Source organism: Vulpes lagopus, chromosome 20, assembly GCF_018345385.1.
Source record: "Vulpes lagopus strain Blue_001 chromosome 20, ASM1834538v1, whole genome shotgun sequence".
NCBI lineage: Eukaryota > Metazoa > Chordata > Mammalia > Carnivora > Canidae > Vulpes > Vulpes lagopus.
The window spans coordinates 15,167,957-15,456,314 of NC_054843.1; the positions used below are offsets into that span (position 1 = coordinate 15,167,957).

Sequence of the window (288,358 nt, forward strand, 5' to 3'; positions counted from 1 at the left end):
AAGATCAGAGGGAAAGTCCTTTTTAAGCATAGAATCCCCCAGGGCAAGCTCTACTTCCTGTAATGTTGTCCCACAGACAGAAAGCAAAAAGAGCGGGGCACCTGGGTGGCTCAGTGGTTGAGCGTCTGCCTTTGGCCCAGGTCATGATCCCGGGGTCCTGAGATCGAGTCCCACATTGGGCTCCCTGCAGGAAGCCTGCTTCTCCCTCTGCCTGTGTCTCTGCCTCTGTGTGTGTGTCTCATGAATAAATAAATAATATCTTTAAAGAAGAAAGAAATAAAACAAGCAAAAAGATTAGGTCTGGTCCAGGCTAATAATCTGCAACTGGTGGCACCCCTAAACTGAGGCCGGATACCTGGGTGGAAATCCAAAGCTCCCTGGCACAAGAGGAGGCAGCCAATGAGAGTTCCTGCCTTCTCATCAGAGAACAGGTGCTTCTCAGTGTCAGAAGTCCTATCTCACACTGCGAAGGACCTGAAGGACCACCCACAGGTCCTTCAATGGGACCCAGAGTTTGGCTGATGAGAGCTGGTTATTTACAAAAAACTATTAAATGTATCTAGTCGGGGGCAGAGCTAGGGACGTGTGCCCCCAGAGGACATCAATGAGTCCCCAAGGCATGAGAAGACTGCAGGAAGGGCACGCTTGAGAAGCCAGGGCGTGCAGAAAGAGAATGTCCACCTCGGTTAATGAGGATTAGCTGGAGGACGTGCTGTGGTTCATAGCAGTCGTACTTTCGGGGTGATGCTTCCGGGAGTGCCGTAATTAGAGATGACCACACACACATTCTGACATTTGGGCAGGTCAACAAATTCGCAGCCCTTTCCTGTGTGTGATTCCAAATACTCCCGGCTCAGGACAGTGTCAAGTTTCTACGCAGGACTTTTTCTAATCCAGACAAGCTTTCCCTTTGAGCAAAGAAGGTTCTCAAATTCACAGTATGTGGGTGAGACAGGTCAGTGAGGAGTGGAAAACAGCAAAGCTCGCCTCCCCGTGGAGGAGTTGCTTGTTCAGACCACAGGGGGGCTGTAGATGAAATGACCCCACACAGTGGGAAGGGGAGAAGGGGACACACTGAATCCTGGAATGGGGGTTGTTCTGCTGGGATGACAATAGTTTAATTGTAAACCATAGCTCTGGCTGAGAGGAGACCTGAAGAATGCTTCTGGAAGGAGAACAGAAGGAACCTCAAGGGAAAATAATGTGTTGTTTTTAAAGGATCATCTGGGGGGCACCTGGGTGGCTCAGTGGTTGAGCATCTGCTTTTGGCTCAGGTCCGCATCAGGATTCCGCAGAGAGCCTGCTTCTCCCTCTGCCTATGTCTCTGTCTCTCTCTGTGTGTCTCTCAGGATTAAATAAATAAAATCTTTTTAAAATAATAAAATAATAAAGGATCATCCAGGGCAATGCTGATGCCACTGGTCCGAGGACCACCTTTGAGGAGCAGAGCCTTGGGGCACATGAGGCTGGACAATGATTTACAAGAAAATATGTATCAAGAAGAAAAAATGCAAACAGCATCGTGGCTGGAGTTTGTGTTGTTAGGAATTCAACACAGTGGGCCAGTGGGCTGGAAAACCATGAAGGATGAGACCAGGATGGCCCTTTAGAAGTAACTTGCAACGTAGTAATAAGTACCTAAGACAAGGGAATTGGGTGAAAGTTCTTACTTGAGACATATAGAAATATCCTCTGTACCTTGATTTTGTCATCTGACCCACAGAGCTCAGTTACCAAGAAGAAGCATGGGGCAAGGGATGCCCCATGCAAGAGAAAGAGCCATGGAGCTGCTTTGTGTCCGACACCAATCCAAGAAATGAAAAGAGGAAGTACGAAATACAAAGCCCACCTGGTCAGTGCCAGGTTAAAGGTGGGAGTGGGTCCCCACAGCACAGTTCTGATCCCAGTAGAGACCAGGCCCACTCTGCACTCCTTAGACCACTCACTGGTCAGAGTGCGGACAGGTGTTAAGGCCACCCTGAAAGCAACGGACATGCCATACGTGAGTAAGTATGTTTTTTTGGGTCCATTCTTCTCCCAGGCTCATGGCCTACAAGACACCAGAAATCCAGGGCAGCCCAATATGTTCTGGCTCTCTTCCTGTAGAGACCATTGCAGATTCGGAGGGAAGGAGGAAACAATGGAAAGTGTGAGGTGGAGGCAATTTGAGTTCGGCTACTAAGATCCTACAATGTATCAAGCTCCGTTGACCCATTGCCCAGTTGCCGAGACAAATTAATATGCTTTTGAGTGGAGTTAGGCTCCTTTTGCTTGCAGAGCTACTTTGTTCAACTGTATAATGATACAATTAAGATTATTTTAAGCTGTGGATAACCAAAATCCCAACTCAAAGAACTAAAACAAAAATCTGTAGAGTTGAGGTAGGCTAGTTCCAGTGTTGATTAATTTAGTGGCATGATGACTTCATGGCAGACCAGTGTATTAGTCAGGATTCTCCGGAGGGAAAGAACCACTAGGATTCATATAGATACATAGAAAGGATTTATTATGAGATTGGCTTATGCAATTATGTAGACTAAGAAGTCCTACAATCTGCCATCTGCAAGCAGGAGGCCCAGGGAAGTTGGTAAAAACCCAACTTCACTCCAAACCCAAAGGACAAGGCAGTGATGTTAAGTTCCAAGCTGAAACGAGAGCACCAAGAACTGGGAGCACCAAAGGCCAAGGGCAGGAGAAGATGTATATCCCAGCTCAAGCAAGAAAGCAAATTTTTCCTTCCTCCCCCTTTTTGTCCTATTCAGGCTCTCAGAGGATTGGATTATGCTCCCCTTTATTGGTAAAGTGATCTTCTTTACTTAGACTACGGATTCAAGTGCTAATCTCTTCTGGAAACACTTTCACAGACTCTCAGAAATAATGTTTAACCAGCCATCTAGCCACCCCTGAGCCCAGTCAAGTTGATACATTAAATTTATATGACACCCAGGTTTTGCTCCTCTTTCTTTTCTTTCCAAGTTTTTATTTAAATTCTAATTAGGATATATGGTACAATTGGTTTTGGGTATAGAATTTAGTGATTCATCACTTACATATAACACTAAGTGCTCATCACAAGTGCCCTCCTTAATGCCCATCACTCATTTAGCCCATCCCCCCCCCCACCTCCCTCTAGAAACCTTCAGTTTGTTCTCTATAGTTGAGAGTCTCATGAGTCTCATGGGTTTTGCCTCTTCTGGATTCCTGGGTGGCTCAGCAGTTTAGCGCCTGCCTTTGGCCTGGGGTGCGATCCTGGAGTCCCAGGATCAAGTCCCACGTCGGGCTCCCAGCATAGAGCCTGCTTCTCCCTCCTCCTGTGTCTCTGCCTCTCTCTCTCTCTCTCTCTCTCTCATAAATAAATAAATAAATAAATAAATAAATAAATAAATAAATAAATAATCTTTAAGCTCTGCTATTCTCACTATGTTGGCTTTATCCTTCAACTGACTCTTGCCATAGTCACAAGTTGGCAGTAGCAGTTCCAGAGGTCATAGCTAGGTGTAACAGAAGTCAATATAAAGAAGAAAATGTTGGGGCACCTGGGTGGCTCAGTCAGTTAAGCAGCAGGCTCTTGATTTTGGCTCAGGTCACGATCTCAGGCTCCTGTGATTGAGCCCTGAGTCAAGTTCCATGTTCAGTGAGGTATCTACTTGAAGATTCTCTCTCTCCCTCTCCCTCTCCCTCTACTCTCTCTCTCTGCTCACACACTCTCTCCCTCAAATAAATAAATCTTTAAAAGAAGAAAATGTCTATTCTTGTAAATCTCTCTTAGCAATCTTTGACATATTCCTTTGTCTTACATATCTACTCTTGCATTTTAAAAAATCACTCCAAAAATGAACAGTTAAGGCAGGGATTGAAAATTTCTTCTTTCTGTAAAGAGCTAAATGGTAAATATTTGGCTTTGTCGGTCACATAATCTCTATCACAATTACTCAACCCTGCCACTGTAATGGGAAAACCACCATAGACAATATATAAATCAATAAACACGATTGTGTTCCAATAATGATTGTGTTCCAATAATAAAACTTTATTTTCAAAAACAGGCAGCAGGCTGGATTTGGCCTTCCATTTATAGTTTGCCAAGTTCTGACTTAAAATAACAAAGGTCTTTTACCTCACACTGTTTCTGTAGGTCAAGAATCTGGGCACAACTTAGCTGGGTGGTTCTGGCTCAGAGTTTCTCATGAGGCAGCAGTCAGGCTGGGGCAGTGGTCATCCGAAGTCTTGATCAAAGCTGAAGGATCTGCTTCCAAGACGGCTCCTTCATATAGCTGTTAGCAAGAGGCCTCATTACGTGTACCTCTCATAGGGCTGCTTAAGTGTCCTCACAACATGGCAACTGGCTTCCTCCAGAATGTGAGACCCAAGAAAGAGAATAAGGAAAAGCCATTCCATCATTTTACAACCAAATCATACATATTTTGCCATATCCTAGTCTTTGGAATGGAGTCATTTGTCCAGCCCACACTCAAGAGGTAGGGAATTAGTGTCTCTCTAGTGTAAGGGGTCAAAAGATAAAAATAACAAGATGATGGCATCAAATCAGTCTTGATGTCTTCGGCCAAATGTGTGCACCATTTCTAATAATTGACATTTAGCCTTATTCCTGAAGCCTATTTCTACCATGAACTTGATTTTTCTTCCCTGGGCCTCAGTTAATTGACCTAAAACTCCCAAGATGGAGAGAATCTTCAAGCAGACTCCCTGCTTAGTGCAAACCCTGACTTGGAGTTGGATCCCATGATCTATGAATTCATGACCTGAGCCAAGAGCTGGACGCTCAACCAACTGACCCACCCAGGCATCCCCCAAGACTGTTTTTTACATGTGCTACTGAGAAGCCACAGGTCTGCCATGCATGGTTGTACAGTGTGTACACTGTGTAAGGGGTCCAGATGAGATGAAAAACTGGGACTGAAATCCTTCCTGCACTCAGCTCATCAGGTCTTATTCCCTGAAGAAGGAAACAATTTTTGTCATTCGTTTGCCTGGAAAGGTCACCTGTGCAAGGATCTAGATAAGGTGACTTATAACCGGGCATGTTGATTTTTTGCATGATTTGTCCCCAACCTTGGTATATTTGTCTGTAACTCCAGCCTGTTGAGATTTATTTGGATCCTGACTCTGATACTCACCACATTCCCTATGTCTCCACCCCTTTCTATGTCGGGGGGTTAAATATACCCAGAGAATACATGAGACAATACTCTCAGGTTCAGGTTAAAAAAAAAAAAAAAGAAAAAAAGAACTTTTTCTAGGGGTTTTATTCATCTAGAGAAAGAAAGAATTTAAGCCTTACTATTGGTTAACAAAGCAATGTTGATGTTTATAAATTATTGTTGGTAGATGTTTACAGTTTATAAATAAATGTATGTATATTGAGGTAGATGCTCAGAAGTTTTTATAGATGCATGATCAAGAAATATTAAAGACTATTATTTTATATCATCATCTAAGTGACTGATAAAAATTTTAAATAAGGCCAAGCTGAGAATACAACCTAGAGATGAACATTGATCCAATAGGCTGACTGGGTACTAATACAATTTGACCTAGCATCTAAGCCAAATCAACTGTTCTATAACAGAAAGACCATCCTGGCAACCTCTGAGATGGTCCCCAGCTCCTGCTTTTCACATCCACGTAAATGACATTTTGCATGACATATCATGCAGCTTTGTAAAAATCCTGAGCCAGAGGTGTCCAGCCAAGCCATCCCCAGATTCCTGACCCACGGAAACTGTAAGATAAAAAATGTTTGCTGTCTTAAGTTGCTAAGTCTGGGAGTTATTTGTAACACAGATAACTAATAGACAATTCTAAGTGATTTTTAATAGATATCCCCTAACTTGCAACAGCAAGCAACCCTGCCATCTAGGTATTAGTATCCTAGTTTTACAGATGAATAAAGAAAGGCTCAGCATATTTAAATGGCATTCCCAGGTTTAAACAGCTAGTAAATAACAGGATTCAAAGGCTGAACCCAGTTTGGCTCTAAAATCCACACTCTTTTCCACTTAAGTTATCCCCTTATCTAGCTCTATGACCTTGAACAAGTAACATCAACCTCTTAGTTTCCTCCTTAGTAAAATTAGAGACTGAAACAAATTATTCATCTCTAATATTATAAAGTTTCACCCCCCCTCCTCTGCTTTATCCACAGCCCAAGAACTGAGTTTAAATGATTTTTATGCTAGAGAATGTTGGGGGTGAGGGGCGAGGGTTTGAAGATCACTTGATTTAGCTGAAGAAATTCGTTGAATCAAAAACCACTGAGGCTTACAAATCTCCATCGTTTCTGTAGCTGATGCCAACAGCTTCCCATATGTCCCAGTGCTGCCACTCAGAGGATAAATAGGGGATGAGATCTATTTCTTTGGAGGAAAGGAAGAAGCTTTTACTTTGACTACCAGAGATCCCTTAGCTGCAACAAATGTAATGAGAATAATAAAACTTACTTTTGCTGCAACTCACATCCATACTCTTAATAGAGTGATGTGATAGACGGAACATTGTGAAGCAACGCAGAGAAAGAGGTAGCATAGTGGCGAAGAAGGACACCATCATCAACAATGTGATAACCGTAGATGTATTCACACATTCTTTTTTCTTTCTTTCTTTCTTTTTTTTTTTTAAGAAACAGAGGGAGAGAAAGCATGAATTGGAGGGAGGAGCAGAGAGAGAAGGATAGAGAATCTTAAGCATGCTCCACGCTCAGCACGGAGCCCAAATCAGGGCTCAATCTCAGGACACCAAAATCATGACCTGAGCTGAAACCAAGAGTCAGACACTTTAACTGACTGAGCCACCCGGGTGCCCCAATTTACACAATCTGAGATGCTGTTTTACTTTATCACACTTTGCTATCATTTTTACTGGCTTTTTGTGTGTGTTCTGTTTTGAATCTTTGAATCTGTACCAGTGTGCTTTCAAAAGCCAGCATTTTCAGCTAAACCTCAAATCCAATAACACGGAAGCCCCTGCTAAACCCTAGGACAATGGCCCAACTTGGTCAGGGAGGGGACCTTTCAGCAGAGGCCACATCAAAACTCCACCTGCCACTTTGGCATCTTTGAGAGTTAAAGGAATAAAGAACTTCCACTTTAACCTGATGAGGAGACTACTCTCCTCATAACTGAAGACACAAAGCCCAGGTAAACAAACAGGTAGATAAAGGGGGCCCAATAACAAATCTCTCTTAGGGTTTAATAGTATTTTGCAAGGCAGTCTAGTCGGAAGCTTATGGATTGTGCTGTCTGATCATTCATTTGTTTCTTCGACAGCTTTGCTACTTACTAGCTAGGCAAACACAGACAAGTTATTTGCCTTTTCTAAGCCTTAATTTCCACCTTTGCAAGAAGTAGGGAATTATGATACCTTCTTTGTGTATTTTTGTGAAGGTTAAAGAAGATAGAACAGTGCACAGTGGTGCAAATAGTGGGAGTTCAATAAATGCTTGATTTTCTTCTTTTGTGTGTTTTTTTCTCTCAAGAAATTTACATTGTTAAAAATCACCCTGACTGCTCTATGGAGACCATATATATTTTTTTTTGATTTGTAAATTCTTTATTTTGGCTAATATTGGCTGCGTTCATTACTACCACAGATTTATCATAGCTGAGAGGAATTATTCACTAGATATTCTGGGTTGTTGCAAAACACCAAAAATTAGGGAGATACTGCTTTTAGACAGGGATAAGAAGCGGGGAAGAAAAAGCTCAAGGGAGAATACAAGGTCCTGCCCATTCTGGTTATCAGGAAATGAATAACTACATCAGATCTAACTTAAATGCAAGCCTCTCCGAAAAGGCTTTCAGATAAAAGTTGCGTAACAATTATCCACCGGACAAAACAAAAGGTCAATGTTTCTAGAAAAGATCTTGACATGAAAGACCCAACTGAGGAACAGTTATACATAGCACCATGACAGAGCTGGGATCAGGGCAGCCTGGCATCAATTAAGATGCTACTGTGGACACAGCAATCTCCAGGGGCTAGCTCTCACTCCCAGATGTATGTGATGCTTATGGCATGAAGATATTGTAGATGGTTCTCACGTCGATGTCATCCGGAGGAGGCTTCTTCTTGCTGCCAGGTTCAAGGAATTTCTTAATTGTAGGGATATTACTTATTTTCACTGTAAACTCCTGGAGGTGAGGAAATGCAGACAGGATATTGGGGATTTTCTCTTCTAGAGCCAAAATGGTTTGGAGTAGAATAATGTCCGCAAGGCTCAGCTGGTTACCAACGAGAAAACTTTGTCCATGATCCCTTAAAACCTTTTCAAACACAGGAAAGTATCTAATTATAGCCTTCTGGGCCATATTAACCACTTCTTTTTGTTGGTCATCTGGTTTTAGAAAAGGATGCATGATAATCAGTTCCAGCAGATCTAGCGTCCCCTCCACGTACATGTCAATCAGGGTTCTCTCCTTGAGGTCCCTGCCAAAGAGGTGGTGTTTATCTGCTATGCAGTGGAGGATGCTTCGGGTCTGCACCAACTTCATTCCATCAATTTCAACCATGGGCACTTGTTGGAACAGCAGGTGGTTACCATCCTGCAACTTCTGCAACTGTTCTTTAGTTTCAAAGAATTCTTCATCAAACTCGACTCCAGCGGCAGCTAAAACCCATCTTATGGATTCCATCTGGCCTCTTCCATTAGGATAGTGGAGCTTGGGCTTCGCTGCCATGATGGCCTTTCAGGCTTTCTGGAGTCCGCTTGGAGCACCCGGAGCCGTACAAAGCGCTCAGCGAGTGGTCTCTGGAGACCATATATAAATAGAAAGAATGGAAACAGGGAGATAAGTCCAGAGGCTATTGCAGTTACAAAAGGGAGATATTAGGGGCTTGGACTCAGATGATATCAGTGGAAAAGGGGAGAAGTGGGTAGATCTGGGATGTGTTTTAAGTGTAGGGTTGACAGGATTTAGTTTAGGGCGCAAGGAAAGAGAAAAATCCCTGTTAAAATTTAAATTTAGGGATCCCTGGGTGGCACAGCAGTTTGGCGCCTGCCTTTGGCCCAGGGCACGATCCTGGAGATCCGGGATCGAATCCCACATCGGGCTCCCGGTGCATGGAGCCTGCTTCTCCCTCTGCCTGTGTCTCTGCCTCTCTCTCTCTGTGATTATCATAAATAAATAAAATTTTTTTAAAAAATTTAAATTTAGCTTATTTCTTCCCAAAGGAAGGGAACTGACCCAATCCTGTCTAGATTAGCGTTGCCCAATAGAACGTTCAGTGATGATGGAAATGTCCTATACAGGTGCTGCTGAATATAGTAGACAGTAGCCACATAAGCCTTTTAAGCACTTGTAGTGTAGCTAGTATGGCTAAGAAACTGATTTTTAAATTTTATTTAATATCTTTATTAAGTTTTTATTTTAATTCCAGTGTAGTTAACATATAGTGTTTTATATTAATTGCAGGTGTACAATATAGTGATGCAACAATTCTATACATTACTCAGTGCTCATCATGGTATGTGTACTCTTAGTCTCTTACCTATTTCATTGATCCCCTCCCCCACTTACTTCTGAATCCCCTTGAAATCAATCATCTTTTCCTATGGGCACTATGGTCAAGTTTATATATTTACCATATTAGACAGTGCAAGTCTGGGTAATATGCCCCCTACCTGTTTCCCACTATAGTTCCTTCAAATTATACAGACACAATTTACAGAAGCTACAATTTGCTTCCATATACACATTCACTCTTATGATCTTGTCCAATCTTAACCATTTGACCAGTTCCTACTGACTGAGTGAAAACCTGAGGAAAAAATTATCAAGACTCTTCCATTGATGTTCATTACAATATCATAATATTAAGGGGTAAAGTATTTTGACCAACTGTAAAGATCATTATAAAAATTATTTCTCTACATGTTTTGATTAAACTGAAATAGCAGTCTTCTGCCTAAATTATGTGAAGTCAATTGCTATATAAACTGTATATCGTGTTGCTTGGCCATGGTGCTTAAAGGAAAAACTATTAATTTCAAGAGGATTCAGAAGCATGGCTATGACCTAAACAAACTGGAAATAAATCCCACTGTCTTCTAGCCTAAGAACTGAAGTGTTCATCACGCCGCAGGTACTTAGCAGACACCTCAAGGTTGACTTACAGGGAATACCAGTGGTCATTGTTAAAATTGAAATTTTTTAATTTTGTTTTATTTCATATTTTATGCATAATAGTAATCTCTCCAATTTCCTTTTCTTCTTTTCTTTTCTTATTTTCCTTAGGTGAGATCCAAATATTTGTTGGCTACCATGTAGTCCATATATACCTAAACAATGTGTTTAAAACCAAACTTATCACCTAAGCAGCATTAAAAGTCCAAGTTCTTACCATGGCATGCATACTCCATCCATATTCCTATTAGATGCTTTGAAGATTTTTTGGTTCTGTCTGTCCAGCACCATTTTGCCCTTTTGTCTGATAATTGCCACTGCTTTCTCCCTTAGATGATATCCCTGCCCCTCACTTGTGATTTTGGTGGGACAGCCAATCACAGTACTTCTCCTACTCCCCAGCTATAATCAGTGGCCTAGAATGGCACATGATGGGATCAGAATTCTTATGGGATTTTATGCACTTTTCATTGTAGTAGCTAAACTGATACCTCTAAGAGGGGCAGCCCTGATGGTTTCATGTCATTCCACTTGAGGCCAGCTCCACTCATGGACTTCCCAGCCCCATAAGCTGGGGAGGAGATAGAAAAGGCTAGAAATAGAAAGATGAGTCAGGAGAAGTGTCTTAGTCAAGGCAGTAAATAGAGGCATCTGAGCTAGGAAAGTGGCTATGCATGTGAGCATGGAGGAATGGGGGGATCCGAGTCCTCAAACGCTACTCCCTCCTGAAAACTGTAACACACTGGCTGTGTACCATTTCAGATGTGGGGAGGGCAGCTTCCCTCCATGAGGCCTGCCAGGCAAAGTCTTGTCATTGCCTATAATCACACATGGATCACACAAAGGATTTAGACCTGTAGCCAAACTAGCTAATATGAATTTTACACCATTTAACAAGTAAAGACATTATTTTGCTGCATTGACTAAGCAAAGAAGCCTATCAAATCAACCAATTTTTATTGATGGAATTGTTTCCAGCAATGGTTCTCGAAGTGTGGTCCCTGGATCATCAACATCAGCATTACCTGGAAACTTCTTAGAAATTCAAATTCTCAGACCTCATCCTGGACTTTCTGAATCAGAAAATTCGGGGATGGGGCCCAGTAATTTGTGTTTGAACAAGCCGCCAGGTGATCCTAATGCATGCTAAAATTTGAGAGGCACTGCTATAGAGGGGAATTTCTCAAATTCAGCACAATTGGCATTTTAGGACACATCATTCTTTGTTGTAGGGAGGTATCCCATGTATTGTAGGATGTTTAGATGAGTTTCTGGCCTCTACCTGCTAGTTTCCAGCGCCATCTTCCTAATGTGATACCCCAAAATATCTCCAGACTAAACCTCCAAGGCTAAATATCCCCTGGGGACACAGTTGTCCCCAGTTGAGAACCACTGCCCCAGAGTGACAACTATGATCCAAGACTATCCCAAGCCTAAATCATAACATATAAATAATCATGTCAATAACATATGAGCATTCAAATGTTCACAGATATGTGACAATGTGACATGAACTAAAGTTTGAATCATTTATAATTTACAAAGCACTTGCCTATATATGTCACTTGTTCTCACATTAATCTTATGCAGAAGGTAATTATCATCACCCTTCTATTGCTGATAAGGAAACTGAGATGCAAAGAGGTTACTTGCTGTGCCCAAGATCACTACCTGCTAAATAGCTGGGCTGGAACTCAAGCCCAGATCTCTCCTCTTCAAAAATAAAGAGAAACATCTTATTAGATGGATTATAGAGGGACTATTTCTATCCTTGAAAAATATCATTGCTTTTAGAACAAATTCAATATTAGCTGAGAAATTATAGTTGTAGGAATACTTAAACAGAATATTCAGTATAAGAAATGTGTTGGGGACACAGGGGTGGCTCAGCAGTTGATCGTCTGCCTTTGACTCAGGGCGTGATCCCCGAGTCCCGGGATCGAGTCCCACATCCAGCTTCCTGCGTGGAGCCTGCTTCTCCCTCTGCCTATGTCTCTGCCTCTATCTCTCTCTGCGTGTCTCTCATAAATAAATAAATAAATAAATAAATAAATAAATAAATAAATAATCTTAAAAAAACAAAGAAACGTGCTGTGTATGCAAGAGTAGGGTAAGCCTATTCATCGATAGCATGGGCTGTTACTTGGAAAGAAAATCTTTGTGACAGTTTCTATGAGCCTTGGAGATACTGGGGATATTTGTACTCAACAAAATAACAGCTAAACAAAGTCAGGAAGATTCTTTCTCCTCTAAACCACACCTTCTTGGAGAAAATGAAACGGAAACAGAATCATTGGCTGACTGAGAGAAGAAAGAGAAAATCCAGAAGGCCGAACAGCCATTGTCCCGCTGTGACCCGGCCTTGCAGAATGAAGTGCTGTTCAACCAGCATTAGGCTCCTAGGGAGCAGTGTGCAAAAAGCCCGCAAGGCCCACAGCTTCCAAGGAATGGATGTGATACTCATCTAGAGGCGAACTGGGGATTTCCATGGGCACAGTAATAGATTTTGGCTTCTGAGTGAGCATCCAATCACCAGCAGCCAACTTGCTGACCTTTGGACGGTCCTCCAACAAGGCCAAACTTGTTGCAGAGCATAAAACTGAAATTCTAAATAAAGATCAAGGCCAAATCAAAGTCACAATGAGACAAATGACCCCAAAGAAACCTTTTGATGTCAGTTCTTTTTTGCTCTGAGAAGAATTTGAAACCTCTTGCCTCTTCTTTAGAGAGGATTATTAATGGTCCTATAAACTGAAGTTTAAATTTGGAAACATTTCTAATTAGAGGAACGAGCACTGGGCCTGGAGTCAGAAGGCCTGGGTTCTGGTCCTGGATGTTCAATGGAGAAACCACTAAGACCTGCTTTGGCATCAGGTTTGGCTTTTTTTTTTTTTTTTTCCATAAAGCAGAGATATGTGACTACAGAAAATCTAGGATTCCTTCCGTGAGTATAATACTTTTTACCAATATCTTAAATTTGTAGTTAATATACCCACACCTTGGGAAACATCGTGTATAAAATTTAAAAAGCCAGGATTTAGAGTCATTCAGACCTAGCATGAAATCCTGGTTCTGCTGTGTGAGTTGGGCCATACAGGACAACTCCCAACCCTTCCTATCCTCAGTGACCTCGTCTTTAAAATAGAGGTGATGGTAATAGTACCCAGCCCAAAAGGCTATTGTAACTATTAAATGGAATCATACAGATAAATAATTAGCACACACTCCTTGGCACATAGGAAGTAGGAAATAAATGGGGGTTGTTATTACACATTTGAAAATCAACACTCAGAAAAATAAAAGTGAAGGATGTTTTTAAAGATTTTATTTATTTATATGAGAGAGAAAGAGAGCATAAGGAGAGGGAGGGGCAGAGAGAGAAGCAGACTCCCAACTGAGCAGGGAGCAGCTCAAACTCTGGGATCATGACCTGAGCCAAAGGCAGCCACTTAACTGACTGAGCCACCCAGGCACCCCCAAAATTGAAAGTTTTGATTAAAATCTATACCTCATATTCTGACAGAAGGAATGAGAGCCACTTAAAAACTGACCAGCTAAGAAATATTTATATTCTGTTTAAAAAACTCTCAGAACTTTTAGATAAGTCTCTTAGAGGAACATAGGCCATTTCTTTTGTTTCCTGCTTCCAAATTAGTAGATAATTAAGCATACAGAGTCCCTGCACAGATAGCACTATTTTGTAGTACACTGTGTTCTGCTAGTTTTTAGTTAGGGAAATACACACATAAACACAGAAGTGAGGAAGAAAGGAAGCTGCAAGGATGTAGCAAATTTTTAAAAGCCTCTGTTCATGAGGGAGGACACAGGCTTCGTGATCCTAGCCCCACATAAACCAAGGAAGATACTGAGACTGATTTTTCTATTAGCAAAAGGGTAAAAGAGACTATATTTCCTTTGCCTTTTACATATTTCATTTTCTAATATTTGGTAGAGGAAAGAAAATAGAACTTGTACCTATTTTTATTGGATAGTTTTTAAATTTTTATCATTGACATTTAGTTGACATACAATATCATATTAGTTTCAGGTGCACAGCATGGGGATTTCAAAATTCTTTACATTATGCAATGCTCTGCACAGTAAGTTTAGTTGCCATCTGTCACCATACAAGATTATTATAATAATTTTTTAAAGATTTATTTATTTATTCATGAGAGACACAGAGAGAGAGAGAGAGAGAGAGAGAGGCAGAGACATAGGTAGAGGGAGAAGCAGGCTCTTCGCAGGAGCCCCATGCAGGACTCATCCCAGATCCCGAGATCATGACCTGAGCCGGAGGCAGCCACCTAACTGCTGAGCCACCCAAGCGTCCCTAATATTATTGACTATATTCCCTATGTGGTGCTTTTCATCTCTGTGACTCATTGACTTTATAACTGGAAATTTGTACATCTTAATCCCTTTCACCTATTTCACCCGTCTCCCTAACCCACCCCCCAACCACCAGTTTGTTCTTTGTATTTATGAGTTGGTTTCTAGTTTTGTTCTTTCATTTGTCTTGTTTTTAAATTCCATATGTGAATAAAGTCATATAATATTTGTTCTTTCTCTAGCTTATTCCACTTAGCATAATACCCTCTAGGTCCATCCATGTTGTCATGAATGACAAGATAACAATTTTTAATCTTAAAAAACAATTTGTCCTTTTTTGGTCAGTAAGTGGTTGGAAGGACCTAAATTAAGGAAAGTGCACCCTCTGCAGGATATTTAGTAGAATTTTGAAAGACAAATCAGCACAGTGGCTCTGCTCCTCTGGTTGTACAGACCATCTTCTGGTGTAGTATCAGCCCTGTGACCCCAAGACATGATAGTGAAGGTTGAAGTAAACAGATTTGAATCTGGCCATATTGGAAGCCTGGTTACCAGGGCTGCTTTTAACTTCTGGCAAAGTGAATATTGTTGCTATCAATTACCCTTTCATTGACTTTAACTACATGGTCTACATGTTTCAGTATGATTCCACCCACGGCAAATACCCCACACAGTCAGAACTGAGAACAGGAAAACTGTCATCAATGGAAAGCCCATCTCCATCTGCCAGGTTCACGAGATCCTGCCAACATCAAATAGGGTGATGACTATGCTGAGTATGTTATGGGGTCCACTGGGGTCTTTACCACCATGGAGAAGCCTGGGGTTCACTTGAAGGATGGGACCAAGATGGTCATCATCTCTGTCCCTTCTGCTGATGCTCCCATGTGCAAATATGGGTATGAACCATGCATGAGAAGTATGACAACTTCCTCAAGATTGTCAGCAATGTCTCCTGCACCACCAACTGCTTGGCCCCTCTGACCAAGGTCATTCATGACAACTTCAGCATCAGGGAGGGACTCATGACCACAGTCAATGCCATCACTGCCACCCAAAAGACCATGGACAGTCCCTCTGGGAAGTTGTGGCATCATGGCCAAAGGGATGCTTAGAATATCATACCCTCTTTTACTGGCTCTGCCAAGGCTAAAGGCAAGGTCATCCCTGAGCTGAATGGGAAGATAACTGGCATGGCTTTCCAGGTCCCCACCCCTAACATGTCAGTCAAGGATCTGACTCGCCACCTGGAGAAAGCTGCTAGATATGATGACATCAAGGAGCTTGGTGAAGCAGCCATCAGAGGGCCCTCCCAAGGGCATCTTCAGCCACATTGAAAACCAGGTTGTCTCCTGTGACTTCAACAGTGACAGTTACTTGTCCACCTTCAATGCTGGGGCCGCCATTCCTCTCAATGACCGCTTTGTCAAGCCCATTTCCTGGTATGACAGTAAATTTGGCTACAGCAATGGGGTGATGGACCTTATGGTCCACATGGTCTCCAAAGAGTAAGAGGCCCCTAGACCACCAGCCCCAGCAAGAGGAAGAGAGAGACTGCTGGAAAGTTGTTGCCCCAATTCATCCCCCAACATACTGAGAATCTCCCAACCTGTTTCCACCCAGACCCCCAGAAGAAGGGGAGGAGCTTGGGGAGCTCCACTTTGTCATGTGTGATCAATACTGTACTCAGACAAAAAAAAAATCAGCACAGCGAAGAAGTCTATAAAAATAATGAAGAATGAACAAATGAATGAATGAATTGCATCTCACATTATTACTTTTACAGTTTTTACCATGGACTCAATAATGATGAAAATAAAGGCAAGAAAACAGGTTTGATAATGAGAAACTAGTATTAGGTCATGCCAAACTTTCTTCTTTCCCTCCCTCTTGCCCTCTTTCCTTTCTTCCTTCTGTCCTTTCATTTTTTTCTTTCTTTCACTCTTTGAAACCCCCAGACACACCTGTTAGATAAATTCTATATAATTCTCTTATGACAGAGCCATAAGGTCAAATTCAACTTAGAGAGGCATGCTGCTTATTTCTATATGATGTCTTCATGAGGTGAATATGTCATTTTATGTTTCTAAGCCCAACTTCACAGACAAGATCAAGATGCAGTAAGACCACAAACATTCACCAGCTACAAACTTAGTAGAGTCAAGTGCATAATGGTAAGCAGCCCCCAACTAAGGAAGGGGTTATCTTCCCAAAGGCAGCTTATTCACTGGTCATTTAGAATTGGGAATCTGTTTCTCATTTTTTCCAGGGCAAGTTTGCAAATATACAAATACACATTACACTAATAACACCATGATTTCTACCTCATCAAACAGTAATATATCACTAATATCAGTATTTCTTATGGGAAAAGACAAATATGAGGCTCAACTTGGTTTCTCATGAGCCCGTCCTTCTTTTCTCAAGCAGTATGAGCAGACTTCCCAGCTTCTGGGTTTAGAGATGAAAGGTACCTCTTGGAGACCCATAGCAGATACCCCAGTACTGGTAGCTTGTTAGCTTTCTATGTGGCCAAAAAGGAAGCTAACTCACTGGGACAATCCCACTCCAAGATTTTCAAACTAGAGACCAAAAGAAATGAAGGAAATTTCTCATATTCATGGGATCAGAGAAAGAAGAACCACAAAACGTAGACTGCCCTGCCTTCTTCAACACACACACACACACACACACACACACACACGCCCATGCATACACACTTTTCCTTGTGTCACCAAAATCCAACCATAGATTGGTCAATTGTAGGCTAACGCTGTCTGTAATGATAATAATAACTGTGCTTCAGTAGCCTCAAGAAATATAGCATTAGTGTTATGGAATATATTTCCTATTAGCATTTTTATTATTTGCAGCATAATTTATTATAAAACCAATTTAATTCCATTTAACCTATCAAATAAAACTAGCATGGTTAAATTAAACTTTGCAGGGTATGAAATAACTTAAGGAGAGCTTTAGAAAAGGAGATTGGAAGAACCCAGAAATTATATTTATTCCTTACACATAATTCAAAACAAGATGAAAATGTAATGTGCAAGGCTGCAAACTTGTGTATTTTTTGTCTGATACAGATTACATGTCTTAACCAAATGCAGGAGACTGCAACAAAGGTGATGATAGCATTTATTAATTGCTGTTTCTTATGCTTATATTTAAACTTCTTAATCAAGAATATTTGAACAGCCTACATTGTGTGTCTATTTAAGGTTCACTTTGCATAAACGACTGAAAAAAATAAAAGCATCTATCTTGATCAGAGTTATTAGGACACCAGTGAAATATTTTCACAGCTCTGCTCTCTCCTGAGGGCACAGTCTTGAAATTCAGCACTTTGGGGAAATATGGGTATTATTTAATAGTGATTCATTAAAAAGTGCATAGTGGTTCAATAAAGAAGTTCTTAACCCACTCAATTAACTTAGTAGATTAACACAACCAGAATTCTCCTCTTGGGCTTCTAAGTTTTGTTTTCACTCTAACCTTTACATGAGTCCAGGTTTGATGTAAAGAGATCTATTAATCCATGTCATAGCATGGTGGTTAAGAAAATGGGATTTGGAATTGAGCCTGGATAAATCCCTCATACGCCTTAGGAGTTGTGTGGCCTACAACAGATATCTTAACCTCTCAGTGCTACAGCTTCCTGCTCTGGAAACTGGAGTTCTTCATTTATTGAATACCTACTATGTGCCAAGCACTCTTCTAAGAGCTGGGAACAAATTAAAGAACACATATGGTCCAAATTCTCAGGACGTTTACATTCAAATGGGTGGAGATAGAAAGTTTTTGAAATTCATCGACATGAACATTTTTGGGGAGAATTAGGTGTTAGGGTGAAAATAAAGCAGAGTGATGTGACAGAGGTATAAGGAGGTACTCTGGACAGAGTTGTCAGGCTAACCCTCTCTGGGAGGTGAGATTTCATCCAGGACGTAAATGACAAGAAGGAGCCATCCATGCCGAGGTCTAGGAGAAGAGCTGTCCAGACAGAGGTAAAGCTGGTGGAAAAGCTCAAGGACGTTGGTGTGTTTCAAGAACAGAACAAGGCAGAGTAAGTAGGAAAGAAGCAGGGCATGAGGTACAGAGAGGTGGGATTATGCTGAGCCTTAGGGGTCCCGGTTTGGGATCTGGTTTTTATTTTAAGTCCTGTGGGAAGTCATTAGAGGATTTTCATCTGGGTGGTTGTAAAGATTAAATGAGATAACTTCTGTGAAGGCCTCCACACAGTAAATGCATGACACATAGTGCACAATCAAGAAGTGTTGTCATCATCATTGCTACTTGAACAACTCTGATGTATAACACTGGAAGTGAGGCCCAAAATGTTCATTCATATAAAAATCAGGGTCAGGGAGCCTGGGTGGCTCAGTCAGTTGGGCAGCCAACTCTTGATTTCAGCTGGGGTTGTGATCTCAGGGTCATGGAATCTCAGCACAGCATCTGTTTGTCCCTCTCCCTCTGCTCCTCTGCAGCTCACATTCTCTTTTGCTCACTCTCTCTCTCTCTCTTTCTCTCTCTCTCAAGTAAATTAACAAATAAAATCCTTTAAAAAAAATAGAAAGTCAGGGGATCCCTGGGTGGCTCAGTGGTTTAGCATCTGCCTTTGGCCCAGGGCACGATCCTGAAGTCCCAGGATCAAGTCCTGCATCGGGCTTCCGGCATGGAGCTTGCTTCTCCCTCCTCCTTTGTCTCTGCCTCTCTCTCTCTCTCTCTCTCTCTCTCTCTCTCTCTATGTCTATCATAAATAGATAGATAAATTAAAAAAAAATAAATAAATAAATAAATAAATCTTTAAAATATAAATAAATAAAAAATAAAAAAATAAAAGGTCGAGGTCAAGTTATGTAAGGTTAACTGAGAACAGGGCCTGAGCAGAGGATAGGAGTCAATTGCCAAATCTTCATTACTGTGGGCCTTCTTTTTACTGTGTTGTCTTTCTCATCATGATTATCATCAATTAAACTGAAGTGGAATCTTAGGCCAGCATTGTTCACCAGCTTTGACACTTGCCATCTGGAGTGAAATGACAGTGTGCCTATTGCAAAATCAATCTGAAGAAGCAATAGTTAATGCCATGGTCACTATGAAATGCCATAAACATTCCTTAATTTCTCCAAGAACATCATCAGGTAAGTGGACTTTCTATTTCCTAGGCTTGGTGAGAATCCTTCCACCCATTTCCCAGAACTGGTAGGGCTGGGAATCTGGAGAAGTCCATTACAAGTTGGAACTCACATGGGTGCACCAAAGATTTTTTCCCTGGCTACACTTGACCATCTGTGCCTTCTCTTTCTGTGAGAACACCATATAAAGCCATCCTTACTACGTGGATCATTTCGTTTACTAAATCATGGTTTATTTTTTCCTCAGGATATCACATGCTATTTTGGAGAAGGTTTTCAAAAGGTCTTAAGTGACTTGGCTTGAAATTGGTTTTGTATTAAGGGAAAGAACCGGTGTCCCAGAGTTTCAATCAGCACTTCAACAAACAGGCAACTGACCTCCTGCAGATTGCCCAGAGATTGCCAACAGTAATAATTGGCTATAAGACTTCCAGGTTCATTTCTTCCTGCTGCTTTTCTACATTTTTCCTACCCTACTTTTAATGAAAACAGGACTATGGTTGAGGGTCTTACAGGAAGGGGTTGGGAGAGCGCTGGCATACAGTTAGACCTGTTGCCACATCCCATCTAACTACTGAAGGTATGGTGATGTGAACCATTTGATCTCTTTCCATGGAAATAATTGTTTTTGAATATTATATTTATTTATTTGAGAGAGAGAGTACAAGCAGAGGGAAGGGCAGAGGGAGAAGGAGAAGCAGATTCCCCACTGAGTGGGGAGCCCAGTGCAGGGTTTGATCACAGGACCCTGAGATCATGACCTGAGCCAAAGACAGATGTTTAACCATATGAGCCACCCAGGTGCTCCTCTTTGCATGGAAATAACTGACGTACCTGGGTTGTCTTTCACAGGAACAGTAAAGAATAATGGTTCTACATCAAAGTCATGGCAACATTGCTTCAAACAACACACTATGTAATTAGCATTAAATACTGTTAAATATAATCACATCTCAGTCATATATAATATTGGGGGAATGAGATTTTCTACATAAATGAATTTTCCAGAAAAGTGAAGCTTCCCCCATCAAGGATCAAGAGATGTTTTTGATAGAATTTAAATGTATTTTACATATTCAACAACCACTTAAATAAGATGCAAGAATCATAATTTGTTTGGTCTTTTCACGGCCAATGATCATTTGAAGTGCAACACACTGCTGCATGCAATCACTTCACCAAATAGCCCCATTCTGGTTCCTCTAGTCCTTCACAACTCCTTTAAGAAAGTCAGGCCCTTGTCTGTCTGGTTATTATCTATCACTCCTTATTACTTCCAGTGGGTCTGTTATCTTGTGCATTCTCACGCTTGTTTCTCCTTTACTGTGTGTAAGAAACTAGACTACAGCATAAAGCTTATGGGAATGAGTGGTATTTTTATATAATAATTCTTAGTCCAAAAGTCCCAGGTAAGGGCCTAAGAGTCATTTCATACCTCAAATGAGAAGAAAGTAGGGGGATTAATGATGCAGTTTCCTTGCTAACATGTTTTCCTTCTTTCTTTGTAATTTTTTGGCAAAGTTTTAGAGTCATCTCTAGATAAGTGACTGTGTAGTATTGGATTTTCTAAACATAATCCCCATGTCTCTCATTTATGCATAAGTTCTCTTATGCATCTCAGAAAGTTAATTTCTACATATTGTTAGCTTCTCTTTTCCTAAGTTGTCAAAAATCCCTATATGATGATTTTGGTGGGATAAAAAGATCTTTTGGAATGGGATTTTGGGTAGCCATTACCTTTCTTCTTGACCAGGATTCCTGATGTGATTTAACATTAATTTCAGTAGTGCAATTTAGCACAATCAGAAGAATAAATATCTGTGAAGGAACAGAAATTAGGTAAATCAAATAGCAATGAAAAAATGTAATTTCTTTAGCCAATCACTACATAAATAGACACATGGATTCTTACTTTTATCTCCCTGAGACTGACCCTAATGAAAATCCTAATGGAAATCACTGTAATAAAAATAGCCAAAACATTAAGAATAGGACAAGCTAGCATGACGATGGCTGATAAGCATTTGAACCATCAAGCATCCTTACTAATCCAACCACAAAAATAAGTACTGGCTCATGGGCTAAGTACCCAAAAGAAATCAGGGACCATCTTGTATGGATCAACTAGTATGTGTATCCTAAGGAAAGGAATTCTACAATGATCCTTTAATTCCCCTTATTATTTTTCTTTACTTTTGAGGGAAAGAGAGAGAGCATGTGAAAGCATAGGAGTGTGGGGGGAGGATCAGAGGGCGAGGGAGAGAGAGAATCCTAAGGCGGCTCCACACACAGAGCCGGATGCAGGGCTCAGCTCAATCTCACGACCTGAGCCTAAATCAAGAGTCAGACGCTTAACCAACTGAGCCCCTCCCCTTATTATTTTTAACAGAAGCTACATTTAGTAATGTAAGAAGTTCTCAAGATTGTTTTAAACTCTGGTGTTAAAAAAAAAAAATAATAAACTCTGGTGTTGTCATATTCATAGTTGGTTGTTTCTAGCAAAAATTGTAAACTCTTCTCCCTCAGTTAGTTTTTTAAAAAAATCATTCTGAAGTGAGGCTTCTAACCTCCTTAATCATCCTCAAACCATCTGTAAGTCCATAAACTAGCCATAGTTTATCTATCTCATTCCATAAAGGATTTGATGTGGTTTATAAAAATAAATAAAATCAATAAAGATATTTTTTAAAGTTGAGATAGTCTGTGCAAAAAAAAAAAAAAAAAGAACAAGCTAAAAAATCATAAAACCAAGTAATAAGAGTAGTAGACAGAAACGGTGTGCTGTTGGCCTCTATGGTTGGCAGAGCCAGACTAGTATTTGGCTCAAAATTCCCAGAAGTTTAAGAGAGAAACACAAAAGTTGTGAGATTCATAGAGGCCATAAAATAAAAACAGTGGTTGAATAATAAGATAAGTTTCCCAACAAATCACATAAAAAGGAAATATAATGAAATGTTTGACATCCACAAAAACAAGCATACAGTAGAGACAACAGTCCATTACATTTGACTGTGCCTTTTACTATTCCTTATTATAAGACAATAGCATTTTACCAAAATGCAATTTGTCAAACTCAATTCTCCAAAGAACTAAAATTTTGACGGTCCGGCTTAATCCAACAGCCAATTTATTATCTAAAGAAGAATGAGCTGCATGGCATTCAGGGGATTTCCCACAAACACAAATTTTTGCAATTAGGCTTCTGAAAGGGTTAAGGATGACTGAAAGTTATATTCTCAAACTAGAATTCCAGGGTACAGATATTCTGTGGAGCAAAATAAAACAGAAAACTGAAGAGCTAACCAAGTTAAACACCCACGTACCTTTAGAATGGTACTGATAGTGTGCCTTTCAAAAATTTCTGAATTCACTTCAAAATATAAGTGGAAAAGATATCAAAGCTCAACAACACAAAGAATGACCACACTCGTTTTTAGCTTGAATCTTTTCAAGACAGATACTACCAATTGTTCACTATGGCTCAAGAAAAAGAAAGAAAAAACTCAGTAAAACCCCAAAAGAAACATTAATTCAATATTGCTTTCTAGTGAATCCTACAAGACAAGTTCATTCTGGTATTTTTCTAAGATAACCAGCTGAGTGGAATTGTTGAATAAAAAGCCAGTGAATGTTGGAAAACCCCTCCCAAAAAGGGTGATTGGAGTTCGAGTGGCCAGGAAGATTGACTGCACTATTGTCCTCAATTGTCATACTTCTTTGCATCTACTCTCTTTGATACTGTCCTCCCACACTGATTCTGGTCAGGGCCATGTGTCCTACTTTGGCCAAAGGGATAGTAGCAAATTTGACAAAGCGCTTGCTCATTTTGGCTTGCTCTCCTGGAACACTCCATTTCAATGAACACTAGCCCAGGTCGTCTGCTGGAGGATGAAGTCGTGTGAGACACAGCTAAATTGTTCCATTTGAGGACTCCTCACCTGCCAACTCTCAGCCTACCCACCAGCTGACTATAGATACATTTATAGTCCTTGCCCTAATACAACAAAGCCTGGTCCAGATCAACCAAAGTGCCCAACCAGTCCTACACGTGTGAGAAAGGATAAGTGGTTGTTTCCTTCAAGCCACTAAGCTTTGCAGTGGTTTGCTATTGATAACTGGTACAGTAATCACTAACTGCTACAGTGCCTGATTTTGAGCTATTCTTTTATATAGTATTAGAAAATAGGACCAACAGTTGGTAAAGTCATTTCTAGAGCTTGGTATTATTAGTAGATGATATTTACTGCTTTTAGTTTGAATGGGAATAGAGAGGGATTCAACTAACTCATCCAAAAGTAATATTGAATATTAAGAAATGAGCAAAAAGAAAGGAGGTTTCTAAACATTTCTGTTTTACTCACCTTGAAATAATCATTCAATTGATCAGGAGACTGTTCTTCCAAACCCAGATCTTAACACTGGTGTTAAGATGCAAATTCTATATCAGATTCTGGATTGGGTTTGATGTTGTACAAGTTAGCCTACAACTGATTCCTATCCACAGAGCCAAATACTGAATAAAGATTAATAAAAGATGTGCGTGATCTTATCTTGTTCTTGAAAGATTTCTACATAAAATATACAGAAAGAAAAAAATAATCTGCTGTGAAACAGACTTGCCAAAAATTTGTTCCTTCCATAGAATATTGACCTGAGAAACCCAGACTTGTAATTTGTCATGGGAAACTAAGCTAAAATGTGTTTTTAAAGAAACTGTAATCTGATAAATCCAGAATTAGAAAGGAGTAGATGATTTACATTTTTTTTTAAAAGATTGGGGGCAGGGAGCAAGATATACTATATAGTTTGTCCATCAGAACAAAGTTAGAAAGTCAATCACCAGCAGACCATAAACTATTTTAATAACAGAAAATCTTCACCAGAGAACTTATTTAATTTGACCTTTTAAATAAGTAAGACTATAAAAGGAAATGTTTTTTGCATACACTAGAAAGAGAGAAATTTATCTCAAATTATAAATTTGAGGAAAGGGAAAGGGTCTCATATTGTTTGCTATTGGGGCTTCTTAAATCCTCATTGTCAGGTTCGTCTCAGAATCTTTCCTGACTCTCAGCTCTATCTGCCAGGTCGAGGACAGCCACAAGAAATTAAGTTTAAAATAATTTTTTTTTTAAATCCAGAGTAAAAAATGGATTTGGCAAGATCCTAAACAACTTCTGAATTTCATTTCCTATGTTAGCTCACAAGGTTGGCCATGAGTGCTTTTAGCTTTCTAAAAATCATACACACAGGAATTTCTCAATCGACATCCATGTAGGGAAGAGAAACCAGTCTAGGTATTCTAAACAGAAAGGCTTTAATATAAGGAACCAGATGATTGAAACATTTGTGATAGGATGGAGTGACGAGCTCTCAGATGGGGCTCCAGGAATAAACCCCAGTTATCACAAAATTGACCCAGGAGCTATACCTTCTAAATGATAGGAGAGTTGGAAATCAGGAAACACCACTGGACAGTCTGAGATCAGGAGCACACCACCACTGTTCTGACGCAGAGAGCAAGAAGCCAGGATAAGGAAGCTGTCTCCCTGCCACACAGTTTGCATGGAGACTATGGAATTGGGATTCAGAAATTCATCCTGTCATGACTCTGTCTACTGGAGGGCACACCAAAGCCTCATGAAAATCAACCAGATCTCCTTACCACCTTCCAGCACTCACACACATGTATCTAACTGCTGGAGACTCATTTATACCCAGCAATGTGACCTTGAGGGAATCTGGGAAGTATAGTTTGGGCTTCCTGGCAACACAGGTCAACACAAGGGGGCCAGTCTCACACGTCCATCAGAAGAGCTATGGCAGGAACTCCCTAGTTTTTCTAAAAGAGGGACTGATGAGCACAGTTTTAGTGTATCAGCAATAGGATTATCATTAAAGCAGAAGGGAAACTTGTCTCTCAGTCCCGTGAGACAGAGATGTCATCAGTCTCTGGAGGCATCGTCAATGGAATCTAGACGTGTCCTACTCCATTTCCCCTCTCTTATCCCCCTAACTTAACCAGCTCAACCCTGGCTGGGCACAAATCAGCACAGAGGCAACTAAGCCAACATTTAAAGTAAGGGGAAATGATCATGTTCATACAGTCAAGAGCTCTATTCTCAGAAAGATTAATAATCAGGGAGTGATTAACTATAACACATTTCATTTCTTTTTACTTTTGCTTTAATCCAGAAAGACTTCAGGGGAGCTGTTCACTACAGTATTACCTTGGACAGATTGGCTGGACTCTTAATGAACCTCTGAATGTGGGTCACATGCACAGCCTATTTTGGAACAAAAGAGCCATAAGGCATTCCTTACACTAAAGTTACAGATGATCCTGGCCCCCAGTCACCGTTAAGTACGCCAGAAATTCTTGCTTTGGCTACAGCAGCCATAGAGGCTTATAGCCTCCTTGATTTGAGAATTTAGCAGAACCTGGGGGCTTTTTGGTTCAGCAATTAACTGAATCAGCCAGATGTTCTCTTTTGGGATGTTTAAATATGAAACACAGAGAGACCCATCTTAGGGGGACAGGGCAGCTAAGAGACACATAGAGAAAAGGAAAGAAGCTGAAGCTAAAATGGAGAGAGAAGAAAAAGAGATCAACAGTTGAAAGAGGTGAAGGGAAGCAGATGCCACCTTGGTAGAAGCTATTGAAACAGAGATAAACTTAGTATAAAAATAGTAACTCAGAGACACTCAACCTGTAGCAGTATGCACAAAAAGTCATCTGGTCCTAGGACAGATGTGCAATTTCTTACTTTTTTTATAATCCTTAATAACCCACACCCTCTAAAGTGATTTCCTTTCCTTGCAGTCTCGAGGAGCCTGATTCATGTAACACTGCTCCCAGAGTAGAGAGAACTGGCCTTTCCAGGTTTGTGTCCTGTATTACTATTTAGAATGAGCAGCCCCTGTTTGCAAAGGAAGTTAGTGGGAAATTTACCATTCAACATCTCCTTGGTGGCCCCAGAGAAATGGCTCATGGGAAATTAAATCGGTCTTTTGATGTTTGGAGTTTGGAGGAATGTTTCCATCTGTTCTTTAACAGACCAGGTGTTTAAATTGTTCTTCCTGCTAGGGGGTTCATAGTAGAATAAGTGAAAGTCCAAAAATGACAGAAATGTGGCTCAACATCTGGAAGACAGTGGGAAGTCTGCTAAAGGCAATAAGTGCATCAAGGTGAAGCTTGTCTGATTTATCAAAGAAATTAATCAGGACCAAAAAGAAGTTCCTATAAGAACGGAGAATGCTTTGACATTAATGCTCCAAAACTCATATGTCAAAGCCCTAGTCCCCATTGTAACTATATTTGGAGATAGGCCTACGAGGAATAATTAGGGTGAAATAAGATCAAAGGGTGGTGCCTTGATACAATACAACGGATGCCCTTATAAGAAAGTGACATTAGGGATCCCTGGGTGGCGCAGCAGTTTAGCACCTGCCTTTGGCCCAGGGCGCGATCCTGGAGACCCGGGATCGAATCCCACGTTGGGCTCCCGGTGCATGGAGCCTGCTTCTCCCTCTGCCTGTGTCTCTGCCTCTCTCTCTCTGTGATGTGACTATCATAAATAAATAAAAATTAAAAAAAAAAGAAAGTGACATTAGAGATCTTGCACAAAGCAGGATGGCAGCCACCTATAAGCCAAGAAAGAAGCCTCAGAATAAAATAGAATATTTTTTTATGGCAGCCTGAACGCCTCCTGTAAGTTTGAAAAACATGAGCATAACTAGTGCTTCCTTACCTCTGTGGAAGTCTTTTCTTCCGTAACTAAGAAAAGAGGAACCTAAAACCTTGCATTTAAGGCCTTCTTCAGTAAAATGATCAATATGGACAGAATACATATAGTAAGTTTACTTGAAATTTTTTAAATAAGGCCTTCAGTTCATAACTATGCCACATGCTTATAGAGGAATTCTATTCACTGGAAGGGAAACAACGGCCAGCTAAACAAACAAAAATGGAGAAGACATATTGGTCATGGTGTGGGGATTGATGTCAGTAAGAGCTGTATCCGCCTGTGTCAGTTTAGGATCAATCCAGCTCCCTCTGTTGATTCCCAACACGACTGCCCCCCACCAGTATTTGGATCAAAGGAAACGTACAGGCTCTCTGGACTAATATACCACTCCTGATGCTGAGCTCCCAGGAGATGTAATCATCTAGAGATGATCGATCCTCTTTGACTGTCACTAGGCAAAGTGTCAGGAGTGACAACTAAAACCATCTAAATCCACACAGCATTATGCCCATTTTAGCATGACTTTACTAGTCCAATGTCTTCATCAACACAACTAGGAAACACTGACCCAGAAAGAGAAAAACTGCAAATAATTTCATTGTTCATTCCAAGAAGTTCCTGAAAGATCCTCCAACTCTTCAACAGAAAGCATCCAATGACAGTTTATACTTCAAGGTTCTTTGAATGCCTTGCCTCAAATCCTTTTCCTGTTGTGCTCATCAATCCTATATCATGATCCTTATTCAAACTGACCCAGGCTCCTGCATTGAAAGACCTTCATCACCTGGACTTCAAAAACTCATAAGTATCCTAACATTGCAACTCCCCCAACTGAGCTGTTACTAAGATTCTGTCAAAGTAGTACTGTCCCTAACTGTAGTACAAGAAACTCAGCTTTGTCTCATTAATATATTGTCTTGGTGATATTTTAGAAAGCCAGCATTTTATAGACAGGGAAATAGTCAAGGGTAACAAAAGGCTGTAAGAGCTCTCACAACATAGGGCTAGAGAAGTGTTATTTCAGCAGAGTGGGGAAGAATGGTAAGCATTCAAAGGATGGAATGGCAAGATGGGCCTCTTTGAGGACCAGGAATCACTGCTGGAGTGAGCCCTCTAAGGATAGCCACAAGGAAAAACAGGGCCAAGAAACTTTAGGGGCATTGTTCTGCCTGCCATGGTGCCATGGCAACATTGCATGTATCCACCTAGACCACTCAGGCAAAGGCAATCCCAAATGAATCAGTCTTGGTAGAATGTCTTGTGAGCCTCATGGGATACAAGAGGATGGGAGGCCTACAAAAAGTTTCTCTGAGGCCCTTTCTGTCTCACCTCTGTTAAAAAAGTTATTAGAGGAGACAATGTAGGTGATAAAAAAACAAACTTCAATTAATGCTTCACGAAGCAGTCACCTTTTGGAGAACTGCAAAATGAAGTGCTAAGCAAAAGGCTTGTAGGGGATAGAGAATAAGAAAAACATAAATAGAAAATTTCTGACTGTCTGGGGACACATAGTCAACCTTGTCTGGGGTGACAAGGCTCAGGGTTGGCCTGGCATTTGGGGATTGGCTGGCTGGATATACTGCATTTCTGGTCAGAAGAGTGTTTCCAGAGACACAAAAGTCATCAGTTTCAATTTCAGTTTGCTGCTGTGGCACCCTGGACAGGAATAGTTTCATCTTGGGTCTATAAAGTTCAGGACCTCCCTATCCGTACTGGAAAGCTATCATCAGACAGTTTCTAATCATCTCCAGTGTTCAGATGAGGTATGGATCATCTTATTCTACCTCTTGTGGAATAAAGGGATGGAATATAAAACCAGTTAGTCCTGGTATCCCACCGTGTGCATTGCAATCTGACAGTCCCTCTGGCTTCAGTGTCATTCTTTTTTTTTTTTTTCTTTAATTTTATTTATTTATTTGAGAAAGAGCGTGGCAGGGAGGGATACAGGGAGAAGGAGAAGTAGACTCCCCACTGAGCAGGGAGCCTGATGCCAGGCTTGATCTCAGGACCCCAAGATCTGAGCCAAAGGAAGACACTTAACCAACTGAGCCACCCAGGTGCCCCCAGTGTCATTCTTTTTGACATGTGGGACAATGACCTTGAGAAGCTGGCACGTTTGGCTAATCTTCTTTTCATTGTCAATGTCAGTAAGAAACTGATTCTAAAAGTGGCTCATTGTATCTTTATCATCCAAATCAGTCAGGACTTGGTCTTGACCTTCCCTTACCTCATATGTGCTTGATAGAAACTGGTAAAGCTGTGGGATTGACATGGTAGTCTGAGGCTCAGTCTCCTGCAACCTCACCCCCACTCCATAGATAAAAGGTTAGGAATGAGTGGTTTAGAGGGAGATTGGCATAAAAGTAATGTATGGGGAGGAGGATGCTTCTTTGCATTCCTCAGGTTTTCCCCAGTCCCATAAATCTGCTGCTTTACTCCTAACTCCCTCTGATTGATCTGGTTTGCTGTGTGACTGACACGCGACCACCTTTCTTGATTGCATGTAATTACCCATTAAAGTCCTCACCCTCTTTTTGCTTCTTCACTGCAATTCAGTGCAAAACAGCAATCATGGACAAGCATGTCTGGGCTTTCACGTTAGGCCATATCCTCCAAAGTCCAGTGATACGCTGAATCCCAGCTTCCTGACTCCCATGGAATTGTTTCCAAAACGGAGAGGGAATACAAGTTTCCCCTAAACCCGAAGAAATTTTATTAAAAGAGAAAAACACATTTAAATTGATAAAGAAAAATTAAGAAATTTTAACCAAAAAGATTTGAGGTAAAATAAGCCAAAACAAAATGAGTCATAAAACCCAAGACCAGGGGTGCCCAGGTGGTCAGACTCCTGATTTCCACTCAGGTCATGATCTCAGGTCCAAGATCAAGTCCCGTGTATCAGACTCTGTGATCAGCAACAGAGTTTTTTTTTTTTTTTTTGAGATTTTCTCTCCCTCTCCCTAACCCTTCCATGTGCTCATTTTCTCTCTCTCTTTCAAATAAATAAAATCTTTTTTAAAAATCCAAAATCAAATAAAAAGAATTAAATTTTAATGGAAAAGAGTGAAAACTAAGATACTGTAACATGATGTAAATAATACAAATAGGTGGAGGGGGTAGAAGAAAAGCCAGAAGATTAATAATCCAACAAGAATCAGTAAAAATAAATAAGAATGCAAAAAACTTAAAACACACAGATAAGGCAAAAATGTTGAAAACAATTCTGAAGCACAGAGGTTAAACCTTTAGGCAACCAAAACAGAAAAAAATAGAAACAATCACAGGAAACAATTGGTGAACTGAGTCCTTATCAAAATTCTGAATTGGCTTAGACATCCCCCAGCCAAGAGTGGAATTCCTTCTGAGTGGGGAGTTGAGGGGGAAGCACCCTCTGTCCTCAAGGCCTTTCAATGGTAGAAGCCATGTTTTCAGTGGGCACCTAACATGAGGGACCTGGGTTCCTAAATCAAAGTAGCAGAAACCTACAGTCTCCTTGGCCTTTTGTAAGCTCCTGGGAACACTCTTTTGATTGCTTTCTTTTGTTCTCTGGTTTTATAGCACAGATCTCTAGATGGGACAAATAGACACCTCAAGTCCCAATTCCTTGGTCTCCTATTCTGGACACTCATTTGGTTAACCACTAGGTCTCTCCACACCCAGTAACAGGTGCTAGTGATACAGCAGCCACCTACCTATTGGTTAGGAAAGATTATAACTGATATTGTCATTATAATTGTGGTAAGTGCTATGAAGGGGAGACACAGAAGCTATTAAAATAACCAAAGGGAAAAGTCTTGAGTCTCATCGAAGCCTTTTTTTTTTTTTTTTTTTTTTTAAGATTTTACTTATTTACTCATGAGAGACAGAGAGAGGCAGAGGCAGAGGGAGGAGGCTCCTTGAAGAGGAAGGAGCCCTATGCAGGACTGGGTCCCAGGACCTTGGGATCAGGACTTGAGCTGAAGGCAGATGCTTAGCCTCTTAGCCACCCAGGTGTCCCCACGGAAGGCTTTCTAATGAAAATGTCTGTTTACTGAAGTGGAATTAATTCAGCCAAGGGCACCTGGGTGGCTCAGTGGTTGAGCGTCTATCCTTTGGCTTATGTCGTGATCCCCAGGGGTTCGGGGATTGAGTCCCACATCAGGCTCCCTGCAGGGAGTTCCTCTGTCTATGTCTCTGCCTCTCTCTGTGTCTCTCATGAATGAATAAATAAATAAAATCTTAAAAAAAAAAAACTTAAAAAAAAAAAAAAAAAAACTTAACTCAGCCAAAAGGGAGAAGACCATTCTAGGTAGAGAGAACAGCAGAGGCTAATATCCTGAGGCAAAAGAAGTAAAGCAGACAGATGAACTACTGTTGTGGCCAGAAGAGAAGGAGGCCAAGAGGGAGAAGACACATGTGAGCCAACCAGGGACCAGAACCTAGACCTTGAAGCCACATTAAGAATTTATGTTATTTTCTATTCCAAGTGAGGACTATTGACCTACTATTTGGATCCAGCTGAAATTTTGCCCTCGACATTTTGATCCATAATGATGAATACACAATTTAACCCATATAATACAAAATCAATGAATTTTCATCTAAAAAGTATTTTTCTTAGCAATTAAATCAATTTAATTCTTTGGTAAATTACCATACAGAAGATTTTAATTGATTTCAACTCTTTCCACTTCCTTTTCAATTTACTAAGTTAATGTGAGATTGATTTCTTATTATAAACTTTCCATGAAAACTTGATTCATCAATCATTGTCCTCAAGTTTAATTTTCCATGGTCCTTATCAAATTTGATTCCTTGGTTATTTCTAATGAAATGTCATCAAGTGTCATTTTTAACCTCTTTCAGTTCTATTTTGGATTGGTTATGTTTATCAGTAATGCTCTGAGTCAGATGAATAAAACTTTATTTCTTTCTTAGCCAGTCCATAAGAAAATGTCGAGGGGATCCCTGGGTGGCGCAGCGGTTTGGCGCCTGCCTTTGGCCCAGGGCGCGATCCTGGAGATCCGGGATCGAATCCCACATCAGGCTCCCGGTGCATGGAGCCTGCTTCTCCCTCTGCCTGTGTCTCTGCCTCTCTCTCTCTCTCTGTGTGACTATCAAAAATAAAAAATAAAAAAAAATAAAAAAGAAAATGTCGAGTTGTTCTGTTACGCAGGACTGATCTATTGTAATAGTTCTCTAACTTTTCAGTCTCAGGATCCCTTTACTCTTAAAAATTATTGAGGTTCTCAAAGAGCTTTTGTTTATGTAGGTTATAGCTATCACTATTTGTTGTATTATAAATTAAAGCTGATGACTTCTTTAACATTTTAAAATAACAGGAATAAATCCATAACATTAACCTACACATTTTTATTAAAAATGACTCTCTTGGAGCACCTGAGTAGCTCAGTCGGTTGGGCATTTGACTCTTGATATCAACTGGGTTCATGATCTCTGGGTGGTGGGACGGAGCCTCCCCTACGTGTCCCCTTTGGGCTCCCCCCTAGGGAGAGAGTCGGCTTCGCTCCTTCTCCTTCTCCTTCTTCCTTTCCGTCTGCCTTTCCCCCCACTAGTGCATGCTCTCTCTCTCTCAAATATATAGATTATCTTTTAAAAAACTATTTTTCAAAGCCAAATGAGGAGTAGCATTGTTTTACATTTTTGTAAACCTTTTATATTTGCCTTAATAAAAAGACTGGCTTCTCATGCCCTTTGCATTCAAATTGCTCTAATCACACACATCATGAATCTCTGGAAAAACCTCCCAATCAAAGAAGGAGAAATTAAAAGTCATCTTCTTATAAAAATAGTTTTGTCCTGATGGACCTTGACCTTAAGGTTGTGATGAGCCTCCAAGGCCCCCCGGAACACACTTTGAGAACCCTTCATCCCTTACAATGTTTCCCAACAAGTGGTTCACACATATCATTTGGCTTGATGTGGCAAAAAAAAAAAAAAAAAAGGTTTTATTTCAATAATTATGTATTTCAAGTGCTTATTAAAAAAAAAAAAGAAGTTATAACTGATGATACACTTGACCTATCTGATTATTCCTTCAGGTGCAGCAAATCGGTCCCAATTAAAAAAAATTAATAATAATAATAAGCAATTGTCAAGTGTCCTCGTCAAAGAACCACAGTCGAGCCAAAACGTTCTGCTTTGTCTGCATTTTCCAGAAGGGTGGAATTCCTTCCACAGAGTGAAACTATTCTCCTAAAAAATATCACCATTCGCATTTTCGTGATTTCGTGAAATCACAGGTTGATGTGGGGAGACAGGTCGGGCTTTAAGATTCCGGGAGCATAAAAAAAAAAAAAAAAGATTTCTATTTCCAGGAAGAAGCAGAAAAGAGGAATATAGGTAAATGGCTAAGGGCTCGTGGCTGGTCATCAGCCGGGTCTGGTGGGGCCCGCAGCCTGGCATTGCTCTAGCGCTGTGACCGCGAACGAACTGCCCTTCGCAATAGAGTCACCTACGGGCCATTAGCCACGATACCGCACGGGAGGCAAACGGCACAGAGCCCGGCCCCGACGGGCACTCGGCGGCTCGTGGGTCCCTCGACGCTCGGCATCCCCGCGGGCGCTGCAGATGCTCGCCCAGGGGCGCAGGTGCTCAGCCTCGGAGGAAAAAAAAAAAAAAAAAAAAAAAAAGCACGACCTGCCCCGATGCCGTGGCTGGAAGACGAAGAGGAGTGGGCTGCAGGTCAGAAACGGCAGGAAGCAAACGCCCCGACCCGACCTCGGACCCCACAAAGGGGTTACCACGGAGCGAGCCCGAAGACCGAGGGGCGCGCTCGGCGATCCGCCCCGTCGATCGATGCGATCGAGGCTCGTCAAGTCAGTTCTGGCGGCGGCGGGGGAGGCTTTTTCTCGCGAGGCTTCAGAACGAGCAGGCCGCGGAAGGGGCGGGCCCCGTTGGAGGGAAGGGAGGAGCGCGAGAGGTCGCGCGCGGCGCGCGGCGCGCGGCGTTCCCAGGAGGCTTTGCGTGCCCCTCGCTGCCTCCGGGATCTTCCGAGCGAGCGCGTGAGCGGCTGCCTGCACCGGCCATGGCGCTTCACGTCCCCAAGGCCCCGGGCTTTGCCCAGATGCTCAAGGAGGGGGCGAAGGTAAGGCGGCGCGGAGGAAGGGAAAGCGACGTGGGGCTGGCGTAGGGCTGCGGCGGCCGGAGCGAAGGAGAGGGGCCTGCCTGCGGGCCGCGCGTGCTCCCCGGGCGCAGCGGTCGGGGGAGGGAAGATTCCAGAAAGGGAGGGGAGGGAGGCCGCGGGATTCGCGTGCTTTGCCTCGCAGCCCGGCAGCCCCACCCCTGAAGCCAGGCTCCTTTGGCTCCTGACCCCTCAGGGATGTTGGAGGGTGAAGTTGTCCGGGGAACCGCGAAGCGTGTTGGCGCGGTTCGGGGAGCGAGGAGAGGGGGCGGGGCCGGCTGTCGGCAGCTGTCCTGGGAGGGGACCCGAGAGGGAGGGCCCCGGGGTTCCGTTACGGGGGGGCACGGCACTCTCCAGCCCAGCGAGTGCTGGGGGTGCTAAAGCCAGCCCTCGGGGCTTGCCTTCCCCGCCTGAACACCTGAGCGCGGGGGACCCCCGGGTGGCGCGGCGCAAAACCGCCGCCTGCAGCCCAGGGCGTGACCCTGGAGACCCAGGACCCAGTCCAGGTCGGGCTCCCTGCATGGAGCCTGCTTCTTCCTCTGCCTGTGTCTCTGCCTCTCTCTCTCTTTCTCTCTGTCTCTAACAAATAAATAAAATATTTTTAAAAAAATAAAGATTTGAGCAAAAGATGGTACCTTTGACATGTAACCATCTGACTTTGTAAGTAAAAGGGGCACCTTGGACTAATTAAAACTACTTCATTTTGTGGGTCAGCTCATGAACGTCATTTCAGGAGCCTGATTTGTTTGAAGTACCTTCATAATAAGCGCGTCTGTTGTGTTCAGGTCCAAGTGTTCCTTCATTTGTCCCCCAGAGTTCCTATGCCAGACTAAGGAAATTGAGCTCACCTGCGGTTCAGTTTATAGTAACAGAGTCAGGGAACTAGGTTCTTGTTGGCACAATACACTTTGGAGGCCACAGGAGTATATCAAAGATCAGGGCTTAATGTAAATACTAGTAAAACAACTTTGCTGATAATGACACTGATTATAAAAGGCCAGACTGAGAATTTTTCATGGTATTTATTCTTTTTGGGGGGACCGAAATGATGATCGAATAAGGATAATCTCAAATGATGATAAAGGAAATGAAGAGTATTGTAGAAAAAATAAAACAAAAAGATTAGATAGAAAGCAGGTACCGTAGTAGAGAATGGCAGGAAGTAAGAAAGACTGCCTCCCTCAAAAAAGGAAAGGTCAGGGGTAGATAGAACAATTAAGTAAGATGTTCAAGAAAGAACTGGTAGCTGAGTATTAGGTGACAGAGGGAACCTGCCAGGATTAAACGGGCAGTGTTCCAGGCTGAGAAACCACTGGGTACAGAGGCCCTGAGGGTGGAGTGAGTTTGACCTGTTAAAAGAAAACAGAAAGATGATGGGGCTGAACCTCATTAAGGGAAAACAAGAATGGTGAGAGATGGATCTAAGAGTGATGGGAAACCATTGATGGGATCTGATTTATGATCACATGACTGTTCCTCAGAGAATGGGGGGTGGCGGGGAGCCAGCAGTGAGCGAGATCAGACTAAATGCTATTGTAAGAGCTCAGCTCTGGACTCTGAAGACATTGCTTCTAAAGTAGTAAACCTTGTTTAGATCATAGTTCCTTTTATGCATATTACAAAACCAACACTTTATGCTCCAGAACAGAGCTGCCTCGTAGAACTACCCATAATGACGGGAACGTTCTGTGTCAGTTCTGTCTAATGCAGTATCTACTGGACGCTTGAACTGTGACTAGTGCAACTTAGAAACTGTACTTTTAATTTTAATTACTTAAATAGTGACATGTGGTTAGTGACTACTGTACTGGGCATAGCAACTCTAGAAAAATGGTTCACGTGAACAAACAGGAGGCTCATGAAACCCATCTGAGGCCACAACTAAATCCCGGTTCTAAAAGAAGTCCCAGTGTAAAATTTGAGAATTTTCATGTTGTGAGCAATTCAGCAATTTCTCAATGTGTACACATTGGAATTGTGTTGCAATTCACAAAAACATTCAGAAGTCTGTATACTACGCATTTAGGGGCAGGTATGTTAAGTGGAAATTGCCGACAAACCAAAAACTGCTGGCTTTATAATGCTCAGGTTCCTAACCCAGTAAGGAGTATTCATATTTCATATTTTCAAATTTAGTCAAAAAGTAATAATAAATTCTGAGAAGATATTTTTACCTGAAATACCTCATTTGCTTTCGCTAAGGAACCACAGCATTCTTCCCTGGACTTTTCAGTACATTAAAAAAAAAAAATGACAGGTTTTATGTTTTGATGTGTAAGTGTGTACCTGTGGTCCCTAAAAATGTCACTTTATTCAACCAGTGAGCAAATTTATGGATCCTATGGATATCAAGCACCATGTTTTAACTCACGTAAACCTTGCTGGATTATTCTTTGAACAGTCCTATAGGTACTATTCTTATTATCCCCATTTCACAGATGAAGAAAATTCTTGTGTTCCACTGTTCTGTCTAATCAGAAGAGGTTTTGTTTCTGTTTTTTTGTTTTGTTTTGTTTTGTTTACAGCATTTTTCCGGATTAGAAGAGGCTGTGTATAGGAACATACAGGCTTGCAAAGAGCTTGCCCAAACAACTCGTACAGCATATGGACCAAATGGTAATTTCCAAATTCATGTTTTAAGAGCTACACTATTAGAATTTTATGTACTAGCTTCTTTAGTCTTTTCTGAGACTATTATATATATACATAAACTGGGACTTTTAGCCATCACACAGAAGTAATTTCATAGTTCATTTCCATCAGTGGAGTGTTTGCGGTTTTTAAGCAACAACTCAGATCTCTAGAAAAACAGGAATCAAAATACTACTTTTTTTTTTTTTTTTCATATTGGTGCCTTGGAATGATACTTAATATAAGGGAGAAAGTTCTCTCTTCCCTACTACCATCAGCTGAATTTAATTGATACGCATATATGGAAAGCAGTAAAACTACTTTTAAGTAGATTATTTTGTTCTTTCTACATGTTAACATAATTTACATTTATTGAGCAAAAATAAGATGGACATCCTTCTTAGTAAATGTTAGGATAGGAATAATATGTAGGTGCATTTAGGCTACTGTAGTTTTAAAGAGTAAGTAATATGTTTCAATATTTACAAGGTTATTTTAAGAATTAGATACAAACTTCTGTTTCTTGACTAGGTTTTTGGGGGTGTTTGGAGAAAGATTTGAGTGATAATGGATTCTTTGTTCTGACTTTTTTTTTTCTTTAAGGAATGAACAAAATGGTTATCAACCACCTGGAGAAGTTGTTTGTGACAAATGATGCAGCCACTATTTTAAGAGAACTAGAAGTAAGTTATTTCTTTGAAGCAAGAAATGTTTTGGTGATGTCAAAAATTAAGTATATATTAACATAGAAGAAACCTCTTAGGATAATGAGGCACTTTCCCCCCCAACTTGAAAATTTGTTATACAGATTTCCCTAATTATGGAGTCTTTAATTTTAACATCTTACCACTTAGATCTGAAAGCCTCCCAAGTTATTAATTTGTGGAGAGATTGGTTGTGATTAAAGTACATTTATTTGCTAATTATATCAAATTGAGTATGTTGTCTCATCCTATAGAGTAGGACACTGAAGTGAATGATTCCATAATGCAGAAGTAGCTGATATTTAAGACAGTGGTTTAAAAAAAATACAAACTATTTCTTCGGCTTTGTGAAAATAGTTGGTGGCATTTTGCTTTGTTCACCTGCAGTTTTGATGTTACAGAGTCTGTAGAATAGATAACTACTGGTAAGGTTGTGAGAAAGGTCTGGCACCTGAACATTTGAGAGCCATTCCTCATCTAACTGCTCTGTAGCTGAAAGATACTTTCAACTTCAAGGAATTTTCCTGAACTTAGCTCTTAAAGCATCAGAGCTTAATTTTTTCAAGTGAAACTGTAGATACGTTAACATTTCTCTGATTATCTAAATAACAATATTTTCTTAAAATGTGAACAAATTTAATTCCACAAGATGTTTCTGGAAGGACTAGTCATTGTGAGTGTTAATGTTGGACACTGATGATCAGAGGTTATTCAGGGAATATGGGATTATTACTTTAATAAAACCATAGCAACAGGGTGCCTGGGTGGCTCAGTCGGTTAAGCATCCAGCTCTTGATTTCGGCTCGGTCATGGGATTGGGCTCCCAGCTCAGTGAGGTGTCTGCTTAGGATTCTGTCCTTCTCCCCCCACTCGTGCATGCACACACATTCATGCTCTCTCTTTCAAATAAATCTTTATTTTTGCATATAATAAATTTCTGAACTTTATATGCAGAGATGTATGTAGTGGACAACTGACCATCAAAAAAAAGATGCAGTTTTAGATTTTCATTTGTATTGATGCATTTGTGCTGATGGTCATAGAGGGATTTGGATTGTCTTCTTGTGACCACACTACAATTAATATGTAGCATCGTGATTGAATGGAGTTACCTAGCCCACAGGGAGATTGGAGTCTGTTGATTTAAGAAGAAATGAATATGAAAAACTTTATGTTGCTTTAAGTATCAAATGTTTTAATATTTAAATTCAAATTCCTTCTACCAGGTACAGCATCCTGCTGCAAAAATGATCGTAATGGCCTCTCACATGCAAGAGCAAGAGGTTGGAGATGGCACCAACTTTGTCCTGGTATTTGCTGGAGCCCTTCTGGAACTAGCTGAAGAGCTTTTGAGAATTGGCCTGTCCGTTTCAGAGGCAAGTGTTCATTTTACAATCTACTCCTGTTTAATTTGTGCCTATTTATACAGGTGCTATAGGAATCATCATTGTAGGAATAGTTAACGTTGAACAGTTTACTCTGTGCCAGTTATTGTACATGTGCCTTATATGCAGTATCTTACTCTATCCTTACAAGAACACTGTATGGCCTATTAAAATTGTTTTATTTTAGATGAGGAAAGGGAAACAGAAAAATCTTACAATCTTGTAGCTAACAAGTGACATTAGCATTCAAATTCAGGCTGAATCATAAAAACCTGCCTTCTTGATTAGTGGGCTGTGCCATGATTGCTGTTCTGAAAGTATACTTTCTCGTTTTATGTGGAAAACAAATACCCATATTCTTGAGGTTGCCAAAATAGTTTTTTTTTAAGTCAAAGTTATGTCTTGAAGAAATATTTTTGCTGTTTCTATTTAAGGTCATAGAAGGTTATGAAATAGCCTGCAAAAAAGCCCATGAGATTCTTCCTGATTTAGTATGTTGTTCTGCTAAAAACCTTCGAGATGTTGATGAAGTGTCTACCCTGCTTCACACCTCCATAATGAGTAAACAGTATGGTAATGAAGTGTTTCTGGCCAAGCTTATTGCTCAGGCATGTGGTGAGTATATCAGTAGATGAAAAGCTCCAAAATAAAAATGTCGTAACGTGACTTAAGATGTTTGCTCTGTTGTCCCAATATATTCTCTGATATGTTTCATTTTCTTAACAGTGTCTATTTTTCCTGATTCCGGCCATTTCAATGTTGATAACATCAGAGTTTGTAAGATTTTGGTAAGTTGAGAAAATGTGTTAGTGTTGTCTACATAGGTCAATTATATTTTACAAAAAGAAAAAATGTTGGTGTTCACCTAAACCTAATGTTTACCCCAGGTTTTGAACATTTAGAACTTTGTGCCTTTTGAGGTATCATTTGTAACATTTTGATATTAGTTGGTTAAATTTTATTAAAGACTGTTGATCTATTATCTCCTCATAAAGTCCTCATTATTCCATGACAACTTGAAGGTTGAGAATAGTGTGTGAAGGAAATTATAAGTCTTGCATTCTTCATATGTGCTAAATTAAAACAAACTTAGAAGCCAGTTTTAAATGAGATAAAGTTCTGTTGCTCTACAATAATAGAATTCACATCTTAATGTTAGTATTGAAATAAGAGTATTTTTTTTTAAATGCTGTGTTTCGGGACGCCTAGGTACCTCAGTGGTTGAGCGCTTCCCTTCGGCTCAGGGCGTGACCCTGGGGTCCTGGAATCGAGTCCCACATTGGGCTCCCTGCATGGAGCCTGCTTCTCTCTCTGTCTGTGTCTCTGCCTCTCCCTCTCTGTGTCTCATGAATAAATAAAATCTTTAAAAAAATAAATAAAAATGCTGTGTCTTAAAATTGCAGTTGAGTTTAGCTTATGTAAACATACCTGCTGTATGTATTTGTATAGATGTATAAATATACCTGCTGTATGTATTTATATAGATGCTGTGCCTTTTCTGTCTCCATGTCGTGCTCCCTCCTCCCCCATAAATTGTAAGCTTGCAGGATCAGAAACTTTGCTTTGTTCTGTCTTCCACCCCCCGTACTAACAGCTGTGCTTGCTGCATTGGCACCCAGTATTTGGTGAGGGAGTGAGTGGCTTAGAGCCCTTATTTTCTTTCTTTTTTTTTTTTTTTTTAATTTTTATTTATGATAGTCACAGAGAGAGAGAGAGAGAGGCAGAGACACAGGCAGAGGGAGAAGCAGGCTCCATGCACCGGGAGCCCGATGTGGGATTCGATCCCGGGTCTCCAGGATCGCGCCCTGGGCCAAAGACAGGCGCCAAACCGCTGCGCCACCCAGGGATCCCTAGAGCCCTTATTTTCTGTCTTCACTTGCTCCCTGTGCACACTGAAGCCCTGCTCCCCCCCCCCCCCCCCCCCAATAACAGCAGCTCATTCCCAGTGATTTCTACCTCAAGCAGACTGGTGTGTTTTACATCCACTATCCCACTCCTTATTCCCAGGAGTCTGTGCCTGGGTATATTAACTTTATTTGGAAAAGGGTCTTTTTGGTATACACAAAATCAGCAACTGAGCCCTAATACTATTTTCATGAGATATTAATGATTTTCGTATTTCCTCAGGGCTCTGGCATCTATTCCTCTTCTGTATTACATGGCATGGTTTTTAAGAAGGAAACCGAAGGTGATGTAACATCTGTCAAAAATGCAAAAATAGCAGTGTACTCCTGTCCTTTTGATGGCATGATCACTGAAACTAAGGTATGTAGACTTCAAAACCTTGAAGTTAAAGGTAAAAATTTGAGGTTGCCTTTTTAGAGTGTTGTATGATTAAGTCTTTATGAAGAGATTGCTTTGTTTTATAATAACTAAAGATTACAGAATTGTGTGTTTCTTAAAATCAAATTCCTATTCTTTTTTGGATCCCTACTTATGCTACCTTTAAAATGGGAGGTGGCGGCAGTGTGGTTTGTGCTCTGATATTCAGCTCCCGACTCCCAGTAGCTCTTAACATGTTCAGCAAAATACTCACCAAGTGCAAGAACTGAGGTGCTCCTCATCATATATTTGAAAATTGAGGTCCTGTAGCATCCTGAAACAAAAACATGCTAATAGAACTTTAAAAATGATTGATTTGTTTCTAAAAATTCATGTTAGGTCATTTGAAGTTCTGTTTACAGGTTATTTCTGTTTTTGTCCCTAGAATTCTTTAAATCTGAGTTGATGGTTTAAAAGTCTCACAGGGGGGTACCTGGGTGGCTCAGTCAGTTAAGTGACAGCCTTCTCTGCTCAGGTCATAATCTCAAGATCCTGGGATCAAACCCCACATTAGGCTCCCTGCTCAGCGGGGAGTCTGCCTCCCTCTCCCTCTCCCTCTGCCTGCCACTCCCCCTGCTTATGTTCATGCTCTCTGTCAAATAAATAAAATCTTAAAAGTGTCACAGGTTGTAGATGGGCCAGGGGGAGTCCTTTAGTACACATTCTAGAAAAATTCTTGGGAACCACAACAGAGTAGTTTTGGTACACTAAAAGCAAAAGACAAATGACAAGGCGCCTGCCCAGCATATCTAAAAAATAGCAGTGTTTCTCCAACTTTTCCAACAAAATGCCTGTCAAAGATCAAAATGCATCAGTTTTGGGAGTGTGGGGGGGTCTAGCAATAAGTTGAGTTTTTTTTTTTACTTTCATACTATTTTGTATTGTTTCATAATGCGTATATAATTATTTTCACATTTTCTGCCAAATCTTTATTTCTTCAGTAAAATATTACCTGTGACTTCAAACACCACAGTAGTAAAATGGTTCTAAAGAGCATGTTTGCTTATTTTGCTAGGGAACGGTATTAATAAAGACCGCTGAAGAATTGATGAATTTTAGCAAGGGAGAAGAAAATCTCATGGATTCCCAAGTCAAAGCTATAGCTGATACCGGTGCAAATGTCATAGTAACGGGTGGCAAAGTGGCAGACATGGCTCTTCATTATGCAAACAAGTACAATATCATGTTGGTGAGGTAAGAGCTGCGTTCTACAAACATGTATTGGAAATTGCCTTTGACTGAAAAAAAAAAAAAAAGGAAATTGCCTTTGCTGGTGAAACCCCAAACACCTTCAATACACCATGAATTCATGACTGTTTAAAAAGGGCAAGTAGAAGATATTGGGTCAAATAATAGCAGGACTTAACTTGAACTAGAGGGACAGGAAACCCTTGTAAGAAAAAGTCCATTTATACTGAGAGCTGAAGGAGCAATCGACAGGTATTATTTGAAGAGGGAGAGAGAAAAGCATTCAGGCAAAAACAGCTTAAGAGACCAGACTCAAGCCTGGTACACACTATCAGAGTGTGGGATCTGGAATGTAACTTTAATCCATGAACCCATTTATGGGGCACAGGGGACAGCTTATGTACCCATTCCTATCCTTCTCACCACCTGACCGAATAAGCAGTGTAAATCCCTTCTCTTCCTTGGGGCTCATGCGATAACCCAGAGTAAAGGAAAAGTTTTCTATATTCCAGGCCTGCCTTAGTGTTTTAGAACTATAATTTGTGACTTTCTAGTGAGACTTGAACTCCCCCAATTCTGGACTAATGCCATGTACACCTGTGTCTGGATTGCACTGTGCAGTCCAGATCTATTTTGAGCTTAAATTCAGAATCCAAAGAATGTCATTTGGGAACTAGTGCAGAGTTTCCCCTCTCATCTCTGCATTTGATTATGTTATTTGATGGAATTAAAGCTTCTATTTTAAGGTCTTTGGGTTTTTTTAAAGGTTGAATTCAAAATGGGATCTCAGAAGGCTATGTAAAACAGTTGGTGCTACAGCTCTTCCTAGATTGGTATGTATTTTGGATATTAAAATGTAGTTGAACCTTTTGAATTATTTTTATTACAACAGTCATTTTCTTTTAGACTCCTCCAGTCCTTGAGGAAATGGGACATTGTGACAGTGTTTACCTCTCAGAAGTTGGAGACACACAGGTGGTGGTTTTTAAGCATGGTATGTAGAAATGGTCAAGTATGTTTATGTTAAGTGTGGGATGTTCATTTGCTCATATTAATACATTTAAATTTCTTAACAGAAAAGGAAGATGGTGCCATTTCTACCATAGTGCTTCGAGGCTCTACAGACAATCTGATGGATGACATAGAAAGGGCAATAGATGATGGTGTTAATACCTTCAAAGTTCTCACAAGGGTCAGTATTAGCAATAATAATTTAGTAATTTGTAAGGCTTCAAACAGTTGGCAGACAACTTCAAAATAAATGATTTCCGTAAAAGCGAAGTACCTTTTTTACTTAAGACTGAAGTGTCCATTGTTGATGAGTATGATAGTTTTCTAAGATGATTATGCAAAGAAATAGCAAAACAAGGCTTTTGATCTTAACTAGGTTGGTTTTTATTTTAAATGTACCTTTAGTTGCTTAAGCATTATTTTTAGCGCTTGTGTCTGTGGAAATGCAGGGGGAGGTATTATGTGCTGTTTCCATTCTTAACTTTGGTTCTTCCTTTTCATATACCAGACACAATATACCCAGATCACTCCATTGTTAAATTTGTAATTAGGACTTGGGAAACAATGCCCGTTTAAAAGCTTTAGTCTGGTGGACTACAGAATCGGAGAAGATTAGAAAACTTATGAATTGATTGGGATCCCTGGGTGGCGCAGCGGTTTGGCGCCTGCCTTTGGCCCAGGGCGCGATCCTGGAGACCCGGGATCGAATCCCATGTCGGGTTCCCGGTGCATGGAGCCTGCTTCTCCCTCTGCCTGTGTCTCTGCCTCTCTCTCTCTCTGTATGACTATCACAAACAAAAATAAATAATAAAAAAAAAAAAAAAGAAAACTTATGAATTGATTCTGAATAAAAAATAATTTCCTTTACTCTATATTTTAGGATAAACGTCTTGTTCCTGGAGGTGGAGCAACAGAAATTGAGTTAGCCAAACAGATCACATCGTACGGAGAGGTATAGCTTCCTCTGTATAAACTGTCATTGTGTTCCTTGAATAAAATACATTGCTAAGCACATTTTTGCTTTAGACACGTCCTGGACTTGAACAGTATGCCATAAAGAAGTTTGCTGAGGCATTCGAAGCTATTCCCCGGGCACTGGCAGAAAACTCTGGAGTTAAGGCCAATGAAGTAATCTCTAAACTCTATGCAGTACATCAAGAAGGAAATAAGAACGTCGGATTAGATATTGAGGTATTTGGGGAGAAGAAAAAAAAACACTGTGAACTTAAAACATACGATGGAACTAGTAAATTCCAAGGGAAAGTCAGAAAATGTTCTGATTTGTAAGCAAATGATTTTCATAAGCTTTGACAGAGTTTGTCGGATACTGTTTTCCTTTAAAAAGCCTTTGTTCTATAGTGTATGGGGGGGGGGTACTTTTACCTGGCAACTTCCTATGTAAGGAGCTGTGTTTTTATTGCTGAGCTAAACATTTTCACGTTACACGATTTAAAGTGAAAGAATGAAAATTGTTTTTTGTGCTAACAGGCTGAAGTTCCTGCTGTAAAGGACATGTTGGAAGCTGGTATTCTAGACACTTACTTGGGAAAATACTGGGCTATCAAGCTGGCTACGAATGCTGCCATCACTGTCCTTAGAGTGGATCAGGTGAGTGACAAGTGAATTTTTGATCTTTAAAAGTACTAATTTTTACATGGTTCAGTAGTCTTTTTTTCATGGAGCTGATTATTCTAGCCAGAGGTATATTCTTTTATTTTTTATTTTATTTTAAGATTTTATTTATTCATGAGACACACACACACACACACGCACACGCACGCACGCAGAGGGAGAAACAGGCTCCTTGCAGGGAGCCTGACGTGGGACTCGATCCCAGGTCCCCAGGATCACGCCCTGGGCTGAAGGCGGCGCTAAACCGCTGAGCCACCCGGGCTGCCCTATTTTTCATTTAGAAATGTTAAGGTGCCCCCCCCCAAAAAAGTGTAGGTTTTTTTTCTGTTACAGTTTTAGATTATACTTAGTATATCTCAGCTAGAATAAATGATTTCTCCAGTGAAAGAGACCTTTGCCATTTTTAAACTGGAATGGGTAAAACAAGTTTAAGTTCATAGTTTTCAGACATTTTTTAGCCTAGGGAACCCCTTTATACAAATAACATGGAGAAGGGGTCCACTGCGTCCTAATGTGGAAGACCCATAAAGCTCAGAAGTATGCAATATGCCACCAACTTAAGGAAAACGAAACCTCTAGTTGTTCATGGAGAGGATGGAACCTAGGTGCATAAAATTCTTTCTGCTGTGACAAATTACATCTTGAGGAACTAAAAGTGTTAAAAATCATAATATTTTGCCAGTTTTTTGCAGGGGGTGGTGGGAAGGAGACTGTAGGCAAAGAGGAGAGTAGTCAAGACTATTCTAGGTTCAGATAGAAGCCTAAATTGTCAAAAGGTGTTTTTCTGCAAAAGTTTTCTAGTAAGCTGTGAAATCCATTTTCCTACAGAATTCTAAAACTGATGGTTAAGCAGTGAGTTATTTATAAGCACGTGATAGAAAATTTTAATCACAAGGGGCATGGTTATAAATCCATTAGGTAAAAACCATGCCAAATTAATGCTCTTGGGAGAAGCAAGTTACAAGTAGAAATTCATGGAAAGGAAATTAGACTTACTCTAAGCATAACAAGGACCAGTTGATTGTAGTAAAACCTTCTGCCTCAGTGAAAGGAAGACCTTTTTTCTTAATTTTGGTCCTTGAGATGACCAAAAAGTAGAACTGAATATCCAGTTTCAACTCACTGGAAATAAATTGGATGTTCATGTCCTGGATATATTATTAATAGGGTGTTTTTCTCTCTGTGTAATAGGTAGTTTCCAGTAGAAAAAGATGGTTTTGGAGTAATAGTGATACACAGGCCTAAGAAAATGGCTGTTCTAAAATAAAAGTTAGCATGTGGCTAAGCATAAGGGAGAATAAAAATAGGGGACAGGAGAAGCTAAGTACATCGAAGCATGGGGTAAACTGGAATTGTAATGGTGGAAGTTCCTTAACGGAGGAACTTTTTTTTTTTTTTTTTTTTTTAATTTTTACTTATTTATGATAGTCACAGAGAGAGAGAGAGGCAGAGACACAGGCGGAGGGAGAAGCAGGCTCCATGCACCGGGAGCCTGATGTGGGATTCGATCCCGGGTCTCCAGGATCGCGCCCTGGGCCAAAGGCAGGCGCCAAACCGCTGCGCCACCCAGGGATCCCAACGGAGGAACTTTTTGAATGTCTGTTATCCAAGTGAGACAGTAATTGTAGTAATAAGTGCCTTCATCACAAAGGCACTTCTCAATTTTGGGTTTTAAACTGGGAAGCCTTTGTTTTGTTTCATGGTACAGCGGGTTGTTCATTGTGCGTCTGTGGCCGTTCCTAAATTCCGTATGTGAAGAACCCACCTGACTACCAGTAACCAGTTTACTATAATGAATTTGTATTTTTCAAGATAGTTATGACTAATTTTGTATAGTATGTGTTCGGGAGCGGGACTTAGAAATCAAGTTTTAAGTGTTGAATAATGTAGACCTGGGGTTCATCTTTGCTCAAATGTTTGACTAGTTCTGAAATTACAGTCCTCAAATCAACAGCATCAAGATCATGTAAGAATTTGCTAAAAATACAAATAAAATCTCAGGGCCCCAGCAGACCCACTGAATCAGAAATTCTGAAAGGAGGCCCAAGAACTGTTCTTGGTTCTAAGACTGTTCCTAATCCCTTTAATTCAGTCTGACCTTAACCACAATTAATAAAATGTTACGTGAAATATTTCAAGTTAGATTTCCTATAGAAGCTTCTGAAAAGGGTTGTTGAATCTATTAAAGGTGGTAGTGAAGATGTTTTATAATTTGTGTTGCTTGAGACACAAGCCAGACCCCTTGATGTTCTATAGATCTTAGTCCTCTAAATTTGGTTAAGCAACGAATAGTTATTTTCAGTTTTGAGATTGAGAATGTACATTAGAGTCTGAGAGTTCTGCTTTGAGGAAAGCCAGCTAATTTAATTTAGCTTGTCCCAATTTTATTTGAGCCCAAAGCTGCCACTGTTTTTTTTCTCCCAAACAAATCCTTTAAAAATGCTAGATGGTTCTACTTGGAACAAACTTAGGGCATTCTAGATAAATTAGGGGCTGCTGTATGTTCTTTTAGGTTACATATTTCGGTAATTATGAATACACATTTCCCGCCACTTGAATGGTTTTCATTTACAGATATTAGGAAATTTCAGTCTTGAACTTTTGTATATATTTTTATTTATGTACCAACCACTTTAGATTATAATGGCAAAACTGGCAGGTGGACCTAAAGCTCCTAAACCACAAGGAAACTGGGATAAAGATGATTGGCAAGACGAACTCCGTATATAAATAGCAAATCAGGTGCCAGATTGATTTATACTAGTAATGCATGCAGGTATTTTTCACATTGGGCTCATAGGGTTATTGAGTTACTGAAGTGCATGTGTTGGGATGCCCTTCACTAACATGTGTGGGGTTTGTTGCTGTTAAGGTCCACAGAAGCCGGCAAAGCATTGCTGGAAGCTAACAGCTTTGTGGGTAGTGTCTCGTGTGCCGTATGTAAGACTGCTGTTACTGACAGGACTGCTTCATCCTCCGTCAGTCTAATAGCAAAAGATTCTTTCTCTTCATTTTAAAGGTAGAGTTCCTAAGTATGTGCTTGTGGTTTTTATTTTCTCAGATCATCATGGCAAAACCAGCTGGTGGGCCCAAACCTCCAAGTGGGAAGAAAGACTGGGATGAAGACCAAAATGATTGACTGGCTTAGTTTTTTACTGTAGGTGAAGACTACATTTGTAATAGTAGTCTAGGAATTGCCTGATGTTTTCATATTTTACTTAAGTTAAGAAGTGTTTTGTGTTTATATCCTCAGCTGGATGATAAAATAAACATGTTGTTGCTGTCAAAGCCTCATTGTCTGATGAGCACTGTTATTCAGTGTAAATTCTCTGTTTGTCTCAGCCCTGGTAGTGAAATTAGCAGGAGGACATCGGGCAAGCCACTTAAGTAATTAGGGGCCAGTTCCAGCATATACCTGGCCTGCTGCCGTTTGGAACACAGCCATGCTCATGTACTGACGTATGGTCTGTGGCTGCTTTCTGTAAGGAAATAGCAGAGTAAAGTAGTGGTAATGGAGACCGAGTGGGTCCCTTTACAGGAAGTCTGTTGTCTCCCAGACTGGATTCCAGTTTTTTGACAGCTCTGCTCTGGGAATTCTGAGACTTGAGGACTTGTTTTAGTACCAATGAATGATCTGTTGAATGGCTAACTTAAAATACAGTCTAGTAGTAGAGTATAAAGATTCTTGTAATACAACTGAATATATATAATCTGCTAATGGAGATAAATTAAGCAAGTCAGTTTTTAGTTTTTATATAGATCTTATTTTCTTAAGATTAGTAAGGAGTTTTGAAAAAACATGAAAGATTAACTGGTTTTATGGGAATATGTGCTACTATACATATTGGTCATATAAGGTCTTTAACACTGAAATTTTATACTTAAAATTTATATTTTTGGCATTTGAAAGGAATTGGGGAAGCAGTAGAACTGACTGGATCTTAGATAAAGTCAACAAGGGTTATGAATGATGAAGTTTATAGAGAAGCTTGGTATTCCTTAAGGCTTTTTAGGATAGTAAGCAACTTGGAAATGCTGGCAGGCTTGGGTAGAAGGACATTTTCTCTAGCATGCTAGCACATTAATGGGTCCTGATACCAAATTTAAGAGTCTCAGGAGTGTCTACCTTGGGTCAGTTAACAGTTGCATAGAACAAATGCAGTTAGGCCTACACCCCAGCTTAGGTACACTGTATGACATCAGAATTGTAGATACAGGTATTTCTTCCAATTTTATGCTATTGGCAGTATCAAATATCTATGCTTACATAATCAACACTTTTAAAAATACATTTGAAGTTTAATTAGGCAGTCTGAAACATTTTTTAAATGTTACCTGCTAGGGTTAAGCACACAACTTAAAATTTTCCAAGTAATAAAACAAATTTTGGGGGTAAGTCAGTTTATTAATGTTACAACCCACCACCCAGACAGATTTAAGCACAGAGCACTTAAGGAATTCAAATCTTTTCCAGAAACTGGAAGCAAGAATAAAAACCACTATGACAATACAAAACCATTGTAAATTTTTAGGTATTTTTCCCTTCAATATTTTAACAAACATGATTTCTTCTGGGATGTGTTTAAGTGAACATGATTTTACAGTTAGTCTTTACTTCTTTATTATCATTAATTACAGCCATTTTAAAAGCCATAGACTTGTTTCTGGAGAGAGCACTTTTTGAAACTATTATAATACTCTCTCATAAAATAGGAGGTACGCTTGTGAGTTCAGTACTTTAGTTGTAGGCACAGCTTGCACATGTGTATCACTGATGTGGAACCACTGCCCTTTGGTTGACTGCATTTCAAAATCTGTCGAGAAAATATAAATGGAAAGATTCAAGTTTCATTATTTTTTGGTTTTGCCATAATCTGAATTCTAGAATTTTCCAAGACCTCTTACCTTGTGGAATATCACCATGGAGAACAAGATTAGAAAGATGACTATTTGCAGCTCTTGCCTTGGCATAGGCAGTATAATGCCCTGACCTCATGGTACCACTGTGTTCAACGACTCCGTATAACGAATACAGTACCCTTGTATTTTCTTCAGCAACATTCTTTCAAAGTAAACAGAGTTCAAGTTAGTTCTAGTCCCATTTATAGATGCCTGTGGCAAGATCAATTTATGTGGAGGGTTTCTAACCTTTACTTGGAGAATGTAGAAATCATTAAGTCTGATCTCAACTACTATTTTCTCTCTACATTTACCCAGCCTGAGTAGTGAGTGTCACACTTAGGTTATTAGAAAGTGTGTCACCATTCTCTGCTAGAATCAGAAGCCAGAGGCCACCTGCTGCAGCTGCAGTTTCCTGGTCCAGATACTTAAATAACTGAACTTGCCAGTTTCCACAGGAGTCCTGGGTTGTGATAATGGCAAAATACCTCAACGGCTCCATCATTCCAGTTCCTGCCCAGACAGTAAGCCTTCTTAAGGGCAAGAGGACAGTGTTCAAGTTGTGTTGAAACCACCCCTTACACGTGTCCCCTAGACGTGCAGCTTCTCAAATGTTCACTTTCACTGTCGAAACCGTGGAGGCTGCTTATTCTTTTAATTAAGATCCCATATGCTATACAATAGATTGGTAACCGGAAAAGACGTTCTCCGAGCTGGGGGCCACATTCAGACGACTTCCACTTAAGTTCTCTTGTAAAAAATTCTGAATGGGGCAACACTGTCCTTCCACAGTTCTGTCCTCTCTTCAAATCTGTGGCCCCCCCAGTCACTGAAGAACTTCATGTTTTACCCCAAATCCGGTCGGTCGGCTTCCTCAGGCAATTCAGTATTCAATATACTTCCCAGGACGTCTGCCGCCAGCCCATTTTAGCTGCCACACCCAGCACTCTACTGTGATGGGTCCTCACTCGGAACTCTGGCTACAAGTCTTCCTACTTTTCTAGCCTCAGTCCACAATGGTCCCATTCTTCCACTTCTCATCTCACCTGTCTCCTCCCTCCAACCTAACTGGATCCTCCAGTCCTCATTTTCTCTGGCCTCATTTCCTGACCAAGTCTGTGTCTTCACTTCTCATAATGGCAGTGGCATGGCAGTGTGAGCACAGCCCCTCCCCACCCCCTCCAGACCTACCACTGCTCACACGACATTGCACATTAAAGCCGCAGAACTCGGACCACATGTGTCAGTCCTACAATCTCTCACCCACCAGCAGCTGGCAAGCATACTGAGTGATGAGAAAACCCTACTCAATCTACAACAAACCCTTCCCATCCCCAAAGACAGCTGCCACTGCTAGGAAGCAAAATTACACAGCCTGCAGATGGGTAAATTCACTGAGGACTCATTGGGATCCCCCCATCACTCTGATATGGTAACTTCTTTAGTTAGCTCCCTAGTTCCATGGATTTCCTTCACAGCAACAGGCCCACACTTAACCACTGCTTTAGCCTCCCTGGACACCCCAGCCCTTGCAGCCCTTGCAGTTGCAGCCCTGCAACTCTCTGCAGTTGACCTCACCTCCCACTTCAGGAAAACGGAGATACAATCTACCCAAGTCTAAATTGCCCATTCTTGGGAAGATGAAGTATCTCTCCCTTTTGTTCAGAGACAATACTCCAATTTAGTGTTGCTAAGCTCTTCTGGCCTCCAGGGTCTTACTCAATTAACTCTCTTTTCTGTATCTTCAATTTGTAGATTTTCCTCTTAGCCTACCAACCTTAAGTCTCCCAGACTTTAAAAAAAAAAAAAAAATCATTGATCCACTACTTTTCAACAAAGCCTCTGATATATCTGCATGCTTTATTTCCAATATTCTCGTTCATTTCTCAATTCATTGAAGTCACCAACGCTTCTTTAAAAATTTACCATGACCTCTATACCATCTAATCCACAAATACTTTCAAATTCTTTTTCTATGATACACTGAGGCCACCTAGTCCTTTCCTTGAAACTTGAACACGAGACAATGTCATTTTAGGCAAACAATGGATTCCTAACAACCTTGTGTTTGAACTAATCCAACAAAAAGTATTTCTGTTTACCAGCAAAAGTGGCCCTGCCCCATGGTGACAATCAGAAATTACAATTCACCCTACCCACCAGCTCTGAAATACCTTTCGCGGAGAATTTTAAATTTTTAAATTGGGAGGGAAGACAGGAGAATTTCTATCATTTCAAATTCTGCACATTAAGTTATTAAGGTTTATACTGAAGCATTTGAAATCAGAATATAATACAATACTATAGCTTCTCTGTCCAAATTCTGCAACATGGAGATACAGTGAGATCATTGGTAATGTCCTCCTCTTCTACATATGCCTCTTACATTCAGATGCTCACCAGGGTTGCCATTAAGCATCTCTTCTCTTTCTCCATGCTTTACACAGGATAGATTATCCTCACAGTTTTAACCACAACCTATGTATTGATTTCCAAATCTTTATCTCCAAACCTAACCCCTCTGCCCTATGCCTCAGACATGTACATCCAAATGTTTTCCAAAGCCCCTTGAGTATTTCAAAAATAAAAGAAACTCAATGTACCCGAAACCAAAGTCATTATCCTTTCTCCACCTCCCAACCTGCGCTTCTTCCTATATTTCCTACCTCACCTAATGGTACTCCTATCTACCCAGCTGCCTCGTCACTCAAGCCAGGCCTCAGGAATCATGCTCAACACCTCTTTTTGTGCCACCCTTAACCATCCATTTCAAGGCCTCTTCCTCATCTTACAGAGCCAATCCAATCATGAGTCTGGTTAATTTTATCTCCTGAAATATTCTTTCAATCTTGCCCTTTTCTTCCCCTAGGTGAAGCCCTCACCATTGACCAAATTAATTCAACGGCCTCCTGTCTGTTGAGGACAAGAGTCGCTTTCTCTCTAGTCTTTTCCTCCTAAAATCCAGCCTCCATGCTTCAGCAAGTAACCTGTGTAATATACACATCTGGCTATGTCACCCCACTGCTTTAAACCCTTCAGTGGCACCCTACTGCATACCTAATAAAGCCCAAGTTCCTCGGCATGATAATCCTCCAAACCTCATTCCCATCTGCCTTCTCTGGTTTCACCTCCCAGTGTTCTCTAGGCTTTGTACTACTGTAAGCTCTACAACTGCTTATACTGCTAGTCCTCATCACATCATTTTATACATCTTTGCTCTAGCTGTTCTGTTCCCTCTGCCTGGAAAACTTTTTTTCCTCTTGATCCATCACACTAACTCTTACTTCTTTAGGTAGTGGTTAAGGTGTGATCTACTTCACAGAGCCTTCTCTGAACCACCAACATACTGGGTTAAGTGCATACCACCCTCCTCTGTCTATACCATATTCAACGATATTAAACTGAAATTAGGGATCCCTGGGTGGCGCAGTGGTTTGGCGCTTGCCTTTGGCCCAGGGCGCGATCCTGGAGACCCGGGATCGAATCCCACATCAGGCTCCCGGTGCATGGAGCCTGCTTCTCCCTCTGCCTATGTCTCTGCCTCTCTCTCTCTCTCTCTGTGACTATCATAAATAAATAAAAATTAATAAAAAAAAAAAACTGAAATTAATATACCTGCTGATCTTTAGTTTTGGCTTCCAAGACAATGTCTGCCATAATAATATAGATTGAAATAAATCACTGAACTGAAAGCTAATGTTCAAAATGATTCATCATAGATCTTGATATTATAATGGTACAAAGATCAAAGACCCACTGTACTCAGTCATTCTTATCAACTTCTTACTTAAGTGAAGTAAGAGCACATACTGTTGGGAGTATCTGGTAAATAAACTATGATTTCCCTTTGAAAGATTTTCCCAAAAAGACCACTCTCACTTACCTTACACTTAAGGGTACAAAAAGGAGCCAAATCTAAGATTTCCGGAAATTTTATGTGTTTGTTAACTTTACGTAGGTTAAAACCAGCCTAAAAAAGAGAGAAAACAGACTGAGTTGTTTTCCTGGGAAAGCTATACACATTAAGTAAACTGTAGTCCCACGCCAATGCACAAATGAACACCAATAGCCAACCCTAGTTCAATCTTCTCAGGAGACTCTTCTTTCTGACTACTAAATAATTTCTGCTAAGTGCACACCACACACACACACCAACACGTTAAACGTTAAAAAATCTGCTTTCGTGGATGCCTGGGTGGCTTAGCAGTTCAGCGTCTTTGGCTCAGGGTGTGACCCCAGAGTCCCAGAATTGAGACCTGCATCAGGCTCCCTGCATGGGGCTCCCTGCATGGATCCTGTTTTTCCTCCCTCTGCCTGTGTCTCTGCCTCTCTGTGTCTCTCATGAATAAATAAAATCTATAAAAAAAAAAAAATCTGCTTCCAGAAATCTGGTTCAGCTGGTCAGGTGTCTGACTCTTGATCTCAGCTCAAGTCTTGATCTCAGGGGTTAGGGGCTCAAGCCCCAACGTTGGGCTCCACACTGGGTATGGAGCCTACTTTAAAAAAAAGGGTGGGGGAGCAAGCTGTTCCCATGAGAAAATTCTGTGTTTCTGCTCTAGCCACCCAGAAAAGCCAGATTAGATCAGAGGTTTTGAGTGCTTAAAACTCAGCAACAGCAGAATACTTTTCCGTGGAGCACATACTCTCAGCCTCCTTCTCTAAAACAAGCTTAGTGCTTGGTTCAGAGATCCACCCAATTAGTCAAACCCATACACCAACCATGGGAGGGAAAACATTCTAAAAGTACTTTGGAAATTTGGAACTGAATTTAAAACTTGTACTGCTTACAGCTAGTCTTCCAGAAAAGACAGGGTCACCAAAATGACAAAAATCCGAGTTATCAATGTCTTTTTATCAAGGGTCAGTAAAAATAAGGTACTACACACAAAACAGAAAAAATACTACTAATGAAATACAGCCAGTATTGTGTGAAATACAGCCAGTAAACTGGATTTATTATTTTCTAACCTGAAAAAAAGCTTAGAGTAAGATGCTAATTTTACTCAAAAGAACAACATGAGTTTTAGTAAAACTGAAGAAAAATCGTGCCTATATTTCTCCTCCACCTTGACAGGCATCTTCAACTAAGCTTTCATCATGCACAGGTATATATTTCTTACTTCCCTACTTTTTTAAAGCTAGAATTAAGAAATAACAGAAAACCAAAGAAACACAGTAATATGGTGGGACAATAATAAATAAAGCAAGTGTTACATATTTAAAATAAATTTGAGGTAACAAAAGGGTACCTGCTGAAATCTCTTTAAATGAAGAGTAAGAACAGGAGGAGCAAGAGAAATTAGCATCTGCTTTTTGGCATTGGTATAAACATGTTTCCTTTCACCTAAAGAAAGAAATTTTAGTGTGAAAATCATCTTCAACTTCTAAAGCATTCACATTTGCTATAAAATAATTTTAAACATCTAACACAATTACCTCTAAACTTTCTGGAAAGGACCAGATAATAAATATTTTGGGCTCTGTGGACCAAGAGGCAAAATCAAGGACATTTTGTAGGTATCAGTAAAGATTTCCACAAATTCCCACAAATTTTTACTGATGTAATTCAAAATACAGCCATAACTGAGTACAACTACTCATTGAATAGAAGACCGGAATTATTTTTGGAGAGATACCATTTAATTAATTGGGGCTCAAAGTTAGTATTTTCTACCACCAAATCATTTCCAAATGTTCATCAATAAAAAACATTTCAAGACACCATACAAGAACCTGACTGTGGACAACAGTTTGCCTATGTCTGCTCTAAAGCAAATACAAATGCTATAAAATCAACACAAATATTTTCTTATGTTGACGTGCAAATAAAAAGCTAGACCTTAAAAAGTTTCAGTGATTCTAGTAAGAATCCTTAGGAAACCACAATCCCTCCTTAACCCACTTACCCAAGCTCAAAAAGGGGGGGAGGGGTAGGGAGGAAAGGGAATTATCAATATTTTTCTGTTCTATATTTGACGAGACTAGGAGAGAGCACTGTCCTCCCAGCACCTTGCACTGGGCATGCCACAGGAGTGCACTGATGAGATGCAGTGTAGCTTCCTGCATGCAAGGGAGAGGAGGATCATCACAAATGCTGACCGGAAACTGAGGATACAAAGAAATAGCCATTATCTGTTAAAGACCTGTTGCAATAACAACCCAGTGGGATGATTTACCCACAGAGAAAGGTACTGGAGAGCAAACTGTCCCACTACATCTGCTGTTCGGCCACCACAGGGTATTAGACACTTCAATCTGTTTGTCCAACCTTCTGTTAAAATACTTACACAGGGGAGGAACTTACTTGATGCCATCCGAATCCTGATACAATTAAAATAGCAGTTTTCTACCTATGCCACCCAAAATATGCCCCTGAACACTAATTTCACTTTCAGTGAGAGAATGTAAGTACCTTTTATGTTTGCCTTTGGTCCACTATACTGTCTCCGCGTGCACACTTCACAAAGCAGTTTATTTGCATCTCGAAGTTTCTCATTTCGGGTGAACTGATATAAACAATGTTGGATAGAACACTCATCAGTATGGAAAGCTTCCCTGTTTGCAAGAGTACAGAAAGCAGTTTCTGGATCTTCGTTTACAACTTCATACACCTTGGTCCCAGGAGAATGACTCTCATTCAGAATCTCTATATTTATTTCATCAGGCTGAAGAGCAGCATTCAAGTTAAGGTTTTTGAAACCACTGGAAATGTCCACTTCTCCACTGCTCCCTTCTGTCAGATAGGCACCGTTTAAATTCCTAGTACATTCAGTGGGAGAAGATTCCAAAACCTCCAGATCATTATCCATGTTGACATTGTCCACATCTACTTCCTCTGTGGATTTTTGATTGTCAATTACACTTTCTATCATTTTTTCTTGGCCATTCAAATCTTTCTGGTTAACACAATATTCTTTATGTGTAATTTCCTCTTCTGAGATATGGTTAGATTTAACATCCACTTCTCCCTGAAGTGACATTTCAACCTCACATTCGTTATCTTCAGGATGGTCAATGGTGCAGATATCATTTAAATGAAGAACTTTTCCTTGAATTTTTTGTTGCCTTCGTTGGTTCTGTGCAAAAAGCATACAACATTATAAAAAATGGGGGGGGTGGGGGGAGATAGAAAGAGAAAGAGCATACATATACCACATCAGATTTTCTTGCTTATCAATCAAACATAAGTTTATAAGGAAGAGTGCACTCCCAAATTCTGAAAATAAAAGTTCCTTTATTATCAGGGATGAAATAAATTATGAAGAAAGTTCTTTAACTGAAAGCAGGAATAAACCATCACCAATTGTCAAAATATTGTCACACAGGGCAAATAAAAATGTGAAGAAATGGTCTGTGTTCTAAGTGAAGTGACCTAGACAGAGCAGGAGCCTAGAAAGACACTGTCAAGCCCAAACAGCCAAGTATTAAACGACGTGGGGAGCGTGACTACACATACAGCAGGAAGGGATGTGTCCATGTGAGTCATGATTATTGGGTCATGGTTTAACTGAAGGAAGAAAAAAGAAACTGAAAACAAGGATGCACAAGTACAGGAATGCTTTGGGCAGGATGGAGGAAAACATCCCAGGAAACAAATGGCCCCCAATTAGGGAGGAAGCAAGGAAGTCTCATGAACAAAGGACAATAAAGGACTTCCCTCCTAAAATCATTTTATTTGCCATTTGCAGCCTACTTCCAAGTAAAGTGGGGAAAAAGGCATTTCATTGACACTCCTGTCACTGGAATGCCTAAAGGTGTATGGTAAAACAACAGTCTCCATGAGGCTAATCTGTAATACCAGGAGGCCAAAGGACACACACAGGACACAAGCATTTTCCAATGTGCTTCAGCTACAAACAGTTGCAACATGAAAGGAAAACAGAGAAAGGATATAAGCAAATACTGCAAAGAAGAGGGAACACAAATGGCTCAAATATAAAAATATACTTTACTTATATTAAAATAAATGGAAAATAAAACTGCACGGAGAAAATATTTGAAACCATCTTTGAAACCAGCAGAAATCCAGAAGTTTGATAACACACGTCTGTCAAGGATAAAGAGAAACAGCAAGTCTCATTGTTGCTGGTGGGAATATAAATTGATACAGCCTTTGTGGAGGGCAATTAGATAACATTGATCAAAACTACAAACGCCATCCCTCTTCTCAAACTGTGCCCTACTGATGACAAGGGTATAGGATGATTCACTGCGGCACTGGCTGTTTTACAGTTAAAGACTACAAACAACCTAAATCAATAGAGAAACGGTGACATGAACTACGGTACATCTATAAAGCAGAATACTATACAGCTGCTTAAAACAATGGAATCTTTGTGTCCTGAAATGGAAAAATCTCCAAGAATCTGATTCAGTAGAAACAAAACACAGAGTCCAGAACAGTGTGTATAATCTTTTAAAAATGAGGGGGAAAAGACAAGACTACATATTTGTATTTTATCGTATTTTCCAAAACACATAGGAAGAACATAGGAAGAATGTGTTCTTTCCAGAAGAACACATAGGACACTAATGAAAGGGGTTATCTGTTATAAAAAGGATAGGGGTGGCGGAGGACTTTCATACTGCGTCTTTATATATTTTTAAGTTTTTGAAAGTCAATGTATTAAGAACTCAAAAAATTGTTAAAAATGAACTAAAACTCTTTAAAAGTTCTCACAAGTAGGGGTGCCTGCAAGGCTCAGTCGGTTGAGTGTCCGACTCTTGATTTCGGCTCGGGTGGGGATCTCGGGGTTGTGGGGACTGGGTCCTGCATGGGGTCAGTGCTGGGCGGAGTGTGGAGCCTGCTTGGGATTCTCTCTCTCCCTCTCCTTTCCGCCCCTACCCCTACCCCACCCCTACTCTCACTCTCTTAAAAAAAAAGTTCTCAAAAGTAATGCAGGGTTAAAAAAAACAAATGCACAAACTTTTCTATCATTCAGACTATCATTCAATAGTTGCAAATATAAAATTAGAAAAAGCATAATTTTCTTCCTAGTTACCCACCTTGGCTTGCTTTTTGGCTTGCTTCTTTGCTTTTTTCTGTAAGTGCTTACTTGTTCCTGAAGGAATGTCACTCCTTTCTTTCATGTAACTGTCATTATCTTTCTCCTCCTCACTCTCTTTATCTTCATCCTCCATTGTCTTTTTCAAATTTTTTTCATTTATACTCTTCTTACCGCTCTTAAAATATGGGCCAAAAATAAAATTTTACAACTACTGTTTGGTGAAGAGATTTCATGTTACCTAAATATTTTTCTACTCCTATTTCACGCTGGATTTACTTTCCACAATGTTTGAAAATATATCCAGGACAAAACTCTTTCATCTCCAAATTATCTAGAAAGCAATCTTCACATACTGAGAAAACAAGCCAACAAACAAAACAGTAAAAAAGGCAACTTCACGTGCCAGCAAAACAGAAAGGAATACCATGCATTTTATCAGATATGTGCTGCATCCCACGATAATTATGCCACTTTCTAAAAGCAGTTTCTGTTTATCGGTCATTTACTTGTCCCACTACAGACATTCCTTTTTATCCTTTTCCTTCTTTCCACGTAAATGAGTTTTAGAGAAAGACAAAATAAATTTGGTAAGACTTTAGTCACTAAGTAACACTGATTAAAGGGACCCCGAATTCATATGAAGTTGAATAATGATTTATCCAATATTCATAACAGGTTCTCTTTTTCCAACCACTACTTGATTGGAACTGAATTAATATGACTTAAAATTGAGATACAGAGCATGTATCAACTGAAAACTGTAAAGGATTTGTTTTTAGTCTTAAATAATGAAAAAAAATAGTAACTTTTAATATGAAAAAGACACTTCCCCAATGTTAACCAATCAAGCTAATCATCTATAAAGAATTCTAAACACACCATCTATCCTCTTTTAAAATAAAAAAGCATTTACCCCAATTTTTATTCAAACCTTTAAAATTCTTCTATCTCAAATACGTTTAAAAAAATTCCTCCAAGGGCTAATGTACAAACTTGGAAAAAGTGACAAGGCTTCCCTCATAAAATCTAACACAGAGGGGGGAAAAAATCTATAAATAGATTTTTATTTATAAAATATAAGTATAAAAATAAATATCTATACATTTAATATTAAATATTTATATTTAATAATATAAATAATATAAAAATATAAATAAATAAAATAAATTCTTAAGTCTTACCTGATCATCTAAAACCGGTAGAGACAAATCAAGGAAAGATTCATGAACCAAGGAGACCTTAACCAACCAAAAAGAAAACGTAAAAAGGAAGGAAAAGATTCCTTTTAGACATTATAGAATAAGATCATGGAGGGGGAGGGGTTGTTACATTTTAAATTACATTCTAAGGAAAATGATAAATTACACAGTGTTGAGGGCTTTGGGTTAGGAGAAAAACTTCTTTCAGGTATAGGAAGTGTTCACAGTCCCAGGAAAGAACTATGCAGATTTGGGCAGTCCAACAAAGAATCCTTATGAACCTACGCATTTGTTTTTGAAAGATACAACTGATGAACTATACTCTATTAATATTAATGAATAAATGGAGTCCATAGTACATCAACTTACAGTTCTGCATTCATCACACATGATTGTACTAGTTAGTTCACCACCGAAGATGCGGTCCACAAAACTTGGTACAGATTTTTTCTTTTCATAATCTAAAAAGGGAAAAGAAAATTTATCAATTACCCTTATACAATTATTTGAATAAGTTAAAACTATTTACTTACCCATCTAACCCTAAAATTTTATTTTTTATTTCCTATCCCACAAGTTTTCTCTGTTCATAATTACCATTTTATTTTTATGCTATAATCAGCAACATCTACTCTACTTTTGAGCATAACATGATTTAACACAATCATGTCTCATGAAAAAGAAAAAGTTATCATAGATCTAATCAGTAGAAAATAAACTGTGCAAGTCAGTGAGACTTTCTATATATCAATACCCATGCTAGTAAGATGAACAGATGGGGCCAACCTGGATGATAGTCTAGATCACTTCTAGCTCTACCACTCTAATAATATTTAGCAAAGAATTCAAGAGAGAATGTACTTGCTTTTAAACTCTTAAGACTGAACTTCATTCAAAACCAAAAACAAAAATCAGGAAAATGTTTCAGACAAAATCTTCCTTTTAATTTTTCTATGTTCCCAGAAATAATCTTGATACGTTTAGTATAAGGTGACAATTTTACTACCTGGTCACCCAATTTTCTAAATACATGAAATGTTTAAGAGCCTTATTCAAATGACAAGCGTGTCCATTTATAGAGAAACATACTTAATGACAGCGCCAGCAGGGCAGGATTCTCTCTGTTACTAGTCTGGCCCTAAAGGGCACGAAGGAGGCACACAGGTGCTACATACTGATTCTAAACTATGCTTCACAGGGAGATCTGGCTGGCTCAGTTAATAGAGCATCTGATTCTTGATCTCGGGGCCATGAGTTCAAGCCCCACAAAAAACAAACAAAAAAAAACCTGTGCTTTACAATACAGTAGCCACTAGTTACTTGTAATGATTTAAATTAAAATTAAATAAAGATAAAAATTTAGTACCTCAGTCATCTCCGTCACATTTCAAGGGCTAAATGGCCACGTGTGGCTAGTGGCTACTGTATCAGACAGCATAAATATGCAAGAGTTCTACTATCACAGAAGGTTCTATTGGACTAACCTGTCCTAAAATCTTTAAATGCCACACAACAGTAATAATGAAGTTGGCTCCATGATTAGCAAACCAGCTACTGAAAACTCACATAGACAACTATAACTGACATATCACTGCTAATTAGAAATACAGTTGACCTTTGAACAACACAGGTTTGAACTGTGTGGGTCCACCTATACGTGATTCCTTTCAATAATTACGGCACAGTACTGAAAATGTATTTTCACTTCCTCATGATTTTCTAAGTAACATTTTCTTTCCTCTAACTTAACTTTATTGTGAGAATACTGTACATAATACATATCACAAACAAAATTAATGTTACTTTACTGTTTAGATTATCAGTAAGGCTCCCAGTCAAAAGTGAGGTATTAGTAGTTAAGTTTTGGGAGAGTGGAAAAGTTATAAAAGTAGATTTCTGAGTGTGCGAGAATGATGCAGGAAGAGACTGGTGCCCCTAACTTATGCATTGTTCAAGGGCCAACTGTGTAAGCTTTTGTAAAATAAAATCATGATGTCATTTTAGCTCTATCTTTATAAATTTCACTAGAACACTGCATAAAAATACACCAAAAGTTAAATTTTTCTAAAATATTCACCTATGGAGTACTGAATAACTTTTTAAAATCAATGATGATAAAGAAAAATTATGTTAATAACTGTGAATTTGAAATAACATGTGCCAGCAATCTTGTCCTAAGATACAGAAGAATTCAACTATAGTGTGTTAGTTCAAAAAGTCAGACATTACCTTTAACTTTATTTTTTAGTTCTTCATCCAATTTTTCAGTAGAATTACCAAATGCTTTAAGAATTCCTTTACTCACTCTCTAAAAGTAATAAAATGGATATATATACACTATTAAATTTTTAAAGTTTTAGTTATTTTCCTTAGAAAATATGTAACCAAGTCAAAAAGGTGATCAAGAATTAGCTCCCCAAACTTACTGAATAAAAATTATTTCTAAAAATCACATTTCCAAAATTAATTCAAGGAGCTAAAAAGAATTACAAAACAATCACTAATCCCTGAACATGGGCACTGTCTTACTTCAAGATTTTAAATCTATTCAAACCAAAGCTTCTCAGCACATGCACACCTCCTCAGAAAGACCACTGAAACATCATGTCCTAGAATCAGACCGTTTAAATGAGAGCTAAAGGGGACTCCAGTGCTCAAAGCCAAACACCATCATTACTGGGTGACCCTGAACCAGGTCCTCAACTTATTTCCACCCTAGCTTCACAGTCTGGAACAAGAAAATGATTAACAGCATCCACTTCAGAGAAAGACTGTGAGGACCGAGTAAGGTAATTCACATGAGATTCTGAGAACAGTGCTTCACATAAAATAAGAGCAAAATAAATATTATCACTAGTAGTACTATTATTAATTATACTCAACATCAAATACCTTACTTTATATCTGGCCATTTACAAACATAACTATGTTCCCTGACTCTTAGAAATGAACATACTTCCCAGACTCAAGCTACTGTGTTAAATCACACTCCAGAGTAAGAGCCAAGAATGCACTGCAACTGGGAACTGTTTTAGGAGAAACATTTTCCAATACTCCAGAACTCTCCTGGCATAGGCCAGTACAATAGAAGAGAACTCCTAAAGAACAATAATACTCTAACCACCAAGGAAAACAGAGCATTATGAAAAGGAGAACCATTTCTAATCCTCTTTATTCATTCTACTGACTAAAATATACCAGTTGAAAACACTGGTATAGAAAAAATGTTTAAATCCAATGGCCTCAATAACTAGTTTCATTGTTTTATTAACCCTTAAGACGTCAAATGGCAGACAAGTTAATGAAGGTGGGATAATAAATTATACTGGTCAAACTCTGCTAACTTGTTGTTCTTCTGCTCTCATTCCGTCCAATAAATAGCGAAGCAGCTCCTGGCTGTCCTGCTGCTGATAGCCTTTAAACCGTACTGCTCTATAGGAAAAAAGAAGAAAAGAGAGAAAGGAAAACAATGAGTCTACTAAAATATGAAACTATTTTTATAAGATCTTAGGATCATATCCCAAATCTCAGAGTGGTTCTAGTTTCTCAAAATTTCCATTCAGTTCAACAAGACCCTTGGCAGATTTAATTTGCACATGACATTTTCATGTTTTTTAATCCAGATGCAATAAACCATGCTGTACTACATGTACTGAGTTGACTCTAATGCTATTGAGTTTTTCATATTATTTCTCAGCATCTTACTGATGCACTGAAAACATAATCAAAGCAGATACTCACTTTTTACAGACCTGAGAAAAGAGTTCTTTAGGTGTCACGATTCCCTTTTTGGTCTCTTGCATCTCATTAAGAAACTGGCTCATGGCTAAAGTAAGAGGGCCTGGAGGCTCAAGGTTTATTTCTAAGGGTTCCTGAATATGGGAATAAAAATTACTTTCTTCAGTCAAATTTTAGAATCATTCATGTTACCAAAATGTAGCTAGTCAAATTGTTAGTGTCAATGTTCTGGATAGAACTGTCCCATTTAAAACCTCAAAATGCACATCAAAAGACGTAGAAAGCTTCTGGTCATTGACTATTTATGAAGAATTCAGTTCTACTGTTTTCATTTTAGAACATCAGGAGCGGACCAACTAAGAACTAAAAAAGCCAGAGCAAAATGTGAGTAATAAACATGGATAGGATAAAATTCACTTTGCTACACATCATTTATGTCACCCTAAAAGCCGTTAAAAATAATAATGCCTGCCTGAGGCTCCACACCTATCAACAGCTTTCCCAGGAAGGACACCTAACACTACAGCACAGCAGAACATGGCATACACATAGCAAATAAATCTAAAGGCCTTAATCTATTAGCCTGAAAATTTTATCTCAGTAGCCTAAAACAAAAGCAAACAAATAAGAATGGTGAAAAATGACAATTTTTAAAAATAATTTAGGATGTGGATATTCAGAGAGGAAAATTACTGCTTGTAAAAGAAAAAAAGTACATACAGTGAGTGCCAAATCAGGTGGTTCAATTTTTACAATTGTTCCAGACATTTTTACTTCTTTTAGCAGTTCTCTCAGCACCGGTGTTTGTGACAAATTCTGGAATACAGCATGGAAAATAAAAGGAAAATTATTTAAAAGCGAAACAACTCTATTTCGTCACTCAAATATTTAAATAATTCAAGTATTTCTTAATGATTATTTCTTAATCAATACTGCAGTTTTCATTGTATCCACCTTAGGAAACAAGACTGTAACTCCCCACTTTATTTGGCTCCTAAGTACTTCAGTTCAAAGCTTCCTCAAAACAGCACTGCCTACTATGCAACATTAAGTAGCTACCTTACCACCACCAGCACTTGTAACTAGGTTATTTGTTTCTATACTAGGTTACCCTGTGCTTCCCCCACCCCAGTGCAAGTTGCTTGAAGGCAGGTGCTATGTTGGTTTTTAACTCCAATAGATCCCAGTGCTCAGCACAGTGATTTACTGTCATGCAAAGTCAACACTTCCCTAAGTATTCTTCAAAAACCCCAAAATGAATTACTTGGGGGAAAAAACTTAATACTAAAAGTAACAAGTAGGCAAAAACATCCTATAATGTGAGGGAAAAGAATTTTTGAAGAGGGAAACAAAATTAAGATTGGCACCTGCATAACTGCATTGAAGAAACATGTATTTCCCAAATTACTGAGTCCTTTCACAGTTATTTGGGAAGCAGAATTCGTGGAAGTAATTTCTTTAGTCATGTTTTCCTTTTTTTCTCGCTCTTGTTCATTTTTGCTCTCCTTTTCTAATTTTTTATTTTCAAGTTCAACATTACCATCTTTTGCTGCTTTAAAAAAGGGAAGAAAACAAAGACTTAGCAAAATGTGTAATACAACTATAACAAATGCAAAGTTATAGTTGGGGCACAGTATTAGAATTTGTTATTTTTTATCTAACATCATTATCCCCAGCTGTTTCATTTTAAATGTTTTCTAACAGATATAAGTAAATTATCATCACAAGAGAAAAACCAATAAAAACACTCAAAAGTGATGTAAGCATTAGTTTGACAAATGAAACCAAACAGTGTGTGTTTGGTATAAACCTTTTTTATTGCATAAAAGTTTTTTGTTTGTTTGTTTGTTTTACAAATGAGCACATCCTACTTTATGAAATTAGAGTATAAAGTAATCAAGAATGTGGATCTGAAATAAATTTTTTTTTTTAATTTTTTTTTTTTTTGTTTTTTTTATTATTTATTTATGATAGTCATACAGAGAGAGAGAGAGAGGCAGAGACATAGGCAGAGGGAGAAGCAGGTTCCATGCACTGGGAGCCTGATGTGGGATTCGATCCCGGGTCTCCAGGATCGCGCCCCGGGCCAAAGGCAGGCGCCAAACCGCTGCGCCACCCAGGGATCCCTGAAATAAATTTTTAAATGAATGGGTGAAAAATGAATCCTGAAGTTAAAAACAAACAATTCCAGCTGTGCAGATACTTCTGTGACCGTAAAAATCAAAACAAGCTTAAAGCAGATGATGTATGCCAATCCAATTAACTTAATTATGCATGAAAAAAAGCTGAGAAATAGCTAGCCTTCACTTTTACATCATCCAAACACAAATGTAACAAAACAAATTCAGTACAAGGCAGGACCATCTCAAACCCCCTACAGAAAGGGCATCCCTGGTCATTACTACTCCAGACTCATCATCACATTTGACTAGACTGTTTCTAAGATTCCCTTCTGTATCATATTATTACAATCTATAGTTCCATTGTTTTTATATCCCTAACCAAAAATAGTTTCATAGTTTGAAATCAACTATAATTAATGTTATTCAGGTGTATATAATGCTGAGCAGTAAGTAAATTTATCGAAATAGATACATAAATGAACATTACAGAATACATAAAGAAACAAATGATTTTACCTGATTTTGGAGTTGTAATGCCAGCTTGTTTTCTAACATAATCAACCACCTGACCCAATCTGTTTGAACTACAATACTGGACCTCATCATCACATAGGTAACACCTGTTTCCCAAAAGACCACAGAGAAGAAAAGTGACAAACTGACAACCAAAAGAGGAGATGAATTATAATTCCTGGAACCCAAAGTGAATAACCACCAAATTATTCTGCTAAAGAAACTGAATATAAAAATCTGCGTTTTCTTGAAGAAGACAGACTATCCATGTTAACTCTGGTTTACTATTATAGTAAAGTTAGTCAGAACTGTGGTTACATATAAATAAATACATATAAAAACCCCAAATACTTTACTGAAATGGCTATTTACAATCTGAAAGTCGAAGTCTTTCCTACACGTATTTCAAAGTACAGGCCTATATCATCAAAATTAAGACGTTTTACAATAGACAGGTGATGTTCACTGAATGCTGCTCTGTAAATGTTTTTTAAAGATGTGAAAATTTGTTTTGATGATGTTGTAAGAAATATATGTACCAGCCTGACATTTATTTTCATGCAAATTCACTGCAAAAATCTTACTATATTCTCAGTTCATCTGAAATTGGTTCTCAGTGTCCCAATTTTTAAATAACCCACCACATGCCATTTAAAATAACCCACCACATGCCATTTATAATGCACCGCATGCCATTTATATCAGAAGAAAAACAGAAGGGTGAAGATTCATCTGTCTTCTAGATGCTACACTTTCTATGTGCATACAATAATACTAAGTTAAAAGGTTCTCAAATTCTCTAGCCTTCTGAAAGTGATGTATTTAAACAAATCCTACAAAAATGTAAGCCTTCTTCCTCCTTAAACCTCTCCCTTCTCCAATATTTCAAATATTTACCAGTCAACTGACAGGCATAAGAGTTATTAAACTTACCATACACTCCAGTTGTCCAAACTGAGAACCAGACAATGAGGTTCAGATCTTGGTGTCAGATAGTGCTTCAAGGCATGCTGCTCCTGAGAATCTCTGCCACAGCCCTAGAGAATAATAATCATAAACCTCGAAGCTATGAAAGTTCACCAAAAGAGAATTCATAATCGATAATGCACAAGCAAGGGACCTGAGAAATTCTGTCATTCTTACAATTTTGGAAATAACATGGTGGACTCTAAAGAGGGTCCCGATTTTATGAAAACCTAAACATGAATAGGCAACTGAGAGTATCTAGCAAGAAGGTATTCAGGAACCATGCACTCAAAGTACTCTTCCCCTCCAACTTGTCCTTTCCAGTCCCAACTAAATCATGCTAATGTAGCCATTCACTAGGTCTAGCACAAACCACTTAACAGCTTCTGAAGTATTTTTCTGACTTCAACTTCTTTCTTCACATACATATCTTTTTGAGTTTAATGGTATCTAAAACAAATTTCCATTCACACACTCAATTTAAAAATTATGAATTGCTTTTAAACTTCTAACTAACAAACCTGATACCATCTGACCTCACCCTATCTTTCCAGGGTTAACTCTCATATTGTCCTATTATCAAATCCCACCCAGTCTTCAGGATCTAGCTCAAAGGCCACTACCTCTCACAAGCCTATGGTCATCCCCCCGAGATGAAGAAACGCTGTATTCTTACTGTAAGCTAACTCCTACAAAATATGGTATAAATTCCTAATGGCATTCCTATTTTCTACTTCATATTAAAGTTGTTACTGTTTATAGCCTTCCTCCCCTGGACTATAAATCTTGAAGACACAAAAACAAAATTAATCTTTCTATTACCAAAAAATTTACCAAGTGGAAGGAGGTCAGTAAGCATTAATGGAAAAAATAAATGGGAGATTTTCACTTACAAGATGTTTAGGCTTATTCATTAAAGAACATGACCAGATTCTCTGCCTTTTGCTGGTTAAATCTCTGCTATAAAATATACCCTCACTATGTATCTATCTGAATCAGGCCATCAACTCCCTTGGATTGCACTACGGAAGCGGTCCTGTTTCTGTGATAGCTAAAACTATATGTCAAAGGGGAAATGTCTACAGCTTCTAACCTTTACCTGTGATATCAACACTACTGATCTAATTTATCCCATTCAACATTTCACTCTAAAATAAATATTAATTTTGAAAAAAAAATTTTAACATCATTTGAGATCATTTGAAACATGAGAATGAGATGACCTGTCTTAAGATAGCAGTTGAGAATCGCTTGCTTAGCAGTGCAAAGGTAACAATAGTGAAACTGTCTTACCCTTAGGAACTAGATAGATAGCAAAATAAAATTTGTAATAGGAAATGTATTCTGGAAAATCTAAAGAAACAAAATGAATGAATATATGAATGAATATAGGAATGAATATATGAATATATGAATACCATATATGGTATTCATTCTCACCATATATAGTTAAGAACGACAGTGAAAATCTAAATATGTTCTTTGGAATGCCTGGGTGGGGATCAAGTCCCACATCGGGCTCCTTGGAGGGAGCCTGCTTCTCCTTCTGCCTGTGTCTTTGCCCCCCCCTCCTCTCTCTCTTTCTCATAAATAAATAAAATCTTTAAAAAAATAGGTATGTTCTTTGCTATTATTCAATTTTTTTAAGCCAACTGAGCCACCCAGGGGCCCCAACACTCAAATATGTTTAAATTGTCTGACCACAGTGAGATAGCACCATTTCCATCAGAATGGTTAAAATAAAACACTGTGACAATACTAAATGCTAGCAAGAATGCAGAGAAAGTTGATCACTCATATACTGCAAGGAGGAATATAAAACATCATGGACACTCTGGAAAACAATTTGGTGGTTTCTTAAAAACTAAACATTCATCTAATGTATGACCTAGTAATTGGACTCTTGGACATTTTTTCCAGAAAAACGAAATCATAAAAACATGAACACAAATGTTCATAGCAGCTTTATTTGTAATCACCAAATGTGGAATGGGAGCAGCCCAGATGTCCTTTAACAGAAGAATAAACAAACTGTGGTACACCTATAGCATGAAATACTACTCAGCAATAAAAAAGAACTACTGATAAACACAATTTAGATGACTCTTCAGGTGATTATGCTAAGTGAAAAAAGCCAATCCAAAAATGCTGTATACTGTATGATTCCATTTATATATAATTTTTTGAAGTGATAAAATTTTAGAAATAGGGAATAGATTAGTGGTTGCCAGCGATTTGGCAGGGGAGATGGCAGTAGGAGTGTGGGTATGATTTATGCATTATTTCTTATACTGCATGTGAATCTACAATTATCTCAATAAAAAATTTCAATTTAGAAGAAAAAAATTCTCTGCCTCATCTTGAAGCTTCATGACAGGAATGTCTTAGCAGCCCAGTTGTCTGACATACGAATTTAACTTGTCAGCAATAGCAGGGGAAAAGGCCTGACCTCATGACCATGGCAATCCTTGTGAGCTGTTCTGCCACCTAGACACCCTCCATCCCCCGACACCAAGGTACTCATTCCCCCTGCTGCCACGAATGAGGCCTACTGACAGCTCACCGCTCAGTCTCTCCATCCCCAGGAATTATCCTCAGTGGAACAGAGCTGCCTTGCCCACGGTTAGTCCCCCTTCCCAGGGGCATCCCACACCAAGTGTTTAGTCTATCCACAAGTACAAAGGCCTGGCCCCTTGCCTTAGTTCAGGACATCTCTGAAGGCCAGAATTCACTGTGGGATCAGCTGAGGCCCCTTAGCACTGCCTCTTACTTCAACTTCTCCCTCTGCTCAGTCTTGCCGCCCTAACTCTCTTCCTGGGGATAGTACCTGAGAACACCCCACAGTAAACCACCTATACACACCTCGGTCCCCAAAACTGTGCCCCAGGGAATAGGGCCTAAGCCAGCGGGTAGCCTACTCATCCAAATTGTGGTTTTACATAGTACCTTCTAAAATTAACACAAAGAGTTTTACAAAATCCCATATGGATCAAAACCTAAGCATACCTGATGGCCACATTTAAGACATAGCCAAACTGAAGGGTTTTCTTCCGTTTCTTCTTCAGATTTATCTTTTACTTTATTGTCCGTCTTACAATCTTGGCAAATATTCCATTCCACATTCAATAAAGCCCTTTTCAAATTACCTTGTTCCAGTCCTTTTCTAATGTGTCTGCACATAGGTTCTATTAAAACAAATAATAAAGAAGCGTGTAAGGTAAAAATGGCTTTCTGCAGTTAAACTCAAAACATATCCCTCATTTGAACTTCAAAAATCAATTTACTCCATACACAAATTGTTAGATAATCTGAAAGCTTAAATTTGTTTGACATTTGAATTTTATGATTATGTGAGAAAGAGATTATATACAAATTTGAAATTTTGGTTTTCTGAAGTCCTATGTATAACCATCACCATTCCAAATTCACTTCAATTTATTTAACTGTTTCCCTTAAATTAAGGCCTTTATCATATTAATTTAATTATTCTCTTTAGCTTAAAAAGCTAAAAGTTCATGAAGAAGGTCCTTCATTCAGTCAGCAATACAACTACTGTAGGCCTAGCACTGTGGTGGGAGTCAGGGAACATTAAAAAGACCAAGTCACAGCTCCACTCTTTGAGTAGTATTCTGGCAGAAGCAGATAAATAAACATGTAAGAATCTCCAAAACGTTAAAACAAAGAACCTCCAAAATGTGCTATAGCAATACAAGAAGGATTAAAATCAATGAAGATTACCTAGGGTAGGTAACATCTATAGAGTTGTACTAACAGCAATAAAATTTTCTAGTATTAAGTACTATATGAGCCTGACACTGTGCTAAATATTTTTGCATATGTGACCTCATTTAATTCTCACATCTCCCTAAAAGAAAGACTATCCCCAATGACAAATGAGAAAACTAACATTTAGTGCCCAAGATTACAGAACTACTAAGTGGCTATGCCAGAATTTGGACTCAGGTCGTCCTGACCTCAAAGCTCACACTTTAAACTATGAATTCAGGGACTAAAGAACAACTGAAAAGGTCATATCCCACAAACAAAGGTATGGGGATATAAAATGTCACAGTGCATACTGTCTCTTCAGAATGGCAGTCACACATATGTAAAAACAAGCAGCTGGACCTGAGACCAAAAATCCCATTGGAACCAAATCAGTAAAGGGCTTTGCAAGTCACTCTAAAATGCTTCAGTTGTTTCAGGGACCCAAGAGGTTCAGAAACCAGTCAAGTGGCACATTTAGCTTATGTACAATGAACCTGCACCCAAGAAGATAAACGCAAATGAGATCATATAAAAAAAACTACTAATTCCCAGCAGGTGGTCAAAGAAACACAAACGAAGTACTTTTTTTTCAACTAGACAATCAACAGATATTTACAAATGATATTAGCCCCTGTTGATAACATTAAGGGAAATAGGTACTTTATTTCACTGCTAGGGGGGCTGTAGATTAGTAAAAAATGTTTGAAGGGCATTTGGCTATGGAACCAAAAGAGCTTTGAAAATATTTATGTCATTTAATTCATCAATTCTACTTCTAAAATCTGTACTAAAAAGATAACTGGATGTGCAAAGAGATTTAGCTACAAAAATGTTTACTATCATTCCAATCATATCACTGAAAAGTTACAGATTATCTAAATTTATAACCATGGGGAAGTACCTAAGTAAATTGTGAAATGTGCACTCATGGTCCTTTAAATCAATGGAGTATCATGCCATTAAAAACGTTGTCAAGATTATTAAATGACATGTAGATATAAACATTAAGTTAAAATGCAAATTGCAGAACAATAATGTACATTTTGATCCCATTTGTAATATTAAAATATATGTCCATTTAGGGATATAAACAAAGCTTTAAAGATTCAATTGGTGAAATATACCTAAAGATTCAGGAGAATCATCAATTGGAACAGTTTTTCCCTTTGTCCGTTTCTTTCCCATGTTGGCACTTTATGGATTACTTACTGACACAAAATAACAATCTAGAAAACAAGATAAAGTTAGCTTGACAAAAAAAAAAAAAAGTATGTTTTATACTTCTCTAGGAAATAGTAAGTAAGCCACATATTTTACATGTCTATCACACTTTATAATTTACAGACTATTCACATTTTTCATCCAGTTTTCAGTAAGAACTCTGAAGTAGATAGGACAGTATTATCCCTCGCTTTTCATAACTTAGAAAACTGATTCTCAGTAGTTTTGCAATGAATGTAAAAGTTAGGAAAGAACGTTTTCTTCTTACACAGATCTTAAAAAGTCTCAGCACATTATACTATTAGGAATTCAACTTCTCACTACATAAATGTGGAGTGGTGGTGGCATTTTGAAACAGGATAATTCCCTTCCTTCTAAGCTATCTTGCTTAGCTCTGCAGTCTATGCAAATTAAATTGATAATTTCTCCAAGAAAAATTTCAAAAAATTCTGAAGATAATCTACTAAATGGGGTTAGAAAATTTACAAATTTCAAAGCTAAATATAAAAAGTGATCCACTGTTCCACATTTTCCATACCAGTATTCCCTGTGGATTATTAGCTAGCTGAGAATTTATTACAAGTGCATTCTCAACTGTTTACACTATTATATTACTGCCAAAATCTTTTTGGAAGACTATGACAAACCTAGCTGCACAACAAATCTTCTCCTCCTTAGTCAACAATTCAAAATTAGAAAACATGAAAACTGTTGAAAGTATATAGATCTACCTAACTTTAAGTAATGATTTGGAAAACTTGTACTTCACATCAAAAGCTCAGTGTCAACATCACCTAAATGACTGTAATAGTTACTTTACCTGGGATGCTTATTAAAATTCTGATTACCTAAGTGGAAAGTAGGACCTGGGAGACAGGTTTTGAAAACCCTTCCCAATTAATTCTGATACTCAGCTGTCATCCTGTCCTGGCTAAGGTTTTAGAATTATCCCTCTTTTAGCTCTTAATTGGTTAGTGTAAGTGAAGTTAATTCAAAAAGATTTATATGAAAAAGGAGTACCACATCAAGCAACTGTTAAACTTTCCAAGGATCATCTAAAATGTAACAAGGCTCCAAGTTAACAAAATAAATGAGTTAACTAACAACAAACAAAATAACACAAAGGATATGGGTATATATAAAACTAGGGTATATTTTAAGTAAGTTCTGTCACCCTAAAATAACATGTTACGTAATTTATCTTCTCTAGAATTACAGATTTTAAGGGGAAAAAAAAACAGTACCCAAGTTCTTGCGTCCAGTCCAACTACCTCTAATCTGTGCTGCATTCCAGTACTAGATATTCCTTCTAATAATGCCATTCTCATCATATCCATGCTCCTGAGCTATGCACTCACGGTCCTTTACAAAGTGTCCTCAATGCTCTGGTAATCCTGATTCTCATTACTTCTCAGCAAAGAACCACTAAAGTTCCATTCTAATTATACACTGCTTTTGATCTTCAAAGCCATTTCATAAGCATTATCTTACTTGATTTTCACAATAACCCTTTAAATGGAGAATTTTGCTAAAGGAAAAAAAAAAAAACTCAAAAACAAAAGTGATGGAAGATCACAGGGCGGCAGAGATGGAATTAAAACCCAGCTCTTTCCATTCCAAGACCACCACCCTTCGCATCCTCATCAAGCCAGTCTCTCCAAAAACACCATTAAGCCTGTGATCTCTAGCTGGGAAGGTTGCCTCCATCTATCCAAATCTTACCAATTCTCCAAAATGTCCATTTCAATGAAGCCTTAGGCAACCGTCCTATTTTAAATAAACCTCTCAACTGAACTTCCCCAACCTTTATAAACGTGCACTATTCACTTTGTTCCCTAATCCGATGGGCTACATCTGAAATTTTTGATCTGGACACCTGTTATTTCTCTATCTGGAATCTAAAGTTTCAGGAGAAAGAGGCGGTTTCAGGCATCACTTCTGAATTGCCAAAAAGCATCTATCTAACATAGCGTCGGTACATACAGAAATACTTCTCGAGAAATACTCCTTGCATTGGAACAGAAAGAAAGAGCAGAATAGTACCTGAGACATTTAAAAAAAAAAAAAAACAAAACGATTATAAGGTACAAAGGTAGGTATACCCTAAGAATGAAGCAAACAGGTTCCGGTGAAAAACAAAAAGGTAACGAGCGAATTCGTCCCCACTAGCAAATCTGGTCTGAGGACTGCAGTAGCCCAGCGTCCAAAGAAAAACTTGAAAGACTAATTGTAAACTACTCCAGGGAGAGGACGGTAGGGGCCCGCTTCAAAGCTGCGGAAAGCGCTGCAATGCATCGTTCGCGGCTACAAAGGGCATCAAAGGAGTCGAGAAAAGAGACTGGCAAGCACCACCAGCTATAAAACATCATCAATAAATCTGTTAAGTTTTTTCAGGTGAGTCGACGGACGAGAGTCAGCTTCTCGGCCAAGCGACTCTTTGCAGGACTCCACACAAAATACGAATCGAAGCTGGTCTTGCCGGCTCGCGTAACTAATCCGTTCTCGTCCCTTCCCAGCCTTCTCATGCCAGCTCGAAACCCATTCAAAAAAGAAGAAAAAAAATAAAAAAAAAAAAACACGGAAGAGCGTTCGGAAAAGTTTTGTCAGCAGGTCCGAAGTGCGGCTTTCAAGTCTGGCGTAGCCGTGACCTACCCCGGTTCCCTGAACCGGAGAGATGACAGACCCGGCTTCGCCTACTAACCCCCACATGGAACCCAACCCCAACGTGTCGGGGCGCTCCGGGCCGCGCGCAGCCTGCCACACCTCCCCTTCCCGTCCAACTGCTCCGCACCCACGGGGGAACCTGGGGGTCCGGGGTCGAACGGGGCGCCAGCACCGACAACTCATTGGCCAGCTCCTGGAACAGACAGGACATGAAGCCAATGAGAACGCGGTACCGGGCCGAGGCCGGGTAACGTGCTTTGGGAAGAGGAGCCTTCGGGAGGAGAACGAGGTTAAAGGCAGGAGAGATTCGGGTTCTCGAAACGCAGGAAATCGTGCTAGCGCTGACTGCGAGGCAGTGGGAACAGAACTCACCCACGGCGACAGCGCCCATAGCTGCACCCCCCAGTGGGCCTGCGGGCTGGGCAGCCAGCTCCGTCTTCCTCCCGATGACGGAGAGAGAGCGACGGAGCAGAAGCCAGATTGACCCCCAGAAAGCAACAACTTCCGGTACGCGGCATTATGGGAGGTGGCTAAGCCCCGCCCCCGGGGCCTGCGGCGCTGACGCTATTTCATTGGCGCCTGCGCGCGGTTCCCTCCGGAAGTTCCCGCTGCCTGGAGGAGCCTGGCGGGCGGTCAGTATCTCTCCCTCTCTTTTTTTTTTAAGATTTTATTTATTCATAGAGACACAGAGAGAGAGGCAGAGACACAGGCAGAGGGAGAAGCAGGCTCCATGCAGGGAGCCCGACGTGGGACTCGATCCCGGGTCTCCAGGATCACGCCCTGGGCTGCAGGCGGCACTAAACCGCTGAGCTACCAGGGCTGCCCAGTATCCCTGCCTCCGATGTAATTATGGGATTATTGAAATACTTCGGAAGTCCGGGTACCTGGTGGTGGTCAGAGACCTGGAACCTCCTAGATGGGTGACCTTACATCACATCTGAACGTGAACGTACGTAAATAACGTTTACATTTCACGCAGTTGCCCTCATTGTGTCCGATCGACTTCTGAGGTTGGGACCATAAATCGTCTTGCCGACTAAAGGTGAAATTTCCACTTACTGTGTGTCCGTTCAAAATATGGAAGTGCCGAGGCCCATGTGAAGTGAATTGAATAAACACAGGCTCGCTGCTCTGGGGCGTTAATCTTCTACGGAAGACACGATCATCGCTGGGGGGGGGGGGGGGGCGGGGGGAAGATGCAAGCGCCAACCGAAAATAGGCAAGGGAGACGAACAGGTAATTCACAGTAAAAGGACAATTGGTCGTTAAGAGATAGGACGAAATGTTCATCCTTATTAGTAAACCGATAAAGGTAGATTAAGAAAGTGGCATCCTCACCTAATCAATTTGGCTAGAGTCACAAGGGCTACATTTGACTCTCCTGCTTTTTTACTGCTGATAAGATTTTTTTTTCAAGTTTTCTTCACTCAGCACACAGGCATTTCTTTTTTCTTTTTTTTTTTTTTTTTTCTATTCTAAAATGCAGCCTTAGGGACATTGCTTGCTTCTTCTTGCTTCCTCTGCCTAGAATGCTGCTCCCCATGATCTTCTGTGGTTGCTATTATAATTCTGTTCACACATTTAAAGCTACTTTTAAAAAAAAAAAAAAAAGACTTTATTTATTCACGAGAGACACACACAGAGAGAGATGCAGAGACACAGGCAGAGGGAGAAGCAGGCTCCATGCAGGGAGACCGACGTGGGACTCGATCCCTGATCTCCAGGATTACATCTTGGGCTGAAGGCAGCGCTAAACCGCTGAAGCCACCAACGCTGCCCTAAAAGTCACTTTCTCACGGAGAAATTGGCTGGGCAATCTAGGTTATGTAGCCACCTGATCACTCACCTCACTTTATTTTATGTCGCTACCCAGTAATAATCACTAGTATTTTTCTTTCATTTTTAAGTATATATTTCTCTCCCTACACACACCTCCATACATGCCCAGAAACGTGCAAATATAAACTCTTTGAGAGATGCGACATCTTTGTCTTGTTTGTGGCTCTCTCTAGTACCCAGAAGTGTCTGGAATGGAACATTTATGTGCTTAGTAAGTACTTAAAAAGAGTCATAGAAATGAAAAATTTTGCCAGAATGTTCATAGTAGCCTTACTCATAATAGCCAGAAATTGGAAACAGCCCACGTTTTGAACAAAAGAATAAGAAAACTGTGGTATAGTCATATAATGGAATTCTAAGCAATAAAAAGAAACTGTAACACACAAGAACATGGAGGAATCTTTAAACTATTATACTGAAAGTAGATATACAAAAGTACCTACTATGTAATCCCATGCATATGAACAGGCAAACCTAATTATAACAGGAAAAAAAAATCAGAACAGGGGTTAATCTACAGAAGACACAATAATTGCTTGGGGGGAAAAGATGCAAACCCCAAAAGAAAAATAGGCAAGGGATACAAACAGGTAATTCACAATAAAAGGACAATCGGTCGTCAGAGATAGGACGAAACTCTTGGGAGTTCCGATGCAGACTGACTGGGAAGAAGCATGGAAGGAACTTTTTAGGGTACTAGTAATGTTCTATATCTCATCAGGGTTTGAGTTACACAGGTGAATGCATTTGTCAAAACTCAGCAGATATATATACTTAAAATGTGCAGTTCATTTTTACCTCAGAATAAAAAATCCAACATTTGAATCTTAATGTTATGCAACTGAAGTACAACAATGTCTGCGATTTACTTTGAAATGCATCAAAACAGATGGATTGATAGATATATGACAAAGGTGGTTGAATAAAATGTTTAAAAAGTGTCTAGAATTATGGTAGCGTCAGTTTCTTAACGTCAGCACTACGGACAGTTTAAACCAGCAAATTCTTTGTTGTAGGGGGATGTCTTCAGCTTTGCAAGGAGTTGAGAGGCACCCCTGGCCTCTAACCACTAGATGCCAGAAAGCACCCCTCTAGTTGTGACAACTCAAAATGTCTTCAAGACTTTACCAAATGTCCCCGGAGGAGCAAAATCATCCCCTTCCTTTTTTTCTCCCTTGAGAGTTGCTCCACTGCTTCACTGTAAAATTCTCTCAACTTTACAGTATGCTTTAAATGTCTCATAAAAGTTGGAGGAAAAATAGATCAATAATACTGAAAAATACCCACAAAGCACCGAGTCAAAGATACAGCTAGGAAAGCGTATGTACTAATCTTATTTCCAAGTTATTAATGATACCTTGTAAGAATGAACATGTTCACAAAAGAAAAAAAAGAACCCTGAGATTTCTAAAATGAAGATGTAACACCATAAGGGAAAAATGTGCATCACCTATATTTAGATTGTGAAGGAAAATCTAAATTACTCTCATGGTGGAGTCGCCTTCAAACTGTCCTCTTACTAGCAGAGACTAATTTCCATGCATGCACACAGTATTTCCTCCAGTCGCCACGACCAGCATCCAGGCTCCCCTGTCCCTTAATGCCTTGCTGTTGAGGGACCAGAAGCATCTCTATTGTGTGGGAAGAGATTAGGAACGCAGAAAAGGGAACCCCACCCCCACCTATCGACACCCAAGCTACATCAAACCGAACGATTTCTACGCATGTTTGAATTTGAGGAGCGTTGCTTTAACGGACCATTCCTTGACCCAGAAAACAGTGCCAGGGGCAGCAGCTGGGAAATGCCAGCAAAGTGGAATTTGAACCCCGCGACTCGGAAGAACGTAGCGGAGCTAAGACCAGCGGCGGAGCACCTGCCACCAGCCAGCGCCCAAGGGCTTCCGGGGCGTGCGCCCACGCGCATGCGCCCAGCCGGGAGGGCGCGGCGCGACTTGCCCTAGGCCGCCGCGCTGGAGTGGTTTGTAGGCTTCGGATTGCCCAGCCCTTAAATCCTGAGGCTCCCTCTGGAAGGGACCTGAGCTGCCCGTGCAGCCAGAAGATCCAGGGTTCCAGCACCGAGGGGTCCGCGGCTCCAGGTGAGTCTTCGCCCTACCGCTGCCAGCCGAGCCGAGGGTTTCCAGCGGCCCGTTGCCCCCCGGGGGACCTGGGGACGCCGTGGCCCCGCCTTCCCGCGCGCTACGCACTGCTCATTGGTTAGAACCGGCTTCGGCAGCTCCTGGCCCCGCCCACAGCCGGGCCCCTCTCTTCCCACGCGCCCCCCCCCCCCCGCCCGCTCAGTTGTCAGGGGCGACGGCGCGTGCGCACCAGGCGCCTGCCGGCACGGGCTCCTGCTGCTGGCCTCGCGTCGGGGACCGCACCCTGGACCCGCTCTGCCCTGTAAAGTAAGAATCTGCAAGGAGAAAGAATGATTCCCGCTAGGAAACCCAGTTTTCATTATACGTTCGTACAGCGTTCACTGAGATCCTGAGTCAGAAAATTCTCTTCGAGGTGTTTTTTTTTGTTTTTTTTTTTTTTTGCATTGAAACCTTATCTACGAAAATTATTTACCACGTCCGTGATACCCCTGTAACATCACTCCCAGAGTCGTCCGCACACGGGTCGTTTGGCCCCAAACTTCTTTGCTGCCTCCATTTCATCCTCCAGACTTCTGAACTCTGGGACTTTCTCCCAATTTCACTCCCTCGGTCAGCGACAAAACAAACACGCCTTTAAATATCTGACGGTTCCTCCCAAGAGTCCATCTCCAGCCGGATACCTCATACACTGCATGACTTTACATCCACCTGTCTGCTGAACATCTCTCCTGAGGAGCTATCCCAATAGGCACTTCATCACACAGTATTTTTAAAATCTGGCCTCCACTTTCCACCATCTTCCCTATCTAAAGGCCAAATCCATGCTTCCAGTTTCTTAATGCCTTGGATTCATTCTCAAATATCACATATAATTCGTAAATCCTGTTGGTTCTACTCCTTCTAGATGTCCACAACTCTAATGTTGCCCGCCACCGGCACTACCACATCCTAATCCCAGCCACTGTCATCCCTGCACGAGTCATCCGAGTGCCTACCTGGCCTCCCACCTTTCACCCTCATTCCCTGCACATTTCACGGTGTCAGACGTGGGCCTCTCAGTAAGTCAGACCTCTGCAGTGGCCTTCTATATCAGGGTAAAATCCAAAGTCCTGGGCGTGCTGAGTTCTAACATAAACTGCCCCACATTTCCTCTCTTGTCTCCTAAAAGCTTTGCCCCAGGCTGCTCCAGCATCTGGTCTAGCACTTCCCTGCCACGAGGCCTTTGAACTAATTCTTCTTACCTGGAAAAGGCACTTTTGTGTAATTTTTGAGATGCGTGTGTGTGTGTGTGTGTGTGTGTGTGTGTGTGAATTTTGTTCACTTTTATAGTCTTAGTGCCAAGGACAATGCTTGACACACAATAGGTGCTCCAGAAACATTTGTGGATGAATGACAACAATAATAGCAATCCCTTTTATAGTACTTACTCTGTTGCAGGCTCTGTCTTAAGCTTCTTCTACACATCATCATTTAATCCTCACAGCAACCCTATCCCATTTTGGAGATGGGGAGACTGAGGCACAGAGAAATTAAGCCACCTGTCTAAGGTCACACAGTTGCTAAGTGCCCCTTAGTGATTTAGGTAGCAGAGCACATACTTAAACCACTATAAGAAAAAATAAATAAATTCACTTCCTCTAATAACTAACCATCTAATAACATCTAAGAACCACCTAACCTCAACTTTAAAAAAGACTAGAAAAGATATTCATGGAATTTCAGTGGGTTCAGGGATTTTGAATAGTTACATGAATTTTTTTTAATAAAAGAGCAAATGCACAAGTTAGAATGTCAAATGAAAATAGGATATAAAATTATATGAAGTCACTGGTAGTAAAGAAAACATCGTGTTTAAAGAAGGAAGAAGTGTTTGCAGCTCGAAACAGTTTTTGAAAGGAACTCAAAAGATGATGCATAGCATTGGTAATATTTAAGGTGGCTGGGTGACAAAACGGATTCCTGATCTGTTCCTTGTAGAAGAAGGTTAAGTCGGTGGGGAGGGGAATCTGGGGTCAAAAATGTTTGGGACAACCAAAAACCCATACTAAAACTTCCTAGAAATTCACAATCCATATTGGAATCTAACAACAAAGACTCTGAGAAGCCACACATAAAAAGTGTGCCCATATAATTTATTGTCCAAATGGGGTTATTATTGTCTAAGGTAAATACTAAACCAGTCAGGACAATGGGATGACCCATGGTCACCCTAAAGAAACCTGTTAAACTTTGTGTCATTCATCATTTTAAGAACTCATTTAAGCACAAAATGCTTTGTGTAATTTTTTTTTCCCCAGTATGGCACTGACACCTTGATAAACAAGGTTTTAATGACTTCAGGTGAAAAAGCACTGGAATTAGGAATGATATGTTAGCATTGATTTGTACTCTGACCTGTGGAGACAGCGTAGTGTATGCAACAGTGATTCATACTTTCCTGATTCCTATCTAGTTAATCCTAATGAACTCAACACTCCAACACATTTAGTCATTCACATGATGCTTGATGTGGTTTTTTTCACTGAGCCACCCAGGTGCACCCCCCCTTGATGGTTTTTGACGGGACCTAAAATAGTTATTGGTCTGTCATTTGTGATTAATATACATTTCTATTTACGTAGAAGAACTTTTTTTATTCTTTAAAAGTCCCGTACAGGGATCCCTGGGTGGCGCAGCGGTTTGGCGCCTGCCTTTGGCCCAGGGCGCGATCCTGGAGACCTGGGATCGAATCCCACATCGGGCTCCCAGTGCATGGAGCCTGCTTCTCCCTCCGCCTGTGTCTCTGCCTCTCTCTCTCTCTCTGTGACTATCATAAATAAATAAAAATTTTAAAAAAAAGTCCCGTACAGTGAACTAGCTAAATTGTTGACCAAATACCATTCTCTGATATTAAATGATCCAACAATATTGGATAGAATAAAGAAGATGGAATAAAGGGAGGACATAAAAAAAAAAAAATAAAAAAAATAAAGGGAGGACATATTCCTAGAGGGCTTGATAATGAATCATCCAAAGCAGCCTTTGTGAACTGGAGCCACTCTGAATGTATAGGCATTTTGTGCTACCAATCTGTGAAACTAACAGCCTGAGCATGAACTGGGATAAATTCACTCCACTAAGTAGCTGTCAGGATCCTCAGCTAGTTTGCCTTCAACTGAGGGAAACCTAACATACCCCCACTCCTCCTCTCAGACTGGCAACACTCTTACCCAATCACGGATTATGTAAACGTTTCCCTAATAGATAGTTGGTGCTCTCTTGCATGTCTTGGTAGACCTGTATTAGACACCACATACTATATGTATAATGATAATATGGAGTGTGAATTGATGGGAGGCAGTCCAGGTAAGAGGAGTCAAGGATCTAGAAGGAAATAGATGCACACTCAACTTTGAAATTTTGGAGAGATTGCTTAATGAAGGGGCTCTTTACAAGGTGTTGCCAGCTTTAAAGGAACCATTCCTGCCCATAGGCTTGGAAGATTTGCTGGAGCTGGGGCACCTGGGTGGCTCAGTTGGTTAAGTGTCGGTCTGCCTTTGTCTCAGATCATGATCCCAGGTCCTGAAATCAAGCTGCACCTGGCTGCCTGCTCAGCAGGGAGCCTGCTTCTCCCTCTCCCTCTCCCTCTGCCACCCCCGCCCCCTCCCTTGGCTTGTGCTCTCTGGCTCTATCTCTTTGTCAAACAGATAAATAAAATCTTAGAAAAAAATCTGCTGGAGCTGAGGAAGAACGGCTACCCACAGAAGCTGTGGTCTTAGAGAGTCACGTCCATTGTCAGAATCCCACCAAAACAGGAAAAGCAGAGTAAAGAAATACCCTTGCCTTTTTCTCCTAATATCCTCCCCCTTCATGCCAGAGCATTAACTGAACCTAACCACAAGAAAGAAGAGTGTGGTGGTATAAGCTGTAGAGGTCAGTTTTCCTGTACAGCTAGAGCAGGGAAAAGAAAGACCAATAATGTGTTTAGGGGACAAACAAAAACGTAGCTAGCACAAGAGAATCGTCCAAATGATGAGCCCCTGAATTAGGCCTTCGGAGTCAGGGTTGTGAGGAAGGGACAGTTTCAGGTCTATATTATTTTTCTTGTGCTTTCCTGACTTACAGGCCTTTCCTCGGCCTTCCTTCTGTCCACATTATGCTTCCTTCTCCACTTGTCTAAGTTTTAGCTTATCTTTCAGGCTCAACTCAGGGGCACCTGGCTGGCTCAGTTGGAAGGGCACAACTCTTGATCTCTGGTTGTGAGTTTGAGCCCCACACTGGGTATAGAGATTACTTAAATAAGCAAAACTTTTTTTTTTTTAATTTTAGAAAAAAGGTTTGACTCAGATTCTATCTCCTTCCTTAAATCTTTCCTGATAGTTCATTTCATTGGTCGCGTACTCCTCTTAATCCTTACAATAATGCCTATACTAGTCATTTAACACTTAGCCTTTTATCTTCATTGTTTTGTATCTTATTAGATAATATGTCCTGATCCTCAAACTAAATAGAAAGCTCCAGGAATGAATGAAGTATGAAGCTCTACATATAGTAGTTACTCAACTGATATTTACCAAAGATGAGAAAGAATTCCATGAAGACACCATTAACCAAGATAATGGGTGTTTGATTTCACAGAATAATTCTCTTTGAGAAGGTAAGCCATGTTTCCTTTGTAGCAATGGAACTGAGCTCTGTTTTTCTTTTCAGTGTAACCCTTTTTTTCTGGATTAAGAACACTACATACCAAAACTAAAGCCTCAAATAATATAGAAGTATATATATTAGTCTTTCCCTTCTTCCTTCTACCAACATTTAGCAAACTACTTTGGTGAATTCTCTGACTTTTTTCATATATGCATAATGATATAACAATAATATGATCATAACTATTTATATTCTTCTACAATCTACTTAAGTAACTGTATACATGAATATCAGTGTTAAAATACATTTTTTAATGATCTCATTCTATGGTTTAAATATATATTTATTTAACTAATCCATTGTTGGACATTTAGGTCATGTCTCATTTTTTATTATAAATAATAACCAACGAGCATCCTTATAAACACATCTTTTTATACTGTCTGATTTTTTCCTTCATAAAATTGGAATCTTTATATAAGCTTTCCTTATAGCAACTTTTTCATCCATGACAATTACTAGACATTAGACATCTTTGTGTGTGGTGTGTGTGTACACATACCAATTGGTAAGTTGAAAATATTGTGTAGGGGGTACTTCTACTTTTGGAACAACAGAGTAGATATATTTTTCCCTATTTGTCCTGCTAAGTACAACTGAGGATACTGGACACTATTTACAAAGCAAACAGAAGAGACTCAAGAGTAAAAGGGAAGGCAGACCAACTAGGGACCTTGGGACCCAAGGAAGGACACCGTGGTGACTTCCTTGGGTATTGTTTTTTTGCCTCAAATATCTGAGACTTGATTTAAAAAGCAGCAACCTAGAAATACCAAGGATACAGACCTCCCCAAAAAGTGTAAAGCTCCAAAATACTCTGCTCTCTCTGCAAGTACCAAGAAATGTACAGCTGAACAAGATGGAAAACATTTATATAATAAATGTACACAATTTTTGACTTGCTGTACACAGTCAAAATACCACAGAAAATACTGTGGCCTCTCCCCCACCACACAAGCAAAGGGAGCCTAGATTCCACCTTCACTGAGCTGTAATAAGTACTTAAATGTTCACTCCTTCTCAGGATGGTACCAACAAAATCTGATTAGGGACCTAGGACTAAGTCCTCCTAGGCATAAGTCCCTTCCTTTGTTCCTTTCTGAAGCAGTATCTGAAATTGTATCCTAAAATGGAAGATTTGAGTAATATTCAGAGTCTTGTAATACCTAAATGTCCAGTTTTCAATAAGAAAATCATTCATCATACAAAAAAGAAGGAAAATCTCAAACTAAATGAAAGAGACAACAAACAGATGCCAATGTCTGAATGACAGAGATGGTTAAATTATCTGACAAAGATTTTACTCTATTATTTTTTTATTTTATTTTTAAGTAATCACTATATGCAACATGGGGTTTGAACTCACAACCCCAAGATCAGGAGTCACATGCTCTTCTAACTGAGCCAGCCAGGTGCCCCTAACAAAGATTTTAAAACACCTATCATAGGATGCCTGACTGGCTCAGTCAGAGGAGCATGCAATTCTTAATTTCAGGGTCATGAAATCAAGCCTCATGTTGAGTATAGAGATTACTTAAATAAATAAAACTTAAAAAAATACCTATAATAAAAATTTTTCAGTGAATGATTATAAGCACACTTCAGCAAATAAAAAAAAAGAAATAGAAGTAAAGAAATAGAAGATATAAAGAAGAACCAAATGGAAATGATAGAACTGAAAAATGCAATAACCCAAATTGAAAACATGGTGGATGGAGTCAACAACAGAAGGAAGGAAACAGAGGAAAGGGAGATACAGCAATAGAAATTATCTGATCTGAACAACTAAGAGAAATAGGCCAAAAATAAATGAACAGAGCTCTAGGAACATGTGAGACTATAACAAAATATCTAACATGTCATTCCAGAAGAAGAGAGAGGGAAGAGGACAGAGCTGAAAAGTACTTGAGGAAATGATGGTGGAAAATCTCCCAAATTTGTCAAAAGGCATAAACAGAAAGTATTTTCATCAGAAGATGTGGGGGCCCAAATGAAGAGGCATGATATTTTTTAAGTGGTGAAAATAAGGAATTGTCAATCTAGAATATCACATCCAGTGAAAATATCCTCCAGAAAGAAGGGGAAATCAAGGCATTCTAACATCAAGGAAAACTAAGAGAATTTGTCAGCAGCAGACCCACCCTTAAAAATGGCTCAAGGAGGGGATCCCTGGGTGGCGCAGCGGTTTGGCGCCTGCCTTTGGCCCAGGGCGCGATCCTGGAGACCCGGGATCGAATCCCACGTCGGGCTCCCAGTGCATGGAGCCTGCTTCTCCCTCTGCCTATGTCCCTGCCTCTCTCTCTGTCTCTCTGTGACTATCATAAATAAATAAAAATTAAAAAAAAATTTAAAAAAATGGCTCAAGGAAATTCTCTAAATGGAAGAGAAACAATAAAGGAATTATGATGGAAAAAATATGGAAAAAGCAAAAGTACAGGCAAATAAAATGTATTTCTGTTTTCTAAATCATATTTGGTAGTTGAAGCAAAAATTAGAACACTCTTATGGTTCTAAATGTATATAGAAAAAATTTTAAGATCACTATATTACAATTGGGAAAAGGTAAATGTACATAAAGTTTCTATATGTCAAACTGTTAAGAGACTGGTAGACTGTGATGTTTTATATACATATATGTAGAGTAACCACTAAAAGAGCTGTAAATTATAAAAAGAAATATGGGGGTGCATAGGTGGCTTAGTTGGTAAATGTCTGTCTTCAGCACAATTCATGATCTCGGGATCCTGGGATCAAGCCCCGTGTCCAGCTCCCAGCTCAAAGGGCAGTCTGCTTCTCCCTCTCCTGCTCCCCCTGCTTGTACTCTCTCTCTCTCTCTAAAATAAATATACAAAATCTTTTTTTTAAAGATTTTATTTATTCATGATAGACACAGAGAGGCAGAGACACAGACAGAGGGAGAAGCCGGCTCCATGCAGGGAGCCCAATATGAGACTCGATCCCAGGACTTAAGGATCATGCCCTGGGCCAAAGGCAGGCACTAAACCGCTGAGCCATCTAGGGATCCCACAAAATCTTTTTAAAAAATAAGCTAAATTTAAAAAAGAAATGTATGCAAAAACATTATAAATTAAACAAAATGGAATTCCAAAACATTTTCAACCTAAAAAAAGGCAGGGAAAATAAAAAAGAAATGGAAAATATAGAAAACAAACTGAAAATAAAATAGGTGACTTGGGCAGCCCCCGTGGCACAGCAGTTTAGTGCTGCCTGCAGCCCAGGGCCTGATTCTGGCGACCCGGGATCGAGTCCCACATTGGGCTCCCTGCATGGAGCCTGCTTCTCCCTCTGCCTATGTCTCTGCCTCTCTCTCTCACTCTGTGTCTCTCATGAATAAATTAAATAAAATCTTTAAAAAAAAATAGGTGACTTAAGTCTAACATGCTAATAATCGTATTAAATATAAGTTGTCTAAATACAATAATTAAAAGGCAGAGATTGCGTGCGTGCACACACACACACAGAGTATTCTGGTCTGAAATATCAATAGTATCAAGGTTGAGAAATCCTAAACTTGAGTCTAGTTAAGTCTAGAATCTAGACTTCCAATAAATTCATATTTTCAGGACACCTGGGTGGTCAGTGGTTGAGCATCTGCTTTTGGCTCAGGGCACAATCCTCGGTTCCAAGGATCGAGTCTTGCATGGGGCTCCTTGCATGGAGCCTGCTTCTCCTCCCTCTGCCTATGGCTCTGCCTCTCTTTCTGTGTCTCTCATGAATTAATAAATAAAATCTTTAAAATTAATAAATAAATTCATACTTTTTACTGCACATTACACTGATGCTTTCTAGGGTACCTAGTGCTGGTTCCTGAGCCTTCCTGAAGTTCTGCCCCTCCTCTGCCCACCTGACCAAGCAGTTAATAGAGAGAAGAAAGCTGAAATCCGAAATGGTTATAATTCATTTATCCCTTTTCACCTTCCAAAATTTTGTTAATACCTTTTGTTATTTCCTTTCCCATTCTCTTTGAGAATTTATCCTTTTATTCTCATTTTAATGGGGTCACAGAGAAGGGGAAATATTATACAAGTGCTCAGGCTTCATGTTTTATCAGAAGTCCTCATACTTTTTCTTGCAAATGAAATTAATTTAGCTAAGAAAAAAATCTGCCACATGTAAAAGAATGAACCTGGACTATTTCCTTACACCATACACAAAAATAGACTCAAAATGGATGAAAGACCTAAATGTGAGACAAGAATCCATTAAAATCTTAGAGGAGAAAACAGGCAGCAACCTCGGTGACCTTGGTCACAGCAACTTCTTGCTAGACACATCTCCAAAGGCAAGGGAAACAAAGGCAAAAATGAACTATCAGGATTACATCAAGATAAAAGCTTTTGCACAGCAAAGGAAACAGTTGACAAAACCAAAAGACAACCAACAGAGTGGGAGAAGATATTTGCAAATGTCTTATCAGGTAAAGGGCTAGTATTCAAAATCTATTAAGAACTTATCAAACTTAACACCCAGAGAACAAATAATCCAATCAAGAGATAGGCAGAAGATTTGAACAGACATTTCTCCAAAGAAGACATACAAATAGCCAACAGACACATGAAAAAGTGTTCAACAGCACTCAGCATCAGGGAAATACAAATCAAAACCACAGTGAGATACCACCTCACTCTGATTGGAATGGCTAAAATTAACCACTTAGGAAGCGACAGATGTTGGTGAGGATGCAGAGAAAAGGGACCCTCTTACACTGTTGGTGGGAATGCAAACTGGTGCAGCCACTGTGGAAAACAGTATGAAGTTTCCTCAAGTTGAAAATAGAGTTACCCTATGACCCAGCAATTGCACTACTAGGGATTTACCCCAAGGATAAAAATGTAGTGATCTGAAGGGGCACCTGCACCCCAATGTTTATAGCAGCAATGTCCACAATAGCCAAACTATGGAAAGAGCAAGGATGTCCATCAACTGGTGAATGGATAAAGAAAATGTGGTATATAGATAGATATAGGTATAGGTATAGGTACAGGTACAGGTACAGGTACAGGTACAGGTATAGGTATAGATAGATACAGACACACAGTAGAATATTATTCAGCCATCAAAAATTGAAATCTTACCATGTGCAACCACATGGATGGAAGTAGAGGGTATTATGCTAAGTGAAATAAGTCAAAGAAAGATACGTATTAAGAATTTTTTAAAAGGAGTTGGGGGGCACCTGTGTGGCTCAGTCGGTTGGGCATCTGCCTAGCTCATGGTCTTAGGGTCCTGGAATCAAGCCCCATATTGGGCTCCCTGCTCAGCAGGGAGTCTGCTTCTGCCTCTCCCTCTGCCCCACTCCCTGCTCATGTGCATTCTCTTATTCTCTCTCTCTCAAATAAATAAAATCTCAAAAATAAATAAATACAAAATATAAGGTTGTAGGGGGACTATGTAAAAACTTAAACTTCAGTATAGCAACTTTTGGAAGGCAACCTAGCAATATCTACCAAAATCTAAAATGTTGTACCTATTGACCCAATAAGCTGCCTCTACAAAGTTATCCTTGAGAATATGGTATTAACAGTGTTCCAAACTGTATATATAAAAAGAACTTCCATTAAAGAAATGTTCATAACAGCAAAGGTGTGGAAGCAACTCAAGTGCCCATCAATAGTCAAAGAATGCAATAAATTACAACACATGGACAAGATTCAGTATGACAGCCATTAGAAATTCTGTCTGTAAAAAAAAAAAAAAGAAATTCTGTCTGTAGAAAGAATGAGATAAATCACTATGTACTGACAGTGAGTATTAACAGGTGTTACTTGAGCTGTGGGATTGTTAGCATATTTTCTCTTCTTCACATTCTTCTGCTTTTGAAAAACTAATAAACACTAATATTAAGAGAAAAATAATAACCATCCACAAAACTAATTCTCTTACTTTTTTTGTACATTCTAGGTTTCCAAAGTAACCAGCCATAGCCTCTCTCCTGGCTATATCATTCATTGATAATGGCTTTTGACTACATAATTAGTTTACTTCAGTGAAACTGTTCATTGTGGTAGCTCAAGCTTCCTGGTCAACTATCCAGATACAGAGGAATCTGATGCCTGGTTATTATTAGAGTTTTATGGCATTCACTGGATCTGTAGTTTGTGTCCTTAGTGTATTACATCTGTTTAAATTTCACGTGTTACAAAGAAATCACACACTTTCAGTAAGTACCTATTTTGATCCATTGAGTTCTCCCAAGATTGTATTTACAAATTATCTCTCTTATCCTTACCTCCTTAGAAATTTACAGATATCCAAAAATGATTGAGATTGAACAGGCCGAGGCCCAGCTCTCTGAGTTAGACCTGCTAGCCAGTATGTTCCCCGGTGAGAATGAGCTCATAGTGAATGACCAGCTGGCTTTAGCAGAACTGAAAGACTGTATTGAAAAGAGGACGATGGAGGGACGATCTTCAAAAGTTTACTTTACTATCAATATGAACCTGGATGTATCTGAGGAAGCAATGGTAATTCACTTTGCTTTTTGAAGAACTGAAACCTATTAAGACTTAAAACACCACTTAGGGCATTTTCTTCTTTTTTTCATCAGGTGATGTTTTCTCTGGCCTGTATCCTTCCCTTTAAATATCCTGAAGTTCTGCCTGAAATCACTGTCAGGTATGTGACAGTGTAACAGAAATTGGCCAACATCAGAGGTTAAATTTAATTTGAGAATTAAAACAGTGCTTAAGTTTGTTTTCCGTTCCAAGAAAATTGATTGTTTTTATATTCTTGATCTTTTCCATCAGATCAGTATCGCTAAGTAGATCCCAGCAGACTCAGCTCAACACAGATCTGTCTGCATACCTGCAAAAGAATTGTCTTGGAGATGTCTGTATATTAAATGCCACAGAGTGGGTTAAAGAACATGCTTCTGGCTATATCAGCAGAGACACCATACCTCCTGCTCCAGGAAGTATATTCCAGCCAGTTGATCTCGTTCTCACAAGACTGTGGATCTATAGCCATCACATCTACAATAAGTGCAAAAGAAAGAATATTTTAGAGTGGGCAAAAGAGCTTTCCCTATCTGGTTTTAGCATGCCTGGGAAACCTGGTGTTGTTTGTGTGGAAGGCCCACAAAGCGCCTGTGAAGAATTCTGGTCAAGGTTTGCTTTCATAAATGTTATATGCTGTGTCGGAAATTTTAGTAGTAAACAAGATATTAGAGATGTGGAAATTAGTATGTCCCTGGGGTTGTACCTTATGGGATTCAGTCTTAAGCCAATGGAGAAAACAGAACTCACATACAGTCAGCATCATCCCCTTTCCTGATAGAGTGCACATAGAAGATATTCTGTAAATAGCTGTTGAATTGAGCTCCTGTCCAATATGTGATGATCTCCATTTTCATGGATCTTATACTTCTTAGTGATGAGATAAACTGTGCATACCCTGTTAAACAAAGGGATTTCTAATCTCATTTCTGTTCTGATATCCTAAATGAGTTTCTAAGAAGTCCCTTTGGGAGTTTGAGATATAGCAATTTCCACATTTCTAAAATGTTGGTATGAGGCAGTAGTAATAAATGAGTTTGGGAGATAGGATCATGACCAGCATCATATTTGATTAAAATAAATCCCTGTGAGATAAAAGTAGGTATCTTTACCTCTATGAAAAGGCATTGATAAGTGCTTTATAACTTCTGTTTTCAATGTTCTAGAAATCAAAACACGTTTTCAACATTTCTACTTTGAAAATTTACTTTTAGACTCAGAAAGTTAAACTGGAAGAGAATTTTAATTCGCCATCGAGAAGACATTCCTTTTGATGCTACAAATGACAAAATAGAAAGACAAAGAAGATTTTCAAGTTTTGAAGAAAAAGTGTTCAGTGTTAATGGAGCCAGAGGAAACCACATGGACTTTGGTCAGCTGTATCAGTTTTTAAACGCCAAAGGATGTGCAGATGTTTTCCAGATGTTCTTTGGTGTGGAAGGACAGTGACTGGCCAGAGGAGTAATTGAAAATATTTGTCACTGTTGGCCCCTTGATTTTTCCCCCTACTCTTCCTTGAAAGATGAAGTAATTTGGGGCACCTAGCTGGTTCAATCAGTTAAGCTTCTGACTTTGGCTCAGGTCATGACCTCAGGGTCCTGGGATTGAGCCCTGAGTCAGGCTCCCTGTTCAGCGGGGAGTCCTCTTGTCTTTCTCCCTCTCTCTCTGCTACTCTCCCTGCTTATGCTCTGTCTCTCTAATAAATAAATAAAATCTTTAAAAAAAAAAAAGATTATGCTTAAAACAGTTCTCCTTTTACTTATGACATATTTTTAACAGATATATTTCAGGGACACGTGGGTGGCTCAGTGGTTGAGCACCTTCCGCCCAGAGCGTGATCCTGGGGTCCCAGGGTTGAGTCCCACATCGGGCTCCCTGCATGGAGCCTGCTTCTCTCTCTGCCTATGTTTCTGCCTCTCTCTCTGTGTCTCTCATGAATAAATAAATATTTAAAAAATACATTTCAGGGATCCCTGGGTGGCGCAGCGGTTTAGCGCCTGCCTTTAGCCCAGGGCGCGATCCTGGAGACCCGAGATCGAATCCCACGTCGGGCTCCCGGTGCATGGAGCCTGCTTCTCCCTCTGCCTATGTCTCTGCCTCTCTCTCTCTCTCTCTCTCTCTCTCTCTCTCTGTGACTATCATAAATAAATAAAAATTTTAAAAAATACATTTCAGCTCTACTTTTCTCTCCCCCCACACAACATTCTAGAATGGGGCTAAAGTAAAATTACTTGATCTTTTTTTTCCCCAGAACTCTGGGATCATGACCCAGCCAAAGTCAGATGCATAACCGAGTCACCCAGGCACCCTTCAAGTATAATCTTTAAAATTGTTGATAGAACGCTCTTGACATAGAAGCCAACCATTTTGAAAGAGAAATTAATGATACTTGAGGGAGATAAATGTTGCAGGTCCAACTTGCCATCTGCTCCCAACCTCGTCCCCCTTCCCTGCTTCCATTTAAAACCTGAAAAAGCTGATGCTCACTCTGCAGCCTCTTTTGTGGCTAGGGAGGGCCTCAATACACAGCTTTGGCTAGGGGAGTAGGTTAAAGGAGTAGATGCACCTCTTTTTCCCTTTCTGCCACAAACACTAAAGGGAGTTGCCATGGTCCTTCAACCGTAGGGGCAGGACTGGCCAAAGAACCACAGAGATGCCAGTCCCCACGTCGTTGAGCTGCTGATCCAACACCATCCCCTGCCTATCTCTTGTCAGCTTGTTATGCAATTAAATCAGTCTCCTTTTGTTTTCTGTGCCTGTTACTGGCAGTTGAAAGCTAGATTGCCAAGTAGACTTTCTTCAAAGCTTTAGATTTGCATCTACCCCAGCCATTTGATACACAAATAGGTGAAGTTTCTCTTAAACAGCTTGCAATTCACCTCTATTTTAGTATACTTACCTTGTCCCTGTCCCTGGGCTCACTTCACACAAGGTTGAGGCACAAGAGGCTCAAACTTTTCAATAGGCCTCAACAGTTCATCAGATTGGTAATTCAGGGAATTTGGTTTTGGTAAATTGGATTTTGACAAATTTTTCATCTGGAAATGACTTTCTATAAATTTATTTTCAGCAAATTGGCCTAGAGTCAAATAAACACATGACCTGGTTTTTGAGACACTCCATAAATCAGTTCCCAAAGGAATTATTAAGAATTTACTAGATGCTAAAAAAAAAAAAAAAAAAAAAAAAAAGAATTTACTAGATGCTAGCACTCAAATTGGTACCATGTGTTGAGTATTCCTTGAAGAATCAGACTTGGTTAGAGGAAGGGGGTGGGGCGGACACTGCATTATTTATCTTAGTAAAAAGTTGGAGGCAACTTTTATGTACCCATTACTAAGTGAATCAGCAAGTGCAATATAATACATATTATGCGATACTATGTGGAATTCAGAAGGAATAAAGTAGAATGTGAGTAGACCTTATGTATAAATAAAGGTGGTTAAACACCTTTCTGTAAAAACCAAAGCTGTAAAACTGAAAAGGCCAAGGAGTCCAGCTGGACAAGAAACAGTTTATTAGGGGGACTTAAGGACAGAATTGTGTCTTAGACAACCACAAAATAAGTATATCTCCAGAACTCCATCTTTCCCAGGACCAACTTTTATAGTCCTGAAGGCTGGGAGTATATGCTAGGGGACCACATAGGAGGAAATATTTGAGAACAGTTGTATCTGCAGTGCACATCAAGGGTGTTATGCCCCAAGGGTATACTAAGGATATAGTTTCACAAAAAGAAAGAATGGTGGGGGGTTGCCTGAGCACAAGAAGGCTTCAAGTCACACAGCAGTCATCATGGCAGATTTGTCCAGGATGTATTCATTAGTTGGCTTCACACAAACACAATTAGAATGGTGTTCATAGCATAGTGCCTATATTTGATGGGACTCTTCTGTGCCCCTTCAGATTCCATCCCCACTGCCCAGTTGCCCCGTAAATACCAATCCTTCCTTTGCTACCACAACACAGCCAGATGGACCAGCTATTCTAAAGTGTCTGAGTCCTCTAGCCACATCTAGATGTGAATGAAATATCCTACAGAGCATGGGACCTAACATCCCCAGAAGCTACCAAAGGGGCCAGATGATGCACATATTACTTTTAGCAGGACCAAAATGCTAAAACTTGTTCAGTCTTTGTAAATTATTTTAATAAAAGAGCACAATGCTAGGATACATGGGTAGCTCAGTTGGTTAAGCAACCAACTCTTGATTTCTACTCAGGTCATGCTCTCTGGGTTTTGAGATTGAGCCCCGTGCTGAGTTCTGCACTGGGTGTGGAGCCTGCTTAAGATTCTCTCTCTCTCTCTGCCCCTCCCCACTGATCTCAATAAATAAATAAATGAACACAGTACTATGTATAAATAGATAAATCTTAAGTGTAAAATAGAAACAATGCAATAAAATAGCTTTATAAGTTTTCTTTCTTGAGACACCTGTCAAATTTAGACATTAGATTATTAAGGCATAGTGAGAAAGAGAAATACAGACTTTCCAACCTCATGACTAGTAAATTCCTTTAAAAATGGATGCAAGTAGGGGTGCCTTGGTGGCTCAGTTGGTTAAGCATCTGACTTTGGCTCAGGTCATGATGTCAGGATCCTGAAATCATGGAACCAAGTCTAGACTTCTGCTCAGCTCGAAGACTGCCTCTCTCTCTGCCCCTTCCCTGACTCGTGCACTCATGCTCTCTCTCAAATGAATAAACAAAATATTTAAAAAATAAGAAATAAAAATAGATGCAAGTATAAGATACCAAAGAGTGCAGGTCCAGTCTGCACTGTATAATGTAAGACACAATAAAAACCATAAGAGGGGTGTGTCTGGGTGGCTCTGTTGGTTAAGCGTCCAATTCTTGTTTTTGACGCAGGTCATGGACTCACGGTGGGATCAGGCCTGATTGGGGCTCCATGCTAGGTGAGGAGTCTCCCTGGGATTCTCTCTCTTTCCATCTGTCCCACCTCCCTTTCTTTCTCAAATAAATAAATCTAAAAAAAAAAAAAAGCAATAAACTGTAATTAAATGTTAGAGGAACAGGAAACAGCTTTCTTAGACTATTACCAATGATCACCAATGATATATAAACATTCTTTTTAGATAAAATTGACCAGTATGATTGCATGTGCATTTATTTCACAATGACAATCTGTCAATGTATTAATTTGATATATACCTTGGACTGGAATCATCTACAAAGAAATAATGATAAATTCTGAAAGAAACCACCAGTCCCAAGCCAAACTATGGTTAAAAATTAAAAAGATTATTAGAAAACAAAAGTGTGAGCAGGAAACATTGGCCACATATCCACTGTTATTTGTAAAAGTCATTCCTGTACAAACAATTCTTAAGTATGTTGTAAAATTTATCCCAGAAATCCAAATTAGCTGAACTTGGACTAACAAAGTCAAAGCCACTGTTGTCACCTGCACATTAATTTCATAAACTTAGTTTTTTTTTAATTTTTTTATTTATTTATTATAGTCACAGAGAGAGAGAGAGAGGCAGAGACACAGGCAGAGGGAGAGAAGCAGGCTCCATGCACCGGGAGCCCGACGTGGGATTCGATCCCAGGTCTCCAGGATCGCACCCTGGGCCAAAGGCAGGCGCCAAACCGCTGCGCCACCCAGGGATCCCCATAAACTGAGTTTTAAAACAAAACTGCATCTGCTGCTGTGCAGACTGATAACCACTTTTATCCCTGATATCAAAACCGTTACACACTTTTTTTTTTAGAAAGCTCTATAATAAGATATTAAAGAAACCCAACAGATGTCATTTGTGCACCTCCATAAAGACTGCAAGGCAGCTAATAATAGTTCATAGCCTCTAGGAACTGATGCACGGGTTACTTCCTAGTTACCTACCCCCTGCAACAATGATGACAAGTATTTTGAATCAGCTGAACCCATAAAAATCCTGCAAAGGGGCACAGTGAGCCTTCTGTTAAGTATAATTTGGCAATCTGCTCCCATCAGGCTGGGGGAGGGACGGAGGCCTTAATCCTTAAGGTCTTTTGTCATCCCTCCCCTCCCCGCCAAATATCAAAGGTACAACCCTTCAAGGAGCAGAGCAGCCATAGGGAAGATCCTAGCTCAGCATGAAAGGGGAGTGAGTGACTGGCTTCCTGCAGACACCGGGTCCTCTGAGGCTTTCAAGTGCTCTGGTGCTTTGACTGACACCTGGGCCTTTCCCAGCTCCCGCAGCTTGAGAGCACCCGAGGGCTCGCTCGCAGGGAGCGCAGCCAGGAGGGCCCTAAAGGCCTTGGCGCAGGCGCTGCATCTTCACCGACCTGTCCTGGAAATGCCAGTCCAGGTTGGGGGCGTTGTGGCGGGGAGAAGGTGGCAGGCTGCGGAACGTCAGCTCTGAGCTCTGAGATTCCGATGTGGGCAGAGGCTTTGACCTGGGGCTGTAGTCCGAGAAACTGCGGACTCGTGCCAGTTGGGCTGCCTTTCTTCTTCTTCTTCTTTCTTCTTCTTTCTTCTTCTTCTTCTTCTTCTTCTTCTTCTTCTTCTTCTTTCTTCTTCTTCTTCTTCTTTCTTCTTCTTTCTTCTTCTTTCTTCTTCTTTCTTCTTCTTCTTCTTCTTCTTCTTCTTCTTCTTCTTCTTCTTCTTTCTTCTTCTTCTTCTTCTTCTTCTTCTTCTTCTTCTTCTTCTTCTTCTTCTTTTAAATCACTCGTGATCTTTTGGGAAAAAAGGCATCGATCTGTATTCTTTTGGGATTTCCTGGATGCTGCTACAGCCTGGAGAATTGGTGGAATTTTGCTCCCTGGCATCAGAGGGGTGTATTCGAGTACCTTCACGTCTCCAGATTTCAACAAGGGAATGACCTCAGTGGAGGCTTAATTCTTCCTCCCCAGGAGCATTTGGCGTTTTGGATTTTGTAAATCTCTTCTTTCTTGCCCCCTTCGCTCCAATGTATAAATATATATGTACTACATTTTTATTAGAAAACATGATCCTTACACCAAATGTAGAAATAGCTAGATTTAAAACCCACCCATAAGTCTCCCCCCCCCCCCGACAATATTAAATTTTGGTTTTACGTTTTATTTTCTAGTATATTATTTTTACTTGTGTGTATATGTCACATTTTCTTTTTTAAGCAATTAAATCATATTGTACATGCTGTTTTGTATCTGCCTCCCTTCATTAAACAATGGAGTTTAAATGTCTCCATGACATAGATTTTTTGGCAACGTTGTCATTGTATATGGCTGAGTGTACTGTAATTTAGCAATTCACTGTTTTGGTTATGGTGATGTGCTTTGAAGTGGTGGGGTTCAGAGTCCACAGTCAAGAAAGAATCTTGAGATAACTTTGGTACAAGAAGGTGGCTTTCTTAAAGCCTAGGGACAGAAAGAGCTGCCCTGGGGTTGTGAGGGGTGACTGATATTTAATATCTGAAAACTCCATAGAGATGAGCAGCCCCGGTGGCTCAGCGGTTTAGCACTTGCCTTCGGCCCAGGGTGTGATCCTGGGGTCCCGGGATCGAGTCCCACATCAGGCTCCCTGCATGGAACCTGCTTCTCCCTCTGCCTGTGTCTCTGCCTCTCTCTCTCTCTCTCTCTCTCTCTCTCTCTCTCTGTGTGTGTGTGTGTCTCATGAATAAATAGAATCTTTAAAAATAAAAATAAAAAATCAGACGTTCCTAAAAAAAAAAAAGAAAGAAAACTCCACAGAGGCTAATGAGTCATCAAAGAAATCAAGGAACAGAAAATTAGGAGGAACAGTCTGAAAGTATGGTATCAGAGTAGTCCAGAGAGTATTTCATAAGGACACTCAAATTTCCCCCTACCCCTTACCCCACTGGATTTGTTGAAGCAGATCTCAGACATTGTTCTCTTTTTATCTGTAGGTGCTTTAGTGTATATCCCTAAAAGGCAAAGTCTTTTTTTTAATATAGCCGAAATACCTTTATCACACCCCCAAAATTCTAGACAACTATTCTTTAATGTCACCAAATATCCAATATGTGTTCACATTTCCCCAATTATCTTTTAACAGTTTGAATCAGGATTCAAACAAGAGCCACACTTGCATTTGGTTGGTATGTCTTGTTAATCTCTTTCAATCTGTTCCCTTTCTCTTCTTCTCTTTCCTCTTCTCCTCTCCCTTCTGCCATTTATTTATGAAACTGATTGCTTGTCTTATAGACTTTCTTATATTCTAAATCTTGTTGATTGTTGATTGTCATTGTTCTTTAATAGCGCTCATTGCTACTAGGTTTGCCATTATTTCTAGACCTTTTCAGGAGACAAAGCTTGAAAAAAACATACAAATACACATGCATATAATGAGTTCATACTAATTTTTCTATTTCAAATTTACAAATTTTATTTTGAAGCTTTTTTTTTTTTTTTTTAAGTAAGCTCTACACCCAATATGGGGCTTGAGCTCACAACACCAGGATCAAGACTGGCATACTCTACCAACTGAGCAAGCCAGGCACCACTATTTTAAACCTTTTTCATTTTATATTTGTATCTCTTGGTTCCTAATGGCATTAATATGATTACATATTTGGCTTTTAAGTTGAATATGAATTTAGATGAAAACTCATCCTTTTTCATGTAGACTGCTATGAGTTTTGACAAATGCATACAGTTGTAACTATTACCTCAATCAAGATACAGAATATTTTCATCACCTCTCAAAATTCCATGTACCTTTATAATAATTACTTATTTGATTTGATTTCAGAATAATAGTACTGATATTATTATGCTATTATACTTATTAAAAATAACTTACAGGGCAGCCCTGGTGGCGCAGTGGTTTAGCACCACCTTCAGCCCAGGGTGAGATCATGGAGACCTGGGATCGAGTTCCAAGTCAGGCTCCCTGTGTGGAGCCTGCTTCCCCTCTGCCTGTCTCTCTCTCTCTCTCTCTTTCTGTGTGTGTGTGTGTCATGAATAAATAAATAAAATCTTTTAAAAAATAGCTTACAAATTTTTGAAGTTCTTTTTGTTCATATGATATATTCCACAGAGATATATAGTCAAGTGAAGGTGCTCTGAAGTCCACTGAAATAATTCTTCTTTGTATTACAAAGCCATTAACTTTGTAGATGTATAGGTGTATTTGTTTCATTTTGCTTTTGTTTTTTAGGGAGAGTTTTTAAAAATTTAGATTTATTTTTATGCCAAAATCATGTGAAATATTTACTTGACTCTGAATTGCAGTCTAAAGAATAAGCTATATTCAGAGCAGAGCTCAGTAGAGGTGACCCATGGAGCTAGGAATCAGACATCTGAGGAGGATGTTCCTACCTGGCTGCTGTTACTGGTACCCCTGAGGTGCACAATAAAGGTGACTGATTATTGAAAAAGCAATGAAGAGTGAAACCGACTGCCACCTAAAGGAATTAACGCTGCTAGGATGATGCTAACAGAATGGAGCAAGTCACTTCTAGTCCCCACTGTGGATGGCGCCTAACAGGAAGCCAGCTGAATAAAGGAGAAATAGTTTGCAGAGTTTTAGAATGATCAAGTTGAGTATAAAGGGGTGAGTGTGTGGACATGAGATGCAATAACCAGCAACGTGTGATTATGTTTTTCTAGCGTCATTGAGAATCAGAGTCGCTTAGTCCAAGATCTGTACATGTCAGATTTTATTAGACTTTTCTAAAAGCTACCCTTAACACTTTTGACATGAAGAGGAGGGGGGATTGGGTGCCTGGGTGGCTCAGTTGGTTAAGTATCTGCCTTTGGCTCAGGTCATGATCCCAGGGTCCTGGAGTTGAGTTCGGTATTGGGCTCCTGGCTCAGCTGGGAGCCTGCTTCTCCCTTTGCCTGATGCACCTCCTGCTTGTGCTCTGTCAAATAAATAAAGTCTTTTAAAAAAAGAAAAAGAAGGAAGGAAGGAAGGAAGGATTTAGAGAATATCGCCTAGAGCACCACTTCTCAAATTTCAACACCACCTGGGAATCTTGTTAAAATTGCAGAAATCTGGGGCGCCTGGGTAGCCCAGTCAGTTAAACTTTCCCCCACTGATCTCAGCTCAGATCCTGATCGCAGGGTCGTAGGTTCAGGCCCCTAGCTGGGCTCCAGCCAGGCTCGGCATGGAGCCTACTTTTAAAAAAATGCAAAACCTGCTTCAGTAGTCCTGAGATGGACCTGACAGTCTGCTATTTTTTTTTTTTTAATTTAAGATTTATTTACCTACTTGAGAGAGAAGGAGTGGGAGGGGTAGAGGGAGAAGGTGAGAGAATATGAAGCACAGAGCCAGAGGCGGGGCTCAATTCCATGACCCAGATCAGGGCCTGAGCTGAAACCAAGAGTCCAGTGGTTTAACCACCTGTGCCACCCAGGGTCCCCTCTGCATTTCTAATAAACTCCCAGGTGATGCTCATGATTGCACTTTAGGTCAAACATCTCCTGTTTCCACTACCACGCCATGCTTCCGCTACCCTTATGTGAAAAAGCTCCTACCCGCTAAGACGGGAACAGACCTCACTCCCGGAACGCGGGATCGGCGCACCCCCTTGGCCTCTTACTGGGCACGGATGACGTCACTCAGAAGGGCGTGGCTCTAGCTGTGACGTTTCCGGCGGCGGCTGGCGCAGGCCCCGGCGGGAGGCGGGAGCGGAAGTGGGGCGGCGGGAGGGCGGGGTGGGCGGCGGAAGGGGAGGGCCTGGGAAGTCGCTCTAGTCGGCCCAGTTCCGGCGCCGGGGACCGGAAGTTGTGGCCCGGCGGTGTCAACGACGGGGCTGCGGGCCGGGAGTGCGGCTGACACCGCGACCATGGGCGGGAAGAACAAGCAGCGGACCAAGGGGAACCTGAGGGTGAGTGCGGAGGGCCTCGCCGACCGGGGGGCTCCGGCCTCGCAGCGGCTGGCTGCACCACGCGCGCGTCCGGAGGGCGTGCGGAGCGCGGCTGCCGGGAGGCGTGTGTTTGCGTGTGGAGTGTGACCTCTCTGTTGTGTGCGCGTCCCCGCGGACGGGCTGGGTCGTGTCTGAGCAGATGGGGGGTTTGTGAGAGGTGAGGTGCTCCCGGCCGGAGCTGTCTGCAGCCGGGCACACGCCTCGCGGGTTCCATTAAGAGATGGTTCAGTATCCGCTTCAACTGGAAGGTTACCTGGTCGGGGCTGGGGGTGGGGGGGGGGGGGCGGCGGTGGTGGTGGATGGGACTGGGGAACCAGGGAGTTGGGTAGGAAGCACTTACAGTGACCCTGGTGTGCAGGACATCTCGGATCATGTCACTCTTTTGCTCAGAAACCTGCTGGGGCTCCCCAGGATTGCTCGTGGTAGAGGCCAGATCCCTGACGATGGTGTGTGTACATGGCATGTGGTCAGGCTCCGGCCCCTTCCCGTCTCTGGCACCATCTTCAGCTTCCTCCTGGCTGTCTCAGTCCAGCCACACGGACCTAACCTGCTCACGGAGCCTTGACCTTGCCTGGCAGGCTCCCCGACGCTCTTTTGTTCAGGTGGCTGCCAGTTTTGCCAGGTAGACACCCCAGTAAGGTCTGTCTTGATCGCCCTATTTTAAATTGTAGCCCTCCTCCCGCTTCCTGTGCTCCTTTCCTGCTTTGTTTTACTCCTGTGCACGTAACGATTTTTTCACACGCCGTGTAATTTGCTGTCTCCCTTCATTTGCGGTCTTGCTTCCCTGGGATGTGAGTATTACGAAGGCAGGTGTTTTTGGTTTTTGTTTTTGGTTTTTTAATGAAAGCTGTTGTTGTCCTAGGTGCCTACAACAAGGACTAGCATATAGTAGAAACCCACTAAATACATATTTTATTTTATTTTATTTTATTTTATTTTATTTTATTTATTTTATTTATTTTATTTTATTTTATTTTATTTTATTTTTTATTTTATTTTATTTTATTTGAGAGAGAGAGAGAGAGACCACAGACAGGGAGCAGCAGGAGAGGGCTTCCCCACTGAGCCAGGGAGCCCACAATGCTGGGCCCCATTCTGGAGCCCCAGGTCACGGCAGGAGCCAAAGGCACGCGCTTAACCGACTGAGCCTCCAGGGGCCTCTAAACATTTCTTTTTTTTTTTTTTTAGATTTTATTTATTTATTCATAAGAGACAGAGACACAGAGAGAGAGAGAGAGAGAGAGAGAGGCAGAGACACAGGCAGAGAGAGAAGCGGGCTCCATGCTGGGAGCCTGACCCGGGACTCGATCCTGGGTCAGGCCCTGGGCCAAAGGCAGGTGCTAAACCACTGAGCCACCCAGGGATCCCCCCGTCTAAACACTTCTTTAAAGAAGACTCAAAAGTGGATTAAACCTTTGATTTAGGGATGTTATAATGGTATATTTTTATGGTACCAGGTTTGTTACTGCACAGTCCAGTTTTGTGGGAGTGCATTTTTCTCCGCTTCTGGTCAAATTCTAGTGAAACCAGTATAACGATTTCTTAGATTAGTCGCTTAATTTGTCATTAACAGATAGTACCAACAGTAATAATAGTAACTCGCCTTGTGCTGGTACTGTGTTAAGCAGTCTACTTGCATTCTCATTTAATTTAATTTTTTTTATTTAACTGATTTTCTTGTTTTATTTTTCAAAATATTTCAAATATGAGTAAAAGTTGCAAAAATATTAGACTGACAAGCCATATGTTCTTAACCGATACTCATCAATTGTTAATATTTGGTCACATTTGTTTTCTTTAAATATATGCATTTTGCTGAACCATATGAGAATTAGGTGCATATATCATGACACTTAACTCCTAAGTACTTCAACATGATATTCTAAACAAATGCCATTCTTCTTCATAATCATGAGCAGTTAAACATCCTAGAAAATTTAACTTAAGTATAATACCACTACTACTAATACATAACAATGTATTTAGATTTCTGTAGTCATCTCAATAAGGTTCTCTTTAACTTATTTTTAGATACAGCATGTTTAAAAACACCTAAGATCCAATCAAGGATTGAGTGATTCCATTCATTTAACCATTTAGCTCTCAGTAGTTTTCCTGTGGGGCTTGCTTGCTTTCTTTCTTTCTTCCTTTCTTTCTTCCTTTCGTTTTTCTTTTGAGGGCACTTGTTTTATGACAGGGACAATTTGGAAAAGTCTAGGCTAATTGTTTTCCTTAATTGAGAATTGTCCTATTGTTCCTTATGGTTAGAAATTCAAGTTACACAGCTTCTGATAGAAATGCTTCATAGAGGGATCCCTGGGTGGCGCAGTGGTTTGGCGCCTGCCTTTGGCCCAGGGCGCGATCCTGGAAACCCGGGATGGAATCCCACATCGGGCTCCCGGTGCATGGAGCCTGCTTCTCCCTCTGCCTGTGTCTCTGCCTCTCTCTCTCTCTCTATGTGACTATTATAAATAAATAAAAATTAAAAAAAAAAAAAGAAATGCTTCATAGATGTATCATTGTCAATGCATCAGAATATACATGATGTTTCTCCCATTATTGGTGTTATTTAATCACTTGGTTAAGGTGATGTCCATTGTAAAGTTGTCTTTTTCTATCAGCTATTAACAGATAACATGGGGAGTGGTATTTGAGACTGGAAATAATTTGTTCTTTCACAAACTTTTACCTAATGGTTTTAGCATCCTTTGATGATTCTTGCTTGAATCAGTTTCAATGGTTTAAAATTTTACCTTTAATTTTGACAACCCAAGTAATGGCTTAATTACCTTTTTCTCATTTTAAAGATGATGGTACTGAGGCTTAGAGAAATTAATTTACCTAAGCTCATGTAGCCAGGAAATTTCATTGTTGAGATTTGAACTTCAGCGTGGCAGTCTTTCATTCAATGTAAGACTTTGAAACTGAATGCCGTGTGTTCAAAGAGATGTGTTATTCTCGAACTGTTAGTGTGATGATAGATATGTAAGTAAGCAAATGATTATAATATATTTAAGAATTATGATATAGGTATGAGTAGAAAGAAAATGGAGGAACAGAAAAAGATGGTAATTGACCTGAGGGAGGCAAGCATTGAAAATAACTGTTTAGAAGGATGAATAGGAGTTTTTCAGGCAAATGAACAGGAAGAAAAGGTTTTTGGGTGGAGAGAAAAGATTACACAAAGATCAGATATTGAAAGACAACATATTCAGAGAACTGTGAATTCACTTTGGGACTAGAACATAAATGATGGTAGCAAAATTGGGAGAGGAGAGTAGGAGCTGTGACAGGAAAGAAAAGTGTCAGGAGATAAGCCTGGGAAAAGCTAAGACCAGGTGGGGAAGGATCTTGTAAGTCTTCCTGAGTTTGATCTTTAAACTGTAAACTCAGGATTGCCACCTTTAATACCTCTAGAAAACAGGCACAAAAGAATGAAGTAGTAGCATAAGAAAATTAGCTGCCAGATAGAATCAAGGTTCTTAATTTTTGAACTGTGTGTATAAGCATTTAACATACAGTAGAGGAAATACTAAGAAACAGTAACTATTTTAAACTCAGAGTAGACATTGAATAAAAGATACAGTTAGTATAAAATAATTTGTTATTTTAAAATAGAAGTTGGAAATCTGATACTTTTTCTTCTACATGTAATTATCACCATCAGTCCGCTGTTTCGGGTCAGTTCAGAATTCAGCCTTGGCTCCTTTAGCTTTTTTTTTTTTTTTTTTTTTTTTTTTTAAACACTCCATGCCCAGCATGGAGGGATGCTTGACTGACCGAGCTACCCAAGTGCCCCTTGGCTCCTTTAGCTTTTAGCATTAATTAATTTTTTATACTATTTCATTCTGTTTTATAATAAAAGTTTATAAACGACGTTATAGATAAAATTCTGATGTCCTAATGTCATCATATTTAGTTTTCAGTGAATTGTATTACAATTCACTAACTTCCTTTGTAGCTGTTAATTCATGTACCAGTATTGAAAAGGGTGAACTGAATAATGTTAGTTCATTTTAATACAGTTCCAAAATACAGGACCTTTTTTGAAATTAGTCTTAAATGCTACCATTTTGGGGAAAAAATGTAATTCAGGTTATCATTTTCATTTCTGGTCACTCATTTCAGTTTAGAAAGTAGTACAAATTATTTCTTAACAAAATAGTTTCCCAAACACAGTTTTGCTAGATAGGAGCAAATTGAATCATACATTTGGGAAACCCTTTCAACCACTCTTAGAAAGAAATCAGAAACAGGTGAATTAATTAATTAGCTTATTTTTAAAGGATTAGTAATGTCATCCTGGACATTGAAGTAAGGCTTTTTTTTTTTTTTAAGATTTTATTTATTTGCTTTAGAGAGAGAAGGCTCAGGAGCAGGGGGAAGGGCGGAGGGAGAGAGAGACTCTCAAGCAGACCCGGAACTAGATGTGGAGTCCCACATAGGGCTTGATCTCATAACTCTGAGATCATGATGTAGGCCAAAACCAACAGTCAGAGGTTTAACTGACAGCAACCCAGGCGTCCCAGAGGTATTTTTCTGTTAGATGGCAATGAGTGTGTTAACTTTCTTTCAATAGTTTAATTTTTTTTTTTCACAACCAACCCCTTAACTTTTTGCACTAGAAAGCTACTATATTGAGTATCCATCTAACATACTACTGACCTTGGTTCAAAAGAGTGTATCTTATATCCTGACCATTGTATTGACTTTATGTCCATAGTAATGTAATATGTATCATTAGAGCTGAAAGAAGTTAAGATAATTTTGGATATGTGGAAATAAGTGTGTCTGTTCTAAAGGAACTCTTAGTTTTAGAAAGAGCTATTATTAGACTTGTACCATGGTGGTGGTTTAATAAATACTTGTTGAATGGTTGAATGAAAAGATGTAATTCATGTATGAATTAATTTTATATCATATACTCTTTATACTCTTATACTCTTTATACAAATTTGGAAATAAAAATTTTATAAAATAGTACTTCTTTTTTTTTTTTTTTAAGATTTTATTTATTCATGAGAGACACAGAGAGAGAAGCAGGCTCTTTGTAATGAACCCAATGCAGGACTCTATCCCAGGACCCCAGGATCACACCCCCTGAGCTGAAGGCAGACGCTCAACCACAAAACTACCCAGGCGTCCCAGAATAGTACTTATTCTTACCATATGTGATGCATTCTGAGTTTTAAAGTTTTATTCTGTTTTTTTTTAAATTTTTTTTGGAAAGGCTGTTATGACCCATTAAGTTGATATCATGAGCTGCTAATAGATTGTATCCAATTTAACAAACATTGTTCTGATGTTTAGCAGACCAGGAAATAACTCCTAGGATCATTATTGATAGGTTCTTTGTGATGGGAACATTTCAGTAGGTGAAATCTTAGGCTGGAAAATAAAAAGTTCTCAAATAAAGCTTGTTCCTCAGAATTGTCAAAGACAAGTCAAAGTTAAATTTTGAACTCTTTCTGACTTTTTTTCCCCCAACTTTCTTATCAGCCTTCAAACAGTGGCCGAGCTGCAGAACTGCTTGCCAAAGAACAGGGAACAGTTCCTGGATTTATTGGTTTTGGAACATCTCAGAGTGACTTAGGCTATGTTCCTGCTATTCAAGGAGCTGAAGAAATTGACAGTCTTGTAGATTCTGATTTCCGAATGGTGCTGCGGAAACTTTCCAAGAAAGATGTCACCACAAAATTAAAAGCAAGTTTTATGTTTTCCGTAAAAATGATCAAGAAAATTCTTTTGTTAGAGCGAAATGTCATTAGTATATTTTATGTAAAGAAAAATAAGCAATCATTTATCACTAATAAGTTCTTTTACTATTGTACTTTTTTCTGATACATAGACTTAAGCTTAGTCTTATCTTTTATCTTCTGGCTTATAAATTAGTTTGTTGTTCTGCACTTATTTGAACCACTTTGGAATTCTGACTACAGTTTTTCCCAGTAGGGAATGTAATTTTGACCCTATAATATTAAATTGAATTTTTTGTTTGTACACACTTTATTTTATTTTTGTATACGTTTTATTTTTTAAAAAACAGAAAAGTTTCTATTATAGTATGCTGTGATGGAACTTTTCAAGTTAGTCCTGTAAGGCATAAACAGAAGCAGCGTATTCTCCCTTTACGTGAAATAGGCTAAGATTTTAGAACAGAATAAATATAATCAATAGCCAATAGTATGACTGTTGATTCTTAGTAATATCACTAATTTATTTTAGGCTATGCAGGAATTTGGAACCATGTGTACAGAGAGAGACACAGAAATTGTAAAAGGAGTTCTTCCATACTGGCCAAGAATTTTCTGCAAAATTTCACTTGTAAGTATTAAAAACTTATAGTAGTTTGTTTTTGTACAGGTTTTGAAGTCATGAGGACTATTAAATTTATATGATTGCTTTTGGTGAGGATGATAAAATGTTATGTCAGTATTGTTATGCAGATTGAATCATGTTTTTAAGGTATATTGAGAATCTTTTTTCAGAAATTAGGTAATTACTGGAGAATTACCTAGATACTTTCTAGTTAGAGTAAAATTGAACAGTTTAATTTCTTTGGATATTTGCTGCGGAAGAATGAGAGTGAATTGCCCAATATTCAAGGCCTAACCTTGAAAACTCTATCTTAAAGAGTTTTTATCTCATTGCAAGAAGGGAAAAAGAAAAAATGAACTTTTTCACAATTTTTGAACTTACTAAATTTAGTTTAGCTCTGCATATCAGTGGATTCTTATTAATGGGTCATCATATCATATTCAGAAATGTCTGTATTTGTATTCTTATGGGGTAGAGCTATTTTAAATCATTTTATATTTTCAATAGGATCATGATCGCCGGGTTCGAGAAGCCACACAGCAGGCTTTTGAAAAACTTATTCTTAAAGTGAAGAAACACTTGGCTCCTTATTTAAAAAGTTTAATGGGCTATTGGCTAATGGCTCAGTGTGATACTTACACACCAGCTGCATCTGCAGCAAAAGATGCCTTTGAAGCAGCTTTTCCGCCAAGCAAGCAACCTGAAGCCATAGCATTTTGTAAGGATGAAATTACAAGTGTAAGTTCTTGGAACTGTCCTCTTTTTTTTTTCCCACAAGTATTTAGGGAACATAAGGCTTATTATAATGATAGCTCTTTTACGTGGTATTGTGAAGGAATAACTAAGTGAAATATTCCTAATGGAAGACAGCTTTTTAAAAATGGTATTTAATAAAACTGACTGGTTTTGATTTTTTAACATAATTTATTTTATTATTATTACTTTTTAAAGATTTTTATTTATTTATTCATGAGAGACACAGAGAGAGAGGCAGAGACACAAGCAGAGGGAGAAGCAGGCTCCATGCAGGGAGCCTGACATGGGACTTGATCCCAGGTCTTCAGGATCAGACCCTGGGCTGAAGGTGGCACCAAACCGCTGAGCCACCCGGGCTGCCCCATAATTAACATTTTAGATTGAATCTTTCTAAGTTATTTAAATTTTTCGTCCTTAATTTATAACTTTTAGTCATAGTACCAAAAAGATTTAAGTTTATGCTTTATGTTACATGATCTGAAAAAAGAATACATCTAAAAAAATCTAAATTTATTTTCCCCATATTTCCATATTGATACATGTATACAGATAAACTTCATTCTTTTTGTTGGCTTTATGATATAGATGTACAACAGTTTATATAACTCCTTTTATATTAATATGCATCTGAGATTTTCCCTCTGTTTTTTATTATAACAAATACTGCTTCAGTAAACGTTCTTGAACAGATCTCCTCAGACCCTGTGGGAGTGATAATAGAATTTCTAGTAAGCATATGTTGGGTCAAAGGATAAGAACATTTAAAATTTTCATGTGTACTGATAAATTGCCCTTCAAAAGGCAATATAAATTTATATTCCTCTTAATGATATAAAGGTCTCTCCAACACATGGCCAGCACTTCTGCGAGACTGGTATCAGCCATATTTTTTTTTTTTGTGGCTTTCAATTTGTGTCTTATATTGTCCTTCTTCATTTCTGTTATTCCTAATATATGGGCTGGAAAAACCAGACAACCAAGCTTATTAGTATTCTCTCAAGAAATCAAAGTAGATGGATTGTGAGAGAAGAGAGGAATTGAAGATTTTTAGAAATTCATGGAGGCATTCATTCCTTTATTTAGTACACCTGTGTTTCCATAGCACCCTGTGTACAATATTTCTTAAACATCCTCTCTCCTTTCAATTATCCAGCCTTCCTGTGGCTTCCCATTATACTCACAAGTCCAGATTTCTTATCCTGGCCTACAGGACTCTGAATGGTCTGGTCCCAGCTTACCTGTCTCATCTTTGCACCTAACATCTCTCCTACACACATCCGTGCATTCTAGTTCCCCATTTGAGTTCTTGGTTCTCCCATTCTTTATTTTTCAGGTTTACCAAGTTTGGTTTTCTAGGGACAGGGTTTGTAGCTTTAATCATATTCTCAAAGGGAGTTGTCTAATCCAAGAATCATTGGTTTATTTAAGTATTGTGAGAATGAAGTATGATGAGTTATGATACTACGAGTTTTAGAAGATGGAGTTTGAGACAACTAATTTGGCTGTCTATAGTTTTGCATTTGTTTTTTTTTTTTGTTGTTCTTGGTTTTGTTATGGATGGATAATTGATCATTGAATATGTGGATTTTTCCTCTGTTATTTCCCCTTTACTTATTTATGTCACAGTTCTTACAGATAATGGGTTTGAACTTTCCCAAGTTCAAAACCAATTTTTTAGAGAGGAGTTAGGCAAATGAAGACCAAAATGTGAGATTTATAAACATTATGTCATACTGTCTATAAGAACATGGGCTGTGAGTCATAACATTAGGTTCTAGCCCCAACTGTGCCATTAGTTATTTGTGTGACCTTGGGCAAGTTTCTGTGCCTCCATTTCTTCATTTATTAAAGTGGAAATTAACTTGTACTTCATTGAGTAGTTGTGAGGATTAACTTAATGGATGAAGTGTGCTCAAATCAATACCTGGCATGTGGAAAAGCTAAATAAATGATAACTATTGTTACTGCTGATAAAAGCAATACTAGAACAGTAGGTTCCCTAGTACTGCGCCCTGGAAGTAGGCAGACTTACTCACTTTGAATGGAGCCTTAAACTTTCCTCCTTGATGAAGCAGAGCACACACAATATGTGTTGTCCTGTTTTGGGCAGGGAGGCTCTCAGAGGGGAAAACAGCCTAACTTCTCTCCCAAACTTAAAACTCATCGGTGATTCTACTTCACTGTTGTGTACAAGAGGGATAGAGGAGCGAGAGACCAGGAGTATTTAAGGGAAAACTCCTCTTGAAGGTACTGAAGATGTTCAGGAGTACCCTCTCTTTCTTACTGCAAAAGCAGTCAACCTTGGGGATTGATAGGGAAAGAAAAATTGGTAAAGTTCAAACCTTCTAGTTTTGCTGCTTTAATTTTGCTACTCTTTTGGGAAGGGATAGAAACTTTTAGGTAAGATAAGGCTTATGCTCTCTTCACCATTGACAATTCAATAAAATCTCAACACTATGGGATTTTTTCCCCTCTGTAGGTACTGCAGGATCATCTTATAAAAGAAACACCTGATACACTCAGTGACCCACAGTAAGTCATCTATGTAACTCATATTAAGGATTTGTTTCGCTCAAAGGTAATGAGATGATAATTTCAAGACCATATTTTTAAAAAAAGAGATTGTGAAAGTAGAGATAAAAATACTTGATATAATACTATATGCCAGGTGCCATTTTAAATGCTTTTACTTACAAGTTGTCCTGCTATTTAATTTGAATTATCTGGAAGTTACACCTTTGGTTTTTCGACAAAGAGGTATTTTTCCCCATATTTACCTTTTGAGAATCCTAGCAGGAGTCATATTAAGGTCTGGTTGAAATAATAAGGAGCTATGAATAGTATGAATAGTACTACTCTGTTGAAAGAGAAGTAAAATGTCCCATTTGTTTTTATGTATTAATCAAACTGTTAGAAGTTCATAATGGAAAGTAATCTTAGATGCACTGATATCCCTTCCCTAGAATCATCTTGCTGCTGAGAGCAGTTTATTTGCACACTTTTCTCAACCCACAGCTTTTCATTTACTTTTACTTTGTACTTGTTGAGAAATACATGATTAAAATTTTGTGTGTTTTGTATTTTAAGGGGGGAGGGTTGGCACAGGGAGAATAGAATGTAGAAATAAAGCGACTTCAGTAGATATTTAATGATAAACCACTTTACATAGAAGTGACAATTATCTCCTTTGGCTTATTCTCAATCCTTATGTGTATTTCTTTTCTTTCCACATGAAGAACGGTTCCAGAGGAAGAAAGAGAAGCTAAATTCTATCGTGTTGTAACTTGTTCCTTATTGGCATTAAAAAAATTGCTTTGCCTCTTACCTGATAATGAGCTTGATTCTCTGGAGGAGAAATTTAAGTCTCTTTTATCACAGAATAAGTTTTGGAAGTATGGAAAACACAGTATACCTCAGGTATCTTAATCTTCTATTGTAAACATTCTATGATTCCTTTTTTCCCACTGTGATACTAGTTTATATTTATACTTTATGCTTAAAACTCTATGAACACATCTTTGTGGTTAGACTGAATTCCTCTTTTACTGCAATGTTATTGTATTTTCACTTTTTTGTTTAGTTATTTAGACCTAAGATTCAGAGTTGTATTCTCACACTCCTCTGTTCATGGTACTTTAAAATTGTTGGTGTGTTTGAGGCTCTTCTAACTTAGTGCATTTTTTTCTCTTTTGTCTCTGTCTCACTCTCTATCCTCCACTTAACCATTCTAAATATGCTTAGTATATGTCCTTTTATATGTAAATAGTTGATTCTTGTTACTCATGGTAATTAGGTTATATGAGGAGCGCATGAACATTCAATTAGTGAATACTGAAGTGTTGCTCTTAAAGGATTAGATGCCTTGCAAGTCTCTGGTCACAACATTTTTGCCACTTGGTCAAAATATAACCTTGTTCTCTGTGTGTTTGTTTAAAGACATCTTAATATATATTGTTGATTCGTTAACATCAAACTCATAGACAGTAGCACTAGAAGTCATGCCTGAATGAAGGTTACCTAACAAGTATTTTCTCTGTTAGGCACATCATAGCCTTTTTGCATGTATTTTTATTTCACATAAATGGTATTATGTTATATTTTATTCCATTTATTTTTTTACTTAGTTCTTTTTAAGTACTGGGTGGCTCAGTTAGTTAAGTTTCTTTAACTCTTGATTTTGGCTTGGGTCATCCTCTCAGGGTCGTGAGATTGAGCCCTGCATCAGACCCCACTCTAAGCATGGAGCCTGCTGAAGATTCTCTCTCTCCAAAAAAAACACCATAAAGTACTAAAATACTTTAAATCTATCATGTTCTGAATACTGCTATGTAGTATTCAGGAATTTGCATCCTTTCCATTTTACCCCCCTGCGTTTTCTCAGTGAGAGATGTCCTGATGTCTCTAACTCCCTGCCCCCACAGAGCAGCAGTGAACATCTTCATTCATGTGCTTTTAAATCTGCAAGGATTTTTTTTTTTTTTGATTTTTTTTTTTAAATTCTCTTAACTTCTGAATTGCCAGATCAAAGAGTATATGCATACTTAATTTTTTTTTTTTTTAAAGATTCTATTTATTTATTCGTGAGAGACACAGAAGGAGAGGCAGAGACATAGGCAGAGGGAGAAGCAGGCTTCCTGCAGGGAGCCCAATTTGGACTTGATCCCAAGATCAGGATCACGCCCTGAGCCAAAGGCAGACGCTCAACCCTGAGCCACCTAGGCGTCCCTGCATACTTAATATTTTGAGTGGTGCCAGATTATTCACCTGAACATTACTCGAGACTCAACTATCATTGCATAATGAGCCCTAGATCCCTATATTCTAATCAGGACTAAGCACCATTCAGCCTCTTAATTTTTATCAGTCTAACAGGAGTTCAAAATGATAGTTCTCTTTAATTACTCTGCTAACTAGTGACTTTCAGCATGTCTACATCTGTACGTAAGCTTTTTAAATTTTTGTGTTTTTTCTGTAAACTACTTGTTTATATCTTTCTCCTTTCTTTCTTTTGAATTTATTTTTCTTATTTTACAAGAGTTCTTTGTATATCCTAAATACTCGAACTTTTGTTGGTTTTAGGCATTGCAAATAATCTCCCATTCTATCACCTTTCCTATGTCCTCTTTAGAAAGAAATTGTAATTTTCATGTAATCAGAATCACTGATTTTGCCGCATGAAGCCCTTTCCTACTTTTAAGCCATAAAAATATTCCATATTTTTAATTGTTATATCTTTCTTAACAGTTCTGCTTCTCATATGAAGTCTATAATCTATCAATAATCCACCTTTTAAAATGTTAAGTAGAGATATAGTTACCTTTTTCTTCATGTATAGGGAGCAAGTTTTCCTAACATTACCCGTAAACTATTAATTCTTTCCCTATTGATTTGTGGTCCTGCCATTATGGTACATTAAATTTCTACATAGTCTTAAGTTTATCTCTAAACTCTCTTCTGGCCCATTAGTTTTTGTTCCTTCTTATGCCAGTACTAGAAGTTTGCATCCATTCCATTTTAATACGACATGTTAACATAACATCATGATATGTCTTAATAAGTGGTCAGGTGAGTTAACTTTTTTTGTCCTCGTCTTCAAGATTGACCAAGTTGTTTTAGAACTTTATTCTTTTGGGGCACCTGGCTGGCTCAGTTGGTACAGCATGTGACTCTTGATCTCAGGGTCACAAGTTTGAGCCCCATATTGGGGGTAGAGGTTACTTAAACAAAAACAAAAAAAACTCTTCATTCTTCTATATAAATTTCAGTAGATTTATTGAATTTATGAAAAAAATCTAACTGCAGTATTGATTGGGGTTGCAGTGAATGATTGAGGAGGCTTCCTGTCTCGCTTGTCTTTGTGATGAGTATCTCAATTTATTCAGGTATTTTAAAAATATCCTAGAATAATTTTTAAAAGATTTATTTATTTATTTGTGAGAAAAATTGAGCAAGCGGGAGTTGGGGGATGAACAAAGGGAGAGGGACACTGAGAATCTCAAGCAGACGCCACGCTGAGTGTGGAGCCTCCCTCAGGGCTCAGTCTCTTGATTCTGGGATCATGACCTGAGCTGAAATCTGCAGTTTGACCCTCAACCCACTGAGCTACCCAGGCGCCCCTCCTAGGATAATTTTCAACCAACTTTATTGTGGTAAAGTTTATTCACAATAAAATTTAGCCATTTTAGGCATAGAGTTTGGTAAGTTTTGACAAATGTATATACCCATCTACATGTACATATCCCTGTAACCACTACAGTCAAGATTTAAAACATTAAAAAAAAGATATAAAACATATTTATCACCCAAAAATGGGTTCCTTATGCCATCTTCCCAACTCTAGGCAACCAGTGATCTGCTTTCTGGCATTACAAATTACATTTGTCATTACAAATTGTCTTTTGTGGGTTTTCATATAAATGGAGCCAAACATAACTCTGTATCTGGCTTCTTTTGCTTAGTATAATGTTTTTAAGATCTGTTTGTTGTTGTTGCATATATCAGTAGTCCATTCCTTTTTATTGCTAAGTTTCATGTAGTCTTTGTATGGACATGGGTTTCATTTTTCTTGGGCAAGGAAAGAAATTGATGGTTGATAGGGTTAGTATATGTTAAATTTGTAAGAAGCTACCAGACCATTGACCAAAGCGGTTGTACACTTCTGTCAGTAGTGTATGAATTTTTAGTTGCTTCATATCCTCACTTCATTATTGTTAGTTGTTTTACTTTAAGTCATCCTCACAGATGTGGGATCAGGGATCTGCAAACTATATCTATAGCTCATGGGTCAAAATCTGGCACATCTGTTTTTGTAAATAGTGTTTTGTGTTGTCTGTGGCTGCTTTCATCGTAATAAAGCAGAGCTAAGTAGTGGGTAGGGACACTATACGGGCTTACAAAACCTGAACTATTTACCGTTTGGCTCTTTAAAGAAAATGTTTACTGACCTCTAGGGTAGAGATTTTCCATTGTGATTTTAATTTGTATTTCCCTGATGGCCGATGATGTTGGGCATCTTTTAATGTGCTTGTTGGCCATTTGTATACTTTTTTTTGAGATGTCTGTTGAAGGCTTTTTCTCACTTTTTAATTTTTATTTCTGAAGTTTGAACTTGGCTGGTTTTTGTTTTTTTGTTTTGTTTTGTTTTTTTGTTTTTAGAGAAGGAGTATACATGCAAGCCAGGTGGAGTGAGGAGGGGCAAAGAGGGGGAAAGAATCCCAAACAGGCTCTGTGCCCAGCGTGGAGCCTGATGTGAAGCTCAGTCTCACAATCTTCAGATCATGAGCCGAAGTCAAGAGTTGGCTGCTTAACCAACTGAGTCACCAAGGCACCTCATTTTTAATTTTTATTTAAAAACATTTAAGTAGGCTCCATGCGCAACATGGGGCTTAAACTCACAACCCTGAAATCAGGAGTTCATACTGTACTGACTGAGCCAGCCAGGTGCCCCTCTTTTGACCATTTTAAAATTGAGTTTTTGGTTTTTGAGTTGGAAATGTGCTTTATTTATTGTGGATACATACATTTTGTCAGATAAAGAATCGTGAGTGTTTTCTTCGAGTTTGTGGCTTAACTTTTCATTTTGTTAATGGTTTTTAGAGAGTAGGATTTTAATCTTTATGAAGTACAATTTATCAATTTTTTTTTTACGATACTTACTTAATCAAAAGCAATTCTTATCAAAAATCTTTGCCTACCTGAGGGTTGCAGAGATTTTCGCTATTCTAGAAGTTTTATAGTTTAGGTTCATTTATTTATGTATAAATATTTTATTTGTTTATTCATGAGAGACAGAGAGGGGCAGAGACAGAGGGAGAAGTGGGCTCTCTCTGGGGAGCCCATCACAGGACTCAATCCCAGGACTCTGGGATCATGACCTGTGCCAAAGGCACACACTTAGCTGCTTAGCCACCCAGGAGCCCCTAGTTTGGGTTCATTTAGAATTAATTTTTGTGAGCATCAAATTAATTTTTTAAAAAAGATTTTGTTTATTTGAGAGAGAGTGAGAGCATGGGGGAGAGGGGAAGAGAGAGAAGCAGACTCCCCACTGAGCAGGGAGCCTGATGCGAGGCTCGATCCTAGGACCCTGGGATCATGATGTGAGCTGAAGGCAGAGGCTTAACCAAGTGAGGCTTACCCAGGCACCTCAAATTAATTTTTTTCACAGAAGTATCCTGAAAGTTGAAAGACTGTCTTTTCCTTACTCTGGCAGCTTTGTCAAATTCAGTTGAACATATATCTTGGATTTTAATTTTAGACTGTATGCTGTTTATTTATATGTTTATCCTTACACCAATACCACACTTTCTTGATTATTATTGTTTTATAATAAATTTGGGAACGCTCTAACTTTGTTCTTTTAGGCTTTGGTAGGCCTTTTTCATCCTAAAATAATATTTTATAATGTGTTCCATCCTGAATATATCTATAGTTTTTGTTGCTATTGTGAAATGGGTTTTGTTTTTTATTATATTTTGATTTTTGATTATATTTTTTATTTTGTTTTTACCAACATAGGTATACTATACTCTTGTATGCTAATTTTATATTCAGCAACTCTACCAAACTCTTGTTAGTTCTATAGTCAGTGTTTAGATGTTTTTGAATATTTTATTTTTATAGCCAGTTACTTTGCTATGATTATAGTTACTTATTTAGGTTACTTTCCAATTCTTTTTTTTTCTCTTGTCTCTTTGTATTAATTAGGTCCTCCAGTACCATGTTGAGTAGATGTGGTAGTAGCTGGCATCCTTTTCTTTCTTTTTTTTTTTTTTTTAAAGATTTATTTATTCATGATAGACACAGAGAGAGAGACAGAGAGAGAGAGAGAGAGAGAGAGAGAGGCAGAGACACAAGAGGAGGGAGAAGCAGGCTCCACACCGGGAGCCCGATGTGGGACTCGATCCCGGGACTCCAGGATCGCGCCCTGGGCCGAAGGCAGGCGCCAAACCGCTGAGCCACCCAGGGATCCCCTGGCATCCTTTTCTTATTCCTGACCTTAATAAAATATTTTTAGACTCTTATTATTTTGAGTATGATGTTTGCTGTAGATTTCATACGATTTAAAATTTACTTTTTATTCTTAGTTGGTGGAGTATTTCTGTCATAAATTAATGATGAAATTTTCTTGATTGCTTTTTCTGACATGTTTAAATGATCATATAATTTTCCAACCTAGCATTTAAGAGATAAACATAGTCATGCTGTCTGTTTATTCTTTTAAATATACTGCTAACGTTAATTTGGTAATATTTTATATAATACATGCAGAAATAAAGTACTTTATGGGGTTAAATATATATGTATGTGCATTTTTTTAATCCCAGAAAATATTATTATACTTCCAATCTTCATTTAGATTTACGTAAATATTTGTTGCTTTGTTTGTTCTTTATTCCATCTTTTGCCTTCCATCTGGGATCATCTGCCTTAATGTAGAATGTGACCTTGGATTTCTTTTTGTGGTGATCTGCTGATAATGGAGTCTTTTTTTTTTTTTTTGTAACAGAAGTTTTTTTTTTTTAATAAATTTATATTTTATTGGTGTTCAATTTACCAACATACAGAATAATACTCAGTGCTCATCCCGTCAAGTGCCCCCCTCAGTGCCCGTCACCCAGTCACCCCCACCCCCGCCCTCCCCTTCCACCACCCCTAGTTCGTTTCCCAGAGTTAGGAGTCTTTATGTTCTGTCTCCCTTTCTTTTTCTTTCTTTTTTTTTTTTTTAATTTTTTATTATTTATTTATGATAGTCATACAGAGAGAGAGAGGCAGAGACATAGGCAGAGGGAGAAGCAGGCTCCATGCACCGGGAGCCCGACGTGGGATTCGATTCTGGGTCTCCAGGATCGCGCCCTGGGCCAAAGGCAGGCGCCAAACCGCTGCGCCACCCAGGGATCCCATCTGTCTCCCTTTCTGATATTTCCCACACATTTCTTCTCCCTTCCCTTATATTCCCTTTCACTATTATTTATATTCCCCAAATGAATGAGAACATACACTGTTTGTCTCATGATCTGTTTTTAAACTATGAATTGACTTCTAATCTGTCATGTTATCTGTCTTTCTGTTTAGTTTAGGAATTGTACTTCATTCTTTTTCCACATCTGCTGTACTTTTTCTGAGATCCTTTTCCTTTCAGATTTCTTTAAACTTCTATTTCTTTAAATATAGTAAGAATTGTTGATAAGGAATTTGTAACTGATAATTCTAAGATTTTAAAGTCTCGGATCTCTGTGTTATCTTTTGTTTCTGCTGATAGTGGATCATGGTTTCTTAGTTTTTGTTTGTTTGGCTCTATTTAACTTTGTGCAGCCTAGTAGCCTAGTGCATTAATAGGAATAATTTGCGACCCCTGCTGAAGGACTCCACCAGCTAGAGAGGACTTATATTTGCTTCAGCCAAAGAAATATTGAATTCTTTCTGCCTTCACTTTTATGTGGCAATTCCTAATGTCCTTTCAGCCACTGATACTTTACAGAAGATTTAAAAATATTTTTTCTAGCCCTTTTAGTTTTATTAATGGGAGGGTTAGTATGAATAGTCTGTCAGCTATTGAATAGAAAAATCTTCTCATAGCTCTGTGAAGCTTTAATTTAATCTACCTTTTTATTTTTTGTTTTAGATCCGCTCAGCTTATTTTGAGTTAGTTTCTGCTTTGTGCCAGCGTATTCCACAGTTGATGAAAGATGAAGCATCCAAAGTGAGCCCGTCTGTTCTACTTAGCATTGATGACAGTGACCCCGTTGTATGCCCAGCTCTCTGGGAAGCTGTACTTTATACACTTACAACTATTGAGGTGTGTAAGAAAGGTACATTTAGTACATCTGGGAATACTTGTCTCCTAAGTTTGTATCTTAGAATCCTTAGATAAGATATGAGAAAGAGCCTATCAGATTATAATATCTAAAACTTATTGGAAAAAAATGCTTTCTTAGAAATAAAATTTAGAAATAAAATACTTATTCCAAAACTTGGCCTAATCTTAAACTGACTATAAAACGGCAGAGAGTTTTTATTTTTCTTTCAGTTTAGCCAGTATCAATTATTCTTTATGTGATATAGTGAAGTTAGTATGTCTGAATCTTATATTTAATATTAAATATATTTAGCTGTTTTATTATGTAGCTTTTATAGAAGTTAATAATTATTAATAAGTTAAATAATTATTTCTGATCAGTGATGTCCTGAGCATGTGGAGTATATGGTTACTATATGTAATAAATTTCTTAAAATTTCCGAGTTTTAGTTTTTAATGGTGGTGAGAGATTTTAGCCTCTTGAGGTAGAATACATGATCTTTACTTTTGAGAGCTTATATATCTTTTAATAGGGAAAAGTATTTTATGATCTCTAATTATTATTATAATCTTTTCTTTGGTTAGGACTGTTGGCTTCATGTAAATGCAAAAAAAAGTGTTTTTCCAAAGCTGTCAGCTGTGGTGCGTGAAGGTGGTCGGGGTCTGGCCACTGTCATATATCCTTATCTTTTGCCATTTATCAGCAAACTGCCTCAGACCATTACAGATCCAAAGCTGGATTTCTTCAGAAATTTCCTCACCTCTGTAGTTACAGGGTAAGGAGTTCTAAATTTCTTGATCTTTAAAGCAAAAGAGATTTTTCTTATTTGCATAAATGGGTAGAATGCCATACTCATTATTGTCTTATTTAAATTATCCCCAAATTGTTTTGCTATTTATTAAACACTTTTAAAGTTTTCAGAGAATACAATTGGAATTCTTTCTTTGATACTTTCAAGGCTTCAGTGGTAGTACACAATGGAAGGTGCACTGAATATTGGTTGTAAGGCCCTTAGATGGAAATAGTCATTTTTTAAATGAATCATTTTTTGGTATGCTGATAAATACAAGTGCCCAAAGGGGAAAAAATGAACCACTGAAGTACTTAGAACTTCATAAACTTAAATATGATAGCTGTTTAAAGTCACAGTTTAAAATTTTTTTTTAGTGTATTTGTTGATCTTAATAAAAGATACTCAATTTTATTAATGATTACAAATATATTTTACTACATTATTATCTTTGTTTTCTCTTGAAAATTTTCAGGTGAATTTTTTCCTGAATAGAAAATAGATATGTATTATCATTTGTTGACACGTATTTGAAAATATGCTTTTTTCCCACACTTTTCAAGTTCTTAGTTTTTAGTTTAAGAATTTTACTGTAAAAATATTCTCTTCTTTTGGTATGATGTCTTTTCCATGTCTTTATTTGGGTGATTCTGAGTTGCTTGTTTTCTTTTTTATGAGAGTAAGCCATAGTTCTTTATTATTTCTTAGGCTATCAACAGAGAGAATTAAAACCAGCTTTTCGGAGTGCTCAGCAGTAATATCAGCTTTTTTTGAATGCTTACGTTTTATAATGCAACAAAACTTAGGTGAGGAAGAAATTGAAAAGATGCTCGTCAATGACCAGGTACTTATAATGTAAAAATTATCATTGCCTTTGCATATGGACTATAAAGAATCAAGCTCATTATGTCTTGTTGCCATTTTTATTAATTAACCTTCATATAGATTTCAAATTGAGTAATGTGTATTTCTGACCAGATAAATAAAAATTCTATATTGTTGATTGCTAAAATAATACCATAATGCCTTAATTAGTCTCTGGATGTGCAAACCCTAACTGTTTTGTAGAATTGCAACACAAAACATATTTTCGAAGGTGCTATTTGTGGTCTTTTATAGCAAGTGTAAATCATACAATAATTTGTTACTTTCAAAATATTCAGCTACATTTAAGATCCTAGATAAGGTCTCAGTTAACTTATCTTTATAATTTAAGAAAAAGCGTTTTGAATTCTGTGGGTCCTGTATGTCTTTCATACTGGTTTAGAAGAACGTAAAAAACTTGATTAAGTTCAGAAAGTGCAAAGAAAACTATACTATTTGTTCATGACCAATAATCTTGGTTAATTATATCATAAAAAGAATAGGGGGAATGCAGTGAAATCATTAACCTCTTTGTATGATATGAAAATGATCTAAAAGTTAACTCTTTAGAGTTTTGGGAGGAAAATCAATGTTTTTCAGTTATTAAATGTGGAATTTTATAATGTTTTACAAATACCTTGTTTATTTCATTTTCTTCTTTTTTTTTTTTTTTTTTTTTGAGAGAAAGAGAGAAAGCAAGCGAGTGGGAGGAGGGACAGAGAGAGAGAGAGAGAGAGAATCTTAAGCAGGCTCTACACCCGGCTCAGAGCCCAACTTGGGGCGCAATCTCTCGATCCTGAGATCATGACCTGAGTGGAAATCAAGAGTTGGCCGCTTAAGGAAATGAGCCATCCAAGCGCCACCCCCCCTTGTTTATTTTATTTTATTTTTTTTTACAAATACCTTGTTTAAATTTTATTTCTCCTGAAAACTGAACTTTTCTATTTCTACCTTCTCTTTTAGTTGATTCCTTTTATTGATGCAGTTCTCAAAGAGCCAAGATTGCAAGATGAGCAGCTGTTTAACCATTTAGCAGAAACTTTAAGTTCCTGGGAAGCCAAAGCAGATGTGGAAAAAGATGATAAAACAGCTCATAGTTTGGACAAAGTGCTACTGAATTTTTGGGAAAGACTGTCAGAGATCTGTGTGGAGAAAATCAATGAACCAGAAGCTGATGTGAAATCCGTGTCTGGTGTATCTAACCTGCTACAGGTCCTTCAGAAGCCAAAGAGCTCACTGAAGTTAAATAAAAAAAAAGTTGGTAAGGTTAGATTTGCTGATGAGCTGCCTGAAAGTAATAAAGAGAATGAAAAATGTGTCTCCTCAGAAGGCGAGAACAGTGAAGGCTCTGAATCAATGGCTGAAACTTCTCTTATTCTTAATTGTTCAGACTTTATATCACCACTAAGGAAGAAACCTTTGGAAGACTTAGTCTGTAAACTAGCAACAATGAGTATTAATTATGTCAATGAGCAAAAGTCAGAGCAACATCTAAGGTTACTTTCTACACTGCTCAGCTCTTTTTCTTCAACTCAAGTATTTAAAATGCTGTTAGGTGATGAAAAACAGAGTATTGTCAAAGCCAAACCTCTTGAAATAGCCAAACTTGCACAAAAAAATCCTGCGGTGCAGTTTTTATATCAGAAACTGATAGGTTGGCTAAATGAAGATCCAAAGAAGGATGCTGGTTTCTTGGTCGACATTTTGTACAGTGCCCTCCATTGCTGTGACAATAATATGGAAAGAAAATATGTCTTGGATGATCTCATCGAGGTATAACTGTGTATCCTTTTAAATTATAATGGCTTACATTGCCACACTAATTATAGATAAGTCGAATGAGACATGCATGGAGGTTATTCTTGGGTGGTTTCTTGGCTGTGAATATCTATTTAAAGAAGAGTAATATATTCTTTCCAATTTTAGTATATGTGCTGCCAACACGAGCACAAGCAATATATTCTTGATCGTGATGGGGAAGTGTGTGAGATTTATGGGTATATGTTCAGCAAGTATGGTAAGATGACAAATGCTTGGTAATAAAAGGCTAAATGTTTTAGTCTATAGTTTTTAAAGTTGGAGTAGCTAAAAAAGTTTTGGTTTTTGCAGTTATTGCATAATGACTTCATTGCTTCTAGCAGATTATTTCTAACTCTTTTTCCTCTTTCAGGGGGATCTGAAATGGAGTTCTATTCTTCAGGTCATTGAAAAGGTATCCTAGGGATTTTTTTTTTCTTTTTCTCCTTTTTTTGTATTTATGGGTATAGAAAAATAAAAACTAGTCAATATTCACACACTGGTATGTGATCAGGTGCCTGTGTTGGAGAACTTCCTTCTTATTGTAACTTTATTCCCATAATTGGGAAAGCTTTTGATATTTGCTCTTGTCTGTAGTAGTATTTTTCTGGTTAGGAATATCAGCAAAGAAGGAACAGGCTCTGGAAAATCCAGTGTTTTTTCCCTAGCAGATAAAGGAAGAGTTAAATGTTTGATTACCTTTAAATTAAGACTACAAGTTTTTACCCTTATCCTATCCTTTGCTTCTATAGAAGTGGATTGAGTGGTTTTTACCTTTGACTAGAATACCTCAGGAAATTAAATTTGTCCTACTCTGGAATACTATACAGGCAAATTAAGATCTTCCAGACTTGTCTGATTGCCACTTGACTAAATAAGAAAATTAGTGATAAAAATAATGAAAAAAAAAATCAAAGAACATAGCAATTTAGAAGTTTTAAAAAATGGCATAAGTGTTTTTTCCTAATAAAGATGTAAATGATACAATACTTTTCAACCATAGAAATGTTTAATTACCTAAATTTCTTTTTGCTTTAGCATTTTGTATTATTTTTAAATTTTACACAAGTAACTTTTTAATTTACAAGTTTCTTTTCTTTTTTTTTTGGTATCTTTTTAAATTATGGTAAAAGCCCCATAACAAAATTTGCCATCTTAACTGTTTCTGAGTTTACGGTTCCGTAGTATTAAGCATATTCACAGTATTGTGAACCAAACTCCAGAATTTATCTTAAAAAACTGAAACTATATTCCCATTAAATAGTACTCCCTATTTCTCCCAATAGTTACTTTTTACAAGAAAAATACAGAATATTAATTTACTGTTTTTCAATGAGAAATATAACTTACCAGACAGCATTTTTTATTAGTTTATCCAGTACATTCTCTATATATAAGCAGGGTACATGAAAAGCCAGATTATCAGAAAGCTACTTGGTAAGTCTAGAATCAGAGCTAAAGGAGTTAGTAATTTGATTAGAGGAGACTAATACCCATTTCCAATTTAGGAATGTACCTTCCAGGTAACTCAAATACATCCATTTGGAAGACTATCCTCTTCCTGGGCAGAGTTAGAAGTTCATGGGCAATGTTTGCCTCCTATATTTCCATGACTAACTGGTCTTTTCATCTCCCTGAAGATGATCAGATTCTTTCTATAGATTTGTTAAAACATTAAATATTGTGCTTCATATCTTGCTAACCTGAGAGACATTTTATTGAGAAGTTTATTTCCTGGATTCTATAAAGTAGTTCAGTTTTATTTAGTAAACTGTGTTAGGAAAGCCTATATTACAGCTATCTACACTCTAGTTTTTCTTGTTTTTAATGCAGCTTTATACTTTAGGATCAGAGTCATAAATTCAGCTTCTTTAAAAACGAACCTGAGTTTTGTAAGCAGAAAAGGACATTAGAGATTTTCTAGGTTAATCTCCATTTCTAAAATGAAGACAGAGGCCCAGATTGATTAAGAGATTGATTTGTCTAAGGTCATAAAGGCAGAATAGTGATAAAGTGTGGGCTAAAATAAAAGCCCTAGTTACTTACAGTTTCTTAAATAAAAGGATAAATGTTTTTTTAGGCACTACCCAATCCGCACTTGGATTTTTTTTTTTTCCAGATTGCTTTGAAATGAACCAAGTTGCAAATTCCTTTCTTGTCAGCCCTTAAAGCAAAAGAAGCTCTGGAAACATGGATCAGCATGCTTTTGGGGGTGGATTTACAGTTTTGTTTTTTTTTCTTGCTTCCCCACTCCATGAAAATAAACCAGTTGCTGTTAGATATCTGACCTCAGTTACTATTGCAGAGAATTAGGGGAAAAAATAAGGCCCATCGTTCATACTGAAGTAACTTACCACTATTAAATAATAATTGTTCTTTAATTTTAGTAAAATTAATGAACAAAAATTTAATATATAGAGCATTTTAAAATCTGTCTTCAAAGTTCATCCATTCATTATTCATTGAACATATCTGCAGTGTTGATAGCAGGTATCAAAGAAGTTTAAGACAGTCTCTACTCTCAAGGAACTTACAATCCCATTGGAAACAAGACATACGCAGATGAAACATTATAAATAATAATACAATCCAGTAAGTGCTTTAGAAATTCAGAGAAAAGCAGTGATGAGTATGGACTGGAGTGGATGGGGGAGACTTCGTAAAGCAGGTGGGCTTTGTAACAATTCTGAGAGAATGGATGGTATTTTGATAAGTAAAGAAGAGGGAAAATATTTGTGGTTGGGAAAATAGCATGAGTAAAGCATGAAAGTATATGTAAGCAAGGCTTAGTGGGGAACAGGGACAATTCTAGCCTTCCTAGAACTTGAGGAAGATTGGGGGATAGTGCTGGGGCCATTATGATGAAGGGAAGTAATATGGTACAAGTAATATTTTAGGCAGATATGCTTTTTGATCTTGCTTCTAATCATTGCTTTGATTTTATGGTTTTAGGCATGTTCTAGTTCAGATAAACATGCTTTAGTAACTCCTTGGCTAAAAGGAGAAATCCTTGGAGAGAAATTGGTAACCTTGGCAGATCATCTTTGTAATAAGGACTTGGAATCCTCAGTACCTTCTGAATCTTACTTCTCAGAAAGATGGGCTCTTCTCAGTTTGGTATTATCCCAACACGTTAAAAATGGTAGGCGAAAATATGGCTTTTGTTTTTTAGTAGAGAATAAATCTTTCACTTTTTGGGGAGATTCCATGTTGCAAAGTTTGCATGTAATTGAGGATAACAAGCTTTCATTCATTCAGTATTTTAATCTTGTAAGCACCCTGAATGTTTATTAATCTTTGTTGCAAGACTTGGAAAACATTGTATTATTTTTAGTTTTATATTCTAAAGGGTTTTGAGTAGCAAAGCTGTTTACTAATTTTATTAGGTGAGCATTGCTTTTTTTTTTAAATTGCTTTTTTATGTGAGAGAAAATTGCTTAACTAAAATTGCTTAAATAAAATTGCTTTTGTGTGTGAGAGATCAGATTGATTTGTTGATAGAATTTTCTTTTGTCTACTACATAGATCTTAAACATACAGAAGACTTAAATGGTTGTTAACCCCAAGTATTAAAAAACACACTGTTGATATTTTTAAATTTTTTGTCTGTGTGAATTTTTTTTCTCTAGATTACTTGATTGGAGAAGTGTATGTTGAAAGAATTATTGTTAAACTTCATGAAACTTTATCCAAAGCAAAGGAATTGTCAGAAGCTGAAAATAATGACTCATCAGTGTCTTTTATCTGTGATGTGGCCTATAACTATTTCAGCTCAGCAAAAGGATGCTTGCTAATGCCATCAGCTGAAGATTTACTGTTAACTCTCTTTCAGTTATGTGCTCAAAGCAAAGAAAATACACATTTGCCAGGTAATAGCCTACTGCTCAAATGTTTTGTTGGGAATCTCCGGCCCTGACCTTCATAGTGTAAGTGCCCAGGCTTTATTAATTGAATCATAATATACTTGAAAGTTGAAAGCACTTTGATTTAAAGGGCTACAAATCTTAAACACTTTCAGCTTTAGTTAACTAAGTTTAAGATGTATGTAGACATACTGTATGTCTAAATTCTAAATTTAGAATTCTAAATTCTGAATTCTTTTTTGATACTAAAGGCAGTTTTAGAAGGGGCCATGATAGATAATTAAAATCTTAGTCCCTTCACTCAGTGGCTATGGTTTTTCAAGTTGCCTAATTTCTTGATGCTTCAATCTCCACATTCATAAAGGGGGGATATTAATATCTCCTTCTCTTAATATATATCAAGATGACATTGAGATAGCCTTTTTAAGGACTATCTGGCCTTATGTATTAATTGAGAATAATGAAAGGAATATTTAAATTACCAGTATTGATAGCCTTCTTCCCCAGCCCTTTTTTTATACTGACTTCTATATTCGGAAAAGGTATAATATTTTTCACATCACCAAAAGGACAGTGCTCTTGTAAATAAGTTCAGATCAGAAGAAAGCTAACTTTAAAAATCTTAACATGTTTGTATCTTAGCTCATGCCATGAGCTAGTTTATATTATTGTACATATATGACATGATTATTTTGGCAATTGAATAGTAATTTTGTTTTCCTTTTTTAATGGTGTCTTAAAAATCTCAAGTCTGCATCAAGTTATTTCAGACATTTTATACTGATTACAGTTGCTTCACAGGGATTACAAATTACTGTTGACATCTTGATTTTAGACTTTCTTGTCTGTAAACTGAAAAATACTTGGCTCTCTGGTGTAAATTTATTGATCCACCAAACTGGCAATGCATATAAACAGAGTACCTTCCTATGTTTATCTGCTCTGTGGCTGAAGAACCAAGTTCAGTCTTCATCTTTGGATATCAAAAGGTAACTTTTTTTGTGCTCATTTGCGTAGTATCTCTTTAATACCTGATAACTGTCTTTAAATAAGAGCCCACGATTAGTATGCCTATGAAAAATGACTTGTTACATAGAAATCTATAGGACTCTGTAAGAAGATCCAGACAAAAAGATTTTTCCAAAAGGAATTTGTTTTAATGATCATTCGTTTAAACTACATTAATTGAAGAGTGATTTGTCATAGCATATCTGCTGGATTTCTTCTAATTTACGCTCAATGATGTGATGGTGGTGCTGTACTGTGTCTTGTGGGCTGGTGTGGATTATAACTGTAACCTCTCATGGCCACCACACATAGTGATTATTATTGTTTATTTTTGGGGAGTGAATAGCCACTGTGTTAAGAACTGTGTTAAGGTGTTGAATTGCAAATATATTTTACACCTCATGCCTAAATCTATATATAAAAGTAAAAACCAAGAGAATGCATCCAGAGGCTGTTAGGATTGGGTCATATATTTTTCTGATTATCCTGGGTTTTTTTTCATAGAATAAGATAGGTGTATTTCAGAAATATCTGAAATAGGTCAAGTTCCCTTCATTCTGAGATAGAAGCAGCACTCAATTTCAAATCATAAATGTTGGATTAAATCCGTAATTTGGCTGTGTGTATGTTGGATACAGAGTAGAGGGAGTTTACTTGTCCTTTTGTTCAGATAAACTGTTACCTGCCATAGGGTATTTAATATGTACCAGGATGTTCAAAGTAGTTATAACTATAATAGTTACATTTTTTTTTCATTATTTCCAGTCTTCAAGTACTCTTGTCTGCTGTTGATGACTTGCTAAATACACTTCTAGAAAGTGAAGATACTAATCTTCTGGGAGTATATATTGGAAGTGTAATGCCAAGCAGCAGTGAATGGGAAAAGATGAGACAGTCTCTTCCTATGCAGGTATATTTGAGATTGGACAGTGCTTATCTTATTCTGAAGTTTGGAGTTCATGCAAGCTTAAATTTTTTTATTTTATTCTGGGCAAGAAAATGGAAACAAAATCAATCTCTTGTTTTTTTCTGGGGAGAAAAAAGGTAAATGGGAATCTTACTTTGCCTTTACGTCTCTGAATGCTCATATATTGGATGTTTTTTGTTTGTAAGACAGTGGCAGTTGCCATAGTACAAGGTGAATTAGACCTAGTTTTGTCCTGAAGGAGCCTTAAAGAAATACAGATGTTGATAATTTCCTGTAGTAAAACTCAAACTTCTAGGCTTCTGTGATTCTACTAATAAACCAGTAATAACTTCATTTTTGAAGTTATTCTAATAACATTTTAAGGATACTCTAACTTCATTTTTGTTCCCTGTCTTAATTGCATAGGTAGTAAATAACTTAGAATATCTAATGATTTTGTATATAATTTAATGTATTCTTTTTACAGTGGTTGCATAGACCTCTTTTAGAAGGAAGATTGAGTTTGAATTATGAGTATTTCAAAACAGATTTTAAAGAACAAGATACAAAGAAACTTCCCAGCCATTTGTGTACTTCAGCATTATTGAGCAAAATGATATTAGTTGCACTGAAAAAGGAAATAGTCCTAGAAAATAATGAGCTTGAGAAAATAAGTAAGTATATATGAGCATTCAGATATAATAGAAATGTTTTGAAATAATTATAATAAATATAATTTTGAAATAATTTTGATGAACCTACAATTTAGATAAGAATCTTCCATTCCTATAAACTGTTTTAGTAATGAGGAACTTGAGGTTACTTGAGTGATGAATGGTAAATTTCAAATTGGGTGGAAACATGAAATCTTGCTAGAATCTTGTTAGCTGTAGAGCAGAATCGGTAGAGGAACAGTTATTCAAGCTGGTAAGACATTGATACAGGTAGATCCCATGGCATATAACCCTAAAGAAAATGGTTAAGTGAGTCTGGTGTTTCATCGAGGATTCTGAATTTCCAGTTTTTGAACCACTATACCTTTGTGTTCATAGTGGGGAGATAGATATTTCCTTCTTTTTCCCCCTCCTCGCAAGTAGAGGTTCAAGTGTTGAATCCCAAAGGGGTTTTGGATTTCAAAACATCCCCCCATTCCAGGAAATAGCATAGAATTGTAGGAAGCAGTGTGACCTATACAAAGTGGTATTAAAAGTGCAGAGTATTTACATAATTTCTCTGTCATTCTTGTTTGTAAGCCTTCAGTTGTAGCATAGTTACTAGTAGAAGAGAACATATGCCCTGTGGAAGAAAGCTGGAACACCTCTTCTGACTAGCCAGTTCCATAGGCAGGGAAGGGCAAAGAGATTCGCCTGCAGTGTGCATTGCCCACAAAGTGAATCTGTCCAAAAACAAAACTGGAAATTGGAGTAATAATCTTTGTAATAGTTTGCTTTTATTAACTGTGTTACTAATTACAAACTGACAACATTATGTTTTTAATCTTATCAGCCGTATCAGATATTATTATTGTTGTTTTTCTCACCTTATTGTTTTCTCTTAGCTTGACTCAATTAGAATTACATAGCTTGGAAAGGATAGAATTAGATTTTGAACCAGGTCTGAAGTCTTCTGACTTCAAAATCCATACATGGCTTTATAAGAGAGAGTTGTGACTAATTATGTATTGAAATTTACTGTGATGTGCTAGGTTTTGGGATAGGTACTGGTCATTGAATTCTCATAGCAGTCCCTGAGGCAGATTTTAGTACTATAATTGAGAACTAAGTGTACAAAGCTCATTTGAATCCAGCGCAGTCTGTTACTGAGGTCCATGCCTCGTTTACTATATCATGGTATTTCCCCATTTCTTAACACATTGATTTGAACTTTTCATTTCGGGTATTCGGTCCCTTAGTTGCTTGTCCTGTAGTAACTTGTTACCACTTGTGGCAAAAATAGGAAGATTTGTCCAGTATTTCTGGTAACTTAGGCTTGTCACATTCTTAACCAATCAGAAAAGGGAGCAAGTAAGATTTGGGAGAGGAATGGCATTTTGTATCAAATGTTCTCAGGTTTCAGTACCATGGAACATCTCAAAGCAGATTTGAAAATCAGTTCATAGATACTTTGAGACTGGTGGGCATAGCAGTATTAGAAAATGGGACGGAGAAGTGAAAATGATCCAAAAGCCTGTTTACAGAATACACTTGATGATGTGTTGTCCATTCTGTAGTTGCAGAACTGCTCTATTCACTGCAGTGGTATGAGGAATTAGACAATCCACCTATTTTTCTAACTGGATTTTGTGAAATGCTTCAAAAGATGAATATTACATATGATAACTTATGTGGACTTGGTAATACTTCTGGCCTTTTACAGCTGTTATTTAGCAGGTAAGAATCTCTTTCAACTTTCATTTTTATATGATTTTGCTAGTTTTTGGCTTTGTTTCTGTAAAATGTAAGCTCATTTATGCTAGTCTTTCAGTCAGGGGATTGATCTAAATTAAACCCAATTCTTTTTTTTTTAATTTGGTTAAGATTTTATTTATTTATTTGAGACAGAGTGAAAACGCATGAATGGGGGGAGGGATAGAGGAAGAGGAAGAAGTAGACTCCATGCTGAGCAGAAAGCCTGACACGGGGCTTAATCCCAGGACCCCAAGATCATGACCTGAGCCCAAGGCAGGTACTTCATTGACTGAGCCACCCAGGTGCCCCTAAATTAAACCCAATTCTTAATGATAAATACTTTGTGGATTCTAAATACTCGATTTACTCATCTGGGGAGATACTTGAATTTTGCCTGTGTTCTTAAATCCATAAATATACTCAAGAATTTAAATACATGCCTGTATTCTTAAATCCATAAATACATTGTCATTTGGATGACAACAGAAAAAATAGAAGCCTTGTAGAAATTGTTTTGTCAACCATGATCCATTCTTCTACTTTCAAATCAAAGCTTTTACTTTGCTTGTTGTTACAGATGTGCCTTAAAATTATAACCACAAAATGCTCTCCTCTGCTTGGGGAAGTAGGTATAAAAACAGTCATACAGGTTCTTAGCAGTTAGGTATAGAGCTTGTTGAAATTACTATGTTGAGTGAAATTACTGTTTTGAACTGCTTCTCTTTGTTTTTCACGTACCTGTAGTGTTTTGAGTATGCTCTGTGGTATCAGGGGTCCCAGGCTGAGCACATCTTTCTCTGCAATCTCAGTCCACATACTCAACACTCAGAAATTTCCTTGACAGATATTAATACCTCCTTGGTTCTTTGACATTAACCAGGCTTGGTGTCCTGTGTGATGTATCCTTTTCCCAGCTACAGTCTCTGGTCCTCAAGCCTAATCTCATCTCTTGGAATTTGAAGGGCTTTGGGATGAGAGCTCAGTATCAGTTATAAAAGAGCATTGGAAGCCTAAGCCTCCCAGTCCATTCAGTAATGGCAGTTGTTTGGGGGCAAAAGCTCTGTGTGAATTAATACCCTCACAAGGTGATTTATTTAATTCTGTAAAAGGAATCAGGCAGACAGTCTTTAAAAATCTTAAGCACTTTGAAAATGGATTTTTTCTTTTCCTTTTTTAGATCCATGGAACATGGCACTCTTTGGTCTCTTATTATTGCTAAGTTGATCCTTTCCCGAAGTGTTTCATCTGATGAAGTAAAACGGCATTATAGGAGAAAAGAAGGGTATTCTTATTTAAAATGTTTGTACTTTGTACTTTGTTGTATTTAATCACCTTGGCAACCCCAGCTTATGAATAATCTCTAATCAATCAAGGAAATGATGTTTAAGAAATAAGGAAATTAAAGGAAATGAGAAAGATTTTAAAAGAATTTCAGTTGTTTTAGGTTTGAGACACACCTTATTTTATAAGCATTTTTAACTTTAAAATATTTTGTTGTGGAATTTTATACTTAGTTTAAAAAGCATTTTGTTAACTTGTTCTCATTTTCCCAGAAATCTTTTTGGTAGAAATCTTTCTTTTTTCTATCCCTAATATACTTCTTCCATTACTTTATTTGCTATTTGGAAGTGATAGGGAAAGTTACTTACTCTTTAATAAGGATTATCTTATTGAAAAATATAGAAATGAGATATATATGTTCTTTTTTTTTAAGATTTTATTTATTTATTCATGAGAGACACAGAGAGTGAGAGAGAGAGAGAGAGAAAGAGAGAAAGAGGAGAGAGAGAGAGAGAGGCAGAGACACAGGCAGAGGGAGAAGCAGGCTCCATGCAGGGAGCCCGATGTGGGACTCAGTCCCTGGACCCCAGGATCAGGCCCTGGACCGAAGGCGGCACTAAACTGCTCAGCCACCGGGGCTGCCCCAAGATATTTATGTTCTTAAAGAAATAGGTTATGAGGTTGGACATACTAGACATCTAGAGTTGGTCATATTAGAGAAGCTAAACACTCAAATACTTAGGTGAAATTTACCAAGGCACATTTTGGATTTATTGATTTACCAAGAATTCTGAAATGATATGTATATGTTCTGGTACAGTAGAATTGTAAATGAAATTTTGATTTTTTTTTCAGATTTAAACTTACTATTTTGAAGTATAGATTTATATGCAATTGTAAGAAATGATACAAAGAGATTCCATATGCCCTTCATTCAGTTTCCCTCAGTAGTACCATTTTGCATAATTTTAATATAATTTTACATCCAGGAAAATGGCATTTATACAATCCATTGACTAAGTTTACACGTACTAATTTGTGTATTTGTGTGTGTGTGTAATTCACATGTCTGACCACTACCACAGACCAAGAGACAGAACAGTTTTATTGTAAGGATCCCTTGTGTTGTTATAAACAGGGCCACTTCTCTTTCTCTTATTCTCATCTCCAGGAACAAGCAATCTGTTCTTTTCTTTACCATTTAGGAAAGTTATGTAAATGGAATCATACAGCATATGATCTTTTGATATTGGTCTTTTTTATTTAGCATAATTTAATTTTTTTCTGATTGTAAAAGTAATAGGGAATTAACTAGGGAAGTATTAGAACAATTTCTAATAATTGATATATACTTAACAGAAAAATCACATACTTTTTTATTCAGTAATAATAATTTAAAATACCATAGGAAGAAAGAGATTCTATTCACAATGACAGCAAAACTATACCTAGAAGTAAATTTAACAACAACAACAAAAAAAATACAATTGCAAAACTTCAGTAAGATTACAAGTGAGGGTGGGAAGATAAATTGTAAAAAATGATTGTATCAATCTGTAATTGAAATGTAATCTCAATCAAAATTCCAGGAATATTTTTTGAAAAATGTGACAGACTGCATTTGAGGGAAAAAATGCTCAAGAATCAGTAGGGGGAAAAAAAAGAATTGGTAGGAAATTTCTGAAAGAGAAAGGTGAGAAGGACTTACCCTACCAATATAATAATTAAGCAGTATTAAGTTGGTAGATTGACAAATCAGTGGATCAAGACATAGAATCCAGAAACTAATCCACACAGATATGAGAATTTTGTTGTTGTTGTTTTTAAGATTTTATTTATTCATTCGACAGAGTGAGCGAGCACAAGCAGGGGGAGCAGCAGGCAGAGGGACAGGGAGAAGCAGATTCCCTCCTGAGCAGAGAGCCTGATGTGGGGCTTGATCTCAGAACCCTGAGATCATGACCTGAGCCAAAACAGATGCTTAACCAACTGTGCCACCCAGCAGCCCTGAGAATTTAGTTTTTGATGTAGGTGGCCTTTTAAATCAGAGGTGTGAGTCAATAATACATGACATTAGGATAATTGGATACATTTGGAAAAAATAGCAAGGTGCCCTTCTTTTACACTGTACACAAGAATGAAGTCCAGATGAAAGCTGAATGTAAAGAACAGATCTCTATAAAATTATTAAGGGAAAAAAGAGACTCTATATAATCTTGTTATGGGGAGGATCTTAAGCCAAGCAGAAAAACCCAGAATCCACAAAATAAAAGATAGATACTTGATTTTGTCAAAATAAAAACTTCTAGCAACTTAACTGCCCATCAACAGATGAATGGATAAAAATGTAGTATATACATACAATGGAATATTATTCATTATTCAGCCTTTAAAAGGAAGGAAATTCTGACATATGTTTGAACATAGATAAACCTTTAGGACATTATGCTAAGTGGAATAAACCAGGCATAAATAACAAATACTATATGATTCCATTTAAATGAAATACTTAGTCAAATTCATAGAGACAGAAGGTGAAATGGTGGCTGCCAGGACCTGAGGAGGGAGGAAATGGAGAGTTCTTATTTAAGGAGTAGAGTTCCAATTTTGTGAAATGAAAAGACAGATTTTACTTAATGAACTGTATACTTAGGAATAGTTAATTTGGTAAATTTAATGTGTATTTTACCCATAATTTAAAATTTTTACAAAAATAAAACTTCTGTATGACAAAAATGTAGTGAAACAAAGGTTAAAGGACAAGTGACAAAATGGGAAAAAACATTTACAAATTTAAAAAAATTGATATCCATAATACACAAATAGCTTCTATTAGTGAAACTATCCAGATTGAAAAATGTGTCAAGGACTTTAAAAAGGTAATTAATAGATAAAATAGTCAAAGGTAATTCATTTATGAAATGTGAAATATGAAAGGATTTGCCATAGTAATAATGATAGAAATACAAATTAAGAGAAGCACATTTTATCTGCCATCTTGCTAGAAATTAAGAAGATTCATTAAGTGTGCAGTCACACACATTTTTGGTGAAAGTGTAAATTGATTATGCTTTTTAGGAAAGCAACGTGGAATTATTAAAATATAATACATTCAAATCATTTGCTCTGGCAATTCTATTATATTTGTACATATGCAGAATAATACCTTGCTCACAGACATTTATTGTATTGCAGCCTTATTTGTAAGAGCAGAATTTTGGGGAAAACCTCATTGTGCATCAGAAGGGGAGTAGTTAAATTATGATAGTATGGAATATTTTCGTTTTTGTTCTTAACTTAGTTATATAGCTTTAAAATAGAAAGTAATTTTTATGTATATGTCTTATCATAGAAAGATCTAAAATGTAAGTGTAATACAAGTGTATTTAGTGTGATCTCTTTATATGAACTTTATATATGCACGTAGATGAATATCAGTTCATAGAAAGGACACACAACTGGTACTGTTTAAATGAATCAGTAGACTCCTAAAGAGAACATAATCATATTTTGTTATGTAATTTTAAAAAATGGGGTAGAAGTTATATATGCTTATGCTAGAAGCCTGTAAAAAAGAGAAGGTAGCAGCAAAAAATATCCAGTTTCATCATCCAGAACCAGCATAGTTTGCTTTTTTTTCCTGTACAGTTATTTTACATAGTGGCATTATTAGTCTTTTTGAGTATTCTGAAGGAGAGTTTTCTGAAATCACTGCATGTTTAGGATAAATATAATTCATACTTTTCCTTTTCTTTAAACAGTTTTTTCCCACTAACGGAAGGTAATATGCATACCATTCAAAGTCTCTGTCCGTTTTTGTCAAAAGAAGACAAGAAAGAGTTCATTGCTCAGTGTATACCTCCCCTTTTGGCCTGGACTAAGGAAGATCTTTGCAGTACTAATGGTTAGTGCTTGATAACAAATATTTCTTTTATTTAATTACTGTTTGAAATAAAAGAAGCATTTCTTAATGTCTAAACCCAAATCTAGCAGAGATAAGTTGAATTGCAGCTGATTTATTCCTAGTTTATACTTGTGCTATGTAACAAGTTGACAGTCAATAGGATGAATGTCGTTGGAGAGTAACAGTTATCCTTTTGCAGTATAGAAGTACTACAGCTTTAAGGGAAGATTAAAACCACAAATATCCTTTCATTATTTATTTCCATCCATAGCATTTTTAGCTATGCTTAATTGCTTAATTTCTCCCTAGTCAACCAATGATTGACAATCTAAAGGTAATAGAATAGCTTTTGTTGTATTTTACACTTTTGGGATACTCAGTACTCTGTTAGTTCATTTGTTTATTAATTTAATAAACACTGAACATGGCTCTTTGGCAGTACCTTTTGTAGGCAGGACAGACATAAAATTATATTGTGATAACCAATATATCAGAGACATGTCCTGTGTGTCAAAGCAGCAGAAAAGGAGCTTCCCCACTCTGCTTGGAGGCATCATTGGTGATTTCACAAAGAAAAGTTTAACTGAGTAGTGAAGGATAGTTTTCCACAGGGATATAGTTGGATTTCAGGTACACAGAAACATGAGTGTAGAGATTTCAGTTTGGTTGGCATTTAAGGTAGAAGGTTTGGGACAAAGGGTGTAGGATGCCAAGAAGCTGGATTTTGATAAACAGTAGGGAAAGGCCTCATGGAGGTTAAGGAGTTTGGACTTCAAGAGGTAGGCAATAAGGAGCCATTGGAGAGTAGTAGCAAGACTATTTCATTAGATTATTTTGATAACTGTGAAGGGTGGATATGAAGGAAAAGATTAGGAATAGAAGACAGGAAGCTATTGGAATGTCCTTATTTTTTTAATTTTTATTTTATTTATTTGTTTTTAGAGGCGGGAGGGGCAGAGGGAAAGAATCTTGCCCAGCTCGGAGCCTGATGGTGAGACTCAGTTTCCCAAACCTGAGATCATGACCTGAGCCAAAATCAAAAGTCAGATCTCTGATTGACTGAGCCACCCAGGCACCCCCGGAAAGTCTTAATGAGAGATAAACAGAGCTTAAATCAAGGAAGAGATTAAGGAAATAGAATTGGTGTGGCTCTGTGATTCTATTTCTGAATTGGGTAGAAGGAAATACCAGTAGGCCTTAGAGAGAACCTGTAAAGGAGACTTGAAGGTTAGGAGGAAGCAGGGAAGGGAATATACAGGGAGCCAATGTTAAATAAGGTAGCTATGGGATAATACTCAAATGGAGATTGCCTGTTGATGGAAATAACTGCTTTCAAAGCCCACGTCGTGTAGGTGGTTGTATGATCTGTAAATGAGGATGAGCTTGTCCAGGGAGAGTGAAGAGTGAGAATATCAAAGAGAGCACCATTACATAGATAGAAGAGGTCTGTGGGTGAGGGAGACTTGAAAATAGGGATTAAAGATAAAGAGAAGCAGAGGAGGAGTTGTAGGTAGTATTCATCACCCATGTTAAATGCCAGGGGAGGTCAAATAAAATTCAGGGCTAAAAAGTGTCCACTAGCTTTGGCATTATTGGAATGAAGAGTGGTGAGAAGGTGGTGAAAAAGGATGTAGAAAGAAGGTGAGAGCTAGAGATGAATTCAAGGTTAGAGAGAAAATCGGTATTCCAGAGGAGGAGGAGGAGGAGAAGCAGATAGAGATGGAGAACTGATGATAGCTCCCACTGAGGAGATGAGAGGGATGCGGTCTACTTAGATTTACTAACCTCGTGTAGGTGGAGTGACTTTCTTCAAAGGGAAGAAAGGAGAGATGTAGGATGGATGCAGATGTGAATAAAGAGAGGGTAGGGAACTTCATGTGTTCTTACTAATCAGCTCTCTGTCCTTCCGGGCTAGGTCATTTAATGAGTGGAAACTGGATTGTAGATTTTAAGAAGGATAGTGAAAGTTTGAAGTAGTGGAAGAAATACTCCTGTCAACAAACTTTTCTCAAAATGAATTACGCTATGGCACCAAAGGCCAGCTGATGTCAAAAATAAATTATTGTGGCATTAAGCTTTATAGTTGCGTTCACTTACAGAGTTAGACTATAGGATCAGGCAGGGATTTGTAGTTCTGGAATGAGGATGCAGTTGAAGTGGCTGTGCATAGAGGAGAGGAATACCTAATGGGAGTGAAGGTGGTTCCTCCAGCACACATCATAACTGAAGGATGGCAGAGGGAAGGAAGGGGCAGGAGGAAGGGCTGCAGTGTCACACAGACCACAAGGTGCCTCGCTGTGTGGAAAGCCCTGCAGGAGGAAGAATGTTTCTGAGATTTGATAACTAATTTTGCTCTTACAGCCAAAGTAATGAAACAATTAGCTAACAAATGCATTTTTAGTATTTAGTTGTTAGAAAACTTACTGTTTTTATTACACTTGAGCTCCGTGTATTCTGTTTTGCCAGGAAGTTTTTTAAAAAATTATTCCTCTGCCTTTAAAGGAAAGTTAAATATATTATACATTTTCTTTTCTTTCTTACTCAGTTCCCTTTTATGTACAGGGTAAAAATCTAAGTCCTTAGTTTGGCCTGTTGGACATTTTACAGTCTTATTGCAACTGACTCTCCAGTTTTACCTCTTTTTGCTTCCATCCTGGACCCTGGCCATGCTAAATCTTCATGATTTTTGAACATTATATACTTTTTTTTAAAATTTTAAATTATTGACATATATCACTGTATATGTTTAAGGTGTACCACTTGATGGTTTGATTTATATATACTATGATATGATTACCACAAAAAAACTTTGTCCTCCTGATGAGAACTCAGGATTAACTTCTACCAGCTGCTGTAGTTACCATGTTGTAGATTACATCCCTGGTACTTACATTGGTCTTGTAACTGGAAGTTGTAACTTTACAAAATTCTTTCTCCAAGCTCCGTCTTCCCCCATCCTCTCCCTCTGGTAACCACAGCCTAATCTCCTTTTCTGTGAGTTTGGGTTTGGTTTGGTTCCACATATGAGTGAGATTATACAGTATTTGTCTTTGACTTATTTCACTTTAGCATAGTGTCTTCAGGGTCCATCCATGCTGTCACAAAATGGTAGGGTGTCCTTTTTTATGGCTGTGAATAGTATTCCATCCTATATTTATTTTACAACTTTTTTTCCATTTCATTCATTGATGGACACTTGAGATGTTTCCATGTCTTGGCTGTTATAACTAATACTGCTATGAACATGGAGGTGCAGATATCATTTGGAGTTAGAGTTTCTTTTTACTTTGGATATATGTTGACCTTTGAACAACATGGGTTTGAATTGTGTGGGTCCAGTAATATGCACATTTTTTTTAAATAACTAAAGTACAGTAATGTATTTTCCTTATGATTTTCTTGACATTTTCTTTTTTCTAGCTTACTTTATTATAAGAATATAGTTAATACATACAACAAAATATGTGTTAATTGTCAATGTTATTGGTAAGGCTTCCAGTCAGCAGTAGGCGGTTAGTAGTTAAGTTTTTGGGGAGTCAGAAGGTTATATGCAGATTTTCAGGTGCATGGGGTAGAGGTGGGGGTTGGTGCCTCTGACTCCCACATTATTTCAGGTTTAACTGTATTCCCAGAAATGGAATTACTGGATCATATGGTAGTTCTATTTTTAATTTTTTTAAGGTCCTTTGTATTGTTTTCCAATACAATGGCTGAGCCATTTTATGGTCCCACCAACAGAGCACAAAGGTTCCATTTTCTTCACAGCCATGCCAGTATTTGTTATCTATCTTTTTGATGATGACCCTTCCAGTAAGTGTGAGGTGATATCTCACTGTAGTTTTAATTTGCATTTTCCTAATGACTAATGATGTTGAGTATCTTTTTATAGTATATATCTGTTGGCTGTAAGAATATCTTCTTTGGGAAAATGTCTATTCAGGCCCTTTGCCCTTTTTAAAATTAGATTGGTTTTTTGCTCTTTAGTTGTATGAGTTCTTTACATATTTTGGATATTAATCCCTTATTGGATATATTTGCAAATATTTTTTCCCATTCTGTAGGTTGTCTTTTCACTTTGTTAATGATTTATTTTGTTGTGCAGAAACTTTTTAGTCTGATGTAATCTCACATTTTTATATATGATTTTGTTACTTGTTCTTTAGGAGTCATATCCAAAAATTAATTACTAAGATGCATGTTAAGAGCTTTACTCCTCCTATATTTTCTTCTAGGAATTTCCTAGCTTCAGGTCTTATATGTTTAAATCTTTAATTGATTTTGAGTTAACTTTTGCAAATGATATAAGATATGGGGTCAGTTTTATTATTTTACATGTGAATAGCCAATTATCCTAGTACCATTTATTGAAGAGCCTGTCTTTCTCCACTCAGTAATTTTGGATCCTTTATCAAATATTAATCAGTCATATTTTGGGCACTCAATTCTATTTCATTGGTCTGTTTGTGTTTATGCTCTATTATACTGTCTTGATGACTATAATAGCTTTATAGTATAGCTTGACATCAGGAAGTGTAATGCATCCTACTTTGTTTTTTCACAGGATTTATTTGGCGAGTCAGGATTTCTTGTGGTTCTGTGTACATTTTAAGAGTGTCTTTGCCTTGGCAGCCCGGGTGGCGGTTTAGTGCCACCTTCAACCCAGGGTGTGATCCTGGCGACCCAGGATCGAGTCCCACATTGGGCTCCCTGCATGGAGCCTGCTTCTTCCTCTGCCTGTGTCTCTGCCTCTCTCTCTGTCTCTCATGAATAAATAAATAAAATCTTAAAAAGAAAGAAAAGTATCTTTCCTACTTATGTAAAAAGTGTCAGTGGAATCTTGAATAGGGTTTGCTTTGAATCTATGGATGACATTTGGTAGTATTGATATATTTTAACAATATTCTTCCAGTCCATGAACATGGGATACCTATTTATTTGTCTTTAATGTCCTTCATCAGTGTCTTACAGTTTTCAAAGTAGAGATCTTTTTTTTTCTCAAATGTATTCCTAAGTATTTTGATTTTGATGCTGTTGTAAATGGGATAGATATTTTTGTCCAGAAAGTTTGTTGTTATTCTGTATAAATGTTACTGATTTTTGTATGTTAATTTTGTATCCTGCAACTTTACTGGATTCACTGCTCTCATAGTTTTTTTGGTTGAGTCTTTAGGATTTTCTATATTTTAAATTATGTCATCTGTAAAGAGACAATTTTACTTCAACTTTTCCAATTCTGATACCTTGTATTTCACTTTTTTGCCTGGTGGTTTTAGCTAGGACTTCTAGTACTATGTTGAATGTAGCAACATAGTGATGAAAGCAGGCATTATTGTCTTGTTTCTAATCTTAGATGAAAAGCTTTCAGTCTTTCAGCATTGAGTATGATGTTAGCTGGGGGCTTGTCAATTTATGGCCTTTATTATAGTGAGATATGTTATTTCTATGCCTAATCTATTAAGAGTTTTTATTATGAATGGATGTTGAATTTTGTCAAATGCTTTTCTTTGTGTGTGCTGAGATGATCATATGATGCTTTTTTTTTTATCTTACTAATGTGATGTATCACATTGATTGGTTTGTGTTTATTGAACCATCTTTGTACTCTAGGGATAAATCTCATTTGGTCATGGAGAATGATCCTTTTAATGTGCTGCTGTATTCATTTTGCTAGTATTTTAGCAATAATTTTTCGTCTGTATTCATCAGGAGCATTTGCCTGTAGTTTTCTTTGATAGTAATGTCTTTTTCTGGTTTTGTTATCAGGATAATGCTGGCCTTTTAATGGCAATTTAGGAGTGTTTTCCTTCGCTTCAATTTTTTTGGAAGAGTTTAAGAAAGATTGGTGTTGATTCTTCTTTAAATATTTGGTAAAATTCACCAGTCAAGCCATCTGCCCCTGGGCTTTTTCTTCATTAGGAGATTTCTGGTTAGTGATTCATTTTCCTTGTTAGTAATTGGTGTATTCAGATTTTGTTTCTTCCTGATTCAATCTTGGCAAGTTGTATGTTTCCAAGAGTTTTTCCATTTCTTCTAGCTCGTCCAGTTTGTTGGCATTTGGTTGTTCAGTGGTAGCCTCTTACGATCTTTTGAATTACTGTAATATCAATTGTAATGTCTTTTTCATTTGCAGTTTTGTTGATATGAGTCCTTTCTCTTTCTTCATTCCCTTGGTTAGTCTAGCTAAGGGTTTGTCAGTTTTGTTTCTTCAAAAACCAACTCTTAGTCTCTTTGTTTTATTTTTCTGTTCTGTTTCATTTCTGCTCTAATCTTTTTTTCTTCTTCTGCTGACTTTAGGCTCAGTTTGTTCCTTTTCTAGTTCCTTAAGGCATAGAATTAGGTAGTTTACTTGGAGATCTTTTTTGCTTCTTAATTTAGGCATTTTATTATTATGAATCTCCCTGTTGGAACTACAATTGCTGCATTCCACTAGTTCTGATATAGTGTATTTCCATTTTTGCTTATCTAAAAAGTTTTAGTTCCCCTTTATTTCTTTGATCCATTGGTTGTTTAAGAGAGTGTTGTTAAGTTTCCATGTGAAGTTTTAAGTTTTCCTGTCATTATTGATTTCTAGTTTCATGACATTGTGGTCAGAGAAAGTACTTGATATGATTTCAGTTTGGCTTTTTTTTTTTTTTTTTTAATTTGCTAAGATTGTTTTATGGCCCAACCTATGGTTTATCTTAGAAAGTGGTCATTATGCACTTGAGAAGAATGTGTATTCTGCAATTGTTGGATAGAATTGAAGCATGAATTTTCGAAATATTATCACCATAGAAACATAAGCTGTAGTTTTGTTATTTATTAGTTAGGATATAGGAGTCTTTCTTCTTCTGTTTATGTCTGTTAGATCCATTTGATCTGTAGTATTGTTAAGTCCCCTGTTTACTTATTGATTCTTTGGATAATCTGTTTTCATTGTTGAGAGTGCAGTATTAAAGTCTCCAACTATTATTGTATTAGTATTTCTCAGTTTAACTTGTTAGTTTTCGCTTTATGTATTTAGGTGCTCCAGTGTTGGGTGGATAAATTTTTACAATTGTAATATCTTCTTGCTATATTGACCCTTTTATCATTATATTATAACCATCTTTGTCTCTTTTTCCCATTTTTAAAGTCTATTTTGTCTAAGTAAAGGCACACCTTGTTTTATTGCATTTTGCTTTATTGCACTTTGAAGATAACTGTGTTTTTTTTCTTTTTTATAAATTGAAAGTTTATGGCAATCCTGCATCAAGCAGCTTTGCCAACGCCATTTTTCCAATGGCATTGTTTACTTCATGTTTTTATATTCTGGTAATTCTTGCAATATTTCAGATTTTTTCATTATTACTGTATTTTTTTTCTGGTGATGTGTGAGCAGTGATCTTTGCTGTTATTATTGTAATAGTTTTGGGGTGCCATGGGCTATTCCCTATAAGAAAGGTAACTTAATCGGTAAGTGTTGCAGTGTGTTCTGACTCTTCTACCTGCCATTCCCTCTCTGTCTCTCTCTCCTTGGGCTTGCCTATTCCAGGCTAATTAATAACCCTACAATGACCTCTGTGTTCAAGTGAAAGGAAGAGTCACATGTCTCGCATTTAATTAATTAATTAATTAATTAATTAATTATTTTAAGATTCTATTTATTTATTCATGAGAAATACACAGAGAGAGAGAGGCAGAGACCCAGGCAGAGGGAGAAGCAGTCTCCATGTAGGGAGCCTGATGTGGGGCTTGATCACGGGACTCCAGAATCACGCCCTGGGCCAAAAGCAGATGCTCAACCGCTGAGCCACCCAGATGTGCCCATGTCTTAGTTTTAAATCAAAGACTAGATATAATTAAACTTAGTGAGAAAGTCATGTTGAAAGTGAAGGTAATTTTGAAAGCTAGGCCTCTCATGCCAAACAGCTAACTTGTGAATGCAAAGGAAAAGGTCTTGAAGGACATGAAAAGTGCTTCTCCATTACACACGTAAATGATAAGAAAGCAAAATAGCCGTGTTGCTGATGTGGAGAAGTTTTAGTGGTTTGGTGGAAGATCAAACCAGCTACTACATTCCCTTAGATACTAACTTTCTTCTATTCTAAGAAGGCTAAATGAGGTGAAGAAGCTTCAGCAGAAAAGTTTGAAGCTACGAGAGATTGATTCATGAGGTTTAAGAAAAGAAGCCATCTATCATAATAGCACAAGTTGAAGCAGTAAATGCTGGCACAGAAGCTATAGTAAGTTACCTGGAAGATCTAGCTTAAGGTAATGAAAGTGGCTACACTAACAGTAGGTATTCGCTGTAGATGAAACAGCCTTTTACCAGAAGATGCCATTTAAGACTTTCATAGCTAGAGGAAGAAGTCAGTGTCTGGCTTCAAAGAATAAGCTGATTCTCTTGTTAGGGGCCAGTGCAGCTGGTGACTTTAAATAGGAGTCACTGCTCAGTTACCACTGTTACTGCAGTTTACTTTTTTTTTTTTTAAGATTTTATTTATTTATTCATGAGAGACACGTGGGGGGAGACAGAGAGAGAGAGAGGCAGAGACACAGGCAGAGGGAGAAGCAGGCTTCATGCAAGGAGCCGGATGTGGGACTCGATCCCAGGTCTCCAGGATCACGCCCTGGGCTGCAGGCGGCGCTAAACTGCTGCGCCACCAGGGCCGCCCACTTTTTTTTTTTTTTTAAGATTTTATTTATTTATTTGAGAGAGAGAGGCAGAGCGAGCATGAGTGGGGGGAGGGACAGAGGGAGAAGCAGACTGCCTACTGAGCAGGGAGCCCAGTGTGGGGGGATGATGACCTGAGGTGAAGGCAGATGATTGACTGAGCCACCTAGGTATCCTGTAGTTTACATTTTTTAAAATATTATATAACTAGTAGCAAATTTTTGTAGTTATGGTTATACTTACTTTTTTTTTTTTTTAGGATTTTGTTTTTAAAATTTTGGAGAGAGTGAGCATTTAAGTGGGTGGAGGGGCAGAGGGAGAGAATCCTCAAGCAGATTCCCTGCTGAGCACAGAGCCTGACTCAGGGCTTAATTATATTACCCATGAGACCATGACCCAAGTTGAAACCAAGAGTCAGATGCCCAACAGACTGAACCACTCAGGCATCCTGTATTTTTACTATATTTTTAAAATATATTTATTTATTTATTTACTTTTAGAGAGTAGAACCTGCTATTATAGTCTGCTTCTGGACAAAGCTGTTTGAACTCTTAGGAAGCAGGGGGGCTCACAGTTAGATAAGACTGCTAGCTCGGTTCTGCAGTTGCCTGGATTCTCGGGTCAGCCTCACTAGATAGGTAGGACTGGGTACTATATTCATTAATAGATTGGGGTATGAATTAGCTTCCCTGCCCTGGCAAGGCAGCAGGACAGATTCCAGAATCTGTAAAGCTCATTGTTTGGGGACCTGAATGGCAGGAATGTGTGCAGAATTTCCTGGTCAGGTGATGCTCTGTAGATGGGGGAAGCCAAGGACTGTGCTCTTTCAGGTGCCACTGGACATAGGCCTGTTGGATGGGCTGTGGAGCTTCCCATGTGCTGTTTAGGTTCCCTGGTCAGACAGGCTAAAGGTTGCATTCAGTGATGAGTGGGCTACAGATTAGGTTTCTTGCCTGGGCACAGTGGCAGAAGTAGCTCTAAAGCCAGTAAAGCTCTGTGTTGTCTAAACTCAAGCAGAACTGCATCCCAGGTTCTTTGACTGAACTGGGCCACTGGCTTTGGTCTGCAAAGTATGGGCCCTGCCCGCCCGCCTCTTGGTTGTAGTGCTGCTCTGATGTACTGCTTTCAGGAATTTTTGCTAGCCTTTCTGGTCAGATGGGCTGGAAGACTCTCCACAGTATGTGGGGCTATGTCTTAGCTCCCTTGCCTGGGTGAGAAGGGGAGGGGCCAGAAGTGACCCTCAGCTTTGTGAATTAATCACTCTGCCTGTGTGTAGCAGGAGAAGCCCCAGTGCAGGATGCTGGCTTTGCTCTGGGTGATCAGCCCTGCTCAGCTGCCTCTTGGCTATGAGTGGGTTTTGGGCCACACAGCTTTCAGGAATTGTCTCCAGCCCTTCTGGTCTGTCGGGGCTGGAAGATGCTGCACAATTAGCAGGGCTGCAGCTCTGCTCCTTACCTGGGAGTGGGTAAACTGGGCTTCAGGGCTATCAAAACTCTTCCTTTGAGAATCAGAATTAGGCAGATCTGCGTGAGCCTGTCTTGGTTCTGCAGATAAGCAAAGCCACAGATTGGGATTACTACTGGACACTGCAGGTATGAATTGATCTGCCTAGATCTGTGTGCTGGTTGTTACAAGCACCCTGTCCATTCTCTGTCAAAGTCAGGACTGAGGCCTGCAAATTCCCCAGCAATCCCAGTACTGTGAGATCAGAGTAGGAGGTCCACCACAGTGACTCACAGTACTGGAGGGGTTGTGCTGGTTTCCCCTCACCCTAGGCTTTTTCCTACTGCAGAACCAGAGTCTCCAGGGTGCCCTTCCCACATGGAGCTGCACTGTCCTGGGGAGGGGCAGTGTAGTCGGTGTGGAGCTGCTTCTCTTACCTTCCTAATGCATCCTGTCTTGGTCTCAGTGACAGAGGGGGTGCTTTAACCTGACCCCTATAAGAGTCTCAGTGACATCTTGTTCTTGAATCATTAGTGGATTTTCTTATGAGGAGGGAGCAAAGTCAAGAACAACTTATGTTGCCATATTGGTGGTATCTTTTCTATTCTGTCCTTTTTTACAACTATGTGCCCCTTTGCTGCTCTGCCAGCTTTGGGAAGCCTTTTCTTTTTAAAAAATGATTAATTCATTTATTTGAGAGAGAGCAAGCGGGGTAGGGAGCAGAGGAAGAGAATATCCAAACAGACTCCTGCTGAATGTGGAGTCCAGTGCAGGGCTTGACCCCACAAGCCATGAGTTCAGGACCTGAGTTGAAACCAAGAGTCACATGCCCAACCGACTGAGCCACCAGGTGCACCTGGGAAGCCTTTTATGGCTCAACCTAAATGGAGATAGTTGTTTATTTTCTAGATTCCCAGTTTTTGTCCCCAATATATTCTAATTTGTTTTTAAGTCTACCAGTACTGCTAGATGAATCCTTTCAGGGACTGAATTTTGTTCATCTTTCCCCAGCATCTAGCAGTGCACCTGGTACTCATTATTTATTCATTCTTCATTTAGTCAGTCAAAATAAATGTCTGCATTTCAGGCATTGTACGAGGGGGAGGTACACAGTGGTAAGTAAAACAGACAAGATTCCTTCATGGAGCTTACTTTCTTTTGAGGAGATAACAAGTAACAAACAGTGCTGTAAAGACAATAGACAAAGGAGAATTGAGAACAGAGAAATGCAGGGGGATGTACTTCATATATGTGGGAATTGTATAGAGTATAGGCAATATTTAAGCTGCGTGTTGAAGGATAAGAAGGAACCGGGATTCTAAAGAGTGGTAAGCCTGTGAGAACTTTCCAGATACAGTACATGCCTATTGAGTTAATGTATGAATTATGGAAGAATATGTTCTGTTTTCCATCTTTAACTTTACACTCTAGCTATGTTTTTCATGTTTGTCTTTATTTAAGAGATGGGGCATACTAAATGAGTCCTATATGTAAGAAACCAAGAACAAAAAACAAAACCCCAGCATAGGTTAGTTTAAAGCACAGTATCATTTACTCACCCTAACCCACCCTGACCCCCACTCCCTTTTCTATGGTAGGTGCTTGGTATGGAGACAGGGTCTCTGCTCTGTGGAGCTTACATGCTCATTTGTTACATGCTCTTTCATGTTAGTCCTTTTTAGAATTCTTAACCTGGACATTTCTGGAGAAGGTGTTGGACCTATCTCAAAATAGACTTTCTCTTTTGTAATAGCAATAGATTTTTTTCCTGATTTTTCTTTTTTTCTTTTGGTCTGTTGCACAAGTTTAATAATATAAGAAATGAGAGAGTAGTTTACCATTCTATATAGTGATTGGCTTTTCTTCAATATTCTCATTTGTGGTAATTATAATGCTTACATAATTTGTACTAGAAATGCTTTTCTTCATTTCAAGTTTCGTATCAAAGAAAGAAAAGAATGCGTCTTTGTTAACATTAGCATGGTCTAAGAATAATCATCCCTATTTTTTGTCAAAAAAGTTTTATCAGAGAAACAACAATAATTTCATAAAAAAAGTCATGTGTAAGATAAGACTTTGATTTAAGGCAGTATGTATAGATAGATGTGGATGTATGTGTATGTACATTTAATTTTCATTTTGAATGTTACTTTAGGAGGTTTTGGACATCTTGCCATTTTTAATTCTTGCCTGCAAACCAGAAGCATAGATGATGGGGAGTTATTACATGGTATATTAAAGATTCTAATATCCTGGAAGAAAGATCATGAAGATATTTTTCTTTTCAGTTGGTAGGTGATATTTTATATTATTATCCCCCACCCCCCATTACAATATGTATCCAGATTGTATATCTTATAGTCACAAATTTGTATAGTAATAGGTTGGTAAACACTTAAGTCAGCCTTTTTATAAGTATATAAGATTTAAAATAAAATAGTGTGTAATTGAATGTCCATATAATTCTTTAATGTTATTTTGTTTTGTTTCTGTCTTTATCACAGTAATCTATCAGAAGTCAGTCCAGAGATACTAGGTGTAAATATAGAAATAATACGGTTCCTTTCCCTGTTTCTGAAATACTGCTCATCTCCTTTGGCAGAGAGTGAATGGGACTTCATCATGTGCTCCATGTTGGCTTGGTTAGAGGTAAATTAAACCAATGTATCATCAATGTTGGGTATGCTAGAACAAATTACTAATCTTAATCTTTAAGTAATGATTGTAATTAGTTCTTTTGCAAACATTTAAACTCTATAGATATATTCCTCACCAGTTACTATTTGAAAGAATAGTGCATTGATAGAGGTTTAATATCTGCTGGCATCATTCAGTGACCAAATCTCCTGCCATTAAAATGTACTCTCTATAGCTCATTTTATTTTATTTTATTTTTAAAAAAAATTTTTTTTTAATTTTTATTTATTTATGATAGTCACAGAGAGAGAGAGAGAGAGAGGCAGAGACACAGGCAGAGGGAGAAGCAGGCTCCATGCACCGGGAGCCCGACGTGGGATTCGATCCCGGGTCTCCAGGATCGCGCCCTGGGCCAAAGGCAGGCGCTAAACCGCTGCGCCACCCAGGGATCCCTCCATAGCTCATTTTAATATAATATTTGTAGCACAGACCTTGCAGGTGTTACCCTTCGTGATTAGTTTTTTTTCTATCTTTTTGGCTCTTAATTAAATTATTCTTAAAATGTACTGTGTCAGTAATAGGTTAAAGATTAAGCAAATTCAGAGAGAATCAGTGCTCTTTTTATACACAAAGCAGGTATAATATTTGTGGGCTCTGATGGCCGCAAATCATTGGGGTTGAATTGGGCTAAACCTCTGCTTTGTTTGCTATTAGCTGTGTGACTTAGGATGTTCAAACAACCTATTTGAGCCTCAGTGTCCTTATTTTATTTTATTTTATTTTTAAGATTTTATTTATTTGAGAGAGAGAGAGAGTGCAAGCAGGGGAGAGGGACAAAGGGAGAAGAAAAGAGAAAATCTCAAGCAGACTCCCTGCTAAGCACAGAACCTGAGATCATGACCTGATCCCAAGTCAAGAGTTGGAGATTCAACCCATTGAGCTATCCAGTCATCCTCAGTGCCCTTATTTTTAACATAACTTAATAATGCCCAATTAGTAGGGCTCCTGAGAAGATTATAAACATGGTTTTGTATATTTCACTTGGTAAATGGCAACTGATATTTTCTTTCAGAGTTTTAGAAATAGAGTATTTCAAAATAAGTGGATTGATTCTAATTCTTAGTATTTAATTTTTAAAATGTGTAAATATCTCCTGAGACTACACTTCAACTGCTTTTTATTTTAAAATTTAGAGAAATGAAAGCATTTTCTTTATTGCCTTGATTTGTGGTATTTCTGGTTAGATGTCTGCTTACCTATTTCATCTTTGTTTCTTCAGACAACAAGTGAGAATCATGCATTGTATTCTGTTCCACTTGTACAACTGTTTGCGTGTGTCAGCTGTGATTTGGCCTGTGAGCTCAGTGCTTTTTTCGACTCTGCAACTCCAGATACCATTGGCAATCTCCCTGTAAATCTAATCAGTGAATGGAAAGAATTTTTTTCCCAAGGCATCCACAGTTTGCTTTTACCTCTTTTGGTGACTGTTACAGGCAAGTGAAAGGGGAATCATAGATTCATTGCAAGTGACTAGCTGAAAAATTCAAATTAAAAACTTCGGCTGTTTAAATCAAACAGTACAGAATGTAAAAAAAAAAGAAAAAAAAGAACCTGAGAGAAAGCTTGGCATCTCAGAAGCATCATATATGCTTCTGCTTTCCAGGCAAGAATTGAAAACTGGCAAAGAACTCAAAGATTATTGCAAATTAAAATAATAGTAATTCAGATAACCTGAAAAGATTATTTATAACTCAAACTTCTCTTTTTTAAGGATGAGATAATAGAAGTTATGATTATCATGTAAGATTACATTAAACAGTTTCTAGCGAGGACTGCTCTAATATTTGTCAGTTTTTTGTTTCATTTTCTTAAATGACATTTGACTATAAATCAGTTAAACTCTATTACCTTGTTTTAGAATGTGCATGTTTCTTTCCTTTCTGTCATCAGGAGAAAGCAAAGATACATCTGAAACATCCTTTCAGAATGCAATGCTGAAGCCCATGTGTGAAACATTAACATATATCCCAAAGGACCAGCTGTTGAGTCAAAAACTCCCTTCAAGACTGGTTGCTGGCCAAAAAACAAACTTACCAGAGTATCTCCAGACTTTGTTAAATATATTAGCCCCATTACTCCTCTACAGAGCTCGACCTGTGCAAATTGCTGTTTACCATATGCTGTACAAGTAAGAATTCTTCTAATTGAATCAGTGTTGTGGTTGAAAAAAGTAGAATATATATTTAGTTTTAACCCTTGATCATTAAAGAAAAAAAAAGTAAAAGTAAAAAAAGAAAACTTGATTATGTATTTTAATAACAAGGATGCCAAATTTTGGATGATTTAGGTCACTGTTCTCTGTACACAATTTACATTTAAAAATATACTCATTCAGAGTAAGTATTAGTCATTCTGCCTCTTGAGCATGATTTAACAATGAACAAGTTAATGTAATATATTCTGACTTGCAGATTGATGCCTGAATTACCACAATATGATCAGGATAATCTAAAGTCATATGGAGATGAAGAAGAAGAACCAGCCTTGTAAGTTTTTTTTTAATAATTTGTTTTATTAAATTTTCATAATCTGTTTCACTTATAACTTCAGAAGGTGGACAAACACAAAAGCTCTAAATTTAGTATAATATTCATTCAGTAGATCTTTTAGAGTCATCTTTAAGCCAAAAATGAAAGCTAGTGTCCAGCCAGAAAGATAGTTTCTCTCCTTGACTGTTCCTAAATCATATTTTCAGTTTGTTACTCTATAGCAGAACTTACTTTGACTACACAGTAGCTGTGGAAAGAGTATATCAGTTCAGATATCTAATGAGCACCCACTTTGCTGTGCAAAGTATTAATTAAATGCTGAGGAGAGAATATGGTGTTTAGTAATTGTTCTTATTCATCAAGAGCTTATAATCTACTTTAGACCACATTACCCTATAATAAAAGATAGTTATTATGTGGCAAGTACTATTGAAAAGGATGGGACGGGGGAACGACACAGCTGCCATGCACTGGAAGGGAAGACTTTTTCTTGAGGAAGAGACGTTTATGCTGGATCTGTTAGGTTAGGTAGCATTTCAGCATGGTCTTCAGAGAATACCATGTGCAAAGGCATGAATGTTCAGGATGTGCATGGAAGTGTTGAGTAGTTGCCCTTAACATATTCTTTTTATTGCCTATTTCCTCCACTGGAGTAGAAGCTCTGTAAAGTCAGGAGTTTTTGTCTTTTGTTCTCCACTGTATCCGTAACATCCAGAGTGGTTCCTGATCTAATGCAGACTTACGAATATTGCTTATTTGTTTAGTAAAAGGATAAGTGAATATATGGGGAGTAGGCAGGGAAGTTATTGTGAAAAATAAACCTGGAAGGGTACTTAAGATAATGAAGAGTCTTAAAAATTAAATTTTCTGGGATTTGGGGCATTATTTGGCAGAAGATGGGAAAAGTACCAGCTGATTCTGGCTATAGTATGAAATATAAATTACACAAGGAAGCACACAGAGATGGAGACCATTCTAGAAACAGTGACAGTACAGGGAGTACAGCGTGGAAATGTAGAGATACCTGAGCTGGTATTTGTAAAATCTAGTGAGTATTGGTATGGAAGAGAGAAGGGTTGGTACATGGGATAGTTGTGTTGAAGGTAAAAATCCTAGGTCAGAAGTTCAAATACCTGTGTATGGGCTGGGAAAAGGAAGCCACAGGGAAAGAAACTGCAGAGGTGGAAAGAGAGAACTGAGCTACAATGTTAGAGAGAATCTGACAGGATATACAAAAGTTTTTCACTTTTTGAGAATCTCCTAAGTTCATCTGAAGGTGTTAATCAGTGCAGTAGCTCAATAAAGAGGAAAATTAACTTGCATTGTAATGAATTAATATGAATATAGAATTTACTTTCCTGAAAAGACATAAAGTTTTGTTTTTTACTTTATAGGGATCTGGTAGGACTTGGTATCCCTCATCATTCCCTTAACTAGCTGAGGGACTTGAGATTAATCATTTAACTTCTATGGGTGTGTGAGGTTTTTTTTTTTTTCCATCCATAAAACAAAGTTGAAATACATGTTTTCTAGAATGGTTTTTCCTTTAAAAACTAAAGTACTAGAGCTTCTATTTTTTTGTATATTTCCTATGCATTTTAAATATATAGGTGTAAAGAATATTTTATGTATTTATAATAATACAAAATTTGTTTTATGTTTACATATATTAATAAATTTATAATTAAATATACATGAAAAAGTACATATTTATACATTTTATGTCTTTCAGATTTTGTAATCGCCATTATGCAAAATTAGCAGTTAAAACTGAATCTTTATGGGGGACTTTAAAATGGTTTTGGAAAGTAGAGAAAGGTTTTTCTAAAATGCTTAAAGTTTATACATGCTATCAGTTTTTTAAGGGACAAGTTATGAAGAAAATTGTGTTTAATCCTTGATTCATAGGTCACCACCGGCAGCACTGATGTCTCTCCTTAGCACTCAGGAGGACTTACTAGAAAATGTTTTGGGGTGTATTCCTGTTGGACAGATAGTTACTATTAAGCCACTGAGTGAAGACTTCTGCTTTGTTCTGGGATACCTCCTCACCTGGAAATTAATACTTACTTTTTTCAAAGCTGCTTCATCTCAGGTAAATAAATATGTGATAACTTTTGACAGTTCTATCCTCTGTGTGTTTCTGTTACCATCTTAAATCCTTTGTTTCCCCTCTTGTAGAAAAAAAAGGGAAATGCCTCACGTTTTAATCTAGTCTTTTCTGGCTAACTTCAGACTTTCTGCTAAATTTATTTCTGTCCCTTAATTTCCTTATCATCCCGCATGCACACACACACACACACACACAGACACACAGTTTTTTGCAAAAGTAATCTCTGGAATGTATGTACTGGAATCAATTTTTTTCTAACTGAATGTAGCCACCAAGTCCTTTTATTGAAGCAAACAAGATTTATATAATTTAATTTTGTACTACCACAGTAATAATTTCAAAATAATTATATCTTGCTGTTTTTTTTTTTTTTTCAACTTTTGACCCTTGCGGAGATTTTAGTTAATACATCATTGGGAATTTACTTTTTTTGAAAATCAGCGTTTAGAGAAAGATTTGTGAAATGTTAACCTGTGTAATTCAAACTATTACCTCTAAATAGTAAAAAATATCCTAAAATAATTATTTTGCCCAAATTACTCTAGCAGCCACTAGATGTCTCTGTTGTCTCATATTTAGGAAGAAAAACCTCGTCTAGGAAGAAAAGCTGGAAAAATTTCCAAGTTTTCTTTCTTTTCTTTTTATTTAGACGGATCCCCACTTAAAAAGTTCCAATTAAGTGTTGTTTGAATCAGTTTAATAAGCTGATGGCTTTTTAAATATAAACAGTAGCTTTTTTGACAGGTCAGTACAAAAACACTTAATTTATTACCTCATATTAAGGTGTGACTAAATACGGCATTTATTTCCAATGTGATTTTTCAGAATTTGTAAGTTATAATTTATGTCCTTGCTTATAATTCATATCTTGGTACAAATATGTGAACATACACATCTTTGCATTTGTATATCTAAGGGGAAAATCAAATTACAGGGGCAACAATGATCTAGATTTTCTAATTGTTTTATTTTTCTATAGGCCAGCCACTTATGTTTGTGACTTGAGCTACTTTTATTTGCTGGTGATGTATTTCAAGAAACTCTCAATTGGGCTTTTACATTTGTTTCTTAAAATATTCTTGATCTCTAAAAAATTGCAGCAAGTGAGGCTTCCATATGTAAGAATTTTGTTTTTATCATCTTATATTCAGAAATTTAGAAAATGGCCATGCATCACTTTTTTCATTAAACCAGAATTGGGAAAAGGGTACAAAGAATTGTACAGCAGCATTTATTGAGCCTGGAACTCAAACCAAACTGTGGCAGTTAAACCAGAATAACTCAGTTAATAGCCTAATTAGATAAATCCTAAAGCAAACAGAATTTTTTTAAAAAACATTGCAATTGGTCCTTACTCTGGGTTTTTAAAAAAACTTTTTTCATGGGTACCTGGATTGCTCAGTCAGTTAAGCATCTGCCTTTGGCTCAGATCATGATCCTGGGGTCCTGGGATCAAGCCCTATATCAGGCTCCCTGCTCAGTGGGAATTCTGCTTCTCCCTCTCCCTCTCCCTCTATCCCTTCCCACTGCTTGTGTGTGCTCTCTCTCTCTCTCTGTCTCTCTCTCAAATAAGTAAATAAATAAAATCTTAAAAAGAAAAACAAAACAAAAGCTTTTTTCCTAAAAACAAAAGCAACTCCCAGTGAATCAGATTGGGCTGGAACAAAGCCATGAGCCTATGTGTGTTTCATGACTTTACTGATATGTTTTTCATGCTATCAGATTTACTTATTTAAGGTATATAGTTTGGTGTTTCTACTATATTCACAAAATTGTATAAATATCACCACTATCTAATTTTAGAAAATTTTCAACACCTGAAAAAAGAAACCTTTACCCATTTGCAGTCAATTCCCATTTTCTCTCAAACCTTCCAGCCCATGGCAGCCACTATTCTCTGTGTTCTGACTCTGTTGGTTTCCCCTTGTAGACATTTCATATATGTGGTCTTTTGTGGTTGGCTTATTTCACATAGCATATTTTCAGATTCGGGGATTAAATACATAGATCTGTACTTTATTTTTTATGGCTGAATAATATTCCATTGTGTGATGAGTATACCACATTTCATTTATTCATTTATCTTTTGATGGACATTTAGGTTGTTTCCACTTTTAAAGTCCATTGATTTTTTTTCAAGTTTTTATATAAATTCCAGTTAACATACAGTGTAATATTAGTTTCAGGAATAGAATTTAATGATTTACTACTTACATATAGCACCCAGTGCTCATCACAAGTGCCCTCCTTAATACCTATCACCTTTAACCAGTCCCCCTACTCACCTCCCCTCCAAGGAACCCTAAGTTTATTCTTTATAGTTAAGAGTTTCTTATGAATGCCTCTCTTTATTTCCCTCTTATGTTCATCTTTTTTTTTATCTTAAATTCCACATATGAATGAGATCAAATGGTATTTGTCTTTCTCTGACTGACTTATTTTGGTTAATATTATACTCTCTAGCTCCATCCACATCATTGCAAATGGCAAGGTTTCATTCTTTTTGATGACTGAGTAATATTCCACTGTGTATATATACCACGTCTTTTTTATCCATTCATCAGTCAGTGGACATTTGGGCTCTTTCTGTAATTTGGCTATTGTTGATAGTGCTGCTGTAAACATCAGGGTGCATATGCCTCTTCGAATCTGTATTTTTGTATCTTTTGGGTAAATACCAGTAGTGCTGGATTGTAGGATATGTCTAGTTTTTTTTTTTTTTTTTTTAACGCAGCAGTACTTTAATTATTTCAGTGCTACAGCTCAGTTGATCTGTGCCGCCTACAACAGACCTCTTCTGTTCTTCTATGAAGATTATCTGACATTTTTTGTTACTGGGGCTTGAACTCACAAGCCCTTAGATCAAGAATCATGTGTTCTGACTGAGCCAGACAGGCATTCCAGGGTAGTTCTATTTTTACCTTTTTGAAGAATTTTCATACTGTTTTCCAGAATGCATCAGTTTGCATTCCTAAACAGTGCAAGAGAGTTCCCCTTTTCTCTACATCCTTGCCAACATCTGTTGTTTGTTGTATTGTTAATTTTAGCCATTCTGATAGGTGTGAGGTGGTATCTCATCATAGTTTTGATTTATTTATTTCCCTGATGAGTGATGCTGAATATCTTTTCATGTGTCTATTAGCCATCTGGATGTCTTCTTTGGAAAAATGTCTATTCATAGCTTCTCATTTTTAACTATTATTTGTTTTTTGGGTGTTGAGTTTTATATGTTCTTTATATATTTTGGATGCTAACCTTTATCAAAAAAAAAAACCCATTGATATGTATAATTATTTTTTTAATTCTACTTCCAACTGTTTTTTTACAGAGGAGATAGAAGAATAAGTCAATGAGGGATCCCTGGGTGGCGCAGTGGTTTGGCGCCTGCCTTTGGCCCAGGGCGCGATCCTGGAGACCCGGGATCGAATCCCACATCAGGCTCCCGGTGCACGGAGCCTGCTTCTCCCTCTCCCTCTGCCTATGTCTCTGCCTCTCTCTCTCTGACTATCATAAATAAATAAAAATTAAAAAAAAAAAAAAAGAATAAGTCAATGAAAAGTCACATAACTCTTCCTAGAGTCAAAAATTTTTAATGTTGATACCTTTGAAGATTTATTTAATTTTGGGGAGAGAGAGTATGTGATGGGGAGGGGCAAAGGGAGAGAAAGGGAATCTCATGCAGACTCCCTGCTGAGCACAGAGGCCAACACAGGGCTTGATCTCATAACCCTGGGATCATGACTTGAGCCAAAACCAAGAGGGACGCCCAACTGACAAAGCCCCCTGGGTGCCCCAGTGTTAGTACCTTCGTATATGGTTTCTCTATATTTACTTTTTTCCTGCTGAATTACTTGAAAGTAAGTTGCAGATTCATGATGCTTTACTGGAAGTATTTAAACATATATCTCCTAAGAACAAGGACATGTTTCTACATAATAATATAGTTATTAGACTTGAATTTGATTTTAATGCAGTAATATCTAATATGTATTCAAATTTTACTGGCTGTCCCTTTAATGTCCTTTATAGTTTTACTCCTTCGCTATTGAGGATTTGATCAAGATCATGTTTGCATCAAATATGTCATATTTCTTTAACCCACAGTTTCCCTACCTTTTCTTTATTGTCATTCACCAGGTTAGTTATTTTGTAGACTGTCTTAGGATTTGGATTTGTCTGATTGTTTCCTTATGATCAATTTCTGGTTAATTTTCAACAAGAGTACTTACTGCAAAGTGGCGATGTGTCCTCAGTGTGTCACCTAAGGAGGCACAGAATGTCACTGTGTCCTTTATTGGTGATACTAAGTTGGTTACTGGGAAAGGTAGTGTCCTCCAGGTTTCTCCATTATAGGTACTTTGATCAACATACTTCAAAAATCAATTTCATATTCTATGGCTTGATACTTGTATTTGAGCATTTATAGTGTTCAGAAAATGGTGTCTTGCACCAAGAGGTGATAGATCCTTTAGTGGGAAAAATCTTTTTAAAACAGGTACATATACCAAAGAGCTGCAAAAGTAAACCTGAACAAATTAAAACTGGGTTATTGAGGAATGAGTTCTGAAACACACAGATGCCTGTAGTGTACCTGGTGGTGGCAGATTGTCCTGTTTAAAATTTTTATTTTAATCCCAGCATAGCTAACCCACAGTGTAATATTAGTTTCTGGTGTACAATATAGTGATTGTACAATTCTGTACATCATAGAGTTCTCATCACAAGTGCACTCCTTAATCCCCATCACCTGTTTCACCTATTCCCCATCCACCTCCCCTCTGGTGACCATCAGTTCTGTGTAGTTAAGCGTCTGTTTCTTAGTTTGCCTCCCTCTCTTTCCCTTTTTTTCCTCTTTGCTCTTTTGTTTCTTAAATTCCACATATGAGTGAAATCATACAGTATTTGTCTTTCTCTGACTTATTTACAAGATTTTCCTATTTAAAAAGGAACCAGAAATCCTTGTATTTATTTATTTATTTATTTATTTATTTATTTATTTATTTATTTATTAAAGATTTTATTTATTTATTCATGAGACACACAGAGAGAGAGAGGGAGAGAGAGAGAGGCAGAGGCACAGGCAGAGGGAGAAGCAGGCTCCATGCAGGGAGCCTGACATGGTACTTAATCCCAGGTCTCCAGGATCACATCCTGGGCTGAAGGCGGCGCTAAACCGCTGAGCCACCCGGGCTGTCCTCCATGTATTTTTTAGTGATTGAATTATTAATTTTGAGAGAGAGAGTGAGCACCCATGTACAAATACGGGGAGGGGCAAAGGCAGAGAATCTTCAAGTGGACTCCCCATTGAGTGGGAGCCTGACACAGGGCTTGATCCCACAACTCATGAGATCATGACATGAGCCAAAACATAGTCAGACACTTAACTGACTGAGCCACCCAGGTGCCCCCACACATCCTATTTTTGAGAGAAATTACAACAAGACCGTTTGGACTACTAGTTTGTGCTCTCTAAAGGGATGCTGGAGTGTTTGATACAGTGTGAGGTCAGCCAAAAAAAGAGAATGTGTTTTAAGCAGGACTTTTAAAGGTTAAGGACTGTGGTGTGAAAGGTGTATGTGGAAGGCTTGGAAGGAAAGGGAGTGAATCATCTGTGGGAAGTAGGGAGTAGATTTTCATAGAGAAAGTAAAGATGAACTTATAACGGAGATGCTTTGAGAAAGGTGTTAGAAGCATATGGCTAATAATGAAAGGGTAGTGAAAACTTTTGCTTGTTTATGAAGAAAGGGAGCAGAGCCATCAGATGGCACCTTTGGAAAGTAAGAATGTGGCATATATTTTGTAGGACTCCTCCTTGTAATTCTAAGTGTTCAAATTAATGCCTTTTTCATTGTGTTCTTGTTGTACAGTCTATTCTACTTTGATTTGTTCTTTTCACTGACTCTCTTGGTTTAATTGGGTTCACTAACAAACTTCTTCACTCTCCACCAGCTTCGGGCACTGTATTCAATGTACCTTCGAAAAACAAAAAGTTTGAATAAATTGCTCTACCACCTGTTCAGGCTTATGCCAGAAAATCCAACCTATGCAGAGACAGCTATTGAGCTTTCAAATAAGGACCCTAAAACATTCTTTACAGAAGAGCTCCAGTTGAGTATTAGAGGTCAGTAAGATGTATGTTTGTGTTCTTTCTTGAAGACTAGGTCCAGATTAGGTTGTATTTATTATACTTTACTCTTGAGAGTTTGGAGAATAACCCCAAATGTGTTTCCTGGCTATGAGAAGGTTGAAGTACACAATTTTCCATGTTTATCTAAATAGAACATACAACTAGATCTTTTGGGTAAGGGTAAGAAATCTATACATTTGTGAAGCTTTGTTCATTGAGACTGTCTCTTTTATTCTGTAAGCAAATATTTGTTTAGTGATAATGTTTTGCAGGCCTGTAAATAAGTAGTCTTCAGTTGGGGAAACAAAGATGAGTAGGATTTCTTTCCTTTACCTGAGGAACTCAAATTTTAACTGAGGGGATAGACATGCATGCATCTAGTTGTACTCCACTGTTTTAAATGGTTTCCTTAGAATTGGAATTTTTTAAATGTCTTGGAGATATGAGGAAGGTACTGTGTCTTGTGAGTATTAAGGTGGATATTCTGGATATTCTAGGAATTTTATATAACACATCAGTGAGCTCTGGGGAAAGTACAGGGACTAAACTTTTCATAAATTATTATAAAGACAGTCTTTAAATTTTTCCTTTTTTTAAAAGGTATTTATTTGTTTGTTTGTTTATTTATTTATGATAGAGAGAGAGAGGCAGAGACACAGGCAGAGGGAGAAACAGGCTCCATGCACTGGGAGCCCGACGTGGGATTTGATCCCGGGTCTCCAGGATCGCGCCCTGGGCCAAAGGCAGGCGCTAAACCGCTGCGCCACCCAGGGATCCCCTAAATTTTTCCTTTTTAAAAAAAGTTTATTTATAATTTTTACACTCAATGTGGGGTTCAAACTCACGACCCGGAGATCAAGGGTTGTGTGCTCCACTGACCAAACCAACCAGGAGTCCCTAAATTTTTTCCTCCTTTTTATTTAACTTTTTTCCCCCACTCACTGGGCATATGGGGTTAGGGTCTTCCTTTTTAAAATACGTATGCCCCCCCCCCTTTTTTTTTGTCGTCTGTCATGTGAAATATAGAATGCTATTTCTAGGCAGATTTTTCAGTGTCAATTGAGATCTTTATTCTTTTTGCCGTTCTGTTGGTTCATTTGTAATATAAGAGAAAGTTAATACTCTGGATTTCTGGCTTCTTCAGTAAGTTTGTTTTATGGGCTTTAGCTGTAGTGTTAGGAAATTAAAAATTATTTTCTAGTCTGTTACTCTATGTAAAAAATAAATGTTACTAACTAAGAATTTGTTTTTTTCCTCAGAAACAGCAACTCTTCCCTACCATATCCCACACTTGGCTTGTTCAGTCTATCATATGACATTAAAAGACTTGCCTGCCATGGTTAGGCTGTGGTGGAATAGTAGTGAGAAGCGTGTTTTCAATATTGTAGACAGATTTACAAGCAAGTATGTCAGCAGTGTTCTTTCTTTTCAAGAAATTTCTTCTGTGCAGACAAGTACACAGCTATTTAATGGCATGACGGTTAGTATTTATCTTGAATTTTTTCCAAAAAAGTTGTTCGAATATTGGTTATGTCTATCATTTGTAGTATCATTACAATATTAACCATTGGTTCAGAATTTACAGAAATTGTCTATTTTCTGATTCTCAGGTATCAAATCTCAATATTAATATATAGAGTGAAACAGTGTTAAAATTTCATTTTCTCCCCATCAGAGTTTTTGAACATTAATTAGTTCATTCAAAATATATATTGAAATACCTATAGATTCTAGGTACTGTGTGTCAGTCACTTGAGAAATGAAGGATTTAGTGGGTTCAGATTCCTATTGTGTAATAACACATAATCTAATAAAGGGAAAAAAGAGTGATACTGATACTGTTTTTTGAATTGGAAACTTGAAAATGTCACATTAAGAGGAAGAGGGCTCTGCAATCAGAGTGGGAAAGGTTCATCTGGCTGAGGAGATTAGGTGCAACTTTATAGAGGAAGATTAAGTGGGCAGGATTGTCGTTTAGGGACAGTGTGGTGAAAGGCCTTGAATATAGAGAAAACAGTATGGCAAAGGGAGAAAGCTTGGAAATGGGAATGTAATTTCTGCAATTGCCTAACAAATGATGAATAAGCCAGCATTGATACAGAGCAGGATTCCTGAAGATAAGTAGAGAACCAGCCATTACCATGATGAATTAGGGTCATATTGGGAAAGTCCTCAAATGATAGTCTAAAGCATTTGGTCCTATTCAACCACTGAAAATTTTCCTTTGAAGCAAGTGTCACTGTTAGTGTTACAATTAGTGGAATAGTTCTGACTGCAATATATAGAATAGGCTGTTGGCATGGACTTTGGATTCAAATGCATAATGAGGGGAGACCCACTGGTATAGATGTTATGAATAACGAAGAGGGCTTGGGTGAGGCAGTATCAGTGGGAATTTTCCATAAAAGGAGAGGAATGTTCAAAATTTTGTGATACTTTATCCAAACTTGTAACTAGTTAATACCTGGGAAGAGGTAGAAGGAAAAGTTTAAGATGATGCTATGGTTTTTAGCTTGGCAATAGGACATCAGAAGAATACATTGGTCAAGCATGATAATTAGTGTTTTATATTGTTTGCAATGCTGTTAGGTGGAAATAGTCTAACAGTTGATGGTTAGCTTTAAAGCTCAAGGGAATTCTGTGGCAGAGAAAGAGTTGGGAGACTTCTAAATATAAATGATATTTGATACCCTTGGTGTGAAAGAAAAGCAGTAATTAAGAACTCATTCTGTCACGGGTCTATTCAAAGCTGCTATATGACAAGCTTAATATCATAAAACATTTTATGAGCAGGATTTCTTTTTTAAACTGAAAAAGCTATAAAATATGTCAGGTATATAAACCTATTTATTAAATATCTCTTGTGCAGTAAACCAACATGTTTACCTGTTTTGTCTTTGAATGAAGACTGACTGCTAATAGTCAACCTAGGAAGATGTTTTTTGAATGAAAGAAAGAAAAGAAATTTGCAAAAAACGTATTACCTTTCCTATGTTGCAGGTTAAAGCTCGAGCTACCACTCGAGAAGTGATGGCTACTTACACTATTGAGGACATAGTTATTGAACTTATAATACAGCTGCCTTCCAATTACCCCCTGGGTTCAATAACTGTGGAGAGTGGGAAAAGAGTAGGTGTGGCTGTGCAGCAGTGGCGAAACTGGATGCTGCAGTTAAGCACTTACCTCACCCATCAGGTAAATTTCCGCGTGCACATTTGACTTTCCAGGTAGTACCACTGACCTCCTCTTTGAAAGGACAGTAAAACTTATCACTTCTGCTTGAGGTTGAGAGATACTGTATTTCCTTGGGTCAACACAACTATATGCCTAAGTGACCTGAACCTGCCAAGCTGTTTTCCTTTTTAAGGCTCTGTAATTTTTTTTCTGGTGTTTGAGAGGAATTGACTTTACTCCACTGACATTGTAGGTGACATAGAACAATACATGGCATTAAAGAAATTGTTTGAGTGGGAATCTTTTTGTAAGATACCGGATTGATGAATGTCTTCGGAGCTACTTTTAGCCTAATGTTTCAACTCTCCTTCTGTGATTAGAGAAATCCCAAGAATCTCAAAGATGTTTGACTTTTAAACAAAGTATAGTTGTTTGCACATTGAGACTATAAAACTTGATGTATTGGTGCAGAACCTCTCTTTCAAGTCTGTCTTTAATGGAGAAAAACTTATATCTGGTTTCTAAAACTTGAGAAATCATTTTAAAAGCCAATATTCAGAAAACTTAGGAGATATGAATGTAGCTAAGTAGATTCTCTTCTTTCTTTTTTTTATTCTCTTTCTAAATTAAAATTCAATTTTCAAATTTATGAAATTGAATAAAAATCACTTTGGTGGTCTTCAGAGTATATATACTCTATTTTTTTTTTTTTAACAGAATGGAAGTATTATGGAAGGCCTAGCATTATGGAAAAATAACGTAGACAAACGTTTTGAGGGTGTTGAAGATTGCATGATCTGTTTCTCAGTCATTCATGGTTTCAACTATTCTCTTCCCAAAAAAGCCTGTAGAACTTGCAAGAAAAAGTTTCATTCAGCTTGCTTGGTAAGTCCAAAGAAAAATGAACTTATTTATATTTTATGTGTATTTATGCGTGTGACATCTAATTTTAGAAAAGGAAACGATGTTATACTCTTAATTGTAGTTAACGAGAGGCATATTAGAATTAAAACTGGTAGCATCAAAGCACTTTAATAAATGAATGTTTCTATGAGAGCTCTCACTCAAAAAGTAGATATTCCTATAAGATCTAGACTGTAAGGGAGACTGAAAAAAATGGAACCAGGGCCATCTGGCATTAGAGCTCTTTACTCTTTTTAAACATCATACTAAAAAGAAAGCCGCCTTGTGTACAGTAGTTGCTTCTTAGGGAGAGCTTACTTACACATCTTAATGGTTGGGTGTGTGAACCGAGGGAGAAAGAGTCATACTGTGGCCTTTGGAAGTATTACTGAGTTATGTTGATTTTTGGAGATGGAGGAAGCTAAAATTTTGGTGTTCCCCTTTTCCATTTTATCATTGGTCAGCTTACCTTGGATGTATATGTAAATGTAAAATGACAGCTTTAAAAAGTTCTTTTAACATTTGAAACCTTTTCTTTTTCAGTACAAATGGTTTACGTCTAGCAACAAATCCACTTGTCCACTCTGTCGTGAGACCTTTTTCTGAATTTTTTTTTTTCATTGGAAGTGATCCCTGAAGTAAATCAAGCAAAGACTGTGGATCTGGATCCATCTAAAAGTGTTGATAGGAGGAGGCCAGTGACCCTTACTTTTAAATAGGACCTTCTCTGAAAAATTATTTTGGTTAATGTAATGATCCTAAAATCGGGTTTACTTATCTTTAGATTGCTTTGTAAATGTTTGGAAACCTTTTCTTTTACATAAGAATATTACATATTTGAGAGAAAATATTTATATTAATAGTTTAATCTTTTTGTATATTTAAAAATAAATATGGAACAACCCTAAATTACAGAATTGGAATTTGTGAAAGCACTGTACCTATATTATACTAAAAAGCCCATTCAGTTTGTTGATCTATGTTCTAGAAGAGTCTAAGTGAGGCAAATTAATTGAGAGGGTTGATTTATATCTACAGATATTTTAAGACTTATTTATTAGTTATGACAACAAAATTAATTAGTATTCTGATATTTGTAGATTATTTTAATGATAAAATGAGGCTAAGCTATTAATATAGCTTATCATAAGCTATTTGAAGCATGCTCTGAAATCCTATATAAAAGAGTGTAAACTGAACTTTAAGGTGTCTCCATTAATCAAGGGTTATGAAATTCAGAAAATTAAATTCACCGCATTGACCTTTTGCTGTGGAAGAATTTCCATGTATTAGTGAAATTTGAATTGCAGACTTGTCAGTGAATTTACTACTCAGTTTGAGTGCATCTCCAGAGGGTACAGGAATCCTGAGAGAAACAGGAATTAGATTATTTCATTCATGAAGCAAAGTGGTAGTTACCCCTTTATCGAGAGGGAAGAAACAAATGAATATTTCTGAAACTTAAGATTGATGGAAAAAACAAAAATTTTAAAATGTTGTAGGAGGCTTTCAATTTTGTAAGCAAATTTTGCTATTCTTACTGGCCAAAGTTACACTAAATTAAAGATTTGGGGGAGTTTATTTTTTCCAGCCTTTAGAAGTACAAGTTAATAATTTTAGTACTAAGGAAAATTCAGTATAATGGGCTAAAGTGGAGTAGGTGAAAACCTGCCATTTGCCCACAGTGCTGTTACCCTTAAAAATTGTGCCCAACTTATAAAAGTATGGAAGTTTGGGATTTGGAATAATTTTATTGCAGTCTTCCATTACACAGGAAATATTAGCATATATAATAGCAAGTTACTTGAAAGATCAGCTAATCATCTCTGTTGCAAATGTTTAATTGGCAAAAACCAAGTCATGTTAAATAAAATCACTGTTTACCATCAACTGGGTAAAATGGTTATTATTGAAATAGAATGAATGTGATCAGAATATTGTAGTTGAGAGTGAAGTATTATGCGTGAGTTACAGATCTCTTGAGTTGAATTTGTAGATGCAGTATCCTACCCAGTTTTGTCTGTCTCTTGGATTTTCTCCCTAGTGTTTATTATCTTATAGCCTTGAGACTCAAGGAATCAGTCAGTGAAGAACAGATAGCAAAATTCTACTACCTCTTCTTAACCCCTTTCTTAAAATATTCTCTTTCGGTGTCTCTCTCTGACATAGTAATCCCAAAGGATTGTGTTATTCCTCTGTGAAAGTTACACACTTTTCCTTAAAAAAGTGGTTTTATAATAAGACCTTGTTTATAACTTTTCCAATATTGGTACTTCTTGGCTTCTGACCCAAACCTCAAGTAGAACAAAACAGGAATAATGGAGCATTGTTTTTCCATGTTAGTATCTAGGGCATCAGGTTCTTGGTGAAACACTACAATTAAGTGGAATACCTACTCTCCTACTTAGGACTCTTAACACATTTCCTTGACTCTTGTAAATATTAATGTAAAGCTTGTTACTGTTTATATGCTAAAGAAAAAGCTTTCCAAAATGAGACTGAAATTCAGAATATCATTGATTAAAGTTTTATTTATATAGCTTTAATGACTCTGCAGAGCATCCCTTAACATTCTAGCATAAGAACATTTAAAAATTGCATGAGATTCAAAACCCATTAGCAGAATTATTAATTTAAAGCCCTAATGTAAATTGCAAATTTTAGAATTTATTTTTAACTCTTATTTATCACATGCTCTAATGTATGTAAATAAGTTTCTGTGGCTTAATTAATGTTATTATTTGATAAGTTTTTGTGGTGTGAATGATTAATGTTACTTGATTGTTAATACCATATGTGCCCATTAAGATTCTTTTTACTTATAAAATATTTCAAATATACAGAGTAATAATAATAATAATAATATAAATGCCCTTGTACTCTTCACAAACTATTTTGCCATATTTGCTTCTGATTTTTAAAGAAATAAAATGTTCCTCTTTTGTACTCCGCCCTGATGCCATCTCCTCTTTCCCTCCCTAGAGCTAACGTCCTGTTCTGAAGTATAAAAGTATAAAAAAAATATGAAATATATCTACTTAAGATTTTATACTGTGTTTGTATCCATAAATAATATATAGCAGTTAACAAATATTTTTATTTGCAATGGCCTATGTATGTAATCTTTTGTAACTTGCTATTCCCCTCAACATAACTGCTGTTTAGTATATTAGTTTACTTGCCAGTTCCCCCAATAATGGTCATTTCAGTTATTATTTTTTGCTGTTTTGAACAGTGCTGCCAGTGTACATTCTTAATAACATTTTTCTCATGCAAATGTCCTAGATATTCTGGACATAGGCCTCCAAATGGATTTTTAGTAGTTGATATGTATACTTTGTGACTTTCGATATTGTCAGATTGCCCTCCAAAGTGGTGTGCAAGTTTCCGCTACCAACAGCAATATAAAAGAGTTTCTGTTTTTCTTGCCTCATCACCAGTACTTAGTCTTATCAGATTTTTAAAATTTTCTAGTCAGAGCTGTGAGATAGTAGCTTTTTGTTTTCATTCATATTTCCCTGGCTACCAAGAACCTTAGTTTCATTTCATATACTTACTGGTCATTGTGAATTTGTTATCTATATGCCTACTTTTCTCTATGACATGGCTGCTTTTAGTATGTTGGGTTGACTTTAATATGGTCTGTGGCCTTCTTTAATTATATAGAATTTCGCAATTAAGTTTAGTCAGATTTATCATCTTTTTCCTTTATGATTGAGCCTTTTTTGTGTTAGGTTTTAAAAATTTATTCCTTCCCCAAAGTCTAAAAAATTCCATTTTGTTTCAAAAGTTATAAATTTCAAAATATGTCTAATTCACCACCTCACATTAAATTTTGTGATTTTTGTAAGGTAGAAATCGTACCCCAAATTGATAGCTAATTCTCATAACATCTTTTATTAAATAATATGCTCATTCCCCGTTAAACTTTGTAGTGCCTCTTCTCTCATATTACCAAATCCCCTTACATGTGCAGATTGGTTTCTGGACTCTGTATTCTATTCCATTGGCTTATCTATGTTAATTCTACACAAAAATTCTTTTTATTTGTAAGATAGCTTTATAATTAATCTTGAAGAGGAGGTAAGTAGTCCTCCACTCTTAATGTTCCAGGACTTTCCTCGGATAGCCATATCCTCTGCTATCCAGGTGCTCCTTTGCCTTGCTTGTTGATTATCATGGTTAGTTTGTCCTCACTGTACTAAGTTGTTTTATGGAAGAATTTGACATGTGCCTGCGTTAGGTTTTATCTGGTGCAATGGGGTGGCTTTTCTGGCTTTGCCAGTTCTTCTCCCTAAGTTCTTCCAACCCATTTTTTCCTCTGTTTCAAAATTGGAAGCAATAACTTTGGCTATTTGTGATAGAATGCTTGAACTTCTCCATGAATTTGTCTTTTTTTTTTTTTTTAATAAAAGTTCTTACAAAAAGAATTTGAGCTCAGCAAGGTGGTTAGCATGAAGGTCTGCTTAATTGAACAGTTTTGGTGATGTCTTTTTAACTCTGGATTTCTTTTTAAGGGTAACAACTTCTTTAGATGGCACCAAAGCATCAAATAACTTGTATATTTCCTATCCAGATTTTATTAGGGGTGTCAGAGGAGGTTAAGGAACCTCTCTTTCTGTGGCATTCCAGATTGATATGTTATTTCAAAAATATACTGGCTATCTCTTTTAAGCAATGTGATGTGTCCTATAAAAGACTTTAAAAAAGAGACCTGTAAGAGATAACAAGTTTGTCCACTTGAGCCTATTTGGATTCTGGTAAGGTACTAGATTCTAAAAGACTCTGGTGTATTATATATCCAGATAATAGTCTTCCTTCTCATTTTTAAAGATAAAACTCATTAACAAGCAGTATTTGAAAGAATTTAGTAGTGCAGTGTTCAAAATGTCTGTTCTAGACTTAGACACTACTTGAACTGCAGAACCTTCATCATGGGATTCTCCTTCATCAGCTAAAGATAATAGAGTTAATGGATTTGAGAAGGCTATACCAATGGATAGTAAAATGAGAAAGTGATAATATATACTTTATATGGTACCGTCGGATTTAATTTGCATATTGATCTTGTACCTTCCAACCTTGCTGAACTAATTTATTCTAATAGGGCTGTGTGTGTGTGTGTGTGTGTGTGTGTGTGTGTGTGTGGCGTAAATTCCTTAAGATTTTCTATATACAAGATCATGTCACTGGCAAATCAGAGTTTCACTTCTTTTCCAATCTGAATTCCTTTCTTTTTCTTTTTCTTGCCTAACTGACTTGGCTAGAACCTCCAATGTTGAATAGAAGTGTTGAGAGTAGATATCCTTGTCTTGTTCTTGATTTCAGTCTTTCAGCATTGTGATTATTAGCTATGGTTGATAATAATCAGACTTAATGTGAACTTAGTAGAAATGCGAAGGTGCTTCAACTAATTTTAAATAGTCTGCAGTTTCTCTGATGCAAGGGAAAATAAGCTGTTGGATCAAAGGAATGCTAATCAGAGACCATGGATTTTTTTATGTGTGCCATGCTGCTGAGAAACAATTCAGCAGAGCTTCTCAACCTCAGTACTCTTGGCATTTTAAGGTGCATAATCCTTTGAGAGGCTGCCCTGTTTGTTGTAGGATCTTTAGCAGCATTCCTGGCCTCCATCTATTTTATGCCAGTGCAACATCTCAGCTGTGACAACCAAAAATTTCCAGACATTACCAGATGTCCCCTGGGTGGCAAAATTAATGCTAGTTGCGAACCATTGCCGTAGAGCATGGACTAATCAAGCACTATTGAAGAGAAATATAATGTGAGCCACATATGTTATTTTAAATTTTGCTAGTAGCCACATTAAAAAATAAAAGAAGAAATAACAAAGTAAGGTGAAATAAGGGAACAATGTAATGTGAAATAATAATGTAAGGTGAAATTAATTTTAACACATTTTAACTCAGTATCCAAAATGCTATTTCAATGTGTAATCTGAGAATCAGAGATTTTACATTTTCTATTTTAAGTTTCTGAGATCCAGTGTTATTTTAAAATTACAGAAGATTTCAGTTCATGTAGGAAATTTTCATCAGAAATACTTGATCTGTATTTAGATTTCAGAAAATTTACAATTAAGAAGTTCACATACCTGAGTTTTTCTAAACATACTTTGAAAGTTTTCCAATAGCTGGATCACATGTCCATTTTGAAATTTTAATTAAAATTAAGTAAATTTAAATTTAGTAAATTTTAAATTTAGTTCCTTTGTTACGTTTGGTGTATTTCAAGGCTCATTAGCCACATGTGGCTAGTGACTGTTGCGTGGGACAGTTGTAGTCCAGGCCTAACTTTACATATACAGACAAAAAGAAAGGTGGAAGACTCAGTCTAGATTGTTAATTTCAGCTCGAAATACTTTATCTGTGTCTTGAGAGTCTTTTGCCTGTAAGAATTCTGGGCTCATAGCTTATCATTTGGTTATTTCTCTAATCGCATACACAGTGTAGTTATATGTCCGAATTAGCCATACTTTAATCATAGATAGAAATTTCCACAGCTTTAAAAATAATCCTGCAGTAAATGTTACCTGGCAGTTCCATTTATTAAGTAGAACCTTACCTATTAAATGGTTGTGTCATGAAGAAAGTACTATATCCTCATATTAGTCCCAGAATAACAGTTAATAGATGTAGACATTTCTACCATTTGAGTGGTTTTAGTACTCTGAGGGATCTGGTGCTCTGTGGTAGTGGAATTATTAGTGGGTAAAGTGACCCATATCTGTATTTTGTTGTCCATCTATATTTGTAAACCTGTCTCCCTAGTTTAGAAGGTAAGGAATTTTTTTAAGTGCTATTGTGTACTGGAGTGGAATTACTAAAGAGACTTTAGATAGTTGTCCGGTTTTTAGCCATTATAGGACATTAATTTTTCCTATGGACCTTTTGCTCTTTTTTTTTTGATACCAGGTGTTTTATCTTGAGGGTCAGAAATTTTTGATTTCTAGCTATTTGAAATGTTAAGTGATAACTTCTAAATTGGCATTTTTGAGTCCCATTTTCATTTAAAAAAAAAAAAAAAAGACAAGCCCATCTGCCATTACAAAATAGTTCTTGAGGGCTTGAGGGTACCCCAGAACATTGTTTGAAATTTTTCCTGGGTCAGTTTTCAGAGTCTTCCACTTATCTATCTTATTTGTTTATAATTTTGAGTTTTTGTCCAACCTACTCATGAGAGAAAGACTTCTGGCCTTATATAGTACATTTCCTATTTGCGTCCCCTTGTAGAGCCATACCTTGAAATAGGAAGAACTGGGTTATTTAAACCATCTCCTAGTTTTGGGATCTTTGTTGTTACTGATTTTGCTGTTTTTAACTATTTTGTTCTCATCTGAGGGGCTAACAATTAAGTGAACTGGTCGGTACAGACTCCAGGACAATAAGTATCTAACAAAATTCTGAATTCTCCAGCAAATTTGTCTTCCAGAGGTTAAGAAATCCTTGATTATAGCTCTCTGCTTGACTCCAGACCAAGTTTCAAATATCAGTTTCTTTATATCTGCATCCTGCCCTAATGGTTTTGAAGGGATATGATATGATGTAATCATTCTGTCCTAAGAAAAACTTTAAGCAAAAGATCACTTTTTTTGGAAGTAAAAGAAGGTGCAGAAAGATGGAAGGAGTTTGGTAAAGATCGAGCTGCTGGGTAGAGGGAAAGGTGTGAGGAAGTGGATTTTAGAAGATTTGAACGGCAGTGAGTCACTATTTTAGTTTGACGTCTCAGCATACCAATCAAAAATTGACTGTTGAGTACTTCAGACTTTTTTCCCCTGATTTTGTAGAGCTCCTTTGTATTAATTTTGGCATATCAGAAGTTCCTTATGATGGCTATAAGTAATTCTCAGTCATTCCTTAGCAAAATTTTGCCACTCACCAAGTTAAGCACAAAAGATAGGATTATAATGAAAACTGTCAGAGGATACCTAGGTGGCTCAGTGGTTGAGTGTCCGCCTTCAGCTCAGGGTGTGATCCCAGGGTCTTGGGATGGGTCCCACATTGGGCTCCCAGCAGGGAGCCTGCTTCTCCCTCTGCCTCTCTGTGTGTGTCTCATGAATAAATAAACTCTTTAAAAAAAAAAAAAAAAGAAAACTGTCAGGAGAAGGTTGTGCCTTTGAGATAGACAAATCAATGACAAGATAAAGGCACTGTATTTGTTCAAAGTGTGTTCGTTTATGGTAGATGAGCATCCCCAGCCAAGCAGAGAAGAGGAAGGAGCTGGTGATCAGTGCCCCCAGTCATTGATGATCCTAAAATAAGGTCTAAACAAAGTGAATTTCTTTTACAAATCGCCAAGCCTTGAGGAATACTCATGAAGATTTAATAGAGGACCCAAAGCAAAATTTGACCATTTTAGCAACCAGTTGTCATCAGTCTAATGGGCTATTAGTCTTTAGGGCCAATTTATATTGATTTGGGGGCTTCGCCTGTGCCTCTGTGTGTTCCCTATGAAGCACTTCCTTAGACATTCAGTATGTGCAAGACAATAAGGGACAAAGCAGGAGTATGTAAAACAAGATTTGTATAAATAGATGAACAAAAATGTGAAAACCAAGCAGTGGGAAAATAGGATAATGGCAAAAATATTTACCAAATGGTTCCCCTTTAAATCAGAAGGTCTGATTATCATACAAGACAAAGTACAATAAATAACCTTAGATGGAGATCTATTTGTTTAGAAGTCTTAGGTAAAATAAATTCAGCACTAAGAACTCAGTGAAACTGGTCAGAAGTTCAGATTGTTTTTGAGAAACTCACCTGGCAACAGATCTGAGACCTTTGGGAGTGTGGGGCTTGAGAAGCCACTGATCTTTCCTTGTTGGTCCAAGGACCCACTGGAATACTGTCAAGTGAGGTATTATAAATAATCTTGTGAGAATTGTCCAAGGAAGAGATCAAGATTACCACTTGATAACTGAAACAAGAGCTGGGAAAGAGGGAATTATGCTAATGGCCCATCATTTTGAGTAAACCCAACTGCAAATTTTATATAACTTTTTTGGCTCAGGGATTGTTTTGGTGGTGTGTTGGTTGCAGAAGTGAAGTAGATTGATGTCAGCCTTACAAACATGGTTATTCTGGCAAGACGTGGGGCCAGCCTGTACTCAGTAGACTTACTGATAAGTTTCTTGTTGATTGGTTGACCTTAGAAGTATGAGACTGTCACTGAATGATTGGCTTCAAGAGGCAAGTTGTCATTGGTCAATTAAGATTAAACTGAGGCAAGTTATGATTGATCACATAGGTTTAAAACTGGTTCAGGGGATCCCTGGGTGGCACAGCGGTTTGGCGCCTGCCTTTGGCCCAGGGCGCGATCCTGGAGACCCGGGATCGAGTCCCACATCGGGCTCCCGGTGCATGGAGCCTGCTTCTCTCTCTGCCTATGTCTCTGCCTCTCTCTCTCTCTCTCTGTGACTACCATAAATAAATAAAAATTTAAAAAAAACTTTATAAAAGAAAAAAAACTGGTTCAGGAATGCCTGGGTGGCTCAGCGATTGAGCGCATGCCTTTGGGCCCAGGGTGTGATCCTGGAGACCTGGGATCAAGTCCCACATCAGGCTCCCTGCATGGAGCCTGCTTCTCCCTCTGCCTGTGTCTCTCTCTCTCTGTGTCTCTCTCTGTGTCTCTCATGAATAAATAAGTAAAATCTTTAAAAAAAATAAAAAATAAATAAAACTGGTTTAGATTTACTTGTTACTGGCTATAGAACAGTATTTTATTAGGACTTTTACTAGGGTCTTTTATTCAGGTTTTATTATAAAACCTGTTTCTGATAGCTTTCTTGGTGCTATAATTTTGGGCCAGATTTCCTTTCTAAAAAATGAAGTGAAATTCACATAACATAATCATTTTTAAATGGACAGCTTAGTGGCACTTAGTACATTTAACAACTGTTAAATGTAACTGTTATAAAACAACTGTTAAATACCTCCAGATCTCCCACCCTACCCCTGGTAACCACCAATCTATGGATTTACCTTATTCCAGATATTTCATATAAATAGAATTATACAACACATGACCTTTTGTGTCTTTTACTTGGCATTTAAAAAAATATATATGTATATTTTTTTATTGAAGTTCGATTTGCCAACACATAGCATAACACCCAGTGCTCATCTTGTCAAGTGCCCTCCTCAGTGCCTGTCACCCTGTCACCCATCCCCCCAGCCCGCCTTCCCTTTCACTACCTCTTGTTCGTTTCCCAGAGTTAGAGGTATCTTATGTTTCGTCACCCTCTCTAATTTTTCCCACTCATTTTCTCTCCTTTCCCCTAGATCACTTTCACTATTTTTTATATTTCCCCGTATGAGTGAAACCATATAATGATTGTCCTTCTTCGATTGACACTTCACTCAGCAGATGCAATGACTTACTTCACTCAGTTGAAGCAAATGGTGGGTATTCGTCATTTCTAATGGCTGATCAATATTCCATTGTATACATAAGCCACAGCTTCTTTATCCATTCACCTGTTGATGGACACCGAGGCTCCTTCCACAGTTTGGCTATTGTGGACATTGCTGCTATAAATATCGGGGTGCAGGTGTCCTAGCGTTTCTCTCCATCTGTATCTTTGGGGTAAACACCCAGTAGTGCAATTGCTGGGTCGTAGGGCAGGTCTATTTTTAACTCTTTGGGGAACCTCCACACAGTTTTCCAGAGTGGCTGCACCAGTTCACATTCCCACCAACAGTGCAAGAGGGTTCCCCTTTCTCCACATCCTCTCCAACATTTGTGGTTTCCTGCCTTGTCAATTTTCCCCATTCTCACTGGTGTGAGGTGGGATCTCATTGTGGTTTGGATTTGTATTTCCCTGATTGCAAGTGATGTGGAGCATTTTCTCATGTGCGTGTTGGCCATGTCTATGTCTTCCTCTGTGAGATTTCTCTTCATGTCTTTTGCTCATTTCATGATTGGATTGTTTGTTTCTTCAGTGTTGAGTTTGATAAGTTCTTTATGGATCTTGGATACTAGCCCTTTATCTGATACGTCATTTGCAAATACCTTCTCTCATTCTGTAGGTTGTCTTTTAGTTTTGTTGACGGTTTCTTTTTGCTGTGCAGAAGCTTTTTGTCTTAAGTCCTAATAATTCATTTTTGCTTTTGTTTCCCTTGCTTTCATAGATGTATCTTGCAAGAAGTTGCTGTGACCAAGTTCAAAAAGGGTGTTGCCTGTGTTCTCCTCTAGGATTTTGATGGATTCTTGTCTCACATTTAGATCTTTCATCCATTTTGAGTTTATCTTTGTGTATGGTGTAGGAGAATGGTCTAGTTTCATTCTTCTGCACATGGCTGTTGAATTTTCCCAGCACCGTTTATTGAAGGGACTGTCCTTTTTCCAGTGGATAGTCTTTCTTCCTTTGTCGAATATTAGTTGACCATAGAGTTGAGGGTCCACTTCTGGATTCTCTATTCTGATCCATTGATCTATGTGTCTGTTTTTGTGCCAGTAACACACTGTCTTGATGATCACAGCTTTGTAGTACAACCTGAAATCTGGCATTGTGATGCCCCTGGCTTTGGTTTTCTTTTTTGGTATTCCCCTGGCTATTTGGAGTACGTGGCATGTTTTAAAGGCTCATCCACATTGTAGCACGTATCAGTACATCATTCCCTTTTATAGCTGGATAATATTCTATAGCACGTGTATACCACAGTTTGTTTATCCACTCATCCTTTGATGGACATTTGAATTGTTTCTTTTTGCTTCTGTGAATAATGTGTCTGTGAACATTCATGTACAAGTATTTTTAGGAGTACATGTTTTCATTTCTTCAGGGTATAAACATAGGAGCAGAATTGCTGGTAGTTCTTTTTTAGCTTTTTGAGGAAACACCAAACTGTTCTCCATAGCAGCTGCCACATTTTATATTCCCAGCGTGTACAGGGGTTCCAAGATCCTCATATCCTCGCCAGCGCTTACAATTTTGTTTGTTTTTTTTTCCCCCAATTGTACCCATTCCAATGATGTGAAGTGGTATCTCATTCTGGTTTTGATTTGAATTTCTAATGACAAAGGATGTTGAGCATCTTTTCATGTGTCCATTGACCATTTGTGTCTTCTTTGGAAAAATAGCTACATAAATTCTTTGTTCATTTTTAAATTATTGTTTAGTTGTAAGGCTTAAAAAATATATATATTCTGGATACTAGACCAAGATCTACTTTTTAGAGGGATGTTAATGCTCTTTAATTTAGGAGGCAGTTCTTAAGAATTCAGTATTAATTAGGTTCCTCTGAATGACAAAAAATCCAAAGCAAATGTGGTTTAAACCAGAAATTTCTCTCCTTCGGAAACGAAGTCCAGATGTAAGCACATCAGGTCTGGTATGAAAGCTCCATAATCATAACAGACTGAGGTGTCTTATGTATATACATGGGCCTGGGTTTCTTAGTTGTCTCACTATTCTCAGATTGTGATTCCATCTCATGGTCCAAGTTGACAGCTCAAGCTACAGTTATTTTATGCACTTTACAGTCAGCACAAAGGAAAAAAGATGAACTTGCTTGCCACTATAAGGATACTTTTCACAAATCACACACGACATGCACTTATATCCTCATTTCAATATATTTATTCTCATTTCAATCCTAGCTTCAAGAGAAGAGGAGCTAGAAAATATAGTCTTATTCCTACTAGCTATAAGACCAGCTAAAAATCAAGAGTTCTATGGCTGAGGAAGGTAAGGAGAACAGATACAGAAGGACAACTAACAGTGTCTCTTAGAACTGTCCTGGTATTTGTGTAAGTGCTGTGGTCCTTCCTAATAGTAGTCATTATTTGCAAACGTGGATGACCATCATTCTCTAGAGTTGCATACGCCTTTAAAATGTCAATTGTTTTCTATTCAGTCTAACAATCTTTGTTTTTTAAGGGTAATATTAAGTTCATTTATGTAATAATAGGTAAGTGTTATAGCTTTCTAACTGTCTCATTGCTTTTGTGTTCTTTTTTGTGTTCTTTTAGACTTGGGAGGCGCCCATAGTTTGTTTTCCAGGCACCCATAGTCTTCATGAGTATTTTTATTCTCATACTTTTCTATTATCTTTACATCATAAAAATATGTATGGTTTATTATTCAAGGTTATCCGAGAGTTTATAACAATTTGTACTTAATGTCTTGTGTAAATTAAAACTTTAACCACTTCCTGGAGGACAATTCAAGGACCTTAGAATAACTTCAATACTATTTTTTTTTTGTACTGTTGCTTTCAAGTGTTTCTTTATATTTTAAACCCAGAAGACATTATTGCTTTATTAGTCTGTATATTAGTTTGTATTTATCATATGTACTCTCTATTGTGTATTGATCTTCACTCTTCCCTGTGTCTTTGGCAGTTCTGGTCATTAGTCACCTGGGCAGTGTCATGTGTCTTTTGGAATTCCACTGTTCCTGTTGGAAAGAATTAAGAGTTTTATTGTTCCTTGTAAGAAATGTATTCCTCACCCAACCCTCCCCCAGCTGTTTTGATTTTCTCTTTGTTTTTGGTTTTAAACAGTTTTACTGTGGTATCTCCAGGTGTGGATATTGTTTGTTTGGGATTGTAAAATTACTTGAATCTGTGATTTGCTGTCCTTAGTCATTTTTGGAAAATTCTGAGGCATGAACTCTTCAAATAGCACTTTTGCTTCATTCTTTCTCTCCTGTTCTATTCATTTTTCACTATAAACCATGTGTCTTAGGTTCTTTTCCATGTTGCTATTATATTTTTCCTCTTCATGTTTTTATTATTTGTGTTCTAGTAGTTATTTAATCATTTAGAAAATGTATTTTTAATACCTATAGTCTCGTCACAGGAATTTTTTTAAAATTTCAACTTACATTCATATTTCGTTACTGAACACTATTATAGGGGGCAAATAAAAATAATTTAAGCACTAAAATATGCTATAATTCTGTGATGAAAGTGGAATAAAAGTATTGACCCAGTGGATGATGTTAAATGTCTGACGAAGAGTTTGTTCTTGTATTATTATATTGGTGGGAATCAGATGAGATGGTGCACGTTGAAGGTGGTATGACCATAGACAGTACAATGATGGTGGGAATCAAATTGCTATTGTATTTAGATTCTATTAGATACATTTAAAAGAATGATACAACAGTTCTTAAAAATGTAAGTATGGAAATTATCTTATTTAAACTTATTTAAATTTATGGTGGTAAATGTCAGTTATCAATTTAAAAATAATGTGAAGTGGTATGTGTTTTCCCAAAATGTGTTCAGAGGTATGCAAGCAATAAAGTTTGAAGATACTGCCCTGGCAGATACGAAGTGGAAGGTGGGCTGTCAGGTTCCGATACCAGACCCACACAGAGAGATCTTTATTGATAGTTTTATAGAGATTTTTTTTTAAGATTTATTTATTTATTCATGAGAGACTGAGGCAGAGACATAGGCAGAGGGAGAAGCAGGCTCCCCGCAGGGAGCCCGATCCAGGACTCGATCCCAGGACCCCGGGATCACACCCTGAGCCCGAAGGCAGATGCTCAACCACTGAGCCACCCACAGTTTTATAGTTTTAAAAATATTTCTTAACTTGAGTTTTAAAAATATTTCTTAACTTGAAATTTGGTGCTAGAGAATCTGACATGAATAGCATGTCACACTGTCTCTTCTCGGTGAGCCAGTCAAATTATGGTGCTAGAAATGTTGAAGAAACTGCTTTACTACTTGGGTCAGATCTTCTGAAAGCTCTCTTGCTGGGATTCTGGCCATTGCTGGAAAAGAGAGAGAAATCAAACAGAACTCTACGTTGTCAGAGTTTAATTCTTACCTAATAACAAAAACTGACAGCCTTTAGAAAGTGAAAAGGTCACATTTTCTATCAACAAACAAAAAGCATACATTTTGACATGTCTTACTAGAAATGGTTTTATAGTTAATTTTCACAAGATTAAAATTAATTATATTTTTGGGAAAGCACTTTCCTTAATTTAACACCTCCTCAATCCTCTATATAACTTGGAGCTTTGTCGTCAACCTGCCAGTAGTTCTGAGGACCGTGAGTATAGAACGTCACATCTTTTTTTCTCATCTTACTGTGCTGTACCTCTTAGTAAACAGTCTTCCTTGTTTCTTGATCAACTTTAAGGTGGAATATTTTAAGTACTAAATGTGATACACATACCAGTTTGGGGCACATATTCTGTATTAGGAGGTTTCTTTCTGTTCTTTCCTTATATTTTAAAGTCCTGAATGGTTGATGAGTTCTATCAAATGCTTTTTCCACGTCTATTTAAATGACAAGTTTTTTTTTTTTTCCTTCCTCTATCCTTGAGGTGGATTACATAAATAGATTTTCTAATGTTGAACCATTCTTACATTCTTGGGATAAACCCTACTTGGTCATGATCAATGCTATTATTACCAGTAATATATTTGTGAGTTTAAAAAATAGTTTTTTCAAATTTTGCATCTTTGTTCACAAATAAAATCAACCTATGATTTTTCTTGTACTGTATATTTATAAGTGAGATTAACCTACGGTTTTTTGTTTTGTTTCCATTTGGTTTTGCTATCAATGATATACTAGTATCATAAAATGAGTTCGGGTTCTTGAGTGTTTGGTAAAACTCACCTAAAAATCACCTGGTGCTTTTATTTTATGGGGTGAGGGTGGAATGGGCAGATACTCAACTAATTCAGTGGCTTTAAATGTCAGAGACTTTAATGTGTTCTGTTTTTCACAAGTTAGTAAGTTTTACTTTTTATGGAAATTCTCCATTTCATCTATTTTCAAATCTATTGCTATAAAGTTATTCATGGTATTTTCTTATAATTTTTAACACTTATACCCTATTTGTAAATATGATATTTTCATCCCTAATATTTATTTGTACCTCACTTCTCTTTTTCTTGGTCTACTTTATTAGATACATTTATCTAGTTTATCTTTCCAGAGAAACATGTTTTTTTTTTAAACACCCCCGCCCCCGCCAGATTCTCTTATGTTTTATTAACTTCTTTTTTTTTTTTTTCTTTTCCTATCTTTTGGGATAAATTCCTCTCTCTTGGCTTATTCTAATATTTCTTTATACTTTCTGATAGTTTATTCTTAGCATTTTTGTAATTTGTTGAGTTGAATGTTTACTTATTTTGTCTATTTTTTGTTTTCTGATAGGTGCATTTAAGGGGTGTATTTCTCTATTTATACTTCTTGAACTCTATTTCACAAAAGTTGGCATATGCTTTTTCATCTCATAATTTTCAATATGATTGTTAATTTGACCCAGTTATCTAAAAGTGAGCGTTTTTAAATTGTTAATACAGGAAGCATATTGGATATCCCTTTTACTTTCACATTTTGAAATAAATTTCTACACGTACTTCATTGTGGCTATGATCTCTACTTCATCATGGTTACTGATTTCCCTCTGGCATGCATGTGGTCATCTCTGATGGGAATCACTAAGCACAGCTCACACTTGTGGCTACAGAAGTAGGCTCCACCTTTTCAAGGGATAAGTGTCAAAGAATTTGGGGACATAACTTTAAAATCCCCATGATTGGGGCAGCCCAGGTGGCTCAGCGGTTTAGCGCCGCCTTCGGCCCAGGGCCTGATCCTGGAGACCTGGGATTGAGTCCCTCGTCGGGCTCCCTGCATGGAGCCTGCTTCTCCCACTGCCTGTGTCTCTGCCTCTCTCTCTCTCTCTCTCTCTGTTTCTCATGAATAATTAAATAAATTATTTTTAAAAAAATAAAAATAAAATCCCCATGATGGAGATAATGCACATTCAGATTTCAATGGAGCACTATTACAGCAAAAACAATGTTCTTTTTAATTTAAGAAAGCTATGAAGGAGCAATAAATTTCAAATTGGTTGAGGTAACTATATAATTTAGGATTACATCCAAACTGTGATACACTATCAAATACCCTGTGGTTAATTTGGACACACACACTCTTTTTACTAACTGAACACTATAAATAAACATGCAAGCTAATATTAATATATTTCAGCAGAGCAATGCATTACTTTTCTCTTTGCTGCCTATTGTAAATTGGGTTTTAGATACATTGGAGATTCGAGCCCATGCTATAATTCACTATAAGTGTGCTACAACAGCATCAAAGCTATTCTAACAAGCCCTCTAAATTTTTATTACATTTGCTTAAACTCAGAAAACTAATGAAAGAAAATGACATTTAATATATACCATAGGAGCCAGGGAGACACCAGCACCTACCAAATCCACTAAATAAGCAGCCCCATCTACTTCAAGAATTCCTCACTATTTTAAGATGACTATGTCAAGACAAAGATTTTAGTACATGCTACTGCAGAAAGCACCTTGAAGCATGACTTCATTTAAGTAATTCAAGGGATTATTCTAAAATAATTTCATTTTCTGTTCTAGTTTTTCTTATTTCACATATGAAAAGCAAGACTATAATTATTGATGTGTTTCATTAGCAGAACTTAGATGCCAGTTTTATACTAATGTCATGGGATACATCAAAAGAAATCAGTGTAAGTCAGTGCCAAAGTTGGTTCAAAATTTTAAGAATTCAGTTAAGGAACTGAATGAACTTTTTGGAAATTCATTCTGTTAAAGATTCAACATCATGTACATTTGTTCATGTTGCAAATTAAGTTGAAAAACCTCAACTGAATAAAAACCTGTTTATTTTGATGGTTTTATTAGTTATCAATTGGCATGGAACAAATCACCCCTAACATAGCAGTTTAAAACAGCAAACATGCATTGCCTAACATGGTTTCTGTAGGTCAAGAGTTTAAGGATGGCTTATCTGGGTGGTTCTGTCATGAGATTGAGGGCAGGATGTTGGCTGCATCTGCAGTCATGAGAAGGCTTGGTTGGGGTTGGGGTTCCCAATGATTCACTCACATGACTGTGGCAGGAGACTCCTCCCTCACCACCTGGATGTCTCCATGGGGCCACTTACTTGAGCGTCTCTCACAAACATGGTGTCCGATTCCTCCAGAGTGAGTGATCCAAGACAGAAGCTGTAATGCTTTTTATGACCAACTCTCAAAGTCTACATCATCACTTTTGAGTTATTAACAGCACTTGTCTCTGTGGCATGCTTCACTAATGATTACTTGCACCTGAAATCAAAGAGAATTTCTCATAGATCTCTTGTGTTTCTTCATGTCTTGCAAGCAAGGCACAAACTGCCCTTTGCTCTTGGTTATATTTTCAAGAATATGTGTCTAGTGAACATCCTTGGGAAACAGAGTATTTCCAAAGCAAAGAGAAGACACTTGTGAAGCAAAGAGCAGGCACCCTTACTCCTCAGTCTCACAAACGTAATGTCTCTCCACAGCAAAGGGAAGGCAAGCTTAATGCCCATAATAAAAAATTATGGTTCCCTAAATTCAGGGTTTCTCTCCTCTAAGGCAACCCACTGTGTGTGCAGGTTTTTGCTGGGGCCCATCCATGTTGATGTCCTGGGGACTCAGGGGCCAGGAGAAATGGATGGTAATATGCTGATGCTCATAGGAATTGCTATGCTGAGTAGCCAAATTCTTTGTCTCTGACCGAGAATCTTTCTTCTGCCACCAGTGAAACTGTCAGACTAACCAGTTAGCTTCAGGTAGGGTAAAAGCTTAGATCCTTTACAGTTCCCGACAGTGCAGTGTCCTACAGTTTTCCCTCCTTAGTGCTGGAGCCAGTGGGCCTTCATGTGAAAGCCCACTCCCAGAAGGTTGGTCTGGCACATTTGCACAACGCCCCCCTCCCCACCATAGCTCCCACAGCAGCCCAGTGCTATGGGTTAGAAACCAGCAAGCCTGCCTGGTGACCACAGAGGGCTCTCACCTGTATCTCACTCCTTCTCCATTCTTCAGACATGAGGTTTTCTTGCCAATTCCACTGCCTCTGCCAGTGAACTAGCCAATGTGCTTGGAGTTTAAAGATTTCTGAGGATGATGGTGAAGCTCAGCCTAAGTCGTTTTCACTGTTGCCATCTCAAAGAAAAATCAAATTCAAGGCATGCTCAGGAAACCATGGCTTAAAGATGAAGCTAAAGTTTTGGCTATGAAATCCTTTCCCATGACCTCAGAAGCCAAGGTGATGTCTCAGAGCACATTAAGTCAGAATAAAGGCTCTCTAAAGAGTTTGTGGATGCACCTCACAGCCTCAAAAATAGGGCCTCCAGGAAGCTTAAGGGCATTACCCCGAGACACCTCAGCACCAGCCAAGATAATGAAGTGATCTGAAGAGATTTATGTGTATGTCATATACTAATGGAGTTAACCCCATGGATGGTCAAGAGACCCTAACATTTTAAATAGGCCTATATCAGTGTTAATAGCTTGGACTGAAACATACAGAACATATAAAATGAGAGATTTTGGACCTCTGGACATCTAGAAAGCAGGACCCAGCCTGAGAAAACCACTCAGAGGCAATCACATGCTACTTTAATGATGAGAGAAATTAGAGGACAAGCCAAGAGCTTAGATGAGACCAAGAGCCATGGTGAGTCAGTTCTGGGATGCAGGAGGACCGAATCCAACATTTGCCTGGCTGAATTTCAGAATTGCTATGGACCAGTGACCCTCTTGTATCTCCCATTTTCTCTCCTTTTGGAGCAGTAATACCCACAGCATTTATTGTATGCTTGGTCCCACATTGTACACTGGGTTGTGGGGGAGGCGGACAATGTATCTTTAGTGAAGAGATCTACAGATGAAGAGTTACTGCACTTGCTATAGGTAAGGAACAGCACCTGTGGGGTCACATCTACTCCTAGACCTGAGTTTTTAGCCCCAGTCTACACTGGGGCCTTATTAATGTGCCAGTCACTACATCTTGCCAGTCACTACATCTTGAGTTCTCCCCTTGGGCATATTTATGATGACTTGCACATCAGCTGTCTGCTATTTTACATAGAACAGGGCCATTAGGTAAGGCACCTGGTTGGCTCATTTCATGGAGCATGCAACTCTTGATCTCGGGGCCATGGGTTCAAGCTTCATGTTGGGTGTGGAGATTGCTTAAGAATAAAATCTTTAGGGGCCCCTGGGTGACTCAGGGATTGAGCATCTCCCTTTGGCTCAGGTCATGACTCTGGAGTCCTAGGATTGAGTCCTGCATCAGGCTCCCCTGCAGGGAGTCTGCTTCTCCCTCTGCCTATGTCTCTGGCTCTCTGCATGTGTGTCTCATGAATAAATAAGATCCTTAAAAAAAAAAAAAAAAAGAATAAAATCTTTAAAAAAAAAATAGAGCAGAGCCATTAGGTGCTGTAGGTTAGAAACAAGATGATGAGTTCCAGATGCTGAGCTGATGTCATGGGGTGAGACTTTGCAGGGCTTCACATGGCCAACAGAATGCAACAGAGGTGATGTTATGTTACTTCTGAGATCAAATTATAGGAAAGTGCAGCTTTCATCTTGGTCTCTGGCTCTGAGATCCTTTTTTTGGGAGAATCCATGCCATGAGCAACCTAACGGAGAGTCCCATATGTCAAGGAACTAAATTCTGCTCATGGCCATATGAATGATCTTAGAAGTGGATCATTAATCCTCATTTGAGTCTTGACATAACTATGGCCTTAGCTGACCACTTTATTGTAACCTCAGAGACCCTGAGCCTGAACCACCCAGCTAAATTCCCAAATTTCTAATTCTTTTTTTTTTTTTTAAGATTTTATTTATTTATTCATAGACACAGAGAGAGGCAGAGACACAGGCAGAGGGAGAAGCAGGCTCCATGCAGGGAAGCCTGACGCGGGACTCGATCCAGGGTCTCCAGGATCACATCCCGGGATGCAGGCAGCACCAAACCGCTGCGCCACCGGGACTGCCCCTAAATTCCCAAATTTCTAGCCCTCCAAAATAAAGGTTTGTTGTTTTATGCTGCCATTTGGGGGTGGTGGTGGTAGTACTTTGTTAGGAAGGAATAGATAACTATAATAAAAACATGCACACTAATGTAGCCTCCAGTCAGCTCAAACAAAAAAAACAATGGTTGAAACCTCATACCCATGCACACATCTCTCTAATACAATCTGCTGGAGAAAGTTCTCTGCTTTCAAGGGCTCATGCAATTCAGTTGAGTTCACCCAGATAACCAAAGATTGTCTCCCTAAGTTAAGGCCCATATCTTTAATTACAAACATAATGTCCCCATGTAATGTAACATATCCACGGGTTCCAGGAGTAGGGCATGGTCATCATTCTGCCCACCATATGTATGTATATATCTCTAAGCAATATATAAATGTATTTTTTACATTAAATATAGTTCCAACGTGAGTTTTCCATTCAATATTTTGTGTAATTTATTTCTGTTGATGAAAAATTAACTCATTTTCACTGATATATACTACTATTAATTCGTGCATTCTTTGGTCAATGAATTTTAAGTTGCTTCCAGCTTTTCCTATTATGGGTAACGTTGCTGTAAAGCATTTTTGTATATACCTGTGGGTGTTCTAATATCAGTATCTAGAAGTAGAGTTTCTAGATGATACAGTATAATTATCTTTCACTTTACTTGATAATGCCAGATTACTTTGCAGAGACATTGGGCTAGTTTGCCCTCTATCAGCAGGAAGAGTTGCCTTATGGCATATCTTCACTGATACTTAGAATTGTCAGACCTCCTAGTTTTTTAAAGTGGTATCTCATTTAAGTTGTGATTTGTATTTTCCCAATAATATGGAAATAATATGGTAACATATTTTTCCTCTTTGTCATTTAAGTATTTTTATATTGGATTTTGATCGTTTGCTTCTCTACTTGCTGATTTGCTAAGAATTCTTTGTTCTGGCAATGAATGTCTATCCATGTTGCAAACTTCTTCATTTTCTTTATATGCTGCCTTTTGAGGAAGAAAATTATTTAATTTTAATGTAGCTGAATTGATCAATCTTTTTCTTTAATACATGTATTTTTTCATAGTTTTATAAAGATACTTTTCTGCCCTGATATCATTAAAGGTATTCACCTATGTATTTTCTAAAACGTAAAAAGTATCAGTGTTTCATACTTACTACTTAATCCACTTAAGTGACTGAGAGAGAGAGATTGTTGGAGAAGGTCATCAAGAGGGTGTGACTGCTGCCAGGGCACCTGAGTGGCTCAGTCCTTTAAGCATCTGACTTTTTATTTCAGCTCAGGTCATGATCTCTGGTCATAATATTGAGCCCTGCATCAGGCTCTGAGTTCAGTGGAGAGTCTGCTTGAGATTCTCTCTGTCTCTCTCCCTTTTCCCTTTCCCCCAGCATGTATGCACTCAATCTCTCTAAATAAATAAATAAACCTGAAGAAGAAGAAGAAGAAGAAGAAGAAGAAGAAGAAGAAGAAGAAGAAGAACAAAGAAGAAGAAGAACAAAGAAAGAAGAAGAGAAGAAAGAAGAAGAAGAAAGGAGGAGAGGAGGAGGAGAAGAGAAGGAGAAGGAGGAGAAGAAGAAGGAGGAGGAGAAGGGGGAGGAGGAGGAGGAGGAGGAGGAGAAGAAGAAGAAGAAGAAGAAGAAGAAGAAGAAGAAGAAGAAGAAGAAGAAGAAGAAGAAGAAGAAGAAGAAGAAAGAGAAAGAAGAATAAGAGGAGGAGGAGAAGGAGAAGAAGAGAAGGGGAAGGGGAAGGAGGAGAAGGAGAAGGAGGAGGAGGAAGGGGAAGAAGAAGAAGGAGACTGCCGGTTGACCCACTAGTTGGACCTGGGCAATGGAGGGCTCCTTCCCTGTCTCCTTTCCTTAGAATGTCTGTTCTGCCCACGGCTCCCACAGCTGGAGCCATTTTCAGACAGCTTTGAGAGAGCACTGGGGCGGGGGCGAGCATCTGGATGGTGTATGTGACTGAACCGTGGTAAGGCCTCGATGCAGACTTAAGATTCTGGTGGGTGGGTGGGTGCTGATATCTGTTCATCTTGCTGCTGCTCAAGACAAGCCTTGTCTGGAAATTCCCTTGCTTATTTAACCCGCCACCCACCAGTCTGGAGCAGATGGCCTCTTCCACCGCTTTCTGCCCTCCCTGTGCAGGGACCAGTTTCACGTTTTCCCCGGGGAGCTCCTGAGGTTGTGAGTGGACAGTCATTTGTACCGGGACTAGTTACCCTTTCATCTGCAGTGTCATCTCCACCATACATAACTTTCTCTATGTGTGCACATTTCTTTATGGGTTTTCTATTCTGTTTCAACTTCTCTCTTTGGGCCAATGAAAAACCATCCTATTACTGTTGAATAATCTTTGACATCTGGGTAGTTCAAGCTCCTCCATGCTCTTATTTTAGAATGTATTGGCCATTTGTTCCAGTTCCATGAAAAACCCTCTTGGGTTTTTTTAAGATTTTATTTATTTGAGAGAGAGAGAGAATGCAGGAGAGGAGCTGAGCAGGGAGCCTGATGCTGGGCTTGATCCCAGGACCCCAGGATCATGACCTGAGCCAAAGGCAGACACTTAACCCACTGAGCCACCCAGGTAGCCCAGACCTCTTGGGATTTTGACTGTAATAGCACTTTATCTACAGGATGAATTGGTATCTTTATGTTCTTTTTATTTTATTTTATTTTTTAAAATTTATGATAGTCACAGAGAGAGAGAGAGAGGCAGAGACACAGGCAGAGGGAGAAGCAGGCTCCATGCACCGGGAGCCCGATGTGGGATTCGACCCCGGGTCTCCAGGATCGTGCCCTGGGCCAAAGGCAGGCCCCAAACCGCTGCGCCACCCAGGGATCCCTATCTTTATGTTCTTAAACATTCTTGAGCAACTCTCCATTTGTTTAGGTCTTTAAAATGTCTTTTAATCAAAGTTTTTAAATGTATGCATGCTGGTCTTCTGCATATGTGAGATTCACTTCACAGTGACTAATTGTGTTTTCATTGTAAATGGTTTTATTAAAGCACATTTTTCTTCTTTGAGGGGCCTAGTGTATAGAAACACAAATGATTCTTGGGGCACCTTTGGTGGCTCAGCCATTGAGCATCTGCCTTCTGCTCAGGGCATGATCCCGGGGTTCCGGGGCCGAGTCCCACATCAGGCTCCCTGCATGGAGCCTGCTTCTCCCTCTGCCTGTGTCTCTGCTTCTCCCTCTCTCTCTGTGTCTCTCATGAATAAATAAATAAAATCTTAAAAAAAATACAAGTGATTCTTAAATATTGATCTTATAGGCAACCACTTTGCTAAGCTCTTTATTACTGCTAATATTTTCTCTGTAGCTTCTTTGGGGTTTTCTTGGTAACTGATCATATCTGTTAACCTCAATTTTATTCAAACTTTCCTCTTTTTTCATTTATTTCTCTCATTTTGCTGGCTAGAACTTCCAGTGGAAATACTGAATAGGAGTGGTGATAAGGTGGCTTCTTTATCTTGTTCATTTCTAAAGGAAATGCTGGATGTTTCCAGTTTTTCCTTAAGAATATTTGCCATAGTTTAAAAAAAAAAAAAAAAAAGAATATTTGCCATAGTTTTTGGTATACAGATCATATCAGGTTAAGGAACTTCTTATTCATCTTAGTTTTCTAAGTGTATTAAACCTTAAAAATGCTTTTCCAGGGCAGCCTGGGTGGCTCAGCGGTTTAGCGCAGCCTTCAGTCCAGGGCCTGATCCTGGAGACCTGGGATCGAGTCCCACATCAGGCTCCCTGCATGGAGCCTGCCTCTCCCTCTGCCTGTGTCTCTGCCTCTCTCTCTCTCACATGAATAAATAAATAAATAAATCTTTAAAAAATGCTTTTCCATATCTGTTGAGGTGATAATGTGGGTTCCCCTCCTCTTTAATCTATTAGACTGATAAATGGAATTTATAGATTTTTCTGTTAAACCATGCTCACACTCTTGGGATGAACTCAACTTGGCCATGGTGTATCATCTGTTTTATAGGTACTGCTAGACTTTGTTGAAGTTTTTTTTTTTTTAAGTTTTTTTTTTTTTTAAGATTTTATTTATTTATTCATGAGAGACACACAGGGAGGCAGAGACACAGGCAGAGGGAGAAGCAGGCTCCCCACAGGGAGCTCAATGTGGGACTTGATCCCAGGACCCCGGGATCAGGACCTGAGCCGAAGGCAGACACCCAACCACTGAGCCACCCAGGTGCCCTGAGTTTGTTGAAGTTTTATTGTTTTTTTCCTCCTCATTGATGTGACTGGTGGTAGTTTTCCTTTTCTACACAATCCTCATCTGGTTTTGTGATTAGGCTATACTTGCCTCATACAATTAGCTGGGGAAAGAATTGTCTCTTCTTCTTACAGTTCAACTATATTGGTGACATCTGCCTGAAAACTGGCCAATGGAATGTGAAGGGACTTATGCTATTTCCAGGACTGGTTCATAAAAATCTCCCATGCATAATCCACCATTCTTTTTTTCCGTATCCATGTAGACTTAAAAAGCTGAACATGACAGTGGTACAAAATAGAAGCACCCCGAGTCTCTGAATGATTGAAAGGAACAGAGCACCCTCCACCCCCTAGACAAACACGTTGCACTATGAAATGAACAAGCACCCCAAAACGTCTGTGGTTTGTCACTTAATAAAGAACTTAGTGCGCTGAAGTGGACTGAAATTTTGATAAAATCCCAAGATATGTCACATTGATTTAGTCATTTGGGGAAAGGTGAAGAAATTGATAACAGACACTGATTAGTTGTTTGCCAATGTTGTTATACATTGGCAAAGCAATTGGTAAAACTGTGATTGACAATACACAAATATGAGCTGAGCTTTAGGAGGAGAGGTTGGAAAACTGTGACCATGGTTTATGTTGATTGTTACTGACTTCATCTGGTGAAGTGTGACAGGGACAAACTGACCTACTTTTTAGGAAATAATGGAAAGTCACAGGGAGTCCAAAAAAGCAAGGTATCAAATGAATGAAAACCTCACAGCCTCTAGACCCCAAAATTCTGGGTAAGAATGACTCAGTCTTATTAAGATCAATCAAGAGTACTAGGTTCCCACCCAGTTCTACCATTTAATTGAGAGAAAGGTACAGGTGTAAAGCTGTAAAGCAGGTTTAAGAACTATGTGTAGGAACAAGTTGGACGTAAGTGACTGGCAAATGGGACTGTCCGCAAATGTACCAGAAACCTACTAAGTTTTTGAGGAAATCTGTCAAAGAAACCCAGTGCCTACCCCCCTCCCCAAAACCCTCTATGACTCTTAAATATGCCTTAGAACAGCCCCTGGTTGGGCAGGAAGCCAATGGCAAAAGTTTCTCACCCCCCCCCCCCCAAGACGTTTTAACTATTGGAATGTGAGCAGAAGTCGTGTGTGCTGCTTCCAGAACTGGCCCATAAAAACATCCCATGGGTGATCCTCCATTCTGTTGTCCTCTTTCATGGTGACTTAGAGGTGATGTGCTGTATGTGGCAGTGGCACCAGATAACACCTATGTCAAATGTGGCCATGGGGAAGAAGAGAGGACAGGAACTGACAGTTCTCAGCTGCTAGCGCTCTGCATTATCCTTTCAGCTCCTCTCCTTCCTGAGATGGCTGAAGTCAGGACCTTGGCAATTGGGTTGGGGTCATACATCAGCGTTCTGGCCAATGTAACTAAGGACCATGTGAGGGAAGTCACGTACAAAACCAGCCCATGAAAACCTCCTTTTTTTTTAAAATTTTTATTTATTTATAATAGTCACATAGAGAGAGAGAGAGAGGCAGAGACACAGGCAGAGGGAGAAGCAGGCTCCATGCACCGGGAGCCCGATGTGGGATTCGATCCCGGGTCTCCAGGATCGCGCCCTGGGCCAAAGGCAGGCGCCAAACCGCTGCGCCACCCAGGGATCCCCCCATGAAAACCTCCTATGGGTCATCCTCCATCCTTGGAAGCTCGTGGTGGACATGGAGGCGTCACAGGATGGGAGATTCTGGGTTCCTGCATAACTGGCTGGAATAGGGCTCCACTGTCCTTCGCCTCGCCACAACAACCACTCTGGACTGTGACCTGAGCATTATTTATTTAGTTAAGTCATATACATTTGGAGATTGCGACAGCAGTTATCTTACCCTCACCTCTACAGGAAGTAGGCTCTCTTTCTTGATTCTCTGGAAGAAGTGGTATAAAAGTGAAATAATCTGTTCTTTGAAAATGTTGTAAAACCCTCTGTGCCTGAACTTTCAAACTTTTCTGGGGGGTGGGGAAGTTCATAATAAGCAAATAATTATTCAGGCTTATTATTTCTCATCAGTTTTGATAAGCTTTTTTTCTCTAAGACCAGTAAGCATCAGCATCGTTCGGTGTGTTAGTGTCTTGTGGCTGCTGTAACAAAGTAGGACACATATGTGGTGGCTTCCAACAATTGAAGTGTATTCTCTCACAGTTCCGGAGCCTACCAGTCTGAAATCGGTTTCATTGGGCCAAAACCAAGGTGACAACAGGGCCAACTCTCCTCCAGAGGCTTTAGGCCTTCTTCCAGAAAAGGTGGCTGCTGGTGTTCCCTGGCTACTCCTACCTCGGCCTCCACGGTCCCAGCACCTTCTCCTCCTCTATGGTGGTATCTTCCCCTTCCTCTTATATAGATACTTGCGACCCCATTTAGGGCCACACAGATAGTCCAGGAGAGTCTCCCCATCTCAAGGTCTTTAACCACATCTTTTGTCTTAAAAGTAATATTCACCCTTTGCCATCTAGGTAATACTTACATGTTCTAGGGGTTAGAACCTGCTATCTTTGGGGACAATTATTTAAACTTGTCACACCTGGGAACTTGTTAGAATGCAAATTCTCAAGTCATGCTGAATAAGGAACTCCAGGGGGGTTTTTATCGCAATGTTGTGGTTTAACAAGTCCCCCCAGAGGTTTGCTGGTGAACGTTGAAGCTCGAGAACCATTGATCTGGGATGTTGTCCAGTTCATCTCCATTTAAAAATTACGGGCATCAAAGTGTTCATAGTATCATCTTTCCATTTGTGCCTCTTCTTTTTATCAACATAAAACAGATTTTTTTTTCAAATTTCACCCTTTGATATTTATGTTCTCACTAAAATGGACTTTTGCTTTTATGTTTATTATAGTCCTTATTTTCTACTTGAACATATTCAACTTTTCAAAGTGGACACTTAGTGTATTAATTCTGAGCCTTTCTTTTTTTTTTTTTTTAAATAAACACATGAGGTTGTAAATTTCATTCTCAGTTTAACTTTCACTGCATTCGCCCATTCAGATAGTGAAATTTTCTTATCATTCGGTAATTTTTTAAAAATGCCAATTTTTATCCTTTGACGTATGAATGATTCAGAAGTATGTTTTGAATTTTGCAAATGTATGAGGTTTTAAATTTTATATTTTTCTTAGTGATTTGTAACTTAATTGCTTTAAAGTCAGAGAATATAAGGATGCATGGGTGGCTTAGTGGTTGAGCATCTGCCTTCGGCCCAGGGCATGATCTTGGAGTCCTAGGATAGAGTCCCACATCGGGGTCCCTGCATGGAGCCTGCTTCTCCCTCTACCTGTGTTTCGGCCTCTCTCATGAATAAATAAATTCTTAAAAAAAAAAAAAAAAGAAAAAGAAGTCAGAGAATACAGACTATATAATACTGATTCTTTTAATTTTATAGGGACTTGCTCTTGGTCTAATATGTAATTAGATTTGTAAACATCCCATGTATACTTATGTATTCTCTGTTGGTTCCAGAGTTCTAAATTGTTGTAAATCAACCTTCTATCTATCACTTAAATTTTCCTGTATAATAGATTTGTCAATTTTTACTTGTATTTCTATTTTATAGAGTTTGAGGCTAGTTTACTCGTTGCACTCAAGGTTAGCACTGTATCTGCGTGGTGAAGTGTAAATCTTTTATCATTCCTTAGTGGCCCATTTCTAACAATGCTTTCGACCAGCTGTCAGTGTATGAGCTTCCCAGAGCTACTGTAACAAGGTACCACTGAGCAGACGGCCTAAAGCAACAGAAATGTATTCTCTCAGAGTCCTGGAGGCCAGAAGTCTTAAGTCATGGTGTCAGCAGGGTCATGCTCTCAGTGAAAGTTCTAGGAAAGAGTCCTTTCTTGCCTCTTCCAGCTCCTGGTAGCTGCTGGCAATCCTTCACATTGTTTGGTTTGTAGACTCATCATTCCAATCTCTGCCTCATCTTCACATGACATTTTCCGTATGTGTCTCTACATCCAAATCTCCCTCCTTTCACAAGGACACCAGTCATATGGGACTTAGCGCCCACTCTAATCCAGTATGATGTCGTCTTAACTTGATTACATCTGCAGGATCCCTCTTTCGAAATAAGGTCACATTGACAGGTTCTGGTTGGACATGAATGGGGTAGGGGGAGGCACCATTCAACCCATTACAGTGAGCTATTAAGGGAGTTATCTCACCTGGTTGATTTGTCTATCTTCCTTCATCCCTTTATTTCCAGTTTTTTTCTTTTTTTTAAAAAAATATTTTATTTATTTGAGAGAAAGAGATCATGAGCAGCGGGGAGGGGCAGAGGGAAAAGCAGACTCTCCGCTGAGTAGGGAGCCTGTCTTGGGACTTGACCCCAGGATCCTGGGATCATGACCTGAGCAGATGTTTAACCCACTGAGCCACCCAGGTACCCTCCAGTCTTTTTTTTATTTTATTTTTTAAAGATTGATTGATTGATTTGAAAGAGACAGCAAGTAGGAGGAGGGACAGAGGGACAGAATCCCAAGCAGACTCCCCACTGAGCATTTTGCTCCCCACTGAGCATGTTGCTTAACACAGGGCTCAATCTCAAGACCCTGAGATCATGACCTGAGCTGAAATCAAGAGTTGGACACTTAACCAATGGAGCCACGCAGGTGCCCTTTTATTTCCAGTCTTAAAATGTGCTTATGCTTCAGATAAGTCTCTTAAAATCACTATAACTGAAATTAAAGAAAATCATAACATGTCTTCTATTTAGTTTAATTCCATTATTTCGATAACTAAGATATTCTAAATTATATCACTTTCTTTTCTTTTTTTTTTTTTTAAGATCTTATTTTCAAGTAATCTATATACCTACCCAAGGTGGGGCTTGAAGTCACAACCCCAAGATCAGGAGTCACATGGTCTACCAGCTGAGACAACCAAGCGCCCCTATCACTTTACTTTTTGATTTGCTCCCCCCTTTACTATTTGTTTTCATTGAGGCTTTTTTTTTTTTTTTAAAGATTTGAGAGACAGAGTGAGCACCAGCAGGTGGGGCAAAGAGAGGGAAAGAGAATCTCAAGCAGAGTCTGTGCTGAGCACAGAGCCCAATATGGGGCTAGATCCCATGACCCCAAGATCACAACCTGAGCTGAAACCAGGAGTTGGAGGCTTAGCCGACTGCACCACTCAGGCACCCCCAAGGCCTTCTGTTTTCTAATTTGCTGTTTACCTCTCGTTTCTATTTTCTAGTTACTCTTGAACTCTGGCCATACTGTATTAGTTTCGTGGGGCTGCTGGAAGAAATTACTTTTGTGGTTTAGAACAATAGAAATTTATCCTCTCACAGTTCTGGAGGCCACAAGTTTGAAATGGGTTTCTCCTGCCCAAGACCAAGGTGTCAGCCGTACCTGAGTCCCTCAGAAGGCTCCAGGGAAGAATCATTTCCTTGACTTTTTTAGCTTCCCAGGCGCATTCTTTGCATTCCTTGGCTCATCGTCCCTTGCTCCATCTCTAAAATCACAATACCTTCTCCTCTTTTGATTTACAATCTCCCTCTCCTTCTCTCTTACAAGACACTGTGATTCTACTCAGGGCCCATCTGGATAATCTAGGATAATCGCCCATCCCCAAATCCTTAATTGGGGATTAAGGATGAAGTTCCCATGAAGTTCCTATTGCCGTATAAGGTAATATTTCCAGGGCTCTTGGGATTAGGACATGGGTGTGTGGGGGGAACTATTATTTTGCCCACCACACATACATATTAAAATTAAGCCATTCCTTTGCCTTCTGAATACAAAGAATTTAGAACACTTTTACCCTATTGATCAAAATGCCCTACTTAATTTCCATGCAACTGTTCAGTATTTTAGTTATTTTCAAACTATATAAACCACACTATTAGTATTTTATGTTTGTTTGCATTTATGTACATGTTGTCCATTTTATTTGCCATCAGTAATTCTTCCATTTGAGACTTGGGATGTTTTTCCTTTTCCTGCAAATACATCTTTTAGAAAAAAGTTCCTTTACTGTAGATCTCTTGTTGGTAATTTCCCTCATTTTTATCTCTAAATGTTACTTTTAAAAACCTGGTCTGAGTTTTGTTGGAACAGGAAAGAAGGACCATCACTCCCAACACTTTGAGGACTCTTACTCCCCTGGTTTCTGGCTTTCCTTGTTGCTGTTTAAATCATTTCTTTAATTATACTTCCTTTGTAGCAGCCTTGGCAAACATATTCAAGAGTAAATGGTATTTTGTGGTTTGTGGGCCATGTGGTTCCTATGGTCTGAGTTGCAACCACTTAGCTCTGCCAGTGAAGGCCACACAATACATAAAGGAACGGTCATGGCTGTGTTCCAAGATTTTAGTTACAAAAATGTTTGCCAACCTCTGCCTAATGGTGAATGGTTCCTTCTCTCTGATTACCTTTTAAGATCTCTTTGCCTTTGATGTTTTGCGATGTCACCACTATATGTCTAGGTGTGGATTTCCTTTTGTGCTTCTAGAATCTATCTTCTCTATAAAAAGTCAATTCTGGAAAAACATTAGCCATTACCTTTCCAAATATTGCCTTTTTTTACGTTCTTTTTGGGACTCTTGTTTTGCTAGGCCTTTTCATTCTATCCTTCATAATCATTATGGTTCCTTCATATTTTCCTTTTATTAGTTTGGGCAGCACTCTATGAATTTTTTTCATTAATTCTCTTTCCGGCTGTTCACCCCGTCCATGTGGGTTTTGATTTTAGGAACTGTTTCTTGTTCTTTTAAAGTAACTTTTGAGAAAACTTTTTAATAAACCTGAAGATAACTTGTAGGTATATATTTATCAGAAATGCGTACATGGGGGATCCCCGGGTGGCGCAGCGGTTTGGCGCCTGCCTTTGGCCCAGGGTGCGATCCTGGAGACCTGGGATCGAATCCCACATCGGGCTCCCGGTGCATGGAGCCTGCTTCTCCCTCTGCCTATGTCTCTGCCTCTCTCTTTCTCTCTCTGTGACTATCATAAATAAAAATTTAAAAAAAATTAAAAAAAAAAAAGAAATGCGTACATGTTGGCTGAAAGATACAAATGTGGTCATGATACAAAACTAGAAGCAACCCAAATATTCAACAGTAGAATGGAGATAATGAGAATGAATATACAAAAATGAATATTCAAAAATGAAAGTGGATAGATCATTGCTGTATACAAGTGCATGGAAGAGTCTCATAAAAACATTACTGACCAGAATGTGTGTGTGTGTGTGTGTGTGTGTGTGTATACAAGATTCATTAATACAGGTTCAAAGTAGGAAGACTTGATCTGTCATATAAGGAATATAACAAAATTTAAGATGGCCTGCAAGGTTCACTCCCGCTGGTGTACATGCACTTTGTCATCCATCCTGATTGTGGGTTGGACTTGTGAATAACTCGGTTTCTCTCTGTGACTAGGCTACATTAAATGGCAATGGTAAAGAAATTTTGCAGTTGTAGTTAAGGTCCCTAATCAGTTGCTTTTGGATTAATTAAAATGAAGATTATACTGGGTGAACTTGACCTAATCAGATGAGCTCTTTCAAAGAGATTCTAGGCCATCACTGTAGATTTGAAGGTAGAGAAATTCTCTTGCTGGCCATAATGAAGCAAGTGACCATTTTGTGAACTGCCTGTGGAGGGGATCATGGTACAAAGATCCAAGAGAGGCCTGTAGGTGAGACTTATGTCTAGCCGACAGCCAGAAAACAGTGACTTTAGTCCTATGACCACAAGAAAAAGGGCCCTGAGCCTCCAGATGAGATCACAGCCAAGACCAACACCTATCCTACAGCCTGGTTGTAGGAAGCAGTGAATCCAACTCACTATACCCACAGTCCTGACACAGATACTGTGAGACCATAAATTTGTGCTAACGTCAGTCAAGTTAGAGCCGTTAGCTATGTAGAAATAAAAAACTAAGACAAAAATCCAGGCACTGGTTTCCTTTGGTGAGTGGGAGGTGATGACTGGGAAGAGAATCTGGTGGAGCTTCCGGAATGCTGGTAATGTTCTGTTTCTTGATTTGGGTGTAATATAAATGGACATTGACTTTATAAAAATCCATCAAACTAGACACTTATGACATACACAATCTATAAGGTATGTTCCACCTCAATACAAAGTTTACATAGAAAGAAAAATGAAAACAGAATGGATATAGGCATTGGTATATATTTTATATGCAAAGTAATTTTAGTGCATGTATATGAAACAAACTACACATACAATGATTTACATTTAGTCATAAGAGTTCCTCCCATGGCTATATTTCTCTTAATTTTTTCCTGAGTCTTTTCAGTCCTGTCTGAATTTTTCTTTTTTCAGTTCTATCTTAATTTGTATTCCTTTTTCTTCTCAGTATGAGGGAAAAAGAAAAAATAATAAGTAAAAGAACTACAACTAAATTTTGGAATGGAATAGTATCCCTCCTGTATTTTAAAATACACTGTATTTTTTGGTAAGCACAAATTAACACATACATTACTGTGTCTCTATTTCTCACTTTTTACAGTCAACTTCAATTTGTTCTTTCTAAATAGTATCTTCCTGTGGGCCCCCCCCCCATTTTTTTAAAAGATTTATTTATTTATTATTCCTGAGAGACACACAGAGAGAGGCAGAGAGATAGACAGAGGGAGGAGCAGGCTCCTTGCAGGGAGCCTGATATGGGACTCAATCCCAGGACCAGCATCACACCCTGAGCCAAGGGCAGATGCTCAACCGCTGAGCCACCCAGCCATCCCTTCTTGTGAGCTTTTATGTAAATTCTTTAAACACATCAAACATTCCACAACCTGAATATGACAGCTCCACTGTTTCTATCCCTTAGGTGTCCAATTTTGTTTTTTCTTTTTTTCTTTCTTTCCTTCCTTCTTCTTTCTCTCTTTCTTTCTTTTCTGCTTTCATGGACCATAGCTTCTCCATGATCAACAGCTTAGGTATTTTAATGTTATTTTTTCATGTTAATGTTGCTACCTCACTTAGATAGTATGAATTAAATTCCACAAAAGGTAGCACAATCTATAAGAGTATTAATTGATCATTACTGTGTTCTGTTTCATTCAAGGGACAAAGTTTTTTTTGCTGCTTCCCTTGGGCCAAATGATGTAGTTTTACAGGTCCTCTTTTTTCCTATATTTAATAGCTCTTTTTGAACACAGAGAGCTGGATCTGGAACTCTCCTCCTTAAGGCTCCAGGCCACAGTTCTTACCAACCACCAGGACATAGCACCCACTTTTCACGCCAATACTTACTTTCTCTTGTTTACAAACTGTAGGTATTTTCCTGTCTTCGATCATTGTATTAGTCTGCTAGGGGCCCTGTGACAAATACCATGGGCTGGGTGTCTTCAACAACAGGAATTTATTATAGTTCTGGAGGCTGGAAGTCCAAGAGCAAGGTGTCAGCAGGTTGGGTTTCTTCTGCAGTCTCTCTCCTTGGCTTGTGGACCGCTGCCTTCTCACTGCATCTTGTGGTTTTCTTCTGTGTATGAGCATCCCCAGTGTGTCTGTGTGTCCTATCCTCTTGTAAGGAAGCCAGTCAGATTGGATCAGGGCCTACCGTGACAGCCTCATTTAACTTTAATTACCTCTTTGAGGCCCATGTCCATATATGCTCACCTTCTGAGGTTCTGAGGTTTAGCACCTCAACATCTGAGTTTTCAGTGGGAAACAACTTAATCCATTACCAGCTCTGCATGTGAAGTTTTGGGGTTCGTTTATGTAAGCATTTCTATGTTTTTCATCTCCTATCTTGATAGAAGCACTTTCTCTCTGCTAATTTTAAAGTATTTCAAACATTAACTGAAAATATTCAAGACCCCATTCCCCAAAATTATAACTAAAAGCACACAATAAAGTAAGTTTTTTTAACCTTTTTTTTTTTAATTGTAAAATCTCAGATGGCTATTTCTGGGAATGGGAATATATTTATAGATATTAGATTCAAGTAGATACTAATTTTGGCATCTTTACTGCTAAAAGCAGTGTAAGCAAATGGAATGAAAGCTTTTGGGGAGTCAGATCTGTGTCAGCGTGGCCATACTGGGTTTACCCTTTAACCACTGTGCTTCTTTGAACAAGATGACCTTTCTGAACATCAAGGGAGGGTAATTCCACTCTTTCTGCATAAGAATGCAATTTAAAACAATAGTTCTAAAATTTAGTGTGCTATCTTGAGGAACACTGGGAAGCACATTTTAAAAGATGCATTTTTAGGTCTGTTCATCAGAGGATTCCATGGGTCTAAGGTGGGGTTTGGGAATTTATAATATTAAAAAACTTCTCCAGTTGATTCTGAATGCAGCCAAATTAAAAATAAATTCTAGATTCCACTCACTCTGATCCTATACAGTACTGTTCATTGATTTTGAAAAATATTTTTTAAATGGTATAGAAATTAAGGAAGAAGAGGTTTTTAAACTTAGTGAAAGGTAATCTGATATTTCCTGAAAGACACACGTCAGTCTTAAAAATGTGATTAACCTAAGGGTGGTGAATTTATTTATACACAACTCACCTTGATTTAAGAAAAAATGTATAGCAGTTTGCAATATATAGGCAAGAAGAAAACAGAAATATATAACAAAGGATAAAAGGTAGGAAAAATCTGACCAGTGAGAAACATGGAAGCAGAAGGCATTGTGAATAACTAAGATAGAATGTAAACAATAACTAAGTGAAAGTAAATTAAAAAGATTTTTAAATGAAAACCTTCTTAAAATTACACAAGTAAAATGTTATTATTGTTCAAATACTACCATAAAAAGAGAAAAAGTCCCTTCGTTCCCTCCTGCCATTTATCTTCTGAAATGTCCCTATGTTCACATACACACATACTCTTTCTGCTAGGTTTCAAAATTATACATACAGGGTAATACTGTTTTGTAATTTGTTTTTTTTTCACTCAGTGGTACATTACGAATACCTCCAGATCTGACTCATACTTAGTGGCTGGATATATCACTCATGTTCAGGTTTTATATGTAAAGTGCAAATAATATATATTATATATGCATTTATTAGCATTTATGCAACTGTTTCCATAGTCTTGATTACCTGGGTAAAAAGGAATGTTGTACATTTCCCACCTTTTTCTATATAACCTGACAATTTTACTTGTTAACCAAGAAATGACTGCAGTTTCAAAATATGCCAAATACACTTAGCTTCTTTATATATTCATCATATGTACATATATTCAATATAATTCCTATCATCAATACATATTCAGCCTAATACACAGCACAGAGCACACACTGTAAATCAGGACTTGGTGAATCTCAGGACTGACAGAATTTCTTGTCCTGCTTGCCTAGAAAGTGCAATAGTCCCTTGTAGACCTCTTGTCGTCATGGTTTTCAAAATTTCTTCTAAAATAAAAATTAAAACAAAAGGTAACATCCAATTAAAGTGATCAGGTGAAGAGTGTAAGATCACTAAACAGTTTAATAAGATGATAAACACAGGCTATTTACAAATTCTACTTATCAGAGAAACCAATTTATACCAAGTCAATTTCTATTAAAATTGACTTCAGAGGGAAAAAAAAGGACTTTGGTCAAATTGGAGCAACTTCGTATTTTTAAAGTGTTACAGAGAATTCTAATCAGACTGAATGGACTTGCTTTGCAGTGGTGGCTTACTCTGGACTCAACAGAAACATTAATTACACTTGTCATTACAGCAAGTAATTGGTTTAATTGCTTGGCTCCAACCTTGGCCTTCCACACTTCCTTTGGGATGAAAAAAGTCAATGAAAGTAGGGCAGACTGAACAGTGATATTAAATAGTGGAAGTCAATGAAGTAGCTTATTTCTTTCAGGCATGTTGGAAAAAGCAACACCTTCCCTTTTGTAAATAAATAATACTAAAAAGACTGAGTTAAGAAAATGGGAGTTAAAAACAAAACAAAACTTAGTAACCACAATGTGATTTGAGGGGCTGAAGATATAAGGTATAAGATAAAAATCAAACATGTATTGAAAGGAAAGAAAGATTATGGTCGATTTAGTTACGGAGTCATCTGAAAACCAAGTTCTAAAAATCCGTACCATGAACTAGTTTTCACATGAACTAAAGAGTACATAGCAGAATTGTCAAGGGCATGAAGACAACGATGTGAAGAGAAAATTCATAATATTCAGGGTGACGTGTTAAAAGAAGAAATTACAGAGTTTGTGTTGGAATATTAGTTTATCAATTAGGGGAAAAACTGTCCTTCCCCCTTAAATAGTACTTTCTAAAACCACAAAAAAACATCTTAAACATCTCTCTCTTCTTTCAATATGAATGTTACATCTGTGTGAACTATTGTCAGTGATTATAATATTTCAGGTTACTTCATAAATTACAGTCTTTAACATTATTAATTTTTGATTTCAGCAAAGTAAGTGGTTAAAAAATAAACTGGTCTGGATTACCTGGATTGTTTTCTTTAATGGTAACTAAATAGAATAATCCTCTTGGTGAAAGAAGATCTGGAGCCAGTGGGAAAAATCTGTCCATGACTTCCCGACCATTTCTGCCACCAGCCCAAGCTGCTTCTACTCCGTGACTTCCTACCTGTGACCATTTAAAAGAAAGACTGTTTTGATTCAAGTTATACTTAGAATCACAAAAAGAATCTTTTTGACAAGTAACATTCACCAGACAAGTATATACTTTGTATTTTACTGCCTTCTAGGAGGCAGAAAATTTGAATCTGAGCCCCACCATCTTCAAGCCCTGTGACAATATGTAAGTTTGTGATTTTTGTGAATTTGTTTCCTCCCTTATCTGTAAAATCAGAAAAACAACAGCTTCAACTGTAAAAGTAGAAAAGTGATAACAATTTTTTCCATTGTTAGGAATAACTGAGGAAATATATATGAAGTTTGAAAATAATTACCTGCACATATCAAGTGCTTAGTAATAGTTGTTACTATTTTTTAACAATTTTATTTGTTTGAGAGAGTGAGATAGAGAGAGAGAGAGAGAGAGCAAGCACAAGAGGGGGAGGGTCAGAGGGAGAAGCAGGCCCCCGCACTGAGTAGGCGCCCAATATGGGAGTCAATCTGGGGGGTCTGGGATCATGACCTGAGAGGAAGGCAGAGGCCTAACCTACTGAGCCACTCAGGCTTTCCTGGTTATTACTATTTATGTGATGTTTATATTGATAGACATAGGTGATTCCTATACTTAATATTGAACAATCAAGAAGAAACTACAAGGGAGATCTTGCATTTTAAGAGATCTATCTGCAGGAAGTTCGTTTCAGCATGTCCCATTGCATTTGGCTCTCTTCTAGATTAAAGAATGAATTATAAAGAACCCATTTAATATATAAAGGCTCACTAAAGCATTAACAACTAATTCTTTTGTAGAAGCAAAAACCCATGAGAGTTCATATGGTATTAAAAATCTTTAGATTCTTATCATTGTACACTGTTTTCAGAACTAAAACATATTTTGAAGAAATCATTCAAAAATTATTTTAATACAGGACACCTGGGTGGCTCAGTGGTTGAGCATCTGCCTTCAGCTCAAGGTGTGATCCCACGGTCCTGGGATCGAGTCCTGCGTCAGGCTCCCCACGAGTAGCCTGCTTCTCCCTCTGCCTGTGTCTCTGCCTCTCTCTCTCTTTCATGAATAAATAAAATCTTTAAAAAACAAAACTATTTTAACCCTAACAATTATTTCTTTCTATATCCTCCAATGGTTTTATCCATATTTTAGTTTAAACTATTTGGATACAATCATGCCTACTGCTTTATTCATCTGAATACTATATATTTCTCCATTAAAGTGAATTTCTTTATACCGATAACTATATACAAATATAATTTGTAATTGTACTTTCCCCTTTTACTGTTTTGCTTGTCTGCTCCTCCTCCATCTTACACATACACACACACACACACACACACACACACACACACCCCTCACACATTTTTTCTTTCTCGTCCATGTTTTACAAAGACAGGATTATATTCTACATTCTTACCCTATATCTTGCTTATCTCACTCAACAATACCTTATGATGAGGTCTTCACATGATCAGGTAAGGTTCTGATTTACTCTTTTAATGGCTTGCCTAAGATTTTATAATGGAAAAGTATCATATCTTATGAAGCTATTGATGAGCATCCAATGCATTCATTTGCTTAATTTTTTTTGTATCTAATTCAAATTATTCTCATATCTATCATAAACCTCTTAATATAATTTTCCACAAAGTAAATTATCTAAGGAAATTTATCAGCTCCTGTTTTTTTGTTTGTTTGGTTTGTTTTTTTTGTCAAGACTTTCCACTAGAGACTTCCCTTTCCTGGGATTCCTAGAATTAACTTCTTTTTCTGGGGCTCATATCTTCCTCTTCCTTGGTTTACACCATTATTTTGGCTGAGCCCATTCTATGGATGTTTCATCAGGTACAATGGTCTGTGGACAGAGTGCCTGGTGAGAAAAGGCTGTGCCAAGTCTGTCTCTTGTCATTCTCTTCCAGAACGGCCTAGGACTCCTCTGTGCTAGACCCTGTTTATATGCCTCCCCAGGGATGTTTGGCCAGGTTTATCTGCTTGCATTAGAAATGCCCCTAAAGGAAGATCTGGCACCAAGCACATTCATATAGATCACAGGGAGGGTTTCCATGTTCACAGGAAGAAGGTGTGTTTGGTGGTCTGTTGCCTGCTTGCTACCTGAGCCTTGCTGTGCCTTCTCTTGGTCCTTCATAGATCATAGGCACAAGCCACAGTTATCTAACCTCAGGTTTCTAAATATACTAGTAAGTACAGTCACAATTTTTTATATGCACAAACTCATTATTTTTTTTAAATATTGTATCTCCAGGATCTAACTCTAAGTCTCTTATCTTTGTGCCTTCATGATTTCCTTATCTTCACGCTCTGTGCACTGAAATCTTTCATCTGGTTACCAGAACACCAATTCAGGTCTTGATATAGACCATATTCTCTTTAAATTCATTTCCTAATGTTTTATTTTGTATAAAACATGATTTACTGATCTGCATCTCCTCTGTTACATATATAGGTTTGTATTATTTGTCATCATAAACAAACATGCAATAAATGTAATTTTGTGAATGTCAACTTTTAATTCTATTGTTGAATGTTTTCTTAAATTATATTTAAAGGACTGAGATTGTTGGACTGAAACATTTTTATCACTCTTGATATTTACTCACATAGTCCTTTCCCAAAGAGTTGCATGAAGTTGCATTGCCCTCAGCCTCTGTTCACCTTATAACACTGACTCTCCTTCTCATATGAGTTCCTGTGTCAGAGGAACAACAGGTTCTTTCTTAGTTGCTTAGCCGCCCTTAGCAGTAATAGTAGAGGGAAAATATAATGTGTATTCACCTTGCCAGAAAATGATTCATCAATGAATAAAACAGGATCATGAATAACTCAAGGAAAGCAAATCTTACTTTGTTTGCCTTGACCATTCTCTCTTTAGACTGGGAAGTGGTTGATATGATTTACCTCCTCATTATTGAGATTTTCCAAATCATATATTTCAAGATGATTTCTTTTCCCTACCTGAAATACGAATCACCCCCCACCTGTGAAAGGAGGAAATCTGAGACTTTCAGAAAGAATTCCTATAATGAATTTAAGGATGATTAAAATATTGTTTTGCAAATTTGCCATTCATGATAAAGGACACACACACATATATTTAAACACACAGCTTGATTTTGATGGGAATTTTAAGGATGAATATGGGTCACTGTATTTCCATTAGTTTCAGATTTTTTTCCTAGGTCTACCAACATACTTAATTCCTGACAATTATGAGTAAAATGAGAGCAGTCTGTGTTAATCAGCAGCTCACTAATGTCAAATAATGAAGTTCATTTGATTTTTTAAAGAAAATAACTGAAAATATTAATAATTAAATTCTGTTACATGTCTTACCTCTTCTGGTGGAGTCACTACATAGGGGGGATTAAACACTAGAAGATCAACTTTTTCCTTCAATCTTGGTAGCAAGCCATTGACCTAAATGTTCAAAAGTCAGAATTTTAAGCTGGACTCAGAATTAAAATAGATAAATAAATAAATATTTAAAAAATATTCTCCACTCATGTTTTTAGGGAAAAATGTGTTAGAGGGCTAAAATTGTAGACAGAGAGATAAATATTTTTACATTTTCATTCAGATAGATTATATGCATTCACCTAAAAACAGGAAATTAAACTATTTATCAGAATGAACATATAATGTTCAAGAAAGCCTCTGTTTCAAAAGCTCATATGTATACACTCTTGGTTCACTTACAGAAGATTAAGTAATAAGGAAGCAAGTTCTATGTTCTACACAGATATACACATGCTTTAAAGCTATTGCTCTGACTTAAACTTTCTATAACTTAAACTTTACTTTCCATAACCAAGAGAAATGTTTTATGAGATGACAAAGAACATCAGAAGATACATATGTAAAAAAAAATATACACATATGCATGCATATATATATTTGCTTTCACTTTAATTATTCATAAATGTATTGGCTGGGACAATTAGATATCAAAGAAAGGACTGAAAAAAGTGGAAGAGAGAGTGAAAAATCTCAGTTGTTTGGCATTTTGTAAATCTTTAAACAATTGAGTGCAATTTTCTGTGGAACCACAACAAAAATGTCATTTTAAACAAAGTGCATTTAGGGCAAAATGCCATTTCAAGTACTCCTTTGATTCCTCTGATGATTGAACTAAATAAGTATGCAAAACATCACGTCTGGTCATGTCACCCTGCACCTCCACAGTAAAAACACCGTATCTGGATGGGTTCTCATGCTGACATTTCCTTCAATTACCACTTTATATAGACTCTTATCCATGAATTCTGAGGCTTCTTTCTTTCTTTTCTTTCTTTCTTTCTTTTTCTTTCTTTCTTTCTCTCTTTCTCTTTCTTCTTTTTTTCTTCCTTTTTTCTTTCTTTTCTTTCTTCTTTCTTTTTCTTTCTTCTTTCTTTCTTTCTTTCTTTCTTTCTTTCTTTCTTTCTTTCTTTCTTTCTTTCTTTCTTTCTTTCTTTTCTCTCTCTCTCTCTCTCTCTCTTTAAAGATATATTTATTTGAGAGAATGCATGTGCACACATGCAGGACCAGGGAAGGCAGAGGGAGAGGAAACAGACTCCCTACCGAGTGTGGCACCTGACATGGGGCTCCATCCAGAAGCCTTGAGGTCATGACCTGAGTCGAAATAAAAAGTCCACGCTTAACTTACTGAGCCACTCAGGTGCCCTCTTGAGGCTGTTTCTTGAGATGAAATAGCTGAAGTACTTCAAGGCAGTGTCCAAAGTGTTAGCTATTTTATTAACATTCTTATAATTCTCCCATATATGCACAGGTACATATCGTTATTTACTAAATATTTTTCTTTAAATGGATTCTTTTTTTTGTTGTTGTTAAATTTGCTCTAAAGGGAAATCAGTATTACTTTCTGGAAGTAGAAATGACAAGGATAAATTGGATATAAATAAAAAAATGTTATGGTTATAGTTATTGTTGCCAGTCTGGGAGTGACCCCAGGCCATCTGTCTCTTTGTTAAAGAGACATTTGCAAGTGTTGGAGAGGTGTTAAAACTAGAAGACCTACTCCTAGATGTGATCACAATGGCTGAAGGAGAATTAGAGAGTTAACGGCTTTTACACTAAGTGATTCATAGTTGTTTAATACTCAGTCATACCATCTCAGTACTGGGCACATCACTGGACTGTTTACATACAGCATGAAACACTACCTTACAACTTCCATTTTATCCAGATTTCTAAAAGCAACTCTGTTTGTCATCTTATTAATAAACCTGTTAACTATGTAATTCAAAGAGAACACATGAATAGTACCTCTGAGGAAACGTTATATTAGTAACTTTTCTTTCTCTATTCATTTGAAAAGAGAAAAGTAACATTTTTGAGGGAAGTGTGATACAGGTGTACATTTGTCTGCAAGTGGGAAGATGGCTAGTTAATCTGCCGTTCCTTTCAGTAGTGACACTGGAGAGTGAGGAGATACATTTGAAAAAACCAAAAGCTTTATTTTCAAGTCCATAAAGAAATTAAGTTTCTCACATTGTAAGTAGTCCAGAAGGTAATTTCTCAGGAATGTTGAGTAAGGAAACTAGAAAAGAATTTGCTTTGTAATTGTTTATAAACTAGAAAAGAATCTGCTTTGTAATTGTTTATAATGGCCCTAGGTTCTACATATTAAAATGTTTGGAGTACTGGATTTTAAATGTAGGGAAAAAATGATACTAAAAGACAATCATCATATGGTTTCACTCATATGTGAAATATAAGAAATAGTGATGGAGACTATAAGGGAAAGGAGAGAAACTGAATGGGGAAAAATCAGAGAGGAAGACAAACCATGAGAGACTCCTAACTCTGGGAAACAAAGGGTTGCAGAAGGGGAGGTGGGTGGGGGGATGGGGTGAATGGGTGATGGGTACTAAGGAGGGCACATGATGAGATGAACATTGGGTGTTATACTATATGTTGGCAAATTGAATTTAAATTAAAAAAATGAGTAATAAAAAAACATGGAAAATGATGTAGTTTATTTTTTTATTTTTATTTTTTTTAATGATGTAGTTTAAAAAGAAAATGGATTTAAATAAGAAAGTCATTGTAGGGCAGCCCCGGTGGCCCAGTGGTTTAGTGCCGCCTTCAGCCCAGGGCATGATCCTGGAGACCTGGGATCGAGTCCCAAGTCGGGTTCCCTGCATGGAGCCTGCTTCTCCCTCTGCCTGTGTCTCTGCCTCTCTCTCTCTCTCTCTGCACCTCTAATGAATAAATAAAATAAAATCTTAAAAAAAAAAAGTCACCATAGACTGGATATAAAATCTAATCACAGGCACCCTCATCCATCCATATTCAACTTGTGGGTGGTCTCAGAGCATTAGAACAGATCCAAGAATTGAGAAGTAAGCAAAAAAGGCCTCTGACAAGAAGTTTTAAATCCATACAGCAAAATGTACTTTATTCATATGAGAGGCACTTATCAGAGTCCCTGAGCTCTTAGTTTAAATAGAAATCTAACTAAGGGACACCTGGGTGGCTCAGCAGTTGAGAGTCTGCCTTAGGTTCAGGGCATGATCCTGGAGACCCGGGATCGAGTCCACATTGGGCTCCCTGCATGGAGCGTGCTTCTCCATCTGCCTGTGTCTCTGTCTCTCTCTCTCTCTCTCTCTGTGTCTCATGAATAAATAAATAGAATCTTAATATTAAAAAAAAAAAAAAGTCTAACTGAATCACTTGTTTGGTATTCTAGCACAGAGTACGTGAAAAGAGAGAGAGAAAATGCCATGAACAGGTAACAATAAAATAAGACAACAGAAAACAAGCAAATAGGTAGACAAAGACAGGAAATAAAAACTCAAAATTACTGTAGGCTCTAGCTACTCAGTGTAAAGGCAAAAATCTCTGACTCAGCCTCCTTATCACAGCTAGCACAGAATAGTAACTAATGTTCATATTAATGACCCTTCATCAATCAAAGGTAGTTATGTTTAGTTCGTTTTAGGAATGTAAGGAAAGGCATATAACATATTTGAAAAAGCCCTTTTTTCCTAAAACTAAGAAACAAAATACAGAGTACTACTTTGTACACAGGTAAGCTTAGTTATCCAAAACACTGATTTTGTATCATTGCTGTGATCATCTATACCCAGTGTTCTGGATATAAAGAAACGTAGAGTTTTGCAAGTAGATCATAATGCCTACGCCAATGTCTACTTCTTCTTGCTTTCTCTGCCATGTAGCAGCACTCAGGGTCATGAATCACTGACAGAGTGATTCTGGCATGGACTGCCATGAGCCATGCCCTGAAACAGCTGTGAGACCTCTAGATTTAAATTCCCAAGATCTGGGCTTAAATTCTGTATCATTCTATTAGTTATATGACTTTAAAAAGTGAACCTCCACTCAGTTCCTACCTCTGTTAAAGAAAAAAAATTCTGAATTTTCTGTATCTCTAAAGTATTATTACATCAAAAATATAAATGTAACACTAATCATGGACACATTAAAGAAACAAGTTAAAATTTTATTTTATTTTATTTATTTATTTTAAACAAGTTAAAATTTTAAAGGGCAAAACCACCACAGTGATCCCATGTAAATCACTTGAGTACCTTTCTTGATAATCTAGTTTTTCATACCAGTAGTTAAGTTCTTAATAGGTAAGAATTTCTTACCTATTTGGCTTAATTCCTTCTAAGCTGAAAAGTCACTTGTGAGTTTAAAACAGAAAAGTGGGCACCTGGGTGTCTTAGTTGGTTAGGCATCTACCTTCGGCTCAGGGTCCTGGGATTGAGCCCTGCACTGGGCTCCTGATTAGCAGGGAGCCTGCTTCTCCCTCTGCCTCTTCCCCAGCTATGCATTCTCTCTCTAATAAATATAAATCTTTTAAAAAAATTATAAAAAAGCAGAAAATCTAAATACTCTTACCATTGTAACAATAATACAGGTCAAGAAGCACGGAAAGCATTTTTATTTCTTATCCCGATCTGGTACATGCTGTTAGGATTTTTTGCTTACAAAAAAGCACTTATAACAACAACAAAAATCCAAAAATATCCAAGTCTCACTAATTAAAACATTAAAGGAGAACTGTGATTGGAAAATATATAATGTGTAACTTAAAATAAAATGATGGTTCTGTAATTGTCATGTATTGTTTTTACCTGCCCAGGCCTCATTCCACTCTTTCTTCTGATTTTATCTCCTTGATCTCTATTGGTTAAGCTCTAGTTCCTCTCATTCTCAGTCCATGTGACTTGGATAGGGCTTATCCTAATGCAGCTGCCAGGGTGAGACTATGACTCAGGCCTAAACCAGTCATCTCCATATTTTAAACCCCTCTGGCCACAGAAGAAGGTTGAGAGATGACATATGACCCAAGATGATCCAAGCAATACTCATTTTGGGGCATGTTAGACTAACTGAATATAAAGAGTTTCTTTCCCTGGAGGGATAAGAGAGGCTATTTGTTGAGAAATAAGATATAGAGACGCAGGTACCTTCTCACCATGAAGGGAAAGATTTCTATCCAGAAACAGAGCCAATAAAGAGAGAAGTTCAAAACTAAGAAAAAGATGCCTATCATATCATTTGAATTCCTGGAACCAGCTGTGCCTGAAGCCACACACTGGCTTTATTTAAGCCAGTTTTAACTGGATTGTCTATCACTACTACTACTTCTTCTTCTTCTTCTTTTTAAGATTTTATTTATTTATTCATGAGAGACATAAAGAGAGAGAGAGAGAGAGAGAGAGGGGCAGAGAGACACAGGAAGAAGGAGAAGCAGGCTCCATGCAGGAAGCCTGATGTGGGACCCGATCCTGGGACCCCAGGATCACGACCTGACCCAAAGGCAGTCATTCAACCACTCAGCCACCCAGGTACTCCAGATTCTTTGTCACTTCTGACCAAAAGATGACTGATCCTTCTAAGACAGTACAAATTTCCTTTGAATTTTGGACAAGATGAACTACATCAGTCAAGAATTCACTTTGTAAATTATGGGGTATACTATTTAGTGGATTAAAAGTTAATTAATTAATCACTCAAGTTTCTTTGACCTAAATCATCTTAACGTTAATATATTTTAAAAGGAAATTAACTATTATTGGACAAGGATCAACAGCTCACCAAGTCTGTAATAACTGGCTGAATGCTGACATTGTTACAGTGTGCTGTCTCCAGAGTACAAGCTGCTGCCTCAGGGTTGATATCAGTGCACCTATAAACAGAAAATAAAGAAAACTGTATCTTCTGACCAGGAGGCAAATAAATCTATTACTGAAAATTAAAGACTGTTCCACTGCTTTTACATAAAGCAGATCTAAAAATAATTAAAATGCTTTAATAATGAAGGAAAAAAATAAAGATTTGTTATATTAATGAAAAAGTTTGTTATATTGATATAATGTGCAAGCATAGAAAAATACATATACATGCATACACATCTGAAGGAATTTATTAAATTGGGAATCCAATGAATACTACGCCACTACAAAAATGAAATTTAAAAGGAATTTCTGAGAAAAATACTCTTGATACAATATTAAATGAAAAACAGGAAATGGGACAAAAAGAAGGAAACACACCTGGACCATGTGTGATAAAATTTAGGAGTGATTCTTGTTTCCTCCTTTATACTTTTTAAAAAAGATTTTATTTATTTGAGAGACAGAGAGAGAGAAAGAACAAGCACAATCAGGGGGAAGGGTAGAGGGAGGGGGAGAAGCAGGCTCCCTACAGAGAAGGAAGCCGGAGTGGCTCAGTGGCTCAATCCCAGGACCTCGAGATCATGACCTGAGCTGAAGGTAGATACTTAACTGACTGAGCCACCCAGGCGCCCCTTCTTATAGGTTCCATATTCTCAAATTCTCTTTAAAAATTTAAGTAGTTTTCGATTTTTTCTGGTAATCAGACTATTTATATAAAATATTGCAAATTTAGAGATGACCTAAAATTACTGTGTTGCTTCTATAATTATGTAGTACAATGGAACAGTTGCGAACATGCAGTTTTAATTTTTAGGGAAGAATAATTTACAATCTGAGTCCTTACTACACTTAGGTAGACCCATTCAGATATATACTATTTATTTACAAAAATAATTTCATTCAAGTGGTCATACCCCTAGTGAATTTTTTAGTGGAAAATGTAGATGAATTTGATATACTTACACTTACATGTACAGAGCTTGAGGACCTATCATAGAGGCTAGGAACGCAGATACCACTCCAGACCCTGACCCTACTTCAAGGCATATTTCCACTCTAAAAAAAGCAAAATAAAATAAATATGAATATAGTAGGATAAAAATATACATCACATAAAATGACTCCCATCCTACTTTTAACATATATTTCTCCAGCATTATCACTCATCCACAAATATATGGAAATATAAAATTTATAAACACACTAGTTTCTGAAAACCACTCTGTGCTCATTTAATACTGTTTAGCTCAAAATTGTTTGGGGTGTGTAATTTAAGTACATAAAATAGATGGCTTTCAATTAATTTCTACAAAACATTACATAAAAATTATAGAATATAAAAAAAAACTATGCAATAACATTCAGATTAAAAATACTAATATGAAAGACTTCAACCCTTCCCACAAGGAGCTCCTAGTTCAGTATTTCCCAAAATGATACGGTTAGTATCATTACAATATTTACTTATGAGAGACGTTTTCTCTCATTTAAAACTATAATATATATATATATATATAAAGTAAATAAATAAAACTATAAAACATTCCAAACCATTAGCATATCTTAGCGGGGGGGGGGGGGGGGGAGAAGGTCCCCTCTCTACTAACAGATTTAGAGCAGCAAAGAAATTCCCTATTTGTACAGCTGTACACTGAACTGGGAAGAGTATCTGACCTTAGAATATTAGTAATAACCTTAAAATGCTTCTAAATAAATTCATTATTCTGCATTTTACCCTTCAATTAAATTTATTCCCCTGCCTATAATCTTACATATACACCAAAAGCACCAATGATCTCCATCACAGAAATGGGTCTGATGGGACTGAGGAGGTCTCTCTGGCAACGAACTCCTTGAACAACTATCCAACAAGAAACTCTTAAGCTTCTAACTTTTGGAGGCAGTCCACATTATCCGACAAAACTTTATTATTCTGAGGGAAGGTCTGCTGAATCTTACTAGGTGGCTTTTATTTGAAAACAACCATCATGCTTTCATAAACAGTGAGAATTCCAAGACCAGAAATAACCCAACTTTATAACAAAATCAGTTCCTTTTACAGCACACTTTGCAATGCAATTTGCGCTTGTAAATCTTTCTTGGGTATCTCGAGTCTATGAGACGAGTTCTACAAATCAGCTCTGTACCTTTCTACATTCCAGTAAATCCCAAAGTGCCATCGTTTACAATGAAGATCTACTTTAGTAAGAGTTGGAACATTTCATACATGGAAAAATCCGACCAGGTTGAAGACAGATAAACACAATATAGATCTATGAAGCCGGACAGCTGTTTCCTCTTGAGACCACCAATTTCAAGTCTTGATCTTTAAATGATCATTTAAAAAATTACCATGTAGGTATTCATTCCTCTAATGTAGTAACATTCACATTTAAACATGTAAAATTTATGGGGCCCTTCAACAAGTCAATTTTAATATTTATAGAGCGCTAGGGAAAATTCCATAGGCTGCTAGCTATGTAGCTATTTTAGATTTTTTTACAGTTCGATGAAAAATTAAGTTCTGCAGTCGTACTAACCACACGTCGAGGGATCTGCAGCCCACGTGGCTAACCGGCCGTTGCAAAAGGGCAGTGTCAGCCGTTCAGTGGGTTTAAAAATACTGATTTTTCAAGGGTATTTCTCTAGTTGGGAAAAAAAAAAAAAGTCTTTTTTAATTTTTTTTTTTCCACCTGGGGCAGCCCGGGTGGCTCAATGATTTAGCGCCGCCTTCAGCCCAGGGCGTGACCCTGGAGACCCGGGATCGAGTCCCGCATCCGGCTCCCTGCATGGAGCCTGCGTCTCCCTCTCTCTCATGAATAAATAAATAACATCTTAAAAAAAAAAGTCTTTGGAAAATATTAAGGTATTTATAGCTAATTATGGAGATTTAAAAAAAAAATACGTCTCCAGCCGGGTCCCCCGCACCTCATTGGTGTGCCCTTCCGCTACTAGACGGTGCTTCTGTGTACGGAGTCAATGCAACGCAGCTTTTAATATTTACTAAAAAAAAAAAAAAAAAATTTGATGCTATTAACCAATGTTTCCGGAAAATCTGGTTTGTGAGCGTGTCACGATATCGCTGCTCTCGGGGGCTTGTGTTCTGCAGACTAAGGGCTGCCAGGAGAAGACCCCTGCCGGCGTGGTCGGGGGCTCTGCAGCTCCGGAGACCCAAACAACACCTTTGCAAGAGCAGCTCGACCCCGGGCCCGCTCAGTACAGGCATCTACAGGGAAACCGGCCGTCTGGGCGCTCCGGGGTCAACGTTCGCCAAGTACGCGGGCTCCGCCTCCTCTCGGGGCAGCGGCGGGCAGCGTCCGTCCTGCCTTGGCCTCCTTCGCCGCCGCCTCCGCAGAACGCCGGAGCCCTCTCCCGGGGGGGACCCTCGCCCTGCTCGCACCCCGTAAGCTCGGCCGCCGCTGCCTCAAGCGCGTCCAGCAGCAGAAACGTATCCTCCGCGGGCTCGTACACATCGCTGAAGGGGCCTCGGCCCACGTGCCTGTGCAACGGCGTGGGGAAGCTCGGGGCCGCCATCTTCCCTTCGTCCTACGCGCCTGCGCCCAAATTGCGCGTGCGCAGGTGCGGCAGGGGGCGGGGCCGCGGGGGCGGGGCCGCGGGGGCGGGGCCGCGGGGGCGGGGCCAGAGGCGGGGAGGCGAACCCGGGCTTGTTATTTCTAACAGTTTATCAGTCAATGCTCTTGGAATTTCTAAGTAAACAGTTATGTAATCTGCAACTGCTGACGTTTGCTTTCTTATTTGAATACTTAGATTTATTTCATTTTCTAGGTTGGTCCTTGATGCAGGGCATCCTCGATTGTTTTTGACTAAAGGGAGTGTTTTCTTCTATTCCTTGTTTGCAAAGAATTGAAAAAATACGTAATGCTTGCTAAATTCTACTTTTTTTTTTTTTTACATCAACTGAACTTTGAAAAGCTTTGAGATTTAAATTTAAGATTTTTTTTTTAATCATTTAATTTTTTTCCTGTAGTATATTATAAAAATGAACCTTCCTGGTGTTAAATCATGAATGCACCCTTTTTATAAACCTCACTCAAGCAAGATGATTTTTTCTTTTAATACCCTGCTGAATTTGGAATGCTGATAATCTAGCTCTGTTTTGATTATGCTGTCCTCACAGGATGAGTTAGGACATTGTTTCTGTAACATTTGGTAGAACTCACCCATAAAATTGGCTGGATATAATACTTTTTCTTTTTCATGGATGGCTCTCTGCTGTTTTGGGTCACCTTCTATATAGGTTATTCGACTATTCAGGCATTTCCATTCTTTTTTTTGAAATTTCCCAATGAAACATTTTTAAAAATTTGAGTAATAAAAGTACCGGAAAGTACTGAAGATTCCTTTTTTTTTAAACCCTGAGTACCTACCACCCAGAACTGACAATTAATAGTACTTTCTCATATTTCCTTAAGAGTTTCTATTTTATTTTTTAAATACATATTGTATATTACTACTTAATATGTATATTAAATATAATTTTTATAGGGAATTAACTCACATGATAATGGAGACTGGCAAACCCAAAATCTGCAGAGCCAACTTCCCAACCTCAAAACCGTTTTTATTATTTTTTAATTTTTAAAATGTATTTATTTGAGACCGAGGAGTGGGAGAGAGTGCGAGTAGGGGAAGAGGCAGAGAGGGAGAAGGAGAAGCAGGATCTCCACTAAGCAGGACCCTTAGATCATGACCTAAGCCGCCCCGCCACCTCTTAAAAAAGGTTTTAAATATAAGAACTAACATATTACAGATGAAGTGGATGTATTTTCTATATTCACCTGCCGTTCCATTTTGTAAACCTCTCTCCAACCTGACTTCCCTCATGAATTAGTGTGTATCCCTTTAATCAGTGTTTTTATGCTTTTACATTGAGATATCCATGAGCAGCATATGGCTTGTCTGTTTTCAAATTTGTTTCACTGGTAAGAGATTGGACAAACTGTTCTTTTCATTTCTTTTTCACTCAAAATTATCACTTTGTGTTTTCATAGAGTTAGTTTATTCCTTTTCATTGCCAGATAGTATTATATGAAAATATAAAATGTCCTATCTGGAATGGATAAATATCTATTGGTAAACATTTAATCTTCTCCAGATTTTCACTATTATAAACAACACTGTAGTTTACTGTCTCAAACATGTTTTTTTCTGATCCTGCACAAAAGTTTCCTGGGATTCAAGCCAGAATGGATCAGCAGTGTTGTATACACATTTTCAGTTTTACTAAACATTTGCAAATTTCCAAATTTGTTTCCAAACTAACTGTGCTTAGTTGATGACAGATTTAATATTTGATTTAATATTATTAGACATTTTAAAAATTTATTTTAGATTGAATTGGCCTAATTGTGATTGAGTTTAGGCATGTGTTCATATGTTCTTCATTTGAGTTTCTTCCTTTGTGAACAGTCTGTTCATTTTTGCTTATTTTTCCTTTTTAATTTTGTTTTTAATTTCGCCAAAGTTGATACATGCATAATTTAATAGGCCAAATAGTGCTACGTGATTTATTTGAAAAACAGTCCAGTCTAGTACACCAACATCCAATTCTCATGTCTCATTCTCCAGAGATGACCATTTTCAACTTTTAGCTGTTTCTTTGGCCATTTATCCATATCTCTAGGTACCAAGTTATAATGATGTTGCTTCATTTATCAATTTTTGCATTATCTTTTGAGTTCCCATGATAGACGATAAAGTCACAGGATAGAAGACAAGAATTTGATTCTCCTGTTGCCAGTAAACAAATGGAATTACCAGGCCTCCTCTTCCTATTTTACCAAGATGGTTATATTGTGATTTATTTATTTTACATTATTTTGTGTATAGAAATGCTACCCGGAACTGCTCTCTGTATCATACCTGTTACTTTTAATTCTTGCATAACTTTTTGCGTTTTCTTGAAGGTAATAATCATCTGGTGTATTACTTTCCTAGGTTTGTCATAACAAATGCCTACTACATCTCACAAATTAGATGGCTTAAAACAACAGAAATTTATTCTCTCAGTTCTGGAGGACAGAAGTCTGAAATCAAGGTGGGGGAAGGGCCATGCTCTCTAAGAAGGCTCTGGGGAAGAATCCTTCTTTGCCTTAGCCTTTTTTTTTTTTTTTTTTTTTTTTGTCTTAGCTTCTGATGGTTGGCAGCAGTCCTTGGCCTTCCTTGGCTTGCAGTGCATAACTGCCATTTCTGCCCTGGTCTTTATTGGACCTGTTTCCTATATGTCTTTTCTTCTTCCAAATCTCTTTCCTTCTAAGAACACCAGTCATTGGATATAGGGCCCATCCTAATCCAGTATGACCTCATTTTAACTTGATTACATTTGCAAAGACACTATTTGCCAATAAGACATGTAGATGTGTGTGTGTGTGTGTGTGTGTGTGTATAATGGTGGGGTGGGGGAGAGTTTAGGATTTCAGCATATCTTTTTGGAGAATGTAATTTAATCCACAACACCTACTAATAACTACTCTTTCATTTGCATGGTTTTCTATAGATCACAGTTCAGCCTCAAATCTTTTCTATTTACCCCCTATCTGCCCTCTATCCCATCCCAATACATTTAAAGACATTGAACATTCTGGCTATTTCTATTTAGGTACCAATATGTCTCTGGGAATCATCTCTTGGTTCTGCTTCAGTTTTATCTTCAGGCTAGCCCTTGCTCTGGTACCAGGATGGCTGTACCTTCACAGCCTCACACCACCAAACTCAGTGGCAGTCTTTTTCAGTTGCTTGCACTAAAATCCTATCATTCACTCCTTCTTATTGGCCCAAAATGGTCCTATGCTTATGCTCCAATTGACCCTGTAGCCAGGTACATGAAGTGATTTCCTCACATCTGTCTTGGGGCGTGGGGCGAGGCCTCATCATCACCACCAGATAGCCAGAATGATACCCCAAGAGCAAAATCCTGGTGCTGATATGGGTGCTGGGCAGAAACACAAAATGTCTACTACATTGAAGTGTCTCACAGATGGTTGGTGATCACTTTCCTCCAGTTTGCTATTGCTTTTTTGATTTGTTCACAATATTTTTTACTATGCAGATATTTAAAAACTAATCTATTTTTTTGTTTCTGATTTTTGTACTGTGCTTAGAAAATGCTCCTGAAAAAAAGCTTATTTTCTGGTTTCAAAGTATAGATACTTCATTATTTTAATTGGATCTACCTTATTACTGGGCCATTAGCTCTTTTAGAATCTTATTTTTGGTTTACTTGATCTTTTATGGCCTGAAAATGAGGTGATTTAATTGTTTATTATAAATGTAATAAAATAATAAGCGAATTTATTTTGCTTCTGTCCACTTATTTTATGTGTTGACAGCTTTTGGTTTTTGAATTTTGATGGTATGCCAATAGCAATATCTGTGATTGATGTATCCTTTTTTTTCTAAATTTTTTTAAGATTTTATTTTTAAGTAATCTCTACACCCAATGTGGGGCTTAAACTTAGAGCCCTTGAGATCAAGAGTTGCACGCTCTACTGACTGAGTCAGCCAGGCACTCCAATTGAAGCATCTTGATTGAGGATTATGTCTGCTAAGAAGTGTCTGTCTTTGTCTTGCTTCCTGCTTTTTATCGTCAGTTTAACCTTGCCTGAAATTAAGAATACAACTCTGACTTTTTGTTTCTGTTTTCTTAATATGCACTTTTCTTTCACTGTTATTCTTTTACCCTTAAACTTTGAAACACAAACACATACACACACACACACACACACACACACACACACTTTCTCACAGTGTTTCTATTGATCGACATCATACCCTCTCTTAAGAAAAATTAAAATTCTGGCATGACTTTATTTCTATTTTTCCAATGTCTCCAAACACCCATGTTGAGATCACCTGAGAATTTGGATGATACTTATACTGTTTTGTCTTTTTAAAGATTTTATTTATTTATTTGTGAGAGAGATCACCTGAGAATTTGGATGATACTTATTGTTTTGCCATTTTTAAGATTTTATTTATTTATTTATTTGAAAGAGAGAGAGAGAGAGAGAGAGAGAGAGAGGAATGAGTGAGGGGGAGGGGCAAAGGGAGAGGGAGAAGCAGACTCCCTGCTGAGCAGAGGGGGGTCTATCCCAGCACCCTGAGATCATGATCTGAACGGAAGGCAGATGCTTAACCAACTGAGCCACCCAGGCACCCCTGATACTTACTGGTTTTTTAAAACAACTAACAGTGATTGTAACTGAATGACTTTACTGGCTTTCTGATTCACATATTTATAGTATCCTACGTTTTTCCCTAGGATTCACATTTAGCTGGAATGTGTCCTCTACTAATTATTACTGACAGTAATATCCCAAATATCTTTATTTCACCCTTATAACTAAAAAGTAGTTTGTATGTGTAAAGCATTTTAGGATGAGAATCATTTTCTCTTAGAATTTTGAAAATATCTGTCCCATGTTAGAAAACATTTAGTACTGCTGATGAGGTATAATGCCAGTCTGAGTCTTCTTCCTTTGTAAATAATTTAAATTTTGATCCTGGAAGTGTTTATCTTTGGTTTTTTGAAAGTCTCAAAGTAGAAGGTGCATGTGCATATGTATATCTACATATTTAATTTTATGTGTCAACTTGATTGGGCCGTAGTGCCTAGGTGTGCAGTCCAACATTATTCTGGATGTTTCTGTGAGGGTGTTTTTCAATGTGATTACCCTTAAAAATCAGTGAACTCTAAATAAAGCAGTTGCTCTCTGTAATGTAAGTGGACTATACAATCAGTTGAAGTCCTGAATAGGAAAAAAGACTGTCCCTCTTCAGAACAAGAGGGATTTCTGTATCAGATAACCTCTGGATTTGAAGTGTAATATCAGTTCTTCCTGGATCTCTAGCCTGCTGGCCCACCCTGCAGGTCTTGGCACTTGTGAACCACCATAATCATGCAAATCAATTTCTTAACTCTCTCCCTCTATAAATCTAAATCTAAATGTGGTATCTTTCAATATATATACATAACTTCTTGGTTTTTTTTAATTTTTTATTTATTTATGATAGTCACACACACAGAGAGAGAGAGGCAGAGACACAGGCAGAGGGAGAAGCAGGCTCCATGCACCGGGAGCCCGACGTGGGACTCGGTCCCGGGTCTCCAGGATCGCGCCCTGGGGCAAAGGCAGGCGCCAAACCGCTGCACCACCCAGGGATCCCAGCCTCTTGGTTTAATTTCTCTAGAGAACACTGACCAATAATACAGGATCTATCTGTCTATCTATCTATCTATCTATCTATCATCTATCTATCTATCATCTATCATCTCTTTTAGTTTTTATGTTTTCGGATACCTGGTGGACCTTTTCAATATGATCCGTTTCTTTCTTTCATCAATTCTTGGAAATCTATATATTCTTTGATTTTTCCATCCCTCCATTCTCTTTTCTTGTCTAATGGAATCCCAATCATATAGATGGAGACACACTAGGTGTCTTCAGGTCTTTTTATTTTTTTCTTTCTATCTGCCTTAGATTGGGCTGCTGGAAACAGACTCTGAGATGGAGATGAGCAGATGGAAGGTCTATTGCTAAAGGTCTCCAGGAGACAATATCTGGGAGGGAAGGATAAGGAGGGGAGGGTAGAGGGAGAAGTTGAGCTGTGTTGCAGTTGTAACAAAGGCCTCAGCTGACGGTTCAGGGAACTTTGGGGCTAAGATGACCATTCAGGTTGTCCTGAATTCAAGCAACGGGACTTGTGTGCCTTTGGGGATAGGACATAACCTTGGGCAAAGCAGCTCTTTCCCGAGGGCAAATCCTGGAGAGAGACTTGGTTGTGAGCTGCCAGCAGCCAACGGGTGGCAGAAGGAGCGCCTTGTGGCCTCCGCAGGGATTGGGGTGGTGCACCACAGCACCCATTACACCATCTCTGTCATTCTGAGAGAAATTTAGGCTTCCAGCCAGCATATCCTTTCTTCAGTTGAATATACTCTGCTTTTTTGGCTTCTCGATTGAGATTTTTATTTGGTAAGCATTTTCTTTTTTCTAAAATGGGGTTCTTAAAAATACTCTTTGGTTTCATGGATCCAGTATCCATTCTCATCCCTCTGAGGTTTTCAGTTACACTATTTTCAAAGTTTCCATTTGCTTGCTGTGTAAATTCTTTTTTTTTTTTTTTAAGATTTATTTATTTATGATAGAGACAGAGAGAGAGAGAGAGAGAGAGAGAGCGAGAGAGAGAGGCAGAAACACAGGCAGAGGGAGAAGCAGGCTCCATGCAGGGATCCTGATGTGGGACTCGATCCCGGGACTCTAGGATTGTGCCCTAGGCCGAAGGCAGGTGCCAAACCGCTGAGCCACCCAGGGATCCCCACTGTGTAAATTCTAATTTTGCGATGTTTCCTTTGTTCATTAGCTTGTTTGTTACTCTTTCATGGTGCTTGCTTACTTTTGACATTTGCTTTCTGGTTGCATGCCTGTCTTTGTAGTTGAAGTTGGGTCAGCCTGCATATGAACATAACATGTACACCACAGTCAGCCACAGGGATTGTAGAAGAGGGGGTGTTCAGCTGCCGGACAGGGCATACCAGTAAGCTTCTCTTAGGGAAGAGGAGCTCCCTCCTCCTCCTGAGCTTGGCCTCTCATACCCAATGTTCCAGCCTATCTCTGTTCTCTGCTCCAGGTAGGAGCTGATGAAATCAGTCACCCTGGTGGTTGCTCCATCCAGGATTCTCTCCAATAACTTGTGTCCACAGCCTCTACAACTTAGAGTTCTTCTAGAATTGCTCCTGGCTTTTCTTTGTCAATCACATGCTTTCTATTCTCTTTTCAGGATGGGTGGGACACTGTATGACTTCCCTGAGTATCCTTTCCATCTTTCTTCTAGAATGCCTTCCTGAAACAAACAAATGGTGGCAGAAGGGGAGGTGGGCAGGGGGATGGGGTAACTGGGTGGCAGGCACTAAGGAGGGCACTTGATAGGATGAGCACTGGGTGTTATACTATATGTTGGCAAATTGAATTTAAATAAAAAATTAAAAAAATAGAATGCCTTCCTGAAATACTGAGGCTGGAACCCACTAAAACTCCATTTTTTAGATTCCCTTGAAGCTGTAGTATTGCATACGATTTAGGTTCCACTGATCATTTACAACATGTGAGTTTTAGAAGGCACAAGTAGAACACTATGAAGCAGAGGCTGACTTTATTGTTTCTGTTATTGTGGCTGGCAAGCTGAGTTGGAGGGGAGCTTGTAGCAGGAGTCTCAGCATTAGGGCTCTAGCTTTATAGGTGATGAGGTGTTGAGAGGCAGCGCACATCTTCTTTATTTTGCTGCTGTGGATGGTGGCATAGGTGGCCAGGCGCTGGAGCCAGCAGCCCGCAGCAGCCAATTCCTTCTGGCAGGGCCAGAAGCTCAGTTCTATAGTGTGGCTTTAAGAGGTATTCTCAGAAGTTCAACCCAGAGCTGACCTTCTTCAGACCTCTCAATGACTATGATAGCCATTAGATATCTTGTAATAAATTCCTTTTAGCTTAAACAAAGTAGAGTGGGTTTTGTATGCAGTAAAACTCTCACTGGTACACAGAGATTCTGGCATTTTCTGGTATATTACAGTACAGCTTTCATATTACAGAGGTATTTTAGATTTGTTATTTTAGGGATGTCACTAGTGGTTTTGATAGTAGTAGGATCAAACACTAAGGCCTATTGATTTCATCTTCCTAGTAAGAATTCATTTTTCTTGGAGATAAGAGTTTAATAGCATACTGTAATAAGAGATATGTTTACTCTTAAGGCTTTGGCCCAAGTCTCTTGCAGTATAAGAGATAATATCCTTCCTTCCTTCCTTGTTTTTTTTTTTTTTTCTTTTTTTTTTTTTGTGGCAAGAGTTATTTAACAGGTCCTTGTCCCACCTAAGCCTGGCTTGCATTTTAACAGAAACCACAAGCTGCAACTGATGCTCTCCACAAATCCAAGATTGGCACCAATCTTGACTAGATTCCAAGTCTCCTGTTGATATAAGGGGATTCTCTAGGAGATTTCAGTTAATTCCACCATATCTAGTAGTTAGTGAAATAATTCATGAATCTAACATAGTTAATTTTCAGTGCATCTTTAAAAATGAGCCTAGGGATCCCTGGGTGGCGCAGCGGTTTGGCGCCTGCCTTTGGCCCGGGGCACGATCCTGGAGACCCGGGATCGAGTCCCACATCGGGCTTCCGGTGCATGGGGCCTGCTTCTCCCTCTGCCTGTGTCTCTGCCTCTCTCTCTCTCTCTCTCTCTCTCTCTGTGACTATTATAAATAAATTTAAAAAAAATTAAAAAAAAATGAGCCTAAATTTTTACAACCAAATAATTCTATTTTTTTAAAAAAAGATTTTATTTATTTATTCATGAGAGACACAGAGAGAGAGGCAGAGACACAGGCAGAGGCAGAGCAGACTCCCTATAGGGAGCCTGATGTGGGACTTGATCCCTGGACCCTGGGCTCCCCATCTGAGCCAAAGGCAGATGCTCAACCACTGAGCCACCCAGATGTCCCCAAATAATTCTTTCTAAATGCTTTTTTGTTCCCATAAATCATCAATCCATTATGGTTGATTCTTACACTTAAAACACAAGCTGGGAGAAAGTATTTGCACAAGACATATCTGATAAAGGATTGTTATCCAACATATACAAAGAACTCTCAAAACTCAACAATAAGAAAAAAAAAAGCAGATTAAGAAATTTGGCAAAAGATCTGAAGAAATTATACAGATTGCAAATAAGCATGTGAAATTATGCTCAACATCATATGTCACTAGGATATCTCAAATTATAACAAGATGATACAACTGTATACCAATTAGAATGGTCAAAATACAACACACTGATAGCTCCAAATGTTGGTGAGGATGTGGAGCAATAGGACCTCTCACAGCCTGCTTTGGAAATGCAAAATGGTATAACCACTTTGGAAGACAGTTTCGTGGTTTCTTACAAAATTAAACCTACTCTTACCATACAACCCAGTAATTATGCTCCTTGGTATTTACCTAAATGAATTGAAAACTTATGTCCACACAAAAACCTGTACAAAGATGTTTTTTTTTTTTTTTAATTGGAGTTCAATTTGCCAACGTATAGCATAACACCCAGTGCTCATCCCATCAAGTGCCCCGCTCAGTGCCAGGCACCCAGTCACCCCCACCCCCTGCCCACCTCCCTTTCCACCACCCCTTGTTCGTTTCCCAGAGTTAGGAGTCTCTCATGTTCTGTCTCCTTCCCACTCATTTTTTCTCCCAAAGATGTTTGTTGTAGCTTTATTCATAATTGACCAGACTTGGAAGCAACCAAAATTATTTGGTCCTTAAGTAGGTAAATGGACAAATAAAACGGTCTGGAAAAATATTCCAGACAATAGAATATTTTTAAAAAGATTTTATTTTTTTTTGAGAGAGAGAAAGAATGAGCAGGGGAAGGGGCAGAGGGAGAAGCAGACTCTCCACGGAACCCGATGCAGGGCTCAATCCCAGGACTCTGGGATCATGACCTGAGTCCAAGGCAGATGCTTTAACAGACTGAGCCACACAGGCATCCCAGGCAGTAGAATATTTTTGAGTCCTAAAAAGAAATGAAATTTAAAGCCATGAAAAGATATAGAGGAAACTTACATGTGTATTACTAAGTAAAGAAGCCAATCTGAAAAGGCAACATGTGTCACGATTCTAACTATATGACATTCTTGAAAAGGCAAAACTAGAGAGACAGTAAAAAGTTCAGGGGTTGGGGCTGGGGGAAAGGATGAATAGGTGAAGTTCAGGAGATTTTTAGAGCAGTCAAATGACCCTGTATGATACTATTATGGTGGATACATGTATACATTTGACCAAACCTTTAGAATGTATGACACCAAGTGTGAACATCAGTGTGACAGATGGTCCTCACGTGATAATAATGGGTCAAGATAGTTTCACTGGTAGTAATAAATGTATCCCTTTGTGTGTGTGTAGGTGGTATATGAGAACTCTTTACTTTCCAGTCAATTTTGCTGCCAGTCTAAAACTGCTCCAAAAAAATAAAATTTATTTAAAAGAAACATTATGATACATTAAAAACATATTTTTAGGGGTACCTGGCTGACTCATTTGGTAGAGCATGCAGCTATTGATCTTGGGGTCTTTTTTTTAAAAATAAATTTATTTTTTATTGGTGTTCAATTTACCAACATACAGAAAAACACCCAGTGCTCATCCCGTCAAGTGTCCACCTCAGTGCCCGCCACCCATTCCCCTCCAACACCCGCCCTCCTCCCCTTCCACCACCCCTAGTTCATTTCCCCGAGTTAGGAGTCTTTATGTTCTGTCTCCCTTCCTGATATTTCCCAACATTTCTTTTCCCTTCCTTTATGTTCCCTTTCACTATTATTTATATTCCCCAAATGAATGAGAACATACACTGTTTGTCCTTCTCCGATTGACTTATTTCACTCAGCATAATACCCTCCAGTTCCATCCACGTTGAAGCAAATGGTGGGTATTTGTCATTTCTAATGGCTGAGGAATATTCCATTGTATACATAGACCACATCCTCTTTATCCATTCATCTTTTGATGGACACCGAGGCTCCTTCCACAGTTTGGCTATTGTGGTCATTGCTGCTAGAAACATCGGGGTGCAGGTGTCCCGGCGTTTCATTGCATCTGAATCTTTGGGGTAAATCCCCAACAGTGCAATTGCTGGGTCGTAGGGCAGGTCTATTTTTAACTCTTTGGGGAACCTCCACACAGTTTTCCAGAGTGGCTGCACCAGTTCACATTCCCACCAACAGTGTAAGAGGGTTCCCCTTTCTCCACATCCTCTCCAACATTTGTTGTTTCCTGCCTTGTTAATTTTCCCCATTCTCACTGGTGTGAGGTGGTATCTCATTGTGGTTTGGATTTGTATTTCCCTGATGGCAAGTGATGCAGAGCATTTTCTCATGTGCATGTTGGCCATGTCCATGTCTTCCTCTGTGAGATTTCTCTTCATGTCTTTTGCCCATTTCATGATTGGATTGTTTGTTTCTTTGCTGTTGAGTTTAATAAGTTCTTTATAGATCTTGGATACTAGCCCTTTATCTGATACGTCATTTGCAAATATCTTCTCCCATTCTGGAGGTTGTCTTTTAGTTTTGTTGACTGTATCCTTTGCTGTGCAAAAGCTTCTTATCTTGAAGAAGTCCCAATAGTTCAAGCCCTACATTGGGCATAGAAATTACTTAAAAATAAAATCTTTAAAAAGTATAATTTTTGTTATTTGGTTAGACTTAGAAGGTAATTTTAAATATTTTTACTAAAATTGCACCTAAAAGTAGAGTGAAAAGGTAAGCATGTTTTAGTTTATAAAATGCCTATTATTATCATCATTGTAATTATTATTTGACTATAAAAATCCTTAATAGGCTTTAGAAATTTAGTGATCAGTGATATTCATATTGAGAAAAATTTATATCTATACTTGACAATATTGCTTTTGTTCTTCTGATGTTGCTATTGTTAATATTCTCATGCTACAATGATCTCAGTTAAAAATGTAGGAAAGAATCCTTCTAATACAGCATGACCAGTACAGTAAGCTGCATGCTTCCTGCCAGGACAGCTTTGTTTGCATCAGCCAGTTGAATTGTCAAGATGGTTACTCATCCACTGGGTAACTTCCCAAGCCTCTTCTTAAATTTGGTTGCTTTGGACACATTTTATCCTGGAAACAAAATCTAAGCTCTATAATACATTCAGAAATAGTGGATTCATGTCTTTTTTTCCAGCTGGTACTGGTAGGGTTTACACATTTACTCCTGCACCATAGGAACAGCTGCTCGAAAAACCGAGGGTGCGTTCAATTCCATTGCTTTGGCACAATAGAAGGTCATATAAAAGAGGGAGACTCTCTCAGCCTGTCGATAGTTGGAAAATTAATTCTTTTAAGTGCTTTTAAAAAAATCTTTACAGGTGGTCAGATCTTATGAACTTAGGACCAGCAATGACCTCATCACCTTCAGCTGGTCGAAAAGTTATCTTTGGCTGCTGAGTACTTTATGAAATCTTGTTAATTATGATTGTTTTTCCTAGTTATAAGTCCTTCTGGATAAATTTTTATAAAACATTTATTTTTATGGCTTACATAACTACATAAAATATTTTCATTGGTGTCAAAATGTCATGTTATTGCCAAACAGATTCCATTTCAATTTCTAGAAATTATTGGAAAGTTAATATTCACATTTTAATGGCACCCTTGCTGTAGTATTAAATCATGCTTTACTGAAATTTGCAACAGAAGTCATAATTACATTGTATTTATACAAAAGAAAGGACAGAATAGGCAACCTTTCCAGTTAATCTCTATGGTTAATAATTATATTTTCCTTTCTTTTAAAGATAAATCATGAATGAAATTCAGTGTCTTTTTGAAACTGAGTTTTCATGGAAGTGATTTTCATGGATACTCATCATTCACTTCTCTCTTCAGCACAGTAGCATTTTAGTTTAGGAATCATAAATTGAATCTTTCTCCTGGTTTGTGAAACTTTACCCTATCTATTTCTATGTCAAGAAAAATAAAAATATTTTAAAAAGTAAGATTAGGTAGGAAAGTCGTAGTCCTACCTACACTTTTGGTATCTTCTTAGAGATGTCATGTCAAGAAAACCCACTCTCCATAGACATCATTTCAAGGATGTAATTGTTTTAAGTGCAAAGTCATACTTTTGGGTAAAAAATATCCTTTGGAGTCACACATTGAGGCTAATTTAGTCATCCTGAGAAATGAGCTTTTAGCAGTAATTACATTTACTCTGTGTTCCTGGCTTGGAAGAAGCCCAGGAGAGCTGGAGGGTAACCAAAGGGCTGACTTTAATCAGGTCTGCCAGGTCATATACCACCACTTGGAGGCTCTTCTTTGGATCTTGCATCTCCCCTCCTATGGACTGAATTGTGCAACCTACTCACTCTCTCCCACTTCTTCTGGAGGTGTGTCTTTGGAAGGTAAGTAGGTGTATCTTACATCATGAGAAGGCAGGCCTTCATGATAGATTAGTGTCTAGTAAGAAGAGATATCAGAGAGCTTGCCATCTCTCTTCTGCTATATGAGCACAGAGTGAGTAGCCAGGAAGAAAGCTGTCAACAGAACTCAACCATGCTGGTACCCTGATCTTGGCCTTCCAACCTCCAGAACTGTGACAAATAAATGTCTGTTGTTTAAACCACTCAGTCTGCGGTGTTTTGTTATGGAAGCAGCTGACTAATACATCCTCCAGGGAAAACAGATTTAGAGCCTAAGCACTTGTGAAAGGTGCAGTGAGGAATTCAGATGGTGGTCTAGGGAGTTCAGGAACACAGTGTTATAAAACTTCATTTATTGGCTCAATACTCTCTTTTAGTGTATAAATAGAACCACAGAAGTAAGAAGATTAAGTTGAAGAGATGGGATTAAAAGAACAGTATTCTGGTGGGATCAATTAAAAGTTTGGAAGTCAATTACCATTTTGCCTGTACTGCTTTTCTAATTAGAGGAAATTTTTAAAGTAGGGGTATTTTTAAGAAAGCTGGATACTATACAATCCTCATAATATTCTCATTAAACATTTGTTGATTTGACTTAAATATTTGTTGACCTACTTTATAGCATAAATTTAGCAAAGAATATGATTCCTATCAAAATCTTTATATTTTTTGTTAGAAAGTGTACCTTTATGGCTCACTCATGCTAGATGTGATGCTAATTGCTTGGCAGTGATGGTAAACATTTGCCCTGGCAAATCTGGAAAAGCAGCTAAAAAAATACACACCTGGAGGCCCTTTCTCACCAGCCTCAACTCAGGTACCTATTCTCTTGTCTTTCTCTAAGTCATCAGAGCATATCTTTAAATTGCTTCCTCCCCCCCATTTTATTGAAATATAATTTGCCTTATAACCTTGCAATGATCATCGCAATAAGTTTTTAGTGAACGTCCATCACCTCACAGTCACAAATATTTTTCTTGTGATAAGATCTTTTAAAATCTACTCTTCTAGTAAATTCCAAATATACACTTCAGTATTGTTAACTGTACTCATGATGTTATATGTAGTGTTCCCAGAACATATTTATCTTACAAATAGAAGTTTGTATCTTTTGACATTTTTGCACCTTTTGAATTGGGTGAAGGTGGTCAAAAGGTACAAATTTCCCTCTTAAATTACTTCTAGAAACTGCCAAATCCTACTTAGTAAAGACAAATGCATATATTTAATATTTATTGTGCTACATTTTTATTCTTATGAAATATTGCTTGAAATAAGCAGGGATTCATCTAGGATATAGCTAGTTTTTGTCACACGTAGATCTATGTCATAATTAAATGTTACTAAATGTGAAAGAATTCTACCTATATACCTGAGTAGGACATATTCCATTATAATATAATAATGGTCCCCAAAGATGCTCACAACCTAATCCCCAGAATCTGTGACTGTGTTACCTTATCTGCCAAAAGGGACCTTGCATATGTGATAAAAATTAATGATTTTGATAGGGGAAGATTATCTTGGATCCTCCAGGTGTGATCAATATGATCATAAGGCTTCTTCTAAGAGAGAGGAAGTAGAGTAAGGGTCGAAGATGTGATGGATACAGAAGCTAGATTGAGGGAGAGACAGAGACAGAGAGAGAAAGAAAGGGGGTGGGGAGAAAAACAGAGACAAAGGTATTGAGATTTGAAGATGCTCTGCTCTGGATTTGAAGCTGGAAAAAGAGGACAAGTCAAGAAATGCAAGTGGCCTCTAGAGGCTGGAAAAGGCAAGGAAATGATTTCTTCTCTAGAGCCTTCAAAAGGAATACAGCCCTGCTAACCCATTTTAGACGTCTGACTTCCTGAATTATAATAAATTTGTAGTTTTCTTTTTTTTTTTTTAAAGTAAATCTGTACACACAACATGGGTCTCGAATTCACAACCCTAAGATCAAGAGTCAGATGTTCTATTGACTAAGCCAGCCAGGCCCCCTTGTTTTGTTTCAAGTCACTAAGCTCATGGTAATTTGTTACAGCAGCAATAGGGAAATAGTACATAAGTCACCACTGATTTTATTTTCTTTATTTTCTTAACAGTACAACGGACACCAATTAAAAGCAATTTAAGCTTTAGACACTAGTTTTCAAATCTCTAAAGAAACAAGCATGGTGCATGTAAGACTGGCTAATTACACTTCTGACATGTTTTGGAACATCAAAAGCTGGGAGAGCTGGCGGTGAGCATTCAGTGCCTGTCCATTACTACTCAGCACTCTAGATTTGCACTGTTTATTCACCCGGGCTACAGAGCTCTGGAAATGTGACCAGTGAGAAGCATGCTGCAAGTGTAAAATACACCATGAGTTTTATAAAGGAGAATGTAAAATATCTTATGAATAATGATTTAATATTGATCACACTGTCATTGAAATGTTACTATTTTGGATAAATTGGATTAAATAAAAGTCATTATTAAATTAAATTTCAATTTCTCTTTGCTTTTTAAATGTGAAATGAAAAAATTTAGAATTGCATTTGTGCATCATGCTATGTCTCTATTGGACAGTGCGGCTCTAAACAGATAATTCTATGTAATGATGTCATGTAATGATGTCATTGACATACTATATTTACTGTGGCGATTAATATATTATTAAGTAATGAATATACCAGTGCAGCTAAGAGAGTTTGATGGGTTTATTTTCATACATTTTATACATCTTAAAACTAGTATCTCCATATTTTATAGTCACAGGCTCCTGATATCCACAATCTCAAGTTAAATTGTGGTGAGTTCAGTCAGAATTTAAATAAAATCTAGAGGGAATGCCTAAAGGATGTGGGAAATACTATGAGCACCTCAAAGGTGGCATTTTTGCAAGAGGAAAGATTGGGTTTTCTGTGGTGGGGTTTCTGCACAGGTTTTGTTTTGTTGTTGTTTTCCAAGAAAGGAAGGTGGTCTGTAGATAGGAAGATAGTGTTACTAGGAGAGCCTTAATTTTTAGTAATGTTTCTTTGTAACGTCAAAAACATGTTTTTCCTCTAGTACAGGAATACTCATAGGGAAGGTTTAGAAATAAAAAAGAAGACGCAGCTTGCCTGGATGAAATAATCCCATTGAAACCATTAGGAATAATCTGAAACTTCTGGGCTCACAAAGACAGACATGTCTGGATGAAAACAGAACATGCTATCAAATGAATGATTGGGTTAGAGATGCCTAGACCACTGGTGCATTTCTATATGATTTAGGAAAATGGAGAAATCTAGTATGACAGCTTCAACATTTGGGATACATATGCCTTTTACCTGCACATAGTGAGAGCCTTTTTTGTCTTCTTTCAAAGACCTCATGGACATCACATCTTTCTCTTCCTGAAGAAATATAATTTCTTTTGAAATCAAGTTAATGTTTCATGACTGCATCTAGCCAGTATAATTTCCTGGATCAGATTAATGTTTGTAGGATCAAGAAATCTTAGGAAACTAAACAGAATCTGTAAGCAATTATATTTTGGGTGATGATTACCTTAGACTTCAGTGAGGAAAAAACTATATATGTGTATTAGGAATATATGGAATATATGTTTTTATACATAGAACATGTGTGTGTGTTTAGGATTAAATATACATATATATCAATACACATAGGGGTGCCTGGGTGGGCTCAGTCCGTTAAGCTTCTGACCCTTGATTTTGCCTCAGGTCATGATCTCAGGGTCATGACATTGAGCTCCACGTCAGGCTCTTTGCTCAGCAGGTAATCTGCTTAGGATTCTCTCTCTCCCTCTCTCCCCCTCAGGCTCTCTCTCTCTTTAAAATTAATGAATAACAAGTAAATAAAAATACATATGTGTTATATGTATGTGTGTGTATATATATGTGTATATATTATATATATATATATATATTCCTAACATATACACACAGTTATATAAATGCAAAAGCAAAGTGATAAACATTTGGTAAAAGACAAATACAGACTTTGCCTCCCGGGTCCTCCATGACATTTTGGAAATGCCAAATATCATGTAGGACCTGAGGATCATAGTTTTTCAGCATGAGAAAATCTATATATTAAGGAAATTACTCAAACTTTAAAATTTCAGTAAGTGAGTAGATGTTTTAAACCACTCTTAGTGGGAGGATTTCTCTGTAATTTCTTGGATTATCCTCCCTCATCCCCTGTTGTCCACTTTATTTTGTAGGGGCTGCCACACCCAGCATCTCCCACTTGGTGTAAGTATCAATCATCTCCAATGGTCTATAATGAAATGAGAGCCTTGGAAAAAGTTTCCCTACTTCCTGATAATGTCCCTGTGTATGTGTGTCATTATGATACATGTACAGGGAAGTTATCAGGGAATAGGAAAAGCTTTCCAAAGACTATTTGCATTGGATGGAAGTCAGCTATCAGAGGCTACTATCCAACTGGACTTCCATCGGCAAATGTCCTCGTTTTTTTCCCAATGGGGAGTGGAGAATAAATTTCTTGGCTTCCCAAGGATATGAAAACAGCCCATTCATTAAAATAACTTAGCTTAAATACTTCAAATAAATAATCTGATTTCTTAGATAAGATACCAACTAGATACAAAGGCCTGTAGGCAGGACCTATTGCCAATTGTTTTGCCAAATCCAGAACTGTTTTTATGTTTGCAAAGGAGGCACTTCAAATCTAAGTACTCTTGGTTAAAATTGTCAAGGCATGCGGCTGAGTGAGGACATACCAGCTTTACCTGCCTTGGGGCACTACTAAGACTGGTTGGCTCTCTCTGAGCCACAAAACTTTTTATTATTTTTCTGCATATATTATGCCATGGAACCACGTAGCCTTCTGGGACTTCTGCTGCTTGTAAAATGGCCCAACATTTTTGTTGGCTGAAGTGCAGGGTGAGAATTGCTCATCACCCTTGCAGAGCAACTGGAGACCTCTTTCAGGGTTCATTGGTTAACCTGCACTAGAGAGCAGTTAATAAGCCAGTGAAGGAAATGTTAACCATTAAATTAAAATGTGAAGGAGGATTCCTATGAGCATCAGATAAGCTACATGCAGCAGATGCACTGAAAGTCAGAATTCAGGGAAAGAACCAAGTGCTTTGTTCTTTTCTAAGGCATGCAGAACTCATTATTGTTTATGGAAATGAAATCCACAGGGCTGAGTGCCTCAAATAAGTCAGGGGTTGGAAACCCTTTGATTCAACTTTATTGGCCAAAGAGTTTCTCTAAAGAGAAGCTTGCTTACCCTACTGTGAGAACATGCATTATAAATCATATATAAATAATATTTCATAAGTATTATTATAATTATTTCACAAATAATCACCATACATATTTCTATATATAGTTTCATTACTTTTTTTTTAGAATTTAGTTTCTTCATCGTACAGAAGTTATGGATAGATTAAAATCAAATGCTTATAATTCACTCCCAAAGAATATGGTATTGGTCTCAGAACAAAGTGATCTTCAGACCGATAGGTAAATCATGGTACTAGATGTCACCTCTTGGTAGGTCCTACTGAATTCTTAAGATTCTCAGTGATTATAATTGAGCCAATTGGAGTAGTCAAAAGAGTGGTAGAAAGTATATCTAGCAATGATAAATCAGCCTTGGAATTTTCAGACCAGGTGCAAACTACCTATTAATTTCAGTCTTATTTGACACATAGAATTTAGTAGTATATAGTATAACAAAATAATTGTGTAGAGTTTTATTTAGCTCTTTGTGTTGTAAAGACTAGAATCACCTATTCCAAAAAAAAAAACACGTTTAAATGTTTAATGTAGCAGTATATATATATTGCTTGGGAAGATAATGTCTCAGAAACCCAAGAACAGGGTGCAGAGCAAACATCCCTGTGAATGGAATAAGAACTGGAAAATGCTTTGGGATCAAAGACAAATCAGAGATCCTCCAAAGTAGGAGCCTATTAATTTCACTCTGGGTGTCCAACTTTAATATGAAGACAATGTGCATCCAGGATCTTCTCTACGGCTATCCTATGGCCTGCTTTTACTGTATTTCACTATTCAGATTCCTGGAAGAGGCATTCTGATCTGTTTAGGTGAGCATTTATTGGCCAGGCCAGGCCAATCTGCTAGTTCCTGGGAATTTGCTATGGTTGGGTTTGGTCTACATGCCATCTTATTTTCTAATTGCATTTTTTTCACAATCACTGAGGCACAGGTAGAAAGAAGACAAAGACTCTCTTTATTTGAGACCACATCTTTTGAATGTCTGTGAATGTCAATGAAACTCAAGATACCTTCTCTAGGTAAGACTCAACTATTAACCTGTCTACCTTACAGTTGTAAATCATAGATTTCCTACAGGTAAGTGACAGAGCAGAGCCAATCTTAGGCAAATGGTCAAGCAGGCAATGAGACTTTGTTTTCAGGGTTATTCTTTCTTCTCAAACCCAGAGCTATTTTATATCCTAGCAAATTAAAGGCAGCTGTAGTTTGCTAGGAAAAGGATATGACTTAGTGTCAGGAGATGCCCTTAAATCATACCTTTGCCCATATCCGGTAGCCTTGGGTAAGTTAATGAGCTCCTCTGAGCCTTAGTTTCCTTATTGTAAATTGTAACTGTCATACAAGGTTGTTTTAAATACTGTATGGAAGAGAAGGACATATGGTACATCATGATTTAATAAATACTTGTAAAAAAAAAAAAAAGAGGTGGAAGGGGCCCCTAAGTGTTCCATTTTCCAGATGTGGAAATTGGGTCCAGATATGTGATTTCACTTGTTTAAGTCCAAGCAACTACTTAATTGCAGTCAGCACTGAAACCAAGTCTCCTGAATTCCCAGACCAGTGCTTCTGCAAGTTTTCTCTCAGCTTGTACGCAATTCTCAAAACATGCTCTTCAGAAAGAACGTGTATATGGGTGTAAAGTTATAGCTTCTAGTTTCTTTCAGTGAACAAGACATATTTTTATAATTAGACTAAGAATTTCTAAAGTACTTTTTTTTTTTTAAAAGAAAAGATCTCATTCTTATTCGCTGTAAACAGTGAATAAAAATTAAATTGTCTAGGAGTGCCTGGGTGGCTCGGTTGGTTAAGCATCTGACTCTTGACTTCAGCTCAGGTCATGATTTCAAGGTCAAAGGATAGAGCCCCACATTGGGCTCTGTGCTCAACATAGAGTCTGCTTGTCCCTCACCCTCTGCTCCCCCACCCCAAATCAATCAATCCATCAATCTAAATTACTAACTGTCCTTGAGAAACATATGTTTTAATAGTAACTCCAGTCTTAAAGGTCTGAAACTCCTCAGTGAGGTGTCCCTGGGCCTCCTGCAGTCACTCTGGCCACAGTTTTTCCTCCTGTGGCTCTAGGTCAAGAGCAAAGCCAAGCCTCCAACTGGCAGCCAGATGATTTAGGCTGAATGGCCATGAAACCCAAGGTGATCTGGGCTCACCTGGCTGAACACCACAATCCAGAAGTATGCTCCATGCCACACATTCCTCTGCCTCATGAGCGAAACATGGCATGATGCAGTGGAAACTGTGTGTAATCCATTATGTTTTCAAATACCAAGGAGTTGACTTTTAAGAAATGTTAAAGCACTAGATTCCAGATCTCCTTAGCAGAATACAGTTGGTTTGCTCACATAGTTATTTTCATTGCACAGGAGTGCAAGATTTTCGAAGCACGTCTTCCTCTTCCACTCATTATGATTCCCTCATAAACACCTATTGTCTATTTGGTGCAAAGCCACCCTGGGAGATACAAAATGGTATCTGATATACTCTTTCTTAGTGGAACCCATTTTCTTATTGAGATGAGAATGGAGGTTCCTTGAGGTCTGGGATCTTGTCAGTCTTATTTACTGTTAGGGTTCAGAGTCTGGAACAGTATCTGGCACAGAATAGGCACACAGGAAATACTTACAGAATGCAGTAATGGATACACCTAAATGAGACATTAATCATAGCTAACATTTATGCTCACTAGTTTTCTCAATGCCTCCTCAATGATCCTCAAAACTCTTGAGGTAGGAGGTATTAATATTCCCATTTTGGAGATGGTAAAACTGAGGCTTAGGGAATTAGATAACTTTCCCATTGGTGACCCTGAGCTTCATACCAAAGTCATCTGGCTCTGAAGTCCATACTGTTAGCCACTCTGTTGCCCTGCATGTCATGCTGCTGTTTTCCTTGGGGCAAAAGGCACTCTTTCCATGGTTCTAGAACTAAAATCAAGGAATGTTTGCAATGGAATCTCATTTGTGGCATAGGCAACAAGCAAGTTAGAAAGTTTTGTAGAGTCTGAAACAGATGTGAGATCAAACTTCCCGTGAGGGATAGGAAGAATTTAAAAGGTGAGAAGTAGAGTTTATCTCCCTTTGACTTCTGGGAGATGACCTTGAAAATCCTCTTTATAATACAATTATATTATAAACGTATACAACATTATATTGTTTTTCTTTTTAAACCCCATTTCATCATCTTAAACAGTTCGTGTGGGGGAGAATCCAGTCTTGTTTATATTTCTATTCACCCTCAGTACTAGCATTGATTTGAAAGGAATTGAATTTTCACTAGAACGGTAAGCATGATGAACTGGGGAAGGCTAACTACACCAAAATATCCTAGCCAAATTTGAATTCTGGTAAGCTTATCTCTTTCATGCTTTTCTCCAATCCACTCCCCCCTTTTTAAAGAAGTCCCAAAGAAGAAAAAAAACCTCCACAATTATTCGTATGAAATCATTTTTGACCTCTTCACAGATTTCTCTAGGTTCTGGTCCAAGCCTGACTATTGTTCAATTCTACCTACATTCTTCCTACACTTGAGGGATTTCAAAAAATGTACTTAATGATTTGGACTTGTTTTAATTTTCTCTAACTGATTTTCTCTTGAGGTTAAGAACATTTTGTAAATTTGCAAATACCAAAAGTATTTTGCACACAATGAACAGGCTTAAAAAAATAATCAGATCAGATTCAGAACATTTCCCCATGGAAAGGAAGTGCACAAAATAGTCAAATGATTAATTGAAAAACAAAGGAAAGGAACTAAAATATCTCCCTGAACTAGTTCCTAAGGTATGCTCTTTTTCCAATTATGAAACTGACTAGTCTGCAATGTTTGTTTTTTGAAGTAAAACTTTGATGGGAAAATTAATAACTGAATCCACTGTGTATTTCACACTAACATTAACATTCCTTTTCTTGCCAAACATTTTGCTATGAGCTTTGGCATTCATGCTCAATACGTTTTCCAGCCTACTTAGGTGTCCATCTTTCTTGTTCCCATAAATATTCTACTAAATTTTCAAGTGAAGCTCCTGGAAAGGTAGAAAGTCACCATATCTTTGCAAAGATTGATAATAAAAGCAAGTTTTCTTTCATTGTCCATAAGAAATAACAAACTCTTGTTTGAATTTTACTCCACTAGGTAGGGTCTCCATAGTATGAAGATCGGTTGTTGATAAACTAATTAGTTTTGGAAATTCTTGGTATCTGAAGAAGAGTGACAAACTATGCATTACCTAATTGCTAAGTTGATAAATGGACCGAAATTGCTAAATTGACAAAATGATTAAAGTTGATAAATTGATAAATACGTGTTTCTTGAGCACCAACTATCTGCAAAGCCAATTTCAAATTGAGATTCACTATCTATTAAACAGAGGCAAGGATGTTGGGTCTTGGAGTACAGGACTAATTAGGGATGTGTTTCTCGATACCATGCCAGCAAGTCACGGACAAGAGTCAGCCCTTCTTCTTAGCTTTTTGTTCTAACTTACAATAACTGAATTGGATTCTCACACCCAAATCAGTTCCTCAGCATAACTGACACTTTCTAGTGCATTCTACTCCATAGCAAGTTGTGCCACCATATAATATTACTCTTGGCTTACACTGGAGTTAACACAACTTTTCTTTCTCTGAATCTCATCTTGCTAAGATATATTCCCCAGGCCTGCAAGATCTAATTATATCTATTTGCAGAAGTCAAACTCAAAAATGTTGATAGACTTATTATGAGGCTCTGAAGTCAGGGACCCAGGAGACTATAGAGAGACATGAATAATAGTAACAGAAGCAGCAGTAACAATAGTACTAAAAAATAATAAAAATGATAAAAGTGCTAATTAATATTTGCTGAATGCCTTCTACTGGGCACTGCACTAAGCATTTTATATGCATTAATGACTTCATTTTATAGAACAAACAAAAATGCAGAGAGGTGAAATAACCTGCCCCCAAACTCACACAGCCCTGTGGTGGATCTGGGAAATGATTTTTCTGTACAGTTTAGCAGAACTCACCATCTGAGAGTGTTTTAATAAAAGGGGAAGGTTTTGCCTATGATTTCAATTTCCCACTATTTGTTGGATAGATTTTCTTCTCTGGGGTTAAAAGAGATACATTCTATTTTTATCCTTATAGTGGTTGCTCCTTACTTAAGCCCATTGTCATATTTTCTACTGAGTTCTGAAACTTGTTAATGTCCATGTTTTCCCTGAACTAGACAAGTAATTTAGTATGTTCTCATGTCACTTTGCTTTCTTTCTCCATCGCTACCTCACATCTTATCCTGATATTTTCTAGAATAATTCTGGATCCCTAAGGGCATATATTATCCCTTTACTTTCATCTTATCCTTTTAATTAATTAATTAGTATTATTTTTTAAGTGGGTTCCATACGCGGCATGGAGCCCAACACAAGGGCTTGAACCCACAATCCTGAGATCAAAATCTGAGCTGAGATCAAGAGTCAGACACTTATCTGACTGAGCCACCCAGGTGCCCTTCATCTTATCTTTTTTATTGTTTTTTACTTTTTAAAAATATTTATTTTATTTATTTTAGAAAGAGAAGGAAGGAAGGGGGAAGATGCAGAGAGAGAGAGAGAGAAAGAGAGAGAATCTCAAGCAGACTCCCTGCTATGTTTGGAGGTCATTCCATGACCCTGAGATGATGACCTGAGCAGAAATCAAGGGTTGGACACTCAACATACTGAGACACCCAGGAACCCCATGTCTTACCCTTTTATTTATTTATTTTTTTCTTACCCTTTTAAAGACCACTTTTGTGATGTTTAAGTCCTCAATGCCTTTACTGATTTGCTTTTGTCTTCTTGCTTTATCAGACAGATGTGCTAAAATCTCCCACTAGGATTGGATATTGCTTTTTCTTTTTTTTTAATTTTAATTTTTAAATTAAAAAAAGATTTTATTTAAGAAAAAGAGAGTATGAGCAGGGAGAAGGGGACTCCTCACTGAGCAGGGATCTCATGTTTTTTTCTTTTAGATTTTCAACTTTTGCATTATAGATTTTGGACCTCTTTTAACAGATAATCACATTTGCAGTAAATATATACTGCCCATGAATTGAATCTTTATCACTGTGAAATGTTTCTTTTCATCTTTAGTAAGGCTTCTTATCTGAAAGTATATTTTGTGTGATATTTGTATAGCTAAACTATGTTGTGTTTGATTGATGTGCAGCATGTCTTGCATTTGTCCATCATTTTACTTTGAATCTTTTTGTATTTTTTTTTTAGCTTAGGTATATATTATGGATTGAATGTTTCTGTCTCCCACTGAATACATATATTGAAGTCCTAACTCCCAGTGTGGCTGTGTCTGAAGATAGGGCCTCTAAGGAAGTAATTAAGGCCAAATGAGGTCATAAGGGTAGGGCTCTGATCAGATAGGATGAGTGACCTTATAAGAGACATTGGAGAGACTATTCTCTCTCTCCGCATGTGCTGGAGTAAAGGGCCATGTGAGTATACAGTAAGAAGGCAACTGTCTATAAGCCAGGAGGGAGACAATGACCAGGTTCCTCGATCTTGTGCCTCTCAGCCTCCAGAATTGTGAAAAACTAAGTGTCTATTATGTAATCACTCAGTCTGTGGTATTTTGTTATGGCAGCTGAAGCTGATAATATAGATATTTGTACCAAGAAGTGGGCTGCTGCTGTATAAATACCTACATATGTGGAGGTGCTTTAAGACAGTAATAAGCAGAGGCTGGGAGAGTTTTTAAGTGCATTCTAGAAAGTCTCACTTGCCCCAAGGGAGAGTTGGTAGAGACATGGACATTAGGGGCATCTGGGTGGCTCAGTCATTTAAACGTCTACCCTCAGCTCAGGTCATGATCTTGGGGTCCTGGGATTGAGCCCCACATCAGGCTCCCTGCTGAGCAGGGAGCCTGCTTCTCTTTCTCCCTCTGCTCTTTTCCCCTGCTCATGCTCTCTCTCTCTCTCTCTCTCAAATAAATTAAAAAATGGATAAAAAGAAATATGGATGTTAAAGGTAATTTTGGTAAGGTCTCAGGTGGAAGCAAGGAATAAATTAATGGAAACTGGAAGCAAGGCGATTCTCATTACAAAGTGGCAGGGAACATGGCTGAATTATGTTCCTGTTGTGGGGAAGTTAGGACTTGTGAGCAAGGAAATGAGACACTTGGTGGAGAGGATGTTCCCGCAAAGTGTTCAAGGAGCAGCATGGTGTCTCCTCCCTGCTTATCATAAAGTTCGAGAGGAGGGAGATATACTGAAGAGATTGCTAAGCAAAAGGGAACTAGAGCTTGAAGATCCAGGATGTTTCCATATTATAAAAATGAGGGACCATGTACCAAAAGAACAATAAGGCTATGGATGAACAACTATTTGTTAAAGAGATCGTGTGTGCTTCATGGATGTAACAGACCTTCTCAGGAGAAGCCAGGGGTAAAAATGGGATGACACCAAAAAGACACTGCCCGTTTGAACTAAAGGGGGGCAGAGAAAGTAGAAAGGAATAAAACAAAGCTACTGGAATCTCTGGAATTCTACAAGCCAGGAGATATAGCTATTCAGCTGCAAGCCTGGTTTATTCTTCAAGAGAAGTACAATTCTGAAGGCGATCTGAGATCTCAGGGCTGCTGCTTCCACCACAGGCCCAGCAGCAAGATGGCTTCCTCCTTGATCTCAGAGGGTTGGGCCCCCTCCTCAGTTTTGACAGGCTGGGGAGTGTGGGCCTTAAATCCAGTGACAGGTGTTCTTATAATAGTGAAGCAGCAGGAGGGTGCTCAGAGACATGCAGAGGAGAAGGCAAAGTAGCTATAGCAGCAGAGTTGGATCGATGTCGCCACAAGCCAAGGAATGTCTGGAGCCTCTAGAAGCTGCAAGAGGCAAAGATTGGATTCTCCACTAGAGCCCTCTGAAGGAGCCTGGCCCTCCTGGCATCTCAATTTTGAACTTCTGGCCTCTAGAATTGTGAGAGAATATGTTTTGTTTTCTAACGCCACCAGGAGTTTGGCAATTGGTTGTTAGAGCACCGTAGGAGACAAATACGACCTACAACCCTTTCTACAGTTCTCCCCTCTCCCCTGGCCATTTTGTGGTTTCATTGTCTTGTTGTTGTTGTTGTTGTTATTGTTCCTTTTCTTTTTCTTCCCACTAATTTTTGCATGCATTTATTTTATTTTACTTTATCTTTTCCATCATGGTAAGTGTACCTCTTCATCCCCACCCCCCTTTTTACCCATCCTCCCACCCATCTCCCCTTTGGTAACCACCGCTTTGTTCTCTCTAGTTAAGCGTTGGCTTCTTGGTTTGTCTGTCTCTCTCCCCCCACCTCTTCTTTTTTCTCCTCTGCTCATTTGTTTTGTTTCTTAAGTCCTACCTATGAGTGAGATCATATGGTATTTGTCTTTCTCTGACTTAGTTTGTTTAGCATGATATTCTCTAGTTCTAGTCATGTTGGTGCAAATCCATTATCTTGTTTACTTCACCTTGAGCATGACTTACTTCTCTGGGTCTTAGCGTCCTCATTTATAAAGTGAGGTGGTTGACTTAGATGTGGTCAATAACAATTTGCCTGTTAGAAGACATAAGCCCAAATAAATAATCCTTTCAAACTCTATTTCTATTTTTTATGAGTGTTCTATCCCCAAATTCAAACAACTTTACAAATAGCCTGTTAATTTCACATCAGGCAGGTTTTTTTCTTTTTTTATTTATACCAAGATGAATGTTAGTGAGCAGCACTTTTCATAAGAAAGAAAGTGCGGCGGACCTTTGAACAATGTGTTATGGGTGCTGACCACCCCCTACACAGTTGAAGATCTGGATGGTAACTTTTGATTCCTTGAAAACTTAACTACTAATATCCCACTGTTGACTGGAAGCTTTATCGATAACATAAACAGTTGGTTAGCACATATTTTGTATGTCATATATGATGAGGGAGCATAAGGCAACTGAGGACAAAGCACAAGCTACATCCTGCAACCCCCCCCCCCACTCCCCCCCCCCACACACACTCCTCAAGATTTATGTGACATTCCTCCAGGAAACTAACAAGTCTCTTAATGTTAATGCTTAGCTAGGGGGACAAACAACCTTGACAATAGCCAGTCTTCCAGTATCTGGAGGGTCTTCTTTAGCATGTGAAAGTCCTTTTGGACACCTCCCTTTTTCCTTACCCCCAACTCCCAAGTATATAAGTAGCCACCCCTCATAACCCCGGTGCAGCACCTCTGTCTGCCCGCCAGTCCTGTCCTCCTGCTTTAATAAAACCACCTTTCTGCACCAAAGATGCCTCAAGAATTCTCTCTTGGCCGTCTGCTCTAGACTCCAACCTACATTCAAAATCTACATCAGTATGTACTAACACAGTATTCTTACAAAAAAGTAAGCTAGAGAAAAGAAAATGTTATTAGGAAAATTATGAGGGATGCCTGGATGGCTCAGTGGTTGAGCGTCTGCCTTCGGCTCAGGTCATGATCCTGGGGTCCTGGGACTGAGTCCCACATCAGGCTCCCATAGGGAGCCTGCTTCCCCCTCTGCCTATGTTTCTACCTCTCTGAGTCCCCCATGAATAAATAAATAAAATTTAAAAAGAGAAAAGCATGAAAAAATACATGTGTAGTATCGTACTGTATTTATTGAAAAAAAATCTGCATATACCTGGACCTGTGCAGTTCAAACCCTTGTTGTTCAAGGTCATCAGTAGTAGGAAAAATAGTTCTGTGTTTTCAGCTTCTGTTTCCAGTCTCCATTTTTTGGCTCAAGGACCATCATCCTCCAAAGCCCCAAGGATAACCTTTTAGGAGTTTTTTTGGTATTGCTAAATGATCCTGGTGAGTTTACTGTATAGACCAGGATAAGGAAAGATGATCTGGAAAAATCAAAATTGGCAAAAAGAAGGAATAGAAGGGCATCTGGGTTGGCTCTGTTGGTTGGGTGTCTGACTTTGGCTCTAGTCATGATCTTGGGGCCCTAGGATCAAGCCCCACGTCGAGCTCCCTGCTCAGCATGGAGTCAGCTTCTCCCTCTCCTTCTGTTCTCCCCCTCTTGCTTGTGTGCTCTCTCTCAAATAAATAAATAAAATGTTAAAAAAGATAGGAAGGATAATTGATTAAAGAGATAAAGGAGAGAGAAATAAGGCAGTATGAGGAGGAGGAAGAGATTGGAAGTTAGTGTTTTATGGAAAAAAATGTGATGACCCCACCTCAGGTGTGCAGATTACTCCATTAAAAACAGCACCATTGTATTATGTCCTGAAAAAGGGACATTTTGGGACATCAGGTTGTTAAATTATGAAAGGTACAAACAGTTTAACTCTTAAGGGCATAGGTCAGATGAGAATCCACTTCTTCCTGGCTCTGTGACCTTAATTTTTTTAAATTGTCATTTCCTTATCTGAAAAATGAGTGCCTTAATAGTGGCCACCTCACATGATAGTTCTGGGGATTAAATAAAATATTCACAGTTCAGATTTTGGCACAGTTGTTAAGTCCTTAGTAAGTATTACCTATTTTCAATGTTATTATTATTGTTATAATTATTATTGGCATCCTAGGTCGGCAACAGAATGTTATAAGCCTCATGTTTTAATTCAGCCCTGACTAGAGATTATAACTCACTCTAGCAGCCATGAGTGTCAATTAGCAGTTTAATGAAGAACTAGTTCTCATAAAACTTAAATTATATCTATTTTTATCTAGTTTCTTATGATAAAATTGAGTTTTCTGTTAAGAATGGAAAAGAGCTTTCCCGAAATAAGTTTTGTTTAAGAGTTTTAAGGAACATTGATTTCTAACTTTGAGATATTCTTTTTTTTTTTTTCTTAAGATTTTATTTATTTATTCATGAGAGATACACAGAGAGAGACAGAGACACAGGCAGAGGGAGAAGCAGGCTCCAGGGCTCCAGGATCAGGCCCTGGGCCGAAGGTAGGTGCTAAACCGCTGAGCCACCCAGGGATCCCCAACTTTGAGATATTCTAACTTTAAATGTGGTTGTGGAATGTAACCACATGTAGAATGGAATGTGTGTTTGCTATCATTGTTCATTGTATCATTGTTCATTGTTCATTGTATCATTGTATCATATCATGTGAAGTTGCATTTGTTTATTAGAAGTTGGTTAAAGTAAACTTTGTTTATTAGAATATGTTTGACGTAGGAATTACACACTTACTCACCAGGCCATATAATGTACACACCAGCCCTATAATCTTAAGCTCACCATCCATAATTTCTGACTTGAATCTGCAACTTCATTAGAATATCCGTGACCTTTGTCTCAATAGGCATATTTGTAAGAAACTTATCTGTGGTTTTGCTTTCTGTGGCCAGCTGTGGTCTGGAAGCTGATGATCCTCCTTCTGACATGTGGTCAGAAGGTTATGGTATCCCAATACCATGTCACAAAGCCTGAGGTATTTACCTCTCTTCATTTAATCATGTAGGCATTTTATCATCTCATCTCATCACAAGATGAAAGGAGAATACAGTATAAGAAGATATTTTGAGAGACCACAGTCACGTAATCTACAGTATACTATTATAATTGTCCTATTATTATTGTTGTTAATATTTATGGTGCCTAATTTATAAATCAAAATTTATCATAGGTGTGTGTGTGTATAGGAAAGAACAGTCTATATAGAGTTCAATATTATCCGGGGTTTCAGGAAATCTGCTGAGGATCTTGGAACATATTCCTAGTGGATAAGAAGCAATGACTGTGTTTTGTTTTGTTTTTTTTAAAGATTTTATGTATTTATTCACGAGAGACACAGAGAGAGAGAGGCAGAGACATAGGCAGAGGGAGAAGCAGGTTCCCTGTGGGGAGCCTGTGGCAGGTCTTGATCCCAGGACCCTGAGATCATGAGTTGAACTGAAGGCAGATGCTCAACCACTGAGTCACCCTGGTGCCCCAAACTACTGTGTTTTAACAGATTTAGTTACTAGAGCAAAAACAAGAGTTTCTATCACTACCAATGCAGCATTCTAGAAATAACATTATGTCTCTGTGAGATGTTTTCCGTGGAATATAATTCTCTAAAAATTCCTTATGTCATCAGAGTTTATACTATTATTCTGGAGTAGGTTATTATTACTATTTTGCCAAAGAGTACAATGGGGATCAGGGGCTTCATAAATGCCAACAGCTGCTCTCCATTGTGACCAAGATTATAATCTGAATCATTTATTACAGATTCTCTTTTCAGTCTATATTATTGCTATACAAAATTAAAATACTTAGGTAACACTAAAAAAAAAAAACAACAAAAAAAAAACCCCGAAACAAAAAAACCAAATAACCGATCCAATCTAGAAAGTCCTAAATTAGATGTAAGCCCTTTAAATAGTCTCTGGATATGAAACTAATAAAGATTATTTGCCGTATTAGATGGAATGCTAAGAAGCTATTTTTGTTGGATTGTGAAAATTCATTAAAGTCTCTATATGAAGAGCAATAAAAGTGTACTATCTATTAAAAGTTACCTATTTGCTGATTTTGCCCACATTTTCAGGTATGTGCCTTGGCATTTCAACAAAATTAATGACCATCTTATTTTGGGTTACCAATTCCTTGCAGTTGATTATTATTCCCCAGAGATTCCCTGGTCCAAGTCTTATAGCCAAACTAATTCTTTAAGAAAAAGTATAATTGTGAATAGGTGTAATAACTCCATAAAGTTATATGAAATAGATGGAGCTGCCAGTGTTTGATAAATTAAGAGGATAAATGAACTGTTTCTATGTAAAAGAGTACATGAATGTCAATAAGAAGTAGTACCTTCACCCTTCCACCTGCCAGAAATATCACCTTTGTGGTTATGGGCGATGCCAGTTATTGAGATAATTAAGTAAATGTGAGAGAAATCAATAGACTAAAATATCAAATGACCAATCAATGTGTTAATGTCTATTCTGTGTGTGAAATTTCCATAGGTTCTGTGGGGGGTAAAGATATGTTTAAGGCACACCTAGTATTTCTAAAGATCTCATAATTTGATTCATAAAGTAATATTTAATACAGAAAAAAAACAGAATGTTAGAGCATGAATCAAATAGAGAAAGTTTTATAACTGGAAGAGACCTTAAGTATCACCTAGCCTAATCTTCATGATTAAAAAAAAATAATTTAGTGAGATTTTTAAAATGAATTGGCTCCTTATAATTGCAACTGACCTGACAGGCTTGGGTTTTTTATTTTATTTTATTTTATTTTATTTTATTTTATTTTATTTTATTTTATTTATTTATTCATGAAAGACACACACACACACAGAGGGGCAGAGACACAGGCAGAGGGAGAAGCAGGCTCCATGCGGGGAGCCCAATGTGGGACTTCATCCCCTGGGCCAAAGGCAGGCGCTAAACCGCTGAGCCACCTAGGGATCCCCAACAGGCTCGATTTTAAATGTATTTTTTCTCCTTTTTTATTGAGTGCTGTGGTCTCAGTTGACCATATAAATTGAGTTTGAATTCAATTCATAATTGAGTTATGAATAATACGTGATTTTTTAATATATATGTTGAAATCCTAATCCCCAAGGCAAAGCTTCAGGAGGTGGGGCCTTTGGGAGGTGACTAGGTTATGAGGGTGGGGTTCCCAAGAACAGGGTGAGTGCCCTTACAAAGGGGATCTCACAGAGCTCCCTTGTCTTCTTTGGTCATCTACCAAAAGCGTCCCTTTACTATAAAAGGCTTTTGGTCTTAGATATCTCTAGAAACTTATAAGAGGGGTGAATGGCTAAAGTTCAAGCTTCGAGTGCTAGCTCTTTTGTTACCATTGCTTATAACCCCTTCATTCCGCCAAAGGAAGGATTCTGTTCAGTGGAATGGTTAAGACTGCCAGGAACAGAGCAGCAAATGTTCAGTAAGGTCAAGGTTTAAGAGCAGTTTCAATGACCCTGCTGTTCTTAGTCTGAAGCAAGCAGAGGAATGACAAGACTGTAGCTCTTTGGAGATCTTTCTCTTAAGATTTTATTTATTTATTTGAGAGAGAGAGAGAGTGTGTGTGCATGCCCACTGTGGAGGGGGAAGGGAGGTAGAGAAGAGGGAGAAGCAATCTCCTCCACTGAGCAGGGAGCCCCATGCAGGGCTTGATTCCAGGACCCTGGGATCATGGCCTGAGTGGAAGGCAGATGTGTAACCGACTGAGCAACCCAGGCATCCCTGGAGATCTCTTAACTTGAAGTTCATAGACTTCAGAGGTCTGGCAACTCTCTGAATACACACGAGAACATTTTCCTTCTTGAGAAAGAGTTTCTAACTTTGTTCAGTTTCTCACCCATGTCTGTTATTCCCCAAAAGTTAAGAACTACTTATTTCCCTAAGGCCTGGAAACACAATACAGTGGAACCTCAGTTTGTCTTGCTACAAAAGGTGAAACTCAAATAGTTCATTTATTAATTCATTAAAAACCAACAAACAGGTGATCCCTGGGTGGCTCAGCGGTTGAGCGCTTGCCTTCGGCCAGGGCGTGATCCTGGAGTCCCTGGATCGAGTCCCGCTCGGGCTCCCTGCATGGAGCCTGCTTCTCCCTCTGCCTGTGTCTCTGCCTCTCTCTCTCTCTCTGTGTGTCTCTCATGAATAAATAGGTGAAATCTTAAAAAAAAAAAAAAAAAACACCCCAACAAACATTGAGGAAATGTATGGATAGCAGTACGGCTCTGGGTAAAATGGTAACCTGATTTTGGTTCCTTTTCTATTAATGGTGAGCCTGTGGGGATTTGCAGACTCACAGGCCTCCTGGGCAGAGGCTGCGTCTCCTTACCACATCTAAGAGAGTCTACCCATCTAGAGCTCTCCACACCATGACTAGATCCTAACGAGCTGCTAAAGATAAAAAAACAAATCTAAGGGTCTCAGAGTTGAGGGGGGAAAAATAGGTAGGAAAACTATAGCACAAGTCCTGTGCAAGAGAATTGTTAGAAGAGCAGAGATATTAAAAAAAGAAAAAAGAAAAAAGAAAAAAAAAAAGAAAAAAAAGAACTGCAGTTACATGCAGCAGGTAGAAGGCTTCTCTGAATTGGACAGCGTGATTTCTGAATTAAACAACTCTGCAGGTAAATTGAAGATAAAGATAGGTGTTATTGATGCTTGGACTGGTTGCTCGCAGGATCAGCTGCAAGGACAACTGCAAAGCCCAAAGAACCCCCCCCCTCCCAGAGCCACAGCCCGGGGGAGTGGAGGAGGGGGGAGGCAGGAAGGGAGGGAGGAGTGGTGGAGGAGGATGGTGGTGGAGGAGGATGAGTAGAGCAGGGAGGGGAAGGGGGAGGTGGGAGGGGGAAGGGAAGGTGGAGGAGGAGGGAAGGTGGAGGAGGTGGAGGGTGGATGAGGGGGGAGGGTGAAGAGAAGGGTGGAGGCGGAGGGAGTGGGGAGGGGAGGGGGGGGGGAGGGGAGAGCGCACGGAAGGGCCCAGGTGCGTGCCCGCGGGGCTCCCTCCCTGCCCTGGTGGTGGTGGAGGAGGATGGGTGGGGGAGGGGGAGGGTGGAGGAGGGGAGGGTGTAGGGAGAAGGGGTGGGGGGAGGGGAAGGGAAGGTGGAGGAGGGGGAAGGTGGAGGAGGAGGGGTGGAGGAGGAGGGGTGGAGGAGGATGGGTGGAGGAGGGGGGAGGTGGGTGGAGGAGGAGGGGTGGAGGAGGATGGGTGGTGGAGGATGGGTGGAGGAGGGGGGAGGTGGGTGGAGGAGGGGTGGAGGAGGAGGGGTGGAGGAGGATGGGTGGTGGAGGATGGGTGGAGGATGGGGGGAGGTGGGTGGAGGAGGGGAGGGTGGAGAGAAGGGTGGAGGGGGAGGGGCGAGCGCACGGGAGGGCCCAGGTGCGCGCAGGGGGCCGTGCCGCGGGGCTTGGTCCCCGCCCTGGGGGTGGTGGCTCATCTGCGGGGCGGTGGCGCGTTCCACTGCCCTCCGGCCACCTGATGGCACGGCATGGCCTCCTCACCTGTGCCTGCGAGGGGAGCGTGGCCGCGTGGTCTTCAGTGACCTCCGTGTGCCTGTGCGTCCCCCGAGGAGGCCTTGGGCTGCAGGTGGCCGTGGCGCCTCCTGTGCGTCGCCCCCATCCTGCTCGGGTCCGCGGCCTTCCTCGGCCCTGCCTCCCCTGCTGAGTAGGCAGCGAGGGACAGGGCCACCGGCTGTGGCTTGGCCCGGAGAACCCGGACGCACCGCGCCTGCCCCCGCCGCACCTGCCCCCTGGGCCACCGCGGGGATGTCCCCACAGCTGGCGTCCCGGCGCCACAGGCCAGGGGCCACCCTGCGAGGGCCAGCCTGACACTGGGGGGTGAAATCAGCTCCGGGCTTGGGGAGCCCCCAGGGTGCTGCGCTGGGGACTCCAGCGGGTTGTCCAGTCCCAGGGGAGCCCAGCTGGAGCAGCTTTTCTGGAGAAGCTTCCATGAAACCGTTGCTGAGGTTCTGGAACCAGCTGCAGCCTCCATCTAGCCAGCCGGGCGCCTGCAGAGGGGCGGCAGGATGTTTTGGGGCAAATCTAGCCTGGAGTGGTGGAGTAGGAAGCCAGCAGCCTCATCTTCCTCTGCAGGGCAGGGCCTGTGCCTGTAGTCTTAATTAATTAATTAATTAATTAATTAAATTTATTTTAGAGAGAGAGAGAGAGGCAGAGACACAGGCAGAGGGAGAAGCAGGCTCCATGCAGGGAGCCCGACGCGGGACTCGATCCCGGGACCCCAGGATCCCTCCCTGAGCCAAAGACAGGCGCTAAACCGCTGAGCCACCCAGGGATCCCTGTGCCTGTGCCTGCAGATAGGGACCCTGCTGGGTGCTGCATCCCTTATCTGCAAAGTAGCCATCAGGGGTGAGAGGTGTGGAAGAAAGAGTTCTAATACTGGATTAAAAAAAAAGAAAAAGTAGGCAACTTGGGATGTATGATTTGAGGAGCCCTACCACAGCAATAATTGGCATTTCTAAAGTGAAAAAGAGAAGATGGAAGAGAAGCAGAATCAAACAAATACTAGAAAGACATTTATCCGAAGTAAAGAATTTCCTGAGGTTGTAGATTGTAAAGACTGCCCAGATTACAGGCTTTATACACCTGCGCATGTGCTAGTAAGGTCCTGGCACTTTACATAATGAAGAGAATATCATCAGCCTCTAGGCAGGAAGAACAGACAATCAACCAAAGCAAATATCAGCGAAGCATTGGGCAATGACGTCCTGTTCTAACTTTGAAAATCAACTTACTGAAAGTTCACAGTGGACCAGCATCAGTCAGAGAGCCGCAAGCAAAGGTAGTCCGAAGTCAGATATCCCTGGCCTGAGGGATGGAGTGAAAGGCAGCTATGTGGGCAGAAACAGGAATACGGAACACATCAGAAACAGGAACACATCAACTCTGCACCTTAAAAAAAGGCCTTGTGAAAATGGCTAAACAATAATTGAACCACACAGAAATCTTAAGATGGAGTAAATAAAGAGGCTAGACAAGTGGTGAGCAGCAGCAAATGTCCCTGCCTCCCTTTCTCTCTTTTTTCCTTCCTTCCTGTCTCCATCTATACATCTGTCTGAATAGAATTTATTATTTGAAATGTGATCCATAACTACTATGCAAAGTTTTCAAAACAGGAAGAATATGCTTTAAGGGAATCTTTCTTTTCTTTATTTTCCTTCCTTCCTTCCTTCTCTTTTTCTTTCTTTCTTTTTCTTTCTTTCTTTCTTTCTTTCTTTCTTTCTTTTCTTTCTTTTCTTTCTTTCTTTCTTTCTTTCTTTCTTTCTTTCTTTCTTTCTTTCTTTCTTTCTTTCTTTCTCCTCTCTCTTTGTTATTAACTGATAAGTCTTAAGAGCAAGGAATAAATCTCACACTAAAGAATTCTACCTTAGTGAACATGGTGTTTCTCTTGCCCTGTAACTGCTCCTTTTCTTTGTTTTTAAACCACTTTAGTGAGTATGAAGTATTTAATGTATACATTAGATGAATTTAGAGGTACACACCTGTGAAACCATCACCATAACCAATACCATAAACCTATCCAAAAGTTTCCTCCTGCCATTTTTTATTTTTAGTTTTTGTGGTTGGAGATTATGTGGGATTTGTTCCTTTTTGTCTGGCTTGTTTCACTTAGTGTAGTATCCTCTAGGTTCATCCAAGGATTTCCTTCTTCTTCTTCTTCTTCTTTTTTTTTTTCTTTTTTAAAGATTTTACTTATTTATCCATGAGAGACAGAGAGGAGAGAGAGAGAGAGAGGCAGAGACACAGGCAGAGGGAAAAGCAGGCTCCATGCAGGGAGCCGATGTGGGACTTGATCCTGGGACTCCAGGATCAAGCCCTGGACTGAAGGTGGCGTTAAAGTGCTGAGCCACCCAGGCATCCCTGGATTCCCTTCCTTTTTAAAGGCTGCATAGTATTCCATTGGATGTATATACCATATTTTCTTTATCCGTTCATCTGTTGATGGACATACAGTTTGCTTCCATGTCTTGACTATTGTGAATAATGCTGCAATGAACATGGATATACAGATGACCTCTTCAGATCCCAATTTTGATTCTTCTGGATATATACCCCAAAATGAGATTGCTGGATCATATGGTAATTCTATTTTTAGTTTTTTTTGAAGAATCTTAATACTGTTTTCCAGAGAGGCTGCATCAATTTATATTCCCACTAACAGTGTAGAAAGAGTCCATTTTCTCCGCGTCCTCACCAACAATGTTATCTTTTGTTTTATTGATAATAGACATCCTAACAGGTATGAGGTGGTATCTTATGGTTTTGGTTTACATTTCTCCTATGATTAGTGCTGTTAGTACATTTCTATATGCCTCTTGACCATTTGTATGTCTTTTTTTTGAGAAATATCTGTTTAGATCCTTTGCCCATTTTTAAATTGGGCTATTTGAGGTTTTTATTTTGTGTTTGTTTTTTTTTTCTATTGAATGGTTTGAATTCCTTATATATTTTGGATATAAAGATATATGGTTTGCAAATATTTCCTTCCATTCTGTAGGTTGCCTTATCACTTTGTAGATATTTTTTTCCTTGCTGTGCAGAAGTATCCTAGTTTGAAATTTTTAAATATTTACTATACTAGCTCAGAAAAGCCTAGGAGCTGGTGATTGTGGAGAGTGGTGTGAAGTAGAAGCACTCTCTGGTTCTCATTGGAGCAGAAGGTCAAAGAGGGGAGGAAAGTGGGGAATGAATATATTTGATGGGCCTCATCTTATTGGGGTTGAGGGAAAAGTAGAGGTGAAGCAGAGCAACTTGGTGAGGAAAAGAGTAGTTAGGGACATAGTTGACAGAGTATAGACTGGGCTACAAATAAAATGTAGCTATATGCTATTTGCAAGACAAATAAAACCTCATTTAGGCCATGTTAACAACTAAAATGAAAGATTGAATGGAGAGATATGAGACAAATTCAAATAAAAAGAAAAAAAGGAGTGTGTAGTAGAACTTTGCAGCTATTATGCGGTCCAGTCACATAAAGATAAGAACAAGGATAGAAGGTCTTAATAGTGGGATTACAGGCTGCATTGGGTCAACATGACCTCTGAAACAGGAATCTGTTATTGTCTAAAAGTAAAAACCAACCCAAATACCTGCTGCCATCTGGATAGCGTTTCAGTGAACATCTGACCACTCAAGAACACTGTTCTTAGAACATACATAACATTATGACATAAATGCATGCTAGTTAAACAGTATAAAGACTTATATGGAAAGTAGCTCATAGAATGCCTTTCGCCAAAGAAGGGCATTCTTTGGCCATTCAATGTAAGACCTGGAACACCTATTTTCTGATAATATGCATGCAATTTGTTTTAAGTAACAAATGGCAATATTAATAACAGAGAAGGTCAAATTTAAAGTTAAATGTATTGAAGAGTTAGTTTATATAATAATGGAAGGAATAGTTCATAAAGACCATATTACATTTCTAAATTTGTTTGCACCAAATAACATACCAGGTAACTACACAAGGCAAAATATTTTAGGGATGGAGGCAAAATTTGAAAAAAATAAAATAATGTGGAAGACAAAATATTCCTCTTCCAGAATTGGACTAGTCAAGAACAGAAAAAAGACATAGGAAAGAATGGTATAATCAATAAACTTAATTTAGTAGATGTATATTAAACCTACATCCTTCTAAGAGAGAATAAACATTTTTTTGCATATGATCATAGAACATTTACAAAATAGATCTTTTTCTTTTACTGTACTTGGCCTCAGAAAACTTCAATAATTTTAAAAGTAGAAATTTTGTACTTCAAAATCTCTGATCAAATGCAGTAAAACTGAAGAAGAAATAATAAAAAGTTGGCCTAAAATGTTAATCTCTTTGGAAGTGAATAAGTGTGCTTCTAGATAGACTTTGGATCAAATAAAATATTAAAAGGGAATCTACAAATTATATTGAAAACAATGAAAAGGAGGACATTTCACATCTAACTAAACTTCTAGAAGCCACCAAAAGATGATCAGAGGAAAATATTTTCAGGGGAAAATTTTTAGCTTTTAATGTCATCATTAGTAAAAGAAGAAAGCCAAGTAGATGGAGTAATGACTCCACTTAAGCAATTAGAAAATGAAAAACAAAGTGTAACAAAGTCATTTCATAATAAATAAAATTTGAAATTAATGGATAAACAAAAATAAGGGAAAAGGATAAACAAATCCAAAAGTAATTTTTAATGTTCCCATAAAATAGACGAGCACCTTACAACTCTGAATACGGAAAAGGGAAAATGCATAAATATTAGTAATAAGGAAAAAAATAATCAGAGAGGAGTTTAAAATAATTCTAATATAAAGGTGTATGTAATTCTAGGGTAATACATTTGAAAAACCTAGAAACAAATAATTTCCAAACAAAAAAGAGCAGTAGATTTAAAGTGACCTAGAGTATATCAAATCTTAGAGGTAATATAAGAAAGGTGATAATAACTTTAATATGAGAAAGGCACCATGATCAGATGTTTTTGTAACCAAGATTTAGCTAATCCTTAAAGATTGGGTAACTGTACAATATTATTTGAACTGTTGAAGGAAATCTTTCAAATCAATTATATCAAGCCAAAATAACTTTAAAACAAAACCTGTGAAAAATGGCCAACAAATAAAATCATGTATCATTCTTCCTAAGGAATGTAGAGGGTAATTCTTAATAAATTTTATCATATGATATCTATGGTGCATTTTACAGAGCAGATTTTCCCTCCCAGATTTTTAGGAGTTGTTGAATATTAGGAAATCCATCAACATAATCTATTATGTCAACACATTGAAGAAAAAATGTAATTGTATCAATAGATGCTTAAAAGTCATTTGGTAGAAATCATTAGTCACTTCTAATAAAACTACTAAGTAAAATGGGATATAATGAAATATGAAAATATAAAGCCACTCAGCAAATACTTTGAATTTTAAAACATGAAAACTATTCTAATTAAATTAGTTATTTGATAGGGATATTCACTATTACCATTATACTTAATATTATCTTGGAGATGTAAGTGAATGATGAAGGTAAGAAAACAGATATAAACTTTGAGAAAAAAGATATAAAATTATCTTTTGCTGATGATATTATTATACACCTAGAAAAACCAAGATGCCCTAGTGAGTATTACTGTATTTAAAAAGTAGAATTTGGGGGATCCCTGGGTGGCTCAGCGGTTTGGCACCTGCCTTTGGCCCAGGGCACCATCCTGGAGTCCCGGGATTGAGTCCCGCGTTGGGCTCCCGGCATGGAGCCTGCTTCTCCCTCTGCCTGTGTCTCTGCCCCCCCCCCATGTCTATCATGAATAAATAAATAATAAAAAAATCTTTAAAAAAATAAAAATAAAAAGTAGATTTTGCTAAGGGCATGGATACAAGATAATTTTCTTTTAAGTAAGGGATTTTATCTACTTTAACAAAAAACATAGAAATGGAAAATTTTTTCTATTTACAGTCACTGAAAAATATAAAACACTTAAGAATAAATTTAATGAGAGTGACCAAGTATCTCTATAAAATTTTAAAAATTTACTGAAAGGGTGCGTTGGTGGCTCAGTCAATTGAATATCCAGCTCTTGATTTCTGCTCAGATTGTGATTTCAGGGTTGTGAGATTGAACCTCATGTCCCAGCATGGAGCATGCTTAAGATTCTCTCTCTAGGGGCCCCTGGGCAGCTCAGCGGTTGAGTGTCTGTCTGCCTTCTGGCTCAGGGCATGATCCTGGTCTGGGGATCGAGTTCTGCATCAGGCTCCCTGCAAGGGAACTGCTTCTCCCTCTGTCTCTCTGTCTGTCTCTCTCTGTGTCTGCCGTGAATAAAGAAAATCTAAAAAAAAAGAAAAAAAGATTCTCTTTTCTCTCTATCCCTCCTTACCCCCATTTTTTTTAACTGAAAGAAATTGAATAAGATTCAAACAATGAAAAGGCATACTTGTTAGATTCAGATACTTTACACCTAATGGATGTATAAACATGATATCCCAAAATTAGAATTGGCATTCTTTGGAGGGATTTTTAAAAGAAGATTAGAGTCTCTACTAAAGAATAAATACCCCAGGATAGCTAAGAAAGTACACAAATGAAGAATAGTGAGAGGCCTTATCTTACTGGATATTAGTTTGTATAATAAAGCTATTATGTCTCAGTCATGTGGTGTTGGTAAAGGAATGAAATAAAGAATGAGGAAAAAGAGTAGATGGTAGTTTAATCATCACTATAGATGATAGTTTACTATGTTTTTAAAGTGGTAGTTCATTTTAGTGGGAAATGGATCAATTTAATAAATGGTATATGGCCAACTGACTATCCATCTGGAAGAAATGCAAAGTGGATCCTTATCCTAGTCCACATTTAAATATAAATTCTAGATGGTTGAAAAGCTTATGTGCTAAAAATAAAATTGCATAAGTCTTACAAGAAAATCTAAAAACTAAATGTATAAAATCTATAGACCAAGAAGTATCTCTTCCAGAAGCTATGGAAATCCAGAAGCTGTAAAAGAAAAGAGAGACAGGAGTGTCTGAGTGGTTCAGTTGGTTAAGTGTCTGCCTTGGGCTTAGGTCATGATCTCAAGGTCCTGGGATGGAGCCTGCGCCAGGCTCCCTGCTCAGAGGGAAGTCTGTTTCTCTGTTTCTCTGTTTCTCCTTCTGCCCCCCTCCCCCATCCCCCCTCAGGTTCTTTCTTTCTCAAATAAATATATAAAATCTTAAAAAAAAGAAAGGAGAGACATATTTAAATTTATAAAAACTAAGAACCTTGATATTACAAAAGATCTTATAAATATAACAATAGACATTCAATTTAGAACAAAATATTTGTAACTGATTTGTCCAAATAGCTAAACATTCGACAGAAAAAGAAAGAACTCAGTTGGATAAATGGGCAAAGAACAGTGAGTCCAAATGGCCAACAAATTTATAAAAAGATTCCCAAATTCATTATTAGTAAGGTAAATTCAAGTTAAAGTAAGAGCAAAATGTCATTTTACAGCAGACTGACAAAAATGGGAAAGAACTATGATAACTATTACTGGTGGTGATTGAGGAAAAGGATTACTCTCAGCTGGGAGAAATATGAGGTGTTATTGGTTTTGTAAATCCATCTGCCAACATCTATTACAATTTTTAAAATATGCATACTCTTTGGCCTAGTAATTTCAATCCTTGGGTTCTTTCCCATAGAAAAGAAGGCACCAGCATATAAGGCCATGTGTTTGTAGTGGCAAAAATCTCATTAGAAATAATGAATCAGGGGAGCCTGAGTGGCTTAGTTGGTTAGGGGTCTTCCTTCGGCTCAGGTCATGATCTTGGAGTCCTGGGATCAAGCCCCATGTTGGGCTCCTGGCTCAGTGGGGACCTTGCTTCTGCCTCTCCTTCTGCCCCACCCCACTGCTGGCGCTCTTGGTCTCAATCTCAAATAAATAAAATCTTAAAAAAAATGTTTAATAAGAAATAATGAATCCATGCTTCATCTCTTGACTTACAGTGATTCCACAAAGTATTTTTGAGAGAGAAGAGAAAGACATGGAAAGTTTAAGGTACTCTTTTGTAAAATTACTAATAATACTCTCATGTGTAGACATATTTACATATATGTATATATGTATATTTTATAGGGTTACATGGCCAGGAATTATATGGAAATTTAGGCTAAGTGGGGAACAGAGAGAGAAAGAAGATGAGTAGCTAAAGAAAACAATCTCTTCTCCACAAAGGATGGATACTAGCCATAGTTGAGGATATAAAATTCCATGATACTGATTGTGAATAAAATTCCCAATGACAAATTCAAAAAACTGAAGCCTGTCAAATCACCTGCTTTAGAGGGTATAGATTTTTGGTATTTGTGTATGTACGGAAGTATATAATTTTTTGGTTATGTTTTGTTTAGAGTCTCACAGTTTTAGAAGTAGGTGTTATAAAGCCCATAAATAAACAATAGATTTTTAAAACCTTTTCTCTAAAACAGCCATACCTATAATACCCTAAATATAATTTATAAATATACGTTTTATCTTTCATTTTATTTATTTATTTATTTATTTATTTATTTATTTATTTAACTTTAAATATTTTGCTTATTTATTCATGAGAGACACAGAAAGAGAGGCAGAGACATAGGCAGAGGGAGCAGCAGGCTCCTTGCAAGGAGCCTGATGTGGAACTCAATCCCAGCACCCCAGGATCACGACCTGAGCCCAAGGCAGATACTTAACCACTGAGCCACCCAGGCGCCTCTATATATCATTTTCTTTGTTTTAGTTTTAAAAAATATGTTATTTATTCATTCACAAGAGGCACAGAGAGAGGCAGAAGCAGGCTCCATGCAGGGAGCCCCATGTGGAACTTGATCCCAGTTCTCCAGGATCACGCCCTGGGCTGAAGGCAGTGCTAAACCACTGAGCCACCCAAGCTGCCCTATATTTAATTTAATTTAGTTTAATTTAAATTTTATTTTATTTTTATTAAAAAAATATTTTATTTATTTATTCACAAGAGACAGAGAGAGGCAGAGACGCAGGCAGAGGGAGAAGCAGGCTCCATGCAGGGAGCCCCATGTGGAACTTGATCCCAGTTCTCCAGGATCACGCCCTGGGCTGAAGGCAGGCGCTAAACTGCTGAGCCACCCAAGCTGCCCTATATTTCATTTTAAATAGCTGATGGAAAAGTAAAAATAAAGGATTTCTATTTTGTTTAAAGATTTTATTTATTTATTTGAGAGAGAGAGTAAAAGAGAGAGAGAAAGAGCACAAGCAGAGAGACAAGCAGAGGGAGGAGCAGAGGGAGAAAGAGAAGCAGGCTCCCCACTGAGCAGGGAGCCCTGTGCAGGGCTGGATTCCAGGACTCTGGGATCAGAACCCAAGCCAAAGGCAGATGCTTAACTGACTGAGCCACCCAGGAGCCCCAAAAGTAAAAGATTTCCTTTTGATATTAGAAGACAGTCTGTTTCAGACTAATGAAATAAGTTTTTTTTCTTCTTATATTTACACAGTGTTTGCTTCATGTTCTTTTACTTTCCATGTTTGGAAAATCCTCTATTGAAAATTAAAATTGGACAGTAGACTTGCTTTTGAAGGAATAGGGAGAATAAAAGCCAGACATTTTCTAGGACACAGATGTCCTGCCAGCATCAATTTCAGATCTTCTTTTAGAAGAAAAATTAGGGATATTCTTTTGCTGTCTGTCTGTTAATTATATGAGGTATTTGAGAACTCAGCATTGTTCAGAGAGGTTTCAACATTTATAGATCTTTCAACTCTTAAAATTCATATTTCAGTTTCAGAAGTATTTTTAACTCAAGTTTTGGACCAAGGTATGGGATGTAGAATTTTTGTTTATTGTTATCAAGTCAAAATCTTGTCAAACTGTCATTTGAGGTACTGTGACATAGGTAGTATGAGGTAGTGTGACATCTTCCACCTCACCTCCAGCTTCTCACCACAGTAATGGAAAATGTAGGCACTGATCCATTTTTCTTCGATAAACACCTTGACTTTTATGTTCAGCTGTATTGAATTTCAAAGAAGCATATATTGCCAGTTTTAACTACTGCAGAATAATCTATAGGAGAATCATCATAAGTCTTTAGAAACAACTCAAATATCAGTAACCATCTTTGGAGCGGATGACCTAAAACCAAATTTGAAAAGGAAATTAAAATATTTAAACACTGGAAATATACCCAGTGTACTCACAGGATAAGTGCAGTTCAAATTATTATAAGATACTATTCTTCTACTAGTTTGGCACTGAAAAGTTCATATTGACAAAGGTATGAAAAAACAAGAACTCTCGTATGTTACTGGTGGAAATATACTCTTCCAAATTTTTTTGGAAGGTAGTTGTCAATATCTGTAATAATTTAAAATAGAATCTTCAATCCAAAATTCACTCTTCTGGGATTTTTCTACAGATGGACTCTCACATGTACACACAAAGATGTTCATTGCAACATTTATTTGAAGCAGCAAAATATTGGAATGCCAGTAGGAATCTGGTTAAAAAAATTATGGTATAACTATAAAATGGAATGTTATGTATAATTTACAAAGGAAAGTGGCAAGTCTACATATGTCAATATAGAAATATATCCAATATATTTTATTTTGTTTAATTAATTAATTTTTAAGAAAGATTTTTTATTTATTTATTTGGGGGGGGAGAGAGAGAGAGAGAAAGAGAGAGAGAGAGAGCATGAGCAGGGGGAGGAGCAGAGGGAAAGGGAGAGAGAGAATCTCAAGCTGACTAGCATGAAGCCTGATGTGGGGCTTGACTGTGAGACCTGAGATCAAGACTTGAGCCAAAATCAAGAGTTGGATGCTTAACCAATGGAGCCACCCAGGTGCCTCTCCAAAATATTTTAAAGGATAAAGCAACATGTGTCAGATGTGGCTTATATTTGTGAAATAAAGGAAAACATGCATACATATTATATAAATGTGTACTTAAGTGTGTGTGTGTGTGTGTGTGTGTGTGTGTATACATAGAATGTTTGAACTGATACTAAGGATTATCCTGGGAAGGAGAACTGGGAAACCTGAAAGGTGTGGATGGGTTTAATTGTATATTCTTTTATACTATTTGAATTTTAAAAAGATAAGCATTTATTTATCACTTAGTATATTCCAGATTTTATGTTTTATGAGGAAACTGAAGGCCAGTAAAGCAATATGCTTCTTTCCCTAGCTGATAAGTAATGGAACCAGTATTTACACACAGACAGTATAATTTCAGAGTTTATGCTCTTACCTAAACACGTATATGTATGGCCTTTTTCACAAATTAAAACAAAAAAAATTAAGGTTCATTCACCAAGCTAGAAAATCCACAATGCTAGAGCCAAGCAAGAGATATAATTTGATTTATGCTTCTTTAGTTGGGAAATGGTTTCTTTTTGGTTAAAGTGCTGAGTTGCACCCGACTGATAAATCCTCATTCTTGGACATGTTGTAAGAGTCATTTAGAAAAATCTTGACACTATGTAGCTGTTATTGCTGGACTATGTCACGTCCATCTGTTTATGTGCCTCTGCTCTAAAGTTATAAGTAGTACCTTTTGGGCCTTATGGTCCTAGGAACTGAAAAGATTTGATGTCATGTGCCATGCCTCTGGGGTTTGCGTTTCCTTGGCATGGTGTGAATTAATCTATAAGCCCGTGAACACACTGATTCTGGGTGTTCGTGGTTTCATTTCTTTTTGATTAAACTACAACTGATTTTGCTTCTTTCTGATCAGACACTCTTTAACATAGAACAGGGAAATTAAGGCATGAACATAAGAGAGAAAATATTACCAACTGGAAAGAGCCAGAGGGCTTAGGACCAAAAGACCAATTTTAAATCTTGGCTGATTATATGGCTTTGGACAAATCACTTAATTTTTCTGAGTCTTGGTTTACTATCTATACAGTTGAAAATGCTCATACCCACCAGAGATTGTTTTGAAGGTAACATGTTAAAATAACTAGCACAATACCTAGCAAAGATATATGCCTACATAAATTAAGAGTGTGCTAACTCAATACTTAGTGTGTGGTGGTTTCTCAAAATATATGAACTAAATTTGAGTTTGAGTTCCTGGAGAGCAGGCACTCTATTCATAGTTGTTGCTTGAATATATGAATCAGTGAATGAATGATTGTGATGAACTTAGTTGTGTGCATGTAATGCAACACCTGTATGCTACAGCTTGTAATGATGTATAGTGAGTCGGGCTGAAGACCCAGAGTGTGAATATTTGCTACTGAAGTATTAGAATGGGGGAGTTAATATTTCTCAGATGAATTGTGATGTTTTGAGAGAGTTTTAATTCACAGTGTATAGTTTAGAACAATTTTCTTAATTAATATCACAGTACAGGTTCTTTAGTGCAATAGAATCTGCCCTTGATTCAGTGATTCATTTGTTAGTTTACTACTGTTATTATATTTGTGTTCAAAAGAGCTCAAGTGTTCAAAAACTTTTGCATCCGGCTCTTGTTACTAATTATTTACATCAGTGGTAACTGAGACTCTTGGAGAGTTAGAGAGGGAAAAGTACAGGAAGACTCCAGGTAGTGAGAACACATTCAAGACAACTCCTGATTGTCATTTCCTCTCTCAACCCCGTCCTATGATCATATCACCTTTGGCTGAAACCACACCCTGAAACATGACTGTGCCTCTTTGTCCTGGCTCAAGAGTGTTTGTCCTACAATGTGAGATTTTGTGCCCCTTCCAGGGAAGGATACTTAAGTCCAGTGCTGATAATAAGGCAGAGTGACTCCAAGGAAATGCCCAGTGTCTGGACCCTGCTATGTTGGGTTTATGCTGAAAATCTGCAAATCAAAACTCTTACGCACGATAATTGTGCTTTTAAAGTCTGGAAGCGAAAAAAAAAAAAAAAGTCTGGAAGCACTACATAAATATATGAATCATGTCCAGAATAGTTTAATTAGTAAATTCCCCTTAGCAATTTGCTAATAAACTAAATCCTGTTGCTCCTAAAGCTTTTTTTTTAGTAAGCAATTATACTATACATATTACATTAAAAAGAGAATCTGAACTAAACAGTATTTTTTGTTTTCTATTAATTTGTATACAGACAGGGATGCCTATCTGCCTTAACTATGATATAATGCCCCTCTTCATTTCTTGTTACCATCTTTGTTTTAAAAACTAGTTTGTGGGGTGCCTGGGTGGCTCAATGGTCAAGCATCTGCCTTTGGCTCAGGTCATGATCCCGGGATCCTAGGATCCAGTCCCACACTGGGCTCCCCGCAGGGAGCCTGCTTCTCCCTCTGCCTATGTCTCTACCTCTCTCCGTGTGTCTCTCATGAATAAAAAAATAAAATCTTTAAAAAAATTTGTGTACAGTGAAAATAACATTGAATAGAGATAGTCATGGACATGAGTCTGACAATACTTGACATATAGATAGATGTTAGGGATCAATCACTGTTGGAAGATGATACTGTTATTTATTTTTAAATTAACAAGCTTCTGCTGTTTTTGTAGCCATGGCATCCCATTGTATCTCTGTTGTCCCCATGGCCTGATTTCTACTCATTTACTAACTAGCAGTGATCCTTGGCTCATAGACCCATAAATTGAGTCCAAAAGAAATCAGAATGGAAGAAAATACACATTTTTTCAAGGTTTTTTTCGCCCCACTGATGGAGTTTTTTTTCTTCCTTCCTCTCTTCTTTCCTCACCCCTTTCTATCTCTACCTACCCATTAAAAAATATTTGAAGATATTTCCTGCTATGAGTATAGGGAATGCCATACCCAAAATTTTTGGTTTCAAATAACAACATTTGACTCTGATTAACTTAGGTTAAAAAAAAAAAAAAAGAACTTAATGGACCTATGTGGGATAACTCACAGCCTGGAGGACAAAGGTCTGACAAGAATTTGGGGAGGCAGAGCCTGGCTAAGATCTTGGTAGAAGAGAGACCCACTCTGTGGGAAAAGAAAGGTCTTCTGCCTCTTAGGGTTCCATATTGGGAGGAGGGACCTTTACCTGCTCCCTGTTTAGAAATTTCTTCCAAATGAGCAGAACATTTCATGATAGTTGGCCTAATAAAATATGTCTTACATTGGGTACTGATGAAACTTTTGCTCTGATGGGAACTGCATTTCTGTTTTCCAAAGTTCTCGGAACAAGTAGAGAGCCCATGTTCTTGTACTCATTGGCGTAAGGCCTAAGGAAAATTCCTCTTTGAGAGGACACACTTAACTTTCCCCATCCAGATAGCTCAGCGTCCATGGTACTATAACTGAGAAGGGAATCCAAGGAGCAAGTTAAAACTAACAAGATTTGGGGGATGCCTGGGTGGCTCAGCAGTGGAGCATCTGCCTTTGGCTCAGGGTATGATCCTGGAGTCCCGGAATCGAGTCCCACATCGGGCTCCCAGCGAGGAGCCTGCCTCTCCTTCTGTCTATGTCTCTGCCTCTCTCTCTCTCTCTGTGTCTCTCATGAATAACTAAGTAAAATCTTTTTAAAAACCCAAAAAACAAAACAAAACAAAAAACTAACAAGATTTGGGTAATGGGAGATGTCTAAGAACATAATGTATAAATAGAAATTGCACTGTTCTAAAGAAAGATTCCTCAAGAGGCAGCCACAGACCATCTTCATCAAAATCATTGCCAAAAAATGAAGGTTCTTAAAGATTATTTTAGGCTTATAACATTAGAAATTCTGGGAGTAACCCTAGGGGTTGGCAATTTTTATAAACTCCCCGATGAATTTTAGCCCACTAAGTCTGAGAAACACTAGGAATGTAAAGGCCCATCAAAAATTTGTTAGCTTCTCTTTTCCTCACTTACACTTATCTGTATATGTATTTTTATTAAATGTTATAGATATATTTTATGAAGAAAGATGCTATTCTAAGGCTTAATGAGTTTTAAAAATCAAAACAGGTTGTTGCTGTTGAGTGAAGCTCTTTATGGGAAGATAGATATTTGTAAAGTGCTAGTCTCCTATTTGTGTAAAAGGTCAATGAGCCCAATGGAAACTATTAGGTAAGGAGGTATGGAGTTTCTGGAAGGGAAGGGCACATTTTCTGAGAGCGGTTGGTCAGTGGTCAACTTTCTCCACTTCCTCAGAGTTATGGAAGATTGACTGTCCAAGGGCTCTGTAAACTCAGTGGCACAGAGTCTGTCTGTGGTGTTTTTTTTTTTTTTTTTTTACCTGCTTAGTGTCTAGTCGCTTCTCAATTAAAGAAAAAAGGAAACCTTGAAGCTTTAATTTTTTTTTTTTCCAAATGTGTTGTTCAGAACTGGTACTGCTATTGTGAGTCTTCACCAAGTAGGTCTTAGAGCTGAGCAGATGTTAAAGACACCTTACTCTCTACTTTTCAGTGGTACATCAAGCATTAAAATGGAAGATTCAGTGTCTGGGGAGGGCCCTCTTCCTGGTTTGCTGAAGGCTTCTTCTTGCTGTATCCTCATGGGACAGAGGGAAAGAGTGAGCTCTCTCAGGTTTCTTCTCACAAGGCCACTAATCTCTCATACGAGATTACTCCCTAAAGGCTTCATCCCATGTGCCATCGCATTTGGGATGAAGATTTCAACATCTGAACCTGGGGGGACACAATCATGGCACATTGGCTATGGCATACGGATGACACTTCGTAACTATTTGCTGAATGAATGATTGCATGGGTGAGCAAACTTGCGTTTCTTCTGGCATTCTCTCTCAGATTTTCTGGGAAATACTCAATTTTTTTTTTCACGCTTTTCTGAACTTTCACTTAGGCTTTGAGAAATGTCCTTGTTGGATTCAGGAAGGACATAGTTGCACTTTGAAGACCCTGGTGAGGCTGAACTCTTTGCCATCATTGAGGACTTAGCATATTGGAGCACTCTTCTGTATAACCCACTTTGGCTGACATTCATCACCATAAATGAATATTTTAAGTGTGATTGAGGAGGTTGTTTTCATGTAAGCAGCATTTAGCAGATTTACTTGGTTGCTAGGAGAATGGGCTAGTTCAGGGTTTGCCTGCAGATTCTTTATGTTAGTTTGGCTACTCTCCTTGGTGATGAGCTTAGTTACTGTTGGGAAGTTTTCTGTTATTAATTTATTTTTACACAGTATAAAATAAATGGATGACTTTTGTGAAAAACACCTTGAACACCTATCAATTATTCGTGGGATGTGCTATTGTCAATAGTGGCTTCATGGTCCTCATTCTGGTGGAATGTTAATTAATGTTTAGTCATGAGAGAGATTTAAATGGCTCTGGCATGCTAGCTGATGGCACTAAGGATCTTATATATAATCTATATTCCCCCAGAGAGATTTTTTCCCCCAAGGTTTAAATGTTCTTTAGTGTTTTGATCATCTTAAACTGTGTGGAATAAAACTATCATCCTAAACTAAGTGGAATAATTCACTTAGCTTTTAACAAATTTTTTATGGGGGGAACCAAAATAACATGAGATTCTCTGCCAGTATTTACAATTTTTTTTTCCTATTGGAGTGTGCATGTGTACATGTCAGAGCCCTTTAAGACTATACTTACAGTGGGATCTTAAGTGTGTGATCATTTTCAAAAGGCAGTGACGGTGACTTCCATCTACGGGGTGTCTGGGTTGCTCTGTTTGTGCTGAACTTTTCCACTTTCGTGAGTTTAGAAAAACTGCAGGCCCGTGGAGTCCTTTTACGTTTTTTGACCATTTAAAGCAAATACATTTCATCATTTATAGCCTACTTTTCTGGGTACCCTTTATCCCTCCCTTGAAGGTCATAGGCTGAAATGGCCAATCTGGTGCTGTGCCCATCTTTCCAGCTAGGTCCTTTCCTTTCCATTTGTTCTTCCTCTCTTCTGGCTGAAGCCACCCCAACCTGGAGATGCTCCAGTCTCCTGAGATCACTTTTAGGTAACCAGCTGTCATGAAACTGAGTAGTTTCCTAGGCCAAGGCCTTACAGTGCTAAAAATCAGGAAAGAACTGGGCAAACCAGGATGGTTGATCACCCTTCTTTTATTCTTGTCAGAAGATCTTTAAAATTCCTGATTCACTAACTCCAGTGACTGGACATTGAGTCTGTGACCTTGCATTGTTGCTCCAGTACTGAATTGTACTTTGATCTAAGGTCAAGAGTCCACTTTGCACCTATAGTGAATAGAATGATCTGGCTATATATATATATATATATATATATATATATATATATATATATTTAACAACGAAGTCCTGTTTTGATTATCTGTCTTGTTCCATGTATCCTGGGTCATGTTTTGCTAACTCAGATCTGCTCAGGGCCTAGAGTCCTATCCTTGGGCCCCAGCCTACATCTCCATCTAATGTGGCCTACTTCTAGCTCTTTGTTGCCAAGATACCACCTGCACTACCTGTTACTTATGTTAGCTAACAAAAAGTCTACTTAGGCTCAGAGCAGTGGTTCTCAGAGTGTGACTTGGGATCAAAAACATCAGCATCACATGGGAATATGTTAGAAATGCAAATTCTCAGGCCCCACCTTAGCCCTGCTTAATCAGGAACTCTGGGGGTGGGGCCCAGGGAGCTGTGTTTTAACTAGCCTGCCAGGTGACTCCAATATACACTCAAATTTGAGAGCCGCTACCCTTGATTGTATACTTTACCTTTCCAGCTAGACCTTGAAGCCTAAAGGCAAGTACGCCTACTTTGATGAATATTTATTGTCTTACTCCCTGCCTATTGCTTGCATGGCCTGTCTCCTTCCTGACCAGCCTCAAGCTTTCATTCCTACATAGATCCTTCAAATATTGTTACTTCCACTTCTGACAGAGATTGTCTGGGTTTGTCCAGGACTGAGGTGTTTACTGGTTTAGTTTTCTGGGAAAATTGGACAGATGAAAACCCTAACTGTACAGCCCATTAACTTATTCAATGTTTGTTGACTTGCAGAGAGATAAGAAATAGGGAAATAGAAGAAGGATTATTGATCCTTCAGGATATCCCCTCCTTTACAACCAAAAAAGAAAGAATAGCCAAAAGGAAGAAGAGTCTATTATAGAGTATGAGTGTACTCGTATATTGGAATATTTTTGGAATTGAACAGGTTACATTTCAACTGGGACTGTTTGAAGAATGTTTTTTTTTTCTTTCTTTTCTGAAAAGCGAATCCAGTGTAGTCAGATTTTTAGAATGAATTTGCTGTGTTATCTCAGGCAAAGCAATGGTCTTCTTTCTCTGTAATTGAGGTAGCAATAAATTCTTCTACTAATTACATTTATAGGGGATGAATTGAGGATAAATGAGATTAAGTGGTGCCTACAAAAATACTGGTTCTTGGATGGACGCTGTATAAATATGTCATTTTGTTAGCAATAATAAACCCATATACAGACACTGTCCAAAGAAAACATAATGTCTTTTGCAAGATACAAGAAGAAACTACAGGTAGCATGTGACCTCTCTAGATGGGCATTATTTCTCTCTCTTATGAATTCCTGGAGGGCTTACTGACCAGGCTGGTTCTCAACCTTGGCTGCACATCAGATCACTGGAGGATCCCTTACAGAACAAAACAAAAACAAAAACAAATTGATGCCAAGGTCCTCTTCCCTCTATAGGCTGTCTGGATTGATCTGCTATAGTCCTAGGTCACCTGTGGCTTTAAATTCACAGGTGATTCAAATGTGCAACCAGATTTTCGAGTCATGGGTCTCAAATATTAGTTCGAAGAATCTCTAAGGAGCATGTTAGAAATACAAAATTTTCCCCTCCATTAACCCGGTTAGGTAGATCTAGGGTAGGATTCAGGAATCTGCTCAGTACATAAACTTAACCTGAGGGTTCTAATGGAGCTGGCTGGAGATCTGGTCACTTTCAGAAACCTTCCACTCTGACATGTTTTTTTTTTTTTTTGCCCAGTATGTAGCACATGGTTGGTAGAGTGTCTAACATGGCAGGTATCTAATAAGTGTGTACTGAATGAGGCTTGCTGGTTTGTGTCCACTGTGTGACAGTGATTTCAGCTCTTAGAGTGTAGGGCACCAGGCCTTAGGACCTGGGGGCTACTTTTAAAATGAGTGCCTCAGTTAAGCTTGACACAGATGAGGTAATGTAAGAAGGGCTCAGTATATATCTCCATAGTGTTGAGAACCTTACCCAGCTGGAAAATGTCCCAACAGTAGAAAGATAACCCCACACTGTGTTTGTAACTCAGCCTCGTGATTCCGTTTCTGAGATGGTTCAGCGGAAACAAGAGATCCGATGCACATTCTAAAAAGGTACCAGCCAAAAGAAATGAGCGGAGTGCACTGTGATATCAAAATTAATGATTTTATTCCATTTTTTTTCTTCTCTTAGAACCCAATTTCTAAGCTCGGATTCAGCAAACAATGATTTATTGAGTTTGCTAAGTGTTATCGTGGCCTCAGAAGTGACCCCCTCTCCACCCCGCTCCTGCCCCGGACACTTTGAACTTTCCTGCTGAAAAATCACAATAGAAAAGCAAAGCCTTCAGATATAAAATTGTCAAGAGCCTTTGGATATAAAACTGTCGACTTGGCAGTTTAACAAGGCCCACCCTGTATGCGGCAAAGGCTAAAAGTCCAAGACAAGCAGAGGCCTATAGCAATCACTTAACAGAATTAGACCTGCTGCCCTGTTCACATTACACTGCATTTGTCAAGCTTGATAGTGATCTCTCTCTTCTTGGATGAACCAACTCTTTTTTTTTTTTTGTGAGTTGACTTTTGTTTTCTGAGCCATGCCAACATTCCAGCCACATGAGAAAGCCTGAAGAGATTTAAAGCTTGCTTTCAAAGTACTGTTTGTACTACAAACATGTTACAGTTGTCAGTGAGCAGTTCACAAACACATTGTAGGGTGGGGTTGGGGGGTGGAAATTGAATGGACGTTAAGTTCTGGGGTTAGCTGCCAGATGCGATGCTATATTTCAGAAGGTCTATCCAAACCGTAATAGCCTTCCCAATGGTGGAGTTCAAGTCATTGTGGGACAAAGCTTTGTTGATGCTCTTTACAGCAGCCCAGCTAGATAATTAAATCAAACCTTCACTAACAATTTGAGAAAGGAAAGACTCCAGCTGGAGTTTATCAGCTCTTTCATAGCAAAGTTCATCTAACAATCCAACAATTAAGAGGGCCCCGGGACATTTATATATATAAAAGTGTGTTACAACCACTTTTATGGTGTGGCTCATTTTAAGGAAATAAACTAGAGGAATTCCTCACATATTTTATTCCACAAATGTTCTATAAAATTCTTGCTGCAATCGGTCCCTGTATATTATACCTTTTAGAACATGGGCCAAGAAATTGAGCATTTTTCAGGAAAATTACTATTTTGTATGATTATTGATTTACATTGTAGGTATCTTAATATTGTCAATAAGACTTAAAACATACATTTTCAAATGTTTAAAATAATTTTACTTTATTTTCTGCTTAATTTGGACTGATACTATTAGGTAAATTTGTAATTGCTAAGGAAATGAAAAAATACTTTATTTTCTTTGTCCCAGATGGCACATAAGATGCCTCCCCAAGGGCTTCTAAATCCATTGGCTCCCCTATAATTTTGAGTGGGAAAATGACTTCTCAGAGTGTGGCTAAACTGTTGACTGGAATTTTGAAGGACAAAATGTCCACAAAAAGGGAACAGAGAATGTGATATTCCACGAGATAGAATAACTCTCTTCTTTGCAGTTATTTGCCCAAATTCCCATATTCAGTTACCCTAATATTTCTGTTTATGTCACTTTTTGATCTTCTACAACGTATTATGAAAGTAAGCTACTAATATCTAGCTCCAGAGAAGTTGACAGTGAAAGTAACTAGAATAAACTACTAATAAATGTTCCTATCAGCAAACAGAGATAGTACAAGGTCTTGGAAATGCTTTCTGACTCGTAAACATAATACTACATTATACACTTTTTTTTTTTTAAAGTGGTCTCCATACCCAGCGTGGAGCCCAACATGAGACTTAAACTCATGACCCTGAGATCAAGACCTAAGCTAAGATCAAGAGTCAGATGCTTAACCAACAGTGCCACCCAGGTGCCCCAGCAAAATACTACCTTATACTTTAATTTGAATACACTGGGTTATATTATGATTTTATTGAAGCCTGAGCTCCCACTGTATTCTAACAGTAAGCAAACGCCAGGTCTGTTGGTCTTATCATTAGCAATTGGAGGAGGGGTGAGGGAAATTCTTGGTAAGAGTATTCTGGGTTGTCTGACAGTATGGACATTTGGCAGAGGATTTTAGTGTTGTTGTTGTTTTTTTTTTTTCCAAACCTTTTAGCCTCTTTTCTTTGGTACTCTGCCCTTGAATTTGCATTTCAATTGTTAAGATAAAGGTTTGTGGAGGTCAAGTGATAGGAGTTTGTAGCCACAAACACTGTTGTTCTTCTTTCCACGTTCCTTAAACTAGGGGAGAGAAACCAGTGCTTATTAAGCATCTATTATGAGCCAATTTCTTTCACATAGGTCAACTCATTTAATCGTTTCAAGATGAACTTGTGCTACTACCATTTTTACAGATAGGAAAGCAGAGGCTCATGATATCCCACTACTGCTTAGTAGGGCAGCAGACGTTCAAACTGAGTTTGCTGATTCCAGAGCCTACACCCGCTTCCACTCTGGTGCACTGTGATGCTCCGTATTTGAATAGGTTTTCGATGGAGGATAGGTGAGGATACTAAAGGAAAAGAGAACACTTGAATGAGTCCCATATCAGATTAAAGCTACATTTCAGGCATGTCATATCTGTAGCTTTACTCTGCCTGTATCTTCTTTTAATGGTATAGCCTTTTGGGGGGCTCCAGGATGGCTCAGTGTGTTGAGCTTCTGACTTTTCATTTCATCTTAGATCACAATCTCAGGGTTGTGGTATTGGCCCGGAGTGGAGCTTTGTGTGGAGCCCTGTGTGGGGTTCTGATGTAGGAACAAGTTAGGGGCAGATGGTGCTAGGCAGGAAAGGATAAGGGAAAGGCCCAGAGGACACCAAAAGGCCCCAGAGTCAGGTTCCTACCCATCCCAGAAAACAGAGGTAAGACAGTAAAAACAGAAAAACCTGGCTCCCTAGCTCCAAAATGTTAGGGAGTATCCCTTTTAATGGCTACTAGGCTCACAGAAGCCCTAGATGTAGAGGAATATTATGGAGCAGATATTAACCAGAGAGAAGGGAACCCCTTGTTTGTGCTCATGTTATGTATAAAGAAACATCTCCTTATAAGTCTACCTTGTTTGTTCTAAATATAGACATGATATTTACAAATCCACCCTGATATTGACAAGAAATTTACCAAGTTCCCTGTTCAGTTCCCTATAAAACACAGACCATAAACACCCTCAGTGGCAATGCTGCTGGAACCCCTCTTATTTTTGAGTGATTTCTGTTTCTCTGCTTAATAAACTTCTACTGCTTTTCTCACACTCTGTTGTCCGTGAATCTAGAACCAAGCTCTCTTATAGCAGGTCCATGCTTGGCAGGGAATCTGCTTGGGATTTTTTCTCTCTCTCCCACTGACACCCTCCCCGCCAACTTGCATGCTTTCTCACTCTAAAATAAATACGTCTTTAAAATACTAAGAACGGGGACACAGTGAAAAAGAAAGAGTCCCAGCTTTTTGGGGGCACCTGGCTGGCTCAGTTGGCGGAGCATGTGACTCTTGATCTTAGGGTGGTGAGTTCAAGTCTCATGCTGGGTGTGGAGATTCCTTAAAAATAAAATCTTACCAAAAAAAAAAAAAAAAAAAGTGTTACAACCTTTTGAATCCAAGGAATGAAAACATTTGGTTTGTGGAAACCTGAAAAGAAGAAACACACTTGTTGTGGGTAGTAAGTGTTAAGACAGCAGTGCTACATTTGGAATTTATTTTCTGATGTAGGTATGTGGGGAAAAGCCACTTTACTTGGGTATTTTGTGTAGGAGGTCAAACAGAAGCATATATGATTGCTTTGGATTCCCTCCACTTTAGGTTCCCCATGTTTTATTAGATAAAGTCCATTATTGTAAACACTGAAAAGAATTAGTGCTAGGAATACAGTCAGTCAAACTTATATGCTTTAAAGCATTTTGACATCACGATGAAATCTAGAAATTTTTGTACACTTAACAATTTTTTTGAAAAGGAGATAAAGTGCCAACACAAATTTTTCTGGATTTTTTAAAGTATACATGTGTCATCACCTCAGATGGATATGCTATCAATCTAACTTCCCGAATTCTATGTCTGGATTCATATCATTTACAATAAATTGAAAACTAGAATGACATTTCTGAGGTTTTTTCCCCCCAGAGAACCTATTTTTATTCCTGTTTGAGACCCTGAGTCTCATCTCTTCTCTCCATTTAGTAGGGTAAAACAGTGTTGGGGCACAATGAGGTCAATATCTGGTCCTCGCCAAACCACCCCACTGGCCCCTAGGCTGCCACTCTAATGTCAGCTGATGTGAGGAGCCAAGCCAGCCAGTATTTTTCAGGATGGACAGTGGCTTCATGAGAAACATATTTGCAGTGAAATAAGGATTCTCTATCTTAACCAGAAAGGGGGATTGTCTGAAAGAAGCTAAGAGGGAAATGCTACTCAATGGCACAACACTAGAGCTGTGAGGTTCAGCCCTGTTGGTAGGCTGCTGGGGGAACAGGAGGAGAAGGCTCCAGAAAAGTGTCCATCTAAGCTGCTTCAAGTTGATCAGGACACTTGGGTGTGAAATCTTAATGGGGCTGATCCCAGTGTCCTAGCCTGAGTGGGGGACCACAGTTTAAGGGGCTAGATCTCACCTCTGTATCTGAGTCTCTGCCTGTATCGGTGTCTCTGCATACCCTTGGGGCTGAGGACCTGTTGTCCCAGAAACTTCCTCTCCACTTCTCTGCTCTTAGGAGAGCCTGCCTTCAGGACTGGACCTGCCTCTGTAGTCCTCCCCCAGACCCCACTAGGCAGAGCACTTCTGCCTTGATCCCCACCCAGTTCCCAGGAGGGAGGGGCCAAGGCCTCCCCTGAAGTTGACTGTGGTACCCCCACAGTTGGGAGCAGGCTGGGGCAGGGTCCACATTAGAAGACCAATGTATGGAAGTCCCTGCCATTGCCTCCTGCAGGATTGCAGCCTCCTGTGGAGAGCTTTTCCTTATCTTTGTCTTTATCAAAGCTCTTCTCTCAACATGGGGATGCAGGGATTACAGAGGTGTAGGCCACCCTAGTCGGTGCCTCCTCCTGCTCCTGCAGGTAAAAGATGCTTTCTTTGGAAATAGCCTCCATCGAGTCTTTGGGGAGGGTGGGCTCCATCAGGCCTGAGGTATTTTAAAATAAGTCATTGGTGAAAGCAGTTGTGTCCTTAAGCATGATGTATCTATTGAGTCAAGGACCTGGGATAATTTTTGAAAGAAACCATTGGAAAATAGAGGTAGAAAGCTATAGGAATATGGACTAAATCCTTTGCTAACTACAAACTCTGTAAGCCAAAAAATCAAATACACGAGCACATGTATTCTCATGTATTTGGTTTTTAATTATTGACTTTTACCTATGATTAAATTTAAAAAATTAGATGTCTTCACATATAAAGTAAATAAAAATACATATAAACAGCATAGATTTGAATGGCATAGATTTGAATGACCATGATATTTTTAAGCTAATAAACTTTATGGCTGTTACTCAGTTTTAGATGGCACATTTTGACCCTGTAACACAAAAGACTTTATGTTTGCTTATATCATGCACCCCACAATACCCATCTAGTTTTACTTGAGGCTTTTCTGTACCCTATTATTTGCTGGCTTTTTCCTTGAACAACAACCAGAGCTTCAAAAATTCCCCAATTTCTTCCAGTATTCACTGACTGAGCGAAACTAAAACATTAATGACTGATTATAGATAACCCACAGTTCTAAGGCTTGGGAGTGGTAAGGAAGTGGCAGATAAGAAAGAACATTTAATTTTTTTTAAAGATTTTATTTATTTATTCATGAGAGACAGAGAGAGAGAGAGAGAGAGAGAGAGAGAGAGGCAGAGACACAGGCAGAGGGAGAAGCAGGCTCCACGCAGGGAGCCCGACGTGGGACTCGATCCCGGGACTCTAAGGATCACACCCTGGGCTGAAGGTGGCACTAAACTGCTGAGCCATCCGGGTTGCCCAAGAAAGAACATTTAAAACAAAACAATAAATATAGGTGATCGTTCAACATACCAAAAAGCAACTTTTATTTTCTGAAAGATTTTCTTTATTTATTCATGAGAAACACACAGAGAGAGGCAGAGACATAGGCAGAGTAAGAAGCAGGCTCCCTGTGGGGAGCCCAATGAGGGACTCCATTCCAGGACCCCGGGTCACGAGGTGATCACATGAGCCCAAGGCAGATGCTCAACTGCGGAGTAACCCGAGTCCCCCAAAAAGCAGCTTTTAAATCAGTAGGAACAGACCTCTGTAATTCTGTTACATTTGGCATTAAGAAATGAATCCTGATGCCTCATCTCTGTGGTCCTATCCCCTTATTTCTATGAGTGACCCAACATAATTGTAGTGGATATGAAAACAATTCTTTACTTCAATATGATGGTGATCAATGGGAAAGCAAGCTGATGCTGCTAGAGTTTTACACCAACACCCCTGGGCTGTGACAAAGGTCCTATGAGGTTCTGGGAAAGACACAATAGGGGCCCGGCTGCAGCAAGCTCACCATGATGACAACTTCTCTCCATAACTGTTCCAAAGTTTGGATTTGTTGAAAATTCCTCAGAGGAAGGTAGGAGAAGAAGAGAAAGAAGAGAAAAGCAGAAGGTAGTTTGGAGGGGGACAGTGCCAGGCTTTGTCTAGATCTCTCTCTTGTATGTCTGTCCACAAGTGCAGATGATTGATCACCAGGGAAGCTTACCTTATTTTATTTATCCACACAGCAATTTTACAAGGGGGTTAATTCCACTCAAATGATGAACAAACCATGGCTCCAAGAAGGTAAGTATGGTGACGAAGGCCATAAAACTAGTAAATAGGGAGATGGGACTTAGTTTGTATTATTGATCACTGTTGGGTCTATTTCCCCACACGAATGGCCGGTCATGGAAGAGGCAACTGAGGAAGATCATTGCTCTCTGCTCCTGTCATAAGCCCATTCTTCAATCCATCAGACATCTATTAACAACTATGTGGTACAGTTATTTTCTTAATAAGATCCCTCATTTCCCTTCTTAATGACTCCTGTAAGGTATGTATTTCTCAAAAATGAAAACTTCAAAAATGAACCATTTTAAGCTTATGGTTTTTTTAAAAAATTATTTATTTATGTAGAGAAGAAGAGAAAATGTGAGCAGTGGGGTGGGGGCGTGTGGGCAGAGAGAGAATCTTTCAGCAGATTCTGTGCAGAGTGTGGAGTCTACCGCAGGGCTTAAACTCATGACCCTGAGATCACAACCTGAGCCAAAATTAAGAGTCAGAAGCCTAACTGATGAGCCACCCAGGCACCCCTAAGCTTATGTTTTCCAATTGAAATCTAGAGTTAATAATAAGTATCTAAACATTACTCCCAAACAAGAGAGGAATGCTTTCACTCCTTTCCTCACTGATTTATCCCATATCTCCCATGTTGACGTTATTTGTGATTTTGGTTATAAATGATTATTAAACTTACAGAAACATATCAATAACTTTTGGAATAGCTACTATTCTCTTCTGCTTTCCACAATTTATTATTTCCCACACCTTCTTCTTTCTTATATTTAATTTTTAATTTTTTTTGGAGTATATCCCTTGAGAAATTATCTCAGAAAGGGTGAACAAGTAAGTTTTCTGAGTCCTTCTGTATCTGACCATTTCTTTATTTTGTGTTTCCATTTGAAATTTGGTTGGCATAGGATTCAAGGTTCACATTTATTTTTAGAATTTTGAATATGGTACTCCAACATCTTCTCACATTCAGTGTTGGAGTTGAAATGACAGATACTAATCTAATTCCCATTCCTCAGTTGTTAATCTTTTCTCCCTCTCTGGAAGTTTTTAGGATTTTCTTTTTATCATTAGATTTTTGAAGTTTTCTGTGGATGTGACTTACTGTGGTTCTTTTATTCATCCTGATGGGCACTTGATGGGGCATTTGAATGAAAAGACTCGTGTTTTTTAAGCTCTGGGGAAGTTTCTTCAATACTGTGTTATCTTCTCTTTTCTATTATCTCTGTTTTCACCCTGAGATACCTATCAGATAGCTGTTGAAACTCCTGGATCTGTTCTCCTTGTCTTGTAGTCCTTCCTTTGTGCTTTCTATCTCATTTTTCTTTTATGCAACATTTTAAGAGAATTGCTTAATTTGCTCTTCCAGTTCATCAATTCATTCTTCAGCTATGTCCATTCTATTTAGATAACTTAAAAAAATTCAACAATAACATTTTAAATTTCTGAACTCTTTAGTTTTTATTTTTTTTGCAATATCCCCCTGATTTCTCTCTGAAAACATCTTTGTTATCTTAGTGTGGGAGGGCTACCGTAACAAAACCATAGCCGTCATTTTGTTGGTGGCATCAACAAAAGAAATATATTTTCTCACAGTTCTGGAGGCTGGAAGTCCAAAATCAAGTTGCTGATAAAGTTGATTTGCTCTGAGGCCTCTCTCCTTGGCTTGTAACAGGCTGCGTCTTCATATGGTCTTCCCTCTGTGCATGTGCATATCTGGTGTCTCTTGTGTGTCCAAAGCTTCTCTTCTTATATAAGGACACCAGTCAGATTGGATTAGGGCCCATTCTGATGACCTCATTTAACTTACCTCTTTAAAAGCCGTATCTTCAAATACAATCATTCTAAGGTATTGGGATTTACGGCTTCAACATATGAATTTTAAAGGGACAAAATTCTGTGCCATATCAACTCTATATAGATTTTGCCTCAAGTTCTTTCCCTTGTGATTGCTCTATTATGTTTTCTCAGTTGTTGGTTACTTGTTTGGTTGGATTTGGTGCCATTCATTAATGGTGTGGCTTTTACTCAAATGTTTGGTAATTTTTGGTGGTTCTCCCATCTTTGTCCTTGTCATGTGTATGAGATGCTGATTGTAGTAATTGTATTTCCCCTTTAGCAATTGTGTAGGAGGGATGGAACGCTTGGCTGGCTGAGGGGTGCTGCGTAAGGAGGTTCTTGGGCTCCTCCTTGGGTCAGTTTCTACCTGGATACCACCTTGGCCTTGGACTCTGACATCAGTGCTTTAGGCAAGTTGCTAATGTCTCTCTTGGCAGCTGGTTAGCAGGATATGGGAATGACTGACCAGCTTTGCATCTTCAAAGCTGTCTTCAGACTCTTCCCTATTATTTTATTTATTGACTCTGGAACTTTCTGAACTGTATATAGCCTTCTCCTGTATGTGTTTCACACTGAGGCTCTTTTCAGTTTTGTGACTCTAGAGCTTATTCTGTCTGCTTACCCCATTTCAGAGTCCTTAAAATGTCTTCAGATAGGAATACACTTTCTTCTAACATGATGGCACTGAGTTTACCCTCATTTGTGTCTTTCTTTTTTCTTTTCATGAAATATGGGGTAGAAGTAAAAAATATTTCCAATTGTGAAATAAACCTAGAAATAGCAATAGGTATTAAGATACTTTAAAAAATGCTATCAGTACCACTGGCTAGATCAGTTAGTTGTTGCCTAATGCCCAATAGTTTTCATCTCTATCTTCCCGGAAAGTTTTTTCTCTGTTCATTTTTGTTCCTACATCTCTTTTTAAGTGTCTTCAATAGCTATATGGATCTGTAAGACATCTTGATATGAGGATTTATCCATTTTTAAAAAAATCACTATTAACTTGTTGAGAGAAGAAAGATTTAAGAAATAAATGAATTTTATTTTGGCTATATTGTGTTTGAAATGACTAAGTGCTTATACACAGGAACATTGAACAGCCAGTTGGAGATGTGGTAGAGAAGTTTTCAAACTCCATCTTTCCAATCCATTTATTCATGGAAATCCTGCTATGTAGTTGGTATCATATTATGCACCAGAGATACAAATGTTAACAAACCATGATACTTGCACTCAAGTAGTTCACAATCCAGGGAGAAAATCAGACACATGAGAGGGATGCATATGGAATTACTATTAAGGATATGTGTGCGCAGTGCCTGAGTAGCTCAGTCTGTTAGGCGTTTGACTCTTGACTTTGGCTCAGGTCATGATCTCAGTGTGGTATGATTGGGCCCCATGTGGTGCTCTGCACTGAAGGAGGAGCCTGCTTTAGATTCTCATTCTTCCTCTCCCTCTGCCGCTCCCCCAATGCTGCCCACTCACTTGTGCATGCTCGCTCTCTAAAGAACAAAGAAATGTATGCAGTGGATATGGAGGGTGAGTGGAATAATGAGGATCAGACACACCAAATCTCTAACTGCTCTGTGTATTCTTTTTGGGTTGGAATATTCCAACCTAAAGCAATGTACACACTTCTTGACTTTGTACATACTTGTCTGGCTAACTGGGCCCTGCTCAGTATGATTTTGCACAACCTGTTTTTTTCATGTGAGGGGCTTAATCTTGAGTTTAGTGAAAGCCTCTCTACACTATTCCTCCTCCACTTCTCCACACATAGTAGCCCACACACTGCTATTTGAGCTCTGGAAAAGTGGCTTTTTGGAAGATGAGGTACCATTTCCAGGGGGAAGCAGATATGGTTACCAGAGGGATTGAAAGAATACAGCATAGGGAAGGAGGAACACTGATCTAAATCTCTGGAGGGAAGTCACCACAAAGAGAATATTGTGAAGGAATGAGTCTTGATTTCCTGGGAATGGTAGTAGCTATGGATTGTCAAGAGAAAAGGGTGTTCTGGACATTGCTTTTCAGCAATATCCTTGTCTTTCTAAGCTCCTCGCTGCATTGTTAGGCTAGAATGCTAAAAATTACATTTCCCCGTTTACCTTGTCAACAGGTTCCAGTTTAGATTCCCTCAGCATGAGGCGTGTGTGTGAGTTCGGGAGAGCAGAAATGAAGGAGGAACTATTTATCTTTGGTTGCAGTGGCAGGCGCGTGACTGAGCATTAGCAGATGATGGAAGTGAGATTTTACAAATAGCTGGTGGGTGTCCTCTTGAGAATGGCTCACTCTGATGCTAGTGGAAATTCTTTGGAGTTCCTGGACTTTCTGATTTACTCAATGTAAATAGAGGCTTCCATGACTGTTATTCCTTTAGTCCTTTAAATAGTTTTAAGTTTTGGAATCCGTTTATTAAATTATTTCTTGGGGGACACCTGGGTGGCTCAGTGGTTGAGCATCTGCCTTTGGTTCAGGTCGTGATCCTGGAGTCTTGGAATCTATTTCCACATCAGGCTCCCCCGAGGGAGCCTGCTTCTCCTTCTGCCCATGTCTCTGTCTCTCTCTCTGTGTCTCTCATGAATAAATAAATAAAATCTTAAAAAATATCACTTCTTGGCTAAAATACTTAGAGTGGCTTCTATGTTCCTGGCTTACCCTGTTTGACCAAAGGGAAATGAATGCTGCTTGAGCTGGCACAAAAGGGGTGTGTGCCATTGGGGAGCATCATTTAGGGCTCTTTCCAAAGATGATCTTCCCAAGAACCAGAAGCATGGATGCTATTGGGTGGAGAGGAGTGCATTTCTGGCAGGCAGAGCGCTGTCACTGGAATGAGGGAATCTCTTTTTGCACTTTGGCCACGGTGGCTCCAGGCATTCAGACTTGTTGCATTTTGTAATGTACTATTTCAGTAGTCTTGTAGACCATGAGACTCTGTGGGAGATCAAGGCATTGAGAGAATGTAAGGAAATTTATACTCAGATATTGTTAAAAGTACTCAAAACATTTCTCTGAGTATTTCAGACCTTTTTTTTTTGGTATTTCAAAGATGAAATTCTTTCTGGTTGGTATTCAAGGTAGATCCAATCCCATATGAATTCTCATTGTAATTAGTAGCTTTAGAATGAGTTCTCAGCACAATATATCAAAGTATTTTAAGAAAAACCTTAGAATGCAAGACTTTTTCCCTGAACATTTTTATCCACATAGCAGAAAGTGCTTCCTCTTTTCAGAATATTAAATATATGTTAATCTTATATTAAGTCATTCTTATAGAATCTGAAGTGGGGACTTCCAGCTATGGCATTTTCAATGAAGTTATCAGGATGTCATCAGGAACATTAAATACTTATTTGGCTTTGCATAAACACCGACAAAGGAAAACTGTGTTCAACTCCTATGTGGACTGCCAATGGTAGTGGTATTTATATCCATCATTTCGTCTAAAAGTTCTGGCTTTCTTGGACTGTGGTCTAGTTGAGAGATTTCTTCTTGTCCTACTTTCCTGATTAATGACCTTTAAGTAAGTAGGAAGTGAAATTCAAATTTAGTAGCTAGTTATGTAAAACGTTCTGCCATTAGCTGCCAGTATTCCTTATAACAATCTGCTTTGGTCTCTTTATCTTTGGAACATGTTTTGTGCATCTGCATCTCTCCCTCGGTACCTTTGTTTACTCTGTTCCTGTATCTTTCCTACCATAAATCTGAATGCTACTCTTTTTTTTTTTTCCCAAAGGCTAATTCAGATGTCTTGTTCTCAAAAAACATTTCTTTAGTTTATACCACTGGCTATCAATCTCTCCCACCTTTTGAAGTTACAACTTATGTATCACCTCTGTAGTGGGAGTGTGAATTCTTTTAGGACAATTCATCTAAGAAAGTATCTTATTCTGCTTTATCCCCACACTAGGAAGAAAGTACACAAAAATTTACTGATTGAACAGTTTTAATCTGTTGTTTTTGAGAGCTTTAAAAATGACATCTTGGTGAAAATTAAAAATACCATTCTCTTAATTAAAACTATTAAATTGGGCAGCCCCAGTGGCGCTGCGGTTTGGTGCCACCTGCAGCCCAGGGCGTGATCCTGGAGACCCGAGATCGAGTCCCATGTCGGGCTCCCTGCGTGGAGCCTGCTTCTCCCTCTGCCTGTGTCTCTGCCTCTCTCTCTCTCTCTCTGTGTCGATCATGAATAAATAAATAAAAAAATCTTAAAAATACTATTAAATTGAATCAGTTAAAATGCACTTAAGGACAAAGATCAGAAGAAGTAGAACTGTTTCTATTTGTAGATGATAGGATTGTTTATTTTTATTTTTTTTCAAGTATCACAATGTTTATTGATAGATACAAGTATATAAAATCAGGGCATGAACATGACTTGATAAATTAAGTAGACTTAATTTCAATACTATAATAAGAGGGAGATAGGATTGTTTAAACAGATAATCTTCAGGAATCTATAAAATGGCCATCAGTATACATAAATGCATTTAGTCGGTTCATAGGATATAAATTAATATTAGAAAATCAGTTGTATTTCATGTAATAGCAGTAAATAATTGGAAAACAAAATAAAAACAATTCTATTTATAATAATATAAAAAAGTATAACATATTGAACAATAACTGTATGCCAAAGAATTGGATAACTAGATGAAGTGAACAAATCCCTAGAAACACAAAACCTACCAAGAGTGAATTATGGAGAAATAGAAAATCTGAATAGATCTATAACTAGTAAGGAGATCGAAACAGCAATCAAAAACCTGGAAAAAGAGAAGTCCTGGATCTGATGACTTCACTGGTGAATTCTATTAGACACTTAAAGAAGACTTAATGTCAATCTTCCCCAAATTCTTTAAAAAAATTGAAGAGGAGGGACTACTTCCTAACTCATTCTGTGAGGCCAGCATTACTCTGATATGAAAACTAGATAAAGACACTACAAGAAAACTACAAAGCGATATCCCTCATGAACATTGATGCAAAATCTTCAACAAAATACTAGCAAACCAAATTTAACAGCACATTAAAAGGATCACACAGGATCCAGTGGAATTTATTCCTCAAATGCAAATATGGTTCAACATATGAGAATTGATCCGTAATACATGATATTAATAGAATGAAGGGAAATGGCATTATCATCTCAATTGAAGCAGAAAAAGCGATTGACAAAATTCAGCATACTTTCATGATAACATTCAACAAAATAGGTATACAAGGAAACTACCTTAATATGATAAAAGCCATATAGTAAAAACCCACAGTGAACATCATATTCAATGAAAAGACTGAAACCTTTTCCTTCAACATCAGGAATAAGGCACAGATGACTGCTTTTACCTCTTCTTCAGTTTGACTATCTTAAATGTAGAAGACCCTAAGGAATCCACAAAAAAACCCCTGTCTAATAAAAGAATTCAGTGATGTTATAGGATATGAAATCAGCATATAAAAATTAGTTTTGTTTTTATACAGTCACAGTGGACAATCCAAAAAGGTAATAATAATGTAATTTACAACAGCATCAAAATAATAAAACACATAGGAATAAGGAGATGAACTAAGGAGATGAACTAAGGAGATGAAAAACGTGTACACTGGAAACTATAAAACATTGCTGAAAAAAATTAAAGAAAACACAAAGAAATGGAAAGACATCCTATGTTCACTGGAGACCTAATTTTATTATGATGTCCATATAATCCAAAGCAATGTACACATTCAATGAAATCCCTATAAATTCCCAATGGTGTTTTTTGCTAAATTATTTTATTACAAATCTTCATCCCAGAGTGAGTGTCTCAGGGAACTGACCAGGGACATATTTTGGAGGTAGAACTTAAGAAGACACATAGATGGATTGTAGACGGTAATAGGAAGGAGGAAGAAGACTCCAAGTTTTAACCTAATAATAATTTAGTAGATGATGATGGCACTTACTCAGCTGGACCAGACTAGGGGAAGATTGGGTGGGCATTGAATTCAAAGCCTGCTTTGGTCATGCTGATTTCCAGATGTCATTAGACTTTCAAGAGCCATCCTGGGAGCAGTTGGAGATTTGATTCTTGACCTCAGGGAGAGGTCATGAGTATAGATAATACTTTTGGAAGTCATAGGATATAAATGCCATTTAAACCCGTGAGCTGGATTAAGTTTACTTAAAAAGGGATCTCAGTTTAATTCTGGCTCTCTCTGACATTTTCCAGCAGTCACAGATACATACCAGCAAGTTCTCTGTATTAGTTTCCTAGGGCTGTCATAGGGAAGTACCACAAAATAGGTCTTAGAACAGCAGAAATTTATTGTCTCACAGTTCTGGAGGTTAGAAATTCCAAATAGAGCTGTCAACAGGGCTATGCCCCCTCTGAACCAATTAAGGAAGGATACTTCCTTGTCTCTCTCTTTCTTTTTATTTTAAACTTTTATTTAAATTCAACTTGCCAACATATAGTGTAACACCCAGTGCTCATCTCATCACGTGCCCTTCTTAATGCCTGTCACCCAGTTACCCCATCCCCTCACCCTCCTCCCCTCTGCAATGCTTGCTTTGTTTTCCAGAGTTAGGAGTCTCTCATGGTTTGTCTCCCTCTCTAATTTTCCCCATTCAGTTTCTCTCCTTCCGTTATGGTCCCTTTCACTATTTCTTATATTACACATATGAGTGAGACCATTTGAGAATTCTCTTTCTCCAGTTGACTTATCCTTGTCTCCTTCTAACTTTCAGTGGTCTCAGGCACTCTTTGGCTTGTGACAGGGTAACTTGAATCTTTGCTTTCATCTTCACATGGTTGTCCTCTCCCTGTAGGTCTCTTCACATGATCTTCCTTCTGTGCATGTTTGTGTCTGTGTCCACATTTCCCCTTTTTATAAATACGCTAGTCCTATTGGAGTAGAGCTCCACCTACTCCAGTATGGCCTTACCCTAACTAATTACATCTTCAGTGACTCTGTTTCTAAGTAAAGTTGTATTCATTCTGAGTTATTGGGGGTTAGGATATGTATATATATATATATATCTGGGTTCAAGTCCCATGTCAGGCTCCCTGCATGGAGCCTGCTTCTCCCTCTGCCTGTGTCTCTGCCTCTCTATGTGTCTCATGAAAAAATAAATAAAATCTTAAAAAAAAAAACAATTATTCCAATCCATAACCATGGAATATCTTTCCATTTACCTGTGTTGTTTTCAATTTCTTTCACCAATCTGATAGTTTTCAGAATATTGGTCTTTTACCTCCTTGGTTAAATTTATTCCTAGATGTTTTATACTTTTTGACTCTATTGTAAAAGGCATTGTTTTATTGATTACTCTTTCTCTGATAGTTCATTGTTAGTGTATAAAAATGCAACATATTTTTGTATATTGATTTATTGTACAACTTTACTGAATTTATTAGTTCTTAACATTTTTTTTTGATGGAGTCGTTAGGGTTTTCTATATATGAAATCACATTACCCACAAGTAGTGACAATTTTACTTTTTCCTTTCCAATTTGGATGCCTTTTATTTCTTTTCCTACCTAATAGTTCTGTCTAGGAATTCTAATACTATGTTGTCTGAAAATGATGAGAATGGGCATCTTTGTCTCGTTCCTGATCTTAAGGGAAAAGCTTTCAGCTTTTTTCAGTGAGTTTGATGTTAACCATGGAGCTGTCATGTATGGCTTTTATTATGTTGAGGTATATTCTGTCTATACCTCATTTTTTTGAGAGTTTTTATCATAAATGGATGTTGAATTTTGTCAAGTGCTTTTCCTGTGTCTATTGAGATGATCATATGATATTTATCCTTTATGTGGTATATCACATTGATTGGTGGATATTGAACCATCCTTGTATCCCTGGAGTAAATCCCACTTGATTGTGGTATATGATCCTTTCACTATATTGTTGAATTTGGTTTGCCAATATATTGTTGAGGATTTTGCATCTATGTTCATCAGGGATATTGGCATGTAATTTTCTTCTTGCTTTTTTTTTTTTAAGATTTAAAGATTTAATTTATTCATGAGAGATACACACAGAGAGAGAAGCAGAGACACAGGCAGAGGGAGAAGTAGGCTCCATGCAGGGTGCCTGAGGTGGGACTCTATCCCAGGTTTCCAGGATCATGCCCTGGGCTGAAGGCAGAGCTAAACTGCTGAGCCACCTGAGCTGCCCTGTAATTTTCTTTTTATGTGGATTGTTGTCTGGTTTTTGTACCAGGGTAATGCTGGCCTCATTAAATGAGTTTGGGTGAATTTATTCCTCTTCAATTTTTTGGAAGGTTTTGAGAAGGATTTGGGTTCTTATTTTTAAATTTTTTATTTTTTAGTTCCTTAAGTGTAATGTTATATTGTTTCTTTGATATTTTTCTTGTTTCTTGAAGTAGGACTGTATTATTGTGGGTGGGGGGCTGTGACAGGGACATGGGATAGGGGACAGGGTGCTCATTCATATCCTGAGGTAGTGCTACAGTCACAGTATTGGGGGGGAGCATGCAAACAGGGTAGGGAGTGAAATGGCATCTGCCAGCTCTGGTGCCACCAAGGTAGAGGGAGAATATAAAAATGGTGCCTACCAATGTCTCCATCCCTGGAGAGATTCCCAGTAGGCTTTTGCTAAAGTTTTAAAATTAGCAAATAAATCTCCCTTTCATATAGTATAGGTTCTTTTCAAACTGCTACTTTCCCTCTGGGTTCTGGGATAAGTGAATATATATGTGAGACTTTTAGGAGTGGAATCTTCTTTCTCTATAACCCTGTGGTTCTCTTGGTTTTAAAAGCCAGATGTTTTGGGGGCTAATCTCTCCAGTGCAGGTTCCAAAGGCTGGGTTGCCTGATGTGGGGCACAAACCCTTTACTCTTCATGGAGAAGTTCCATATTTGTGAGATCTCTCATGTTTGTGGTTTCCTATGCAAGGGTGGAGTTTTTGGCTAGACCATATTTCTGCCTCACTTACTTGCCTTCATTTGACCTTCTTATCCTTTGTTGTGGAGTAGTTGTTGAGCTGTCAGGTTCCTTTCAGAAGGAATTGTTCTATATGTGACTGGAGATTTCTTTTGTCTGTGAGAGGAAGTGAATTTAGGATTTCCCTATGATGTCATCCTTTTTTTTTTAAGATTTTATTTATTTATTCAAGACAGACACAGAGAAAGAGAGGGAGGCAGAGACACAGGCAGAGGGAGAAGCAGGCCATGCAGGGAGCCTGATGTGGGACTCGATCCCTGGTCTCCAGGACTATACCCTGGGCTGAAGGTAGCGCCAAACTGCTGGGCCATCGGGGCTGCCCTCTATGATGCCATCTTGAACCAATTCCTGGCTTTTATTTTTCTCAACGTATTTTCTTGAGGGGACACAACATATTGTGTTGAGGGGACACAATTCAACCCATAATAGCTCCTACAAGGATTTTGTGTCAAGTTTACAGAGCTAAAAGGATATTATTAAATTTCAGTCATGTTATGCACATGGTATATGACATTTTACATTAACCAGAATATTGAATGTATTAAGCTCTTGCATTGTACAACCATTCTGAATAAATAAGAACCCATAATTAACTATCCTGTCCACTTTCCTTAGAAAATAAATGAAGAACATTTCAGAAGCATCACATGCCTATGAGGACCGTCAGCGTGGAGGCATGAAGATGTAATTCCTGGAAAACATACTTGATTCCATGAATACAGCACTTTACCAAATTTGTAGATAATAGTCAAACAGCTGACTCATGTTTCTGGATTTTTGGAAAACAGACACTATGCCACAGTACATACTGATGTGTGTACTTAAAAACAAATGAGAGAAAGGAGCTCACAAAACTGCAGATTCAGAGTGGGCAGAAACACTATGTACTGGCTGAGTTCTTGGGCAACTTCAGTTTCAACTTTCTGACAAAGGTTTTGCTTGTTTCAGTGTCACATCATTTTTCATAGTTATACACTTCTAAGGCATGTAGCACCTATAAATACACTAGTTTCCAAGATAAGGAAGCAGAACTTTTAAACAAAACAATGTAGAATCATGCAAATGCATCTGTGGAGACACTATCCAGCTGAAAGTTTCAGGGACTTGAGACTTTGTTTTGTCTGAGAAGCAGCACAGCTAATGGAAGTCTCCAAATTCCTGATAAATTTTGTCTCTTAGAAACTGCTACCTGTAATTTCCAAACGTTTTCGTTTTAACCGACTCTTTTTCTTTCCTTTAGGGAGGTATGGTTAGAGACAATTAGGAAATACCACTCATTAGTTTATCTTTTTGCTCAAGCTACTAAGCAACATTCTACTATTTAATAACAAATAACATAATTCAAGAGCCTGTGTGATGGTGGGAATTGGGCGGAGATGATTGGAAGAAAAAAAGACATCAGGGAGCTAGGGCTGCTACAGACATGCCACTGGAGCTACTATTGTGGGAGCAGAGTACAAATGGAGTTTTGTTGGCCCATGCATGCCTTAGTGATAAAGTTGGCTTTGCAACCAACTTTCTTGAGACTGAACACACACCTGTGTCACTTGGGTGTCCTAAAAAATTGTTTAATTTCTCAGTGCTTCAATTTTCTTGCTTTTGTAAGATGGGAGTAATAAAAATCACTTCACAGCATTGCAATCAAAAGTAAGTTTTGTTGGGATGCCTGGGTGGCTCAACAGTTGGGCGTCTGCCTTTGGCTCAGGGTCTGATCCTGGAGTCCCCGGATTGAGTCCCACGTCAGGCTCCCTGCATGGAGCCTGCTTCTCCTTCTGCCTATGTCTCTGCCTCTCTCTCTCTGTGTCTCTCATGAATAAATAAATAAAATCTAAAAAAAAAAAAAAAAGTAAGTTTTGTTAAAAATGCAGATTTCTTTCTTTCTTTCTTTTTTTTTAAACACAGATTCTTGGGGCCTAATCCAGTGCAACTGAATCAGACTTTCCAGGGTCAGTGCCTGGGCATCTGTATATTTAATGACATCCCTGGTTTCTGTGTACTTAAGTCTCAAGGTATTTTGAGAAACATGAATTACATACAATATGTAAACTGTCTAGAATAGGGCATGTGGCACATGATGAATGGTGGTTTTCTTCCCACCCCTTCCCTTATTAAGTAGGCAGGCATCAGGGCAATGTGCTCAGGTGGTATGGTCACAGTTGAGCACAGTAGCATCATTCTTTTTGTGCCTCTCTAACTTATGATTATTAAGTGTTCTGAGTGATAAAGCTTTTGAAAAGGTTTATTGGTTTATGATCCATTAGCTAACCAAGTGCCACAATCTTTTCACTACAGAGTGTATCATGTTGGGGGGTACGTTTTAAAATGTACATTTTAAAATGACTTAATATGGGGTACCTGGGTGGCTCAGTGGTTGAACATCTGCCTTTGGCTCAGGTCATGATCCTGGGGTCCAGGGATCGAGTCCTGCATCAGCTCACCACAGGGAGTCTGCTTCTCCCTCTGCCTATGTCTCTGCCCCTCTTTCTGTGTCTCTCATGAAAAATAAATAAAATCTTTAAAAAATAAATAAAATAACAATATTCAAATATATTTTTAAAAATTTAATGATTTCAACATTTCATCATATTACATATTCGAATTGATTACTGGAATTATTCTATTGCTAGCTAAAAAGAATCTGGCTGTCATCTTTATTTTAAATTGCAAAATGTTTAAGGGTTTTTTTTTGCCCTTATTTATTCATATATTTATTTAAGATTTATTTATTTGAGAGAGAAAGCATGTGTGCACACGAAAGGGGGGGGGGTGGCCAGAGGGAGAGAATCTCAAGCAGACTCCCAGTTGAGCACAGAGCCCTACATGGGCCTTGATCTCAGGATCCATGAAATCACACCCTGAGCTGAAACCAAGAATTGGACACTTAATTGACTGAGCCACCCAGGTGCCCCAATTTTTTTGTACTTTTTAAAGAAAAATGAAGCATCTTTAGGTAAACTAAAGTGGTACCAGTGTGCCACGTGGGAGCCCTTGGGCACT

At 38.3% G+C, this 288,358-nt stretch overlaps 6 protein-coding genes across 12 annotated transcripts; 3 read left to right on the top strand and 3 right to left on the bottom strand.

Moving 5' to 3' along the window:
* Positions 1-8,012: 8,012 nt before the first annotated feature.
* LOC121479439 (glutathione S-transferase A4-like) lies at positions 8,013-8,716 on the bottom strand. The gene has a single exon (XM_041735039.1). The coding sequence runs from the start codon at positions 8,694-8,696 to the stop codon at positions 8,028-8,030; it is 669 nt and encodes a 222-aa protein (XP_041590973.1). The 5' UTR covers positions 8,697-8,716; the 3' UTR covers positions 8,013-8,027.
* A 25,579-nt stretch (positions 8,717-34,295) lies between these two features.
* On the top strand, positions 34,296-48,650 carry CCT8 (chaperonin containing TCP1 subunit 8). 2 transcript variants are annotated; one of them, XM_041734875.1, is made up of 16 exons: positions 34,296-34,453; positions 37,015-37,105; positions 37,724-37,803; positions 39,051-39,200; positions 39,644-39,824; positions 39,936-39,997; positions 41,337-41,474; positions 42,547-42,725; positions 43,486-43,552; positions 43,626-43,713; positions 43,796-43,911; positions 44,611-44,682; positions 44,757-44,921; positions 45,219-45,338; positions 48,000-48,104; positions 48,424-48,650. In XM_041734875.1, the coding sequence occupies exons 1-15, from the start codon at positions 34,394-34,396 to the stop codon at positions 48,090-48,092; spliced, it is 1,662 nt and encodes a 553-aa protein (XP_041590809.1). In that variant the 5' UTR covers positions 34,296-34,393; the 3' UTR covers positions 48,093-48,104; positions 48,424-48,650. The 2 variants fall into 2 exon arrangements, with proteins under 2 accessions (XP_041590809.1, XP_041590810.1); XM_041734876.1 differs by lacking the exon at positions 48,000-48,104.
* A 1,096-nt stretch (positions 48,651-49,746) lies between these two features.
* On the bottom strand, positions 49,747-75,986 carry USP16 (ubiquitin specific peptidase 16). Of its 4 annotated transcripts, none has more exons than XM_041734873.1 (18): positions 75,834-75,986; positions 72,701-72,802; positions 70,815-70,993; positions 67,776-67,879; positions 66,846-66,949; positions 65,574-65,755; positions 64,927-65,022; positions 64,210-64,340; positions 63,813-63,900; positions 62,698-62,776; positions 60,838-60,929; positions 60,451-60,507; positions 59,268-59,444; positions 56,674-57,337; positions 55,511-55,605; positions 54,145-54,231; positions 50,268-50,424; positions 49,747-50,176 (listed from the first exon to the last, which is right to left on the bottom strand). In XM_041734873.1, exons 2-18 carry the CDS (start codon positions 72,759-72,761, stop codon positions 50,052-50,054), a joined length of 2,478 nt encoding a protein of 825 aa, XP_041590807.1. In that variant the 5' UTR covers positions 72,762-72,802; positions 75,834-75,986; the 3' UTR covers positions 49,747-50,051. The 4 variants fall into 4 exon arrangements, with proteins under 4 accessions (XP_041590807.1, XP_041590804.1, XP_041590806.1 ...); XM_041734870.1 differs by having other exon boundaries at positions 65,574-65,758; XM_041734872.1 differs by lacking the exon at positions 75,834-75,986 and adding an exon at positions 74,900-75,582 and having other exon boundaries at positions 65,574-65,758.
* Positions 75,987-76,148: 162 nt separating this feature from the next.
* RWDD2B (RWD domain containing 2B) lies at positions 76,149-92,490 on the top strand. 2 transcript variants are annotated; one of them, XM_041734878.1, is made up of 6 exons: positions 76,149-76,410; positions 83,857-84,032; positions 90,341-90,567; positions 90,651-90,718; positions 90,850-91,209; positions 91,812-92,490. In XM_041734878.1, exons 3-6 carry the CDS (start codon positions 90,361-90,363, stop codon positions 92,044-92,046), a joined length of 870 nt encoding a protein of 289 aa, XP_041590812.1. In that variant the 5' UTR covers positions 76,149-76,410; positions 83,857-84,032; positions 90,341-90,360; the 3' UTR covers positions 92,047-92,490. The 2 variants fall into 2 exon arrangements, with proteins under 2 accessions (XP_041590812.1, XP_041590811.1); XM_041734877.1 differs by lacking the exon at positions 76,149-76,410 and adding an exon at positions 78,335-79,396.
* Positions 92,491-101,268: 8,778 nt separating this feature from the next.
* Positions 101,269-165,583, top strand: LTN1 (listerin E3 ubiquitin protein ligase 1). The gene is made up of 30 exons (XM_041735070.1): positions 101,269-101,381; positions 106,920-107,123; positions 107,646-107,744; positions 108,246-108,476; positions 110,974-111,026; positions 111,731-111,911; positions 119,116-119,289; positions 119,875-120,065; positions 120,789-120,924; positions 121,908-122,717; positions 123,115-123,156; positions 125,694-125,883; positions 126,371-126,610; positions 127,440-127,593; positions 128,378-128,522; positions 129,007-129,193; positions 130,750-130,909; positions 132,105-132,209; positions 135,970-136,112; positions 148,346-148,481; positions 148,695-148,839; positions 150,107-150,320; positions 150,778-151,015; positions 151,299-151,373; positions 153,285-153,471; positions 159,439-159,610; positions 160,876-161,096; positions 162,617-162,811; positions 163,508-163,675; positions 164,237-165,583. The coding sequence occupies exons 1-30, from the start codon at positions 101,340-101,342 to the stop codon at positions 164,297-164,299; spliced, it is 5,301 nt and encodes a 1,766-aa protein (XP_041591004.1). The 5' UTR covers positions 101,269-101,339; the 3' UTR covers positions 164,300-165,583.
* A 34,031-nt stretch (positions 165,584-199,614) lies between these two features.
* N6AMT1 (N-6 adenine-specific DNA methyltransferase 1) lies at positions 199,615-214,044 on the bottom strand. 2 transcript variants are annotated; one of them, XM_041735244.1, is made up of 6 exons: positions 213,901-214,044; positions 211,470-211,556; positions 210,421-210,511; positions 204,685-204,768; positions 201,189-201,330; positions 199,615-200,138 (listed from the first exon to the last, which is right to left on the bottom strand). In XM_041735244.1, exons 1-6 carry the CDS (start codon positions 214,032-214,034, stop codon positions 200,032-200,034), a joined length of 645 nt encoding a protein of 214 aa, XP_041591178.1. In that variant the 5' UTR covers positions 214,035-214,044; the 3' UTR covers positions 199,615-200,031. The 2 variants fall into 2 exon arrangements, with proteins under 2 accessions (XP_041591178.1, XP_041591179.1); XM_041735245.1 differs by lacking the exon at positions 204,685-204,768.
* Positions 214,045-288,358: the final 74,314 nt, after the last annotated feature.

Coding starts and splice junctions, on each gene's coding strand:
- LOC121479439 (XM_041735039.1), bottom strand. CDS start 8,696: ATGGCAGCGAAGCCCAAGCTCCACTATCCTAATGGAAGAGGCCAGATG.
- CCT8 (XM_041734875.1), top strand. CDS start 34,394: ATGGCGCTTCACGTCCCCAAGGCCCCGGGCTTTGCCCAGATGCTCAAG. Junction 34,454..37,014: donor TGCTCAAGGAGGGGGCGAAG/GTAAGGCGGCGC, acceptor TTTTGTTTACAG/CATTTTTCCGGATTAGAAGA. Junction 39,825..39,935: donor GCTTATTGCTCAGGCATGTG/GTGAGTATATCA, acceptor TTTTCTTAACAG/TGTCTATTTTTCCTGATTCC.
- USP16 (XM_041734870.1), bottom strand. CDS start 72,761: ATGGGAAAGAAACGGACAAAGGGAAAAACTGTTCCAATTGATGATTCT. Junction 62,777..63,812: donor TGAGAGCAGAAGAACAACAA/GTTAGCAGAGTT, acceptor TATTACTTTTAG/AGAGTGAGTAAAGGAATTCT. Junction 59,445..60,450: donor TACCGGTTTTAGATGATCAG/GTAAGACTTAAG, acceptor CCATATTTTAAG/AGCGGTAAGAAGAGTATAAA.
- RWDD2B (XM_041734878.1), top strand. CDS start 90,361: ATGATTGAGATTGAACAGGCCGAGGCCCAGCTCTCTGAGTTAGACCTG. Junction 90,568..90,650: donor ATGTATCTGAGGAAGCAATG/GTAATTCACTTT, acceptor TTTTTTCATCAG/GTGATGTTTTCTCTGGCCTG. Junction 91,210..91,811: donor TGTGAAGAATTCTGGTCAAG/GTTTGCTTTCAT, acceptor ATTTACTTTTAG/ACTCAGAAAGTTAAACTGGA.
- LTN1 (XM_041735070.1), top strand. CDS start 101,340: ATGGGCGGGAAGAACAAGCAGCGGACCAAGGGGAACCTGAGG. Junction 148,482..148,694: donor GATATTTTTCTTTTCAGTTG/GTAGGTGATATT, acceptor TCTTTATCACAG/TAATCTATCAGAAGTCAGTC. Junction 151,374..153,284: donor GAAGAAGAAGAACCAGCCTT/GTAAGTTTTTTT, acceptor CTTGATTCATAG/GTCACCACCGGCAGCACTGA.
- N6AMT1 (XM_041735244.1), bottom strand. CDS start 214,034: ATGGCGGCCCCGAGCTTCCCCACGCCGTTGCACAGGCACGTGGGCCGA. Junction 204,769..210,420: donor AGCCAGTTATTACAGACTTG/GTGAGCTGTTGA, acceptor TTGAACATTTAG/GTCAATGGCTTGCTACCAAG. Junction 201,331..204,684: donor TAGTGACTCCACCAGAAGAG/GTAAGACATGTA, acceptor AAATGGTCACAG/GTAGGAAGTCACGGAGTAGA.